General features: G+C 41.1%; 2 protein-coding genes across 7 annotated transcripts; one reads left to right on the forward strand and one right to left on the reverse strand.

Moving 5' to 3' along the window:
• Nucleotides 1-5,493: 5,493 nt before the first annotated feature.
• Nucleotides 5,494-37,894, forward strand: cisd2 (CDGSH iron sulfur domain 2). The gene is made up of 3 exons (XM_063046975.1): nt 5,494-5,632; nt 35,731-35,945; nt 37,592-37,894. The coding sequence occupies exons 1-3, from the start codon at nt 5,530-5,532 to the stop codon at nt 37,679-37,681; spliced, it is 408 nt and encodes a 135-aa protein (XP_062903045.1). The 5' UTR covers nt 5,494-5,529; the 3' UTR covers nt 37,682-37,894.
• Nucleotides 37,895-47,353: 9,459 nt separating this feature from the next.
• On the reverse strand, nt 47,354-228,236 carry LOC134345774 (sodium/hydrogen exchanger 9B2-like). 6 transcript variants are annotated; one of them, XM_063046970.1, is made up of 14 exons: nt 228,139-228,236; nt 212,075-212,292; nt 143,950-144,046; nt 122,294-122,465; nt 117,928-118,098; nt 116,710-116,852; nt 109,517-109,644; nt 107,069-107,244; nt 88,207-88,313; nt 66,396-66,545; nt 64,542-64,650; nt 57,600-57,736; nt 54,443-54,638; nt 47,355-49,410 (listed from the first exon to the last, which is right to left on the reverse strand). In XM_063046970.1, exons 3-14 carry the CDS (start codon nt 144,034-144,036, stop codon nt 49,349-49,351), a joined length of 1,638 nt encoding a protein of 545 aa, XP_062903040.1. In that variant the 5' UTR covers nt 144,037-144,046; nt 212,075-212,292; nt 228,139-228,236; the 3' UTR covers nt 47,355-49,348. The 6 variants fall into 6 exon arrangements, with proteins under 6 accessions (XP_062903037.1, XP_062903040.1, XP_062903038.1 ...); XM_063046967.1 differs by lacking the exons at nt 212,075-212,292; nt 228,139-228,236 and adding an exon at nt 166,519-166,556 and having other exon boundaries at nt 47,354-49,410; XM_063046968.1 differs by lacking the exons at nt 212,075-212,292; nt 228,139-228,236 and adding an exon at nt 200,765-200,949.
• Nucleotides 228,237-232,524: the final 4,288 nt, after the last annotated feature.

The following is a 232,524-nucleotide window of genomic DNA, read 5'->3' on the forward strand; positions in this document are numbered from 1 at the left end:
CTCAGTGAGAATCAGAATCAAGTTTATTATCACTGGCTTATGTCAGGGAATTTGTTGGTTTGCAGCAGCAGTACAGTGCAAGGCATTAAAATTACCAAAATAAATAAATAATGCAAATGACAAATAATGAGGTAATGTTTATGGGTTCATGGACCATACAGAAATCTAATGACAGAGAGAAACAAGCTGGCCCTAAAAGATTGAGCGTGGATCTTTAAGCTCCACTACCTCTGCTCCAATGGTAATAATGTGGAGAGGGCATACAGGTATCCCGGATGGTGAGGGTCCTTAGTGAGGTTTAATGCCTTCCTGAGGCACTGCCTTGTGAAGATATCCTTGATGGTGGGGAAGGTTATGCCCATGATGGAACTGGCTGAGTTTACAACTCTCTGCATTCTCCTGTGATCCTGCATCGGAGGCTCCAAACCATAGCACACCTTCTTCATGATGTGTTGGGCCCAAGATAGATCCTCTGGGATGTTGACACTCAGGAGCTTGAAGCTGCTCACCCTTTTCACTGCTGACCCCTCAATGTTCTTCTAGTTTCCCCTTCTAGAAGTTCACAATCAGTACTTGATCTTGCTGACACAGTATACGACGTTCTTGTCGCAAAACCACTCAACCAGCTGATCTATCTCACTTCCTCGTCATCATCTGAGAATCTGCCATCAGTGGTTTCATCAGCAGATTTATAGATAGTGCTTAAGCTGCTCCTAGCCACACAGTCATAAGTGTAGAGAGAGTAGAGCAGTGGGCCAAGCACCTCCTTGATGTGCACTTGTGTTGATTGGCGGAGGAGGAGATGCTATTATCAGCCCACATTGACTGTGGTTTTCCAATGAGGAAGCTGAACATACAGTTACAGGTCCAGGTTTTGAAGCTTGTTGATTAGCACTGAGAGGATGAATGTGTTGAATGCCGGACTGTAATTGATAAGCAGCAACCTGATGTATGATTCACTGCTGTCTAGGTGCTCCAAAGGCAAGTGGAAAGCCAGTGAGATTGTGTCCACCTATTGTGGCGGTACGGAAATTGCAGGAGTTAATTCTAGCCATGACCAACCTCTTAAGGCATCTGAAATCATTAATTAAAAAAAGCAAAAGTTGGGGTAGTCTTTTGGATCCCATGGGGTTTTACTTTGTAATCAGCCATATGACACCTTGCTAAAATCTTCATAGATGACATTAAATGCACCCAAAGTTATTGCCTCAAATATTCTACATCTGTCAGAATCTCTTCACAATTCCACACTGACTAACCCTGATTAATCTGTACCTTCCTAAGTTCTGGTTTATATGCAACATTCCCTCTAATTTTTATTACAGCTGCCTGGACCAATTATTGTTCTGAGCAGGAAATTTTTACATGGTCTGAAAATTGCATTGCTGTTTAAATGTTGAAATGTTAAGAAAATTCCAATCTTGTGGCAACAAAGGCTATGTGCATGGGATCGTTTCAGTTATTATGTGACTGTGCACCCATGCAGCTTAGAGGGAACAGTGTTTATATGGTTCTTTAGAAAGCTTTCCAATGATTTTCACATCACTGGTTAAACTTAGCTGGTACTTATTATTTCAGAGGATCTGTCCTGGGTCGAGTATTATACTACGTTAAAATCTATTTTTTTCTCAGCTCAAGCTGGTAAAACCTGAGACAAGCACACTCATTTCTCAATTGTTTTAGAACTTTCTGACTATTCTAGTGGTGTTTAGTATTGTGGCTTTCTGGAGATTTATTTAAATATTGCTGTGTAGGCCTAATTGTTCAAAGCTATTGTGATGATGCAGTTGTAGATATTACTATTGGGACAATGTTCATGTTCCATAGTCTTTAAATTTCCCCTTTTACTTCAGTGTACTGGAGTTTTTCATGCATTATTACTATTACTTTTTTCTTATTCTTTTTGTATTTGCATATTGGTTGCTTGTCTGTCCTGTTGGGTGCGGTCTTTCATTGATTCTATCGCGTTTCTTGTATTTACTGTGGCCGCCTGCAAGAAAATGGGTTCTATATGGCGACATACTATCTACTTTGATAATAAGCTTACTTGGAACTTCTTTATCCACTTTTCCCCTTTCACGACTACAACATCCACAATCCTCTAATCCTTTGACACTGTTCTCGCAGCTGAAGATTGAAAATTTGTAAGCAGAGTTTCTTCAATTTTCTCTCTGTGATAGATTTTATCTGGGCCAGGTAAATTACCTATCTTAATCTTCTTAATATTTCTTACTTTACTTTTTATCCCATTAAATATTTTGCATTCATCTTCTTTATCTTCAACATAACCAACTTCCCCCTCTTTTGTCAGGTTTGGATTTATTTAACACATCTTCAACTGCTCCTTGCTTCAGTCTAAGATCCCCTCGTGTTTTAAGAAGGCAACGATAATCCCGGTGCTGAAGAAGAGGAAGGTGGCATGCCTGAATGACTATCGACCTGTGGTTCTGACATCAATTGTTATGAAGTGCTTCGAGCGATTGGTTATGGCACACATCAACCACAGCTTACCAGTCAACCTCGACGCTTTGCAATTCGCCTACCGGAGCAACAGGTCAACAGCAGATGCTATCTCTCTGGCCCTATATTCCTCCTGAGAACACCTGGAGGATAAAGATGCATATGTAAGGCTCCTTTTCATTGACTACAGCTCTGCCTTTAATACCATCATTCCAAATAAACTGATTCCTAAGCTCCAGAACCTGCACTCAGATCTGCAGCTGGATCTTGAACTTCCTCACAGACAGGCTGTAAAAACAGGGGACAAGCTCTCCTCTACAATCACTCTGAGCACCAGAGCCCCACAAGGCCGTGTACTCAGCCCCCTGCTGTACCCACCATACACCCATGATTGTGTAGCCAAGTTTCCATCGAACTCAATATATAAGTTTGCTGATGACACAACAGTTGTAGGCCATATCTCGGGCAATGATGAGTTTGAGTAAAGAGAGGAAATTAAGAACCTGGTGGTATGGTGCGAAGACAATAACCTATCCCTCAACGTCAGCAAGACGAAGGAATTGGTTGTTGACTTCAGAAGGAGTATCGGACCGCACGACCCAACTTACATCGGTGGTGCGCAAGTGGAACAGGTCAAAAGCTTTAAATTCCTCAAGGTCAATATCACAAATGACCTGACTTGGTCCAACCAAACAGAGTCCACTGCCAAGAAGGCCCACCAGCGCCTTTACTTCCTGAGAGAGCTAAAGAAATTTGGCCTGTCCCCTAAAACCCTCACTAATTTTTATAGATGCACCATAGAAAGCATTCTTCTAGGGTGCACCACAACCTGGTATGGAAGTTGTCCTGTCCAAGACCGGAAGAAGCTGCAGAAGATCGTGAACACGGCGCAGCACATCACACAAACCAATCTTACGTCCGTGGACTCACTTTACACTGCACGCTGTTGGAGCAGTGCTGCCAGGATAATCAAAGACACGACCCACCCAGCCAACACACTTTTCGTCCTTCTTCCCTCCGGGGGAAGGCTCAGGAGCTTGAAGACTCATACAGCCAGATTTGGGGACAGCTTCTTTCCAACTGTGATAAGACTGCTGAACGGATCCTGACCCGGATCTGGGCCGTACCCTCCAAATATCCAGACCTGCCTCTCAGTTTTTTTGCACTACCTTACTTTCCCTTTTCTATGTATGATTTATAATTTAAATTCTTAATATTTACAATCGATTTGTACTCCAGGGAGCGTGAAGCACAGAATCAAATATCGCTGGATGATTGTATGTTCTAGTATCAATTGTTTGGCGACAATAAAGTGTACCAAACACACAGTGAAATGCATTAACAACCAACACATCCAGTGATATGTTCTACACATTCCAGTGTCAACCGAGCATGCCCACAATGTGGAGACAGGTGCAATGCATTCATTAAGAATCTTACCCACATCCTCTACTTCCATGCACTAATTAACTCTTTAGGCCTACTCTCCTCACTTATACAGTTTTATGTTCTATGTTCTAGTTAGGAGAGGGAAAGTTGAAGGGAGATTTACAGGGCAGGTGTTTTTAAACAGAGAGTGGTAGGTGCCTAGAACAGGTTGCCAGGAGCGGTGGTGGAAGACGATAGTGGTATTTGAGAGCCGATTAACTAGACATGTGAACCTGCAGAGAATGGAGGGATATGGATCATGCATAGTCAAAAGATAATTATTTTATTTAGCATTGTTCAATGCAGTTATCATGAGCCAAGGGGCTGGTTTCTGTGCTGTACTGTTTAGTATTCTATGTTCTCAGCTCACTCGTTAGCTACTTATAAAACATCAGATATGTGCCAATATTTTGCACGCCCTCTCTTAATTTCTTTTTACGTTCCCCATATCTACCTGCACTCCTCTAGGCTTTCTGCTGTATTAAATGCTCAGTGTCTGAACTAAGCTTCTCTGTTTTGCCTTGCTCTCTCTGTACCTTTTTATCCATAGAACTCCAGATTAGTCAAGGGGGAACGTATTTATCTGAATCTTCTTAAATAGCTTCCTTTTCTCTGACACTGCAATACCTTCCAGGTATTCCCATATTCTCATGGTCAATCACCAGATTTTTGTAAAATACTTCAGGTATAATCTTTTATCCATTATATTAGACTATTTCCATAGTTCTATGGAGAATCTTTTTCCTATCATCTACCCAATCTATACTTACATTATTTTGTATACCTCTGCCAGGAAATCCCTCAGCCTCTTCAATTTCACGGTAAACAAAAGGAAGCCAAACCAACTCTGCCAGGGAGGAATATGGTGGAAGAAACTGTGTTGTGAAGTGATGGAGTTTGGAGAGTGTCAGAGTTCATGGTGGAGGTGCCAACTGATGCTGAATAGAATTAGTAGAGTGCAGAATTTGAGGAATTATATTCGAGAGGTGGAGTTTGTAGGAGAAATGGGGTTGGTAGAGTAGTGGTTTTGTTAAAGACCTGAAAGGTGGTGTGGCAACACAAACATATGCTGGAGGAACTCAGCAAGTCAAGCAGGATCCATGGAGGGGAGAGCGTTTGATGAAGCAAAGACAGAGCTTTAGGAACAGGCCGAGTAGAGGAGTGGTTGGCTGAAGTAATGGTTGGGAAGGGGTGAATTTGATTCTAGTACAGTATTTTGAGTCAAGATGGCGCTGAACTGCGGTGTCCGTCAAGGTCGTGTTCACACCAATGTATTTTATTTGTAGGGGTGATTTTGGGGACAGCAGGGGGAGACAGGCGTTGGGTTAGGGGTCAGCGATGAGGGGGGAGTTATACGTCAGGGGCAGGAGCTGGTAGTCACACTCCGCGATTAAAGAGCAGGGTCTAGGCAGCCACGGCCGGGGTTCGGGATCGTAGGCGGGATTGGAGTGAGGGGCGGAGTCTAGGTGATGGACGGCTGAGGCCTGTCATTCTTCCAAAGCCAAAGAATTTCCCGCTCGCCCTTTCACCCGACCGCTGAGCCAATAGGGAACGCACATCTGGCAATGTTTACCATCGCGAGGCGTGACGTCACATTTCGTCGGTCCAGGGGCGCGGTCTCCGTCTTCCGCTGACGCCACCATGGTGCTCGATGTTCTGGCGCGCATCATCAAGGTGCAGCTGCCTGCCTACCTAAAGCGGATCCCGCTGCCGGTCACCGTGGGCGGCTTCGCCCAGCTCACAGGTAAAGGAAGGGATACAGTTTCACTTTTCGTCATCCCCAACCCCCTTCCCCTCACCTCAGTTACCCAAACCCCGTACCTTCACCCCCAACCCTCTCCACCCCACCACTTTCAACGTCAGTTCCACGTGTCTTTGTTTAATTCCATGACTTTATAATACATTGCTACTTCCAGCATTTTCCCAAAGGCTAAATTGTGAATGTTTCCTGTGTTTTTGGATGGGTGAACGATGTGTTTGTGTTTTTGCCAATCTGTTGGGACCTTTCCAGAATCTTGCGAAGTAGAAGGTCATAAATAAACTGATGGAAATGCTCTGATGGTCAGTCAGTATTTGCAGTTTTTGGATCCGCTATTTTTGCAGCCATTTCTCTTAGAAGCAACGCAACGCAAAGAGCTGCGGTAACTCAGTCTGTCATGCAGCATCTACATTGGGAGCTGGACCAGTGGCACTTCATGTCAAGACCCTTCATTTGTACTGAAAGATAGAGATGAGATAACTAATATAAAAAGGTTGAGGGAAGGGGTGGGGCAAGAGCTGGCAGGTGAAAGGTGGATCCAAGTGAGGAGGGAGAGTGCTAATAGTGAGTCACGATGAGGTGGAAACGATAAAAGGCTGAAGATAGTGGAATCTGATTGGAGAGGAAAGTGGAGCATGGAATAACAGGAGGGATGTTGGCAGGGCAACTAGTGGAAGTAATGTGGGGGTGATGGGCAGATAGAATCAAGTTTATTGTCGCTGGCATGTGATGTGAAATTTGTTAACTTAGCAGCAGTTCAATGCAATACATAATCTAGAAGAGAGAAAAAAAATAAATTTAGGAATCGGATGGCAGAGGGGAGGAAGCTGTTCCTGAATCGCTGAGTGTGTCCCTTCAGGCTTCTGTACCTCCTACCTGATGGCAACAGTAAGAAAAGGGCATGCCCTGGGTGCTGGAGGTCCTTAATAATGGATGCTGCCTTTCTGAGACACCACTCCCTAAAGATGTCCTGGGTACCTTGTAGGTTAGTACCCAAGATGAAGCTGACTAGATTTACAACCCTCTGAAACTTCTTTCGGTCCTGTGCACCCTCCATACCAGACAGTGATGCAGCATGTCAGAATGCTCTCCACAGTACATCTGTAGAAGTTTTTGAGTGTATTTGTTGACATGCCAAATCTCTTCAAGCTCCTGATAAAGTATAACTGCTGTCTTGCTTTCTCTATGACTACGTCAATATGTTGGGACTAGGTTAGATCCTCAGAGATCTTGACACCCAGGAACTTAAAGCTGCTTACTCTCTCCACTTCTGATCCCTCTATGAGGATTGGTATGTGTTCCTTCGTCTTACCCTTCCTGAAGTTTACAATCAGCTCTTTCGTCTTACTGACGTTGATTGCCAGGTTGTTGCTATGGCATCACTCCACTAGTTGGCATATCTCACTCCTGTACACCCTCTTGTCACCACCTGAGACTCTACCAACAATGGTTGTATTGTCAGCAAATATATAGATGGTATTTGAGCTATGCTCAGCCACACAGTGATGTGTATACAGAGAGTAGAGCAGTGGGCTAAGCACACACCCCTGAGGTGCGCCAGTGTTGATCATCAGCGAAGAGGATATGTTATCACCAATCCCCACAAATTGTGGTCTTCTGGTTAGAAAGTCGAGGTCCAATTAGAGGCTCAGGTTCTGCAACTTCTCAATCAGGATTGTGGGAATGATGGTATTAAATGCTGAGCTATAGTCAATGAACAGCATCTTGTGTTGTGTAGGTAGTCTAAAGCTGTGTGGAGAGCCATTGAGATTGTGTCTGCTGTTGACCTATTGTGGCGATAGGCAATGGGTCCAGGTCCTTGCTGAGTCAGGAGTTCAGTCTAAAAGCATTTCATCACTGTCGATGTGAGTGCTACCGGACGATGGTCATTAAGGCAGCCCACATTATTCTTCTTTGGCACTGGTATAATTGTTGCATTTTTGAAGCAAGAGAGGGACCAGCATTTTGTGTGTGCTACTTCCCTCTATGGAGGCTGCCTGACCTGTTGAGTTCCTCCTGCATTTTGTGTGTTGACTCGAGATTATAGACTCTGCAATCTTTTGTGCATTCACTTCCCTTAAGATCCTGGGAAGCAGGCTGTCAGGTCCAGGGAACTTGTAGGACTTTAGTCCCAATAATTTGCCCAGTATCCTTTTGCTACTGAGAGTTGGTTTGAAATGTTCTCCTTCCCTCTTGTCTTTAAGCTTTCCACCATGAAATCAGAGCTAGAATACTTTTTCAACGTCTCCGTTGCTTTTGTCTTTCCCATTATGAATTTCCAAATCTTATCATTGTAGATGGTTCAAAAGCTAGCTACATATTTTACAGGGAGGAGGGCAGTGTTGATTATAGGAAAGTGTAATGGTCTGGTCAGTTTGGTAGATATTTAATGCAGCAGCATGTGATGCAGTTATTGGAACTGCTGCTTTACAACTTCAGTCCTGTCTGGGTGGTGGTTGCAATTCTGCAACTTGAGAGGTTAGGTTTCTCACTATGGGTAATAATAGTTAGGCATGGTCCGAATAGCCTGTTTTGTACTGTGCCGCTCTATGACTGTCGAAACATACAGTGAAATGTGTAGTTTGCGTCAAAGCAAATTAATGAAGATTGTCCTGGGGCAGCCTGCAGTGTCACTATACTTTTGGCTGAACATAGCATGTCCACAATTTGCTAATCCCAACTGTATGTCTGCATCATCAAACTCCTTGCTAGGAATGGTTCCTTAGCCTTCACACGTTGATATTCATTTCTCAGGATCTCACTTTTTGTCTTGGCCTGTGAAAGGTTTTGAGAAAGGCAACTTGAAGCCTATGCTACTTGTTTTCTTCCTCACCAATTTAACAATTACAGATGTATTTGATTGGAAAGGCTCCTCCAGGCTCTCTTGCTAATTCCTCTCTTCCTTGAGCCCATCTGCCAATCAACATCTCACCTGAATCCACCTTTTGCTTGCCAGCTCTTGCACCTCCCCTCCCAACACTTTACACTGTCTCTCTCAGTGACCTGATGAAGGGTATTGGTCTGAAATATTGAATGTTTATTCCTCTGCCTGACCTGCATTTTGTGTTTGTTGCTGGGGATTAATCATGTTGTGTAAATGTGGGGAGGCTGAAATCCACGACACATTTTAAAAAGTACTTGGAAGTCTGTGGCCCACTGGGTCAAGTGTTGGAAAGTGGGACAAAGTTGGAGTCCAGTTGCAAACCAGAGATCAAGTCCTGCTGAAGGGTCTCGGCCTGAAATGTCGAGTGTACTCTTTTCCATAGATGCTATCTAGTTTGCTGAGTTCCTACAGCATTTTGTGTGTGGTACAGGTCAACCTTCACTAATCCGACTACCTATAATCCGGCACTGATTATGCTTAATATGATCCTTCTGTAATTCGGCATTTTCACTAATCCGGCACTCCTCAGGTCCCAATGGTGCCGGATTAGTGAAGGTCGACCTGTACTAAGTTAGAGTGCTATATTTGACCTACATGGATGTTATTGGCTAAATGGCCTTTGCTTTTCTAAGAGACCACTCTTCTTGTACTAATGGAAGCTTTTTAAATTCTGTGCTAGCTTACTCTGTAATTTATTTTTACACTTTTTCCATCATCCTTTGGTAAATTATAGTCACTAGCATTTTACTGGGTTAGCACTTATCTTCACAACATTGTTTATCTTTCCCTTAAATTTGATATGCTCCTTGACTTGACCTTTTGAGAATAAAATATCTCCTTAAATATCTGCTGTTGCCTCTAATGCAGTGACCCTCTATGCAAACTGCTGTTTAATGTTGTACGTCAGTTTTAGCATCGCTCTCCTGCTCTTGTATTTTGTGCAACAGCAGGAATAAGTGCTGCTCAAGAGCCTGCTTCTGTACAATTTAACTCTGACACCAATAAAGAAAATCATCCCATATCCTTTTTTAACCATGTTATTGCCATTCCTGCTACCTTTCTAAATATCTGTAGATGTAGGATCAAAGGTCTTTTTCTCTTCCTGCATATTACAGCATTGTCCTGCTTTTGTCTTGGGTAGAAACAAGAGATCCTTAGAATGAACATCCTCAGACTCTGTCTTGTTGTTACTTCCCAAATTCATTCATGTAAAAGCAGATACAATTACAACGTTTAAAAGGCGTTGAGATGGGTACATCAATGGAAAAGGTTTAGAAAGTTTGGCTTAAACATCTGAAAATAGGACTAGCTTGAATGGACATCTCGTTTTTTATGGACAAGCTGGGCCAAAGAGTTTGTTCCATGCTGTGTGACTTCAAATGCTATTTGTCATTTTTTTTTTGTCCAAATTATTAGACTTTGTTTTTTCAGAACTTAAGATAATTAGTGAAGATGTCTTGGGGGTAGTCTGCATTATAGCAGATGAGAGGCTAGCTGTCTTTAGGTGTAGGAAGGGAGGTAATCTGGGCCTAATCAGGTACATCCAAAACATTGTGGGAAACTAGAGAAGAAATGATAGAAGCCCTGGCTGAGATATATGTTAACAGAAGTGCCAGAAAACTAGAGTGTGGCTAATGTTGTGCCTTAGTTCAGAAGGGCTGCAAGGAAAAGCCTGGGAATTACAGACCATGAGATATAGGAGCAGAAGCAGGCCATTCGGCCCAGCAAGTCTATCGTCTGTGGTAGAGAAGTTACTGGAGGGAATTCCGAGGGGTAAGATATAGAAGCATTTTGGAAAGGTGGTTCATGGGGATTGTTAGCAATGCTTTTTGTATGGAAGATCATGTCCTGCAAACTTGATTGTGGTTTTTGAAGAAGTAACCAAGAAGGTTGAGAGGGGGTGGTTGATATAGTCTATAGTAAGGCTTTTAAGGTTCTACGTAATGGGTTGCAATGGAAAGTTAGATTACATATGATCCAGGGAGAATTAATCAGATACATGGCTGGCTTTCTGCTAGGAAACAGGGTGATGGTGCAAGGTTGTTTTTTGGACTGGAAGCCCATGACTAGTGTCTCCCCAGGGTCAGTGCTAGGCCCATTGCTGGTTGTTATCCATATCAACAATTTGGATGAGAAGGTATGTTAGTAAGTTTGCAGGTGATATGAATATTATTGACAGTGAAGATGGTTATCAGGATTTAGGGATACTGGGTAAGTGGGCTGAGAAATGGCAAATGCAGTTCAATTTGGGTAAGTGAGAGGTGTTACATTGATTGAGTTAGGACATTCACGATCAACAATAGGACTTGAGGGAGGATTGTAGAACAAAGGGACAAGGACTACAAGTACATGGTTCCCTGAAATTAGCATCGTAGGTAGTTAAGGTAGTAAAGAAGCTTTTTATCATGTTGGTCTTTTCCAGTTGGCATTAAGTTGGGATGTTATATTGTTGTTCAAGATGTTGATGAGATTGTATTTGGATTACAGTATGTTTCGTTTTGAACTGAATAATGGAGAGAGACTAAACATGTTCGGACTTATTTCATTGGAGCATTGGCGAATGAGGAGCTAATCTTAGAGGTGTATAAAATCATTAGAGGCATAGATAGAGCCAGTGCACAAAGACTTTCCTCCCAGGTATAGGGAATCAATAACCAGAGTACATTGGTATGAGATGAAAGGGGAGATATTTAACAGGAACTTGAAGGGCAACTTTTTAAATCAGAGTGATCAATATATGGAATGAGCTGCAGCTTCCAGAGGAAGTAGTGGAGGCACATACATTAATACCATTTTAAAAAGCACTTAGATAGATACAATACATGCCGACATGAAACTGACATGAATCAGACGCCGGCAGATAGGGTTAGCTAAGTTGAGAATTTTGGTTGGCATGGAGCATTTTGACAAGGAGTCCATTTCTATGTTGTGTCTCTCTCATCTTCCTGCTGTTTATAGATTTTCTCAAAATCAACCACAGAACCACTTGTTATATCAGCAAACATTTTTAAGCCCCAAGTCTTTTATAAGTATAAGTCAGTAAAATGTACTGATCAGTCATGCCCTTGATGCTGGTGTGTAAAGAAATCCAGGTGACAAGGCTCTAGTGAGATCACATGGGTTATTGTGTATAATTTTGGTCTTGATTTTAAAAAAAAATACAGTAAATGACATGTATGACATTGTGATTGAACAGGCCATTTAGCAACGTAACATGTGACCTCATTGAAACAAACAACATTTTCAAAGGGCTTTGCAGGTTAGATAAGGAAAAGTGGAGATATAAGCGACTGCAGATGCTGGAATCTGGAGCAACAAATAATCTGCTGGGTGGAGCAGATTCTGTGGAAGGAAATTAATTCTCAGTTTTGGCTGAAAACGATGTATTGGGACTGAGAATGGACTGGTGAGATGGCTAGTTTAAAAAGAAAGGGAGTAGTGATTGATGGATTGAAGGCTGGAAGATGACAGGCAGGTTATGCCATGGAAGAGAGCAGGGATGAGTTGGGAAATAGTAACAAATGAGTGATCGATGGAAGGAAGCAGAGAAAATATAGAAAAGCAGATGGTGCAAGGTGGGGGGAGATGAATGGATTGACAGCTGCTGGGGAGAGATGAGCAGAAATACAAAGGGCTGCTGGTGTTGGACTCCTGAGTGAAGGTATGGGACCACTGGAGATGGGTGAATGGTAGTTGGAACTGGAACCGGAACCAGATGGAGGGGGTTCGGAAGACCTGTGGGGGAATCATGAGTGTAGTGGTGGTTTGAACTTGGGGGGGTGGTGGGAGAGGGTCAAAAATGGAGGACCATTGAAGGATTGGAAGGAGAGAGGATGTGGGGAACAACTTACTGGAGGGGAGGTTACTAAAACTGGAAAACTCAATACTCATCCTTTGGGTTGTAGACAACCACGCAGAATATGAATTGTCATTCCTCCAGCCCGTGGTGGACCTCTCCCTGGTAGTAGGCAAGGCTGAGTATGGACAGGTCAGTGTGGGAATGGGAGGAGTATTAAAATGGCATGCAACTAGGAACTCAGTACAGTCATTATGAACTAAGTATCATTCTGCGAAATGGTCCCCGAGTCTGTACTGGATCCTGCTGTGGAGGAGGCCATGTGAGGAGCACCAAATGCAATAGATGAGGTTGGAAGAGGTGCATGTGAACCTTTGCTGTGTGATGGGGGTCCTTAATGATGGATGCTGTCTTTTTGAGGCATCGCCTTTTAAAGGTGTCCTTGATGCCAGGGAGGCTAGTGCCCATGATGGAAATGGCCGTGTTTACAACTTCCTGTAGCTTTTTCTAATCGTGCATTGGCACCTCCATTCCAGATGGTGATGCAACCAGTCAGAATGCAGTCTATGGTATAGATAATGGCTGAGGAGTCTATTGCGAGGGTCACAAGTCTAAAAACAGGAGCAATCTCCTAAAGAATTTTTGTTTCTGGAGAACTCAGGGATGTTCATTGACTCTTTTCGAAGTGAGATTCAGTAGTTTTCTGGATATGTGGAATTCAAGAATATGGTCATTGCAAATTGTCCCGTGATTAGGCTAGGTTTAATTTGGGGGGTTGCTGGACGGCACAACTCGAAGGGCCGGAAGGGGCTGTATCTCAAAAAAATAAATGGATAAGTAAGTGTAATGGAGTATGGAATAATTACTACTCTGGATCCGATGCAGCATAAAGAGCACAATAAAAGAAAACATAATAATGTAAATGTATGCATAGACTTGTATGTATAGACTGATTATATGTAGACTGATTATATGTACATAAAGTGATGCTGTCCAGGAGTATCTGTATATAAGGTTACTCTGACAGAAAATGATATAGTGAGTTAATGGATAGAGGTGCTGATCAGCCTGAAGGCTTGGGAGGTGTAAACAGATCTAAGGGTGGATGCTGAATAGCCTCTTCCCTAGTGGGAGTGGGATAAACAGTCTATGAGCAGGGTGGATGGAATCCTTCATGATGCGCTGGTCTTTTTCTGGCATCTTTTTGCATATACAGTGCCTTTAAAAAGTATTCACCCTCCCCCGTTGGAAGACTTCATGTTATATTGTTTTACAAAATTGAATCACTGGATTTAATTTGGCTTTTTTGACACTGATCAATAGAAAAGACTCTTGTGTCAAAGTGAAAATAAATTTCTACAAATTGGTCTAAATTTATTACAATTATTAAACACAATTGATTGCATAATTACTCCCTTCAAGTCGGTATTTAGTAGATGCATCTTTGGCAGCAATTACATTCTTGAGTCTGTGTGGATAGGTCTCTGTCAGCTTTGCCCATCTGGACACTGCAATTTTCCCCCATTCTTCTTTACAAAACTGCTTAGGCTCTGTCTGGTTGGATGGGCATCGTGGGTGAACAGCCCTTTTCAAGTTGCCACAAATTCTCAATTGGATTGAAGTCTGGACTCTGACTTGACCACTCCAGGACATCAACTTTGTTGTTTTTTAAGCCATTTCTGTGTAGCTTTGGCTTTATGCTTGGGGTCATTTTCTTAATGGAAAACGAATCTTCTCCCCAGTTGAGTCCTTTTGCAGACTGTGTCAGGTTTTCCTCCAGGATTTGCCTGTATTTTGCTGCATTCATTTTATCGTCTACCTTCATAAGCCTTCCAGGGCCTGCTGCAGTGAAGCATCCCCCACAGCGTGATGCAGCCAACACCATGCTTCACGGTAGGGATGTTGTGTTCGGCTGATGCCAACCATAGTGTTCAGTCTGATAGCCAAAAACCTCAGTTTTGGTTTCGTCATACCATAGAACCTTCTTCCAGCTGACTTCAGAGTCTCCACATGCCTTCTGGCAGACTCTAGCCGAGACTTCATGTGAATTTTTTAACAGTAGCTTTCTCTTTGCCACTCTCCCATTAAGCTGTGACTGGTGAAGCACCCAGGCAACAGTTGTTGCATGCGCAGTCTCTCCCATTTCAGCCTCTGAAGTTTGCAACTCTAGAATTGTCATAGGTCTCTTGGTGGCCTCCCTCACTAGTCCCCTTCTTGAACAGTCACTCAGTTTTTGAGGATGGCTTGCTCTAGACAGATTTACAACTGTGCCATATTCATTACATCTCTTGATGATTGACTTAATTGTAATCCAAGGGATATTCAGTGGCTTGGACATTTTCTTGTATCCAGCTCCTGACTTGTGCTTTTCAATAACCTTTTTGTGGAGTTGCTTGGAGTGTTCTTTTGTCTTCATGGTGTAGTTTTTGCCAGGATACTGACTCACCAGAAGTTGGACCTTGCAGCTGCAGGTATAGTTTTACTATAGTCAAATTTGACACTGACTGCAAACAGGGCTCCAAAAACAGTTCTCCATTTAACTAATTAGGTGAATCTATAACCAACTGGCTGGACCAGTGATGATTTGGTGTGTCATATTAAAGGGGTGAATACTTATGCAATCAATTGTTTTGTGTTTTCTATTTGTAATTAATCTAGATCACTTTGTAGAAATCTGTTTTCACTTTGACACGGAAGAATCTTTTTTGTTGATCAGTGTCAAGAAAAGCCAAATTAAATTCACTGTGATTCAATATTGTAAAACAATAAAACATGAAGACTTCCGGGGGGGGGGGGGTGCATTGTATGTCCTTGATGGCAGGTAGGCTTATGCTGGTGATACATACATCGGGCAGTTTTAACTACCTGTTGTAGAGTGCTCCTCTTCACTGCAGTGCAGTCCTCTTGCCATCAGTAGGTGGGATGTCACTGTTCATGATGTGAACCTTGAGTGGTAATGAGCAGTGCATGGAAGGTAGATGAGATGGTGGCGGTATTATGAAGAGTGGATAACTTTGTAAACAGAATCAGAATCGGGTTTAATATCACTGGCATATGTTATGAAGTTTTTTTTGGCAGCTTTATGTTGCAATGCATAATAAAAGACTATAAATTAAAATAACAAATAAATATAAAAATTAAATTAAACAAGTAGTGCAAACAGAGGAAAAATAATGAAGTGTACATGGGTTCATTGTCCATTCAGAAATCTGATGGTGGAAGGGAAGAAGTTGTTCATGAAACAGTGAGAGTGTGTCCAAAGGTTCCTGTATCTCCTCGTTGGTAGCAGTGAGAAGAGGGCATGTCCTGTGTGACGGGGGTCCTTAATATTGTATGCTGCCTTTTGAAGATGTCCTCAGTGCTGGAGAGACTAGTGCCTGTGATGGTGCTGACTTTTGCAGCTTTTTCCAATTGCATACCAGATGGTGATACAACCCAGTTAGAATGTTCTCCACAATACACATGTAGAAATTTGCGTGAGTCTTTAGTGACATGCTGTCTCCTCAAAATTCTCATGAAATATAGTTGCTGTCATGGCTTCTTTGTAATTGCATCAATATGTTGGGCCTGGGATAGATCTTCAGAGATGCTGACACCCAGGAATTTGAAACTGCTCACCCTTTCCAATGCTGATTCCCTCAATAAGGACTCGTGTATGTTCCCTCAACTTCCCCTTACTGAAGTCCACAATCAATTCCTTGGTCTTACTGACATTGTGCACAAGTTTGCTGTTGTGATACCAGCTAGATGGATCAATCAGCTGATCTATTTTGCACCTGTATGCCTGAAATTCTGTCGAGAATAGTTGTATCATCTGCAAATTTGTAGATGGCGTTTCTTAGTCTCACATTCGTGGGTGTAGTGAGAGTAGAGCAGTGGATTAAGCATGCATCCTTGAGGTGCATGTATTTATTGTCAGTGAGGAGCAGTTGGATTCATTGGTACCATTCTCTAATCAGCATCTGAGAACAATCAAAAAGAAAGAACATAGGTGGATGATTGAGAGGTTTTCAAAAAGGTAGAATGAACTCAATCAAAGACCGATTGCAGGGCATACTCAAGGGTGAAGGTGAACAGCCGGAAGTGGTGGTGCATGTCGGCACAAATAACGTCAGGAGGATGAGGAAAAAAATTCTGCAGCATGACTTCAGAGAACTCGGAAGAAGGCTGAAAAGCAGGACCTCCAGGGTGGTTATCTCCGATTTGCTTCCAGTTCCTTGTGCTGGAGAGAACAGGAACAGGGAGATAGGGGATCTGAATGTGTGGCTGAGGAGCTGGTGTGGGAGGCAGGGATTTAGATTCTTGGACCACTGGGATCTGTTTTGGGGTAAGGATGAATTGGACAGAAGGGACGGGTTGCATCTTAACAGACGGGGGACCAGCGTTCTGGCAGGCAGGTTTGCCACTGCTACACGGGTGTGTTTAAACTAAGTAGTGGGGGGGGAGGAGAGGAAATATAAGGATGGAGTTAAAGGGAAAGAGAAAATACGGAAAGTTAAGAAAGACAACTGAATTAACGGGGTGGAAAGCTCAGGAAGGAATCGGAGAGTATGACCCAAGTGCAATAGGAATCGATGTGAAAGTTGAGGGGAGTAGAAGTATTACTTTAAATGGATTAAAAGGATTATATATGAATGCACGGAGTATAAGAAATAAAGTGGATGAGCTTGAGGCTCAGTTGGAAATTGGCAAGTATGATGTTGTGGGAATAACAGAGACATGGCTGCAGGAGGACCAGGGCTGGGAAATAAATATTCAGGATATACATCCTATCGAAAGGACAGACAGGTTGGCAGAGGGGGTGGGGTGGCTCTGATGGTGAGGAATGAAATTCAGTCACTTGCGAGGGGGGACATGGAATCAGGAGATGTAGAGTCAGTATGGATAGAACTGAGAAACTGTAAGGGCAAAAAGACCCTGATGGGAGTTATCTACAGGCCCCTAAACAGTAGCCTGGATATAGGGTGCAAGTTAAATCAAGAGTTCAAATTGGCAAGTCGCAAAGGTAATTCTACGGTTGTTATGGGGGATTTCAATATGCGGGGAGACAGGGAAAATCAGGTTGGTACTGGACCCCAAGAAAGGGAGTTTGTGGAATGCCTCAGAGATGGATTCTTAGAGCAGCTTGTATTAGAGCCTACCGAGGAGAAGGCAATTCTGGATTTAGTGTTGTGTAATGAGCCAGATTTGATAAGGGAACTTGAGGTAAAGGAGCCATTAAGAGGTAGTGACCATAATATGATAAGTTTTAATCTACAATTTGAGAGGGAGAAGGGAGAATCGGAAGTGTCAGTATTACAGACCCATGAGGGAGGAGCTGGCCAAAGTTGACTGGAAAGATACCCTAGCAGGGATAACAGGTATTTCTGGGAATAATACAGAAGGTGCAGGATCAGTTCATTCCAAAGAGGAAGAAAGATTCTAAGGGGAGTAAGGGGTGACCGTGGATGACAAGGGAAGTCAAGGACAGTATAAAAATAAAAGAGAGGAAGTATAATATAGCAAGGATGAGCGGGAAGCTAGAGGATTGGGAGACTTTTAAAGAGCAACAGAAGATAACTAAAAAGGCAATACGGGGAAAAAAGATGAGGTACGAAGGTAAGCTAGCCAAGAATATAAAGGAGGATAGTGAAATCTTCTTTAGGTATGCGAAGAGGAAGAAATTAGTTAAGACCAAAGTCGGGCCCTTAAATACAGAAACGGGTGAAATTATTATGGGGAACAAGGAAATGGCAGATGAGCTGAACAGGTACTTTGGATCTGTCTTCACTAGGGAAGACACAAAACAATCTCCCAGATGTAATAGTGGCCAGAGGACCTAGGGTAAAGGAGGAACTGAAGGAAATTTGCATCAGGCAGAAAATGGTGTTGGGTAAACTGATGGGACTGAAGGCTGATAAATCCCCAGGGCCTGATGGTCTGCATCCCAGGGTACTTAAGGAGGTGGCTCTAGAAATTGTGGATGCATTGGTAATCACTTTCCAATGTTCTATAGATTCAGGATCAGTTCCTGCGGATTGGAGGGTAGCTAATGTTATCCCACTTTTTAAGAAAGGAGGGAGAGAGAAAACAGGCAATTATAGACCAGTTAGTCTTATATCAGTGGTGGGGAATATGCTGGAATCAATTATAAAAGATGAAATAGCGGCATATTTGGATAGCAGTGGCAGGATAGGTCCGAGTCAGCATGGATTTACGAAGGGGAAATCATGCTTGACTCATCTTCTGGAATTTTTTGAGGATGTAACTGAAAATGGACATGGGAAAGCTAGTGGATGTCGTGTACCTGGACTTTCAGGAAAGCCTTTGATAAGGTCCCACATAGGAGGTTAGTGGGCAAAATTAGAGCACATGGTATTGGGGGTCGGGTACTGACATGGATAGAAAATTGGTTGGCAGACAGGAAACAGAGTAGGGATTAATGGGTCCTTTTCAGAATGGCAGGCAGTGACTAGTGGGGTACCGCAAGGCTCGGTGCTGGGACCGCAGCTATTTACAATATACATTAATGATTTAGATGAAGGGATTAAAAGTAACATTAGCAAATTTGCAGATGACACAAAGCTGGGTGACAGTGTGAAATGTGAGGAGGATGTTATGAGAATGCAGGGTGACTTGGACAGGGTGGGGTGAGTGGGCAGATGCAGTTAAATGTGGATAAGTGTGAGGTTATCCACTTTGGTGGCAAGAACAGGAAGGCAGATTACTATCTGAATGGTGTCAAGTTAGCAAAAGGGGAAGTACAACGAGATCTGGGTGTTCTTGTTCATCAATCACTGAAAGTAAGCATGCAGGTACAGCAGGCAGTGAAGAAAGCTAATAGCATGTTGGCCTTCATAACAAGGGGAGTTGAGTATAGGAGCAAAGAGGTCCTTCTGCAGTTGTACAAGATCCTGGTGAGACCCCACCTGGAGTATTGTGTGCAGTTTTGGTCTCCAAATTTGAGGAAGGACATTCTTGCTATGGAGGGAGTGCAGCGTAGGTTCATTGGGTTAATTCCAGGGATGGTGGGAATGTCATATGTTGAAAGATTGGAGCAACTGGGCTTGTATATACTGGAATTTAGAAGGATGACAGGGGATCTGATTGAAACATATCAGATTATTAAGGGATTGGACACGCTAGAGACGGGAAACATGATCCTGGTATTGGGGGAGTCCAGAACCAGAGGCCACAGTTTAAGAATAAGGGGTAGACCATTTAGAACGGAGTTGACGAAAAACTTTTTTGCACAGAGGGTTGTGGATCTGTGGAATGCTCTGCCTAAGAAGGCAGCGGAGGCCAATTCTCTGGATTTTTTCAAGAAAGAATTAGATAGAGCTCTTAAAGATAGCAGAGTCAAGGGATATGGGGAAAAAGCAGGAACAGGGTACTGATTGTGGATGATCTGCCATGATCACAGTGAATGGCGGTGCTGGCTTGAAGGGCCGAATAGCCTACTCCTGCACCTATTGTCTATTATCATAAGTGTGTTCAAATCATTTTTAAAAAATGTTTCTGATCTTTCTGCCCGTGGCAAGACTGTCTGAAAGCTATGTCTGATTTTCCATGTAGCGTTGAGTCAGTGCAATCTCTTGGCTTCTTCACTGTCTAAACTCTAAAGCATGATGTTGCTCATCCAGCAACCAGTTCTAGGTGAAGTGAAATATCCTCCATCCAAATATTGATTCAGCAGAAATCTCTGGTTCAAGAAGTTTGCTGACTAACAACATATTCTCTAATTTTTTTTAAACAGTTGCACGGACCAAGCATTGCTCTGAGCAGAATATTTTTATATGGCCTGAAAACTGCGCAGCGCTTTTATAAAACATTATATAAAAGAAAATCCAAGCTGATGGCAAGAGACAGTTTTGAGGGGACAGTGTTGACCACTCCCACTTTCTAAAATGTAATTAGAGAGGGGCAGTAAATTCTGGTCTTGCTGGTGACATTCAGGAAATGAATTTTAAATCTGCTGAAGCAGTTGGATTGGATTGTTCTTGTTTCAGTTTACACTGCTAGGTATCCATGTCCAACCTTTGGTCTGATTACTCTGCTGCCACTGATCTTGGGTAGTGGCTGTGGTGATCCTATTACCTTTGAATGCTGCTGTTCAGAGCCATATGTATTGTTTAGGTGGATTGATGTAAAGTTATTTTATATTTAAAAAAAAACCCTTTTTTGAAGATTTACACTTTATTAAAAATGTAAAATTATGTGAAGAAAAAGTCTGCTTTATTTTTTTCTCATCTGGAGGAAAGGGGCCATTTTCCATAGGTCAGCCATCACTGGTCAGGTCTGAAGCCCAGATGTACTGCATCCAGCTTCTGTACAGCCCCAGGACTTGATGTAGAGTCTATTGAATCAACATGGCTTTGTTTGCGGTAGGTCGTGTCTAACCAATTTTGTAGAATTTTTCAAGGAACTTAGCAGGAAAGTTAATGAAGACAAAGCACTGGATATTGTCTACATGAGTTTTAACACTTTAACAAGAACTTTAACAAGATCCCACATGGGAGGTTATCAAGAAGGTTCAGTCACCTGGCATTCAGGATGAGGTAGTAAACTGGATTAGACATTAGCTTCGCAGAAGAAGCCAGAGAGTGGTAGTAGATGGGTTGCCTGTGACTAGTGGTGTGCAACAGGTATCAGTGCTGGGTCAGTTGTAGTTTGTCATATATACCAACAATCTGGTAAACTGGATCAGCAAATTTGCAGATGACACGAAGATTGGGGGTGTAATGGACTGTGAGGAAAGCTATAAAAGCTTGCAGTGAGATCTGTATCAGCTGGAAAAATGGGCTGAAAGATAGCAGATGAAATTTAATTCAGTCAATTGGGAGGACAAACCAGGGTAGGACGCTGAAGAATGAGGTGGAACAGAGGGATCTGGGAATGCAGATCCATAATTCCAGTGGCATCACAGGTACATAGGGTCTTAAAGAAAGCGTTTGGCATATTGGCCTTCAAAAATCAACATTTTGAGTACAGTAGAGTGTTAATGATGAAGTTATATAAGACATTGATGAGGTCTAATTTGGAATATTGTGTGCAGTTCTGGTCATTTACCAAAAGGATTGAAAGAGTGCAGAGAAATTTTATAAGGATGTTGCCAGGCTGGAGGACCCAAATTATAGGGAAATATTGGATAGATTAGGACTTCATTCCCTGGAGTGTAGGAGAAGGAGGGGAGGTTTGACAGGGGTATATAAAGTTATGAATGGTATAGATGAGAGTAAGTACAAGCAGGCTTTTTCGACTGACGGTGGGTGAGACTAGACTAGAGGTCATTGTTTAAGTGTGAAAGGTGAAATGTGTACGGGGAACCTGAGAAGGAATTTCACTCAGGACGTTGAGAGTTTAAAATGAGTTGCCAGTGGAAGTGGTGGAATCAGACTTGATTTCAGTGTTTAAGAGAAATTTGGATAGGTATATAGATGGAAGGGGAATGGAGGGCTATTAACCAAGTGAAGGTTAATGGGACTAGGCAGATTAATAGTTTGCCACGGGTTAGATGGGATAAAGGGACAGTTTCTGTGCTGTAGTGTTCTATGACTTGGCTGAACAGGTTTGAGTTTGTCAGGAACAAGCCAAGTCTTACATTATAGTTACCTGGTGTTTGTTATGGAACTGCTGGCTCAAGTTCAAGACCATCTCCCTTTTGGTTGTTGACAACAATTGTGTCTTGTATGACTTTGAAATAATTGTCCACCCACATCTGTCACAAGGTTACCTCTTCTGACCTCACTGTAGGTTCAGTCCACTGACATCCTCGGGTCCATGGCATCACTCCTGATTAACCCTGGGGCTTGGTGTCAAGTCCCAACTTGTCAGTCCCTTCAGACTTCCTGCCCATACACTTCTGCTTGCTGAAAGTGAACAGGACTTACTGACCCGTACTGATTGATACAGCACAGGAATAAGTCATTTCGATGTTTTGAGTTAAATATCCATGGAAAACCCACAGATTGATTCTTGTCTGTCCAGACATATTTTACCTCAACAGAGCTTAATTACTGGATTTTAATGGTAAAATTAATACCTGAGCAGATCCTGAGAATCCAAGAAGCATGCCGACTAATAACACTGAACCCTGTTCTGGTGTGTGGATTACAGTTGTTTCTGGATTAACAATCAAATTCAGTGAAAATACCGGGAACTAATTTGCCTGTGCAGTTCAGGGCATTGCATTTTTCTTACAATGTAAGATTATGATAGTTGAAACTACATGTCATGTTTAACAAGGTAGTCTGGAAGGTTAGCCAATGTAGAGCTGAGGAAATGTTGAAATAACTGTTGTATTTTTCATCTGGCTCTGCATTTTGCTGTTTTAGTGTGTTAATGAGCCAAGCATCGGATGGCAAATATCCCAAAAGTTGTGGTAAATGAAGTTGCATTATCCAAACACAGAGCTATATTTAAATGAGATTAACTTGAAATTACCGCAAAATTAACTTGAGCCTTAATAGCTTGGGTTTATGCCTTTCATAGGAATTACGCAGAGGCTAAATTCTTGGATCACACCGTGGATTAAGCACATAATGCTTTTAAGAGAGGGAGCATTAAATTGTAGGTTCCACAAGGGTGTAGATTTCATTTTCTCTCTCTCTCTCTGGTTTAAATTGCATATAATATTAAAGTGGCAGCTCTGTAGGAGAAGGAAAAGCTAGTTGCTCTTGAAGGATTTAAGAGGATTAAGGCCAGCAATCTATTGCCCTGAGCTGATTTCTGACTACAGTGATTCCATGAAACAGGCCTCAGAGTACTGAAATGTTACGTTTATCCAGTTATTTTATATGGATCAGGATGTTGGACAATATCTAGTAACGTGAGGAAACGAATTGAAGCAGCAGAGATGTGGTTTTTGAGGAGGATGCAAAGAATATCATGGACGAAACGAATATCTAACGAGGAGGTCATGAACAGAGCAAACACAAAAAGAGAAATGATGTATGAGATCATGAGAAGGCAACGTAACTTCATTGGACAAAAAGTATCAAATACTGGTCTTAAGGTGTTGTACTTAAATGCACGCAGCATAAGGAATAAGGTGGATGATCTTGTTGTACAGCTACAGATTGGCAGGTATGATATTGTGGCCATCACTGGCTACAGGATGCATGTCTCTGGGAGCTGAACGTCCAAGGATACACGGTGTATCGGAAGGATAGGAAGGTAGGCAGAGGGGGAGGTGTGGCTTTATTGGTAAGAAATGATATTAAATCATTAGAAAGAGGTGATATAGGATCGGAAGGTGCAGAATCTTTATGGGTTGAGCTAAGGAATAGCAGGGGTAAAAGGACCCTGATGGCAGTTATTGAGAGGCCTCCAAACAGCTGCAGTGATGTGGACTACAAATTACAACTGGAAATAGAAAAGGCTTGTCAGAAGGGCAGTGTTATGATAATTGTGGGGGATTTTAACATGCGAGTAGATTGGAAAAATCAGGTCGGCACTGGATCTCAAGAGAGAGAATTTGTAGAATGTCTGCGAGATGGCTTTTTAGAACAGCTTGTTGTTGAGCCCACTAGGGGATCGGCTGTACTGCATTGGGTATTGTGTAATGAACCGGAGGTGATTGGAGAGATTGAGGTGAAGGAACCCTTAGGAGGCAGTGATCATAACATGATTGAGTTCACTGTGAAATTAGAAAAAGAGAAGCCGAAATCTGATGTGTCGGTGTTTCAGTGGAGTAAAGGAAATTACAGTGGCATGAGAGAGGAACTGGCCAAAGTTGACTGGAAAGAGACACTGGCAGGAAAGACGGCAGAGCAGCAGTGGCTGGAGTTTATGCGAGAAATGAGGAATGTGCAAGACAGGTATATTCCAAAAAAGAAGAAATTTTCGAGTGGAAAAAGGATGCAACTGTGGTTGACAAGAGAAGTCAAAGCCAAAGTTAAAGCAAAGGAGAGGGCATACAAGGAAGCAAAAACTAGTGGGAAGATAGAGGATTGGGAAGTTTTTAAAACCTTACAAAAGGAAACCAAGAAGGTCATTAAGAGAGAAAAGATTAACTATGAAAGGAAACTAGCAAGTAATATCAAAGAGGATACTAAAAGCTTTTTCAAGTATATAAAGAGTAAAAGACAGGTAAGAGTAGATAGGACCGATAGAAAATGATACTGGAGAAATTGTAATGGGAGATGAGGAGATGGCAGAGGAACTGAACAAGTATTTTGCATCAGTCTTCACTGAGGAAGACAGCAGGATACCGGACACTCAAGGGTAGCAGGGAAGAGAAGTGTGTGCAGTCACAATTACAACAGAGAAAGTACTCAGGAAGCTGAATAGGCTAAAGGTCGATAAATCTCCTGGACCAGATGGAATGCACCCTCATGTTCTGAAGGAAGTAGCTGTGGAGATTGTGGAGGCATTAGCGATGATCTTTCAAAAGTCGATAGATTCTGGCATGGTTCTGGAAAACTGGAAGATTGCAAATGTCACTCCGCTATTTAAGAAGGGGGCAAGGAAGCAAAAGGGAAATTATAGACCTGTTAGCTTGACGTCGGTGGTTAGGAAGTTGTTGGAGTCGATTGTCAAGGCTGAGGTTACAGAGTACCTGGAGGCATATGACAAGATAGGCAGAACTCAGCATGGATTCCTTAAAGGAAAATCCTGCCTGACAAACCTATTACAATTTTTTGAGGAAATTACCAGTAGGCTAGACAAGGGAGATGCCATGGATGTTGTATATTTGGATTTTCAGAAGGCCTTTGACAAGGTGCCACACATAAGGCTACTTAACAAGATAACAGCCCATGGAATTACAGGAAAGTTACATACGTGGATAGAGCATTGGCTGATTGGCAGGAAACAGAGAGTGGGAATAAAGGGATCCTATTCTGGTTGGCTGCCGGTTACCAGTGGTGTTCCACAGGGATCAGTGTTGGGGCCGCTTCTTTTTACATTGTACATCAACGATTTGGATTATGGAATAGATGGCTTTGTGGCTAAGTTTGCTGACGATACAAAGATAGGTGGAGGGGCCGGTAGTGCTGAGAAAACAGAGAGTCTGCAGAGAGACTTGGATTGATTGGAAGAATGGGCAAAGAAGTGGCAAATGAAGTACAATGTTGGAAAGTGTATGGTTATGCACTTTGGCAGAAAAAAATAAACGGCCAGACTATTATTTAAATGGGGAAAGAATTCAAAGTTCTGAGATGCAACGGGACTTGGGAGTCCTCGTACAGGATTCCCTTAAAGTTAACCTCCAGGTTGAGTCAGTGGTGAAGAAGGCGAATGCAATGTTGGCATTCATTTCTAGAGGAATAGAGTATAGGAGCAGGGATGTGATGTTGAGGCTCTATAAGGCGCTGGTGAGACCTCACTTGGAGTACTGTGGGCAGTTTTGGTCTGCTTATTTAAGAAAGGATGTGCTGACGTTGGAGAGGGTACAGAGAAGATTCACTAGAATGATTCCGGGAATGAGAGGGTTAACATATGAGGAACGTTTGTCCGCTCTTGGACTGTATTTCTTGGAGTTTAGAAGAATGAGGGGAGACCTCATAGAAACATTTTGAATGTTGAAAGGCATGGACAGAGTGAATGTGGCAAAGTTGTTTCCCATGATGGGGGAGTCTAGTACGAGAGGGCATGACTTAAGGATTGAAGGGCGCCCATTCAGAACAGAAATGCCAAGAAATTTTTTTAGTCAGAGGGCGGTGAATCTATGGAATTTGTTGCCACGGGCAGCAGTGGAGGCCAAGTCATTGGGTGTATTTAAGGCAGAGATTGATAGGTATCTGCGTAGCCAGGGCATCAAAGGTTATGGTGAGAAGGCAGGGCAGTGGGACTAAATAGGATAAAATGGATCAGCTCATGATAAAATGGCGGAGCAGACTCGATGGGCTGAATGGCCTACTTCTGCTCCTTTGTCTTATGGTCTTATGGACATGTGATTAGGAAAGAGGAGTTAGAATGCACGGTAATTATGGGAAAGATTGAAGGGAAGAAAGCAAGAGGAAGACAAAAGACAGATGATGATGGCGACAGCAGCTAGAGAATTGGAAATGAATACCAATGAATTGATCCACTTGACCCGAAACAGTGTGTGGGCCATGGCAGTCAAAGCTCAAATTGGGCACGGCAGCTGATGATGATGATGATGATGATGATATTCAGCGTGCTCTTGGTTGTGTGAAGAAAGGAGTAAAGGATGCAGCATTTCTTGCAACCACTGACAATGTTGTCAGTGTGAACTGTTAATTGCTTTTTCTCATTTGCTTTATTCTTCTGTTTGACCTCTTGAAGGGTTCCTGAGTTGTATTTTGTCATTTCTAATTTCTAAGCATTGCTTTATTTTGTTTATGGATATTTCAGGAATTTGAGGGCTGGATACAGAATTTCTAGTTGCACATTTTAATATTTTGTGGGTTTTCTATGGAGAAGAAGAAAGTTATAGTTGGAAACAACAGGAATTCTGCAGATGCTGGAAATTCAAGCAACACACATCAAAGTTGCTGGTGAACGCAGCAGGCCAGGCAGCATCTCCAGGAAGAGGTACAGTCGACATTTCAGGCCGAGACCCTTCGTCGGGACTAACTGAAGGAAGAGTTAGTAAGAGATTTGAAAGTGGGAGGGGGAGATCCAAAATGATAGGAGAAGACAGGAGGGGGAGGGATGGACAGGTGATTGGCAAAGAGGATACGAGAGGATCATGGGACAGGAGGTCCGGGAAGAAAGACAAGAGGCGGGGGGACCCAGAGGGTGGGCAAGGGGTATAGTCAGAGGGACAGAGGGAGAAAAAGGAGAGTGAGAGAAAGAATGTGTGTATATATAAAAAGAAATAACAGATGGGGTACGAGAGGGAGGGGGGGCATTAGCGGAAGTTAGAGAAGTCAATGTTCATGCCATCAGGTTGGAGGCTACTGAGACGGAATATAAGGTGTTGTTCCTCCAACCTGAGTGTGGCTTCATCTTTACAGTAGAGGAGGCCGTGGATAGACATGTCAGAATGGGAATGGGATGCAGAATTAAAATGTGTGGCCACTGGGAGATCCTGCTTTCTGTGGCGGACAGAGCGTAGGTGTTCAGCAAAGCGATCTCCCAGTCTGCGTCGGGTCTCGCCAATATATAGAAGGCCACATCGGGAGCACCGGACGCAGTATATCACCCCAGCCGACTTACGGGTGAAGTGTTGCCTCACCTGGAAGGACTGTTTGGGGCCCTGAATGGTGGTAAGGGAGGAAGTGTAAGGTCATGTGTAGCACTTGTTCCGCTTACAAGGATAAGTGCCAGGAGGGAGATCAGTGGGGAGGGATGGGGGGGACGAATGGACAAGGGAGTCGCGTAGGGAGCGATCCTTACGACATGCCATCAGGTTGGAGGCTACCCAGAGGGAATATAAGGTGTTGTTCCTCCAACCTGAGTGTGGCTTCATCTTTACAGTAGAGGAGGCCGTGGATAGACATGTCATTACGACATGCCATCAGGTTTTATCCTGGTCATGTCCAGGTTACCTTGACACGGTTTTATCCCCTCTTGTTCAATCCCTTCCTACCTATGTTCGTGATACTTCTCACGCTCTAAAACTTTTCGATGATTTTAAGTTCCCTGGCCCCCACCGCTTTATTTTCACCATGGATGTCCAGACCCTATATACTTCCATCCCCCATCAGGAAGGTCTCAAAGCTCTCCGCTTCTTTTTGGATTCCAGACCTAATCAGTTCCCCTCTACCACCACTCTGCTCCGTCTAGCGGAATTAGTCCTTACTCTTAATAATTTCTCCTTTGGCTCCTCCCACTTCCTCTAAACTAAAGGTGTAGCTAAGGGCACCCGTATGGGTCCTAGCTATGCCTGCCTTTTTGTTGGCTTTGTGGAACAATCTATGTTCCCTGCCTATTCTGGTATCTGTCCCCCACATTTCCTTCGCTACATCTACGACTGCATTGGCGCTGCTTCCTGCACGCATGCAGAGCTCATTGACTTTATTAACTTTGCCTCCAACTTTCACCCTGCCTTCAGGTTTACCTGGTTCATTTCCGACACCTCCCTCCCCTTTCTAGATCTTTCTGTCTCTGTCTCTGGAGACAGCTTATCCACTGATGTCTACTATAAACCTACTGACTCTCACAGCTATCTGGACTATTCCTCTTCTCACCCTGTCTCTTGCAAAAACGCCATCCCCTTCTGGCAGTTCCTCCGTCTCCGCCGCATCTGCTCTCAGGATGAGGCTTTTCATTCTAGGACGAGGGAGATGTCCTCCTTTTTTAAAGAAAGGGGCTTCCCTTCCTCCACTATCAACTCTGCTCTCAAATGCATCTCCCCATTTCACGTATATCTGCTCTCACTCCATCCTCCCGCCACCCCACCAGGAATAGGGTTCCCCTGGTCCTCACCTACCACCCCACCAGCCTCCGGGTCCAACATATTCTCTGTAACTTCCGCCACCTCCGATGGGATCCCACCACTAAGCACATCTTTCCCTCCCTCCCCCCCCCTTTCCACATGGATCGCTGCCTACGCGACTCCCTTGTCCATTCGTCCCCCCTATCCCTCCCCACTGATCTCCCTCCTGGCACTTATCCTTGTAAGCGGAACAAGTGCTACACATGCCCTTACACTTCCTCCCTTACCACCATTCAGGGCCCCAAACAGTCCTTCCAGGTGAGGCGACACTTCACTTGTGAGTCGGCTGGGGTGATATACTGCGTCCGGTGCTCCCGATGTGGCCTTCTATATATTGGCGAGACCCGACGCAGACTGGGAGACCGCTTTGCTGAACACCTACACTCTGTCCGCCAGAGAAAGCAGGATCTCCCAGTGGCCACACATTTTAATTCCACATCCCATTCCCATTCTGACATGTCTATCCACGGCCTCCTCTACTGTAAAGATGAAGCCACACTTAGGTTGGAGGAACAACACCTTATATTTCATCTGGGTAGCCTCCAACCTGATGGCATGAACATCGACTTCTCTAACTTCCGCTAATGCACCACCTCCCCCTCGTACCCCATCCGTTATTTATTTTTATACACATTTTTTCTCTCACTCTCCTTTTTCTCCCTCTGTCCCTCTGACTATACCCCTTGCCCATCCTCTGGGTCCCCACCCCTTGTCTTTCTCCCTGGACCTCCTGTCCCATGATCCTCTCATATCCCTTTTGCCAATCACCTGTCCAACTCTTGGCTCCATCCCTCCCCCTCCTGTCTTTTCCTATCATTTTGGATCTCCCCCTCCCCCTCCCACTTTCAAATCTCTTACTCACTCTTCCTTCAGTTAGTCCTGACGAAGAGTCTCGGCCTGAAACGTCGACTGTACCTCTTCCTAGAGATGCTGCCTGGCCTGCTGCGTTCACCAGCAACTTTGATGTATGTTGCTGAAGTTATAGTTGGGCCTGTTTCGTCCTTGTGGGAAGGTGAATAGACGTTTAACTTCTAAGGGTTCAGAGGTTCATTTATTATCAAAGTATGTATGCAGTATACAACTCTAAGATACACCTTCTCCAAATAGCCATGAAACAAAGAAAACCATGGAAGTCATTCAAAGAAAAATCACCCCAAATTTAAATCATGCAGTGACAGCAAGGCCATCAACCACACCCCGCCCCAAACAGAAAAAAAGAACAATTCGGGTGAACTGCGAGAACATCAAACCCCAACCCTCCCCACACACACAAAAGCTTACAAATCACGTGAAAGCACAGAATCCAAAAGACAAAAAAAAAGACTGGTCCGGTACATAAAACCATTAAATCTCAGGACTTCAGTAACATCCTCTACAGAGGATTCTCCACAATAGAGGGAGACCACTCGAACAGAGGCAGAGTAGCTAGGGAGACAGGCTGTCACCCACAGCCACCTTGTCTGGCGAGCGATAGGTGGTCACACTCTGACACCTTATTGGGCAAGAGGTCCATCGCAGCACAGCGCGAAGCAGGTCATCGGCACTGAACACTCGCTCGCCTTCAGCATTTGCCTCAACGGTTCAATCTTCCTCAACATACACCTCGATGTTTCAATCAAAGTTAGATGGTCAACTTAAAAGCGAGCAAAGCCTGGAGATCTCTGTGGCTTAAGTTCCTGCTGGTCAGATCCAGCAGCTGAGAGTCATTCTGAGCTGAGCTTCACTTCAGGAATACTAATTGTTTGCCTAGGCCATTCAAATATCAATGCTTGTGTTCTCTCATGTATGTGATATGTTCCTCTTCCTAAGACTCCACATGAAGGAGTTGGAGCTGGATGCACTCAGAATCATCAGAGGTTCTGAGAGTTTCATAGGTATGTAGGCAAAATATAGAGTTTTAGTGAGGTGGTCAATAGAAAATAGTTTGGTGACCACCAGGAAAGGGAGTATACCGATAGGGCAAAATTCTCCTGGTGGCTGTACCCTTCAAACAAGTATACCATTTTGGATACTCCTGGGGGCACGATGGTGGATGACTGTTCGGGTGAAGTCAGCAGTAGCCTGGTCTGTGGCACCAGGACTGCCTTTGAGGTTCAGTGGGGAAAGATTAGAATAGAAATAGAACTCAATAGTTCGGTGGGGTTAGGAGTGGACAGAAGATTCTGTGACCTCAGTGGGAACTCTGAAATGATTGATTGTCTCCTTTGTACCAGCTGGCCCCAAGTGGCTATAGAACATACTGAAATGGAGGGTGAGCAGCCGGGAGGCATTGTACATGTTAGCACAAATGACAGATAGAGAAAAGGATGAGATCCTGAAGAGTGAATATAGGGAGCTAGGACAAAGTTACAAAGCCGGACCTCTGGATTATCGGTATTGTGTGCTAGTGAGGGTAAGAAAAGGAGAAGGTGGCAAATAACTGTGTGGCTACAAAGTTGGTATAAGGGTGTAGGGATTCGGATTTTTAGAACATTGTGGTGTCTGGTGGGGAAAAGGTGACTTCTATATATATACTAACCCTGACGAAGGGTCTCGGCCTGAAACGTCGACTGTACCTCTTCCTAGAGATGCTGCCTGGCCTGCTGTGTTCACCAGCAACTTTGATGTGTGATACTATCAAGCAGATTTGCTAGTACTACTAGGGTGATGAGTGGAAATTCCAAGCATCGGAGAAGAAAATGAGAGGCTGTAAAGCAGTGGTCCCCAACCACCGGGCCGCAAAGATGCGCTACCGGGCCATGAAGAAACAATATGATTTGGCGATATGAGTCAGCTGCACCTTTCCTCATTCCCTGTCACACACTGTTGAACTTGTACACCCCCCCCACCCATCACCCGGTCCGCAAGAATATTGTCAATATTAAACCAGTCCGCGGTGCAAGAAAGGTTGGGGACCCCTGCTGTAAAGTGATGCAGAAGTCAATGACAGCAAGTTGAATAGGCATGACAGGTAGGGGAATGGCCAGGAGTGAGAAGAGCCTGTTGGATTATACTGCAGTTATTTCATTGGAAAAGGTCTGGCAGCTGAGGTAGATGAACATAGGGCTTAGCTACATGGAGCTGAATGTTATATCCATTATAGAAACATGGCTAAGGAAAGGACAGGACTTACAACTCAGTGTTCTGGGGTTCCGGTACTTTAGGCAGGACTGAGGCAGAAATAAGAAAGGTACAGTTGTATTTTTAATTAAGGTAAATGTCACATTAGAGCTCAGAGATAAAATTTTTGGGAGCACTGAACACAGTAATGACTCCAACTTCCAGGTGAGGCAACACTTCACCTGTGAGTCTTTTGGGGTGATATACTGTGTTTGGTGCTCCCCATGTGACCTCTTGTATATCAGTGAGACCCAACTTCGCCGAGCATCTATGCTCCATCCGCCAGAACAAGTGGGATCTCCCAGTGGCCACTCATTTTAGTTCCACTTCCCATTCCCATTCCGATATGTCCATCCATGGCCTCCTCCACTGTCAGGATAAGGCCGCACTTAGGTTGGAGGAACAACACCTTATATTCCTTTTGGGTAGCCTCCAATCTGATGGCATGAACATCAATTTCTCAAACTTTCAGTAATGCCTCTTCTCCCTTCCCCCCCCACAATTCCCCATGCCCATCTTTCTCGCCTTATCTCCTTGCTCACTCATCACCTCCCTCTGCTCCTCCCTCCTCCTTTTTTCTTTCTTCCATGGCCTTCTGTCTCTTTCACCCATCAACTTCCTCGCTCTTTGATTCATTACCCCCCCCCAAGTTTCACCTATCGCTTGGTGTTTCTCTCTCCCCTCCCCCCACCTTTCAAATTTACTCTTCAGCTTTTTTTCTCCAGTCCTGCTGAAGGGTTTCAGCCTGAAACGTTGACCGTACTTTTTTCCATAGATGCTGCCTGGCCTGCTGAGTTCCTCCGGCATCTTGACTGTGTTGCTCGAATTTCCAGCATTTGCAGACTGTTTCTTGTTTGTCCCTGGAGGAGTATTGGGGATGCAGAAGTATACTCAAGAAGGAAATTGGGAGAGGGATAAAAAATGGAGACGTGAGATAAATCTAGCTGAGAAGATTAAGGGAAATCAAAAAAGATTTTATTATCTCTATTATTAAAAGAGAAGAGAGTGGCTCAAACACACAGGAAATAGACAAGTTTCTTAATGACTCTTTCTGCTTAAGGTTTTACTGTGGTGAAAGCCATAAAGGCTTCTGAGCTAGAAAAAGTATATGTAGGGTGGTCTAGGAGATGGCTTGCATTACAGTAAGGGAGGTGCTGGAAGTCTTAGAATGTATGAAGGTTGACAAATCTCCAGGGCCTGACCAGGTTTATCTAGGAACAAGCTGGACAAGAAATTTTGGGAGCCCTAGCTGAAATATTTGCAACATTGATAGCCATGGATGAAGTACTGGTTGACTGAAGGGTAGCAAATGTTATGCCCTTAATTAGGAAGGATGGCAAAGAAAAACATGGAAGCTGTAGGCCAGTAAGTCTAATTTCTATGGTAAGTAAGTTACTGGAGAAGATTCTGAGGGATCCTGGAAGGAATGGTTAATTCAGGGTAGTGAACACGGCTTTGTACATAGGCAAACATGTCTTATGAACTTGAGTTTTTTGATGAGGACAGCGGTAGACGTAGTTTATATGGACTGTATTAAAGCCTTTAAGGTTCCACGTAGTAGCCTGCTTTGGAAGGTTAGATCACATGGATCTGTGGAGAGCTGGCTAATTGGATATACAATTAGCTTGATGGTAGAAAGCGAAGGGCGATGGTAGAAGGTTGATTCTTGGACTGGAGGCCCTTGACTAATGGTGTGCTTTAGGGCTCGGTGCTGGGCCAGTTGTTGTTCATCATCTGTATCAACAATTTGGGTAAGAATGCACTACAAGGCACGGTTAGCACGTTTGCAGAAGACACTAAAATAGGTGCTACAGCAGACAATGAAGGATGGCAAAATGCAGGGGGATCTTGATCAGCTGAGTAAGTGGAGCTTAGTTCAGGTAATGGTATCATAGCGGTTCGTCTGAAGGAATTTGTAGATTCTCCTTATGAGTGTGTGAGTTTTCTCCGGCTGCTTGGGTTTCCTCCCACATTCCAAGGGCGCACGGGTTCGTAGGGTGAAATTGTGCAGCACAAGCTCATTGAGCTGGAAGGGCTGGTTACCATGCTGTATCTCTAAACAAAAAAGTAAATGCGAGGTTATTGGATTTTGGGAGGTCAAATCTAGGTAGGACTTTCACATTGAATGGCAGGGCCCCAGTGGCGGTCACAGAACAGAGGGACCGTGGAGTACAGTACATGATTCCCTGAATGTGAAATCGCAGGTCAGGTGGTGAAGGAGGCTTTTGGCACATGACCTTCATTGAGATGGCAAAGAGCATATTGTGTATAAAATTTGGGAGGTCATGGTGTAGTTGTAGAGGATGCCGGTGAGAGTGCACTTTGAGTATTGTCGTCCAGTTTTGTTCGCTCTTCTAGGAGGCATTATTAAGCTGGAAAGAGTGAAGAAAATATTTACGAGGCTGCTATCAGGACTTGAAATACCAAATTGTCGGGAGAGGTTGGACAGGCTTGGACTTTAGGAGAACGAAGGTGATCTTATGGAGGTGTTTAAAATTATGAAGGGGCATAGAGAGGGTGAATGCACTCAATTTTATTCACCCAAAATTGAGGTATCAAGAACTAGAGGACATAGATTTAAAGTGGGGAAAAATTTAAGAGGAACTTAAGGGGAAACTTTATTTTTCCACAAAAAAGAGTGGTATTTATGTGGAATCAGTTGCTGGAGGAAGTGGTTATTGCTGGAGGAGGTGGGACGACAACTTTTAAAAGACAGTTGGACAAGTACATGGATTGGAAAGATTTGTAAGATTATGGGCGAAATGCTGGCAAATGGGATGTCCTGGTCAGCATGAACCAGTTGGATTGACGGGTCTGTTTCCATGCTATGTGATTCTTGGTATGAAATTGAGATGGCAAAGAGGATGAACAGTAAGATCCTGCAATGTATTGTGCTTAGTATTGTTGCACAGAACACTGATTCATTAACTCTATCATGTCCAAACACCATGGGTATGTATCCCCCTTGATACTTTGTGAAAATACAACTGCTCGGCCTGCTGGGAACCAGGCAGACTCCTGTCTGCTGCTGCTGCTGTGCCAGGAAACTTGCAGAGTGTCGCCTTACACTTGCATCCCCCAAAACAATATCCCATGACTAGGTACCAAGAAGCAGACTGTGAGATTGGTATTAAGTGGGACAGGGTGAGCAGTGTGGATGCTTGGCACTGAGATGTGAGAATCAGGACTGCATTCTGTCGGGCATGGTGATGGTGAGTGTGGATTAATGTTGAGGATGGGCAGAACCTTCAGTATGTGTTGACGGACATTTGGATGTGATGGAAGCTGCTATATCCCCTCTGTGTCTGGCACACGCTCTCATTGGCTAGCAACTGCTGAGCTTATCACCATAGAGAAACCCCTGTTAGGGAGAGGTGTGCAGCCAAAGAAATGTATATTTGTTCCACGTTGATCTATGGGGTATTTCACTGGGGCATTTGAAGGTGGCTTTCAGAACCCTGGTCCTCGTAGTAACACATCTCCATATGTATACTGTTATAATGACCCTTTTAGCACAAGTTCCTTAAGCAGACCCATTCCTGAGAATACATCCTATGCAAAGTTATCACCTGTGTATTTACTGTGGCAGTGAAATCAGTAACTAGGTGATGTAAATTTAAATAAATTAGTGGGGTGGGGGGCAAATTGAGGGAAAACAAGCAGTGTGAAGGTCCAGACTTGCATCCCAAAGTAAAATCTTCCCCACACTAGATCACTTATTGAAGAATTGTGACCTCTTTCACCACAGGCCAAGAAATGGCATTCTCACAAGCATGGGCAAGTTGGCGGCATGGTTACATTCTTTGTCATAAATGTTCTCAGGTTTTGCACCCTGCACCTTACAAGTTACTATCATTTAACAGCAATGTTAACTCAGGATCTCGGATTCTTAACTGTTGCTGTAGCCTTTGCCTCTTTCGAGCAGTGGTACTGAAAATCTTGCTTTCCCGGTATAATCTCGCTTTTTTTGCGTCCAGTTGCAGAATGGCTGCGGTTGCTGCCGTTTCTTGGAGTCCTAGCACTGCTTGGGTACCTTGCCGTTCGACCTTTCATTCCTCGAAAGAAGCAGCAGAAGGACAGCTTGATCAATCTAAAGATCCAGAAGGAGAACCCCAAAGTGGTGAATGAAATCAACATTGAGGACCTGCAGTTTACGAAAGCAGCGTACTGCAGATGTTGGCGATCAAAGACGGTAATGATATGCAACTGTTGTAGGGCAGTCCAGCTGAGGTGCATGTGCAGTGAACTGATGGTCATTATACACCAGATGAGAAGGCCCCTGCTTATCCATTTGAGCTTGGAGATGTTTCCCTTGCACTCAAGAGCATAGACAAGAGAATACTCAAAACGGAATCCCTACTTGTGATTGGAATAAGGATACGTGATCATATTAACAACCTCAGTGACCATGGCACACTTTGGTTACAGTATACAAGGTGATGATAGCGACAGATAAGGTACAGTTTACTTTGTGAGCTTAGCCAGCTGCCCTTCCCACATAATGGAGTAAAATTTTCATCTTCACTCTTTGCAGCTCTCTGTGCATCAATTCTTTGTCAGTTGGATTTGATTGAGCAGGTTTCAAACATCCAGCAGTGATTAGAAATTGTTCTAGTTTATAGTTTGAGGAACAGTGTTATATCTTAATACAGTTCTCCAGAGGTGGCTGCTCCCATTTTTATTTATAAGCAAATGTGGACAAAAATGGTGTCTTTTAGGTTGAGGTGCTTCTGCCTTTCAAAAGACCTGAACTCTTGAATGCTTGGCTAGGTGAATGTAAATTAATCCAGTATCTGGCAGAAAATTCTTTCCATCATCAAAAGAGAGAAATGTGTATTTTACTATTTGTGGAGCCTCCTTGAGGGCGCTTTGCTTCTGGGAAAAAAATAGCCTTCGATGTTGACAAGTAATTTCATTAGCTCAGATCTTTGGGATGCTCTGGGGAAGCTTTTCTGTATAAAAGTAATTTCTTCATTGGCATTTCAGCATAATTTAGGGTCATGTCAATGCATTTAAAGTCTGAACTCTTGTGTTGACACGTGTTTCCTAACAGGTGGTGTTCAGTAGTACTTGTCCTCAATTTGAGCCAGGTCTGTGTCAGTATACATATAGCCTGAGTGGCTGAGCTGAAGCTTATGATTTCTGGCAATGAGGAAATGTTTAAATCAATTTGTATACGTCTTAAGTATTTCAATAATATGATACCTGCTTTTAATTATCCTGACCACAATGACAGCTCATTGCAAAGAATTTGGATTCCAGAAAGCTGTTCATTTCCCCTCCCTCTCCCCTCTTCTATTCCCCACTCTAACCTCTCGCCTCTTCTCAACTGCCTATCACCTTCCCCGGGTCCCTCCTCCTTCCCTTTCTTCTATGGTCCACTCTCCCCTCCCATTAGATTCCTTCCTCTCCAATCCTTCATCTTTCCCACCCACCTGGTTTCACCTATCACCTTCTGGCTAGGCCTGCTTCCCCTCCCCCACCTTTTTATTCTGGCATCTCCCCGCCCCCCCCAGCCCCTTTCCAGTCCTGAAGAGTCTCAGCCCAAAACATCGACTGTTCATTTCCACAGATGTCGCCTGACCTGCCGAGTCTCTCCAGCATTTTGTGTGTGTTGCTATTAATTTTCGTGGGTGAGAAATTCTTTTGCCTGTATTTACTGGTTTTAGTTGATTATAAAGTTAGCGGCCTCTATTGATGAAAGGACGATAACTCTGGTGAACTGGAATGTTTCCATTCCACAGCACACTCTACTATGACATTGGATACTAGAACAAATTGTGAATGTGTATTGAATCTGGGAATGAATTTGAGTGGTCTTATTTTCTTTTTTTTTAGTTCCCTGTTTGTGATGGGTCTCACAACAAGCACAATGAATTGACGGGCGATAACGTGGGTCCATTGATAATTAAGAAGAAAGAAGTATAACATTTTCTTTATGGGTGCCGTAATGTGTTCATTATGTGATGTAAAAAATTTCTAAACTCTGGTCCTGAATATTAACAGTCCAATAAATATCTTTGCAGAACAATTTGCACAAGATGTAAAGCTTTGTCACTAATCTATCTGTTGTAATTTGTCGGTGTACAGTGATAGTGCATTCTTTTGTTTTTCATTAAAATAATCAATGATTAAAGTTAAGTAGTATTATTTAAGAACTTTTGAATTTGTGCTAAATTTATGTTGACTAATTGAGATGCAAGGAATTGCAGGTGACTCCCATGTAATGGCAGTTGTGGGAAATGAAATTTTCCCTTTTGGAATTCACAAATTAATGCCAAAAGATCTGGGATACAATAAAAATGAACTCTTATGGAATTTGTTGCTGGGGTGGTAGTTTTTTTTAAATCAATTTGCACTTCTTGACATGAGCAGATTACATGGCTTCACATTACAGAAAATCACAATATGAATACACCCCACCCTGTACCTATAGATCAGTGGTCTGAATTACCTCTCAGTTATGATGGATTTTTGGGTTTAATTTCCTTGGCTTTAATCCAGGAATTTACAAGCAGCAAATCTGTACAGCACAATCTTTTGCTGCAGATACAGAGCACGAGGTGATGGTGAAAGGCTGTTCTTTGAATTGGATTCTTGTGAATAATGGTGTGCCACATGGATTGAGCTCACTGTTATCTGTTTGGTCATTTATATGAACAATTTGATTGAGAATATATAAGGAATGGTTAGTAAGCTTGCAGATGTCAGTAAAATAGATGGTATCGTGGACAGGTTATCAAAAATTACTGGGGGGGGTGGAGGAGAGATATTGATCAGCTGGCATATAGATAGGATATCAAGATAGGATGCATATAGTGAACGGTAGGTACATTGGATGCAGCTGAGAAACAGTAAAAAGGAAGGGAATATGTGGTCATCTACAGGCATAAGGAATCAATGAGAGAACAGACTATTTCAGATGTAGTATTGTATAATGAGGAAAGGTTAACTAATACTCTGCTAGTAAGGGTTCACAATATTATAGCAGGGCCCATTGCTAAATCAAAATTTACTGCTAGGTGGCAGTGTAGGTATGTGGAAGATGCAAGAAAATCTCTGGGATATGAATGGGTAATGTGAATGGACGAGCACTAGCAGATGGAACCTAATGCAGAAAAAAATAGACATCTACTCTGAGGAGAGATTTGAAAAGTAGTGGTGTTAAATTGTGGGAGATTGAAAGGCAGCAAGTTCAGTGGGGCCTTGTACACAAATCACAATTAGCATGCAGTTGAAGCTTGCAATTAGCAAGCAACATGATTCGTTGGCCTTCACTGCAGAATCAGATGAGTTATTATTTATAGATCACTAAAATGTGTGAGTACGATGAAAGTTCACCAGATTGACTCCTGAATGCGGTATTTAACTATAGAGGTGAAGTAGACTTGACCTTAACTCTTTTCAAGTTCAGAGGAATTAGACACTTTTTTTCAAATACAGTGGATTCTGGTTATTTGGGATACATTGGGACCAGTACAATTCGGCCCAATTAAGTGGCTGCTCCAGTTAGGAAAAGTTTCATGGAAATAGTTAAAATGGTATTAAAGACAAACTACCATTTAACTGAGTAACAAATTATGTATTTAAATGAAATACAGAACAAATTAGAACACTACCAATACTGCTACAGTACTATAAAACTGTACTAGTTCCTAATAGTTATCGACAGAGAAATTTATCTAGTGTATGCTGCTACATTCTTTTGACTGTAAATATGCAAAATCAGTGCAGATAGCTAGTGCAGATAGAGGACTCCCTTTGTACAATGCTATTAATGATTGCATCCTCCAGATAACACACACAAAAGTTGCTGGTGAATGCAGCAGGCCAGGCAGCATCTATTGGAAGAGGTACAGTCGATGTTTCGGGCTGAGACCCTTCTGAAAATCTGAAAATTATTTTTGGAACTCCCCCTCCCCTCCCACTTTCAAATCTCTTACTAGCTCTTCTTTCAGTTAGTCCTGACAAAGGGTCTCGGCCCGAAACGTCGACTGTACCTCTTCCAATAGATGCTGCCTGGCCTGCTGCGTTCACCAGCAACTTTTATGTGTGTTGCTTGAAATTCCAGCATCTGCAGATTTCCTCGTGTTTGCATCCTCCAAGTCTTCATTTTCATTATAACATTCAAGATGATTGTCGATACCTTCAAATTCTTCATAGCTCCTAACTTGTTGAAGTAGTAAAATCATTTAATTTTCATTCCAGGCAGTTTCTGGCAACACTAAGCCTGAATACTTGAAACCACAGTGAGCAAAACAGTTTTGAATTGTCTTACTGCTTATTTCTTGCCAACTAGCAGTGGGGCGGGGGGGGGATCACTCTTTTAACACAACCATGCACAACTGACACTATTTCAATATCCTGTCTTGAAGAAGGGTCTCGGTTCAAAATGTCAACTGTTTACTCCTTTCCATAGATGCTGCCTAGCTTGCTGAGTTCCTCCAGCATTTTGTGTGTGTTGCTTTGGATTTCCAGCATCAGCGGATTTTCCGTGTTTGCTATTTAGAAACGGTTCGCTCTAAGCACAGTGGAGTGTCTCATGGACACATAAGTGAACACAATTGATGCTAGTGAGAACCTGTTCAGCAAAAGTCTTCTGTCACAGTTAAGTAGCATAGTGTCCCAAATAAATTAAGGGAATCCTGGCTATTTTCTTCATTAGTTTTTGTTTTTAAAGAATTGTCCCAAATAAATAACTACCCTGATTAATGGTTGCTGGCCCAATTAACAGAATCCACTGTACACAAAATTTTAGGGCTTGACTGGTTAGCTATAGGATGTGTGTTTATCCTGGCTAGAAGAGGGTGAGTAGGGGTGGGTGGTTATCAGTTCACTGTGAACTGAGAAGTATTGTTTTCATCATAGGCTGATTAATCTATAGGTTTCAATTGGTACATTTAATGTCAGAGAAATGTACACAATGTACATCCTGAAATTCTTTTTCTTCACAACCATCCATGAAAACACAGACTTTTTAATCCAAAGGATAACTTTTTATTCCAAGGAGCTCTGAAGTCAAATTTATTCAAAATAGACAGATTTTTGAATATCAAGAAAACAGTGGGAAAGATATGGTAAAATAAAGGATCAGTACTGATAATTGTTTTAATTCATTCAAAGTACTGTATGTGAGGTTCGCAAGCTGAGCCAGTATTTAATTTTCAGTCAACACACATAAAAGTTGCTGGTGAACACAGCAGGCCAGGCAGCATCTCTAGGAAGAGGTGCAGTCGACGTTTCAGGCCGAGACCCTTCGTCAGGACTAACTGAAGGAAGAGTGAGTAAGGGATTTTCAATCCCTGTTTGCTCTAAAGGTGGTGTGAGCTGCCAACTCAGATCGCTGCGGTCCTTGAGGTGTAGATCGTGAGGATGCTGTTCGGGATTTTTGACCTGGTGACGGTGAAGAAACAGTGATATATTTCCAAGTGCAGGTGGCCCTGTACTTTTGCTGCCCTAGTCCTTCCAGCTGGCAGAGGTGGTGGGATTGGACGGTGCTGTCTGAAGGGGCGTTGGTGGGTTGCTGCAGGTCATCCTGTAGATAGTACAAAATGCCGCTGCTGTGCGTCAATGGTGGAATGGATGAATGCTTGTGGATGGGTGTCTATCCAAATCCTGGATGGTGGTGTTGGAGCTAGACTCATCCAAGCAAATGGAGAGTATTCAGTCACGCTCCTGACTTGAGCCTTAAAGATACTGGACAAACTTGGGGGAATCCTAGCCTCTGATCTGCTCTTGTGGCCACAATGTGCTTATGGCTTCTCCAGGTCAGTTTCTGGAAAATTTTTGTATTGAATGGCAGATCAAGTGTAAGGGGTCAACATGGCTGAACCTGCTATTTTTGTCATGTATTTATTTAGTAGGTGCTGAGTAATTTAATATTGTTTCAGATGCTGGATTGATTTATTCATTTTTTATTTTTATTGATTTGCTTGCAATTTAATGGAATGATTCATTTTAGATTTATAGTAGGATCATTAGAACACTGATGCTGTCAGAATATGTAGGGTTAAGGACAGTTATTACCACTGAGAGCATCGGGGACACAAAACTACCCAGAAGAACTGAGGGATCAAAGATCCAGTGCCATTGAGAAATTAAAAGAATGTAGTGAAGTCTTAATAGGTAGGGAATTGAATATGAATAAGAGTGTGCTGTCATGTTACAGCTGTACAGTTCTGGTTGTCACATTAGATGGCAGTAGAGAGTGTGGAAGAGGTTGACCAAGATGTTGACTGGAATGAGGGCAGTAGAACATAAAATAGTGCAGGCCATTTGGTCCACAATATTGTGCTGATCCTTAATCTACTACAAGATAAATCTAACCCTTCCCTCTCACATAGCCCTCCATTTTACTTTCATCCATGTGCCTATCTAAGTCCGTATTAAATGTCCCCAATTTATCTGCCTTTACAAGGGGAGACTGGATAGGCTGGGGTTATTTTCACATTTGCTCAACCACCTTCCCCACTCTCTCCCACCAGTCAGAACAGCAAGAGTTCCCTTGGCCTTATCCACCATTATGGTGAGGCCAATTGCAAATTGGTACCTCAGCCCAATGGTATGACTATTGATTTCTCCAATCTGAGGTGATCTATACCTCACTACTCTCCCGCAGACATTCAAGGGTCCCCTCAGTTTTCTTCTCGCTTTCATCATCACTGTTATCTCCACGCTCCACCTGCTCATAATTCCCCTCCCCTTCTGGTTCACCTATCATCTCCCAGCCACAGTCAATCTTCCTTTCATTTACTCCATGTGGCTCCATCTATCACTTATCAGCCTCTATACCCACTTCCCCATGTATTGCTATCTTTCCTGTTCCCTTTCAGTCCTGATTCAGGGTCTTAATCCAAATGTCAGCTTCACATCTTTTGCATCCACGGATGCTGCCTGGGTTTGTTTTCACTAGAACATAGGTGACCTTCTATGAAATTCAGAGACCCAAATAAGATAGGTGGTCAGAATCTTTTTATCCAGGGCTTGCAGCCTGGAACTAGAGGGTACAGATTTACGATGAGAAGGGAGAAATTCAAAGGAGATCTGAAGGGTAAGTTATTCACACAGAGGAGACAGATACAGTGCTTAGAGAGTATTTAGCACTTGGATATGAAAGGTGCAGAGAGATGCGGGCTTAAGGCAGGCAAATGGGATGGGTGTTGATGTGCATCACGACTGGCATATTTTTGGCATGGAGATACTCTCTTAATTTTTTCACAGTGTCTCAGAGAATGTCTGGAGTAGATGGGGTCTTTGTTTTTGGCTGCTTTACCAATCAGTGCGGAGTATAGACAGAGTCCATGGAGGAGAGGCTAGTTTCTGTGATGTGCTGAGCTGTGTCCACCATTTCTTTTATTTATTTAGAAATACGAAGTAGTCCCTTCTGGACCTTTTGAGCCACGCTGCCCCAACTACCCCATAACCCCGATTAACCCTAACCTAATCACGGGACAATTGGTAATGACTAATGAACCTACCTGGTACGTCTTTGGACTGTGAGAGGAAACGCATGCATTCTATGGGGAAGACGTACAGAGACTCCTTGCCGAATGGTGTTGGCACTGAACTCCGGAACAACCCCAGCTGTTAAAGCACTGCACAAACCACTACACTACCATGGCGCTCCAGTTCTGCAATTTCTTGTGATCTTGGGCAGAGCAGTTGCCATACCAGCCCATGATGCATCTGGACAAGGTTTCTGTGCTGTACAATTATGTTTTTTTTTGTGTGCATTACTACTGGGGAAGCTAATGAATTTAAAAACAAAAGTTCCGAGGACCCCATGATCTGCATTCTAAGACTCTGGGCAGAAGGCTTTAGTTACGACTTTCCAAGTTTCTAGAGCTGCTGGAATGGAGAACAGCTAATTTAATCCCATTATTTAAGAAAAGGAGAGAGAGAATAAATTACCAATGTGTTATCATTAATATCAGTATCAAGGGAAGTGCTGACATCTACAATGAAGGATAAAATAATAGAACACCTTGAATAATAGGACACAGCAAAGTCAGACTGGACTTATGAAAGGGCAATCATGCTTCATTAATAGATTCATAGTTGTATACCATTGAAACAATTTAGTCAGCCCCAAGGTGACCAAGGTGCCTACTGAGCTACTCCCAATTGCCTATATTTGGCCTGTATGTCTTTATACCATTCTTATGTGCACTATTCCAAATGGTTTTAAAATATTGTAATTGTACGTGCCTCTACACTCCCACTAGTGGCGGATTCCAAATACTAACACCCCCTATGTGGAAAATCTTGCCTGTGAGATCCCCTAAAAAAAAAATCACCCCTCACTCATCTTAAATTTGAGTCCTCTAGTCTTCAACTTCTCTACCCTGGGGGGTGGGGGGGGGGTGGAATCTGTGACCATCCACCTTACCTATAACCCTCATGATTTTATAAACCTTTAAGATTTCCTTGCTTCCTTTGGTCAAGAGAAAAGAGCATAGCCAATTCTAGTAACTCAAGCTCTCCAATCCAGGCAATTTACCTGTGAATCTTTTCTGCGGCCTCCAGATTAATCTTATTCTTCCTATAGTCTGGTGACAAGAATTTAATCCAATACTCTCCAGTGCAACCAAGCCAATGTACAACCGTAATGTGATATCCAAATCCTGTACTCTGCGTTTTGGACAAACTTGCCATTCACCTTCTTCACCACTGTATACACCTGTGTTGCTGCTGTTAGGGAGCTTTGTACTTGTACCCTAAAGTTTGGCTTTTCAATAACCTTCCCCACGGTGCTTTCGTTCACTGTGCATGTCATGGCCTGGTATCACTTCATTATTGCATCATTTAGCATTTGTCAGAGGTGAATTCCAAATACCATTCCTTGGCCCAAGCTCACAGTTGATTTAGATCCTGTTTTTGTGGTCTGAGGATGAACTTGGAACCTGGATCAGTACATGCATTGCAATGCTATTGCCATTACAGAGGCCTGGTTGCAAAAGACACAGGACCGGTAGCTCAACATTCTTGGATTTTCTTTTTTTTTTAAAGACATGATAGAGAGGGAGTAAAAAAAGTGGAGGGGGTGCATTACTCATAGGGGAGAATGTCACAGAAGACACTGGAGAGCTCATTCACAGAAACTATTTGGATGGAACTCAGAAATAAGTGCATTGATGCTGATGGGGTTATACCTCAGGCTACTCAGTAGCCACTGAGAGGTGGAGCAGTAGACTGATCAAGGAAAAGTGTAGAAACAAGGTTGTCATAGTGGGGGATTTTAACTTCCCCTGTTGTGATTTGATCTTCATTAATACAGTGCAAGAAATTTAGATGGGGCAGGATTTCTTCAGTGCATCGAAGATGGGTTCTTGAAACTACATGGAGAGTCCAACTAGAAGATGCCCGTTGTTTATGATGTACTCAGTGGCCAATTTATTAGGCACCTCGTAAAGTGGCCACAGAGTGTATATTATAGCCCTTCAAGGGTGCACTGCAAAGTGCGATGTGTGTTCAGAGATGCTCTTCTGTGCATCAGTGTGTTGTAATGTGTGCTTATTTGAGTTACTGTCTCCTTCCTGTCAACTTGAACCAGTATGGCCATTCTCAGAGCCCTTTCATCAATAAGATGATTTTGCTCACAGAACTGCCGCTCACTGGATGTTTTTTGTTTTTTAGTCTCTGTAAAATCTAGACACCTGTGTGTGAAAATCCCACAATTATGTGAAAATTCCTCTTTGTCTGCAGCTGATTCAATGTGAGATGGGGAACTGCTGTGTGCTTGTTTTTGCGGAAACATGGCTCCAGGATGACATCTCATGCACCATCAATCTTCAGGCCATGCCACTTAGGGATGTGTGCTAATACTATTTTTGTCTGTATGTTCTATCATAACTATATGTGCTGTGTGTGACTGCACGTACTGTGTTTTGCACCTTGGCACCAGAGAAGTGATGTATACACGTGTATGGTCAAATGACAATTAGACTTGAACATGAGATCAGTAGTTTCTGAGATACTCAAACCAACCCGTCTGGCATCATTAATTATTCCCAGGTCAAAGTCACTTAGATCACATTTCTTCCCCATTCTGATGTTTGGTATGAACAACTAAATCTCTTGACCATGTCTGCATGTTTTTATACATTGAATTGCTGCCACATGATTAGATATTTGCATTAAGAGCAGGTGTACCTAATAAAGTGGCCACTTTATTAGTGATTTGGATGATTAGCAAATTTGTGGGAGACGGTTCAGATTGATGGAGTTGTGGCCAGTAATCCAACAAGTTAGGTGTTGCACTTTGGCAGGTCAAATAAAAGGAGAAAGTACACGGTTAATGTTAGGCCCTTAAATACCATTGAGGTACGGAGGGGTATTAGAGTTCACTGGAAGTGGCTATGCAAGTGGATAAGGTGCTAAAGAAGGCATATGGCATACTTGCCTTTATTAGAGGTGTTGGGTATAAGAGTAAAGAAGTCATGCTGCAGCTATGTAAAACGTTAGTCAGATCACACTTGCATGCTAGTTGTAGTTGCCCCATTATAGTGAGGTTGTGAGGAATGTGGAAAGGGTGCAGAAGAGGCTTACCAAAATGGTGCCTGGATTAGAAGGTATGAGCTATAAAGAAAGGTTAGACAAACTTAGGTTGTTTTCCCTAAAGACTTGATAGAGGTTTATAAAAATAATGAAAGGCAGTAGACAATCTTTTTCCCAGCGTAGAAATGTCAAACACCAAAGGGTATGTTTTTAAGGTTAGAGTTAGGGAGTTTAAAGGTATTGTGAGAGGATTTTTAAAAAAATGCAGAATGGTAGGTGCTGGGAATGAGGTACTAGAAGTAGTTCAGGAAGCAGGTAGTTTGTTGGAATTTAAGAGGCTTTTAGATAGACACATGACTATGAAGGAAATGGAGGCCATATGGCATAAAATGGCATCAAGATAGGCTCATTAGTTTTGTACTGTTCTATGTTAATCTCTGTCTGCCATTTCTCAGACCATTCGACCATCTCTAGTCTATCCTGTACACACTCAATATCAGTCTTTGTGTCATCTGTGTACTTGGTGATCATATCATCTACATTCACATCCTAACAGCACAAGTCTCAGCACTGATCCCTGTGGAACCCCACTGGTCATAAGCAACCCAACAACAAAAACCATTTTATCAGCCATTTTTAAAAAATAAATTTGCCAACTTGCCCTGGATTCCATGGGCCATAACTTTTTGGACCAGTCTCCAATGTGGAACCTTGTTACTCGAGTCTATGTGAATCACATCAATTACACCACCCTCATCAATATACATTAAAAAAAAACACAATTAGATAGGTTGTACAGGATCTGCACTTGACACAGCCATGATGACTGTCTGTGATTTGTCCCTGCCTTTCCAAGCAATCAATAATCCTGTCTCTGATTTTTTTTCAATAATTTCCCTACTGCTGATCTTAAACACACAGATCTATAATGATTTCTCTATCTATAATACATTTTTATAACATCTTTTGTATAATTTTCTATTTCATTTCTAATCGTTGCCTCTTGTGACACTTGAACCTTCACTGCAGTAGATAGAATATCTGACCAATTTTAAAAGTTAATTTGGCAGCAGAATAGAATGTGTATGTTCTCCCCATGAGCACATGAGTTTCCTCCGGGTACTCTGGTTTACTCCCACATTAATTCCAACAATGTACAGGCAGTTAAGTTGTGGACATGCTGTGTTGGGGCTGGAAGCATGGTGACACTTTAAGGCTGCCTTCAGCACAACCTTGGACTGTGGTCATCGACACAAACATTTCACTTTATATTTTGATGTTTCGATGTACAGTAACAAATAAAGCTAATCCATAATCATTTCCCTTTTGTATAGAAAAATCTGAGTTTAATGTTTTCACATGACATTCAGGATCTTTATTGCTTACCTTTGTAAGCATCAGCTATTTGATCCAACTGATCTACAACAGTTTTACAAGATTTATTTATTTTCCATCTCACAGTATGATTCTTCTATTCCTGCTCCCCTTGATGTGTTTATCCAGCTTCCTTTCAATGCATCAGTAATATTTGCCTCAACCAATCCACGTGGTAGCAAATTCTATATTCTCAGCAATAAGCTTCTCTTTTATAAATAATACATTTAAGAGTTACATTTCTGAATTTCAATAATTTATATTGAATGGGGTTGTGTATAATATACAGGCTGTTCCTGGATTACAAAAGCCTGATTTATGGTCACCCCTATATAATAATGAACTTCCATAATATTAAATAGAAATTCTGGTGTATGTGCATACATCCAACTCCTGCAAATGACAGAACTAGTTTTCTCTCTCCACCTTCAGTAATTGTTCTTTCTAATCAGTTTTGTGTGTTTTTGATGCTGCATGGAGGTATGCTTACCATATTGAATGCATTTTAAATAAAGGCCATTCATCACCTAGTAATGGTCTGTACCACACAGCAGTCTCTGGAAAAATACACCCTGTCAGCTTAGATTCTGTCCAGAGTGAACACTGGCCAGCATATCTTTGTTTTTTGACTCTTGTGTTCTGCTGCTTTATATAATTCAACAGACTATTTCACAGTGATTTGATTACTTGCATCAGTGGTATATAATTGGAGCTACAATTTATAACTCATTGTGACTACTTCTGCAACTCTGTTAATTTTAAGCTAAGGTCTAAAGGTAGAATCTTTATCAGAAACTTTAAAACCTTTCCATTGATTTATTTCATGGCCTTTGCACAGAAGTAATCCATGAAGGTATTTATTGATACTGTAATCCATAACATTAATTCAAATTACGCTCAGTCAAGAAAGAAGAATTGGGGGATCCTGCAACGTTGTGTGCATTGGTGTGCCAATTGAGGGGCACATAACCTTGAGTGTGAAACTCAACCTGCACATTTCCCAAAAGTCAAAAATGCAGGTTCCACTCATGTCTTCTTTAGAGGAAAAGATGGATAAGTATAGCATCCCTTTGTGACACAGATGCCTAAAATTACAAAAAAAGGGGGGAAAGTAATTTAAGTCTGCAAAGCTCGGGTTAATTCTAGCCTGCTTATCCTCAGGCCTGGATGTGCTGCAACACCAATCTTCAGACTTTTGCACTACTCTGGCAGCTGCATTACACTGGTAAAGTAGCAGTTTTGGAGTAGTCCACAGCAATTGTACTGCACAAAGTGAAAACTGGGATTCACCTGTGCTATGTTCTAGGAACATGTGGTGACTTATCTTTGAGTGGTATTTGAATAAGGAACAAAGTATGATCGAGCCACACGGATTACCTGGCTGAGTAATTATTTAATACTCAGGGTCTTTCCAAGATACTGGTCACATCCTGGCAACTGCAGTATCAAGATCATTGCACAAATATATCCACAGTATCAAGCAAATTGCTAAGCGTTGTTCATTTCTACACAAATAAAAGTTTCAGATATACTTTATTTGGATAAATTTTTGATAATTTCTTTTAAAAATAAATCACACAATGTACAGCCATTAATTAAAAAACCTTTTAAATGCCATTTCCTCCACTATTTGTAGAACTACTTCCAGGAAACAAATTTCAGGTGAAACTTGTTGTAGACGTTCTTTTGGGGGAATAATATGGGCACCAGTCTTCAGTGAGCACCTCAGACCTCAATGTCATTTTCCATTCCTTGTGCAGATCCATGTGTTAAAATGGTCTGTGATTCTGTACCAATGGATTAAAACATCAGGAATATGAACCAATATAGACAACAATCAAAGGCATTCTCATGTAGTCATGGACAGTAAGCCCCAGTACCCCAGCAAACCCACCCCACCTTGGCCAATTCAAAGAAACAAAAACACTTCAGTAAATTCTTCTTTAATACCTAAAGGTGATCAAGTTACAGGGGCTCACACTGGTAAACCCTTCAGATTTACCACTCAACATCCCTTCTACCTTTAAAATGATCCTGTAGTTAAAAGCTAACTCATTCAGATCTATTTTGAATACTTGCATCAAACACTGTATAAATGTATAAACTGACCACATTCTGGAGCTTGATAAGGAGACTAGATGCTGGAATCTGGAGCAACAAACAATTTGCTGTAGGAACTCAGTGGGTCAAGCTATATCTGTGGTAGGAGGGAGAGACAGGAATTATTGATGTTTCAGATCAAAACCTCTAGCATTCTGTTGCTCCAGATTCTGGTATCGGCAGCATCTCAATTTCTGAAACTAAACGGATTGTTGAACAAGATTAGATTTGCTTAATTTGATAAGATTCTGTTTGTACACAGTCACTTTTATTGAAAAGTCACCAACATGAAACATCAACTGTGTCTCCCTCCACGTATACCACCAGACCCTTGGATGATTTCTAGTATTTTCAAGACTTCATTGAACAGCTCCTGAGAAACACTGAGAATATTATTTTCAACATTTTCCACAATATTTCCAAATCAGTTCCATCAACATCTATAAATAAAATTCTATCAGAATTAGGTTCTGCATGGGCCGCAACTATGCCTGTCTTTTTATTGGTAACATGGAATAGTCTGTGTTCCAAGCCTTCTTTGGTAACACTCCCAAACTCTCTGTGCTACATTGCCAGCTGCATTAATGCTGCTCATGCACCCATGCTGAGTTCATTAATTTCATCAACTTCTTCCAAGTTTCCCGCTGCCTTTAGATTAACTTGGTCCATTTATGACACTCTCTTCCCTTTCTTGATCTCTGGGGACAAACTATATCAATACCTTTTAAGCAACACACACAAAAATTGCTGGTGAAGGCAGCAGGCCAGGCAGCATCTATAGGAAGAGGTACAGTCGACGTTTTGGGCCGAGACCCTTCGTCAGGACTGATATCTTTTATAAACCTATCAACTCTCACGGCTATCTTGATTATACTTCCCAACCTGTCACCTGTAAAAATATTCCCTTTTCTCAGTTTCTTCATCTCTGACACATATGTTCCAAGGATGAGACTTTCTTTTCCAGAACATCAGAGGTGTCTTCCTTCTTCAAAGAATGGTGTTTCCCTTCCTCCACTATTGATGCTGCCCTAACCCACATCTCCACCATTTCCCAGACATCCACGGTCACCCCATCTTCCCGCCACCCTAATAGCTAACAGGGATAGTGTTCTTCTTATTCTTACCTACAACCCCATCAGCTTCCACATTCCGCACATTATTCTCTGCAGGTTCCGCCATCTTCTACGTGATCCTACCACTAAACACATCTTTTCTTCCCCCCCCTCACCATTTTCCACAGGGATCGCTGTCTCTTGTAATTCTCTTGTCCATTCGGCCCTCCCCACTAATCTCCCTTCTGACACTTACTTCTGCAAGTCAAAGAAGTGCTATACCTGCCCATTCATCTCCTCTGTCATCTCCATTCAGGGCCCCAAACAGTCCTTCCGGGTGAGGCCACATTTCACTTTTGAAACTTTTGGGTTGTCTACTGTATCCAGTGCTCCCAATGCAGCTTCATCTACATTAGGGAGACCCAATGTAGAGCAGCACCTTTGCTCCACCTGCAGTAAATAGGATTTCCTGGTGGCCAACCATTTTAAATCCAATCCAATCCTGGCCCTCGGGGTTCCACAATTGGCCGCTATTTGGCATGCCAAAGTCTTGGCCTCAGATTTTGGCACGGTCTCAGAAGCCTAGGATCTCGAGTAACTGGAGATGGGCGAATCAAGGGTCGGTGTCGCCACAGGAGATCCGTGTGTCATTGAGGGAGTCGGAACATCTACTGTGTGCCCGGGGACCCGGGATCCTTGCGATCTCCAGGCACAGAGCTCCGAAAAAGCGACGTAATGGACTTTTAACACCGTAAACCAGCGAGTTGTTTGTTATGTCTCCCTGCTCGCTGGAAAGTGGAACGGAGTCACCTCTTTCTCCCTTATTAGGAGAGAGAGAGCCTGCAGCACGTTGAATTATTGGGTGAACAATGTAGTCTTTGGGGTAACTGCAAATCTGTGTCTTTGCTATTGCTTTGCTCAAACTTGTGCTGGTAGCGGGTGCGCTTTATTTTTGCTGGTGGGGGGAGGGGGGATTGTTGCTCACTGCCACTTAGCGCGGGAGGGAAGAGCTGGGGGGGACTTTGGGGTACTAACATTTAACTGTCGTTCATACTTTGGCGCACTCCTCTGTTTTCACAGATGGTTGCAAAGAAAAGCATTTCAGGATGTATATTGTATACATTTCTCTGACATTTATGAACCTTTGAACTCGCATTCCAACATGTTGGTTCATGGTGTCCTCTACTGTCATGATGAGGCCACCTAAGGTTTGAGGAACAACACCTCATATTCTGTCTGGGTAGTTTTGAACCTGATGGCATGAACATCGATTACTCTAACTTATGGTAATTATTCCCCCTCCCTCTTCTTCCAGTTCCCACCCCGGCTCCCATAATACCTCTTCTCCTTCCCTACCTATCACTTCCCCCGATGTTCCTCCTCCTTTCTCTTTCTCCTATGGTCCACTCCCCTCTTCAGCCCTTTACCTTTTCCACCTATTACCTCCCAGCCTCTCACTTCATCATCCCACCCCATTCACCTGGCTTCAACAATCACCTTCTAACGTGCATAAAATTTGCTGGTGAACGCAGCAGGACAGGCAGCATCTCTAGGAAGAGGTATAGTCGACGTTTCAGGCCAAGACCATTCGTCAGGACTAACTGAAAGAAGAACTAGTAAGAGATTTGAAAGGGGGAGGGGGAGATCCAAAATGATAGGAGAAGACAGGAGGGGGAGGGATGGAGCCAAGAGCTGGACAGGTGATTGACAAAGGGGATACGAGAGGATCATGGGACAGGAGGCCTAGGGAGAAAGAAAGGGGGAGGGGGGGAAGCCCAGAGGATGGGCAAGGAGTATAGTGAGAGAGACAGAGGGAGAAAAAGAAGAGAGAGAAAAAGAATACATATACATATATAATAATAAATAAATAACGGAATGGGGTACCCCCCTCTATCTGCTTTCCGCAGGGATCGCTCCCTACACGACTCCCTTATCCATTCATCCCCCCCATCCCTCCCCACCAATCTCCCTCCTGGCACTTATCCTTGTAGGCGGAACAAGTGCTACACATGCCCTTACACTTCCTCCCTCACTACCATTCAGGGCCCCAGACAGTCCTTCCAGGTGAGGCGACACTTCACCTGTAAGTCGGCTGGGGTGATATACTGCGTCCGGTGCTCCCGATGTGGCCTTCTATATATTGGCGAGACCCGACGCAGACTGGGAGACCATTTCGCTAAACACCTACACTCTGTCTGCCAGAGAAAGCAGGATATCCCAGTGGCCACACATTTTAATTCCACGTCCCATTCCCATTCTGTTATGTCTACCCACGGTCTCCTCTACTGTAAAGATGAAGCCACACTCAGGTTGGAGGAACAGCACCTTATATTCCGTCTGGGTAGCCTCCAACCTGATGGCATGAACATTGACTTCTCTAACTTCCGTTAATGCCCCACCTCCCCCTTGTACCCCATCTGTTATTTATTTATTTTATATATCTATATATATATTATTTTTCTCTCTCTTTCTCCCTCTGTCCCTCTCACTATACTCCTTGTCCATCCTCTGGGCTTCCCCCCTCCCCCTTCCTTTCTCCTTAGGCCTCCCGTCCCATGATCCTCTCATATCCCCTTTGACAATCACCTGTCCAGCTCTTGACTCCATCCCTCCCCCTCCTGTCTTCTCCTATCATTTTGGATCTCCCCCTCCCCCTCCCACTTCCAAATCTCTTACTAGTTCTTCTTTCAGTTAGTCCTGACGAATGGTCTCGGCCCAAAATGTCGACTGTACCTCTTCCTATAGATGCTGTCTGGCCTGCCACATTCACCAGCAACTTTTATGTGTGTTGCTTGAAACTCCAGCATCTGCAGACTTCCTCGTGTTTACCTTCTAACTTGTACGCCTTTCCCTCCCCCCCAGCTTCTTATTCTGGCTTCTTCTCCTTCCTTTCCAGACCTGATGAAGTGTCTTGGCTCGAAGCATCTACTTTTTATTCCTTTCCATATATGCTGTCTGACCTGCTGAGTTCCTTCAGTATTTTGCATGTGTTACTTTTTATCAGAATAAATATCCAATTTCTTTTCAACTGATTTGCTCATCTCTTCTGTTTGCCTCTGAATGTTTGTTCTGAATCTAACATGGACTTTGACACCACATGCCTGCTGTCAATACTCATGCTGCCATCAGTCACCTCCTGTCTCCATTTGAAATAAGTCCCAGAACAGGACCCAGGAAGTTCCAAACGTGCCTCCAGGGTGAAATAATAAATATAGTTTTAATTTAGCTTCATTTTCAGACGTGGTCATCAAGAAACTTATGAAGGAAAAACAGGGAGAAAGGGGAAAGGGCTGGAGTGTGAATCGCCATTAAGTGGAAGTGCACACTAACTTGACAACTCAGCCCAATTAAGTCACCAAGTCACAGATTTGCCCAGCACAAATACAGGCCCTCCAGCTACTACATCCATGCCTAAAGGTACTTCAGAAAGCCTCAGTGCAACAATATAATACAGATAAATACAATAAAATACAAAGCGGAACAGTAATCTCTGAACAAAACAGTGCAGTCTAAATGATATTGCTAGTAATACCTACACACATCTGCCAACCAACTATATTTACAAAACGTTCATGTTTATTGCTCATGCTTATATTGAATGAATTTCCTTCACAGAGAAGATGTAACACTCAAGAGTTATAGAAAAGCACTGTGGTTTAGGACTGACCTTCTGTGTTCTCTGGTCTCTGCTCCTTCTCTTTCTGCAGTAGCCTTGGCCCAAGCAAACCAATAATAACTGCTCCAATTGGAGCTGTGATCAGGATTCCCAGAAAGGCCACAGTGAGAACAATCATGCCATACTCTACCGCAGTCTTTTCATTTCGGATTCGTGCCATGTCCAAAGCTACAGACCCAATGGCAGCCTGAGTCAGCACAAAGGACAATGTTTAATGCAAAACAGTCATTTATTTTGATAACACAACACATTATGATACATAAGGAAGATCACATCATCTATAACAAAACTTTCCCAGCCCACTCCCCATTGGCTCCTGGAGGATCTGTTAGTGAATCTACTCATTGAGTATTAGTTCTCTATTCATCAGCCTGTCTAATGAACAGTGATAACTGCGGCTGTCATTTCATTTCAGCTGAGAGAAATGTAAACCATACACAGGCCAGAAGCTTGTTTCAATTCCTGGATCAGAACGTGTTACCTCCCAAAACAAATAACTACAGTATCTGAAGGTGGAGTGAATGTGTAGAATAGTAGATGGGGCATCAATGAAGCACGACACTTTGTCTTGGATGGTACAGAGCTTTGATGTGGCACTCAATCAGGCAAGTGGAGAGTAATAATTGACATTTCTGATGTGTCTTGTAATGGTGGAAGAGCTCTGGAATATCAGCAGGTGAAGTTACTCACCACAGGATACAATCATATAATACTTTATTGGCTGACCCAGTTGGATTTTCGACAGCGGACTCCACAGGATGTTGATGACGGGGAGAGGGGGAGGGAATTGCTCAATTCCATGCTCAACTTGATAATGTCAGTGGTAATGTCATTACATCTCAGATATTTGTCAGAAACGGCGATTGACTGCCACTTGGGTTTACTTGTTGTTGATCAGTCCTGCTGGAATGTTGTTTCAGTATTGCTGCCTGCAGTGAAGGCTGCTTAATTTGCTGAGAAATTGCACATGGAATTGTGCTTTGTGCAATCATCTAACGTATCCACATCTAATCTTAGGAGGAAAGGAAGCTTACTGAGGAATTACCCACTATCCTTCACATTCAACGACATTCCCATCACTAAGTCTCCCACCATCAATATTCCTTGGGCCAGCAGTGACCAGAAACTCAACTGGACTAGCCATTATTACAAGAACTGGTCAGTCTGTGTATCCTGAGAAGGGCAGCTCATCTCATTATACTCCATAGCCATTACACACTATACGAGCCTGAACACATCATACAATCCATGAACACTACCTCATTGTTTTGCTCTTTTTGCATTTATTTATTATTTTATATTTCTTATTGTAACTTGTAGTTATTTTTTATGTATTACATTGTATTGCTGCCACAGAACAACAGATTTCATATCACTGATAATAAACCTGAGTCTGGTTCTCCGCTTATGTGGATGAGTGCAGTGCCAACTCCTCTCAAGAAACCTGTCACCATCCAGGGGAGAGAAAGCATCTTGATTCACAGCTCGCCAATCACCTCAGATATCTATTGCTTCGGTCTGCAGTACATGTAGTGGCTCTTGTATGCCTCATCTATAAACTGCACTACCGTTAATCATTCGGAGTTCACCAACAGCATCTCTAGAAACCTCACACTCTACAAATAGGGGAAGGGTTACAGATGTAGAGAAGCACCACTGTCTGGTGTTACCTCTACAAGTCACACACAATCCTGACATGGAAATACACTCAGTTGTCACTCTATTAGGAACACCTATACTCCTGCGTGTTAATGCAAATATCTAATCAGCTAATCATGTGGCAGTATAAAAGCATGCAGACATAGTCAAGAGGTTCAGTTGTTGTTCAGATCAAATATGAGAACGAAGAAGAAATGTGATCTAAATGAATTTGAGCATGGAATGAATGTTGGTGCCTGACTGGGAAGAGCAGCTCTCAACACACGTGTCAAACCTTAAAGAGGATGGGCTACAGCAGCAGAAGACCAAACTGGGTTACAATCCTGTAACTAATAAAGTGACCACTGAGTGTATATTGTCAGCACTTCAAATCACTGGTTCTAAATTCTGAAGCTCCCTTTACAACAGTACTGTGGGTGCACCTTCATCAGAATTACTGTAGTAATTCAAAAAAAGGGCTTATCATTGCCTAATCACAGGTAATTAACATTGAAGTAGTGCAAACTGGCTTTTCCTGCAGTTCCCAGGTTGTGAAAGTTGTTAAAATACTTGAGGATCATTACTGAGGAATTTCTACATTGATGTACTGCAGCCAGGACAATCAACCTCTGGTGCTGTCTGACTGGTGTTTGCACACTCTCCCTATAACTGTAGGTTTCTTAAGCTGCTCCTGTTCCCCCCGCCCCACATCCAAAGTTGACCAGTGTAGTATGTAGGTGGGTGGTAGTATCTGGGGTTGGTTGAGGGGAATGTAGAATAAGTGTATTGGATGTTTGACGACTGGCATAGGCTGTTTTAGTGCTGGGTCACTGACTTTATAATCGGAACCATCTTCCCTTATCCTTTAAATCCTCTCATATCCACTGATTACAGTTTTACCAGGACTCCTTGATGCCACACTCATTCAGATATTCCTTTGATGTCTAGAGCAGTTTCTGTCACCTCAACTCCGGAATTCAGTCAACATCAGAACCAAGACTGTGACGATATCTGAACCTGAATTTTCCTGGTGAAATTGTAGATGTGATTGACCAAATGAGTTTTGTCTAGTCTTTTTTTCTTGTGAACAGAACATACTGGGACAATTCTCTGTGTGGTCAAGTGATGGCAATGTTGTAACTACTCTGGAACAGCTTGGCTAGAGGTACAACTTATTCTGAAGAGCAGATCAAACTAGTTTTAGGAAAGGTTCATCATGACTTAATTGCTCTTCAGCTCTGTGTATTTATAAAGCACAGGATCCCTTAAGGTTTTTAACCACTCTCACAACCTGCCCTGTCACTTTCTATGATATAAATTCTATTGTTCATTTTCAGAGATACAGAATATGAAATTTTGGATCACCAAATACAGTAAGCTCGTTCCAAAGCAATGGAAGTGGTTTGTACAAAGCAACTGGGAATTATGCTAGTTCAAGTCAACTGGTATTAAACAGGATCAATTCTTGACATTCAGGTAATAATAATTCATATAAAACTAGTAGACTAACCTGAACTGTGGCTTTAGGAACCCAAGCCAAAGCAATGAAAAATTTTTCCTTGAAGTTAAATCCAGAGCAGTTTACCATTAAAAATGTTACCAAGATTCTGACTACAAGAGCAATGATTAGAGTTGTGATTCCAAGTCCTAGAGGGAAAGATAGAGCACATTATTCAACAAGTTTAGATTACAAATGTTAATAACCTACGCAGAACTGCTGAACAAACATGACCTCCAACATCCATTGCAATTTGATACACAAGTTGACAACTAGGAACTGTCAGAGCTGAAATAAAAATAGAAAGCACTTGAAACACTCAGCAGGTAAGAAACCACGTATAGATAGAGAAACAGAACTATGTTTCAGATCAATGACTTTTCATAAGAAATGTGTTAGGGTGCTGCCATCAGACAGGATGTACAGGAGCTTGAAGACTCACACCTCAAGATTCAACAACTTTGCCCCATTGCATCAGATTTTTAAACCAACCTGGAAACACTTAATACTACTTCAGACTATACACCTTTTCTCTCTCTCAATCTTGCATTAGTTTTGTTATGTTATTTTGGACACATGTAAGTTATGTATAATTTATGTTAATTTAAGCTTTTGTTAACTTCTGCTTATCCTTTTCTTACTATGTATTGCGCTGCTGCTACAAAGAGTTATTTACAGGGCATTTATACCCTATGTATGTATACGTATGATAAGAATAAATTTGAACTTGAATTGATACGATGAACTTGAGGACAATATTAATGATGCAAGTGATGGTGATGCTGGGTGCAGGTGATAGAGACAGGGAGGGGGAGGGGAGGGATAGGGAGAAAGCGCATGAGACAGAGGGAGAGGGAGAAAAACACATGCTAAGAGAAGTAACTGAATGAGAACAGTGAACAAAGTAATTGTTAAAATTGTGAGAGAGGCAATAGACTGAAATAAAGGACAGGAAATAATCAGTGTGTCTGGCAGCATCTGTGGAGGGAAAAAGACAAAATTATTGTTAGAAGTTGATGATATTTCCTGAGAACTAGCTAATTTGATACAAACTAGTAGGGATGCTTATTACTGGAAGATGATACACTGCTTCTTAGTTTATGCTTGATTCAGTTTCCTGGTTTGTCTACTCTCAATCTTTGCACCCCTCCCCCGCCATCCAGATCAAAAATAGGGCCCCCTTTGTTCTCACTGTCCATCTGACCAGCCTCCATGTTCAACAGCTGATTCTCAATAATTTCCACCAACTTCAATGCAATACCAGCATTAGAGATATCATCTTCAAGCATTCTGAAGGACAGCTCCCCTCGATGTTCTGATTTATTTTCTATCCCCTTAAGTGCTCACTCTCCTTCCCATGCCCATGCAACACCTGCCCTTCAATGGCTTATTTTCCCCAATATACAGTGCCTACAAAAAGTATTCACCCTCCTTGGAGGTTTTCATGTTTTATTGTGCCTCAACATTGAAGCACAGTGGATTTAATTTGGCTTTTTTTGATGCTGATCAACAGCAAAAGGCTCTTTCAAGTCAAAGTGAAAACAGATCTCTACAAAGTCATTTAAATTAATTACAAACATAAAGCACAAAGTAATTGATTGCATAAATATTCACCCTCGTAATATGACACACAAAGCCATCACTGGTGCAGTCAGTTGGTTTTAGATATCACATAATTAGTTAAATGGAGATCTGTTTTTGGAGACCTGTGTGCAGTCAAGGTGTTTCAATTGATTGTAATAAAAATACACCTGTATCTGAAAGGTCCAACTGCTGGCGAGTCAGTATCCTGGCAAAAACTACACCGTGAAGACAAAAGAACACTTCAAGCAACTCCACACAAAGGTTATTGAAAAGCACAAGTCAGGAGAAGGATACAAGAAAATTTCCAAGTCACCAAATATCCCTTGGAGTACAGTTAAGTCAATCATCAAGAAAGGGAAAGAATATGGCACAGCTGTAAATCTACCTTGAGCAGGCTATCCTCAAAAACTGAGTGACTGGGCAAGAAGGGGACTAGTGAGGGAAGCCACCAAGAGTTCTATGACAAATCTGGAGGAGGTACAAGCTTCAGTGGCTGAGATGGGAGAGACTGTGCATACAACTGTTACCCAGTTGCTTCACCAGTAGCAGCTTTATAGGAGAGTGGCAAAGAGAAAATCACTGTTGGAAACAACTTTCATGATTTCATCTTGATCATTGATAAAGATAGATCTGGTCCTAGGGTCCTAGGTAAACTGGAAGAAGGCCAAATTTGAAGAAATGAGAAAGGATCTAAAAAACGTGGATTGGGACAGGTTGTTCTCTGGCAAGGATGTGATCGGTAAGTGGGAAGCCTTCAAAGGAGAAATTTTGAGAGTGCAGAGCTTGTATGTTCCTGTCAGGATTAAAGGCAAAGTGAATAGGAATAAGGAACCTTGGTTCTCAAGGGATATTGCAACTCTGATAAAGAAGAAGAGAGAGTTGTATGACATGTATAGGAAACAGGGAGTAAATAAGAAAGGTTTCAAGGTAGATAAGTCACTGGGACCAGATGGACTACACCCCAGGACTCTGAAAGAGGTAGCTGAAGAGATTATTGAGGTATTAGTAATGATCTTTCAAGAATCATTAGGTTCTGTAATGTTTCCAGAGAAATGTTAAACTGCATTTGAAGTGGGGAGGAAGGGAGAAGAAGGGAAATTATCGGCCATTTAGTCCAACTTCAGTTGGGAAGATGTTGGAGTTCATTATTAAGATTAAGGTAACTTGGAGGCACGTGATAAAATAGGCCGAAGTCAGCATGGTTTCTCTAGGGGGAAATCTTGCTTGACAAATCTGTTGGAATTCTTTGAAATAACAGGCAGGACAGACAGCCAATAGATGTTGTTAACTTAAATCTTCAGAAGGTCTTTGACGAGGTGCCACACGTGAGGCTGTTTAACAAGATAAGAGCCCATGGTATTACAGAAAATATGCAGAAGATGGAAGATTAGCTGACTGGCAGGAGGCAAAGAGTGGGAATAAAGGGGGCCTTTTCTGGTTGGCTGCCAGTTACTAGTGGTGTTTCAGCAGGCGTCGGTGTTGGGACCACTTATTTTCACGTTACAAGTCAATGATTTGGATGATGGAATTGATCACTTTGTGGCCAGGTTTGTGGATGATATGGAGATAGGTGGAAGGGCAGGTAGTGTTGAAGAAGCAGGGAGTCTGCAGAAGGACATAAACAGATTAGGAGAATGGGCAAAATAAGTGGCAGATGGAATATGGTATAGGGAAGTGTATGGTCATACACTTTGCTGGAAGAAATAAAGGCATAGACTATTTTCCCCAAAGGTTAACTTGCAGGTTGAGTTAGTGGTAAGGAAGCCAAATACAATGTTAGCATTCATTTTGAGAGGATTATAAGAGCAAGAATGTAATGCTGAAGCTTTATAAAGCATTGGTCAGATCACACTTGGAGTATTGTGAGCATTTTTGGGCCCCTTATCTAACAAAAGATGTGCTGGCATTGGAGAGGGTTCAGATGAGGTTCATGAGAATGATTCCAGGAATGAAAGGGTTAACATATGAGCCGCATTTAAAGGTACTGGGCTTGTACTTGATGGAGCTCAGAAGAATGTGGGGGAATCTCACTGAAACCTATAGAATATTGAAAGTAGTAGGGATAGTCCAGGTAATTATAGACCAGTGAGCCTTACGTCTGTGGTGGGAAAGCTGTTGGAAAAGATTCTTAGAGATAGGATCTATAGGCATTTAGAGAATCATGGTCTGATCAGGGACAGTCAGCATGGCTTTGTGAAGGGCAGATCATGTCTAACAAACCTGATAGAGTTCTTTGAGGAGGTGACCAGGCATATAGATGAGGGTAGTGCAGCAGATGTGATCTATATGGATTTTAGTAAGGCATTTGACAAGGTTCCACACGGTAGGCTTATTCAGAAAGTTAGAAGGCATGGGATCCAGGGAAGTTTGGCCAGGTGGATTCAGAATTGGCTTGCCTGCAGAAGGCAGAGGGTGGTGGTGGAGGGAGTACATTCAGATTGGAGGATTGTGACTAGTGGTGTCCCACAAGGATCTGTTCTGGGACCTCTACTTTTCGTGATTTTTATTAACGGCCTGGATATGGGGGTAGAAGGGTGGGTTGGCAAGTTTGCAGATGACACAAAGGTTGGTGGTGTTGTAGATAGTGTAGAGGATTGTCAAAGATTGCAGAGAGACATTGATAGGATGCAGAAGTGGACTGAGAAGTGGCAGATGGAGTTCAACCCAGAGAAGTGTGAGGTGGTACACTTTGGAAGGACAAACTCCAAGGCAGAGTACAAAGTAAATGGCAGGATACTTGGTAGTGTGGAGGAGCAGAGGGATCTCGGGGTACATGTCCACAGATCCCTGAAAGTTGCCTCACAGGTGGATAGGGTAGTTACGAAAGCTTATGGGGTGTTAGCTTTCATAAGTCGAGGGATAGAGTTTAAGAGTCGTGATGTAATGATGCAGCTCTATAAAACTCTGGTTAGGCCACACTTGGAGTACTGTATCCAGTTCTGGTCACTATGGGAAGGATGTGGAAGCATTGAAAAGGGTACAGAGGAGATTTACCAGGATGCTGCCTGGTTTAGAAAGTATGCATTATGATCAGAGATTAAGGGAGCTAGGGCTTTACTCTTTGGAGAGAAGGAGGATGAGAGGAGACATGATAGAGGTGTGCAAGATAATAAGAGGAATAGATAGAGTGGATAGCCAGCGCCTCTTCCCCAGGGCACCACTGCTCAATACAAGAGGACATGGCTTTAAGGTAAGGGGTGGGAAGTTCAAGGGGGATATTAGAGGAAGGTTTTTTACTCAGAGAGTAGTTGGTGTGTGGAATGCACTGCCTGAGTCAGTGGTGGAGGCAGATACACTAGTGAAGTTTAAGAGACTACTAGACAGGTATATGGAGGAATCTAAGGTGGGGGCTTATATGGGAGGCAGGGTTTGAGGGTTGGCAAACATTGTGGGCCAAAGGGCCTGTACTGTTCTATGTTCTATGAAAGGCCTAGATAGAATGGATGTGGGGAGGATGTTTCCTATGGTGGGTGCATCTAGGACCAGGTAGCATAGCCTCAGGATAAAGGTATGTCCATTTAAAACAGAGATGGAGGGAAGTTAGCCAGAGGGTAGTGAATCTGTGGAATTCATAGCCACAGATGGCTGTGTACGATAAGTCATTGAGTATTTTTGAAGCAGAGGTTGATTAGTCAAGGCTATGATGTATAGATCAGCCCTGATGGAATGGTGGAGCAGACTCAATGAGCCGAATGGGCTCTATATCTTATGGTCTTGTGTAAGTAGGAGAAAAGGAATAGGATTTCAATTATTTAAATACTAATAACAGTAGGAAAGGTACATGTCAAAATGCAACAAAAACCCAGACTATCAACTTGAAACAGTGATATTTGACAAACTGTGGCCTGATAGCCATATGGCATTGGCCCAGATTTTGCCAGGTAATGAGTTGACTTGCCATTATTTTCCTCTGTAACCAACAACAAGTATGGGATTTCCATTTGCCTGGATGCAATTGCGGAAATCCAGCTACGTGCACTGATTCACTGCCAGAAAGCAATCAGCACTTTGATGGTAAACAACCCTTTGGTGGGTGAGAAAACCTGGCCTATAGCTTTATACTTCTTGAACAACTCTTTAGCCAGAGTGTGGTGAATCTGTGGAATTCTTTGCCACAGGCAGCTGTGGAGGCCAAGTCTTTAAGTATATTTAAAGCAGAGTTGATAGATTCTTGATTAATCAGAACATGAAGGGATACGGGGAGAAGGCAGGAGATTGCGGCTGAAGGGAAAATTGGATCACCCACGATGAAATGTGCAGCAGACTCGATAAGCCAAATAGCCTAATTCTGCTTCTATATCTTATGGTCTTGTTGGAGAATTCTGCACCCGTCTAAGTGAACATTTGAGAAGGCTCAAGTAATTCTTTCTAATACAAGTTTTCTATTGGCTTGTTAAGTAAACAAAGATGTTTAAAAATATTTTGTAACTTTTAGTTTCCCTTTGAAATTTGAATATTTCAGAAATATTTTAGCATTTGACACTTCTGGCTAAACTTGAAGTGTGATTCATTTGTGGGTGGAAATTGTGTTGGTCATCTGGAGATGATGCTCCTTATAACAGCCTGCCATCAAATATCCTCATAGCAGCTTCAGCATGTTCACTCTTTTTGATTGCCTGAAAAAAGTCTGTTTTCCTATTGTCAGACAGGAATATTGTTAACTATTCATTTGCCAAAGCAAGTTCTCAGACAGTATGTGCACAGTTGAAAGAAGAAAACAAAAATAATAAAGAAATAAGAAAACAAATCAAAGATCATCATATCACAACAAGATCATCCACTGCTGCAATAATGTCTCAAGAATGGAAATCTATATTCCTTTATAGCCAATGACACAAAATAATATCATTCACGTTCCATGCACAGCATTCTACAGTCACTGGTCCAAGTCCTTTGAGCTGACACTGCCATCTCTCTTCTGGACAAACTGACTTAGTTCTTCCTTATGGATGAAGCACCTACTGCCTTTACAATAATGGCCGGTAGAGTACACCCAGGTATAGTGGATGGGGGATAGCAAGGGCACTCACTCCTCCTATATAAACATCATGCATATTAGATATATACAGATGAGTCTAGGTGCAAAATATATACAAGTTCATACTTCCAAAATTCCAAAAGTCCTTCCAAAATTGACCCAATTTTAATTCTGGTGCATGCCTGTGTCATGAAACTACCAGGCAGAACCACAAATGAAAATATAACCTAATTCCCCACATTTAACCTGAGCAGAAACTTTCATTTCCAGTAATATTAAACCTGAATGTACAGTGGTAAAATGACACAGCAGTAAAAGTGCGTGTAATTAAATTATAAAACAACTAAGTAAATGAGATTTCAATCACCATTTTTAATATTTAATTTTCTTACCAACTGTATACGGGTTTAGAGAAGTAACCGATATTTCTGCTCCAATTAATCCGAAGAGGAATGGTTGAAAAATGGCCCAGGCATGGGCAGTGACAGCTTCAGCTCCCCCCTATGGCAAAGGCAAGCAGAAAGATTTTTTTTCAAACACTTGTAAATTTGCAGGAGCAAAAAGGCATTGAGTCACCTTTGAATATCACATCAAACAACAGAAGTCATAACAGAGATTTTAACACTTCCACTACAATTATCATCTGCACTGGTGCCCCATAGGGCTCTCGAGCCCCCTTTTCTACTCCCTGTACACTACTGTGTGGTGAGATTCTGCTCTAACTCCATCTACAAGTTTGCAGATAACACCACCATAGTGGGCCATATTTCAAATAACAATGAGTCAGTGTACACGAAGGAGGTAGAGAGCTTTGTGACATTATGTCATGACAACAACATTTCCCTAAATGTCAGCAAAACATTGACTTCAGGAAGCGGGGGTGGTGGTGTACATGTTCCTGTGTATATCAATAATGTTGTGGTTGGGAGGGTTGAGAGCTTTAAGTACCTAGGACTGAACATCACCAATTGCCTGTCCGGGACCAACCATGAAGATGCCATGGGCAGAAAAGTTTACCAATGCCTCTACCTCCTCAGAAAGCTAAAGAAATGTATGTCTTGCTCTGGATTTTCAACACCAGCAGAATCTCTTGTGTTCAGAATAACTAGAATTTAGAAGAGTTAGTGGAGGGAAGAATATTGGACAAGACACCTCCCTGCTCTTCCGATAATGAAATCAAACATTAAAAAATTGATAATTTGCTAATGGCTATAATAAATGATGGATTGACAGTCCAGTTGTAGCACACTGTAAGGTTGCACTGCTAATGTAATGGCCTCTCTGTAATGTTTCACTGCTAAGGTAATGGTTTCTCTGTAGCAGCAATGTTTGGGTTATGATTAGAGATAATGGGGTCTGGAATGCTGTTGTTGTTTCTTGTGAGTCTGGAAGAGAGATTTTCACAGTCTTTGGTTGGCGAGAGGAGAAGAAGGAAGACGCGTGTGGAGACAGCTGGTAGACCACCGGATGGAGTGGACCAGGAGCGAGGGTCCAAAGGTTGGCGACGCTCGGAGGAGGTCAATGGTTGATGAATGGCCGAATTTGTGAGCTCCAACGTGCACTTTTGACTTTTCTCTTAACATGGACCCTTTTTCTTTTTCTTTTCTTTACTAACCCTAAATTTAGATTAAGATTTTATAAAGTTCAATCAGTTAATTGCATACGATGTACTGTCTAATATTTTGTGGTGCAGATTTGTAACCAGGCAACACATCACGCAGCATCCACACAAATGAGATTTCTCAGTTTGGGGGGGGGAGCAGAATTTGTCTTCCCCTAGACGAACATGTGCCAGCCGAGCCTGAGGGTTACACAGTATTTTCCCAGTGCTGCCTTAAAGTAATAAATTGAGATTCAGTAATACAGTGTGTATTCTACATTGAATCATATAACCAATTATAACCAACAGTATATTTCTGGCAGTTTTGCTCTAAAGTTCTCCAAATTCACATTAATGCATAATGAAAGATTCCATTTTGAAGTTAGATCTACAATAATGAAGTGTTGAGGTCCCACCAATGGGAAAGTGTATGTTATTTGAGTAATTTGTTGTAATTTTTAAACATATGCAGTCATTACATTCTATGTTACAATATGCTTAATACTTCACAGCAACTGTAAGATTTCAGTTAACAAATAATAATTATGGCAGATGCAAAGCCACTTGTTAATTCTTTATTTGAAAATTATTCAACTAATCAAACCACCTGCTTCCATTACATTGAATTTGTCTCTTGTTACACTACCTTGCCGTCAACCCATCCAACTCCAGCAAGAAAAGCCATGACAATGGTGCAGAGTCCTCCAGAACCAGGGAACCCGAAGAGGCCTGTAGCAAAAATAGCAAACACAGCCAAGCCCAGGAGGAGGTAGGAGCGTTTCATCACCAGATCTTCCTGCAAAGGAAGATAAAGTTAGATCAAATTTTTGCTTTTGTATTAGAGTATGAGTAAACAACAATGCTCATATTGTTGCTGTGGAAAACAGTAAATAAAAAGTTGTCTTGAACCTAAAATTAAATTTATTTATTTTATATATATATATATATATATATATATATATATTTCTCTCTCTCTCCCTCCTTTTTCTCCCTCCGTCCCTCTCACTATACCCCTTGCCCATCCTCTGGGCTTCCCCCCTCCCCCTTTCTTTCTCCCGAGGCCTCCCGTCCCATGATCCTCTCATATCCCTTTTGCCTATCACCTGTCCAGCTCTTGGCTCCATCCCTCCCCCTCCTGTCTTCTCCTATCATTTTGGATCTCCCCCTCCAACTTTCAAATCCCTTACTCACTCTTCCTTCAGTTAGTCCTGACGAAGGATCTCGGCCTGAAACGTCGACTGCACCTCTTCCTAGAGATGCTGCCTGGCCTGCTGCATTCACCAGCAACTTTTATGTGTGTTGCTTAAATTGTTTAGGTTATATTCTTGCAGTTAGAATCAGAATCAGGTTTATAATCACTGGCATGTGTTGTGAAATTTGTTAACTTAGCAGAAGCAGTTCAATGCAATATGTAATATAGAAGAAGAAAAACAATAATAAATAAATAAATAAAATATATGTATACTGAATAGATTAAAATTGTGCAAAAACAGATATATATATATTAACAAAGTGAGGTAGTGTTCACGTTTCAATGTTCCTTTTGGAATCGGATGGCACAGGGGAAGAAGCCATTGCTGAATCGTTGAGTGTGTGCCTTCAGGCTTCCGTACCTCCTACCTGATGGTAACAGTGAGAAAAGGGCATGCCCTGGGTGCTGGGTGCCCTTAATAATGGATGCTGCCTTCCTGAGACACCGCTCCTTGAAGATGTCCTGGGTACTTTGTAGGCTAGTACCCAAGATGGAACCGACTAAGTTTACAACCCTCTGCAGCTTCTTTCAGTCCTGTGCAGTAGCCCCCACCCCCCACACCAGACAGTGATGCAGCCTGTCAGAATGCTCTCCATAGTACATCTATAGAAGTTTTTGAGTGTATTTGTAGTTATGTAGGATCCTTAAATATTTCACTGTCTAAAGTAGTACACAAATACTCTAGAATTGAAGTGGTGCCTTTTATGTGTGTATATTTTATGTTAGATAAAGTCAACTTGCAAATGTGTGCTGCTCTCAGTATTATGGGAGTCACAAATATGGATTCCTGTGCTTCAGACATTTAACTTCCAGTACTGCAATAGTCTCTAATATTCTGTCTGATATATTTCATATGACTGGAATAATTTCCATTGGGCTACTTGATAATTTAATATCCTTCTCAAAGATCCTCACTACTTTCCATATCATGGTAATATTTGTTTAAGAAAACTTCAAGAATAACCACTAGATTTTTTAAAAATAAAAACAAAAATGTTATAAATACTCATTTGTTCAGGCATTGTTGATGGGAATGAGAAACAAGGATAACCTTTCAGGTTGAAGACCTGTCATCATAAATAGGAAAAGTTAGAAATAAGGCAAGTTTGAGATTGTAGTGGAAATAGGGAGAAATGAAGAGGGAAAAATAAAATATCATGACAGTGTGGAGAGCCAGACAGGTTAAATAATATTATCATAAAGATGTTGATAATGGTACGTTTGTTGCGGTGTGGAAGGCAAATTAAATCTGAAATACCAGAAGAGAGAAAAGAAAGAAAAGCATGTTGGATATGAGATGTAATTCTGGAAAGTTTAATTTATATTAATTCAATAATTTTACAATGAATGCTGAAGGCTGCAATGCAGCAAATTAAAAGATGAGGCACTGCTTCACAAACTTATGTTGAACTTTGCTGGAACAATGTTGGAGGCCAAAGTCAATGAGATCCCTATAGAGGTAAGATGGAGTATTAAAGTGATGATATTAACTTTTTTCTTCTCACAAAAATGTTGTAATATCCTGTTAAGTATTCAAAGCATTTTGTGTTTTTTTTTTCAGATTTTCAGCATCTACCAGATTTCACTTTTGAAGTGTTTTCTTACACACTTTTAACAATATTATTCAAACTGGATGAATTGGGCTGAAACATCTGTTTCTGAGCTGTACAGCTTTATGAATCTAGATAACAGCCGTATTTTCATCCAGTTTTTCTATCTAAAATATTCTTCTCAGTATTAATGACATTGTATGAAACTTAATCATCTGAAGCATACTATTATTTTCTTGCTGATAGTTACCGTTGGCATGAATACTAATATAAATTGTACAGTCTAGACAAGTTCCCAGGTCCACATTAATAACAAATGGCATTTCATCTACCTTTGCAGATGACACTAAAATAGGTGCGGTTGTTTATCATATGGTGAATATAGTTATCAGGATTAACAGAGGGATCCTGACCAGCTAGGTTAGTGGGCAGAGGAATGGCAAATGAGGTTTAATTCAAGTAAGTTCAAGATATTGCATTTTTACAGGACAAATAATAGTAGAGCTTTCAAAGAAAATGGTAGTGCCCTGGGAGTGTTTTAGAAGATAGGGGCCTAGGTGCACAAGTACAATGTGCCCTGAAAGAAGCATTGCACGAAGACAGAGTGGTGAAGGTGGCGTTTGGCGCACTGATCTTCATTCGTAAGGGCACTGAGTTGAGATGCTATGTTGTGCTGTCATGTTGCAGTTGTACAGGACATTGGTGAGGCTGCATTTGGAATATTGTGTTCAGTTTTAGTCACTATACTATAGGAAAAATACCATTAAGCTGGAAAGAGTGCAAAGGAGATTTACAAGGATGTTGCTGGGGCTTGAGGGACTAAAGTAGGGAGAGAGTTTGAGGAGAATGGGACTTTTATTATTGGGGCATAGGAGAATGAAGGGTGAACTTATAGAGATGTATAAAATTATGGGTAGCATAAATAGATAGGGATGGAGAATTAAAAACCAGTGGATAAACATTTAAGGTGCAAAAGGAGAGAATAAATAGAACCTGAGGGGCAACCTTTTCACCTAGAGTGGTCAGTATATGGTATGAACTGCCAAGGGAAGTGGTTGCGGCAGATAAATTAAAATAATTATAATAGGTTATCACAACAGATTTTGCAGATGTTGGAAATCTTGAACAACACACACAAAATGTTGGAGGAACTCAGCAAGTCAGACAGCATCTATGGAGTGGAATAGTCAATGTTTTGGGGCGAGATCCTTCATCAAGACTGGAAAGGAAGGGGCAGAAGCCAGAATAAGAAGATGAGTATTGAGTAGCTTTGCTCTATCTGCCACAAAATATAGGATCTGTCAGTGACTACCCATTTCAATTTGACTTTGCATTCCCATTCTGATATGTCTGCACATTACTTCCTCTATTGCCATGATGAGGCCAAACTCAGGTTGGAGAAGCAATACACTCATATTCCATCTGGACAACCTCCAACCTAATGCCATAAGCATCTACTTCTCCACCTTCAGGTAATTTCTCCCCCTCCTTCCCTCCTCACTTACCCATCCCTTCCTTCTAGTGCCCCTCCTCCTTCCCTCTCTTTCATGGTCTACTGTACTCTCCTATTCAATTACTTTTCCTTCTGCCCTTTACCTCTTCTACCTATCACCTCCAAGCTTCTTTCTTCATTCCCCCCCCTCCCCACCCATCTTCCCCCTCACCTGGTCTCACCTATCACCTGCTAGCTTGCACTTCCTCCCCTCCTCCCACCTTCTTATTCTAGCTTCTGCCCCCTTCCTTTCTAGTCCTGATGACAGGTTTTGGGCCAAAATGATGACCAGTTATTCCTCTCCAAAAATGTTGTCTGGCTTGCTGAATTCTTCCAGCATTTTGTGTGTGTTGTTCTAAATTTAAAAGGATAGGAAAGGCTTATAAAGGTATGGGCCAAACTTAGGCAAGTGGGACTAACTTAGATGGGAATCTTGGTCTTCGTGGCCCAGGTGGGCAGAAGGACCTGTTACTGTGCTATATTACTCTATGACTCTATGTTAGTCATAGTAATTTCATGGCAGCAGTCTCATTTCAAGGCTCAGGTAGTGGTTAAGAATCCTACAGCTTTTATTCCTATTATTATTTTGTATATATATGATAATATATATATATATACACACATACACAAAATAAGAGACATCTTGGGAATCAAAGTTGGCGGTGAAAACATCAATAATTTTAGATATGTGGATGACACTGTGCTAATTGCAAGTACAACAGACAATAGACAATAGGTGCCGGAGAAGGCCATTCAGTCCTTCGAGGCAGCACCACCATTCACTGTGATCATGGCTGATCATCCATAATCAGTACCCTTTTCCTGCCTTCTCCCCATATCCCTTCACTCCACTATCTTTAAGAGCTCTATCTAACTCTTTCTTGAAAGAATCCAGAGAATTGGCCTCCACTGCCTTCTGAGGCAGAGCATTCCACAGAACCACAACCTTCTGTGTAAAAAAGTTTTTCCTCAACTCCGTTCTAAATGGTCTACCCCTCATTCTTAAACTGTGGCCTCCGGTTCTGGATTCCCCCCAACATTGGGAACATGTTTCCTGCCTCTAGCGTGTCCAATCCCTTAATAATCTTATATGTTAGAATTAGATCCCCTCTCATCCTTCTGAATTCCAGTGTATACAACCCTAGTCGCTCCAATCTTTCAACATATGACAGTCCCGCCATCCCGAGAATTAACCTCTTGAACCTATGCTGCACTCCCTCAATAGCTAGAATGTCCTTCCTCAAATTTGGAGACCAAAACTGCACACAATACTCCAGATGTGGTCTCACCAGGGCCCTGTACAACTGCAGAAGGACCTCTTTGCTCCTATACTCAATTCCCCTTGTTATGAATGCCAGCATGCCATTAGCTTTCTTCACTGCCTGCTGTACCTGCATGCTTACTTTCAGTGACTGATGAACAAGGACACCTAGATCTCGTTGTACTTCCCCTTTTCCTAACTTGACACCATTCAGATAGTAATCTGCCTTCCTGTTCTTGCCAGCAAAGTGGATAACCTCACACTTATCCACATTAAACTGCATCTGCCATGCATCTGCCCACTCACCCAATCTGTCCAAGTCACCCTGCATTCTTATAACATCCTTCTCACATTTCACACTGCCACCCAACTTTGTGTCATCTGCAAATTTGCTAATGTTACTTTTAATCCCTTCATCTAAATCATTAATGTATATTGTAAATAGCTGCGGTCCCAGCACCGAGCCTTGCGGTACCCCTCTGGTCACTGCCTGCCATTCTGAAAAGGACCCATTAATCCCTACTCTTTGTTTCCTGTCTGCCAACTAATTTTCTATCCATGTCAGTACCCTACCCCCCAATACCATTTGCTCTAATTTTGCACACTAACCTCCTATGAGGGACCTTATCAAAGGCTTTTTGAAAGTCCAGGTACACTACATCCACTGACTTTCCCATGTCCATTTTCATAGTCACATTCTCAAAAAATTCCAGAAGATTAGTCAAGCATCACTTCCCCTTCGTAAATCCATGCTGACTCAGACCTATCCTGCCACTGCTAACCAAGTACGGAAAGAAAAAGAAGGAGAATCCTATCTGCAGGGTGAAAATAAACGGGCAAGACATAAAACAAGTACAGAATTTTTGATATTTAGGAAGCTGGGTGATATCAGATGGCAGGTGCAAATGGACATCAAAAGAAGAATAGGGATGGCAAAAGACATCTTTACCAGAATGAAGAATATACTGACCAACATTGAACTAGGCATGACAACCCGCCTCAGAGTACTGAAATGTTACGTTTATCCAGTTATGTTATATGGCTCAGAATGTTGGACAATATCTATCGTTGGACTATATCAATTTTCCATGAGGAAACGAATCAAAGCAGCAGAGATGTGGTCTTTGAGGAGGGTGCAAAGAATATCATGGACCAAACAAATATCTAATGAGGATGTCATGAACAGAGCAAACACAAAAAGAGAAATAATGTATGAGATCATGAAAAGGCAACGTGACTTCATTGGACATGTGATTAGGAAAGAGGAGTTAGAATGCATGGTAATTATGGCAAAGATTGAAGGGAAGAAAGTAAGAGGAAGGCAAAGACAAATGATGACGGAGACAGCAGCCAGAGAACTGGAAATGAATACCAATGAATTGATCCACTTGACCCGAAACAGGAATGGTGAGCCATTGCAGTCAAATCTCAAACTGGGCATGGCACCCAATGATGATGATAACATATATAATGATCATTCATGTGCTCATTATGCTGTTTATGAATGTCAGTGCTAGTTTGAATAATAACAGAGTTACTGCAGAAAGCTAAGTTAGGCAGAAGATAGACAACTATTTCATTAGTAAAATAATTTCACAACACATTTCGGGGATAATAAACCTGATTCTGACAAAATGATAAAATCTGGTCTTAGTAAGTTCACCTTTGTTCAACATGGATGTAAATTCTTACACATAATATAATTAAGGTTTGAGGTTAGAAAACATAGGTATGTAAATAAAATGTTACATTGGGAATTAACCTTGCAGCTTTTCTCTATGCCTGTTCTAGAAATTACAGTATCACCAGCCTTGAAGAAACTAAAATTAAATGAGAACAAGAAAGGTGTTGTGTTTCAGTGAAACCACCTCTAGCCTTTTTGGTTTAACTGTTGTTTAACAAACTTGATGTGACACTGGACAAAGATGCAAGAATACTACCAGATCTTTCTCAACACTGGCTTTCATTATTGTCACTGAAGATTAGGCACCTTTCACCCTGCAACTTTTTCAATTTAAAAGCCACTTCCCAGATCTCAGATCAATCTCATAATTCATCTAGATTTGTCTCTGATGGTTGAACATCTTTCAAAATCCTGACTTTCATCCATATCTTAGTTTATTTACAAACTTGATTGATTTCTTAGAACACAAATAGTAGATGACAAGTGTCCCAGTACCAATAGCTATGAACAATCACTGCTGCCTGTGTCCAAATCCATTAATAAGCAGTTTTTGCCTGCAGGCTATCATTCAATACTCAACTTTGTGCAGCAGATTACTCCCAAGTGGAATAGGTTTTAACTTCAAACAACAGGAATTCTGCAGATGCTGGAAATTCAAGCAACATACATCAAAGTTGCTGGTGAACGCAGCAGGCCAAGCAGCATCTATAGGAAGAGGCGCAGTCGACGTTTCAGGCCGAGACCCTTCGTCAGGACTGGTTTTAACTTGTTGTTAGAGTCATTCGAAAACATCATTGAAAGTTTTCTGAATCTCAAGGTTGACCAGGAGACACAATCGACAACAAATAGCAGAATCTGGAGCAACGCAAAAGGCATTGGAGGAAATGGTCATGCAGCATTTAAGGAGCACCCTCAGATATATTGGCCAAACATAGGCAAATAGTGTGTGACCTTCTGAATCCCGATCCATTGTCCTGGAGCGTCTTCACAAAATGCACTCTCAATCTCCTTTTGGAAGTTAAGTTGGCTGTACCTGATATGATCTCTTTGATTCAAACAATCCTACATCACATCCCTATCCAAATCTTTCGGCATTTTACCTGTTATTAATGTCAGGTTTGCATTGACAGATCACTTCTGGGCTAATTCTGAATCATCATTTCCATATGATACAGCAATTGAAGCCCAGAGCTGAACTGGCAAATTCTGCTCAATGGAATCATCTGAAACAAGAGAAGCACAGGCAGAGTGAAAGGAAAATCCAGCCGCTGTTATCTTCAGTTTGATAATCCGTTACACCTTCTGGTAGGATGGCGGCGCACTCAGATGCGGCGGCCACTTGGGGTCCAAAGGTGCACTTGTTTGACTTCTAGGTCTTTTTTGTGATCACAAATCACTGCTGGATATTAAGAACATCAAGTACTGCAGAACTATCCCATCAACGAGTTGCTTGATAGTAATGGAACTGGACTTTTCTCAATTCCTCCGTCTCTGCTGCATCCTTCTCTCAATTCTTCCATCTCCGCCACATCCCTTCTCTCAATTCCTCCCTCTCGGCTGCATACTTCTCTCAATTCCTCCCTCTCCGCCGTATCCTTCTCTCAATTCCTCCGTCTCCGTCACATCCCTTCTCTCAATTCCTCCATCTCTGCCGCATCCTTCTCTCAATTCCTCCATCTTCATCACATCTGCTCTCAGGGTGAGGCTTTTTATTCTAGAACAAAGGAAATGTCTTCCTTTTTCAAAGAAAGGGGCTTCCTTTCCTCCACCATCAACGCTGCCCTCAACCACATCTCTTCCATTTCATGCATGTCTGCTCTTACCCCATCCTCCCGCCATGCCACCAGGGATAGAGTTCCTCATGTCCTCACCTACCACCACACCAGCCTCCACGTCTAGAACATAATTCTCTGAAACTTCCACCATCTCCAACTGGATCCCACCAGCAAACACATCCCCCCCCCCCCGCCAACTTTCTGCTTTCCGCAGGGATGCTCCCTACGCAACTCACTTGTCCATTTGTCTCTCCCCACTGGGCTCCCTCCTGGCACTTACCCTTGTATGTGGAACAAGTGCTACACCTGCCCCCTACACCTCCTCCCTCACTACTATTCAGGGGCGCAAGCAGTCCTTCCAGGTGAGGCGACACTTCTCCTGTGAGTCTGTTAGGGTGATATACAGTGTTCGGTGCTCCCAGTGTGGCCTCTTGTATATTGGTGAGACCCAACATAGAATGGGAGACTACTTTGCCGAGCATCTACACTCCATCTGCCAGCACAAGCAGAATCTCCTAGTGATCACCCATTTTAATTCCACTTCCCATTTCCATTCTGATCTATCCATCGATGGCCTCCTCCACTGTTGGGATAAAGCCACACTTAGGTTGGAGCAACAACACCTTATATTCCATTTGGGTAGCCTCCAACCTGATGGCATGAACATCAATTTCTCAAACTTCCAGTAATGCCCCCTCCCCTTCACCATTTCCCATCCCCTTGTCCCTCTCCTATGTTATCTCCTTGTCCGCCCATTGCCTCCCTATGGTGCTCCTCCCCCAACTTTTTTTCTTTCTTCCACGGCCTTCTGTCTCTTTCACCAATCAACTTCCTAGCTCTTTGCTTCATCCCTCCCCCTCCAAGTTTCACCTATCAGTTGGGCTTTTCTCTCTCCCCTCCCCCACCTTTCAAATCTACTCCTCAGCTTTTTTTCTCCAGTCCTGCCAAAGGGTTTCAGCCTGAAATGTCGACTGTACTTTTTTTCCACAGATGATACCTGGCCTGCTGAGCTCCTCCAGCATATTGTGTGTGTTGCATGGAGCTAGACTTATTTTGTATCATTGTTGAGTTGTCGCCTGGACTTGCTGCGTACTCTTGTGCTGAGGTGGTGCATGATCCAACAAATGGAGCGAGTGAATATCTTGGACATTTTTATTGGATTACAAGACCCCGTTGGACTTGTTAACATAGAATATTGCAACTCTGTTCATTGGTGAGACCAATGGCAGGGCTGCTGTGTTGTCTTTACTGTGGCAAGGACTAGGCCTCGGCCGCAGGGTCGTCTTGGACACAGCGGCCTTTTGCAGCTGGCCGGGGGAGAGAGTAGGAGCCTCTGCTGAGCATTCTAGCATCATGCAGGGCTAGGGGCTGGCCCGTCCTGTCAGTGCTGCCCCCAGTGTTCACTCAGTGCAACTCTTCTATGTTTGCTTGGTGCTGCTCTCCAGTGTTTGTTCATTAGAAGAACAAGCTGGACCAGGACAATCTACAGTCATGCCATTCAAGGACTTGGGCTATATTATATATTTTCTTTGTGACTATGTTTTTCTGAAATCTTAACCATATGTGCTATTTGTGCTATGTGGTGTTGCTAATGTGTTTTGCATTTTGGCCCCACAGGAACACTGTTTTGTTTGGCTATATTTATGTATGGTTGAATGATAATTAAACCTGAGCTTGAACATATCAAGGTCTCATGCTTCTGATCATTCAGTGGCTAGCATATCAATAATGAACAGAAAAGTGTTGCAAAACATTCACTCCCAATGAAAAAATGTCTTGAAGGTACACACTCAAAATGTTGGAGGAACTCAGCAGGCCAGGCAGCATCAACGGAAAAGAATAAATAGTCGATGTTTCCATACGACCATAAGACATAGGAGTAGAATTAGGCCATTCAGCCCATTGAGTCTGCTTCACCATTTCATCATGGCCGATCCCGGATCCCACTCCCATTCACCTGCCTTCTCACAATATCCTTTGATGCTCTGATCAATCAAGAAACTATCAACTTCTGCTTTAAATATACTCATGGACTTGGCCTCCACAGCTGTCTTTGGCAGAACATTCCACAGATTCACTACTCTCTGGCTAAAAAAAAAAAAATCCTCATCTCTGTTCTAAAAAGTCACCCCTCAATTTTGAGGCTGTGCCCTCTAGTTCTGGATACCCTCACCATAGAAAACATCCCTTCTACAACCACCTTATCTAGTCCTTTCAACATTTAGTAGGTTTCAATGAGACCCCCCACCCCCACCCCACACTCTTCTAAATTCCAGTGAGTACAGGCCCAAAGCTGCCAAACGCTACTCATATATTAACCCCTTCATTCCCAGAATCATCCTCGTGAGCCTCCTCTGTACTCTCTCTAATGACAACACATCCTTTCTGAGAAATGGGGCCCAAATCTGTTGACAATACTCCAAGTGCAGCCTGACTAGAGTCTTATAAAGTCTCAGCATTATCTCCTTGCTTTTATATTCTACTAGACAATGGGGTGACCCGTTGGGGCACCCTTTGAGAGAAGGGTAGTGCAGTCTGGTGTGACCAGAATGAACATTAAATTTTCCTGAATGCTATTGGTATCGCTTTGCTTTGGAAATTGAAGAAGAAAACCTCAGTTTATTAAAGAAGAACGACGCGTAGCAAAGCAAATATAGCTCCTCCTCGTTTAATGAAGGACACTTTTGATGGCATCATTTCTGGTTGATCTGCCACCCTCGTGCCTCTCGTTGTCACTCTGGAGACGTGCAGTCCTTTCATCTGTTGTCTCTTCATCTCTTCTGCTGTTTATTCTTTGTCTCTGATCTTGGAGATGTGCATTTCTCTGCTTCTTTGTCTCTCCCTCTCTTCTCTTCCTGTGCCTGTTTTTGTCATTCTGGAGACATGCAGCCCTTTCATCCCCCATCTCTTCATCCCTTCTGCTGTTTGTTCTTTGTCTCTGATCCTGGAGACATGCATTTCTCAGCTCCTTTGTCTCTTTGTCTCTCCTCCTTCTATGCTAGTTGTTGTCATTCTGGAGATGTGCATGCCTCTCCTCCTCTGTCTCTTCTCTCACCACTTTTGTCCTGACTCTTTGATCCTGGAGTCGTGCAGCCCTGGCCTCATCCGATTCTTGTTCTCTCCCTCTCCTTGCCGCTTCCCGACGATGTTTGGTGTCATCTCTTGACCATAATGTCCCCCTTCTCTTTCCAAGTGGCATAATTAGGCTGACCATATTTTTTTTACACACTAATGCTGGATAGAAGATACGAAGCAGTAACACCAAAGCCTCCAGGATGCTGATTATTCTTGATGATGTGGTTGGCGCTCTCCTAAATGGACGTGATATAGTTACCGCTGTCCTTTGACTGCAGCAAAGGGTTTTATGGGTGTCTCGAAGTACGTCATTACAATAAGATTTAATTATCTCTTATTGATGGGTGGCAGTTTGATCTGTCCCAATCCTGCACATGCTGATGGTGATTAGCAGAAAGTGACTGCTCAAAAAAGTGCCCTTTTGCTCCGGTTGGTGTCGTTGCTGTGAGCATCGTGAGTTGCTTCTGAGGCTGGCCGTGCGCATGTGTCGTAGTGTCACGTCACGGTTTCCATCATGGCTGACACCGGCTCTTGGGTGAAAGCGGGGCTGTTGATTTTGGCAAGTGAGTAATTTTATACGAATATATAACCCTGAACTTTGCCTGCATTCTGTAAGGTAGTGCATTTTAAGTCGATTTAGCCAAAAATAGTGCCGCTGTAATGCACCGTTGGCGCTAATTGGAAGTCACAAAGAGACAAACAGGGCATGAGAGTTTTAGTAGTATATAGATTCCCCTTGAAATAAATGCCAACATTGCATTTGCCTTCTTTACCCCAGACTCAACCTATAAATCAATCTTCTGGGAGTCTTACACAAGAACTCCTAAGGCTTTCTGCACTTCTGATGTTTGAATTTTCTCCCCATTTAGATAAAAGTCGGCACTGTTGTTCCTTTTACCAAAATGTATTGTCATACATTTGACAACACTGCATTTCATCTGCCACTTTTCTGCTCATTTTTCCATTTTATCTAAGTCCACCTGCAATTACATTGCCTCCTCAGCGCTACCTACCCCTCCACCTATCTTTGTATCATCTGCAAACTTTGCCACAAAGCCATCAATTCCATCATCTAAATCACTGACAAAAAATGTGAAAAGTAGCGGTCCTAGTACTGACCCTTGAGGAACACCACTAGTCACTGGCAACCAACCAGAAAAGGCCCCCTTTATTCCCACTCACTGCCTCCTGCCTGTCAGCTATTCCTCTATCCATGCCAGTACCTTTCCTGTGACACCATAGGATTTTAACTTGTTAAACGGCCTTATGTGTGGCACCTTATCAATACCCTCTGAAAATCCAAGTAAATGATATCCACTACCTCTGCTTTGTCCACCCTGCTTGTTACTTCCTTGAAGAACTCTAACATTTTTGTCAGGCACGATTTCCCTTTACAGAAACCATGCTGATTTTGACTTATTTTATCATTAGTCAAAGTACCGCAAAACTTCATCCTTAATAAAGACTCCAGCACTTTCCCAACCACTGAGGTTAGGCCAACTGGACTATCATTTAATTTCTTTTGCCTTCCTCCCTTTAAAGAGTGGAGTAACATTTGTAATTACCCAGTCCTCCGAGACCATGCTAGAATCAAATGATTCTTGAAAGATCATGATCAATGCATCCATGATCTCTTCAGCAACCTCTCTCAGGACTCTGAGATGTAGTCCATCTGGTCCAGGTGACTTAACCACCTTAAGATCTTTGAGTTTACCTAGCATTTTTCCTTTGTAATAGCAATGGCACTCACTCCTGCTCCCCGACACTCACAGACCTCTGGCACACTGCTAGTGTCTTCTACAGTGAAGACTGATGCAAAGTACTCATTAGGTTCATCTGCTATTTCTCTGTCCCCCATTACTACCTCACCAGCATCATTTTCTAATGGTCCAATATCAACTCTCACCTCCACCCTTTATATAACTGAAAAAACTTTTGGTATCCTGCTTTATATTATTGGCTAGTTTGCCCTCATATTTCATCTTTTCCCTTCTTATATCTTTTTAAGTTGCCTTTTGTTGGATTTTAAAAGCTTTCTAATCATTAAACCCCACTCACTTTTGCCACCCCCCCTTCCATATTAGTTTAAACTACTCCCAACAGCTCTAATAAAACTGCCTGCAACAATATTGGCCCCCCGCGAATTTAAGTGCAATCCATCCTTTTTGTACAGGTCACACCTACCCCAGAAGAGGTCCTAATTATCCAGAAATATGAATCCCTTCCCCCTGCTCCAATTCTTCAGCCAGAAATTTATCTGCCACCTCATTCTGTTCCTGTCTTCGGTCACATGGCACAGGCAGCAAGCTCAAGATTACTTGACGTCCTGTTTCACAGCTTCCATCCTAACTCCCTGTATTCTGTTTTCAGGACCTCCTCCCTTGTTCTAGCTATGTTGTTGATACCAATATGTACCACAACTTCTGGCTATTTTTAGATTATGATGACACGTAGTCCTCTTATATTGTCATTTATGATACATTATTTCCTCCGGTGTGATATCACAAAACACAGGACAGACCAAGACTGAAAAAACTGACAAAACCACATAATTATAACATATAGTTACAACAGTGCAACAATACCATAACTTGATGAAGAAGTCCATGAGCACAGTAAAGTTCAAAGTTTCTCAAATGTCCCACATCTCACACAGACGGGAGAAGGAAGAAAATCTCTCCCTGCCATGCCAGCCACAATCTGACTCTGAGTCATCCGAAAACTTCGAGCTCTGATCAGCTCTCCGATACCGAGTACTAAGCGCCATCTCTGTCCGAATGATTCGACCTCCTTCTCGGTCGCCAAAAGCAGGCAAGGCCGGGGATTTTGAGGCCTACCCTCCGAAAGATTCCCAACCGCGTAGTAACAATAGCAGCGAACGGGCGTTCCAGAAATTTCTCCAGGTGTTCCTCTGTGCTTTCATGTCCATTCTCCATCAAATCAGAATTGTCCACGGCCCCTATTTAACAGATACAATATCATTTTTCACCGGAGGGCTGCGCACACGCAGGCGCGCCGCCATCTTCTCCTCCCGCCTATTCACCCTCCCTTTTCAGGATATTGTGGACATGTTCAGAAACATCACAGGCCCTGGCACCTGGGAAGCAATCTACCATCCGTCTTTCTTCTTCGCATCCACAGAATCGCCTATCCGTCCCCCTAACTACAGAGTCCCCTATTACTAGGTTTATTAGTTTAAGTAGTTTGGCACAACATTGGACAAAGGGCCTGTTCTTGTGTTGTACTGTTTTATGTTCTTTGCTCAGTACAAATGAGTGTTTGATGCTCTGCTTAAAATTGGCAGGCTGAAGGGCCGGTTTCTATGTTGTCTGACTCTTTGCCTCTAACTTATAACAGGATGCTTTTGTTGTTTTCTGTTGCTTGGATCTGGAAATGCTTCAAGTCATTAGCTGAATGATCCTTAGTGTAGTGTGACCCACTGGCAGGCGGATTGCAAGCACACACTTTCCACTCTGTGCCAACGTGATTACAACAGAATCTCTAAAACATTTATGAGACATTAGGCGTCAATGCAATTTAATCATCATTCATTAATCTATTTCAGATGTACTTGGTTTGCTGACTATCAATTATTGTAAAATGCATAGATCCAAATTGCTATAGACCTTACACAAATTATTACTTTGCATGTAGGGCAACTCCCATTAGGTGAAATGATTTGTCAACATCACATAATTACATACCTTCCTTCACTTGTTTTATTACAAAATTCCAGCTAAACCACAGAATGCTGTTGTTTCCAATGTTCGAAAAAAACAGACAGAAAGTACACAATGCATTTACTGAGTCATGAAGATCATTCTCAAGGCACTGTTAGTGAGCTACATAATGTAAAACTATTCAAAAGCTTTCAACACTTAGGGAAAATCTCTCCTTGTTGTTTATAGGTTGTATAATACAATGAAGAGCACACACTGAAAATGAGAAATAATAGAGTTAATAACAAGCTGAGCTTTGTAGTACATGAAAAAAGGATTGTGCACATGCTGACCTCAAAGAAACCTGTCCTCAGAGCTTTTGTTGTGTTTATGGTATGAACTTCCCCTTTCCTGGTGTCATTTTGTTGTCATGCAGTTTTGTGAATGACCTCTGGAATTCACAATGTCATGACTTCCAGATGGCTGAGGATTCAATCACACTGAAGAATTCTAACCATCAGCAAATCAGAGAATGTAAAGTTCTAATTTTTAGAAACTTCTCAAACATAATTTTGAGACTAACTTGTAAATTAAAATAGGTACTTTAACATCTAATTTTATAATGCATAGAATTGTGAAATAGACTGCATACAGAGTCGTAGAGTCATAGAAAAGTGCAGCACAGAAACAGGCCCTTTAGTCCATATGGTCTGCCAAAACCATTTAAACCGCCTACTCCCACTGACCTGCTCTGGGACCATAACCGTCCATTTCCCCATTATCCATGTACCTATCCAATCTTCTCTTAAAGCATGCACTCATTCCACACTCTCAAGACCCTCTGAATGAAGAAGTTTCCCCTCATCTTCCCCTTAAACTTTTTACCTTTCACCTTTAACTCAAGACCTCTAGTTCTAGTTCCACCCAGCCTCAGTGGAAAAAAACTACCCTGTCTATACTGTCACAATTTTGTATAACTTTATCAAATTTCCCCACAATCTTCTACATTCTAGGGAATAAAGTCCTGACCTATTCAATCTTTCCTTATAACTCAACTCTAGTCAGGTCACTCGTCTGAGTGCTACTGGTACCATGTAACCCAGGACTACCTGTCACATGGTCGGGTGGTCAGCGACTAAACCGGCTCCCCCACCAGGCTTGCCTGGTGAGGAGGGTGGCTAGACACCCTGCAGGATGAAAACCAAGACCTGTTAAAGGGCGGATGAACCCTCTCGTAGGGTCAACGGCCATCTAGCAAACACGTGCCGTGAAGCTCGGAAAGAGAATCCCTTGCATCGAAGCTTGGTCTGGCCATTCACTGCAACAGAACTTCCCCCAGCCGTCTTGGACCCCACCATGCCGCTGGATCCGGGAAGGGATGTCGAGAGGGTGGGTCTGGACCTGTGCAACCCCTACTCACCTAAAATCCATCCATGCACATGATGTTCCTTTCTGAGGAGTGGGGTACCACCCCACTAACTGACTGAAAGGAACCATCATCATCCTATGGGATGGATAGCCAGAGAGAGAGAGATAACTCAGATCCTCAAGTCCCAGCAAAATCCTTTTAAATTTTCTCTGTACTCTTTCAATCTTATTTACATCTTTCCTATAGGTAGGTGACCAAAACTGCACACAGTACTCTGAATTAGGCCTCACCAATGTCTTATGCAACTTCAACAAAACATCCCATCTCCTGTACTCAATACCTTGACTTATGAAGGACAATGTGACAAAAGCTTTCTTTATGAACCTATCTACCTGTGTTTGCACTTTTAATGATTGTGTATTCCCAGATCCCTTTGTTCCACCGCTCTCCTAAGTGTCCTAACATTCACTACATAAGAGCCACCCTGGTCAGCCCTACCGAAGTGCGACACCTCGCACTGTTTGCATTAAATTCCATCTGCCATTTTTCAAGCTGGTCCAGATCCCGCTGCAAGACATGATAGCCTTCCTCACTCTCCACAACACCCCCAATCCTGGTGTCATCCACAAACCTGCTGATCCAGTTAAAACGCATTATCATCCAGATCATTGATAAGATGACAAACAACAACAGACCCAGCACCAATCCCTGCAGCACACCACTACTCACAGGTCTCCAGTTAGACAAGCAATCATCTACCACCACTCTCTGGCTTCTCCCACAAAGTCAATGTCTAATTCAATTTACTACCTCATATTGAATGCCAAGTGACTAAACTTTCTTGACCAATCTCCCAAGCGGGACCTTGTCAAATGGCTTGCTAATGTCCATGTAGACAACATAATATACTATATTATTTTTCTTTTTTCAAAGATGTACTATCTCATACAACAAAGCATGATGTTAGAATACTTTTTCAACAAGTGAATTTCCTAACAAACATATGACAATCTACACTGATTGCACTATTGACTATTACCATTAGTAACTTTTGGGCTTTTGCATTAAATGTGTACTCCAGATGATGCCATCAGAAATTCTCTATTACGAAGGTGAGAGCTGATAGCTTCTTCGTTTTTGTCATTGCAAATTCTGAGCCATTATAAACTTATATATCCTTTTCAACACAAGGAGATGAATCTTGTTAGAAAGCAGTTTTAATCCCGAAAGCATGTAGCACCAGGTTCAAGGACAGCGTCTACTCCATTATTAAGGACAACTGAATGGATCTCTAGTACATTGGGTTGGACTGCTGACCTCAGAATCCATCTCATTATGATGTTGTACCTTACTCCCTACCTGTACTGCACTTTCTCTGTGGCTGTTACATTTTATTCTGAACTCTGCTATTGTTTCATCTTTACTACTCAATGCACTGTGTAAAGAATTGATCTGTATGAACAGTAAGGAAGACAAGCTTTTCACTGTACCTTCGTACATATGCTAATAAAACAAAACAATCTATTTGTGACCTGTTAGACTTCCTTACACCAAATATCAGCTTGCAACATATTAAAAGTACAAGATCATAATGGTTCTGCAAGAGTAATGAAACATCGGACATCTCATTCTGCTTTTGTTCATCATTCAGGTGCCTTGTCATTTGGCATGGGTGATCACGTCTCTCCATCCATCACGGTCCCTGACCCTCTGAATTGTAGTTGTTGCCTCCCCTATTTCTAACCATCATGTTATTCCATCTATCATTTTCATTCTCTGTCTGCCTCTGCTTCTTTTCCCTTCTAGCTTTCCAGTTGTAACTAAATGTTCAAATGTCTCTCTTTGCATGATGTGTCCAAAGAATTTTGATTGCTGTTTTCTAATATTTTGTTTAAGTAATGTATGTTTTGTTTCTGTTCTCTGCAGAACTTCTTCGTTGGTTATCCTGTCCGTATATGCTTTTGTTAAGTCTCTTTAATCTTACTAATTAATAAAAAAGGGGAACAATGGTGAAAAAGGATGATTTAAAATCCAAAAGGAGATAGAGAGAGATAGAGATAGAAGGGGGGGGAGAGGGGAAGGAGAAATGGGGGAAGAGAGAGAGATAGAGAGAGAAAGGGAGGGGGAAAGTGAGAGAGAAAAAATAAGAAATAATGAAATAACTAAAAAATATGAAAATTCACCATCATTCAAATCTTTATTAACTGGCTACCTGTAGGAATGAAATTGAATAGTTAAAATTGTTTGCATTCTGACCTAGAGGATGAATAGCACTATAAACAAACCAGATGATTAGACATAATTTCACTGTTAAGTACAAGTCTATCATTCTAATAATTTTAAAATAGTAACCAGGAGACTTGAACAAGGTGGTCGTGTGCATAACAAAGAGTGAAGTGATATAAATCATTCTGCGTATTTTGAGAATCCGCACTCCCTTACATTTGTGGGAAAATTTCTGGGATACTTATGGGGTATATTTTTCCTGCAAGATTCAGACCATTCACGATATAATACCTGCTTTAAGCTTACTACGAAGGCTGAATGTTGTAGACGCTGAAAATCAGAACTAAAAACAGAAAATACTGGAAACATATCTGACTTGATGATGCAGAACATCAATGATATTGGCCTCTGCATCAGATCCAGGCAAAGGGGCATTAATTTTAGGCAGTAGGCCTGGTCCACCATGTTTCAAATCTAAGACCTTCACTTTATCAGAAGTTGGAGCTAAATTAAAGGTAATGATGCAGAGTAAAGGAGGGAGGAGCGGTGAAGCAGTCATAGAGTGAGAGCAATGCAGCATGGACACAGGCCCTTTGGCCGAACAAGCCCACCTATCCAGTTCCAACTTCCTGCATTTGGCCTGAATTTCTCCAAGCCTTACTCCTCTATGGACTTATCCAAGTGCTTCTTAAATAATGCTTCTGCATGATTCATTTAACTTACTGATTAAGTCTTGTGAACTCACATTCAAATTCTTCATTTAAATAACAAATAACAAGGATCCCAACACCGACCTCTGCGGACCAGCACTAGTCAACGGCCTCCATTACAAGTAACAGCCTTCAAACAGCACCCTTTGCTTCTTACCTCTGAGTCAATTTTGTATCCACCTAACTAGGTTTCCCTGGACCAGTCTACCAGACAGGACTTTGTTGAAGGCCTTGCTAAATTCCAAATAAACAATATCCACTGCCCTACCTCCCATTTTCTGTTTACTTCTTCAATAAACTCTAAATGGTTCAACAAGCACAGCTTCCCACATACAAAGACATGCTGTATCCTCCTAATCAGATGCCAGTAGATTCAGTCCCTCAGAATTCCCTCCATAACTTCCCCACTACTGGTGTCAGCCTAACTGGCCTCCAGTTTCCTTGCTCGTCCCTGTTACCCTTTTTAAACAATGGAAACATATTAATCATCTTCCAGTTTGCAGGAGCGTCACCAGTGGCTAACGATGAAGTAAATATCTCTAAAAGGAACTCTGCAGTTTCCTCTCTAGCCTCTCATGAAGTCTAAAGATGCATTTAGTCAGGACCTGAGAATTTGTCTACCTTCATGCACTGTAAGTCTACAAACATCTTCTTCCTGGCTTTCAGTAGAAAAATTTCAAAGATTTTCTACCTTCAGAAGAAAACCCTCCTTATCTCTACCTTAAATGGGTAACCATTATTTTGGAATTGACATTTTCTAATTCTAGATACCCCTCTAGAGGAAATCAACCCATTCAAAGCACCTCAGAATTAGAGTCATAGACCAATACAGCATGGGTACAGGCTTTTGGCCCAATGAGTCTATGCTATTCAAGGTGCCCACCCAGCTAGTCCCAATATCCTGGGTTTGGCCCATATCCATCTAATCGCCACTCCTCCATGTATCTATCCAAGTGCTTCTTGAATGATATTATCGTACCTGCCTCAACCACTTCTGTCAGCTTGTTCCTTATACTCACCACTCTCTGGTGATAAAGCTGCTCCTCAGGTCCCTGTTAAATCTTTTCTCTTATCCCACATCTATGCCCACTAGTTTGGGTCACCCCTACTGTGGGGAAAAGACTGTTACTATCCACTTTATTTATATCTTTATAATTTTAAACATCTCTCATTCTCCTGCATTCCAAGAAATAAAAACCTCGTGTGGCCGATCTCTCTTCTTAATCAGAGTCTGTCTATCCAAATTATCCAAACCGTCTACCCAGTAAGATCACTTCTCATTCTGCTAAGCTCCAATGAACATAGTCCCAACCTGCTCAATCATTTTTCATCCACTTTTATCCCAGGAATCAACTTACTGAATCTTGCCTATACTGCTTGCAGTGGATACATATCATTCCTTAAATATGATATACTTAAGACTGAATTGTCAAGATTCTGTCTTACCAGTGCCCTGAAGGTTGTATCAATACCTTCCTGTTCGTATTTTAATGCCCCATGCAACGACAGCCAATATTACATTAGCTTTCCTAATTGTCTGTTGTACCTACATGCCAGCCTTTTTGTGCTGCTTCGTACGCAGGTCGTGCTTAGTTTATAAGCACATGATGTATGTACAGCCTGCACATATGAATGAGTGTTTGGGAGACTATCTGATTCAATTTGCAGTTTGCCAGCTAGTGAGAGACTGCAGGCATTTTCTGCTCTGTAGAAATTTGATTTGCAGCTTGCAAAATGTTCAGGTTATGAACAGTTCACAGGAACAGAACTTGTACTAGGATCCCCATAATATCATAACAGTTTGTAGTCTTACACTTTAAAAATTACAATTTGCTTTTACATTCTCCCTTCTCACATGTTCTCACGTTACATTCCAGCTACCAAGTCCGGCCCGGTCACTTTTTCACATTAAGATATTGTGTAGTAACCTTCTATGTGTCATCTTATTAAGTGCCTTTTGGAAATCCAAATAAATCACAACTAGCTCCTCTTTATTCAGCTTTTATCCTCAGAGAAGTCAAGCAAATTGCGTCAAACTATTTCATGAACCTTACAGATCCTGCTTAATTGTCTTTATCGGAGGGATGCAGGAAGACCTTCAATGTTTAAAATAATATAGTTTGTTAGCAGATTTTTGTTATAATAATGCAACGTGCTCAGGAGCACATTTTCTGCAAGTACAGAAGAAGGAATGGCTGGTTCATTATTATGGTCTCCTGCAAGTCCTTAATTATGCTAAGAGCAACACAGATAAAATAACTACTGTTCTATACCTAATTTATCTTCATTTATCTACTTCTCCACTTCTATAAGACCATAAGGTATAGGAGCAGTTGTGATTTCTTGATTATATAATGATTGTAATATTATCTTACAGGATTATAATAATCCTACTTTGCATTACCTGGTCTTTGCTAGGAAAATATCGAAGGAACAATCCAATTGCAGCTCCTGCTGCCATCCCAATGAGAACTTCAAGGAATCCCCTGAGTATATTGGAAATCATTGAACCTTAAGAAACAAGTGGAATTCAATTAATTCACTTCCAAATTAAATTATACATACCTTGAATGCCAAAATTAATAGCAGAATCAGCCACATAGTTGGCAATTTTACATCAATAGTTTTACAGTACAAATTATATTATACATTCTTTCAAACATGTGATGTATAAACTATTTCCCTTGCAAACCGAAATGTCGACTGTGCTTCTTCCTATGGATGCTGTCTGGCCTGCTGCATTCCACCAGCACTTTGTGTGTATTTCCATTGCAGTTGCTTATTTAAAATAAATGAATTTTTCATAAATATCAGTAGAAAAATACGTCAAGGCATGGCCTTAGATTTATTTTGGAGTTTGTCATGTTTCAAAAAGGAATTCTTCCCTAAATATTAATGAATGTCCTATGTGACAGCTCAATAATTCTCCCTTCTGTTTAAAATTAAAAATGCAATATTTTAAAAAAACATATTTTGAAAATTACAAAATATAATCACCCTACACTCAATACTCAGATATAAGTATTTAAAGTTATGAGAGGCATAGACAGGATAGACAGTCAATTCTTTTCCCCCTCGGGATGAATATGTCAAAACTTAGAGGGTAAGAGGCATAGATCACGTGGACACCTACAGACTACTTCTCGGGGGGGGGCAGAGTGGTTAATAGGAGGGGGCATATTTTTACGGTGATTGGAGATAAGTATAGGGGGATATCAGAGCTAAGTATTTTACACAGAGAGGATTAAGTGTTTGGAACGAGATGCCAGGGGTGGTGGTCGAGCCAGATACATTATGGACTTTTAAGAAACTCTTAATTAGGCACATGGATGATAGAAGCACGTAGGAGGGGAGGGTTAAATTGATCTTATGTAGATTAAAAGGTCAGCATAACATCATGGACAAAGGATCTGTACTGTTCTGTAATGTTCAATGTTCTATAGCTTTTAGGTAAGAGGGGATGTTTAAAGGAGATTCTTGAGGTGTTTTTTTTTACATAAACAGATACGATAGCAACGTTTAAGAGACATTAGACAGACAAACGAACAGGCAGGCCATAGGGGTATAGACCATGTGCAGGTAGGTAGGGTTATCATAAATTGATATCACTGGTCAGTACAGTCAATGTGGCTGAAATGCTCTGTTTTTGTGCTGTACTGTTCAATGTTCTAAAATTGGGCAGTGGTTTTATTGAAATTGGGAGCAGTTTCACGGAATGATGGTAAATTGGTTTATTGCTGTAAAATGTACCAAGATATGGTGAAAAACCTTTCTTCATATGCCACCCATACAGATCATTTCATCACAACAGTGCATTGAGGCATTACAAAGGAAAACAATAACAGAATGTAGAATAAAGTGTTACAGTTACAGAGAAAGTGCAGTGCCCACAAATAATAAGATGCAAGGCCATGACAAGGTAGATTGGAAGGTTAAGAGTCCATCTTATCATATGAGGAGTCTATCTTATTACATGAGCCGTGCAGTCTGTTCCTACATTAATTTCTTATGTCCTATGAAACCTAATTCCTCCTTTCAGTGCAATATCCAGTTTACAATACACAGGTTGCCTTGTGTTTTTACCAGCCAGATGTGAATGTTCAGTCAATGACTACAATCAAGATTGAGGTCGGTGGATTTCTGGACACTTATGTGCCTGAATCAACAGTTAAGGGGAAAGATAAAGGGGTGAGGGAGGGGATAGGCAGGAAAGGTGAAGAAGGAAAAGGGGAAAGCACAATGGGTGGTAGAAGGAGGTGGAACCACAAGGGAGGTAGTAGGCAGCTGGGAAAGGGGGCAGAGTGAAACTGGGATAGGGGAAGGGAGGGGGATGGAATTACCAGAAGTTGGAAAATTCGATGTTCATACCAAGGGGCTGGAGACTACCCAGACAGTATATGAGGTGTTGCCTCACAACTTGAGTTTAGCCTCATCATGGCAGTAGAGGAGGCCATGTATGGACATATCCGAATGGGAATGTGAAGCAGAGTTGAAGTGGGTGGCAACCGGGAGATCCTGTCTGTTGTGGCGGACGGAACGGAGGTGCTCAACAAAGCAGTCCCCCAATCTGCATCGGGTTTCACCAATGTAGAGGATGCCGCATTGGGAGCACCGGATGCAATAGATGACCCCAACAGATTCACAAGTGATGTGTTGCCTCACCTGGAAGGACTGTTTGGGGCCTTGAATGGTGGCAAGAGAGGAGGTGTAGGGACAGGTGTAGCACTTACGCCTACAGGGATAAGTGCCGGGTGGGAGATCCGTGGGCAGGGACGTGTGGACCAGGGAGTCGCAGAGGGAACGATTCCTGTGGAAAGCAGAGAGGGGTGGAGAGGGAAAGATGTGCTTAGTGGTGGGGTCCTGTTGAAGGTGGCGGAAGTTGCGGAGGATAAAGTGCTGGATCTGGAGGCTGGTGGGGTGGTAGGTGAGGACAAGGGGAACTCTGTCCCTGTTGTGACGGGAGGATGGGGTGAGGGCTGAAGTGTGGAAAATGGAGGAGATGTAGGTAAGGGCATCATTGATGATGGCAGAAGGGAAACCATGATGAGGCTAAACTCAGGTTGGAGGAGCAACACCTCCTATACCGTCTGGGTAGTCTCCAGCCCCTTGGTATGAACACTGAATTCTCCAACTTCTGGTAATTCCCTCCCCCTCCCTTCCTCTATCCCAGTTTCACTCTGCCCCTCCCCCAGCTGCCTACTACCTCCCTTACGGTTCCACCTCCTTCTACTACCCATTGTGCTTTCCCCTATTCCTTCTTCATCTTTCCTGCCTATCCCCCCGCCCCCCCCACCCCTTTATCTTTCCCCCTTACTGGTTTTTCACCTGGAACCTTCCAGCCTTCTCCTTCCCACCCTCCCCCCATCTTCTTTATAGGGCCTCTGCCCCCTCCCTCTTCAGTCCTGACAAAGGGTTCCGGCCTGAAACGTTGACTGATCGTTTCCACGGATGCTGCCCGACCTGCTGAGTTCCTCCAGGGTGTTGTGAGTGTTGCTTTGACCCCAGCATCTGCAGAGTATTTTGCAGAGTATGGCTAAACTTGTTCCTCCTTTAAATAACTTTTCCTTTCTTCAAATCAAAGGCAGAGTTACAAGAACTCACATACGTAGGCCCAAGCTATGCCTGTCTATTTGCTGCCTACATGGAACAGTCTTTGTTGACCGGATTCTCTCAACCACATCTCCTCTATTTCCTGCATTACTGCTCTCACCCTTTCCCTTTCTATTCAAAGCAAGATTGGGATTCCAACCTTCCATTCCACCAGCTTCCACATTCCACTGAATTTCTGCTATCATCGTGAACATGAACCTGACATATCTCTCTTTCCTTCTCCTTCAGCATTTCAAAGGGAGTGCTTCCTCTCTCATCCTGGCCCACATTTCTATCTGCATCACTTTAAAGGTCAAGAATAAATGGTTAACTACGTACAATTCCTTTTCACTAAACTTCTGATTTTTCCTGGTTACACTGAAAAGTCCCTCTAATTCTGGCCATTTGCATATAAGCACTAATAACATCCATTACTTCAACAATCTGGGGCAGAGGTTCTGGGAATTTATGCCCAATATCCTCTGGTTTTGACAGTCTGTTTGTTAGACATTAAAATTCCATTTTTGTCTGCATGGTTTGATGCTATATAATTGCTATATAATGCCCAATCATGTTTCTGTGAAACGTTTTGGGATATTAAGTTTTAAGGCACCATATAAATGCAAACTGAGAACTCCTGCTCATCCCCATTTGCCCTTTCTCCATTTAAGTTCCCAATTGTCCTCCAGATCCAAGACATCCATTTCCTGTCACAACTGAATGCTCACATTGAGCCGAGTTATTTCAGCTAACACAGACATTAGTTGCAAGTTTCTACAATTGATTACAGCTTTGTCCAGTAAGAGAGCAATAATAAGCAGCAGAAAGCACTTCCACACAGTGGGCCAACGATCTCCTCCTCTGTCAGAAACCTAGGGAATAATGCTGAAACTGCAACATTCTGAAAAAACAGAAGGAAGCAATGAGTCAGCTCTGAGGCCAGCGGGTACCCAATTTGAACTGGTAAGCAGATTACAAAGAAATAGTCAATATTTATTTAGGTTTATTTAGTCCAGGAAACCTCTTGCTATCAGAGACCTTCTATTGACTTTGGCGTGCCATATTTACCAATAAATTAGACTTTCACACACGTACATGTGGGGCCTATTTACAGAGCAGGTGTGGATGTTCAACGTGAAGTAGAGATCGAGCATATAATTCCAAAAACCTAAAAGCAAGGTATGGCAGTTACTAGATGCCTAAAATAAAATCTGAAGGTGCTAAAAACACTGCAGGTTAAGCAGCAACTATGGACAGAACAACAGAGTTAATGTTTAGGAAATGCTCTCTCTGAGAAGAGTCAGGTTAACCTGGCATATCCAATGACTACTGATTTTAATGCAGAACGTTAGCTGCAGAGAGAAGACCAAGTACTTTTACTTGCAGTTCTCTAATTTGTGTTAGTTTAAATGCATTTATGTCAATCATTCAACATGGAAACAACCTATCAGCACAGTGTGTGTGCATGTCACCCGTCATGTACTCATCTAATAGTAACAGGAGAAAGTCTGCAGATGCTAGATATCCAAAGCAACAGACACAAAATGTTGTTGGAACTCAGCAGGTCAGGCAGCATTCATGGAAATGTAAAAACAGTCAACATTTCAGGCCTAGGCCCTTCTTCAGGAGTCCTGAAGGTGGGTCTCAGCCCAAAACATTGACTGTTTATTCATTTCAACAGATGCACCCTGATCAAATAATAGTAATCGCATTTGGTATTAGTATTGGTTTATTATTGTCACATGTACTGAGAGGCAGTGAAAAGCTATTGGCAAGGGGATGTTCACAGGGACCTTCCTCTGGCAGCAGCCATCAATCACTGCTGTTGGAGGAAGGCCCCTGTGTTTGAATGGTCTCTCTCCCTCGATGCTGTTGGAGGATGGTGCCGGGTTTCTGGGTCTCCAGCTAGGTTTAATTGACACAATTTGTGGATTGGACTCTGTAGTTCATGCAATGATGTGTTTCTGGTTGCTTCTTTTTTTGTTGCTGTTTTAGGCGATTTTGATCAGAGTGGCATGCAGATAATGAACTGAATATGCCTGGACACTTTTGAATTTTATGTTCTGTGTTTTTTGCTTTTTTTTTGTTGCCATTTATATGTTTTTTTTGTATGTCGGGGTGTTGATGTTTTTCTTTGGTTCTGTGGTTTTCTTTTCTTTTGCTTCATGGCTGTCTGTGGGGAAGATGAATCTCAGGGCTGTATATTGTGTACATACTTAGATAATAAAAGTACTTTGAATCTTTGAATAATCATGACCTTCCAGAACTGCACACATTATGCCAGATGTGGATTGACCAACTTGTTTTTTTTAATATCTAAAGTTATATAATAATCTCCCTGCTGTTATATTATGTCCCCTGGTTGATGTATAATATAATACATTTTTACTTTTTTTGTGTGACTGTATGTTTACTTGTTATATTATATGTGTGATATGCACCTTGTGCTGTACATGATTGTTGGTCCTGGAGGAAGGCTGTTTCATTTGGCTGTATTCATGGGTGTTCATCTAGGGGTGAATGACAATTAAACTTGAACTTGAACCTGATCTGATGAAGTCAAGTATCCTACCTGCCTTTTTAACCTCTGTAAACACCTAGCTATGCTGCTACATTCAGAGATCTTTGATCACCATGCTGGTGAATTACCTCTACTCTCTCTCCAACATGTTTATATCTTTCCTATAGCATTGTTACCAAGACTGCCCATAATACTGCAAATGTGGTCTAACCAGTATTTTGTAAAGTTGCAACACGGCATTGCGTTGCAACTTTAATATTCTATGCCCTAACCTATGAAGGCAAGAATGCCTTCCCCATCCTCCCCTCAGCCCCCATTTGCGCTGGCATGTTGTTCCACATTCTCACCTCTGAGTAAGTTCCCCTTCATGTTGCCCTTAAACATTTCACCTTTCACCCTTAACCCATGACCTCTAGTTGTAGTCTCACCCTAACCTCAGTGGAAAAAGCCTATTGACCCTATCTATATCTTTCTATCAAATCTCCCCTCAATCTTCTACATTCTAGGGAATAAAGTCCTAACCTATTTAGCCTTTCCCCATAATTCAGGTCCTCAAGTCCCTGCAACATCCTTGTGAATTTTCTCTGCACTCTTTCAATCTTACCCTGTACCTTTACTGTAGGTAGGTGACCAAAACTGCACATGATACTCCAAAATAGATCTTACCAACATCTTATACAATTTCAACATAACATTCCAACTCCTGTACTCAAGATACTGACTTTTGAAGCCGAGTGTGCTAAAAGCTTTCTTTACGACCCTGTCTACCTGTGACGCCACTTTCAAGGAATTACTGATCTGTATTCCCAAATCCCTCTGTTCTACCGCACTCCTCACTGCTCACTGTGAAAGACCTACCCTGGTTGTTTCCCCAAAGTGCAACACCTCCCTCTTGTCTGCATTAAATTCTATTTGCCATTTTTCAACCTATTTTTCCAGCTGGCCCAGATCCCGCTGAAAACTTTGATAGTCTTCCTGGCTGTCTACTACATCTGCAATCTTTGTGTCATTAGCAAATTTGCTGATCCCGTTCACTACATTATCATCCAGATTGTTGATATAGATGACAAACAACAACAGACCAAGCACTGATCCCTGCAGCACACCACTAGTCAAGGGCCTCCAGTCAGAGAGGCAACCGTCTACTACCATTCTCTGGCTTCTTTCATGAAGCCAACGTCTAACCCAATTTACTACTTCATCTTGAATGCCAAGCAACTGAACCATCTTGACTAACCTGCCATGCAGGACCATGTCAAAGGCCTTGCTACAGTCCATGTAGACAACATCTACTGCTCTTGCCTTCATCAACTTGCCTGATAACTTCCTCAAAAAAAAACTCTATGAGACTGGCTAGACATGATTTACTACACACTAAGTCATGTTAACTATGTCTGTCTATCCAAATACTTATCAGTCCTTTAGAATACTTTCCAATAACTTTCCCAAAACTGATGTCAGGCTCACTGGCCTATAATTTCATGGCTTATTCTTAGAGCCCCTCTTAAACAATGGAACACCAGCTATCCTCCGCACCTCACCTGTTGCTAAGGATACCTCTGCTAGAGCCCCTGTAATTTCTGCACTCGCCTCCCACAGAGTCTGAGGGAACACTTTGTCAGGCCCTGGGGATTTATCCACCCTAATTTTCCTTGAGACAGCAAACACTTCCTCCTCTGTAATTTGTATATGGTCTGTGAACTCACTGTCACATTGCCTCACAACTCTGTATCTGTTCCCAAGTAAATACTGTACAGATGCAAAAAATTAATTTAAGATTTCCCCCATCTCTTTCACCTCCACACATAGATTATCTCTCTAATCTTCCAGTGAACCAATTTTGTCCTTTGCTATCCTTTTGCTCTTAATGTATCTGTAGAAGCCCTTAGGATTCTCCTTCGCCTAGTCTGCTAGAGGAATCTCACGTCTTCTTTTAGTCCTCCTGATTTCCTTCATAAGTGTTCTCTTGCATTTCTCAAGTACCTGATTTGTTCCTGCCCGCCTAAAATGTGCTATGCACCTCCTTCTTTTTTCTTAACCAGAGCCTCAGTATCTCTTGAAAACCAAGGTTCCATGAACCTGTTACCTTTGCATTTTATTCTGACGAACATACAAACTCTGTACTCTCAAAATTTCACATTTGAAAGGCCTCCCACTAAACATGTACACCTTTGCCAGAAAGCCTATCCCAATCCATACTTGTCAGATCCTTTCTGATTCCATCAAAATTGGGCTTTCTCTATTCCTATCCTTTTCCATAATTACCTTGGCATTATGATCACTAAATGCAAAGTGTTCCTCTACACAAACTCTGTCACCTGCCCTGTCTCATTTCCTAAGAGATCCAGTATTGCACTTCCCTAGTTGGGACTTCTATGCATTGATTAAGGAACAAATTTGACAAACTCTTTCCCATCCAGCCCTTTTGTAGTATGGGAGTCCCAATTAATATATGGAAAGTTAAAATCACCTGCTATCATAAGCTTATGTTTCTTGCAAAAGTCTGCCATCTCCCTACAAATTTTCTCCTCTAAGTGCAAAGAATTCTTGGGTGATCTATAACATAATCCCATTAACAAAGTCATTCCTTTCTTATTCTCACAAACACGAGGAAATCTGCAGACGCTGGAATTTCAAGCAACACAATAAAAATTGCTGGTGAATGCAGCAGGCCAGGCAGCATCTATAGGAAGAGGTATAGTCGACATTTCGGGCCGAGACCCTTCGTCAGGACCCTCCTGACGAAGGGTCTCGGCCCAAAATGTTGACTGTACCTCTTGCTATAGATGCAGCCTGGCCTGCTGCGTTCACCAGCAATTTTTGTGTGTGTTACTTGCTTATTCCGCAGTTCTACCCATAAAGCCTCACTAGATGAGCCCTCCAGTCTGTCCTGACTGAGCACTGCTGTGACATTTTCCCTGACTAGTAATACCACCCCTCCCCCTTTAATCCCTTCCGCTCTATCATGTCTAAGATAACAGAACCTTGGAATATTGAGCTAGTTCTGCCCCTCCTGCAACCAAGTAGCTACAATATCATAACTCCATGTGCTGATCCACCTTCCCTTCTGAGCCATAGAGCCAAACTCAGTGCCGGAGATCTGATCACTGTAATTTTCCTCTGCTAGGCCATGTATCCAAAGTGATATACCTGTTGCTGAGGGGAATGGCCACAGCAGTACTCTGCACTAGCTACCTATTCCCTTTCCCCTTCCTGATGGTCATCAGTTACTTGAGTCCTGCATCTACTACCTCTCTGTATATCTTGTCTATCAACCCCTCAGCCTCCTGAATGATCTGGAGTTCATCCAGTTCCAGATATAATTCCTTAACACAGTCCGTAAGAAGCTGCAGCTGGATGCACTTCTTGCAGGTGTAGTTACCAGAAACACAGAAGGTCTCCCTGCCTTCCCACATCCCGCAGGAGGAGCATTCCACTATCTTTCCTGGCATTTCCACTGTTCTAAATGTGCAATAAGAAAGAAAGAAAAAAAAAGTAAATAATGAAAATAAAAGTCTACTTACAACCTACGCCTCTTGTTGAAGCCTTGATGAGCCAACTCCTCAACTCCCTATTCAACACTGACCCACTCACACAATGGCCAGTCTGCTTAAACCTAACTTATTTTTATTGAATCTTGCCTAATTATGCGCAATCCAATGTCTCCTCAGGAACTGTGGCAGAGAAAATGCACCAATTGCCCCGCTCACTTCTTTTAAACTATTTCTCCCTCTGCGCAATCCGATGACTGAAATCAGTTTGCACTTGTTTGGGTTAAATTCCATCTACCAATGCCCACCAAACTTTCCATTTGATCCATATCTTGCTGTGGGATTAGATATTCTTCATTTTCCACACCACCACCAACTTTCATGTCATTCACATACACACAGTTGCAAGAAAAAGTTTGTAAACCCTTTGCAATTAACTGGTTTTCTGAATTACTCATTAAATGTGGTCTATTCTTCAGCTAAGTCACAATAATAGACAAATGCAATCTGCCTAAACTAATAACAAACAATTGTACCTTTCATGTCTTTATTGAACACATTTTTTAATCATTCACAGTCCAGGCTGGAAATAGTATGTGAACCCTTGTATTTAATAACTGGTAGAACCTCCTCTAACAATTGTAACCTCCACCAAGCATTTCCTATAGGTGCTGATTAAACTTGCACAACGGTGGTGAGGAATTTTAGACCATTCCACCATAAAAACTGTTTCAGTTTATCAATATTTCTGGGATACCTTATGTGAACAGCCCTCTTCAGGTCAAGCCACAGCATCTCAATTGGGTTAAGGTCTAGACTCTGACATGGTCATTCTAAGACATGAATTTTCTTTTTTTTAAAGCCATTCTGTTGTTGATTTACTCTTGTGTTTCGGAGTATTGTCTTGTTGCATCATCCAGGTTCTGTTAAGTTTCAGGTGATGGAACGCTACCCTGACATTCTCCTGTAAAATGTCTTGATACAATTTTGAATTCATTGTTCCCTCAATAATTGCAAACTGTCCAGGCCCTGAGGCAGCAAAGCAGCCTCAAACCATGATGCCCTTTCCTCCATGCTTCACAGTTGGGATGAGGTTTTGGTGTTGGCATGCAGTGCCCTTTTTCCTCCAAACAAACATTTCTCCCAAAAAGTTCAACTTTTGTCTCATCTTTCTACAGAACATTGACCTAGAAGCATTGTGGAACATCCAGGTGGTCTTTTGCAAACTTGAGACGTGCAGCAATGTTTTTATTTTGGAAAGCAGTGGTTTCCTCCATGGTGTCTTTCTATGCACACCATTCTTGATCAGTGTTTTTCTTATAGTGGACACATGAACAGATATTTTAGCAAGTTCTATAGAGTTTCTGCAGGACTTTTGCTGTTACCCTTGGGTTCTTCTTCACTTCCTTCGGCATGCATTGATTGGAACACCTAACTCCAAATAGCTTTTGTCAAAGGCATTACCTCAGAGGTTCACATACTTTTTTGAACCTTGACTGTGATTGTTTAAGTGGCGTACTCAGTATTGACAAGAAGTACAATTGTTTGTGTGTTATTAGGTTAGGCAGACTTAGATGAAGATCAGACCACATTTTATGAATAATTAATACAGAAAACCAGGTAATTATAAAGGGTTTACAAAATGTTTGTTATAACTGTATTCATCATCTGCTTCATTCATATCCGAATGGTTAATATATCTGTATCACAAACAACAATAGTCCCAGCTCTAATCCCCTCAGATTATCATTGATCACACCAATCAGGCAAGTATCTTTCAACCATGATACTCTACCTCCTATCACAAATTTTGAATCCAATTAACCAGCTCACTTTGGATTTTGTGTGCCTTGAAGATAGAGATCCAAGGCGAACTGGGATGTGATGTATTAACTTAAAATTGTGCCTGTATGCTCTGTTCCATGTTAAGTCACAGACTTTATAAAGTCAGTCATGGACAAGTGTGTCACCACAAAATCAGTTAGAGTCGTCCCTAACCAGAAACCTTGGATATACCAAGAGATCCTCAATCTACTGAAGGCCAGATCAATGGCATTCAGGTGTGGCAACCAAATACAAGAGATCCAGGTACAACCTCCAGAAAGCTATTTCACTCGCGAAGTGGCAATTCTGGACTGAAATGGAATCAAAGGATACTAGACAGTTGTTGTAGTTTGAATGCTATTACCTCACAAAGTAAAACTAAGTAACATATGTGACAACAAGGTTTTGCTCCCAGATGAGCTCAATATATTTTATGCATGCTTTGACCGACAAAACATGGAAGCACCTTCACAAACTACCACAGACCCCGATGACCTTGTGATTTTAGTCTCTGAGGCTGATGTGAGACCATCCTTCAGGAGGATGAACCCATGGAAAGCATCTGGTTCAGATAGCGTACGTAGCCAAGTACTGAAGACGTGCTGATCAAATGGATGGAATGTTCACTGATATCTTTAACCTCTTACTTTGGCAGTCAGAGGTACCCATCTGCTTCGAGCAGGCTTCAATTATACTGGTGGCCAAGAAGAACATGGTAACTTGCCTCAATGACTATTGTCCAGTTGCGCTTACATCCACAGTGATGAAGTGCTTTGAGAGGTTGATGGTGAAACATATCAACTCCTACCTGAGGAGCAACTTGGATCCACTCCAATTTGCCTACCATCACAACAGTTCAATAGCAGATGCCATCACATTGGCTCTGGAGATGCATATATCAGGATATCCTTCATTGCTTACAGCTCTGCATTCAATACCATCATCCCCTCAAAACTAATCCATCAGCTCTAAGTCCTAGGCCTCAATACCTCCTTGTGCAGCTGGACCTTCGATTTCCTCACTTGCAGACCCCTGTTAGTTCAGATTGACAACAACATTTCCTCCACAATCACCATCAGCACAGATGCACCACAGGCTGTATGCTTAGCTCCCTGCTCTACACTTTATACTTAGGAACGTGAGGCGAAGCACAGCTCCAAGGCTGAATTTAAGTTTGCCAGGAAACCACTGTCATTATGATTTGTCATTTGATTTGTGGTGACAAATTATTATATAGGAGGGAGATTGAAGTCCTGGCTGCGTGGTGCCAGAACAACCTCTCACTCAATGTCTGCAAGACCAAGGAACTGATTATTGACTATAAACGGAGGAAAAAGGAGGTCCATGAGCAATGTTACCTCTAATTGCTTTTGCAGCTATATGGACCAACCATTGCTCTGAGCAGGAAATTGTTACATGGCCTGAAAGCTGCGTGACACTTTAAATATTTTTTGTAATACGCATACTATAAATATTTGGAATGAAAATTGAAAAATACATACTTTTGATTCTATTTATTAATTGAAGGGTGTAATGAAACACAGTATAACAAAGAAAATCTTTCACATTTCATAAACATTTTCTCATCTGATTTTATTACAAATCCATTGTGTATAAACACTGTCCGCATTAATTTCATATCCAGATGAAAGATATGTTTAATCCTCATTAGATCATCCAAATGTTCCACTTCTAGTCTGTTTCTGGATTTACATTTGATTGAATTCATAAGACTGAATCCATGATCACAGTCAGCATTAGAAGCTTCAAATATTCCAACGATGTCAGCAAGAATGGACAATTTATTCAAATTCTTTGTTTATAAGCACATAGTTCAACATATCAGTGAATGTCTTAATTGAACCAAAATTAATTTTCTCAGAAATGACAAATTTGAAATCACAGTACTACTGCGATATTTTTGAGGCAACATTTTTGTCGTGGTTTGTAATAGTAGCTGAGTACTTTTTTTTGTCAGTCGTAAAACATTCTCTTTTCCCAAATTCAAAATTGGTTGTATTTTCAATAGCAACAGGGTCAAAAGCTTGTCATTCTCTTAACTCATCATCAGGAAATCTATTATCCAAGTGATTAGACACACACTGAATGAATCAAATACAGGGTGTTCCCTGCTTTACACCACTTTGCTTTTATGAAAGACCTACATTAGTACCTGTTTTCGCTAACCGAAAGAAATCTGAAGAAGATTTTCGCTTTTATGAAAAAAGGCACCCATTTTAAACTTGTGTTTACCCCAAGAAAGACTACCATGAAGCCTTGCACGGGCAGGTTTTTTTCTATAAATCAGTTTTGGCTAAATCTTCCTGATTCTGATAAGTGAAACTACACTGTACATACATTATTTCTACTTTATATAGGCTGTCTATTTATCATATCATTCCTGCTTTTACTATATGTTAGTGTTATTTTAGGTTTTATGTGCTACTTGGTATGATTTGGTAGGTTATTTTTTGGGGCTGGGAATGCTCAAAAATTTTTCTCATATAAGTTAATGGTAATTGCTTCTTCACTTTACACCATTTCGGCTTACAAAAGGTTTTGTAGGAACGCTCTACTTTCAGATAGGGGGGAAACCTGTAACAGGTGCAAAATTGACATCAGTAATTATAGATACAAGCAGACCTTTCACTTTGACACTCCAGTAAATGGTATTACAAAGATACTGTGACCATAATTTGTCAGCGTTGGTGCTCAGCGGGCGGGCGGTTTATTGACAATGAGCTACTGACTACCATTCAGTGTTTATTGTTACAATTTGTAACAGTGTTATAACTTGAAACTCTGACAATGTAAATATGTTGAAGCTCTAAAATGGTTCAAAGTAAACTTTATGGTATGTTTACTACTTAGAAAATTTATGGTTTATATTCATTAACACAATTAATTAGAGTATTTCACAATTATATTAATATAGATTTCAAAATTATATTAGTATAATTTCAAAATTATATTAACATTTCATTATATAAAAGAAAATTCCAGTGGCATGGCAGCGCCTGCATAGCCTGTAGGGAAGACTGTCTATTAGCCAGTCCTCTTCGGAGGATCAGAGCTCGAGAGGGTCAACAACTTTTCTCATCATCATTATTTCAAAGGGTTTTTCTTGGGTCCATTAAACAGCAGCACCTCTAATTTTTTTAGAAATGTGTAAAGATTCGGCAAGCCATCTAAAACCCTGACAAACTTCTATAGATTTGTAGTGGAGAGTATACTGACCGGTTGCATCACAGGCTGATATGGAAACACCAGTTTCTATTTTAACTTCATCAGTCCACAGGACTTGTTTCCAAAATGCATCAGACTTGCTTAGATGTTCCTTTGAATCTTTTGAATAGAACTTTTTGGCCACAATAAGCAAAGGTGTTTGGAGAAAAAAGGGTGCAGAATTTCATGAAAAGAACACCTCTCCAATTGTTGAGCATGGGGGTGGATCGATCATGCTTTGGGCTTGTGTTGCAGCTAGTGGCACGGGGAACATTTACTGGTAGAGGGAAGAATGAATTCAATTAAACACCAGCAAATTCTGGAAGCAAACATCACACCGTCTGTAAAAAAGCTGAAGATGAAAAGAGGATGGCTTCTACAACAGGATAATGAACCTAAACACACCTCAAATCCCACAATGGACTACCTCAAGAGGCGCAAGCTGAAGGTTTTGCCATGACCCTCATAGTCTCCTGACCTAAACATCATCGAGAATGTCTGGATAGACCTCAAAAGAGCAGTGCATGCAAGACGGCCCAAGAATCTCACAGAACTAGACGCCTTTTGCAAGGAAGAATGGGCAAAAATCCCCCAAACAAGAATTGAAAGACTCTTAGCTGGCTACAGAAAGCGTTTACAAGCTGTGATACTTGCCAAAGGGGGTGTTACTAAGTACTGCCATGCAGGGTGCCCAAACTTTTGCTTTGGGCCCTTTTTCTTTTTTGTTATTTTGGAACTGTAAAAGATGGAAATAAAAAAGTTTTCTTGCTTAATATATTAAAGAAATGTGTCATCTTTAACTTTATGCCTTTTGGAAATCAGTTAATCTTTTACTCGCTTAGTTATTCATAGTCACAGAAATTTTGACTGGTGTGCCCAAACTTTTGCATACCACTGTATGTCATCATATACTGTACAACCCTGAGATTCATTCTCTTTTGGGCATATTCAATAAATCTATAATAGAATAATGACCATGATAGAATCAATGAACGACTGCACCTACTTGAGCATTCAACCAGTGTTTAAAAGACATCAAACTGGGCAAATACAAAAAGAAGGAATAAATTATAAACTAGACAACGGGGTGACCCGTTGGGGCACCCTTTGAGAGAAGGGTAGTGCACTCTGATGTGACCAGAATGAACATTAAATTTTCCTGAATGCTATTGGTATCGCTTTGCTTTGGAAACTGAAGTAGAAAACCTCAGTTTATTAAAGAAGAACGATGCGTAGCAAAGCAAATATAGTTCCTCCTCGTTTAACGAAGGACACTTTTGATGGCATCATTTCTGGTGTATCTGCCACCCTCGTGCCTCTCGTTGTCATTCTGGAGACGTGCAGTCCTTTCATCCCCCGTCATTTCATCTCTTCCGCTGTTTGTTGTTTGTTTCTGATTCTGGAGACGTGCATTTCTCAGCTCCTTTGTCTCTTCATCTCTCCTCCTTCTATGCCAGTTGTTGTCATTTTTGAGACGTGCATGCCTCTCCTCTCTTCTTCTCTCATCTTTTTTGTCCTGACTCTTTGATCCTGGAGTCATGCAGCCCTGGTCTCAACCGAATCTTGTTCTCTCCCTCTCCTTGTCACTTCCCAACGATGTTTAGCATCATAATATCCCCCTTCTCTTTCCATGCGGCATAATTAGGCTGACCATCTTTTTTTTTACCCTAATGCTGGATAGAAGATACGAAGCACTAACACCAAAGGATGCTGATTATTCTTGATGATGTGGTTGGCGCTCTCCTAAATGGATGTGATATAGTCACCGCTGTCCTTTGACTGCAGCAAAGGGTTTTATGGGTGTCTCGAAGTACATCATTACAATAAGATTTAATTATCTCTTATTGATGGGTGGCAGTTAGATCTGTCCCAATCCTGCACATGTAGATGGTGGGGATTAGCGGAATGTGACCCCGCGAAACAGAGCTGCCCTGCCCTTTTGCTCCGGTAGGTGTCGCTGCTGAGGCTGGCCGTGCGCATGCGTCAGGCTGTCACATCCCGATTTCCATGATGGTCGATCGGATCTCAGGTGAAAGCCAGCCTGTTGATTTTTGGCGAATGAGCCATTTTATACGAATATAACCCTGAACTTTACCTGCATTCCGTAAGTTAGCACATTTTAGAAACCATGGAAAACCTACAGCACAGAAACAGGCCTTTTGGCCCTTCTTGGCTGTGCTGAATTATTTTCTGCCTAGTCACACTGACCTGCACACGGACCATATCCCTCCATACACCTCTCATCCATGTATCTGTCCAATTTATTCTTAAATGTTAAAAAAGAACCCGCATTTACCACCTCGTCTGGCAGCTCATTCCATACTCCCACCACTCTCTGTGTGAAGAAGCCCCCCTTAATGTTCCCTTTAAACATTTCCCCCCTCACCCTTAACCCATGTCCTCTGGCTTTTTTCTCCCCTTGCCTCAGTGGAAAAAGCCTGCTTGCATTCACTAACTATACCCATCGTAATTTTATATATCCCTATCAAATCTCCCCTCATTCTTAACCATAGAAACTACAGCACAGAAACAGGTCTTTTGGCCCTTCTTGGCTGTGCCGAACCATTTTCTGCCTAGTCCCACCGACCTGCACACGGACCATATCCCTCCATACACCTCCCATCCATGTATCTGTCCAATTTATTCTTAAATGTTAAAAAAGAACCCACATTTACCACCTCGTCTGGCAGCTCATTCCATACTCCCACCACTCTCTGTGTGAAGAAGCCCCCCTTAATGTTCCCTTTAAACATTTCCCCCCTCACCCTTAACCCATGTCCTCTGGCTTTTTTCTCCCCTTGCCTCAGTGGAAAAAGCCTGCTTGCATTCACTCTATCTATACCCATCATAATTTTATATACCTCTATCAAATCTCCCCTCATTCTTCTACGCTCCAGGGAATAAAGTCCTAACCTATTCAATCTTTCTCTGTAACTGAGTTTCTCAAGTCCCGGCAACATCCTTGTAAACCTTCTCTGCACTCTTTCAACCTTATTAATATCCTTCCTGTAATTTGGTGACCAAAACTGAACACAATACTCCAGATTCGGCCTCACCAATGCCTTATACAACCTCATCATAACATTCCAGCTCTTATACTCAATACTTTGATTAATAGAGTCCAATGTATCAAAAGCACTCTTTACAACCCTATCTACCTGTGATGCTACTTTTAGGGAATTTTGTATCTGTATTCCCAGATCCCTCTGTTCTACTGCACTCCTCAGTGCCTTACCATTTACCCTGAATGTTCTACCTTGGTTTGTCCTTCCAACGTGCAATACCTCACACTTGTCTGTATTAAACTCCATCTGCCATTTTTCAGCCCATTTTTCCAGCTGGTCCAAGTCCCTCTGCAGGCTCTGAAAACCTTCCTCACTGTCCACTACACCTCCAATCTTTGTATCATCAGCAAATTTGCTGATCCAATTTACCACATTATCATCCAGATCATTGATATAGATGACAAATAACAATGGACCCAGCACTGATCCCTGTGGCACACCACTAGTCACAGGCCTCCACTCGGAGAAGCAATTCTCTACTACCACTCTTTGGCTTCTTCCATTGAGCCAATGTCTAATCCAGTTTACCACCTCTCCATGTATACCTAGCGACTGAATTTTCCTAACTAACCTCCCATGTGGGACCTTGTCAAAGGTCTTACTGAAGTCCACGTAGACAACATCCACTGCCTTCCCTTCATCCACTTTCCTGGTAACCTCCTCGAAAAACTCCAATAGATTGGTCAAACATGACCTACCACGCACAAAGTCATGTTGACTCTCCCTAATAAGTCCCTGTCTATCCAAATGCTTGTAGATTCTGTCTCTTAATACTCCCTCCAGTAACTTACCCACTACCGATGTCAAACTTACCGGCCTATGATTTCCCGGATTACTTTTCCATCCTTTTTTAAACAACGGAACAACATGAGCTGCTCTCCAATCCTCTGGCACCTCACCCGTAATTCGATTTAGCCAAAAAAAGTGCCGCTGTAATGCACCGTTTGCGCTAATTGGAGGTCACAACCAGACAGACAGAGCATGAGAGTTTTAGTAGTAAATTAGATAAATAAGCAATAAATATTGACAACATGAAATGAAGAGTCCTTGAAAGTGAGGTTAATAGGTTGTGGGAGTATTTCAGAGATGGGATAAGTGAAGTTGAGCGAAGTTATCACCTTTGGTTCTAGAGTTTTTTTTAATTCATGTGCCTTTGAGTCACTAAATGTCCCTAATCTGCCTCTACTAACACTCTGAGCAGGATGTTCAATGCACCCTTCACTCTCTGATTAAAAAACCTATCTCTAACACCCCCTGACGAATGAAAGCTAACAAACCATTTGCCATCTTGACTACCTAATCAACTTCAGTATCAACTTTGAGCAATCTGCCCTCAAGTTTGACTTTCCAAAGTGTATTGCTGTACACTTCTTCGGATTGAACTCCTTTTGTCACTTCTCAGCACAGCCCTATGTCCTTTCAATGTCCCATTCTAACCTATGACAGCCTTCTACACTATCCACACTCGACACCAGTAGCCAGTATATGAGAGTTTGGGGCTCTATATGACCTCTGACAGCTGACAAGTCTTTGTTTAGTATAATAACATACCTGATGAAAAAGCTATCCCGAGACATGTGTTGAAGCCTGTAATAGCCACGATATCATCAAAGCTGCCTGCAGCCATCACTAGTGTTGGGATTCCTTTCTCAACCCCATAGCCTTCTTTCTGAAGGAGCAACATACATGGGACAACCACAGCAGGAGATACTGCACCAATCACAAACCTGGAAAGAGGAAAATAACAACATTTAGAGCATTTAATAAGTTAGTTTGATAAATACTTATATTATTAACATTAAAATAATGTCAACCTGATTTCTGGGATGGCTATAAGTGTTTTTTATCCCCTTGAAAGAGATTCCACAATTGATGAGACCTCTGAATTATTTTAAGTTGTAAAACCATCAGCATAAAATTTAACATTATATTCAGGACAAACACATTTTAATCAGAACTAATCATTGACAACAAGAAATAATGTAGGCATTTTGTCAGGCCTTGGGCATTTTATAAGGAAGGGATAGAGATGAGAAGAAGAGGATAGTGAAGATAGTGAGTCTTAAGAATGCTGCAATTGTGAAGTTGTGGAATTGTGGAGGCTGCATTGCTAAATATATGAATGTGAAAAGAGATCAATTTTTTTTAAAGATATTAAGGGAAGTTGAGAAGATGGGATATGTGTACGAATATGCTTTATGTAAAAGTTCATGATCTCACTGATTATGAGCAGACACAAGGGACTGAAAGTCCTCCTGCTCTTACGCTCATAGCCAACCATCCACCACTTAAACCACACAGTTCCCCCTTGCCCTTTCTACTGTTTCCCCATCTACACGTAAATGATGAGGTGATGCTGCTCATATTTTTTGTTGTCTGAAACTAATGAAGACTAAGCAGAAACAAGACAGCTGACTGAAGATTAAGGTATCTGTTGTTGTTCATACCTTCCAAATGATTTTTATACAAAACTGAGAAAACTATAAGATCCTTTATAATTTTAAAGACAAACAGGATTGCTGGAAGAACTCAGCAGTCAAGCAGCATCTGAATCAAGAGAAACCAGTTAACATTTCTGGTCAGAGACCCTTTCTCAGCTCTGAGGACACTTCCCCAAGTTTTGAGGAAATGTTAAACTGTTTTTTCCTTCCATAGATGCTGCTAGACTGGCTGAGTTCTTACTGCATTTCCTTTTTGTTTTAGATTCCAGTATATGCAATTTTATTTCTTTCCCTTTAATTTCATTGCCTTTAAGGATCCTCCACTATTTCAATTTTCATTTATATTAACAAATTAAGAAAACTTAGATGCCACAGCCAAAACAGCTCACCAAATCCTCTACTTGGTAAAGTGGCTAAAGAAATTTAGCACATCCCATTCGATATTTACCAATTTTTATCAATGTACCATAGAAAACATCCTATCTGGATGCATCACAGCTTTGTAATGCAACTACTGCTCTTGACTGCAAGAAACTCCAGAGTTTATTTTATTTTTTTTTTATTAGAGATACTGCGCAAAATAGGCCATTCCAGCCCTTCAAGCTGTACTGTCCAGGAATCCCGACAAACCCTATTTACGCCTAACCTAATCATAGGACCGTGGGAGGAAACTGGAGGACCTGGAGAAAACCTACCTATTTCACAAGGAGGATGCACGGAGGACACCGGGATTAAACTCTGAATTCCGATGCCCTGAGCTGTAATAGCATCGCACTAACTAGAATGCTACTGTAGTGCCCAGTTGAGTTGTGGACGCATCTTGGCACATCATGGAAAACACTCTCCTATTCATGGATTCTGTCTATATTTCTCACCGCCTCAGGAAAGCAGAAAACGTAATTAAAGACTCCCATCTACTGTATCCTAGACATTCTCTCTTCACTCTTCCCCCATAAGGCAGAAAGTACAAAAGCTTGAAAGTACATTCTAACCAGGCTCAAAGACAGCTTCTACCCTGATGTTATGTGACTATTGAATGGTTCCCTGGTATGACAAGATGGGCTCCTAACCTCACAATCTACCTCATTATAACTTCACATCTTACTCTCTACCTGCACAGCACTCTTACCGTAACTCTTACTTTATTTCGCATTCTGTTACTTGTTTACTTTGTTACAATGTACTGTGCAATGATTTGATCACTATGAACAGTATGCAATAGAAGCTTTTCACTCTATCTTAGTAAACATGTCAATAATGAAGTAATTCAATTCAAGAAAAACCATTATAAAACATAACTATACTTCAAAATTTAAATTGTAATATTGTCCATTAAGTATTTCATGACACGTGCTTTTTCCATCATAAACCTCTAAAATTCTACAGGAAACCATTACTTGGTCTCTGAGTTAAGTTCTTAAGCTTTTACTTCAAGAGAAAAGCAATTATTACATTATCACTTTACTGGAACCTTAACATAAATTCAGGTGTCTTAGAAAATTATCTGGAATTTAGTATTTGTGGTTTTTGCCCATTCCAATTTTTGACAGGTACTCACCCCAGAATAAAACTCCAAGACCAGGGCAACTTCAGTAGGTAGTGTCCAAGAACAGCACAAACACAAGCTTCAACAAGACAAGGGCCAAATGCCAGCCTAAGACATACGGCCTTCAGCTTTCGAAGAGCCTAATAACAGAAGTATGTGTTAACTCAAATAGAAAAAATGTCATTTTATCCATAACAAAGACAATGGGCTTAATATTAACCCTCATAGATATGGTCATATTCATGCTATTGCTTCAGGCAACATGGCTGTCAATCAGAGCCCGGAGAACTCTTTAACCATGCCTTGTGATCAGGGGCTGCTGGCAGGTGGCACAGTTGGAAAACAACAATCATACTAAGGTTACATGAAAAAAATGAAAAGGAAAATAAAGAAGACCTGAATATTGAGGCTAGACTGTAAAAACATTTAGCAATAAAAGTAGATACTTAACTCAGAATAAGAGGGTTGAAATATAGCAAAGTAACTTAACTGTGATAAATTTAAAATACTGGATGGATGGTATTCATAGTACATAAACTTCAAGGACAAATGGAGAAAAAAGATGAAAGGGATTCTGAACTAAAGATTAGAAATAATGTTACGTGAAAAAGTAAAGTATTTTACTCCTAATGTGTAAAATATGAGAGGAAGGGTGGTAAGTCTTCTCCACAGGATAGGGAAGTCCAAAACCAAGAAGCATAAACTTAGGGAGAGATTTAAAAGAATCTGAGAGCCAACATTTTCATGCAGAGGGTGGTGAGCTCTCAGAGTAAGTGATTGAGGCAGGTACTATAGTATCATTTAAAAAGCACTTGGATAGGAGGGAGCTTAGAGGAATATGGACCAAATGCAGGAAATGAGGTTGGCATGGACTTTTTGGGCTAAAGGGCCTGTATCCATGCTGTAGGACTCCATCACTTTAAATAGATATCAGAATGAACTGCATAAATCAGAATGAATGAAGAATCTCAGTGTTGAAAATATGAAAATATTTTCAGTGATGAAAATATCAGGTTTCGAATCAGTTTCTACTAATGATTATTAAGGCGATGATGAACACAACAGTATTAATAATTGTTGGACACAATTAGTAAAGAAACAATGATACATGTCATCTGGCAGAGGACTGCTCAGAGCAAAGAGATTTGTCTCCAATTTTTCAGCCTTTTCTTATGTAATCTGCACCATGGAAATTGAGCACAATCAATGCAATATCATTGTTCAAATATAGTTAATGTTGTCTTCATAAAAGGCAGAGAAAACCTCATGGAAAATGGAACAAATACAGGTCTCTAGTGAATGAGGAGCTCAAGGTAATTAGAAGTAGTAAAAGACTAATACAGAAAAAATTAATAGAACTTAAAGCCAATAACCACCCAGGACTTGATGACCTGTATCCTAAGGTTTTGAAAGAGATGGACTTGTTAATAATGGAAGCACTAGTTACCATCTTCCAAAATATCAAAAAAAGGGAGCTATAGGCAGTTAGCCTCACATCAGTAACAGGGAATATTCTGGAATCTACTTTGTATTTGGAAATGATAGTAGGGCAGTTGAATAATAATAGGATTTAGCAGTGTGAAATAAAATCATTTTCAGCAATCTGAAGTGTCTTGAAAATGTAACTAGCAAAATAGGGTTAAGAGTGAATGGGTTAATATGGTATATTTTGATAAGGTGCCACACAAGAGATGCTTACTCAGAATTAAAGCACTGTATGGGAAAAGGGTGATACTGGCAATGATTAAGGATTGGTTAATGGACAAGAGATAAGATAAGAATAACTTGTAATTTTCAGGTTGGGAGGATGTAACTAGTGGGATAGCGCAAGTCTTGTTATTGGGGTCCCAGCTATTCAGAATTTACATTAATAATTTCGATCAATCCTAGTTTTTAATGACTCTAAGCTCAGTGGAAGTGTGAAGAGGATGAAGGAAGCTTCAAGGGTTGGAAGGTGGGTTAGTGAATGGGCAAGGCAGGTGGAACATAATATGAAAAATGCGAGGGCACCCACTACAGTAGCAAAAGCAGAAAAGCAGTGGATATTGCAAAGTTCTGGTGTCCAGAGGGAACTTTGTGTCCTAAAACGTAAAATGCTGAAAGTAAATACAGTGGAGGCAAAGAGTCCATTCATCTTTATTGTAAGAGGATTTGAGAACGTGTAGAAGTATGTTGTTGGAATACTATGTACAGATCTGGACCTCTACCCAAAGAAATACACTGTCTATAAGAAGTATTCACCCCTTTGGAAGTTTTCATGTTTTATTGTACCACAACATTGAATCACAATGGATTTAATTTCACTTTATTGACACTGATCAACAGAAAAAGACTTTTTCGTGTCAAAGTGAAAACAGATCTCTACAAAGTGATCTAAGTTAATTATAAATATAAAAGACAAAATAATTGATTGCATAAGTATTCACCCCCCTTTAATATGACACACCAAATCATTGCTGGTGCAGCCAGTTGGTTTTAGAAGTCACATAATTTGCTAAATGGAGATCTGTTTTTGGGGACCTGTGTGCAGTCAAAATGTTTCAACTGACTGTAGTAAAAATACACCTATATCTGGAAGGTCCAACTGTGGGTGAGTCAGTATCCTGGCAAAAAAAAAACATGAAGACAAAAAAACACTCCAAGCTACTCCACAAAAAGGTTATTGAAAAGCACAATCAGCAGATGGAAACAAGGAAACTTCCAAGTCACTGAATATCCCTTGGAGCACGGTTAAGTCAATCATCAACAAAGGGAAAGCATATTGCACAGCTGTAAATCTGCCTAGAGCAGGCCGTTGTCAGAAACTGAGAGACCGTACAAGAGGGGGGCTAGTGAGGGAGGCCACAAAGAGACCAATGACAACTCTGGAGGAGTTACAAGCTTTGGTCACTGCAGATACAACTGTTGCCCGGGTGCTTCACCAGTTGCAGCTTTAAGGGAGAATGGCAAAGAGAAAGCCACTGTTGAAAAAACTCACATGAAATCTTAGCTAAAGTTTGTCTGAAGGCATGTGGAAGACTGAAGTCAGCTGGAAGAAGATTCTAAGGTCTGATGAAACCAAAATTGAGCTTTTTGGCCATCAGACTAAATGCTACATTTGGCATAAGCCAAACACTGCACATCATCAAAAACATACCATCCCTATCATGAAGTATGGTAGTGGCTACATCATGCTGTGGGGATGCTTCACTCTAGCAGGCCCTGGAAGGATTGTGAAGGTGGAGGGTAAAATGAATGCAGCAAAATACAGAGAAATCCTGGAGGAAAACCTGATGCAGTCTGCAAGAGATCTGCGACCTAGGAGAATATTTATTTTCCATTAAGACAATGATCCCAAGCATAAAGCCAATGCTACACAGGAATAGCTTAAAAGCACAAAGTTAATGTCCCGCAGTGGCCAAGTCAGAGTCTAGACCACCCACACAAAATACTGGAGGAACTCAGCAGGCCAGGCAGCATCTATGGAAAAGAGTACAGCCAACGTTTTGGGCTGAAACCCATCCTGCTGAAGGGTTTCGGTCCGAAACGTTGACTGTATTCTTTTTCGTAGATGTTGCCCAAAACGTCGAATGTGCTCTTTTCCATAGATGTTGCCCAAAACATTGACTGTACTCTTTTCCATAGATGCTGCCTAGCCTGCTAAGTTCCTGCAGCATTTTGTGTGTGTTGGTCAGATTTCCAGCGTCTACAGATTTTCTCTTGTTTGTGATAAAGCCTAGACCAAAATCCAATTGAGAATTTGTGGTTGGACTTGAAAAGGGCTATTCAGTTACGATGCAATCTGACAGAGCTTGAGCAGTTTTGTCAAGAAGAATGAGGATAAAATGTAGGGTTCAGATGTACAAAGCTGATAGAGACCTATCAACACAGACTCAAGGCTGTAATTGCTGCCAAAAGTGCATCATCAACTAAATACTGACTTGAAGGGGGTGAATACTTATGCAATCAATTATCTTGTATTCTAACTTCCGTTAATGCCCGATCCTCCCCTTCTTACCCCATCCTTTATTTATTTCCCCCTTTTTTCCCTCCCTCTGTCCCTCTCACAATAGCTCCTTGCCTGCTCTCCATCTTCCTCTGGTGCTCCCCTCCCCCTTTCTTTCTCCCTAGGCCTCCCGTCCCATGATCCTCTCCCTTCTCCAGCCTTGTATCCCTTTTGCCAATCAACTTTCCAGCTCTTAGCTCTATCCCTCCCCTCCTGTCTTCTCCTATCATTTCGGATCTCCCCCTCCCCCTCCCACTTTCAAATCTCTTACTATCTCTTCTTTCAGTTAGTCCTGATGAAGGGTCTTGGCCTGAAACGTTGACTGTGCTTCTTCCTATGGATGCTGTCTGGCCTGCTGCATTCCATCAGCATTTTGTGTGTGTTGCTTGAATTTCCAGCAACTGCAGATTTCCTCGTATCTTGTATTTTATATTTGTAATTAATTTTGATCACCTAGTACAGATCTGTTTTCACTTTGACACTAAAGAGTCTTTTTCTGTTGATCAGTGTCAAAAAAGCCAAATTAAATCCACTGTGATTCAATATTCTAAAGCAATAAAACATGAAAGCTTCTGGGGGAGTGGGTGCCGAATACTTTTTACAGGCACTGTATATATTTACAATGAAAGGGGAGCAGTAAAAGCTTTACTAGATTGATTCAGGGATAGTGGCCTAAGCTAAAAGCACAGATTAAACAGTATACTCGAGTTTAGAATGAGGTGTGATTTTATTGGAATATATAAAAATTGTTAAGAGACCTTTGCTACACCCCAGCATTTGCAGTTTATTTTGTGTTAAGAGACTTCACAAGAGTAAGTGCTTCCCTTACTTAAGTGTCAGGATGGGAGAACACCCATCATCTACTCTCATCCTGAACACCGGTACACCACAGGGGTGTGTTCTCAGCCCCATCCTCTATTCTCTTTTCACCCATGACTGCTCTACCATTCACTCCACCAACACCATTGTCAAATTTGCTGACAAATACCACCCTAATAGGTATCATATCAGACTGTGATGAGACAGCCTATAGGGAGGAGGTACAGCGTTTGACAGAATGGTGTTGTCATAATAACCTGGACTTGAACATCACAAAAACCAAGGAGCTGATAGTAGACTTCAGGAAATCAAAGCGCATCAAGCACTCTGCTCTGCACATATGCGGGAAAGAGGTGGAGAGAGTAGAGAGTTTCAAGTTCCTCGGTGTCCACATCTCGGCTGACCTCACCTGGGCTGCCCATATCTCTTATCAGGTGGGGAAGGCCCAACAGAGGCTCTACTTCCTAAGGAAGCTAAAGCACACTCTCCTTCCTCATCACCTGCTGATCAACTTCTATCGGACAACTATAGGGAGCCTCCTGACGTATTGCTGTGCAGTGTGGGTTGCCAGCTGCACAGAACAGAACAGGAAGGACTTGCAGCGGGTGGTGAGGGTAGCAGAGCGGGTTATTGGCACAACATTACCCTCCCTCAGAGACATTTATACTGGCAGACTTCAAAAGAAGGCTACTTGCATTTCAAAGGATCCCACTCATCCTGGATATCACCTGTTTTCCCCTCTACCTTCTGGGAAGAGATACAGAGCATTAAGGACGAAAACAAAGAGACTCCTTAACAGCTTCTACCCACAAGCAGTGAAATGTATAACACCTGCTTCCCTTCTCCTGCCTCCCTCCTAAGATGGCGGCAGCTAATGCATCATACTTCCAGGAATGGCAGGTATGCGATAGTCCTACCCCCCCATCCATATATTATTAATTTTGGACTGCACTCCTGAGGTTTTAGAGTTTATTTTATGTATATATTCTTTGTCATGCTGCAAAACATTGAGCTGCTAAACTGTGTTTCATTGCTCCACAACAATGACAATAAAGATATTCTATTCTATTCTTAGCAAGGCTGTGTAAAATCAGGAATTAGTTGGCCATTCACAAGAGGGATGAGAAAAATTCCTTCACACACTAGGACTGAAGAGAATTAAGGGATAGAGTGTTAGTGCAGACAAAGTAAAATATAATACATGATCATCATGAAAAATAGACAAAGGACCAAGTTGCCTTCTGCTGCTCCTATTCCCCATTCTCTGACCATGAATACCATAGCAACATTGGTTAAGAATAGTTAACTTTGGCTACGTCCACACTACGCCGGATAATTTTAAAAACGAAGCTTTTTCTCTTCGTTTTGACCCGCTATCCACACTAAAACTGCGTTTTCATCCCCCGAAAATGGAGATTTTCAGAAACGGTCTCCAGAGTGAATAAATCTGAAAACGCCTAATATCCGTTGCAGTGTGTACGGGGTAACCAGAGCTTTATAAAACCGCTGTCATGACGTGCCGGAACAGATGGCAGCAGTCGGCATGTCAGTATTTTCTTCTTCTTATTATTATTATTACTACTTTATTGTCACCAAACAATTGATACTAGAGCGTACAATCATCACAGCGATATTTGATTTTGCGCTTCGCAGAACCTAACTATTTCAGAACAGACGGCAATGAGACTGAAGCCAGAAGAGTCAGAAATGTATTCACCAAATACTTTGACCCATAGCTTATTGAATAATTAAGTATACCCTGTACTCACTTTGCCCTGTTTTCTGTCCTTGCTTGTATGAAGGTGGTTTACCTGTTTATGCAAGTACTTCTCTGACAATAGATGTGTAACAGCCTAATGTAACATTGTTTGGAACTACAAGATAACACTGATGCAGACATGCTTTATACATTTAACAAGGTGCTTTATTAATGCAACAGAGTTAGTCAGTTTTTCAATGTTCGTCGTCAGCCGGGTCATACTGTCTGTGAACTCCCTGTCAGTTGCCTCCATACGCTCCAGTATTTGGTTTTTTTTTTAGTTTTAAGTCCTCCTGCGCGAGAGACAAGAGCAATTCCTTTTAAGTTTTTCTACTCTGTAACTGGACAAATGTGCACCAAGTATACAGTTTCCCCTTCGCTTGTTTTCTGTGTGTCCTGCGCGCGCTCAGTAGAGGAGATTTGCCCAAATATCCGTGTTAGTGTGGACAGAGATATTTTGAAAAATGCTTAGTGTGTACGCCTGTCGTTTTTACTCGAAATTAGCGTTTTCAAAATTATCTGGTATAGTGTGGACGTAGCCAAAGATTGCATCAGCATAACAGTAAATGAAATACAGCTAATATGAATAACATTGTCCGTTTTACATATGTTAAATGGAGATGCAGAATACACTGTTTATACCTTTGCATCTAGCCCAAGTCCAGCTCGGGTGAGAATAATTGCAAGGGCTATACTTCTCAAGGATGATGACCACTTGTAGTCAATGTAAATAGCTTCACTAACCACAGGAATATTTCGTAGAACAAATCCAGCAAGTAGCATTCCTAATACACAAACAGGCATAAGAGCAAAGAAAATATATTACAGATTAAACAGCTGTTGTCTTAAATCTCAAGAGCAAACACTGCTAATGAATCAAAATTTTAATACATATGGCCAACGATAGTAGTGCAAGTTTCCTTCTCTAATGCATTTCTCCTTAAATACAGAGGAGGTATTCAATGCCTTGGTAGACTTGAAGGTAGATAAATCCTCAGGACCTGGTGAGATTTATTTCAGGTAGCTATAAGAGACAGGAGAGACTTTGCTGGGGCTTCAGCTGAGATTTTTACATTTTACTGGCCACAAATGAGGAAACAAAGTTCTGCTAGATGGCAAGCGTGGTCTCCTTTTTCAAGAAAGGCAGCAAAGAAAAGCTTGATAATTATAGAACTCTTATGCACCCTTTCCACAGACTCCACATCCTCACTATAATGAGGTAATCATAACTGCACACTTACTCTAAATGTTACTGAGGTTTTATATAGTTGCAGCTTGACTTACTTACTCTCATACAAAACACCCCTACCAATGAAGGCAAACATGTCAAGTGCCTTCCTTGCCACCTTATCCACTAGTGTAGCCACTTTCAGTGAACTATGGACTTTATCCCCAAATGTCTCTGTATGTACCTCAATGCTGTTAAGAGACCGACCATTAACAACAAACTTTCTCCGAACTTGACCTCCCAATGTGCAACACCTCACATTTGCTAGATTAAACTTTATCTACCATTTCTCAGTCCATATTTGTAACTCTAATTCCTATTCTATTTGATAATCCTTTATACCGTCACTTCAACTTGGTCTATTGCACCTGGTGCTCCTGAAGAAGCCTCCTCAACATCAGTGAGATCAGCCATAGACTAGATGACTATTTAGTGGAGAATCTGCGTCTGGTCCACAACAGGTATTTTTAGCTTTTGGTTACATGTCACTCCCACACCAACCTGTCTGTCCATGGCCTTCTTTACTGCCATAGTGAAACGAAACACAAACTAGAAGAACACCACCTCATATTTCACTTGAGTCCCTTACAATCCAATGGCTATGTGAATTACTATGTTTTCTATTTTCTTACCTAGAAGAGGTGGTAATGGAGGCAGATTCGGGAATTTGATCATTCCAACAAGCTTCCCTCCCAGAACTGCACAGATGAACAGAATCAGATTTCCAAATAAGTTACCACCAGGGAGGCACTCAGGGCCTGTAATTGACCAGACAACAGCCCACAGCAGGATCACCATAATCACTGTAAAAGAATGGTAAAAAACTGGTGAATACAAGGGTCTGAAAATTGTACTTTATTTTGAAGGCAAGGGAGGAGATTTCTGGGGTCTTGAAAGAGATCTTTGTATCCTCTTTGGCCACAGTCAATGTCCTAGAAGAATGTTGTTCCTTTAATTAAGTTTGGTAACATAGATAATTCAAAAAACTATAGACCTATGAAGCTTACTACAGTGGTAGGTAGGTTATTGGAGAAGATTCATAGGGACAGGGTTTACTTACATATGAAAAAGCATGGACTTGTTAGAGATAGTCAGTAAGGCTTTCTGTGGTGGAAGCCCTGACTCACACATTTGATGGAGCTTTGTAAGAAGGTGATTAAGATGATTGATGAGGATAGGGCAGTGGATGTTGTCAATGTGAATTTTAAGAGGTTCGCTTTTAGTAAGGCAGATCACGGTAGGCTGGTACAAAATGTTAAGTGTCATGGGATGCATGGTGAGTTGGTAAATGGATTTAAAATTGGCTTGATCCCAGGAGATGGAAGGTCATGGAGGGGTGTTTCTCTGACTGGATGTTTGTGACCAGTGGAGTTCTATAAGGATCAGTGTTGGCACTCAGTGCTTGTCACGTACATTTGGATGAAAATATAGGTGGCCTGATTATTAAGAATGCAAACAATATGAAAATTCATGGAGTTGGGTACAGTAAGGAAGATTGTCAAAAGGTGTAGACCAATTAGAAATTTGGGTAGAGAAATAGCCAAGGGACTTTAATCTGGGTTAGTGTGGGGTTTTGCATTTTGTGACATCAAGTGCAAGAGTAAGGTATACAGTAAACACCCAGACCCCTTGGAGCATTTATGTACAGAGGGATCTCGTGGTGCAAGTCTATCATTCCTAAGAGTAGTAATACAAAAGGTAGGATCATGAAGAAGACATAATATCCTTACCTTCATCAAGGATTGTGCATAAACATTATTAAATCATGCTACATTTCTACAAAAATGTAAGCTACATTTCAAGTACTGAGTGCAGTTCTAACCACTAGATTATCAGAGGATGCAGAAGAGATTCACCAGGACGTTGCTTAGATGAAGCGTATTATCTATAAAGAAGTTGGACAAACTTGGATTGCTTCCCCTGGAGATTTGAGTCTGAGGGCCAACTTGATAGAAATATATAAAATATTAAGAGGCACAGATAAAGTAGGTAGTCAGAATCTTTATCCCCATGATGAAACTGTAAAAATATTAAGAGGACACAGGTTTAAGGTAAATTGGTTTATTATTGTCACATATACTGAGGTACAGTGAAAAACTTGTCTTGCGTACTGTTGATATAATTAATTACAATAGTGTATTGAGGTCAAACAAAATAAAATAGTAACAGAGAACGGTAGCATTACAGTTACAGAGGAAGTGCAGTGCATGTAGACAGTAAGGTGCAAGGTCATAAGGAGGCAGACTGTGAGGTCATGAGTCCATCACATTGACCTAGGGCATTGTTCAATATTCTTATAACGGCGGGATATAAGCCATTGTTGAACCTGATGAGAAGTGCTTTCAGGCTTTTGTATCTTCTGCACAATGTGAGGGAGGAGAAGAAAGAATGTCCAGGGAAAGGTGTCTTCGATTTTGCTGTACCAAAGCAGCAAGAAATGCAGAGTCCATGGAGGGGAGGCTGGTTTCCACGATGTGCTGAGCTGTGTCCACACTCTCTCCAGTTTCTTGCGGCACAGACAGAGCAGTTGCCATATTAAGCCATGATGTATCTAGATAGAATGCTTTATATAGTGCATCAATAAAAAAATGGTGAGGGTCAAATCTAGATAGACAGTTTATTATGGAGCATCAATGAAAATTGGTGAGGGTCAAAGGGATCATGCCAAGTTTCTTTAGCATCCTGAGGAAGCAGAGGCACTGATGAGCTTTCTTGCCTGTGGTGTCTATATGGTTGGACAAGGACATTCACTCCTAAATAATTGAAGCTCTCAACCCTTTTGACCTGAGCACCATTGAAATAGGCAGGAGCACATGCACCATCCCCACTTCCTGAAGTCAATGACCAGCTTTTATGTTTTACTGACATTGAAGGAAAGAGTTGTTATTGTGACACCATATCACAAGGCTCTCTATCCCCTTCCTGTACTCTGACTCATTACTATGGTGATATCATCTGCAAACTTGTAGATAGAATTAGGTCAGATTTTGGATATGCAGTTGTGAGTGTATAGGGTGTAGAGTAGGAGGCTGAAGACACAGCCTTGAGGGGCACCAGTGTGGAAGATAATTGTTGGGGAGGTGTTACTGCCTCTCCTTACTGATTGTGGTCTGTTGGTGAGGAAGTCAACCAGAATCAGTTTTATTATCGCTAATATCTGTCATGAAATTTATTTTGTGGGAGCATCACAGTGCAAGAAATTAGAATTTTTATAAGGATAATCAAGAATCCAGTTGCAAACTGAGGTATTGAGTCCCAGGTCTAAGAGATTGGAGATAAGTTTGCTTGGAATTATAGTATTGAAGGTAGAGCTGGACTTTATAAATGATATCAAATGCAGGTGCCTTTGCTGTCCAGATGCTCTCTAGATTAAAAAATGTTTGCAAATATCCTTGCCAGCTGATGTGCACAGGATCTAAGACATGGCTAGGAACATCATCTAGCTAGATGCTTTCTGTGGATATGCGCTCCAGAAGATTCATCTTATATTTGGAACAATTGTTTCAGATCCAGGTGCATTGGAGGGTGGTTTCATTTCAATCCCCTTCTGGAGAAATGTATACACTGTTGTAATTTCATTCTGTGATCTAGCAAAGCATGTTAGTCCTGTCACAACTGGTCAGAGGCTCAATTTTGGACTTGCATTGTCTCTTGGTATTCCTGATGGATTTACAGAGGTTGTATCTTGATATCTTGTAAAGGTCAGGGTGAGCTGTTTTGAATACTGCAGTCCTGGACTTCAGAGGGGACTGGATTCCCAGTCGATCCATGGATTCTGGTTTGGGAACACCCATATCGTCCCCTTTGGTACACAATGCACTTGCTGATAAAGTCCATGGTGATGGTGGCATACTGACGTGGACCAGTTTACTGCCACAAAGTACTCATGTAGAAACTCAGCTATTTCCTCAGACCAGCACTGAATGGCTTTCTGTACTGGATCTAAAACTTAAAGGAGAAGGGTGAGACATGTTTTTAACAAAGACAGTAGTGGGTGCCTGGAACAGACTTTAAGGGAAAGTGGTGTAAACAGCATAATTACAACATATAAGAGGCATTTAGCCAGCTCATCAACTGGCAAGGAATGGAAGGATAAAGAACATGTTCAGGTAGATGAGATTAGTTTTGATTGTCATCACAAGAACATGGCTGAAGAACCTGTTCCAGTGCTGTACTGTTCAATGCTCTAGAGCAACAACCAATCTGCTAGAGGAACTTAGAGGAATTGCTAATGTTTTCAGTTGAATCTCTGCATGAAGACTGAGAATGGAGAGGCAAGATGGCCAGAGGATAAGGGGAGTGGTGAGAAAGAGGTCCAAGTTAATTGGTGGATTGAGGAGGGGTAGTTAGGTGAGCATGAGTGAAGTTGGGAGACAGTGGCAGGTGAATGAAAGATGGTGGGGGGGGCAAGTAGGGACTGAGAGAAATACTGAAAGGCAGATAGAGCAAGGTTGGAGGAGGGCAGCTGGAGTTGTTCCTTTACTTTTCAGCACTGGTAGTCCTCTGTGTTTTGGTTATCTCCCTCTAGCTGCTCTCTCCAATCTTCACACATCCCTCCCCTACCTTGCTCCATCTGCCTCAATATATTTTTCTCTGTCTCTTTGTCTGCCTCCATCCATCATGCACCTGCCACTGTTTCCCAGCTCCACTGCCCCTCCCTTACCTGGCACAACCTGCCTGTCATTTTATATCTCATCCACCAATCACCTAAGACCCCTTTCTCACCATTCCCTTTCTCTTCTTTATACTGGCCATCTCTCCTCTCTGCTTGTCTTGATGCAGGGTTTCAACCCAAAACACTGACAATCTCTTTGCTTGACTCGTTAAGTTCCTCCACCAGATCGTTTTTTGCTCTACGTGCTCTATCTTCTGAAATATTTCATCCTATTATGTGATATGGCATGGGTAGTGTAATCTCTATTGACGTATAAACAAGTAATATGCAAGTTTTATTAATAATAAAAAAGATAAGTTTTGAAAAGTATATTATGGTCTAACCCTTTGTTAGTATGCTAGCAATGATTCCTTGAGGTGGGCATGTACATATTTTCCACAGTTTGTGGCGATGTTTTTGGATAGGCTCCTCATTCTGCCTGTTTTTATTCAGAAAGGTACTTTCATCTGGCGGTACATCTGAAGGTTCTGTGGTATTTGCCTTGTCAGTGAAGTCCTGCAACAAGAATGAAAAACAGAAGACATATTTAGACATTTATTCCCTTGGGTAAAAGGAAAACTAAAATATATTGAAGGTAATAGAGATTCCTGTACTCTATTGAGATGCACATGTTAACAAGCCCTTTGACTCAACTTACCCGTGTCGACCAAGATGCCAAACCACTAGTCCATTTGTCTGTGTCTGGCCAATATCCTCAAATTTTTCCTTATCTATGCACCGGTTGAAATGTCTTTTAAGTATTGCAATTATACCTGCCACTTCCTCTGGCAGCTCTTTCCATATACCCAGTACTCTTTGTGTAAAAAAATTGCCCCCCCAAGTCCTCTTTAAATCATTCTCCTCTCACCTTAAATTTCTGCCTTCTAGTTTTAGACACTTGTAGAGTTAAGGAAAAAAAAGTGTGACTATCTACCCTATCTATGCAAAACAGTCCCATCCTATCAAGTCTCTCCTTATAACTCAAACCTTCCAGTCCCAGCAACATCCTTGTAAACCGTTTCTGCACACCCTTTAGCTTAATCACACCCTCTCTATGCACACAATACTCCCTGCAGTCTCACCAACACATTGTACAGCTGTAATATGATGTTCCAATTCTTGTACACAATGACATGGCTGTGATCAATTTTGGGGAAACTTGTACTTGTTCTACTGTAGGTTTCCCTATTCTACAACCCTCCCCACAAAACCCTGCCATTAACTGAGTATATCCTGCCCTGATTTATCTTCCCAAAACACATCACTTCATACTTGTCTGAGTTGAATTTCCATTTACTCTCCCAATCAGCCTAGATCCTGCTATAATCTTAGATAACTCATCTTAGCTATCCACAAACTTACTAATCAGTCCATTTACTTTCTCATCCAAATCGTTGGTACACATACAAAAGAATAGGGTACCCAGCAACGTCCTTAGGACAACACCACTGTTCACGGTCTTCCAATATGAAAACAACCCTCTACTATCACATTCTGACTCCTACTACCAAATCAATTTTGTATCCAATCTGCTAGCTCACCCTGGATCTTATGTGATCTAACCCATTATGCATGACCTTGTCAAAGGCCTTGCTAAAATCCATGTACTCAACACCAATGCTTGTCAATCCTCCTGTTCATCTCTTTAAAAATTCAAACATGATTCCCCATGCTGACCTCCAACACCAGTCCTCGCCTTTCCAAATTCAGTAAGATCCTGTCCCTCATAAACCACTTCAGTAATTTTCCACCACTGACATTAGGCTCACTGGCCTTTAGTTCCCTGGCTTGCCCTTACAGCCCTTCTCAAATATAGGCACAACATTAGTGACTCCAGTCTTGTGGTACCTCACTCATGCTAATTAGGATACAAATATTTCTGTTGGGTGCCCAGAAATTTCTTCCCTTGCTTTTCAAAGTGACCTGAGTTAGGCCTCAAATATTCATCCTTCTTTATGCACCGATGTCTCTGCTTTAAAAATGTCAATATGTTTCAGGACAGAATTGTTCTGTTCTCTGATAAATACAGACAAGTAGTGTTCATTCAAAAACCTTGTACAGCTTTTTGATTCCACAAATACTGATCCTCAAGGGGGCCTGTTCTCTCCCTAGTTACCCTTTATCTGTCATTATACTTCTAGATTAAAATTCTCCTTTGCCTTATTTGCCAACGGTATCTTATATTCTCTTTTGTCCTCCTACATTCCTTATTGTCAATGAACTTGCTTAATCCCAGATGTATATGACATAGTGTATTTCCCTTTTCCTGACCAGAACTTCAATATCCCTCTTCAGCCAAGGATCTCTAAGTCTGTTAGCCTTGTCCTTCACTCCAGAAGGAATATATTGGCCCTTAACTGCCATCTCACTTTTAGAAGCCTCCCAATTGCCAGATATCTATTTAACTGCAAACAACCTTTTCCAAACACCTTCACAAGTTATTGTCCAGTATTTCCAAAATTACCTTTGCATAGGCCTTTATCTTGAGGCCCAGTCCTATCTTTTTTTCCATAACTGTTTTAAAGCTAATAGTATTATGGCCATTGGTCACTTGTATTATGGGCAGTCACATGTCCTCATTTCCATAACAGATGGTTAAAATTTTCATGTGGGATATGTAATAATGTTAACAATGTAATAGTAACAAACATTGTTTATAACAAGAATAATTTCAATATTGCATGAAGGTACTGTACTAGATACAGATCATCCATCAATAGATAAAGATGTGTGATTTTTGGAATAATGTTTTAGCTTTCAGTTTTAAAGCTGAAATTAAAACAATTTAACTTTGTACTATATACAAAATTCTCTATTCACTAATAGTAACAAAAGAGAAATTATGTCCTCCACACAAAAATGTACGAAGGACAGTTAAGGATCAAATACTTTTGTGGTTCTTGAGTCCATTACAGGTCAAGCCAAGAGAGAGAATTTTATGACAATTCAGATGCTTCATTATTAATACTCATGTCTTCAAATGAACAATCTTGGCCTCTGGACATCGGTCTATTTAGTTAACCACTATACTGCCAAACCAAGTACTGTACATCTGAAGAACCTTTGAGGTATTTGAAGGAAATATAGGGGACAAAGAATCCTTTATAATGGATGTAATGATAACAAGATTTGCTCTAAGTTAAAATTTAATTGTAGAAGATCTCCTAGAGTATTTAAGTTAATAAACTTGCAAATTCATAATCAGAATCAGGTTTATTATCACCGGCATGTATTGTGAAATTTGTTAACTTGGCAGCAGCAGTACAATGCAATACATAATAACATAGAAAGAAAAAAATAAGTAAATAAATTGCAGTAGTATATATAAAACTGTTAGATTAAAAATAGTGCACAACATAATTAAATATATATAAAAAAGTGAGGTTGTGTTCGTGGGTTCAATATCCATTTAGGAATTGTATGGCAGAGGGGAAGAAGCTGTTGCTGAATCGCTGAGAGTATGGCTTCAGGCTTCTGTACCTCCTTCCTGACAGTAACAATGAGAAGACAGCATGCCCTAGGTGATGGTGGTCCTTAACAATGGACACCACCTTTCTGAGGCACTACTCCTTGAAGATGTCTCGGATACTATAGAGACTAGTACCCAAATTGGAGCTGATTAACTTTCCAACTTTCTGTACCTTCTTTCAGTCCCTTGCAGTAAATCCCGCACCCCCCCCCCCATACCAGTCAGTGATGCAGCTTGTTAGAAAGCTCTCCGTGGTACATCTATAGAAGTTTGAGTGTTTTAGGTAACAAACCAAAACTTTTCAAACTCCTAATGAAATATAGCCACTGTCTTGCCTTCTTTATAGTCACATCAAAATGTTGGGACCAGGTTAGATACGCAAGAGATCTTGACACCCAGGAACTTAAAACTGCTCACTGTATCAACTATTTCATCTTTCAGGTCTTTCATCTCACTGACATTGAGTGCATGGTTGTTGCTATGATACCACTCAACCCCTGTATGCCCTCTCATCTCCATCCGAGATTCTACTAACAATGATTGTATCATCAGCAAATTTACAGATGGCATTTGAGCTATACCTAACCACACAGTCGTGGTATAGAGGGAGTAGAGTAGTGGGCTAAGCACGCATCCCTGGGGTGCACCAGTGTTGATCGTCAACCAGGAGGAGATAATATCACTAATCTGCATAGATTGTGGTCTTCTGGTTAGGAAGTCGAGGATCCAGTTGAGGAAGTCATGTCTAAAACTGGTGCCCTTAAATTACATAAAGATAATTACAGTAGTGAGACAGAGCTGACGAAGGCAGACTGGGAAAATACAGTAAGGGACAAGTTGAGCAGAACAGACATTTAAAACAATAATTTGTAAATCTCAAAGATACATTTCACTGAGAAAGCAAGTTTCAATGGGAAGGATACACCACCCAAGAATGATAATGAAAGAATGGCATTAAGTTGGAAAAAAAAGGCATACAATGCTGGACAAAAAAGTGTTGGAGTAGAAGACTGGGAAATCTTCAGAACGTGGTAAAGGATGACTACAAAAAAAAGGAGATAGAAGTATGAGAGTCAACTGGCAATAAAAGTATTAGGGAAATGCAACAGGACCTTTAGAAAATCATAAGGCAATCAAGTGAAGTTAACACAGTTTCATTGAAGGAGAATTACGTCTAATAACTTGCCTGGAATTCTTTGAGGATGTAATAAACTGACTGGATAAATGGGAATTAGCATATTTGGATTTTCAGAAGGCATTTGATATTATGCACAAAGAAATTGGGAGTAACATTACTGGCATGGACAGAGGATTGAACAATCTGTCACTTGCTGTCTGTGAGGGTGTTCTGTGAGGCTTTGAGCAGTAGCAACCTCAAGACCAATAAGCCTGGAGATGGGGCGCAAGCCCATGATTGACATCATTTCTTGCCTATCTCGCCAATTAAAGCGCTAAGGGATATTGAAATCATCGAGGCAAGTGCAGAAGACGAGCAGGTGCTCAGCACCATCTACCAGCCTCTTGCTCACACTTGCCAGAGGAAGTTATCTGCATTTGACTGTCTCTCTCCCTTGCTTACTGCTTCCGGAGGAAGGTGTCTGTGTGTGATGGTCTCTCTCTCTCCCTCAATGCTGTCGGAGGTTGGTGCTGGAGTTTTGGGCAAAGGTTAATCAACACGGTTTGTGGATTGGACTCTGTAGCTCATGTTATGATGGGTTTCTGTTCGTTCCTTTTTTGTTGCTATCTTAGGTGATTTTGAATTGGGGAGGCCTGCAGATAACAAACACTGAGTTTAACTGAATATGCCTGGACTCTCTTGATTTTGTATTTTATATTCTGTGCTCTTCACTTGTATTTTTGTTACCGATTGTGCGAGTTGCCCTCTGTAACTGGATCCTAGACTTCCTGACTGAGACCTCAGTCAGTCCGGATTGGAAGCAGCATCTCCAACACCATCACACTGAGCACGGGGGCCCCCCAGGGCTGTGTGCTCAGTCTACTGCTGTTCACTCTGCTGACCCACGACTGTGTAGAAATACACAGCTCAAAGCACATCATCAAGTTCGCTGATGACACGACCGTGGTGGGTCTCATCAGCAAGAACGATGAGTCAGTATACAGAGAGGAGGTGCAGTGGCTAACAAACTGGTGCAGAGCCAACAACCTGTCTCTGAATGTGAACAAAACAAAAGAGATGGTTGTTGACTTCAGGAGGACACGGAACGACCACTCTACGCTGAACATCGACGACTCCTCTGTAGAGATCGTTAAGAGCACCAAATTTCTTGGTGTTCACCTGGCGGAGAATCTCACCTGGTCCCTCAACACCAGCTCCATAGCAAAGAAAGCCCAGCAGCGTCTCTACTTTCTGAGAAGGTTGAGGCTACGTCCACACTAGACTGGATAATTTTGAAAACACTGGTTTCGAGTAAAAACAACAGGCATTCACACTAGGTGTTTTTCAAAATATCTCTGTCCACACTAAAACGGATATTTGGGTGAACCTGGACTTTCAGAAAGCCTTTGATAAAGTCCACATAGAAGATTAGTGGGCAAAATTAGGGCACATGGTATTGGGGGCAGAGTACTGACATGGATTGAAAATTGGCTGGCTGACAGAAAACAGAGCAGCGATTAACGGATCCCTTTCGGAATGGCAGGCGGTAACCAGTGGGGTACCGCAGGGGTCAGTGCTGGGACCGCAGCTGTTTACAATATATATTAATGATTTAGATGAGGGAATTAAAAGTAACATTAGCAAATTTGTCGATGACACAAAGCTGGGTGGCAGTGTGAAATGTGAGGAGGATGTTATGAGAATGCAGGGTGACTTGGACAGGCTGTGTGAGTGGGCAGATGCATGGCAGATGCAGTTTAATGTGGATAAATGTGAGGTTATCCACTTTGGTGGTAAGAACAGGAAGGCAGATTACTATCTAAATGGAGTCAAATTAGGAAAAGGGGAAGTACAACGAGACCTAGGTGTTCTTGTACATCAGTCACTGAAAGCAAGCATGCAGGTACAGCAGGCAGTGAAGAAAGCTAATGGCATGCTGGCCTTCATAACAAGGGGAATTGAGTATAGGAGCAAAGAGGTCCTTCTGCAGCTGTACAGGGCCCTGGTGAGACCACACCTGGAGTATTGTGTGCAGTTTTGGTCTCCAAATTTGAGGAAGGACATTCTTGCTATTGAGGGAGTGCAGCGTAGGCTCACAAGGTTAACTCCCGAGATGGCGGGACTGTCATATGTCGAAAGATTGGAGCGATTGGGCTTGTATACACTGGAATTTAGAAGGCTGAGAGGGGATCTTATTGAAACATGTAAGATTATTAAGGGATTGGACATGCTGGCGGCAGGAAGAATGTTCCCGCTGATGGGTGAGTCCAGAACCAGAGGCCACAGTTTAAGAATAAGGGGTAGGCCATTTAGAACAGAGTTGAGGAAAAAGTTTTTCACCCAGAGAGTGGTGGATATATGGAATGCTCTGCCCCAGAAGGCTGTAGAGGCCAAGTCTCTGGATGCTTTCAAGAAAGAGATGGATAGAGCTCTTAAAGATAGCGGAATCAAAGGTTATGGGGATAAGGCAGGAACTGGATATTGATTGTGGATGATCAGCCATGATCACAGTGAATGGCGGTGCTGGCTCGAGGGGCCAAATGGCCTACTCCTGCACCTATTGTCTATGGTTTCCGCACGGCGTTGTGCTATTTCCATTGGTCAAAAACTAGAGTACCAATGAAGACAATGACATCATTTAGACAATGAAGTCGAGCTGTTTCTGCAAGTTACAAACGACTACCAAGTCAGCAAAGCAGTGGAGAACGTGGAGATGTTTAATTCCAAACAAGCTATTAACGTAGACCATAAAGTAAACAACACACGCATGAAGCCGTCCTCTACACAAGATCAACAAGAGAGAGGAATCTTCTGCCGCCAGAACTGCGCAGTATTTCTGACATTAATATTTTTAAAGATAGACTCAATCAAATCAATTTAGGGGATCTAGTCAAAAAAGCTCACTTTACAATTTAACTCTCACGCCGTTCACACCGACTGCGCGTTGTAACAACCGTACGGCAGTGCTTGCGCAGTACCAAGCAGAAGCAGAAGAAGCATTGTTGTTGTGGTGTTGTCATGATAGCGTTTTTAAATCTCTCCGTTTACCCTGTATACACTACAACGGATATTAGGCGTTTTCTGATTTATTCACTCTGGAGACCGTTTCTGAAAATCTCCATTTTCGGGGAATGAAAACGCTGTATTAATGTGGACAGAGGGTTAAAACAAAGAGAAAAAGTTTTGGTTACGGATTTATCCAGTCTAGTGTGGACGTAGCCTGAGAAAAGTCCATCTTCCACTCCCCATCCTCACCACATTCTACAGAGGTTGTATCGAGAGCATCCTGAGCAGCTGCATCACTGCCTGGGTCGGAAATTTCACCATCTCGGTTCGCAAGACCCTGCAGCGGATAGTGAGGTCAGCTGAGAAGATCATTGGGGTCTCTCTTCCCGCTATTACAGACATTTACACCACACGCTGCATCCGTAAAGCAAACAGCATTATGAAGGACCCCACACACCCCTCATACAAACTCTTCTCCCTCCTGTCATCTGGCAAAAGGCACCGAAGTATTCGGGCTCTCACGACCAGACTACGTAACAGTTTCTTCCCCCAAGTCTTCAGACTCTTCAATACCCAGAGCCTGGACTGACACCAATCTACTGCCCTCTACTGTGCCTATTGTCTTGTTTATTATTTATTGTAATGCCTGCACTGTTTCGTTCACTTTATGCAGTCCTGGGTAGGTCTGTAGTCTAGTGTAGTTTTTGTGTTGTTTTACATAGTTCAGTGTAGTTTTTGTATTGTCTCATGTAGCACCATGGTCCTGAGAAACGTTGTCTTGTTTTTACTGTACTCTGTACCGGCAGTTATGGTCGAAATGACAATAAAAAGTGACTTGACTTGATTTGTTTTTTCTTTGCAAGCTGGGGGGGGGGTGGAGTTTGATGTTTTTCTTTGAATAGGTTTCATAGTTTTCTTTGTTTCATGGCTGTCTGTGGGGAAGACTAATCTCAGGGTTGTATACTGCATACATACTTTGATAATAAATGTACTTTGAAATTTTGACTAACCTGATGAGTGTTGAAATGTGTCGCTAGTTGAATTATCTAAAACTAGGAAGCGCAGTTTCAGAATAACGGACATCCATTTTAAACAGAGATTAGAATGAATTTCTTCCTTCAGAGGTTGTGAATATTCAGAATTCTCAACCCCAGAGAGCCATGGAGACGGAATCATTAAATACATTCAAGTTGGAGACTGACATATGTTTGAACCACAAGGGAGTCAAGGGATATGGCAGAGATCAGGAGGGTGTTGCCGAGGACAAGGTTGGCTCAGCCATGATCTTTGTGCATGGAAGAGCAGGATCAGGGTCGGCTTCCGGGTCACCAAGGGAATAGCAGCATAGGGAAAGGTCTCTTGACAAAAAAGAATGTAAACTGCCCCAAAGCCAAAATTAGACAAATATTTAGTATTGTATAACTATATCAACAAACGGGGCAAGGATGACATGTAAGTATAAGAATAAAAAGTCCGCTCATTATGCTGATAAATACAAGTCGCAGCAACACTAGGGGGCTAGCTTCCCCACAGCTAGCCAGGACGGAGATAATGAGGAAGTGTCAGTGAACCTGACTTTGACTCTCAAAGAGATTCGTGATTTCTGACAAGATAACAACAAACAGCTGGAAGATATTAAAGGAGAAATAGTAAAAACTAATTTGAGGTTAGATGAAGCTGAAGCGAGGATTGTAGGGACTGAGGAGAGGCTGCAAAATGCAGAGGAAGTGATAGTAGAAATGCTGAAGCTACAAGAGCAGCTCCAGTGGAAGCGAATAGACCAAGAAGGCCCTTCAAAAAGGGAAAATGTGAGGATCTACAGAATTCTCGAAGGAGCTGAAGGTAAACTCGGATTGATGATTCCCTTCGTGGAGAAGCTGCTTAGAGAGAACCTTGACATACCAGATGCAAAAGACCTACAGATAGAAAGGGCTTACCGAGCATTAGCACCGCAACCTCCGGCAGTTGCCCAGCCCAGATCGATTCTAGTCAGATTTCTCAGCTACAGAATGAAGAAAGAAGTGCTTAAATTGGCATGGCAAAAGAAAGGCTTTATGTGGAGCAACTGTAAAATCAGTTTTGACCACGATTACGCACCGGGGATCCTTGCTAGGCGGAAGGAATACGCGGAAACACAGAGGGTCCTGAAGAAAAACGGTATCAGATTCCAGACCCTGTATCCAGCTTGGCTAAGAGTCTTTTACAATGAAGGGACAAAAACCTACGCTACAGTGGAGAAGGCAACGTCGGACCTGGCGGACCAGGGATTACCCATGAAAGTTATCACCTAACCGGAGTCCCTACTGGAGAAGATTCGGCGGTGGACATGGCAGCCAGTGTGGCGAGGACACTCCACTCGAACCAGAGTGTCAAGCTATAAGGAAAAGCTGTAAGTATTCAGACGTGAACGTACAGAGAATACAAATTAATTAAGAGAAATGACTGAAAAGAGTAAATTGGACTTAAAGGAAAAATTAAAGCTGGTAACTGAAAATAAACTAGATGGAATAACTTGAATGATAGCAATATGGTCGAGACACAAGAAGAAGAGAACTCTCCATGATTGTTCACATTGCGGAGGGCCTCTAACACAGGGTGAAGATAGAGGTTATCCCTCTGAGCTGAGGCAGGTCAGTGCTCAGACCTCACGGTTGGAAGTTGGGGAAAATTTTCAAATGTCCTATGTTCAAAAATGCCTAGGGTTTGGTTTTGTGTTCTGGTTTACTGTTGAGAAGGGATTGCTTACTGTTTGTTTAGAAAAGGAGAGAGTTTTCTTTTCTACTAGAGAAAAATGCAAATTGAACCTGTACAAATAATTTCCTATAATGTTATTGGGGTTTTGAATCCAATTAAGAGAAATGAGATTATGTCTAAATTGAAAAAAAAGAGGGTACAAATAGCTTTCTTTCAGGAAACGCACGAGCCAATCTGAACATGCAAAATTAAAAAGAATGGGCTTCAAGCATATATTTTATTCATCATATAAACTGAGCTACAAAAGAGGAGTAGCTACTTTAATATCAAGTGTTCTTAACTATGAACATATTTCAGAGTCTAAAGACAAGGATGGATGACTTGTAAAGATTACAGGAAGAATAGAAGGTACTGAAATAACATGGCTGAATGTTTATGCTCCACCAGGTTGTGAATGGTGATTCTATAGACACATTTTTGACCAAATGGCCTGCTCGCAAGGGGTAGTAATCTGCAGAGGATATTTTAATATTAGGTTAAACCCTGCATTAGATTGTTCAGGAACGTTTATTCAGAACAAACCTCTGACGAGGAAAGTGAAATCATTGATGGAGCAATTGGGAATAATAGATGTGTGGAGGGAATTACACCCCACTAGTAAAGACTATACATAATACTCTTCCCCTCATTCAGCTTATTCAAGGGTAGACTTTTTTTTATATTTAACATAGATAGATTCAGGATAAAAGAGTGTAACATTGCAACAATTGACGTCGGACCATAGCCCAGTCTCTATGTCTCTAATTCTGGAAAGCAAAACAAGGAAAACACTATGGAAGCTAAACTCACATATACTCAATAACTTGAAAGTAATGGAGAGATTAAGGGGAGAAATCAGAGAATACCTAGACCTTAATGACACGGGGGAAGCATCATCAGTGATCTTATGGGATACATTGAAAGCTGTACTGAGAGGAAAAATTATTTCCATTACTACTCACATGAAAAAATTAAAGGCACAAAAATTAGCAGACCTTCAAGGAAAATTAAAACAACTTTAAGTTGTAGATAGCAACAATATTAATTCTAATTTAAAACAGGAAATTAAGAAATTGCAAAGTGAAATTGATGATATTTACACATTGGAAACTCAAAGAAATTTTCTTTACCTGAGACAAAAGAATTATGAAGTAGGAGGTAAATCAGCTAGATTATTAGCATATAAGTTACGTAAACAAGCAGACAATACAATTCATAAAATAAAGAATCCAAAAACAAAGCTTGTTGAGAGTACAATAGGGAAAATTCAAGAGAGTTTTGAAACATATTATGGAGAGCTGTACTCTCAACCCCAGGCCTGTAATGAGTCCCACATAGACACTCTCCTGAATTCTTTAGAACTACCCAACCTCACAGATTTACAAAATGAATGCCTATTAGAAACTAACTGCCAAAGAACTGAACGTGGCCATCCTTAAATTAAAGGCCGGAAAGTCCAGGTTCTGATGGGTTTACCTCAGAGTGGTACAAATCGCTGAAGTCACAGTTAGCTCCATTATTACTTAATACCTTTAATTGGATCTTACAGAGAGGAGAAATTCCACCTTCCTGGAGAGAGGCGATTATCTCGGTTATTCCCAAAGAGGGTAAAGATAAACTAGAATGCAGTAATTACCGGCCAGTCAGTGTCCTTAATTTGGATTATAAGCTATTTACATCTATATTAGCTTGTAGACTAGAAAAGCTTCTACCTAGCCTCATCCACTTAGACCAGACTGGATTCATTCAGCAAAGACAAACTCAGGACAATATAAGGAGAACTTTACACATACTAGAACAGGTTACTAAGAACGGGAAAGAGACAATGGTTGTGGGATTAGATGCCGAAAAAGCTTTTGATTCAGTTAGGTGGGTATTCCTATATAAAGTGTTAGGAAGATTCGGCTTTCAAGAAAAGTTTATTAAAGTAATCCAGACTTTATATGACAGCCCTACAGCTCGAATTAAGATAAATGGGGACCTCTCTGACTCTTTTATTTTAGAGAGAGAAACTAAACAGGGATGCCCAATTTCCCCTCTCCCGTTTGCACTATACACTAAACTTCTTCCCCAACTAATAAGACAGAGCGAAATCGTAAAAGGTATCAAGGTGGCAGGGATTGAACAGAAGGTGGCGCTATTCGCAGATGACGTCAGTCTATTTGAGTGAAGCAGAAAAATCATTCATAGGATTGTTTACACTGTTGGATGAGTTCGGGAAAATATCAGGTTATAAAATTAAAGTAAACACAGGTTATGTCCCTAAATTATACAGCATGCAAAAAAAAATGCAGGATACATATGATCTTAAGTGAGAAGTGAAATCATTAAAATATTTAGGAATAACCCTCCCAAAAGAGCTTTCAATATTGTCACAGGTAAATTATGGGCCATTAATTTCAGAGATAAAAGCAGATCTACATAGATGGAATCTTATCCACTTTTTAAGTCTAAATTCAAGGATAAATACCATAAAAATGAATATTCTCCCTCGGTTACTTTACTTTTTCAGGACTTTACCTGCGGAGGTAGACGATAATCAATTTAGGGAATGGGACAAATGGATTTCCCATTTTATCTGGCAAGGAAAGAAACCTAGAATCTGATTTAACACTTTACAGTTAGGAACGGAAGGAGGAGGTATGGCTCTTCCTTGCTTGAGAAACTATTTTCAATCTTCACAGATAATCCCTCTGTTATATTGATGTAATGGAGAATACAAGGCTAGATGGAAGGAAATAGAATTTGGATTGATTGATAGTTTTCCTCTACAGGCCTCAATTGCGGACAAAGGATTGATCGCCCAATTGGAAAAGATTAAAAACAGCTGGATAAACCTCACACTAAAAATATGGCAGAAAGTGGCTAACTCATGTGGAATCTACAACATGTTAAAACTTTTCAGATGGTGTGCTTATGATACTGAATTCCTTCCCAGCAGAGGAGATAAAAGATTTGAACTATGGATAAAGAAAGGTCTTACAACCTACCTCTCATTTACACATAGAAGTGTATTACAAAGTCTTCAATCCCTACAGGATAAATACGGCCTAGAACACAATGATTTTTTTTTAAGGTACCTTCAAGTACGACACTACTTTAATCAGAGTTGTAGATATACAGACTTACCAACAGCAGAATTAGAATTTTTCAAGATTCTGAGATCGGCTTATAGCTCAATACCAAGTAAATCAATTTCTCGATTATATAATGCCCTTTCTCATGCCAAAAGTGAAAACACATTGTATATTAAAGAGAAGTGGGGAAAAACAGGCGGGGTTGGTACTTTCAGAGGAGACTTGGGGGAAAATATGCAGCTTTCAGTGGTCTTCAACTAACCCTTTGGTTTGAACATAGAACATTGCTGGAAAAATATAAGATACTTCAAGACCCCATACCAGGAAAAATATAAAGACACAAATGTGGCGTGTTGGAGAGGGTGTGGCTCCAAGGAGGCAAATTATTTCCATATTTTTTGGGATTGCCCTAAATTAAGTTTATATTGGAAAGATATTCACAGAACATTAGTTAAGGTATTTAAGACTCAGATACCTCTGAACTTTGAGACTCTGTACTTGGGGCATGTATTGTTTTTGGAACAGAAGAAAGATATAAAGCTGCTGCTGGCCCTTTTAGCAGCAAGTAAGAAATCAATCTCCAGAAAGTGGCTAAATCCAATATCACCTACATTGGCAGATTGGCATGAAATTATTTTGGAAATATTTAAAATGGAAAAGATGACTTACTCTCTGAGAATTCAAAAATAAAAATTTTATCAAATTTAGAATAAATGGTAGGAATTTATAAACCCAGTGCGAGCAGACTTTAGATGACTCTCCTAAGGGTTCATACTGTTTTCCTCATCAACATAGTAATAGTGTTAACGTAAGCTCCCTTGGTTCGAATGTTCACTGTTTTATTTCTGGAAAACATGGAATTAATACAAGTAAAGGAAAAGATTTGGGGGAAAATAATAAAATGAAGTAAATAAGTACACAGGGATTGGATAAATATGTCTGTGGGTAGGAGCAAACATGAACGTGTACTTATGAATGTATGAATATATATAGATTTATACATATATAAAAAATTGAAGTTTTATATGTAAAAGAGTTTGTGTAATACTTGCGAATACCTTATCCAAATAAAAGTAAAATATAAAAAAAAGGAAGAGCAGGATCAAGTGGATGAGTAGCCTATTCCTACTTCTGTTTTGTAAGTTCTCAAATCAAAGAAATAAGAAAGTCTGGAGCATAGCATTATTGAGGAATATAATTCCTGCCACTGCCTATAAGGAGTTTGTACACTCTCTCCAAGACCACCTGGGTTTCCTCCAGATCCTCTGGGTTCCTCCCACGGTCCAAAGACATACTGGTTGGTAGGTTAATTGGTCATTGTAAATTGTCCTGTGATTAGGCTAGGATTAAATCAGGGGACTGTTGGTGGAGTGGCTTATAGGGCCTATTCCATGCAGTATCTCAATAAATAAGTAACATTGATCTACAGTACAAAAGGTGGACATAATACATTGCTAGTGGAACAGATTTGTAGGAGTATCCATTGTAGGAACAAAAAATTGAGTAGAAGTAGTCCCATAGTGATAAATCACAGAGAGAGGTCAGAGCTTATCCCTAAATTAGCTTTATATCACTTGAGCTTTCTTTTCTTTCTCTTATTTAAATCTAATTGGAGTTAGCATCTATTCTCTTCTGCCCAACCAGCTAATTTGAAATAGATCTACACTATTTATTCCAATTTCTTCATGATAGCGGGTTCCAGATTTTACCATTCTAGGTAAAGAAGTTTCTTTGAAATTCTTATTGGATTTCTTGATCTGTACTGAAGCCCTCCCATCACACAAATTCAAATATTGTCACTGTATCTACTCTATCAAAACCTAATTTAAAGACCTCCATTTGGTCACTCCTCAATCTTTGTGCTCAGAACAAAGAGACCCAGTCTGTTTATTCTCTTTTGACACGTGTGCCCTCACATTTCTGAAATCATCCTTGTAATTGTCTCTGGTGCTTCCATACCCTTTTTATAATATGGCAACTGGAATTGTACGCAGTATTCCAAGTGTGATCTAACCAAGGTTCAAGATAGGTTTATGATGGTTTCTTCACTTTTCAATTTTGTTCCATTGGAAATAAATGCCAATACTTGGTTTGCTTTATTGATGACCTTGCTATCCTGTGGCACACCTTTACAATTCAGCGTAACTCTACTCCATAACCTATTTATTCCTCTCTAACCTATGCATATTCCTTCCAAATAACAAGTGACCTCACTATTATTCCCACCAAAGTCTATCACCTTCATTTATTGGTATGAAACTTTATCTGCCCATTATTTGTAATTCTACAAGCTTTTAATGTCCTCCTGTAATTTGTTTCAGTCTGAGTTTTAAGTACTGTAAACTATACAACGCCCACAAAGTTTAATATAATCCATAAATTTAGAAACTGAGTTTGATTCCAAAATTAATTCAAACACTGCTAAGCTGTTATCTAAATGTAAATGAATTATAATGGGGTTGAAAGTCAAAGACAAAATTTAGAAAAAGAGGAACTGATTATGAATCAGTAACATGCACGAAATAGGGAATTTTTATCTGGATATTTTACTTGTTGGAATTTTATCTGCATTTAATCAATGTCCAAACATTAAAAGTTGGCAACAGCAATGCAAGCATTAAAAAATATGGCCCAGTTACAACGACAGGTTTAATGTACGTTTTAGTTCAAAATTGTTCAGTACTTCACAATACACTGCAATAGACTCCTTCAATGTGGAGGTACAAAGAAAATTATTTGAAGCAATTTGCCAATTGCAACATGCATCAGATATAGAGATAGATTCCATTTAACAAGCAAATAATAAGCATTCCATAAGAACTAAGAAATAGTAAGGGTAAGCCATTTGGCCCCTTGGTCTATTCTGACATTCAGTAAAATCATAGCTGATTTTTTTTAAACCTCAGTGCCACCTGCCTGCACTAACTCCATAAATCTTGTAATCTTATCAACTTGTAAGGCAAATACGTACTACCTGTCTTCCTAATGATTGCCATATTTGCATTTTAACTGCCAGTGTTTCATGAACAAGGATAGCCAGGTTCCCTTATACGTTAGTACCGTTCAATCGTACATCACTTCCTTAATAGATCCCAGTGTTTTCTCTATTCATAAAGTCACACCAACCAGTTTTCTTAACTAATGGGGTTACAGTTGTTACCTTTATCTGTGGGAACTATTCTGGAGTTCTGAGAGATGACAACTTTCACATCCATCATTTCCACAGCTATTTATTCAAAACATTAGAATGAGTCAGAATCAGAATCAGTTTTAATATCAGTGCATATGTTGTGAAATTTGTTAACTTTGCAGCAGCAGTGGCATGCAATAATAGAAAAGAAAACAAGCTGTGAATTACAGTTATATATAATATAAATATATATATACTGTTAAATTAAATAAGTAGTGCAAAAACAGAAATACAAAAGTAGTGAGGTAGTGTTCATGGGTTCAATATCCATTCAGAAATCTTATAGCAGATGGGAAGAAGCTGTTCCTGAATCACTGGGTGTGGGTCTTCAGGCTTCTGTATCTTCTCCCTGATGGTAGCAACGTGAAGAGGGCATGTCCTGGATACTACGGAGGGTAAATCTCATGATGGAGCTGACCAACTTTACAACTCTCTGCAACTTACTTTGATCCTGTACAGTAGCACCCCCCCCCCACCCCCAAACCAGATGCAGCCAGTTAGAACGCTCTCCACAGTACATTTGGAGAAATTTGAGAGTGTTTTAGGTGACATACCAAATCTCCTCAAACTCCTAATGAAATATAGCTGCCGTCATGCTTTCTTTTGTAGCTGCATCGATACGAGTTCAGGTTAGATCCTCAGAGATATTGACACCCAGGAATTTGAAATTGCTCAAAGGAATAATGTAGTCAGCAATATTCACTTAAGGCCATCTCCTTACACTGGAAGATCAACAAGTTTCAGGCAGACCAAACTGTGTCTTTCACTGAGTTGATAATCTTCCAGCGGCAATTAATATTGGTCACATGAAACAATTCATAGATCAGTCTTCTGTTCTACAGCTGCTCATAAAGAACTATATTTCTCCAGGCTTTCTTGGAAAATGCACAGGACTCAGGAAGATGGACGATTGTCTCATTCACACCACAGCAACCTTGAGGGCAGCATGAAACTGGATTGATAGTCATAGTCATAGTCATGCTTTATCGATCCCAGGGGAAATTGGTTTTCGTTACAGTTGCACCATAAATAATTAAATTGTAATAAAACCATAAATAGTTAAATAGTAATATGTAAATTATGCCAGGAAATAAGTCCAAGTCCAGCCTATTGGCTCAGGGTGTCTGACCCTCCAAGGGAGGAGTTGTAAAGTTTGATGGCCACAGGCAGGAATGACTTCCTATGACGCTCAGTGCTGCATCTCGGTGGAATGAGTCTCTGGCTGAATGTACTCCTGTGCCCAACCAGTACGTTATGTAGTGGATGGGAGACATTGTCCAAAAGGGCATGCAACTTGGACAGCATCCTCTTTTCAAACACCACCATCAGAGAGTCCAGTTCCATCCCCACAGCATCACTGGCCTTACAAATCAGTTAGTTGATTTTGTTGGTGTCTGCTACCATCAGCCTGCTGCCCCAGCACACAACAGCAAACATGATCGCACTGGCCATCACAGACTCGTAGAACATCCTCAGCATCGTCCGGCAGATGTTAAAGGACCTCAGTCTCCTCAGGAAATACAGACGGCTCTGACCATTCTTGTAGACTTTGTGCAGGAAGAATCTGAAGGTGAGGGCCCCTTTCACTGCTATATTGCAAGCTCTTGGTGCTTGAATTCTAATGAAGAATTCAACCAAATAAATAGCTTTTATAGTCTACTTGGGAAAGTATCCCAGATGATTCATTGTATTAATCTTTCGCAGAGCCTATAGCATGTTCCATAGTAACCAATGACTGATGGACATGCTCAAAGTCCTCTTCTGCAGAAACTCATCAATGAAGGGCAGGTAATGTGATAAGGTACAAATTAACAGAACAATGCATGTCAACAAGACTACACCCATCCTTCACAACATTGAAGGATCTATTACCCCTTCACCTGCACTGCTCACAAAGCCACCACCACATTCAATGCTGCCAGACTAAAGGTAAAAGCTTGAAATTGATTCGCAGTGCACACAGACAGATGCAAGAAGTTTAATTAGCGGGGCAATGAGCTGCAGGTCCTATAAAGTACGTGGGATTGTGATGGCATAGTTAAAATGAAAAGACCAGGTTATGCAAAAAAAATGGATTCAGAATATTTCTGGATAAACAATGTACAGAAAAGACAGGGAAGAGAAGAAAGGAAGGAAAGTGGCGTTGATTAAGGAGAATATTATAGTGCCAGACAGAAAGGATGCCCTATAAGGATCAAAGGCAGAATACACTTAGATTTAAGGAACAGCAGAGATGTACTATAATTACAGTACTGGGACTAAGTAGTAAGTGTCCTAATGAAGGGTCTCAGCCTGTCACATAAACTGCTTATTCTTTTCCATAGATGCTGCCTGGCCTGCTGAGTTCCTCCAGCATTTTATGTGTGTTGCTTTGGATTTCCAGCATCCACAGATTTTCTTATGTTAGTAATAAGGAGCCAACCAGTTGAAACGATATTGAGATGCTGACTTGCAGGAAAATTGCAGGTGTACTAACACCATACAGTAGTGATAACGGGGTCTCCAACTATCCAAATATAGATTGAGTCATATGTTCAGGAGAACTTTCTTGGCACGTTTCTGAGATAATAAGGGATGGTACCAGCCCAAGTGCAACAACCATCAGTGGAGGAACATCTAGAAAACAGCTTCATGATATTATAAAATTTAGAACAGCTTTGGAAAAATATATAGATTACTTCAAAGTAAAAACAGTCAAATGCCCCACCTCCCCCTCGTACCCCATCCGTTATTTATTTATATACACACATTCTTTTTCTCGCTCTCCTTTTTCTCCCTCTGTCCCTCTGTCTATACCCCTTGCCCATCCTCTGGGCTTTTCCCCCCCTCCCCCTTTTCCTTCTCCCTGGGCCTCCTGTCCCATGATCCTCTCATATCCCTTTTGCCAATCACCTGTCCAGCTCTTGGCTCCATCCCTCCCCCTCCTGTCTTCTCTTATCATTTTGGATCTCCCCCTCCCCCTCCCACTTTCAAATCTCTTACTAACTCTTCCTTCAGTTAGTCCTGACGAAGGGTCTCAGCCTGAAACGTTGACTGTACCTCTTCCTAGAGATGCTGCCTGGCCTGCTGCGTTCACCAGCAACTTTGATGTGTGTTGGTTAAATGAAGAAAGGCTAATTTCAGTGGGCTAAACACAGATCAGGCCCCAGTAATTTGGAATTAAAGCTAGGCAAGAACATAATTAAATGATGGAAGGTCACAACCTGGTGTAAGTAACTTGAGATTGATTTTATGGACATCATTTATATTTATTTAATCTGCTTTTATTGGGGATATTACTGCTGTTTGATCACAAAGTGGTATTGCTTGAACTCCTTGAACTAACTTCCTTTTCTGAGTAAACTGACTGCTTGTTGTGAGGTCAGTCATACTTGTACTCTATTTCTATGACTCTCAGTATTGACAAAAGGCAATTTCCAATTTATTCTACTCAAACTCCCCTCAAGAAGTTGAAATTTTAATTTACTCATTGTGCTCAATCTGAACATATATAACACAAGGCACTACAAAGGAAGGCGCAAGTTTTTTTTTAGAAATTAGCCTTATTATATACTGGTATTGAAATTTAAGTGAAGGAGAAAATAACAAGCAAGAAACAGCTATGATATTATAAACAGATAGATGTCCTGGTGTCCATTCAGCTCCCATAGTAGGTGATGGTATAAATACAGTAGATACTGGCTAATTGAGCCATCGGTTAATCGAGGCAGCTGCTTATCCAAGATAACTCAAAGAACAAAAACAACTTGAGAAAATAGCTGGATTCCCTTACTTTATTTGGAACATTATATCACTTAATTGGGACAGGAGACTGTTCCTGAACAGTTTCTATCTAATGTTAGTCAACTGCACCTGTGTGACCATTAGACACTACACTGTACTTAGAGCGAACAGCTTTAAATAGCATCAGTTGTATGTGTTTGTGTTCAAAAAGCAGTGATTTTTGTCACTGATGGTCGGTGAGAAATAAGCAGTAGGACTATTCAGAATCGTTTTGCTCATTGCATATGAAGCTTTCAAGTTTGTAAACCAGCCGGGAGTGAAAATGAAACAATTTCATTATTTTGACAAGTTAGGAACTATAAAGAATTTGAATGTATCGACAATCATCTTCAATGTTACAATGAAAATGAAGATTTTGAGGACGCAACCATCAAAAGCATTGTAGAAAGGCAGTCCAATATCTATACTAGGCGTCTGCTGTGATTTTATTCATTTGGTGGTGGTTATTTGTCATAGCTGATGATGACAAGAAAATCTGTGTGGGAGAATTTTTAAGCAAAAAAGCCATTCTACTTTCTCAACGTTGGAAGCCTGGGTCCAGTGGTACGAAGAATTATTATAGCTGTGGTCTTCCTTGGTTGCAGTGGATTGTCATGATTTCTTCTGTGCCTTGCCATGGCCTTTGCTCTTCATGGAGCATTGCTGAACCACGTTCCTGCCCATTGGATCTCACTGTAGATCAAATCCACCCAGCCTACTGGAGCTGACTGCATTTACAATCAATCAAAAGAATATTGTAGTGTACAAATCTATTCTCCGTAGATAAATATTAGGAACTAATACATAGTTTTATAGTACTATAGATGTATTGGTAACATTCTAATTTGTTCTGTATTTCATTTCAATATATAATTTGTTTAAAACCTTTGCAAATATTTCCATGAAAGTTTGTCAAGTTGGGGCAGCTGCTTAATTGGGCCAAAATGTACTGATTCCTAATTAACTGGAATCCACTATGTTTAATTTCAATTATTTTATTTATTCATTCAGAAGACATGAACATCAGTGGCAAAAAATTAATAATTATTGTCCATCCATGCATTAGGACATAATTCTCTTTCAGTTGAAGTGTAGTTGGTAGATTTGGATCACATATAGAGCAGACTAGACAAGGACCTGATGGGTTTTTACAATAATTTGTTTAGCATTATTAAGACAGACAATCTTTTATCTCATTCCATATTTTAAATTCCCTGCAGCTACTATAGAGGGATTCAAGTTCATACATACCTCTGCACTACTGACTATTGACGACATCTTCACCATATTTAACAAGCCACATTAGTAAATAGTAGGCACAACCAACCTTCTGTTGATTATAGCTAAACAAAACTAACAATGCAAAGTACACTCACCTAAAATGTTTTATTGGAATTAATCTTCATGGTTTAATTCTTATTTTGATAACATTAGTTAACATCTAATGTATTTGCAGGGAATACATTTAATGAAATCTACTTCATCTCACAAGCTTGACCTTGAGTAGACGTTTGTTGAGCAAGGTCTATCAACACTGATGAATCTCCAGGATTCATGTTCTACTCTCTCTACACTCATGACTGTGTGGCTAGGTAGCAGTCAAATGCCATCTATAAATTTACTGTAGTAAATAAATTCACACATACCTGTAACTCCATCATTTTCAGAGTTGCCTGTGAAGTTTTATCATTGTCTGAAGCATTATTTAGGTGTTCTATACTTCTGTTTGCCATTCTCTGTAAACTGTAAAAGGAGGAAGGAGATATAAACAGTCACCAATTTATCATAAAGTTCTCAGGAAACTAGATTTACCCCTAAAGATTCTCTCCCTCGAAATTTGCTCAAATATCTGCTTTTCCCTCCATAAGGAAACAAGGCTCTCTGAGTCTTGGTCAATGTTTTTTACTTTAATTTAAGTAAATAATATACGAAAACTGAAATGTTAGCACTGAGGATTTAGAACATACAACAGTACAGAACGGTAACAGGTCCTTTGGACCACAATGTCAGTACCAACCATTAGACTAATCCCACATGCCAGCACATGGTCTAGATACCTCCATTCCCTGCCTGTTCATGTGCCTGCCTAATAATTGTTTAAATGTTTCTATTGGATCTTCTCCCTTGGCTGTGGATTCCAGGTGTCTAGCACTTTAAAAAATCTAGACAGACCTGAAGGAAAATGCGAGTCTCAGAGGATGGTTAATTAGTGGCAGCCATGAAAAATGTTGTTACTTTTGGACACTTTACTCAGTGGTATTTTCAATCACAGAAACAAAGAAAATAGGAGCAGTGGTAGGCCAGCTTTAAACTCTACCCTACCATTTAATATGATCTTAATCGCTGACCTCAATGCGTCTTCTCTTCTATTTCTCCATACCCTCTTTTCCTTAATCTTCCAAATATTCATCCACCACCTTTTACAAGAGAAGACGCAAAGATAGAATGGATAGCCAGAGATTTTTTTTCCCCTAGGGGTAAAATGGCTAATACAAGAGGGCATAATTTTAGGGTGACTGGACGAAATTATAGGAGGATGTTATAGGTAAGTTCTTTACACAGAGAATTGCTGGGGTGGTGGTAGAGGCTGATACATTAGGGGCATTTAAGAAAGTCTTAAACAGGAACATGGATGATTGAAAAATGGAGGGTTATATAGGAGAGAAGGGTTAGATTGATCTTAGATTAGGTTAAAATGTTGGTACAACCATTGTGGGCTGACGGGTATGTAGTGTGCTGTAATGTTCTGTGCTCTGTGATCTATGTTCCTTTTTAATTACCCTCTGTGAGAGGAAATTCTTTTGTACTTCAGCTTTCAATGATCAACTCCTTTTGTAGTTACAGCTCCTTGTTCAAAACTCTCCACACAACTGAAAGCATCCCAAGAGCTACCCTGTCAAGCTCCATTCAGATATTATATGTTTAAATATGACATCTCTATTTCTACTAAACTCCCAAGAATTAAGACCCAAACTATTTAACCTCTTTTGATAGGACAACCCTCTAATCTCAGGAATTTCCTAGTGAATTTCCAATGCTACCATATATTTTATTTTTGGATCAGGGACTAAATCGATACACATTATTATTCCAAGTGAGGTCTCACTAACGCACTGCAAAATTGCAACAAAATCTCTCCATTTTTATATTCCAACCCAGTTGCAACCTGTTTGCCTTCACCATGTTAGACTAGATCCATGCAATAAACACCCGAATCCTTCTGGGCTTCATTCACTTACAATTTTTCTCCATTCAAATAATATTCTGCCTCTTGATTTCTCTTCAAAGTTCAAAATCTTTGAAGTTCAAAGTAAATTTGTTATCAAAGTACATGCAGACATACCACCTCTCCCTGGAGTTCCGGGAGCCTCCCGCATTTTAATAGTGGTTCCCGGATGCTCGCAAATTATATAAAATGTCCCAGAAATCAATTTTTTTGAGAGAGAGCGAGAGAGCGAAAAAAAGAACCATGGCAGAGTGTTCCAAAAAAAGAAAATATAAAACGTACGTCACCCCAGACTGCACTAAAGTGTACCCCTGCCTAATAGGGGTCAAAATAATGACAGCGTTGCTCGCTGCACTGTTTGCAACAGTGACTTTTCTATTGCCCATGGAAAAGGTTAAGACTGTAAAAGCTGTGTTGAGGTGAGTTTAACAGGTGTCATTCGTTTATTAGCATAGCTAACATTATTTAAACTAGCTGGCTAGCTGCTAAGGAGCTACTCTATTGCAGACATCCCACCCCTCCCAGAAATTCCGGGAGTCTCCCGCAAATTGATGGTGCTACCTCCCTGAAATGAGTTTTTGCAGGGTAGGGTGTCTGTGCATGCATGTCACCATACACTATCCTGAGATTCATTTTCTTGCAGGCATTCACAGTAAATAGAAAGAAGCACAATAGAATCAATGAAAAACTGCACACGACAGAGATGGATAAACAAACAAATATGCAAAAGACAAGCTTTGCAAATACAAAAAGAGAAAAAAAAATTAAAAATAAATAAGCAATAATTATCGAGAACATGAGTTGTTGGGTCCTTAAAAGTGAGCCGACAGGTTGTGGAGTCAGTTCAGTGTTGGGGTGAGAGAAGTTATCCCCTCTGGTTCAAGAGATTAATAGTTGAGGGGTAATAAGTGTTCCTGAAGTTGGTGGTGTGGGCCTGATGCTCCTGTACCTCCTTCCTGATGGCAGCAGCGAGAAGAGAGCACGGCTTGGATAGTGGGGGTCCTTGATGAAAGATGCTGCTTTCCTGCGACATGCTCCTTGTGGATGTGCTCAATAGTGAGAAGGGCTTTACCCGTGATGGACTGGGTTGTATCCACTACTTTTTGTAGTTTTTTTTCCCCCATTCAAGAGCACTGATGTTCACACACCAGGCTGTGATTCAACCAGTCAGTATAGTCTCTACTGTGCATCGGTAGAAGTTAGTCAATGTTTTAGATGACACGTCAAATCTGCGCAAACTTCTAAGAAAGTAGAGATGCTACCATGCCTTCTTTGTAATGGCAGTCCAGGACAAATCCTCTGAAATGATAATGCCGAGGAAGTTGTTGACTCTCTCCACCTTTGATGTGGACTGGTGCATGTACCTCCAGGTGCTGACGTTGAGTGAAAGGTTGCTGTTATGGCACTGAGCAGCCAGGTTTTCAATCTCCTTCCTATATGCTGATTCGTCACCAGCTTTGATTCAGCCAACAATAGTGGTATCCTCAGGAAACTTAGCTACAAATTTGGAGCTATACTCAGCCTCACAGTCATCAGTATAAAGTGAGTAGAGCAGGGGCCAAGCACACAGCTTTGTTAGAATGGTAACTGTGGAGGAGATATGTTTGAACTATCACTTCCCCCATCAATCTGCATTTGCCAGGCTCTCAACCCACTCACTATCTACATCCTATTGCACAAATACAGTATCCTTATCACAACACACCCTTTCACCTGTTCTTGTATCATTGACAGTTTAGAGACCTTACACAATGTTCCTTCATTAATATAAATAGTGAACAACTGAGGGCCAAAAACTCCTACCACCTTTAGAAAGACTCATTTATTCCAACCTTGTTTTCTATACAAGAACCAATTTTCAATCCAATCTAACACATTAACTCCAATTCCATTGACTTTTAATTTATGCACAAGCCTCTTAGTGGTCTCTTATCAAATGCCTTTTAGAAATGTAAATACACAGCATCTACAGGCTTCCTTCTATTAATTCTTGCTGTCAAATTGTCAAAGAATTTGAGAAGATTTGACAAACACATTAACTTTCATAAAACCATTTTGAGTACATTTAAATAGCTTTTTAAAAATTGCAGTTGGGACATATGTTGCAGTTCTACAAGTCATTGGTGAAGTTGCACTTATAGAGTGCCTTGTATAGTTTTAGTCACCCTGTTATAGGAAAGACGTGTTAAATTGGAAAAAGTGCAGAAAAGACTTATGAGGATGTTGCCAGAACTAGATGGCATAAGATTGGGATAGGTTAGCCAGGCTGGGTCTTTATTCTTTGGAATATAACAGAATCAGGGGCAACCTTATAGAAGTGTTTAAAATTATGAGACACATACATAAAGTAGACATTAACAATCTTTTCCACAGGGTGGGGGAGTCCAAAACTCGGTGGCATATATTTAGGGTGAAGGCGAATTATTTAAAAGGGATCTGAGGGGCAACTTGTTCACACAGAAGGTGGTGAGCATGTGGAAGTGACAGAGGCAAGTACAATGATATCATTTAAGAAGCAATTGGATAGGTACATGAAAGAATGGAGCTTAGAAGGACAAGTTGGAAGGCCTGGGCTCTTTTGACCAAAGGGCTTGTATCAGTGCTGCATTGCCCTATGACTTTCTATGACAATGATTAGTCATTTCCTCTTTGATTAGTGACTTGCACTTTCTCAATAATATCTATTAAACTAATTGGCTTGTGGTTCTCTGCCTTTGCTTTTCTCCTTTTCTGAACAAGAGAGTCGTATGGCTGTTTTCCAACCTTCTGCTACCCTTCTGGATGAATTGAATTGATTTTATTACTTACATCCTTCATATACATGAGGAGTAAAAATCTTTATGTTACATCTCCATCCAAATGTGCAATGTATAGTAATTTGTAATAAATAGTATGTACAACAGTTCAGTCAATATAACATAGAAATACATTTGGGTCAGCATGAATTAATCAGTCTGATGGCCTGGTGAAAGAAGTTGTCCCGGACTCTGTTGGTCCTGGCTTTTACCTGTGGTACCGTTTCTCGGATGGTAGCAGCTGGAAAAGTTCGTGGTTGGGGTGACTCGGGTCCCCAATGATTCTTTTGACCCTTTTTACACACCTGTCTTTATAAATGTCTTTGAATCGTGGGAAGTTCACATCTACGAATGCGCTGGGCTGTCCGCACCACACTCTGCAGAGTCCTGCGATTGAGGGAAGTACAGATCCCATACCAGGCAGTGATGCAGCCAGTCAGGATGCTCTCAATTGTGCACCTGTAGAAAGTTCTTAGGATTTTGGGGCCCATACCAAACTTCTTCAACCAAATGAGGTGCAAGAGGAGCTGTTGTGCCTTTTTCAACACATAGCCTGTACGTACAGACCACGTGAGATCCTTGGTGATGTTTACGCCAAACAATTTAAAGCTGTACACCCTCTCAACCTCAGGTCCGTTGATGTAAATAAGGGCTAGCCTGTCTCCATTCCTCCTCTAGTCCACAACCAGCTCCTTTGTTTTTGCAACATTGAGGGAGAGGTTGCTTTCTTGACACCACTGTGTCAGGGTGATGAGTTCTTCTCTGAAGGCTACCTCATTATTATTTGAGATTAGGCCAATCAGTGTAGTGTTGTTAGCAAATTTAATTAGCAGATTGGAGCTGTGGGTGGTGACACAGTCATGGATATACAGAGAGTAAAGGAGGGGACTTAGTACATAGCCTTGAGGGGCACCTGTGTTGAGGGTCAGAGGGGCAGAGGTGAGGAAGCCTATTCTTACCACCTTCTGGCAATCTGACAGGAAGTCCAGGATCCAGCTACACAAGGCAGGGTGAAGGCAGAGGTCTCAGAGCTTCTTGTCAAGCCTGGGGGGAATTATGGTGTTGAATGTTGAACTGTAGTCCAAGAACAGCATTTTCATATAAGCATCCTTCTCCTCCAGTTGTGAAAGGACAGTGTGTAGTGCTGTGGCTATTGTATCATCTGACAATCAGTTATGTCCGTAGGCAAATTGTAGGGCTCCAGTGTGGGTGGTAGCATGCTGCAGATATAGAAATTTGCGACTGTCTGTGGTGACATACCAAACTCCAATTGAAATATAGCTACTGTTGTGCCTTTTTTGTGACTGCATCAATATGTTGGGTTCAGGATAGATCCTCTGAGATGATGGCACCCAGCAACTTGAAATTGCTCACTCTTTCCAGTTCCAATCCCTCTATGAGGACCGGTGTGTGTTCCCTCGTTTTACCCTTTCTGAAGTCCACCATCAACTCATTGGTCTTACTGATGTTGAGTGCAAGAATGTTGCTGCGACACCACTAAACGAGCTGATGTATCTCGCTCCTTCTCGTCAACCTCTGAAGTTCTGCCAACAATAGTTGTGTCGTCATCATGTCATTTGCTCCCTACAAAGCGTTGCAGAACCGCCTTCTTAGTCATTGGATCTCACTTCACATGCTAGGACAGGCATGTCCCTATTTCACCAGAGTACAAGGCCTACAGGTTACCCTCACCTGGTTTAGCCCGCCTGCTGAAGCAGTGAACCAGGGTGTGGCCGCTCTCGTGTGCGAATAGCTACCTGGAGCCACAGGTGAGAGCCAAGTGTCCAGTGGGGGACAAAAGTGAGTGAGCTGCCCTAGAATGGGCATGACAAGTCCCTTCACTCTAAATCAGAATTTTTAAAGGTAAGGAATTCAAGTTTTTTCTTCATTGTAGTAATTGTTTCTTCAATTTTTCCGATCTTAAGTTCATTCTGTTGCGTATGAACTTGGAGATTAGATACAGCAGTCTGATGTTCCGTGATAGTTGTTTTCATATTATCAATTTCATTAATGATTCTCTCCAGTTTAGATGAAATCTCTGCACGAATCAAATCCGATATCGCTTGCATAGTTACCGCCGATTCAACCGGAGGGGGGCCGGTAACTTTCGGTCTGACAGGAGGTTTGCCATTTTTCCCGTTCTTAGACATACCGGACCTTAAAAACACCCAAATGACAAATCCACAGCAAGGCATTGTAAAGGTCGGTGCCTTAAAAGTTAGCTTAAATGTAGTTGATCATAGGATAAGAATCAGAGGTAATGGAGTGGATCTAGAAGAGGACTTCATTCCATGAGCACCACCGGAAGATTTAGAATGCAGAATGCGTCGTCAAAAAATGATTATTGGACTCTAAGAATCTGCCGAATCTGAAGACTCTATTCAGTTTTCCTCTCAACTTTTAAAAGATTCATTTTCCACCATGTTTCCTGATCAACCACCACTATTGGATAGGGCTTACAGAGTCCCATTATACTTGTCCAAGTCAGACAAACCTCGGCATGTTATTTTATGTTTTCATTATTATCAAGACAAGGAAAAGTTGCTTCGTTTTGCTCGACCTAAAGACTACATCATTTTCTCGGATCTCCGCTTTTGATTGGTGGAGGATTTTAGCAAACAGGTTCGCGACCAACGTGTTCGTTATAGTTCGTTATAATTCTACAAGATGGATTTAAAACCTGTGCTGCTATATCCCGCACGTTTGAGGATCCGATTGTTTGATCGGTCTTCCCGATTTTTTGACTCTCCGTCGGATGCTCAGAGTTACCTGGATCAACATTCGCCTTCAACATCCTAATCGTACTATTAAATTATCAGTGCCTGATTGGAGTCTGTTAATCTGTTGGGTTTTAATTTCTTTTTTTTGCTCTGAGGGCAGAAATATTTTTTTTCGTTTAATTAATATGGTTGCCAAATTCTTTTTTTTAACTGCGTCATTCCTCCTTCTTCCCTGGGGTTTCTGGGTGACCACTCCCACAGCATCATTTCTCGCACCTACCTGGAGGCCTTAAACTTCGTAATTTTTTGTTCCCCAGTCTATGCAGATATTTCTTTTCCTTTCCTAATTTTAAGGTTTGTTGTATGTCAACGGTTTTTTTTTAATATATATATCTATTTTTTCTTTGTATTATATCGTTTTAATCGGTGTACTTTTTGATATTTTTTACTTTTCTACTGTTTTATAACTTTAGCTGATCTTTTTACATATACACTTTTTTATTGAGCATCTATCGGAAGTCATGGAGGTAGATTTAGTGCTTGCTTTTATCTGGCTAGTCTATTTTAGATTTAGCTTTAGGCTTTTGGGGTGGGGTGGTGGGGAGGGGGCTTCACTTTTTAGTTTTTTTCTTCCTGGGCTACGCATATATTATTGAAGTATTTTTCGCGTCCTCTCTCTCGGTTTCTCATGTTTACTCTGTTCCCTTTCCGGGTTCGTGGGTTGAACCTATTGTCAATCCTCCCCTTACTTGAGGATTGACTTTAGGTGTTATGGATTCTACTATTAATTTTGTCTCTTGGAATACTGATAGTCTTAATCATCCAATTAAAAGGAAAAAAATTTTCAAAGTATTCTGGAGACTTAAAGCACATATTCTATTTTTACAAGAGACCCATGTGCGGAGGGGGGACAGATTACGTTTTTTTAAGTTCTGGAAGGGTCGACATTATCATTCGAATTCCAATGCCAAACTTCGAGGTGTTTCTATTTTCATAGATCCCTCAATTACATTTGTGCAACAGGATATTATCTCTAATCCAAATGGTAGATTTTTACTGGTTAGTGGTTTACTCTTTGATAAAAAGGTAGTTCTGGTTAATGTTTATGCTCCAAACTCAGACTGTCTGGAATTTTATAATTCGTTATTTAATTTGTTCCCGAAATTGAATGAGTTTTCAATAATCTGGGGCGGAGATCTTAATACCTGTTTATCCCCATTATTGGACCACTCGGCCCCTATACAGACACTTCCCAATAAATCTGCAACCTTGATTAATTCATTTCTCTCAGATTCGGGGTCAACGGACATTTGGCAGTTTCTGCATCCTCAGGAAAAAAACTTCTCTTTTTTTTCCCATGTTCATCACTCTTGCTCAAGGATTGATTATTTTTTTATTGACTCTCGTCTTATTTCTTCAGTAGTTAAGTGTGAATATGATACTATAACTATTTCAGACCATGCTTCACTTAAGCTTTCTATTAAATTATTGGCCAGTAAGCAAAATAATAGACAATGGCGTTTTAATCCACTGTTGCTTCAGTACTTGGATCTTGTTAACCCTATTAATGAACAGATTGATCTTTTTTTTTTACAATTAACAGTACAGACGATATTTCCATGAATACTCTTTGGGATACTTTTAAAGCTTATATTCGTGGCCAGATCATTTCGTACTCTGCTGCGTTGAGGAAAAGGTTGAAGGAAGAGCTTGCTCTTGTGGACAAGATTAAAGAAATAGATAAGAAATATGCTACAGCTCCTTCTGAGAAGCTGTATAAACAAAGAACTGAACTTCAAATGGAATACAGTTTATTACTTTCATCCTCTTGCAAATCAATTAATGAAGTGAATTTTATTTACATAGTGACAAAGTTGGTAAACTGTTGTCTAATCAGTTGAAGTCTAACTCCATTAACTTTCAAATTAATCAGATTTATAATCAAAAAGATCAACTAACATTTGATCAAGCTGAGATCAATCCTTTTTTTGATTTTTATTCCTCTTTATATCAATCAGAATCTCCACGAGATTCTAAACATATGTCTGACTTTTTAGATAACCTAGATTTCCCTAAGATTACACATGATATATCCTCTATGTTAGAATCTTCCTTTACTACTGATGAGATCAAGAATGTTATTTTCTCTATGAATTCGGGGAAAGCTCCTGGCCCTGATGGGTTTACCGTGGAATTAAAAAAATTTTTTGCACCCTCATTAGTCCCCTGGTTATCCAGGATTCTGGAGGCCTCATTAAAACTTGGTAAACTACCAGAATCCTTTTATAGAGCTTCGATCTCTTTAATACTACAGAAGGATAAGGACCCTGCTCAATGTGCATCTTATAGACCAATATCCTTGTTAAATGTTGACTCTAAGATTTTTTCTAAATTATTAGCAAATAGACTAGAAAAAGCGCTTCCTTATATTATTTCGGAAGACCAAACGGGCTTTATTAAGAATCATTACTCTTTTTATAATATTCGTACACTTTTAAATATTGTCTATACCCCGTCACAAAACGATCCTGAATGCATCATTTCCCTAGACGCTGAAAAAGCCTTTGGCAGGGTCAAATGGCCCTACTTATTTAAGGTGCTTGAAACGTTTAACTTCAGCCCGAAATTTATATCCTGGATCACATTGTTATACCACTCTCCTATGGCCTCAGTTCGTACTAACACTCTTAATTCACCATTTTTTCCTCTCTTTCGAGGTACCAGACAAGGTTGTCCTCTTAGCCCTTTATTATTTGATATTGCATTAGAACCTCTTGCAATTGCTATTCGAGAATCTCCTAACATTATTGGTATAACTCGTGGGTTAAAGTCTCATAAAGCATCACTTTATGCTGATGACTTACTTTTATATATTTCTAAGCCTCAAAAATCTATTCCAGCAGTTTTAGATTTATTAGCACAATTTAGTCTTTTTTCAGGATACAAATTAAATCTTAATAAGAGTGAATTCTTCCCTATTAATAAACATGTTCCCTTATATCAGAACCTGCCGTTTAGATTGGTTAATAATCATTTTCATATCTTGGGATTAAAATTACCTGTAAACACAAGAATTTATTTAAGACTAATTTCTTACCCTTAATTGACCATATTACACAACTTTCCTTTAAATGGTCTCCACTTTATTTAACTTTGACTGGTCGTATTAATATTGTCAAGATGTTTATTCTGCCAAAATTTTTGTATATATTTCAGGCATTACCGATTTTTGTTCCAAAATCCTTTTTTTGATAAAGTAGACTCGAAAATCTCTTCATTTATTTGGCAAAATAAAAATCCGAGATTGGGTAGAATACATCTACAGAAAGCTAAGAGAGATGGAGGCTTGGCATTACCTAACTTTAGATTTTATTACTGGGCAATTAATATTCGACACATGAAATTTTGGTTACTTGACCAAGATACACTATCCATTCCTAAATGGGTAGATTTGGAATTACATTCTGTTCAAAGCTATGCACTTGGCTCTATATTAGGTTCTCCTCTTCCATCCGATTTGAAGTGCTATAAACAGGTTTGCAACCCGATAGTTAAACATACTGTACGCATTTGGTTTCAATTCCGAAAATTTTTCGATCTTAATCAATTCGTGCTAGTGATTCCTATTATTGGCAATATATTTTTTCTCCCGTCCTCTATGGACTGTGCCTTTCAAATTTGGAAGACTAATGGTATATCACGATTTTTGGACTTATTTTCAGATGGTTCCCTTATGTCTTCTGAACAGTTATCTAACAAATACAATTTACCAAGAACACATTTTTTTTGATATTTGCAAGTTAGAAATTTCCTAAATACAATACTTTCTTCCCCTCCGGCGTTACCCCCTACAAATATTTTAGATGCTATCATTAACCTCAACCCGTGTCAGAAAGGTGTAATGGCTATTATTTATAATATTATCATGAAACTTAGGATAGCTCCATTCGATAAGATTAGGACCAACTGGGAAAAGGAATTGGGCCTTACTATCTCAGCGGATGACTGGACTCATATTTTACAACCAGTTAATACTTCCTCTATCTGTTCCAAACACTCCTTAATTCAGTTTAAAGTTGTCCATAGAGCACACATGTCTAAGGATAAATTAGCTCATTTTTATTCTCATATTAACCCTCTTTGTGATAGGTGTCATGGCGAGATAGCCTCCTTGACCGATATGTTTTGGTCTTGTCCGACTCTGGAAACTTTTTGGAAAGACATTTTTAATATTATTTCAAAGGTTTTGAATAGTGGTATTTCTCCCCATCCTATTACTGCTATCTTTGGATTACCTAAAACTTCTAGTAATTTATCCCTCTCAGCACGTAGAATGATTGCATTTCTCACTTTAAAGGCGAAAAGGTATATTTTACAACATTGGATTAACGCCCCAACTACGTTTTTCTGGTTCTCTCAAACGATTCTGTGTCTAAATTTGGAAAAAATCAGAAGTAATCTTTATGATACTTCAGTTAAATTTGAATAGACCTGGAGATCTTTTATTCAATATTTTCATTTAATGTAACTATTTTTTTTTCTCTCTGATTATATATATATATATACACTCCCTTCGTGGATTCTATCTGCTATTAGTGGAGGTCGGGTTTGAGGACGTGATTGTTTAATCTGGTTAAGTCTACTATTTACCTAGCTAGCCCATTGCTTTGCTTTGTAGCTTAGTGGCACGGTAGTTTTTTTTGGGGGGTTTTTTTCTTCAGGGGTTTTTTTTTCTCCTTACCGTTATATGGAAAACTAGTGTACAATTATATTACCTTGTTATTTTATAACTAACCTATGTTGTTTTCATTGTTTTTTTTGTATTAATATTTCTTATATATCTATATCGTAACAATGTATTGGTTGCTATATGTTTCACCCAGTGTGTACTAATTTAATAAAAAGATTTAAAAAGAAAAGACAAGTCCCTTCACCAGAGGTGCTACCCCCCCGACACTCTATACACGGCAGCATACACCAAATTAATTCCTCTGTCAATGACTATTAGAAACTAATACAGTTTTATTGTACTATAGTAGCATTGGTAGTGTTCTAGTTTGTTCTGTATTTCATTTAAACACAACTTTTTTTTTACTCAGTGAAACTAGTTTTTTTAATACCCATTTCCATGAAACTTTGGTTAATTGGGACAGCCATTCAATTGGGCCAGAATGTACTGGTCCGGATGTGCCCCAATTAACTGGAATCCACTGTATCTCTACTGGTTAAAGATTGGTACGGCAACTCATACTGCGTGCTCTATATAGTAATGGCTTAGATGTTAATGTAGGATGTATGATTAGTACACTTGCAAATAACAAAAATTGGCAGTATTTGGACATTGAAGAGATTAGTTTCTACAGAAAGCTGTTAATCATCTGGTAAACTCAGCAGAGCAATGGCAGATAGAATTTAATCCTGAAAATGCAAAATGATGCATTTTGGAATGTCAATCCTTCATACAGGACATACATACTGAAAGACAGAGCCTAGTGAGTATTGAGGAACAAAGACACCTTGGCGTACAAGTCTATAGATCCCTGAAAGCAGCACTGCAGTTTGATAAGTGGTAAAGAAGGCATATGGAAACTAGCCTTCATCAGCTGAGGCTTATAGTCTAAGAGCAGGAAATTTATACTATGGCTTTATAAAGCATTAGTGATACTGCATCAACTATGTGCACTTCTGCTCACCACACTGCAGAAAGAATGTGAGTGCTCTGGAGGACAGCACAGAGGGTATTCACCAAGATGCTATCTGAAATAGGTTAGTTTGTTTATCTGAAAGCAGAGAAGCCGGGGGGGGGGGGGGATTGCTGATAGAAGATTTAACATTATGAGGGACATTGGCAGGGATAGACAAATGTAAACTTCCCCCAAACAAGCAAGAATTTTTTCATCGAAGGGAGGTTGGAATTTGGAACACACTGCCTGAAGGGTAGTAGAGGTAGAGGCTCTCACCCCATTACGAAGGTAGGTGAGTATTTGAATTGCCAAGGCACAAAAGGGCTATGGACTAGCGGTGATAAATGGGGTTAGTACAGATGAACATTTTTATTTTTACTGTGGTCTATGTGCATCAAAGGGCTCATTTCTATGCTGTATATCTCTATTTAGCAATATAAATAGTTTCAAAATAATGCATTCATTTGGACAATAAGCTGTTGTAGGAGGAGAAAACTTTCTGAATTCTCTGAAGGATTTATAGTAAATCCAGGTTAACTGTGGGATCAGACTTGTATTTAACTCAAATCTGGCCAGAAATAGATTGGCTTCAGTTCAACAAAATGTGTATTTTAATTGTGGTAGTAATTGTTTGACTGTTTGCACAAGTAAAAATTTGGAACATAATACCAAGCTTTAACAGGGTACTAATTGAAGAATGATCTATTACTATGAGACATTTGGGATTAGGCACCTAAAGAGTCTTACTCTTAAGGGATATGAAGAAAACTGTCAACCATTAAGGAAGACCAATAGAACTTGAATATTCATTCAGTCCTCAAGCCCATCTAAAGTAGTTGCAGCAAATTGATAAAAAAAAACACTTAGAGATTAAAGATATTTCAATATACGAGCAATTGCAGTTTTATCTCTCAATAATAGTCAAGATTCAATGTTGTAAAACTGAAGAACCGGTCAATTTAGAACATAAAACGGTACAGTATAAGAACAGACCCTTCAGCCAATGATGTCTATGCTAACAAATTTAAACCAATCCCATCTGCTTGCACATAGGCTGTATCCCTCTATTCCCTGCCTGTTTGTACGTCTGTCTGGATACCTCTTAAGTGTTATTACATCTGCTTCCACCAAGTTCCAAACATGTTCCAGGCAATTGATTTATACAGGCCACAGCTGGAGTACTATATGCAGTTCTGATCACCACACTTTTTGGAGAATGTGATTAAGTTGGAGAAGGTACAGAAAATATTCACAGGAAAGTTGCCTGAAATGGAGGGTTTGAATTGAGTCAAATGAGAAGAGATAGGCTAGAACTGTTTTCCTTGGAGTTTAGGAAGATGAAGGGATGACCTTACAGAGGTTTTTTAAATTAATAGGGGAGTAGAAAGGCTAGATAGTCACAGTATTTTTCACCACGGTACGGGTACTAAAACTAGAGGGTATAAGTTTAAGATGAGGGGGAAAGATTTAAAAGGGACCTGAGTGGCAGGTTTTCCCCATACAGAAGGTGGTGAGAGCATGAAACTAGAGATGGTAGAGACAGGAAAATTGCAATGTTTTTGGGTCATTTGGGTTGGTACTGTACATGAATAGGGAAGGTTTAAAGAGATATGGGCCAGATACAGATTAATGGGATGAGCGTAGATAGATTCAGTGCTTATAAAAAGTATTCACCCCTTTGGAAGTTTTCATGTTTTATTGTTTTACAACATTGAATCACAGTGGATTTAATTGGCTTTTTGACGACGATCAACAGAAAAAGACTTGTTTGTGTCAAAGTGAAAACATATCTCAACAAAGTAATGCCCTGGAGTGTCCAAGTCAGAGTCCAGAACTAGAACTAGGGGACATACCCTCAAGATTTGGGGACTAGAACTAGCGGACATAGCCACAAGATTCGCGGGTGTAGATTTAGGATGGAGATGAGGAAGAACTGCCTTTCCCAGAAAGTGGTGAATTTGTGGAATTCTCTATCCAATGAAGCAGTGGAGGCTACCTCAGTAAATATATTTAAGACAAGGTTGGATAGATTTTTGTATAGAAGGGGAATTAAGGATTATGGGGAAAAGACAGGTAGGTGAAGATGAGTCCATGGCCAGATCAGCCATGATCTTATTGAAAGGCGGAGCAGGCTCGACGGGCCAGATGACCTACTCCTGCTCCTATTTCTTATGTTCTTATTTAAATTACTTACAAATATAAAACATGAAATAATTGCATAAGTATTCACCCCCTTCAGTATTTAGTAGGTGCACCTTTGGTAGCAATTACAGCCTTGAGTCTAGATAAGTTTCTATCAGCTTTGCACATCTGGACTCTGCAATTTTTTCCTATTCTTCTATACAAAGCTGCTCAAGATCTCTCAGATTGCCCAGAGATCGTGAGGGAAAACCCTTTTTCAAGTCTAGCCTCAAATTCTCAGTTGGATTAAGGTCTGGACTCTGACTTGGCCACTCCAGGACATTAACTTCGTTGTTTTTCAGTCATTCCTGTTTTGCTTTGGCTTTATGCTTGGGGTCATTGTCTTGCTGGAAAACATCTTCTCCAAGACTGCATCAGGATTTCCTCCAGATGTATTTTGCTGCATTCATTTTACCCTCTACCTTCATAAGCCTTCTAGAGCCTGCTGCAGTGAAGCATCTCCACAGCATGATGCAGCCACCACCATGCTTCATGTTCAGGATGGTGTGCTTTTGATGATATGTGGTGTTTGACTTATACCAAACAAGGGATTAGTCTGATGGCCAAAAACCTCAATTTTGGTTTCATCAGTCCATAGACTATAGAGCCTTCCACAAGTCTTCCGCTCTAGGTGAGATTTCATGTGAGTTTTTTTTCCCCCAACAGTAGCTTTTTTCCTTGCCACTCTGCCATAAAGCTGTGACTGGTTAAGAATCCGGGCATCCTTTGTTGTATGAACAGTCCTTCCCACCTCAGCCACTGAAGCTTGTAACTCCTGATGAGCTAGATCAAGTGGATAGTCAGACATTTTTCAGGCAAAAATGGCAAATAGCAGAGTATATAATTTTAAGGTAATTAAACAAAAGTATAGGAGGGATGTCAAAGTCATTTTTTTTTATATATAGGGAATGGTAGGTGCATGGAATGCCCTGCTAGGGGTGGTGGTAGAGACAGCTACATTAAGGATATTTAAAAAACTCTTAGATAGGCACATGGATGATAGAAAACTGGAGGGCTATGTAGGAGAGAAAGGTTAGATTGATCTTAGAGTAGATTAAACGCTTGACATAATATTGTGGCTGAAGGGCCTATACTGTTTTCTACGCTACAAAAATCAGTAGAGTTGTAGGTAGCAAGAAAGGTTGTTTGACTGCATGATATAGATCAGGTGAAAAGTTGGGCAGTACAATGACATAAAATTTAATCCTGACAATATGCAGATTTTCTCTTGTCTGAGAGGACATCGTGTTCTCCCCCCCCCCCCCACACACACACACCAAGGATATTAGGTGCCTAGAATGTGAGATCAGGAATGCTGGTGGTTGAGATGCATTTACACAGGCTCATGAACATGGAAGGAAATGGAGGGAGATGGATGATGTATAGACAAATGGGATTAATTTCATATGGCATCATAGCCAGCATAGATATCATGGACCAAAGGCCATTTCTTGTGTTGTACTGTATTCTAATCTTGTTTCATTTTACACAGGTGATGCGGGCTAAGGGTTCCAGGATTTTCTGCTTTTATAACATACTGGTAATCTTTACATGACAAAATTAGCCCTACTGTTTCAATGTTAATGCCCTCTGACTGGTTTCATTCTTACTAATTTTTGCCCAGGTTTCTGATGCCCAACAAATGAGTGTTACACACTCTGCTAATTAAATATCAGGATTAAAACACAAGGTAAGGAAACAAAATGGAGGACATCACAAAATATCAGCTGAAAGGTGTGGATTGTTGACAACAGATTAAGTTAATTGGTTTATCACTAAAGGGATATGACGAGGATTGATGACGAATATGTTAAAATAACTTTTGTATACATATGTTATCGAAATACAATGCTAATATTTGAGTAACTAAGGCTGTATGGCTGGCTGGTGGGGCAGTGACATCAGCGCTGGACTCTGGAGCGAAGGTTCCCGAGTTCGAATCCAGTCGGGCCGCTCCCCGGCATGCTTTCCATCCATGCTGGGTTGAGTGTCGAGCTCGCAACTCGGCCTCGTAAAAAAAAACTGTGCTGTGAGAAAGACGTGGGGGACCATTCATAGAATCTTTCCTCCAAGACAACCACTTGAAAAATGCTGAAGCTCTGGCAGAGTATGGCACACAAAAAAAAAGGCTGTATGAATGAATATTAAATGGTCCAGTGATAAACGTAACTTATCTAAAAACAGGAATCCTGATGACTTTGAATTTTGTTTTCTCTCCCCTGTGCCATTGATTTAACTGCAGTGGAAGAGACTTTCTTTAACATAACTCCAGAGCACCCCATAAAATTATAGAGTCATAGGACATACCTACATCCTACCTCGTCCATGCTGACTATGATGTCTATGGAAGATGATCCCTTTTGCCCACATTAGACCAGTATCCCTCTTCTCCTTTCCTATCTAAGTACCTGCACAAGTGTCCTTAAACACCGTAATAGCATCTGCCTCCAAATGTTCTTCTCACAGCTCATTCCAAATATTTACCTCCTCAGCCCTCTGAAATTTCTCCTCACTCTACTGAAACCTAGTTCTAGATACAGCTGTCCTCAGAGAAGAATTCCAATTACGTATCCATCTAAGCCCCTCAAAATGCTGTAAACCTCTGTAAGGTCACCCTTCAGTTTTTTACATTTCCTGTAATGCCCTAGTTCATATTTTTTTACTGTTATGCTGTTCTGTATTTCCTATGTGCTGTTCTGTGCAAGCTGTTTGTTTGGGTTACTGTTGAAGATAACAGTTAGGAGAATTGTTTGCCATCCAATTAGGATGGCTGGATTAAGGGGAGGTTTCTCTAGTGAGGGACACTAAGGATGGGCTAGGGGCTTTTATTAGGGAGATGAAGAGAGAAGACCCCAGAGAGAAGAGGTCATAGGATTCAACCTGGAGCGGGGCCATGATTCAATGAAGCCCGGGGTGAGATTGAAGGAGGATCGGCTCTAACTTATGCACATTACACTATTTCATTAAAATGGGCCCTTTTCTTGTTTTGTTCTTTCTTTACTAATCCTTTAGTCAAATTAAGAATTATAAAGCTAAATCTTTTAATTGTATGCCGTGCACTGTTATTTCGTGGCACTTATTTGTAAGAGGGTAACAAATCACGCAGCATCTACACAAACAGGGGTTTTTGGGGTGGGCTCATGTTCAATCTCGCCCATTTGGCAGGGCTGGAGATTAGTCTTCCCTAGACTTACACAGCCGATGGAACCAGTGTTTCAAGTGAGAATAAACCCAGCCTATTCAAATGTCTCCTTATAACCACAGCCCTCCAATGCAAGATACTTCCTGAACAATCTCTTTTGCACTTTTTCTAATACTACCACATCTTTCTTATAGTGCGGTGACCAGAGTCACCCAAAATAAGTGTGGTTTAACCAATATTTTGTACAAGTACCACATAGCAATCCAACTCCGTATTCTTTGACTATGAAAATATACCAAAATGTCTTTCCATTACCCTATTTGCCTCTTTTAGGCAAATATGGGCCAGTACTCCAAGGTCTCTCTGGATATCAATGTTCCCAAGGTCCTTGAAATATACTCTATATACACACTACCAGAATTTGACCTCAATGTACACAAGTTTACCTGCATTAAATTCAGTCTGGCACCATTCCACCCAACCTTCCAGCAGATCTACTGTATGTCCTGCATCTTTAAACAGCTCCTTTGTTATCTATATTTTGTGTCATCTGCAAACTTGTTACTCTCACCCTCTACATTCTTATCCAACCCATATAATGTATATATTGTAAACAATGTTCGCAGCATCAATCCTTACAGTATACCATTTGTACAGATTTCCACTCTGAAAAACATTCTACAATATAAGAATATAAGAAATGGGAGAAGGAGTAGGATAACTGGCCTGTCAAGCCTGCTCCGCCATTCAATAAGATCATGGCTGATCTGGCTATGGACTCATCTCTACGTACCTGCCTTTTCCCCATAATCCTTAATTCCCCTATTATGCAAAAATCTATCCAACTTTCTCTTAAATATATTTACTGAGGTAGCCTCCACTGCTACATTGGGCAGAGAATTCCACAGATTCACCACCCTCCGGGAAAAGCAGTTCCTCCTCATCTCCGTCCTAAATCTACTCCCCCGAATCTTGAGGCTATGTCCCCTAGTTCTAGTCACACCCATCAGTGGAAACAACTTTCCTGCCTCTATTTTATCTACCCCTTTCATAACTTTATATGTTTCTATAAGGCTGTCATAGCCAGGGGTGGTAGTGGGGATAAGCTCCCACAACCTATAAAGTGCTCCAAATGGTGTGCGTCTCTAATAGCCTCCAACAACCAAGTCCAACTCTTGGCCTTCACATGTGACTTAGCTACTAGGCCCAGTGGAACTATTTCTTTTGACAAGAGAAGGGGCAAAGCTGGACCACTGGCAACTCAAAACCAGTTGCTTCAGGCAGGTTGGGCTCGTCAGCCATGGATGGCAGCCTGCCCAGGAGAAGGAAAACTCTGATTTTAAACCTCCGCTGCCTTGCAGCCCAACCCACCCATGGGAAAGGCTTCAGGAGTAAACCTCTAGGAAGAAATCCGGAGCTGGGGTCCATAAGGCAGTTTGATTTTGCTTGCAACTTCACTCTGGCAACCTCTGCGATGACACTGGTGCCAAGCTGTATCGGCACTTGCCCTTCCTTTGGACTACATCAGTGACGTGGAGAAGGGTGATCCAGCTGCATGGGCAACAGCCGGTTCTTCATATCTTCCCACCCAGGCTTGTGCCCTGGAGAGGACACAGACCACCAGAGGCACAAACCCATGATCTTCTAGGATCGATAACTGCCTACTATAAGATCTCCTCTCATTCTTCTGAATTCCAGTGAGTACAGTCCTAGGCGACTCAAATCTCTCCTCATAGTCTAACCCCCTCATATCTTGAATCAACCTGGTGAACTTTCTCTGCACCGCCTCCAAATCCAGTATATCCTTCCTCAAATAAGGAGACCAGAACTGCATGCAGTACTCCAGATGCAGCCTTAGCAGTACCCTGTACTGTTGCAGCATAACCTCCCTGCGCTTAAATTAAATCCCTCTAGCAATGATGGCCAACATTCCATTTGCCTTCTTGACAGCCTGCTGTACCTGCGAACCAATCTTTTGTGATTCATGCACAAGCACTCCCAAGTCCCTCTGCACAGCAGCATACTGCAATTTTTACCATTTAAATAATAATCTGCTATTCCATTTTTTCTTCCAAAGTTGATGACCTCGCATTTACCAACATTATATTCCATTTGCCAGACCCTTGCCCACTCACTTAACCTATCTATATCTCTCTGCAGACTCTCCGTATCTTCTGCACAATTTGCTTTTCCACTCAATTTAGTATCATCAGCAAACTTAGATGTACTACACTTGGTCCCCTCTTTCAGATCGTTAATGTATATCATGAACAGTTGCGGGCCCAGCACACCGCTCACCACTGATTGCCAGAGCATCGCAACCCTCTGCTTTCTATTAGTTAACTAATCTTCTATCCATGCTAATACATCACTGTCAACTCCATGCATCCTTATCCTATGGATATGTCTTTTATGTGGCACCTCATCGAATGCCTTCTAGAAATCCAAATAACTAAAGTCCATCTATTTTCCTCTATCCACTACGCTCATTATATCCTCAAAGAACTCCAGTAAGTTTGTCAAACAGGACCTGCCTTTGCTGAATCCATGCTGCATCTGCCTGATGGATCCATTTCTTTCCAGATGCCTCACTAGTTCTTCTTTAATGATAGCTTCAGGCATTTTCCCAACTACAGATGTTAAACTAATTGGCCTATAGTTATCTGCCTTTTGCCAACATCCTTTTTTGAACATTGGTGTGACATTTGCCATCTTCCAATCCACCAGGACCTGCCCAGAGTCCAGAGAATTTTGGTAAATTATCACCAAAGCCTCTACTATAATTTCTGCCATTTCTTTCAGTTCCCTGGGATCCATTTCATCAGGACCAGAGGACTTACCTATCATCAAGCCCACAAGTTTGCTCAGCACTACCTCTTTAGTGACAACCACTACCCTCTGCCTCCTATCATCGGACAATTTTGGATCTAATTCGCCAACATGCCCTAGATCCCTTGTGCTGTAATCAGATTTCATAAAATAATAGCTTTAATCTTTTCAAGTAGCTATTTTTCTACAAATTTATAGTATATAGATCAGCACTTCTTAAAAAAAAAATTAAGATTTCAATCACAGGCTATTTATTTCAAAACTTTCTCCTCTGCTCTTCAGTCTGTTCTGGTGAAGAGTCACTGGAACTATACAGTATGTTAACTAGATTCTTTTTCCACAGGTGTTACTTGACTACTGAGCTCTTTCAGAATTTCTGTTCAAATATAAATAACTTAAATTTGTAAAAAAAAAAGGTAATTCATTTCTCTTCTGAACAATAATTAGACACCACAGGTAAAAATCAGAATCAGGTTTAATATCACTGGCATATGACAAATTTACTGTTATGCCGCACTAGCACATAATAAAAACTTTAAATTACAGCAAGAAATGTATATATATTAGAAAGTTAAATTAAATAGTGCAAAAAGAGAAAAAAATGGTGGAACATCTATCACACACATGTATAGATATATAGCTCTATTTTACACAGGAACATCTAGATTGGCTGAACAGCCAGGAGAGCTCAAAAGTGCCACTATCTCTTCAAAAGCTAAAGTAATCTTGCTGATCTCTTTGAATTGAGCATTTTTTAAAATCAACCATAAAAAGCATATTATATTAATGAATCACAGCTTGGTATGATAACTGCTCTGCACGTGACCCCAAGAAACTGCAGAGTTGTGGACACAGCTTGGCAATCATGGAAACCACCCTCCCCTCCATGGACTATCTCCACTTCTCACTACCTCGATAAAGCAGCCAGCATAATCAAATATTCTATCTACCCCAGACATTCACTCTTCTCCCTCTTCCGATCAGAAACTTGAAAGCAAGTACCATCAGGCCCAAGGACAGCTTCTATTCCCTTGTTATCAAACTAAAGAACAGTTCTCTAGCATAATATAATGGACATGATGTTATACCCTGCTCCTATAGCTTTACATCTTATTCTGTGCCTGCACTGCACATTCTCTGTATCTAACATTTTATTCTGAATTCCGTTATTATTTTCCTTGAACTACCTCAATGCACTGTTGTAATAAAGTGATTTGTATGGATGCCAAACTACTTCACAGTACCTCAATACATATAGCCAGAGGATGGTGAATCTATGGAATTCATTGATCCAGGATCAGGTTTAATATCACTAACATATATCATGAAATCTGTTTGTGCAGCAATACATAATAATAAAAACAATAAGTATATATTAAAAATTATATTACTAGTGCAAAAAGAGAGGGAAAAAAAGTGAGGTAGTGTTCATGTATTCATTCCATTCAGAAATCTGGCGGTGGAGGGGAAGAAGCTGTTCCTGAAATGTTGAGTGTGGCTTCAGGCTCCTGTACCTTCTCCTTGATGGTAGCAATGAGAAGAGTGCAGTGGCCCCTCCATATCAGACAGTGATACAATCAGTCAGAATGCCCTCCATGATACATCTGTAAAAATCTGTGAGTGTCTTTGGTGACATACCAATTCTTCTCAAATTCCATGCCTTCTCTGTAATTACATCAATATGTTGGGCCCAGGATAGATCTTCAGAGATGTCACCCAGCAACTTGAAACTACTCACCCTCTCTACTACCGATCCCTCAATGAGAATTGTGTTCCCTCGACTTTCCCTTCCTGAAGTCCACATGCAACTCTTCGGTCTTACCGACATTAAGTACAAGGTGTTGTTGCAACACCACTCAACCAGCTGATCTCTCATCTGCTCATCTGAAATTCCGCCAATAGTTGTGTCATTGGCAAATTTATAAATAACCACAGACGGCTGTGGAGGCAAAGCCAATGAGTTTATTTTGAGCAGGGGCTGATAGGTTCTTAATTAGGAAGAGTGTCAAAGGTTATGTGGAGAAGGCAGGAGAATGGGGTTGAGAAGGATAATAAACCATGATCAAATGGTGGAGTAGATGAGATGGCTGAATGGCCTAATTTTTTCCATTGTCTTATGTGATAAATATAAACAAACCTACTAAAACCAACTTAAAAATCACTCACCACAAATCAAAGCTTGTGAGTGCAATGCTTCAAAATAAAAAGCAACCCCTAGTGAAATGTTTTACCAAATCATTATTTGGGTGTACATGTTTAAACAGGTCAAATGGATTAGTTGCAAAAGTAACAGAATAATCATCAAATAGTAACTCCTTCTAATACCATATCACTTTTGTGGCATGAAGTATCCAGATGTAGCAAAGCAACTCATCAGCTTCATTAAAGTACCTTTCAAACCTACAATTTCATCAATAGCAAGGGTATAAGGTTCATAAGAACATCATCAACTACCTGCAACTTTGTCACTTTTTCCATACAGAGGCATGAAAAACAAGAGGAAAGATGTTTAAGATGATAAGCATTTTAAAAGGATTTGATGGGATTTTAAAAAAATACAGAGATTGTTTGGTACCACCCTGACTTGGAAAAATAGTCATTTCTTCATAATCAAATCCAATTATTTTACTGAATCCCAGGACAATTCTAAACAACCAACATTTACTTGAAAATATTTCTAATAAATGCTTTCTATTGAAAAGGCATTTGAAAATTACCCTTTAATAGATTAATCTAAACAATAAAAATCAAGTATTTATAAACAATATTGTTATTGCACTGGAGGAAATGTAGATGATTCTCCATGGTGTTGCCTGGGTTGGAGGACTTTAATTATGAGTGGAGAATGATACAGTCTGAAGGATAACATAATATGGGAATTTAAAGTTATAAGAAACTCTGGTAGGGTTGATTGTCAGTGCTTCCGCCGCACCCCCCCCCCCCCATGGTAGAGGCATCAAAAGCAAAAGGGAATGGGTTTAAGATGATAAGAGTGAGCTTTAAGGGGATTTAATGGGATTTTTTTTTAAAACAGAGACTGGTTGACATCTGAAATTTGCTGCCAAAGGTGGTGGTGGGATTAGATTAAATCATTACTTTTAAGAGAAATTTACATAGGCACTTAAATAGTCAAGACACAGAAGGATAGTACTGAACGCATGCAAGCTAGATTAGTGTACAAGGGCAAAAAAAATTCAGCATGAACATGGCGGGCTGAAGTGTATCCATTTCTGTTCTTGAACAATTATGTCTCTGAAATCATTTTTTTCCAATGATTAACAAACACCTCACAAATGGTGTTATTGCCATTGCCGTAATAACAGTTATTTGCATTCAAACACCCTTTATTTTTCGTGTTCATAATTGAAAAACTAGATATTTATATATTTTAAGATTTTAACTCATTAGGAAAAAGTAAACAGAAAATCTTAGGAACGAAGGGACAAACCTGCATTTCTCCCAACTCTACTTATACACTAATTGAAAATACTTGGTAAAGTTGTTAGTAAACACCCCTAGATACCTCAAATTCTTACTCAGAGGACCTTTCCTCCCATCTAAAATCCATATAGACCCTGTTTGCCATGATACAGAGTTCACTTTTCACAAAAGTCATTATTTCCCCCAACTTTAAGATCTGAGGAACACTGCTAATGCACTGCAACACCCTGTCACTCTTCACTGATAAAATCTAGAACATCCACAAAACAATCCGAAGGACTTTCACATGTATTCCAGATGATCAGAATCCCGGCTCCTCCTAGTGCCATAAAAGCCCCCTCTCACAGTGACTAAATAAAGGTTTTTATTTCCCTACCTTTTTAAACACCTACACATCCTTGGGTTGTTTTCTAAACTATCAGCCTCCACAATGATGCATCAATGTTGCTGAACCCCAAAATCTCCCCTTCCAGTTTGCAAGACTTCAGAAATCACTCAGTAAACTAAAGCATATACTCCTCCCCTGCACCGGCTAGCAACCTATCAACCTTATGTTCCTCTTCTTTTGAAGATGAAGTACCATGTTATCAATCTTAGAATGCTATGGGCATCAGAATATAAGAAACTCTTCAAGCCTACTCCATTATTAAACAAGATCAAAGTTGATCTTGCTCTATTCGGCACGGACAAGGAGGGCCAAGATGGCCTGTTTCCATGCTGTAATTGTTTTTTGGTTATTCCTATATCCTGTATTTCATCTATATGTTCAGAAATCAGTTGATCTGTTTTAAATGCTGAGGCTCCATCACCCCTTAAGATTAGTGAAATACAAATAAATATGAAGAAAGTTCTCTTCATTTAAGCCCAAGTAGCTACTTTGAGACTGCAAGGAGTTTGGGACTCCTTGGTCAGAAGGAACACTGCCCCCATATGTACACTATAGAATGGAGTCCTCTAAGAATTTTGTTTTAAGCATGTAAAGTTACAGACACTCAAAAATATTTATGCAGCATATTATTAAAAATTCCATTTGAATTCTAACATTATCTAGCAGATCAGATAATTCATTCCCAAAAAAGTAAAATAATTGTATTCTTTTTCACATTGGTCTTTTGATAAACAGAGGCTTATTTCACAGTTAACAATAAGCATGTTATACATCAAATAAATGCATACATAATCCTAAGAAAATTTATCAAATAAAATAAGCTTCCTTCAAAAAAATTTTTTCTCAGTTCTTTCCTAAAGCAAGCACATTTCTCACCTAGTAAATGGTGTGTAGCCAAATCCAAGTCTGGAAGGAAATCTTTTGTCCTTGCTGAGTTACAGTGCTGACTGCAGCAGTGTGCCACTCTATTCAAGACTCAGTGCCCCACCCTGTAACTTAAAGGCCTGTACAATTTGGGTGACGAGGTTGGAGCCAATGCAAAGTATAAGGCTGATTGAGCACACTGATTTCAATTGCAATTATGTGTCACTGGATCAACATTAAGTTTCCAGTGACAACTATTTGCCTACAGAAATATTCACTAGTAATTATTTCATAAACAGATAGTTACCTCACGTCACTAACATTAGGCAACTGTGGTATACAATTACAAAGGCTGCTGCATGTTAGTGCAAAACAGTCATTAAGCAAATTGAACAATTTATCAAGTGGCCTCTGCAAGATCTCAGCAACAGCTTCCCAACAATGATTATACCACAAAATCTTTCATTTAATGTCAAGTGCTTTGATAATTCTGAGGTCATGAAAGACCTTAAATATTTTAATTTATTTATTTAGAGATACAACACAATGACATGCCCTTCCAGCACAAAAGCCACACCACCCAATTACACCTACATGATCAATTAATCTACTAACCCATACGTCTTTGGAATGTGGAAGGAAACTAAGCACCTGGAGGAAACTCATGTCGTCATAGTGTTCAGTCATTAGGAGATAAGAGGTGAAAACTAAGTCACAGCAAATGTCACATCTGTACTCACAGTAAATTTGCATCCACTGAGGCAAATATGGGTAGAATTTAAAAATAAGGAAGGTGCAGTCACTGATAGGGTTATAGTCATAGTCATAGTCATACTTTATTGATCCTGGGGGAAATTGGTTTTCATTACAGTTGCACCATAAATACTTAAATAGTAATAAAACCATAAATAGCTAAATAGTAATATGTAAATTAAGCCAGGAAATAAGTCCAGGACCAGCCTATTGGCTCAGGGTGACTGACCCTCCAAGGGAGGGGTTGTAAAGTTTGATGGCCACAGGCAGGAATGACTTCCTATGACGCTCTGTGCTGCATCTCGGTGGAATGAGTCTCTGGCTGAATGTACTCCTGGGCCCAACTAGTACATTGTATAGTGGATGAGAGACATTGTCCAAAATGGCATGCAACTTGGACAGCATCCTCTTTTCAGACACCACCGTCAGAGAGTCCAGTTCTATCCCAACATCACTGGCCTTACGAATGAGTTTGTTGATTCTGTTGGTGTCTGCTACCCTCAGCCTGCTGCCCCAGCACACAACAGCAAACATGATCGCACTGGCCACCACAGACTCGTGGCCAGTGTGATCATGGCCTCCCAAGAGCCACCAGGGGATAGAGAAACAGATAGGTAGATAGATTATAGAAAGCAGCGAGGTTGTCGTAGAGCATCAGTTTAACTGCCCCAATATTGATTGGGATTTCCTTAGTGCAAGAGGGCTACATGGGACTGAATTTCTCCAGTCCATTCAGGAGAGCTTCTCGAAACACTAGGGTAGTTTAATGAGAAGAGGGACCATACTGGATTTTGTTTCAGGAAATGTGTCTGGTCAGGTAGCTGGCCTTTCAATGGGAGAGCATTTTGGCAATGACAATTAACTAGCTCCTGACTAATAAGGTTGTAATTCTCTCTTCCCCCAGATGAGTACTTTCTTGCAAGGTCCAGACTTATCCTTATTGATACTACGTTGACTGCCTAAGGGGCCGGCGTCGGGCACGATGACAGACTCTCCACTTCTCCCTCTCCCTCATCAGTGTGTTCAGTTCATCTACATTAGCCATGCTGCTGTCTTCTTGGAGCATGTTGACCATAGTCTTGGGAGGGCACCCAGGGTTCATCCTCCCATACTTGGGTTCCCATATGATGACTAGGCTGGCAGGTAGCTCGGGATGGCGTAGACAGTGCCCCGCTAGTTGCAGTCTTCTCGCCTCGATTTTAGTGGTGAGCATCGGTAGGTCGTCATGGAGCTCGACGTTCGTCATGTGCTGTTGCTAACTCACGTCAAGAGCCATCCGGAGCATTCGTGTATAGCAACCATCTAGAGACTTTCACATAGTCTTGATGAGTCTAGAAGTCTCTTATCGATAATGGTCAATTTATGATTAAGTCTGGGAAAATACTTTCAAATTACAACATATTGGACAAGAGCTGTTTGATAACTAATTGAGAACAGCTGTTATCAGGCAAGTGTACATCTGACTTGTGGGAGCTGTTGATCAAAGCTCAGGACCACCATATTCTGGTAAGGAGGAATAACAAGAATGGCAAGATAAGACAACCTTGGATGACAAGAAGGTGATGAATTCACACAAAAAGACCAAAAGAAGCATATGTAGAAGCAAATCAGATAGGGCCTTCAGGAAGATAAATATAGCAGAAATAAGCTCATGAGAGGATTAGGAGGGTCAAAATGGATCATGAAATGTCCTGGGCAAGTAAGATTAAGGAGAATCCCAAAGCACTTTACACCTGCATTAAAAAACACGAGGGTAATTATGGAGAGGGTAGGACTATTCAAGGATAAAAGGGGGGAAATTTATGCCTGGAGTCAGAAGATGTGTGAGGTAAAAGTATCAGTATTCACCAAGGACAGAGGACAACAGATTCAGATTTATTTATCAAATGTACATCAAAGCATACAGTGGAATCATTGTTTTGTCTCAACAACCTAAAGATGTGCTGGACACAGCCCACAAATATCGCCACACATTCCAGCACCAACATAGCATGCCCACAACTTTTAGCAGGACAACACAAGCAACAGCAACAATAAAACCAAACAGTGAACAAGCCCCTTTTCAAACTTCCCGTACACACACACACACACACACACACACAGGCCTCCAACCCCAGGAGAGGCCACCTATAGGCCTATAACCTCCAGCCCTTGGCTCTGGGCTCTCAGACATTGTGCCTTGAACCTCCAGTCCCTGACCTGGAGTTGCAGATATTGGGCCTCTGACCTTCAGACAAGACCACCTAGGGGTTTCAACCTCTGGACCAACCCCAGGACTCATCAACTGGGGAGGGGAGGGGAGGCAGGGTACTAGCCCTCATCCAACCCTGTGGCTTGCTGACCATATGGTGGGGGAGGGTGGGGGGAGTCCACTGGTCAAACCTACCCAATCTCTCACCACTTAAATACTTCTGTCACATGCAAAGTGGATGACATCATACTTTTTTCAGATTAAACCCTTTACAGCCTCCTCCATACTTAAAAATCCAAGTTAGAATCATAAATAATCACGATTCAGCTCACTCATCGATGCCAATCCCATTTGCCTGCATTAGACTTGTACCCTTCTCCGTCTTTCCTATTCAAGTACCTGTACAAACATCCTTTAAACATTATAATTGTATCTGCCTCCACCATCTCTTCTGGGAGCTCTTTGTAGATAACCACCATCTTCTGCGTGAAAAACTTCCCTGTCAGTTCTCCTTTAAATTTTTGCTCTCATTTTAAACCCATGTGCTCTAGTTCTAAACTCCATTGTTTCAGGAAAATGACTAACTATCCTGTATGCTTTCAGCACTCTCTCATTCTTCCTGTATTGTGGCGACCACAACTGTACACAATGTGATTCTAATCAATGCTTAGTACAACTCTAAGATGACATCCCAGATCTTATTCTCAATGTTGGCTTATAAAGATAATCATAAAAAATGTCTTCTTCAACTATCTTATTTATCTGTGTTGCCACTTTTAGGGAGCTATAGTTTGTACACCAAGGTCTCACTATTTTTCAGTGTTCCAAAAGGTCCTTGCATATACTCTGTATGTCCTAACAGTATTTGGCCTGCCAAAGTGTATTACCTCATATGTTTGAATAAAATTATATTTGTACTGCTCTGCTCAACCTTTCAGCTAGTTTAGTATTGCCAGCAGACTTGAGGTCCCTTTAGTCAAATCTTTCACGTAGATCATGAATAACTGATACCCAAGCACTAATAACAGCAGTAGTCAACTAGTCACAACATGCCATTTCTATGGTGAATCTCTGGAATTCTTGGTTTCCCAGGGCTGTGAAGAGTCATTAATTGAGTACAATCAAAATACAGATCAAGAGAGTTCTAAACATCAAGGAATATGGGGAAAAAATGGCATTGAAGTAGAAAATGGGCTATGATCACTATACTATTTGTCATCATATACAGTGGCATGCATAAGTTTGGGCACCCCGGTCAAAATTTCTGTTACTGTGAAGAGCTAAGCGAGTAAAAGATGCCCTGATTTCCAAAGGCATAAAGTTAAAGATGACGCATTTCTTTAATATATTAAGCAAGTTTACTTTTTTATTTCCATCTTTTACAGTTTCAAAATAACAAAAAAGGAAAAGGGCCCGGAGCAAAAGTTTGGGCATCCTGCATGGTCAGTACTTAGTAACAAACCCTTTTGCAAGTATCACAGCTTGTAAACACTTGCTGTAGCCAGCTAAAAGTCTTTCAATTCTTGTTTGGGGGATTTTTGCCCATTCTTCCTTGCAAAAGGCTTCTAGTTCTGTGAGATTCTTAGTCTGTCTTGCATGCACTGCTATTTTGAGGTCTATCCACAGATTTTTGATGATGTTTAGGTTGGGGGACTGTGAGGGCCATGGCAAAACCTTCAGCTTGCGCCTTTTGAGGTAGTCCATTGTGGATTTTCTTTCTTTCTTTTTAAATCTTTTTATTGATTAAGTATACAAAAAGGTAAGCCATATAGGCACTAATACACTGTTAAACTATAATAAAATTACAGGAAATATTAATACAGAAAAAAAAGTAATACAAACAATGTAATTTAAACATAACATACTAAGGTAACATAATAGTATACTAATTTTTATATATATATATATATATATATATATATCTCAATAGAGAAAAGGACAAAAACCCCCAAAAAAACCCACCGTGCAACTAACTAAAAGCAAAGCAACGCAATGGGCTAACTTGGAACCAAGTAGAGTTAAAGAACTTAAAATCACGTCCTCAAACCCGACCTCCATTAAAAACAGTAAAAAAAAACAAGAAGGGTATATAAATATGGAGCAAAAAAGAGAAGAAAAAAAAATTACATTAAATGAAAATATTGAATAAAAGATCTCCAGGTCTGTTCAAATTTAAGTGAGGAATCATAAACATTGCTGCTAATTTTCTCCAAATTCAAGCATAGTATCGTCTGAGAAAACCAAAAAAAGGTGGTTGGAGCATTAAGCTCTTTCCAATGTTGTAAGATACATCTTTTCGCCATTAAAGTAAGAAATGCAATCATTCTACGGGCTGAAGGAGAAAGATTACTGGAAATTTTAGGTAGCCCAAAGATAGCAGTAATAGGATGAGGAGAGATATCTATATTCAATACCTTTGAGATAATATTAAAAATGTCTCTCCAAAAAGATTCCAGAGTAGGACAAGACCAAAACATATGAGTTAAAGAGGCTATCTGCCCCGGACATCTATCACAAAAAGGATTAATATGAGAATAAAAGCGAGCTAATTTATCTTTGGACATATGTGCCCTATGAACAACTTTAAATTGAATTAGGGAATGTTTAGCACAGATAGAGGAAGTATTGACTAATTGTAAAATCTGCCCCCAGTCATCCACGGAAATGATAGACCCCCATTCCTGTTCCCAATCTACCCTAATCTTATCAAATGTAGCTTTCCTAAGTTTCATAATAATATTATAAATCATAGCCGATGCACCTTTCTGACATGGATTAAGGTTAATTATAGTATCTAAAATGTATGTAGGAGGAAGCATTGGAAAAGAAGAAAGTATAGTACTTAGCAAATTTCTAACTTGTAGATATCTAAAAAAATGTATTCTTGATAAATTATATTTATTAGATAATTGTTCAAAAGACATAAGGGAACCATCTAAAAATAAATCCAAAAACCGTGAAATACCCTTAGTCTTCCAAATTTGAAAAGCACGATCCGTAAAAGAGGGAGGAAAAAATATGTTACCTAAAATAGGAATCGCTAGCCCAAATTGGTTAAGATCAAAAAATTTTCTGAATTGAAACCAAATACGTAAGGTATATTTAACTATCGGGTTAGATACCTGTTTGAGGCATTTCAAATCAAAAGGAAGAGAGGAACCTAAAATAGAGCCAAGTGTATAGCCCTGAACAGATTGTAATTCCAATGCTACCCATTTAGGAATGGATAGTATATCCTGGTCAAGTAACCAAAATTTCATATGTCGAATATTAATTGCCCAATAATAGAATCTAAAGTTAGGTAGTGCTAAACTTCCATCTCTCTTAGCTTTCTGTAAATGTATTTTACCCAGTCTCAGGTTTTTATTTTGCCAAATAAATGAAGAAATTTTTGAGTCAACTTTATCAAAAAAAGATTTTGGAACAAAAATCGGTAATGCCTGAAATATATATAGAAATTTTGGCAGAGAAAACATCTTAACTGCATTAATACGACCAATCAAAGTTAAATATAAAGGAAACCATTTAGATGAAAGTTGAATAATATGGTCAATTAAGGGTAAAAAGTTAATCTTAAATAAATCTTTGTATTTACAAGTAATTTTAATCCCAAGATAAGAAAAATAATTATTAATCAATTTAAACAGAAAGTTATGATATAAGGGAAGTTGTTTATTAATCGGGAAAAGTTCACTCTTACTAAGATTTAATTTATAACCTGAAAAGAGACTAAATTGTGCTAATAACTCTAAAACAGCAGGGATGGATTTTTGAGGATTAGAAATATATAAAAGTAAGTCATCAGCAGAGAGTGATATTTTATGGGACTTTAAGCCCCGAGTTATCCCAGTAATATTTGGAGATTCTCAAATGGCAATTGCAAGAGGTTCTAATGCAATATCAAATAATAAAGGACTAAGAGGACAACCTTGTCAAGTACCTCGAAAAAGAGGGAAAAAAGGTGAGCTTAGAGAGTTAGTATGGACCGAGGCCACAGGAGAATGATATAACAGTTTGATCCAGGATATAAATTTCGAGCTAAAATTAAACATTTCAAGCACCTTAAATAAGTAAGGCCATTCTACTCTATCAAAAGCTTTCTCAGCATCTAAAGAGATAACACACTCAGAAACATTTTGTGAGGGGGTATGAACAATATTTAACAGTGTGCAAATGTTATAAAAAGAGTAACGACCTTTAATAAAACCCGTTTGGTCTTCCGAAATAATAAAAGGAAGTACTTTTTCTAATCTGTTTGCTAATAACTTAGAAAAAATTTTAGAATCAACATTTAATAAAGATATTGGTCTAAAAGATGCACATTGAGCAGGATCTTTATCCTTCTTTCATATTAGAGAGATTGACGCTCTATTGAAAGATTCGGGAAGTTTACCAAGTTTTAATGAAGCCTCGAAAACCCTACAGATCCAAGGGATTAATGAAGGTGCAAAACATATATAAAATTCTACGGTAAACCCATCAGGGCCAGGAGCTTTCTCCAAGTTCATTCATTCTTAATCTCATCAGTGGTAATGGGAGTATCTAGCATAGAAGACATATCCTGTGAAATCTCAGGGAAGTCTAGGTTATCTAAAAAATCATTCATATATTTAGAGTCTCGAGGAGACTCTGATTGATATAAGGAAGAATAAAAATCAAAGAAGGTTTGATTAATCCCCGCATAATCAAGTATCAGTCCGTTATTTTGTTTATAAATCTGATTAATTTGAGATTTAGCATAATTAGACTTCAATAGGTTAGCCAACAGTTTGCCAATTTTGTCACTGTGTACATAAAATTCACTTCTTGTTTTCTTTAATTGGTTTACAATCGAGGACGAAAGTAATAAACGGTGTTCCATTTGAAGTTCAGTTCTTTGTTTATATAACTCCTCAGAGGGAGCTGTAACATATTTTTTTATCAATTTCCTTAATCTTGTCCACAATTACCAACTCCTCCTGCTTCAGCTTCTTCCTCAAAGCAGCAGAATACGAGATAATCTGACCACGAATATAAGCTTTAAAAATATCCCAAAGAATGTTCACAGAAATATCCTCTGTATAGTTGATTGTAAAAAAAAGATCAATCTGTTCATTCATAAAGTTAACAAAGTCTGAGTCCTGAAGCAATAGCGAATTAAAACGCCATTGTCTATTATTTTGTGTATTGGCCTGAATTTTAATAGAAAGCTTAAGTGGAGCATGATCCGAAATGGTTATAGAGTCATAATCACATTTAATCACTGAAGAAATAAGACGAGAGTCAATAAAGAAATAATCAATTCTTGAATAGGAATGGTGAACATGTGAAAAAAAAGAAAAATCTTTTTCCTGAGGATGCAAAAAACGCCAAATGACCGTCGACCCAGAATCAGAGAGGAATGAATTAATCAAAGTTGCAGATTTATTAGGTAAGGTCCGTAGAGGAGCCGAACGGTCCAAAGCTGGAGATAAACAGGTATTAAGATCTCCGCCCCAGATCAATGAAAACTCATTCAAATTCGGGAACTGATTCAATAATGATTTATAAAATTCCGGACAGTCCATATTGGGAGCATAAACATTAACCAAAACTACCTTTTTATTAAATAGTAGACCACTAACCAGTAGAAATCTACCATTCGGATCAGAGATAATATCATGTTGTATAAAAGTAACTGAGGAGTCTATAAAAATAGAGACGCCTCGAATCTTAGCATTAGAGTTCGAATGAAACTGTTGTTCCTTCCAGAATTTAAAAAAACGTAGTCTGTCCCCCCTCTGCACATGGGTCTCTTGTAAAAATAAAATTTGTGCTTTAAGTCTCCGGAACACTTTAAAAACTTTTTTCCTTTTAATAGGATGGTTAAGACCATTAGTATTCCAGGAGACAAAATTAATAATAGACTCCATAAACCCTAAAGTCAACCCGCAACAAGGAGGATTGACGATAGGCTCGACCCACGAACCCGGAAAGGGAACAGAACAAATAAGAGATACAGGGAAGGAGAACGCAACCAATACTTCAATAGTGTACATAGCCCAAAAAGAAAAAAACTAAAACGTGAATCCCCTCCCACCACCCATCACCCCCCACCCCATGACCCCAAGGCTAAATCTAACACAGACCAGCCGGAAAGAAGCAAGCACTAAAACTACCCCCATGACTTCCGATAGACGCTCCCTAAAAAAAAGTGTAAATATAAAACAGATCAGCTAGTTATAAAACAGTAAAAGAATAAAAAAAGTAAATCAATTAAAACAAACACTTAATATAACAGAGAAAAAGCCAGAAAATATAAAAAAAACCGCAACAAACCCCAGACCCTATGAATAAACAAAAAAAGAAATGAAATTATTAACATAAACTAGTTATGAAAACCTACAAAAAAAAGTAGATTTAAAAACTACAAAATTTAAGGCCTCAAAGGAAATACGTAGAATGATGCTGAGGGAATAACCACCCAGAATCCCCTGGGAAAAAGAAAGGAATGACGCAGATAGAAAGAAAGTTTAGCAACCATACTAATTAATCAAAAATAAACTTTTCTGCCCATATAAGGCAAAAAAAAATTAAGCCCGACAAATTCACAACCTCCGATCAAACGGAGATAGTTAAAAATTACGATTAAGATGTTGAAGGTGAAAATTGATCCAGATAACTCTGGGCATCCGAAGCAGATTCAAAAAAATGGAGGGCTCCATCCAACATACGAATCCTTAGACGTGCTGGGTAAAGCAGCGCTGGTTTTAAATCCATCTTGTAGAGTTCCGACATCACAGATCTGTAACGAACCCATTGATCCCGAATTGGTTTACTGAAATCCTCCACGAATCGGAACTTAAGATCCAAAAAATCAATGTAACCTTTAGATCGAACAAAACGAAACAGTTTCTCCTTGTCTTGAAAGTAATGAAAACGTAAGATGACATGTCGAGGTTTACCTGACTTAGACGAGTATGATGGAACTCTGTGAACATGATCCAGTAACGGTGGTTGGTCAGGAAATACAGTAGGAAATGCATCTTTTAAAAGTTGAGAAAAATACTTCATAGGATTATTAGATTCAACAGCTTCACGCACCCCAATCATTCGAAGATTCTGCCGTCGCATTCTGGATTCTAAGTCAGAGTTTTTAAAGGTCAGAAAGTCAAGTTTCTTCTTCATTACATTAATTGTTTCTTCGATTTTCTCCATCCTGAGTTCATTTTGTTGCGTGGATTTTTGAAGATCAGATATAGCCGACTGATGTTCCGTAATAGATGTTTGTATCTTATCGATTGAATCGGCAATTTTCTGGAAATTAATTGAAATTTCCGCACGAATCAGCTCCGTAATAGAGGTTGAAATTTCCCTTTGAATTAGATCCGATATAGCTTTCAAAGTCACCGGTGGTTCAGTCGGAGGAAAATCGGTACCTTTCAGTCTAACCGGAGGTTTGCCGTCCTTCCCATTTTTTCCATTCTTAGACATAGCAGACCTTAAAAGCATCCGATTATCAAAGAGCCCAATTTATTTCAAAATATTGTAAAAGTCGATGCCTTAATGGTTAATTAAAATATAGCTGATCATAAGAAGAAAAACTCAGAGGTAATGGAGCGAGTCAAGAACACGACTTCACTCCATGAGCTCTACCGGAAGTCTCCCATTGTGGATTTTGAGGTGTGTTTAGAATCATTATCCTCTTGTAGAAGCCATCCTCTTTTCATCTTCAGCTTTTTTACAGATGGTGTGATGTTTGCTGCCAGAATTTGCTGGTATTTAATTTAATTCTTTCTTCCCTCTACCAGTGAAATGTTCCCCGTGCCACTGGCTGCAACACAAGCCCAAAGAATGATCGATCCACCCCCGTAAGTTGGAGAGGTGTTCTTTTCATGAAATTCTGCACCCTTCTTTCTCCAAACATACCTTTGCTCATTGTGGCCAAAAAGTTCTATTTTAACTTCATCAGTCCACAGGACTTGTTTCCAAAATGCATCAGACTTGGTTAGATGTTCCTTTGCAAACTTCTGAAGCTGAATTTTGTGGTGAGGACACAGGAAAGGTTTTCTTCTGATGACTCTTCCATGACGGTCACATTTGTGCAGGAGTCACTGCACAGTAGAACAGTGCACCACCACTCCAAAGTCTGCTAAATCTCCCTGAATGTCTTTTGCAGTCAAATGGAGGTTTTGATTTGCCTTTCTAGCAATCCTACAAGCAGGTCTCTCGGAAAGTTTTCTTGGTCTTTCAGAACTCAACTTGACCTCCACCGTTCCTGTTAACTGCCATTTCTTAATTACATTACGAACTGAGGAAACGGCTACCTGAAAACACTTTGCTATCTTCTTATAGCCTTCTCCTGCTTTGTGGGCATCATTTATTTTAATTTTCAGAGTGCTAGGCAGCTGCTCAGAGGAGCCCATGGCTGCTGATTGTTGGGACAAGGTTTGAGGAGTCAGGGTATTGATAAAGCTTTGAAATTTGCAGCACCTGGCCTTTCCTAACGATGATTGTGAACAAGCCATAGCCCTAACAAGCTATTAAAGGTCTGAAACCTTGGTAAAAGTTATTTGAGAGCTCAAATCTCTTGGGGTGCCCAAACTTTTGCATGGTGCTCCTTTCTTTTTTTTCCACTCTAAAATTGCACAAAACCAAAATAATACACTAATTTTGCTTAAAATGTTGAAAAGAATGTTTCCTCTTTAACTTTATAACTTTTGGAGATCAGTTCATCTTCTACTCACTTAACTATTCACAGTAACAGAAATTTTGACCGGGGAGCCCAAACCTTTGCATGCCACTATATCAACGATTCGGATGAGAAAGAACAAGTCATGGTTACTAAAAATAGATGGTGCCGTTAAGTGGGAAGATGATTATCAGGATTTATAGAGGGATCTAGCTTAGCTGGGTGGATTAGCCAGGAAACAGCAATAGAGTTTAATTTGGATAAGTGCAAAATATTGTATTTTGGGAAGACATATGGAGTAAGGATTTCACAGTGAATGGTAGAGCCCTTAAAGTGTTACAGAATAAAAGGACCTTCGAGTACGTGTACATGATTCCCTGAAAGTGTCATCACAGCATTGTAAAGGCAGCTCTTTGGCATGCTAATCTTGATCAGTTAGGGCGCTGAGTAGAGAAGTTGGAATGTTGCATTGCAGCTGTGCAAAACATTGGTGAGGCCATATTTGGACTATTGTGTTTTGGGCTGAGACCCTTCTTTAGGATCTTGTCACGAATTGTCGACTGTTTATTCCCCTCCATAGATGCTGCCTGACTTGAATTCCTCCTGTGATTGTTGATCAAGATTTCCAGCATCTGCAGAATCTTCTTCTTTCTTTCCTTATCAATCTTTTCATTAATTTTTTAAAAAAGTACATATATACAAGAGGAGGATTATCTCAAATATCTATATCGATAACAATATATATATAAAAGGTAAAATAAACATTATCAAGGTCATACATAGTATTAATCTAATAGTATATAATAAAAAATAAGATAATCAATTCTCCTCTTATCATTTCATAAAAAGAAAAAAGATAAAGAAACTTCTATAATTTTATATATATATAAATAAAACCCACTGTTTTCTGTAAACAAAAACAAAAAATTTTTAAAAATGAAAAAAAAAGGGGACTGAGCAGCCCATACCGAGAGTAAAAGCAAGAAAAAAGCGAATTTCTGATCAATTCCAAAGTTTTCTAGAAAGTAACTGGAACAGCAATAAATCAAACCATATGAAAATATTAAATAAAAGGTTGCCAGGTTTCTTCAAATTTAAAGGATGTATCAAATGTCCGACTTCTTACTTTCTCTAAACTTTGACAGGACATAGTGGAGGAAAGCCAGTAAAAAACAGTAGGTGAATTAGAGTCCTTCCATTTAAGCAAAATGGCTCTCCTAGCCAATAAAGTTGTAAAAGCCATCATCTGTTGAGCGGAAACAGGAATATATCCTGCTTCCGGTGGAATGATCCCAAAAATTGCTGTAAATAAATTCAGTTGTAGGTCCAAATTCAAGACTTTTGATAAAGTTTTAAAGACATCTTTCCAAAACTTATCTATCTTGATACAAGCCTAAAACATATGAGTTAAAGTAGCCACCTCAATATTACATCTGTCGCAATAAGATTGATATTGGGAAAAATCCTTTGACATATGTGCCCGTGTACTACCTTGAACTGTATCAAGGAATGAAGGCACAAATAGCTGAGGTATTTGCCAAATGAAAAATTTTATCCCATTGATTATCTGAACGTGACTCTCGAAATTCCAATTCCCACGCACCTTACATTTGTCGTTAGATAACTTTTGCAAATTCAATAACCATTTATAAATTATAGCTATCAGTCCTTTTTGAAATGATTTAACCTGAAAAAGTGTATCTATCATATTGGATGGATAAGCAGAGGGAAAATGTGGAAGTAAGCTACGTACAAAATTCCTAATTTGTAAATATCTAAAAAGGTGTGCATTAGATAAGTCATATTTGTCCACTAACTGAGTGAAAGACATTAAACAATCCCCCATAAACAAATCTAAAAAAGTTATTATTCCTTTGGTTTTCCAAATTAAAAAGGTCTGATCGGAAATTGATGGTTTAAAAAATAATTAAGATGAATTTTACTAGAAAGAACAGTTATTAAACTCAAAAAATCTACAAAACTGAAACCAAATTCTTAATGTATGTTCAATAATGGGATTGAGGTCTCAACTACCAATCTTAGAAAGCAAAAAAGGAAGAGAAGCTCCCAGTAAAGAGGCCAAAGAATACCCTTTCACCGAGTTTTTCTCCAAATCCACCCATAAAGGACAGTCATGCATGTCTGAATAATGAATCCAAAACGAAATGCATCAACCTCCGGGTCCAACATATAATTCTCCTTAACTTCCGCCACCTCCAACAGGATCCCACCATTAAGCACATCTTTCCCTCCCCCCCACCTCTGCTTTCCGCAGGGATCGCTCCCTACGTGACTCCCTTGTCCATTCATCCCCCCAACCCTTCCCACTGATCTCTCCCCCCCCCCGGCACTTATCCTTGTAAGCGGAACAAGTGCTACACATGCCCTTACACTTCCTCCCTCACCACCACAACTCAGGGCCCCAGACAGTCCATCCAGGTGAGGCGACACTTCACCTGTGAGTCGGCTGGGGTAATATACTGCGTCCGGTGCTCCCGATGCGGCCTTCTATATATTGGCGAGACCTGACCTCCCTTTCACCGAATTCAGTCAGCCTCCCTTTCTCCTCACCTTCTGGGATGCCAACAATCTTTATGTTATTGCGTCTGGATCTCCCTTCCAGATCTGAAAGCTTGGCCCGCAGCCTTTTATTTTCTTGCTGCAGCTCAGCGACTGAAGTTTCCACGGCGTGGATTCGCTGCTCGTGATCGGCGATCTGATTTTCAGTGCTCGACAGTCTCTCAGTGAGCGCTTGCTGGATGGACAACAGACTCTGGAAACTGTGCTCAAACTTGTCAAACCACTCGTTGAAGGACTCATTGTTTGACATTTTCTGCCAAATAAGAGGAAGCTCGTCTTCCTCTTCGGCTGACAACTTGTCTGGAGGGTTCTTGCTAGCTTGGTCCCAGCTAACATTAGCTGCAGCATCGGCTAGCGGGCGAGCGGCTCCCTTTCCACCTCGTGCTGTTTTACTGGACATGTTCATGTTACACTTTTTGGTGGCGTAAAAGACAAACAAACAACGGAGATTTTGCAACAAAAATTGAGAGTCAAGCATTCAAAAAGGCAGTTTTAACTCGTAAAGTTTGTGTGCCATGAGGAGCCCGAAAAAACACGTCTATACTGCACTCATCTCACTAGCGCCCCCCCTTACTGAATAAACTTTATCTATTTCTTTAATCCTGTTAGTAATCACTAAAAGTTCTGCTTTAGTTTTCCTTCTTAAAGCTACTGAATATGAGATTATCTGTCCCCTAAGAAAAGATTTCATTGCATCCCAAATAACCAAATTTGACATACCCTCAGTTGTATTTAATTCAAAAAAGAGAAATTTGCTCTTCATATCACCTGCAAACTTTGCAACAAAGCCATCAATTCCATCATCCAAATCATTGACATATAACTTAAAAAGAACTGGTCTCAACACAGATCCCCTGTGGAACACCACTAGTCACCGGCAGCCAACTAGAAAACGTTACCTTTATTCCCACATTTGCTGCCTGCCAATCAGCCACTGCTTTATCCATGCTAATATCTTTCCTGTAACATGCAGCCTCATGTGTGGTACCTTGCCAACGTACACAACATCAACTGATTCTCCTTTGTCTATCCTACTTGTTATTTCTCCAACTTCTTCAGACTCAAAGAACGTTGAACAGTATAGCACAGGATTAGGTTCTTCAGCCCATGATGTTGTGCTAAACTAAATTAAATTAGTCATTAAATGTTTAACTAAACTTATCCCTTCTCTCTATATGTCCATATCTCTCCATTATCTGCATGTTCTATCTAAAAGCCTCTTAAACACTTTAATTATATTTGCTTCCACCACCACCCCAAGCAGCGCATTTCAGGCACCCACCACTGCATAAAAAAGTGTTGCACCTTGAATTTATCCCTTCTCCTTAAGTGCATGCCCTCTATAGACATTTTGACCCTAGGGGAAAAAATACCAGCTGCCTACTCTATCTACACTTCATCTCTTCCACTCCAGAGAAAACAACTCAAGGTTGTCTAACCTCTCCTCATAGTATATGTCCTCTAATCCAGCAGCATGCTGGTAAACCTCTTCTGCACCCTCTCCAATGCCTCTATATCCTTTCTATAATAGGGCAATCAAATTTCAATGCTATAGTCCAGATGTGACCTAACTAGAGTTTTATAAGCTGCAACACAACTTCCCGACTCTTGAATTCAATGCCTCAACTAATAAAGGCAAGTCTGCAATATCTACCACTTTCAAGGAGTTTTTGATTTGTACCTGAAGATCCCTCTGTACATAAACGCTGGTTAGGGCCTTGCCATTAACAGTGTATTGTCCTTTATACAATAGATACTGCTTAATTGGGCCATTGGTTAATCGGGGCCACCGCTTATTTGGGACAACTCTTAAAAGAAACAAATCCATAAAAGGGATGGGATTCCCTTCACTTATTTGGGACACTGCTTAACTGGGATGGAAGACTGTTACTAAATAGTTTCTAAGTCACCTGCACTTGAGTGGCTGTTGGACACTATACTGTGTTCAGTGCAAACAGTTTTTAAATAATGCCATCTGCATGTGTTTGTGTTCAAAAAGTAGTGATTTTTGTCACTGATACTTGGTGAGAAATTAGCAGTAAGACAATGCAGAACGGTTTTGCCCATTAGATTTCAAGCATTCAGGCTTGCCAGGAATGACAGTGAAATGATTTCACTACTTCAGCAAATTAGGTACTATGAAGAATTTGAAGATATCGACAATCATCTTGAATGTTACAAAGAAAGTGAAGATTTTGAGAATACAACCTAGTGCTGATAATAGACAGCCTTCATATAATGCCTGAACTAGGTGCCTGAGCTGATTTTGTTCATTTACAGTCAAAATAACAGTAGCATACACTGGATAAATTCCTCCACCGATAACTATTAGCAACTAATACACTTTTATAGTACTGTAGCGGCATTGGTTATGTTCTAATTTGTTCTGTATTTTATCTAAATACATAATTTGTTACTTAGTTAAAATTACTTTGTTTTATTATACCTTTTTAACTATTTCCAAGACACATTGCTAATTAGGGCAATCATTTTATTGGGTCAAAATGTACTGGTTCCAATGTCTCCAATTAACTGGAAACCACTGTACTTGATTTCCAAAAACGCAGCACCTCACATTTGGCCTTTAAACTTCATCTGCCATTTCTCCACCCATATTTGCAACTAATCAACATCCTGTTGTATCCTTCAGCAATCTTCTATGCTGTCCTAAGCACCACCAACCTTTGTATCACCTGCAAACTTACTAATCTATCCTAATCAAGTTTATCACAACAGAGGTCCCAGTACAGATTCCTGCATAACACCACTAGTCACAGACTTCCAGTCACAAAGATCATTAGCCTCTATTTTATTGGCAACCCAATTCTGAATCAAAGCCAATTCTGAATCCAGAAGATTATGATGAATTGAATCTTGATAAGCAACACACATCAAAGTTGCCGGTGAACGCAGCAGGCCAGGCAGCATCTCTAGGAAGAGGTACAGTCGACGTTTCGGGCCGAGACCCTTTGGTGTCCTGATGAAGGGTCTCTCCCTGAAACGTCGACTGTACCTCTTCCTAGAGATGCTGCCTGGCCTGCTGCGTTCACCAGCAACTTTGATATGTATTGCTTGAATTTTCAGCATCGGCAGAATTCCTCATGTTTACGTTTTTGAATCTTCATAACCTGGTTATCAAGGTTATCAAGATTCAATTCATCATAATCTTCTGGATGAGCCTACCATGAGAGGTTTGCTCAAACCCATGGAGATAACATCCACAGCTCTATTTTCATCAGTCACATCAACCGAAGTCAAAGAGTCTTACAAAAATAGGCCTTTCGGTCTACCAAATCTATGCCAACCATCCACCACCCATTTATATTCATCTTTTCTTACATTATCCCCATGTTCCTTCCTCATCCATTAATCCCATTTTCTACCTCTTACCTACACATTAACCTGCACGCTACAGGAGCAATTTACAGAGGCCAGTTAACCTACCAACGTGCATGTCGTTGAGATGTCAGAGAAAACCAGAACACCTGGAGGAAACCCACATGGTCACAGATAAAATGTGCAAGCAATGTACTGTCCTTGACAATGATTACCGAATTTTTTTTTTAGATTATGAGGACACTCAGTCCTTGTTTATTGTCATTTAGAAATGCATGAATTAAAAAAAGATACAATGTTCCTCCGGTATGATATCACAGAAACACAAGACAGACCAAGACTAAAACTGACAACAACCACATAATTATAACATATAATTAGAACAGTGCAAAGCAATACCACAATTTGATAAATAACAGACCATGGGTATGGTTACAAAAAAAGTCTCAAAGTCCCGATAGCCCATCATCTCACGCAGACGGTAGAAGGAAGAAAACTCTCCCTGCCATGAGCTTCCTGCGCCGCAAACTTGCTGATGCAGCATCCTGGAAGCACCCGATCACAGTCTGACTCTGAGACTGTGCGAAAACTTCGAGCCTCCGACCAGCCCTCCGACACCGAGCACCATCTCTGCCGAGCGCTTCGACCCCAGCCCCAGCTGCCAAGCAACAAAAAAGTCGAGGATCTGGGGCCTTCCCTCCGGAGATTTCGGATCACACAGTAGCAGTGGTAGCGAAGCAGGCATTTCAGAAGTTTCAACAGATGTTCCTCCGTGCTCTCATGTCTGCCTCCATCAAATCAGAATTGTGCACGGCCTCCTACTTGACAGGTTACAGATATTCATCACCGGAGAGGCCACGCGCGCTGCGTCACACTGCCATCTTCTCCTCCTCCCAAATTCATAGCACTTTTTCTTTTTTTCCTTTAAAACAGTATCAAAATATTACCCAACGCAAACTGGGAGACCATTTCACTGAACACCTATGCTCTGTCCGCCAGAGAGAGCAGGATCTCCCAGTGGCCGCACATTTTAATTCCACATCCCATTCCCATTCTGATATGTCCATCCATGGCCTCCTCTACTGTTAAGATGAAGCCACACTCAGGTTGGAGGGACACCACCTTATATTCCATCTGGGTAGCCTCCAACCTGATGGCATGAACATTGACTTCTCTAACTTCCGTTAATGCCCCTCTTCCCGTTCTTACCCCCTCCCTTATTTATTTATTATTTTTAATTTCTTTCTCTCTCTGTCCCTCTCACAATTACTCCTTGCCTGCTCTCCATCTTCCTCTGGCACTCCCCTCCCCCTTTCTTTCTCCCCAGGCTTCCTGTCCCATGATCCTCTCCCTTCTCCAGCCTTGTATCCCTTTTGTCAATCAATTTTCCAGCTCTTAACTCCATCCCTCCCCCTCCTGTCTTCTCCTACCATTTCGGATCTCCCCCTCCCCTCCCACTTTCAAATCTCTTACTATCTCTTCTTTCAGTTAGTCCCGACGAAGGGTCTCAGCCTGAAACGTCGACTATGCTTCTTCCTATGGATGCTGTCTGGCCTGCTGCGTTCCACCAGCATTTTGTATGTGTTGCTTGAATTTCCAGCATCTGCAGATTTCTTTGTGTTTGCATTTTCAAAATGATATTTATACAGTATAGGTATATTTTACAATGGAGTGCTGAAGAATATAGAATAATCCAAGTACGCCCTAGTCTTCAACAAATCTTCTCTGTCTCCTTCTTCACCGGTGAGGCCAAATCCTCGAATCTGTGTTAATAAACGTTTTTCTTTCAACTAGATATGCCAATAGCTCTTTGTCCACATAAAATGTGTGCCTTTCTGATGGGTTAAAGCAAAAGAAAGATTCAAATGAAAGGCAGAATTTAGACATACTATAATATCTTCTGTGAGTAGTTTTCTGAATTTTGGAGGTAGAACATTCATCTCTAATTGTGCTCCCAGACAATGTTCACCACTCAGTACATAATTTTATCTGTCAATATGTTTTGCTGTAATCACAATAAATAATTGCAGGGATTATTTCCAGTTGTATTTAATGACAATCCTATAGCCAACCAGAATAGAACTTCTGAATAATTCCCTTGTTAATCAAGTTTGTTGACCACACTGCTGTGTCCATCATGAAGGACACTTGCCATCTAGGACATGCTCCCTCCTCATTGCTATCATCATCGGAGACCTGAATTTCTACTGTACACTCAACATTTTAAGAGCAGCTTCTTCCCCTTCACCATCAAATTTCTGAATGGACCATGAACACACTCGCTTTTTGCACTACTTTTTTACATTTCTTATTGTAACTTCCAGTATAATATTTTATAATGCACTGTACTGCTGGGCAAAACAAATTTCACGACATAATAAACTTGATTCTCAAGTTTGTTGCTGATTATTAGCTTGCACCGATGCATGACTGCAATAACTAAAATGCTCTTGCACACATGGCCTTTGTTGCCATATAGCTGGAATTTTCTTTTATATAATGTTAATATAAAGTGCCATGCAGTTTTCAGTTCATGTAAAAATTTCCTGCTCAGAACAATGGTTGGTCTACACAGCTGTAAATTAGAGGGTATGTTCTTCTCAAATATTTCTACCTTGATAGCTTAAAGGTGGTCAAATACTGTAATTCCCACAGATGCCACCACACTTGCTAATTTTATCCAGCATTTTCTGCTTTTGTTTCCACTTCAGCATCTGCAGAATTATTGATTTGCTTTAGAGATAGATATTCCTTTTTCCATTTTCGTTTTGAATAAGAAAATTACAAAGTAATAGCATAAGATAAAACCTTTGGCCTACTAGCCAAAAGCTTCAAAGATTTGACCTGGAAGCCTATCAGATAGGAAAGACATTGTTTTTTTATACCTCAATAATGGTTGTACTAATAGCTTTCAAAGATGAAGGCTGAAATCAGTGTGAAAGTCACAGCAGCACAGAACTTAAGCTTTGTAATCTACCCAGACTATAAATGCTGCAGAGTTTAAAATCAGTAAAACTAAGTTATATTTTGCTATGTAAAAATACACCAAATATCTTTACTATAAGGCAACACACATAAACTGGAGGAACTCAGCAGGTCAGGCAGCATCTATAGAAGAGCAAACAGTCAGCATCTTGGGCCGAGACTCTTCATCAATATTAAGAGCCTTCTGCAGAGATATGATACTCAGACATCTCTCCTCTCCCGGAACTTCCGGGAGTCTCTCACATATTAATAGTGGCTCCCTGATGCCCGCAAATTATATACAATATCACGGAAATCAATTTTTTTGAGACCAAGCGAAAGAAAAGCAAGAGAGAGTACGCGAGCGACCACGAGAGAGAGTGAGAGAGAGCGCGCCATTGCAGAGTGTTCCAAAAATAATAAAACGTACGTCACCCCAGACTACCCTAAAGTGTACTCCTGCCTAATAGGGGTCAAAATAATGACAGTGTTGCTCGCTGCACTGTTTGCAACAGTGACTTTTCTATTGCCTATGGTGGGTTAAGACTGTAAAAGACATGTTGAGGTGAGTTAACAGGTGTCATTCATTCATTGGCATAATTAACATTATTTAAACTAGCTGGCTAGCTGCTAAAGAGCTACTCTATTGTAGACATCCCACCTCTCCCCGGAGTCTCCCGCAAACTGATGGTGCCACCTCCCTGAAATTAGATTTTGCAGGGTGGGATGTCTGGATACTTAAACAGAATTTGATTAATTACCAATGCTTTGATCCATCTATTCAAAAAGATAAGTTTACAATGTGTGTCAGATTAGGAGTGCATTTCAGGTGGAAGGAACAGAGCAAGAGAACCAGAATTTTGAGTGAAATCTTGAAGAGATCTGAGGGGTGACCTCTTATCAAATTATGAGGGGAAATCATTGGCTTAAGGACAGATACGAAAGATTTAAATGGAGATGAGCAGGAACATTTTCACTTGAAGTGGATACAAGCAGCAGGAAAATGAGAGTCACTCAACTAGGCAACCTAGTTGGTACGGATGAGTTGGCCCCTAGAGCCTGTTTCCGTGCTGTACAATTCCAAAGCTTTATGTTTCCAATTCTGAGTTCTCAGCTGGCAGGAATCAATGTCTACATGCTTTCTGTGCACCTGAACAGCCATAACAGGATACCATATTCAAAACACTGACTAAAAGTTTCATCACAATATCTTGAGATTTATACTCAAATTACATAGTGACGTAGTTCAGCAATTTATTTAATTAGCTCAAACAACAGGAATTCTGCAGATGCTGGAAATTCAAGTAACACACATCAAAGTTGCTGGTGAACGCAGCAGGCCAGGCAGCATCTCTAGGAAGAGGTGCAGTCGACGTTTCAGGCCGAGACCCTTCGTCAGGACTAACTGAAGGAAGAGTGAGTAAGGGATTTGAAAGTTGGAGGGGGAGGGGGAGATCCAAAATGATAGGAGAAGACAGGAGGGGGAGGGATGGAGCCGAGAGCTGGACAGGTGATAGGCAAAAGGGGATACGAGAGGATCATGGGACAGGAGGTCCGGGGAGAAAGACAAGAGTCCCTACGCGACTCCCTTGTCCATTCGTCCCCCCTATCCCTCCCCACTGATCTCCCTCCTGGCACTTATCCTTGTAAGCGGAACAAGTGCTACACATGCCCTTACACTTCCTCCCTTACCACCATTCAGGGCCCCAAACAGTCCTTCCAGGTGAGGCGACACTTCACCTGTGAGTCGGCTGGGGTGATATACTGCGTCCGGTGCTCCCGATGTGGCCTTTTATATATTGGCGAGACCCGAGGCAGACTGGGAGACCGCTTTGCTGAACACCTACGCTTTGTCCGCCAGAGAAAGCAGGATCTCCCAGTGGCCACACATTTTAATTCCACATCCCATTCCCATTCTGACATGTCTATCCACGGCCTCCTCTACTGTAAAGATGAAGCCACACTCAGGTTGGAGGAACAACACCTTATATTCCGTCTGGGTAGCCTCCAACCTGATGGCATGAACATCGACTTCTCTAACTTCCGCTAAGGCCCCACCTCCCCCTCGTACCCCATCTGTTACTTATTTTTATACACACATTCTTTCTCTCACTCTCCTTTTTCTCCCTCTGTCCCTCTGAATATACCCCTTGCCCATCCTCTGGGTCCCCCCCCCCTTGTCTTTCTTCCCGGACCTCCTGTCCCATGATCCTCTTGTATCCCTTTTGCTTATCACCTGTCCAGCTCTCGGCTCTATCCCTCCCCCTCCTGTCTTCTCCTATCATTTTGGATCTCCCCCTCCCCCTCCAACTTTCAAATCCCTTACTCACTCTTCCTTCAGTTAGTCCTGACGAAGGGTCTCGGCCTGAAACGTCGACTGCACCTCTTCCTAGAGATGCTGCCTGGCCTGCTGCGTTCACCAGCAACTTTGATGTGTGTTGTTTATTTAATTAGCTGATCACTTAATGATATGCTATTGATATAATACTATTAGCTACATGTTAATGATATAACAATTTAGACAGAATCTTCAGAGTTAAATATTTCAAGTCAATAGCCTTAGCTCAGGATGGGAAAAAGAGTAACTAGGGTAAAGATATTAAAGAAGAAAAGGGAAAGTCTGCAAGAGATCAAATCAAAACAACAGTGTTTCAATGGAACAAATATGTGATATAAATAGATTTATGGAATTGTTTTCTTAAAACAGTACAACAATGTGGATTTTGAAAACCACTGAAATGAAACTAAATTGGTGTTGTTTTATAAAGCCTTGTTGGAATAGCAGAAGGAGGAACACAAAACTCAGAACAAGATTAGGAAGATCAATTAAATTGAAAGGTAATTGAAGCATCAGTGTCATTCTTACAAAGTAAACACCCACTCTGCATTTTTGATATTCCTAAACACTATTACTACCCATCCCCCCCTTGTGTTTCTTTTCTTACTTTTCCAATTTTGATCAAAGATTGTTGATCTGAACTGTTAACAGTTTGCCTCATCATAGATGCAACCTGCAGATTTTTTTTCTTGTTTTTTGAGCCAAATTACATAATAAAAATAAGATGTTTTAGTGTTGGAGGGGATATTGAGTTGAAAATTCAGTTCAGGATCAAAAAGCTACAATGGTTACCTACTGTTTCTTGATTCACAGCAGAAGAAATGAGAATGAGCAACTCATTCATTTCATAAAGTCGCTGCATCTGTAATAAAGTATGATATTTTCAAACAGGACAATATATGGTATATGATTTTGTATAGATGTTGTAAGAATGTGATCAATGTTTAGAACCCTCAGAGAAATTGTCTTCTTGAAATCATCATACAGACTCAGTCATCTTAATGGTTACCAGAAGCCAATAAGGAGCAGTTATTACTGACGAAGACTGTTATACTTTCCCCGTCAACATTATGCAGGCTAATAACAACACTCAGAGTCCTTACCTACTCTTTCTTTAACATAGGGTTGTTAATTAGTTACCACCTAAATTGCTTAAAAGCCTCATCAACATTTGTAAGGTCACTATCACTTAAGTGAAGAAGATTTCAAGAAAGTGTACAGCGGATAAAGATGCTTACAGTTACCACTGGCCAATGATATTTCCCAATTTTTTTTATCATGGATAGATAAAGATGTAGTCAAACAGGGGTCTATAAAAAGTATTTTTCCATTTCAATACCTTGATTACATTAATATAGTCTTGTTGATTACAGTTTGCAGTTCCTAAATCATATGCAATATTGTATATTTGAATATGCTTATTCATTCTGTCTTTCCTAAATGTAGCTGATCTTTTGTGCTCCTCAGACAATGCTTTTAAATGTAATTCTATAATTCTTGAAAATGGCCTGCTGATTTATGACTTTTTAGTTCATGAGGCCCTAGTTGAAATATTGTCCTCAAATTGTGTGCACTTCATCTTTGGAGAGATGCAGAAGAGGTTTACCAAAAAACTGCAAGTAACACTTAGGTTATATGATAAGACTGGAGAGGTTTTAGTACAAGGATATATGAGGATGCACTTCACAAAGTACACACACCTGCACAGCCCTTCAGGGTAGAACATGCCAAAGGTTCACTACACTACAAGAGATTTCTCCTCATCTCAGTTGTAAATTGCTTATGGCTCATTTTCAAACTTGATCCTGGACTCCTCAAAGAGGGGAAACATTATTCCTTAATCCCACCTGTCTATCCCAAAAAAAATGTTAATCCTTCACTCCTTAGACAGGGGAAACATCCTTCTGAATCCAGCCTGCCAAACCCAAAAATGATCTTGGTTCTAAACTTCTCAGTCAGGGAAAACATTCTTCCCGAATCCAGCCTGCCAAGCCTAAAAAGGACTATTACAAGTTTTGATGAAATATTCTTTCATTCTATTAAATTGGAAAATTCAGTCCCCACTCTACAAAATTTTTCTTCATGTCACATCCACCATCCCTAGGACTTGCTTAAGTCATTGTACTCCCACTAAAGCAAATGCAAGTGATCCAACATTATGGGGAGTGACTGCGATCTCAGAAAACAATACAGTATTTACCAATTTTCTCTATAAAGCTGCATTGTGCACACATATGTCAAGAAAAGCAAGTTTGAAAAGTATATTTGAGAGAGCAATTTTTATTCCCTCTCTAACACGATATAGTGCTGACCTATATAATCCTACTCCATGATCAATCTAAACTTTCCCTCCTACACAGCCAATAACACTCCAATTTTCTTACATCCACGTACACGTCAAAGAATCTCTTCAATGTCCCTATTGCATGAGCCTCTACCACCACCCCCAGCAGTGTTCCAAAAAACTCTAAAAAACCTACCTCTGACACTTGCCTAAACTGTCCTCCACTCACCTTAAATGGACGTCATCTGGTATTGGCCGTGGTCGCCCTGGGAAAAAAAGGCACTGGCTATACACCCTACTTATGCCTCTCAATCTTGTACACTTCTTTCAAATCACCTCTCATCCTCCTCTGCTCCAAAGAAAAAGACTGAGCTCACTCAGTCTATCCTCATAAGACATGATCTCTAAACCAGAAAACATCCTGGTAAATCTCCTCTCTAAAGCTTCTACATGCAGTATTTCATACAATGAGGCAACCAGAATTAAACACAATACTCCAAGTGTGGTCTAACAAAAGTTTTATAGAGTTTCAACCCTACACCATGGCTCTCAAATTTAATCCCCGACTAATGAAGGCCAACACACCATATGCCTTCTTAACCACTCTATCAATCTGTGCAGCACCTGGAGGGAGTTATGGACTTCAACTCCAAGACTCTCTGTTCTTCCACACCAAGAAACCTGCCATTGAGCTTGTACACATCCTTCAAGTTGGATCTTCACATTTTCCCGGATTTAACCCTATCTGCCACTATTCTGCCCAGCACTGCATCATGTCTATATCCCACTGTAACCTACAACAATTTTCTACACTATCCACAACATCTTTATGTCATCTACAAACTTACTAACCCGCTCATCCAAGCTTTTTATATATAAAAATCACAGGTATCCCAGAAAATAATCCATGTGGGATGCTAATAGTCACCAACCTTCAGGCAGAATAGGCTCCATATCTTTTGGGTAGTGACTTGTGAATTCTGTAAGGGTGTATTTCTATAGCCTAAGTATCTGTAAATCCTATGTTAGATAAGGAGAACAAAATCATACACAATAGTCCTTGGTGCTGTTTCTCTCCTAGGCCCAAAACAAACCTTCATTTCCAAGAAGCGCAACATCCTCCCTGACTCGTGGAACCCATGGCTCATGGCCATCCAAAGTTGGAAGGAAGAGTATTGCGTATCCCAAGACCTTACACCAGGAGCACACGGAAATTCCGTATATGTAGAAGTGTACATTCTCAAGCTACACACCAGCCTGATGCTTCAGCCATTTCCTATTGTGTCTATGGAAGAATCTATAGTCCCTACATTGGACTCACTGGTCACCTCAGAACCCACAAAACCACAGCGCAAGTTGATCCTAAACTACAGTCTAAGAAAGATGGTAATTGCAGTAAGACTCCCTTATTCTATTAATCAAACTCTATTGTAAATCTTTTGTAAAAAGGCTAACATGTTCTCATATTCACTTGCTGTGATTTGTGTACAAACATGAGTAGTTCCCCTTGAACATTCATACTGATTTAACAAATACTGAAAAGAAATAAATAATCTGCCATACTTCCACATTTACTTCATGTGCCAGATATTCTGCTTGTTATATTCTCCTCCATACTCAAATTCTATTTCATCTCTAGCCAAAATGTTATTTTAATTGTGGAAGGTCAGATCCAAGAATTAATCCCTGCCATTCCCCACTAGTCATTGCCTACAAATCAGAATCCACTTACATTCTCACATACTGCTTTCTACTGGATAATCAGCTCTCAATTCACATCAGTATTATATCCCCAGTACCAAGTTCTATAATTTTGTTGACCTATTTCTTGGAAGTCTTCCTAAAAATCCAAGTAGGTGAACATGTTTTTCTGCTTTACTCAAGAGAAATCCAGTAGATTAGTCAGAGCTAATTTTTCTTTTATATATCCGCATCAACTCAGCTCAGTCATATTATATTTTGAGATGTTCAGTTATTAGAGCAGACAACTGTATAGAACAGGAACAGGAATAGAACATTCAGCCCATGATGTTGTGCCAAACTAAGTAAAATAATTATGCCTAATTACACTAATCTCTTCTCCCTGCACATGGCCCATATTCCACCATCTAGCTATTCACATGTCTATCTAAAAGGCACAAAACATCCTACTATATCTGCCTCCGCCACCACCCCTGGTAGCACATTCCATGTACCCAGCACTCTGTGTAAAATAAAACTTGCTCTGTACATCTCCTTTGAATTTCCCCCTCTCGTATCAGCCATTTTGACCTTGGGAAAGACATATCTTTCTATGTCTCTCATAATCTTGGGCTCCCCTTGGGCTCTTCCAGTCTGAAGAAAATAACTAGTTAATCCAATCTCTCTTTATAGCACCTGCCCTCTAATCAAGCAACAACTTCTCCCTCTCCTAAGCTTCCACATCCTTTCTCTAATGAGGCGACCAGAAATTAATGCAATACTCCAGATGCAACCTAACTAGCATTTTCTAAAGTTTCAACGTACCCTGATTCACATTCACTGCCTTGACTAACAAAGTAAGCACATCATATTACCACCGTCAATTGTGATCACTTTGAAAGCTTAGATCCCAAGACTCTGTACATCAACACTATCAAAAACCGTCCCATTAACAGTGTACTTTCCCTTTACATTTCCTAAAGGACAACTCCTCAAACTTGCATGGATTAAATTCCATCTGCCATTTCTCCACCCATATTTGCAACTGATCTATATCCCGTTCTATCCTTTGGCCATCTTCTACACCATCGACAAACAATTTGTGTCATCTACAAACTTACTAGCTCACCAATTCACATTTCAACCAAGGCATTTATACAAGTCTCAGATAGCAGAGGTGTCAGTACACAGCCCTATGAAACACCACTAAGAGTACGTTTCATTGACCACTACCCTCTGTCCACCTGGACAATGCAAATACCTATGTCAGGATGTTATTTATTGACTATACCATCATTCCTACAGTCCAGATCAAAAGGCTACAGGACCTAAGCCTCTATACCTTCCTTTGCAATTGGATCCTCAACTTCCTAACTGAAAGACCACAATCTAAGCTGATTGGAAATAACATCTCCATCTCTCTGACAATTAACACTGGTGCACCACAGAGATGTGTGCTTAGCCCACTGCTCTACTCTCTCTACACCAATGACTGTGTGGCTAGGCATAACCCAAACAGTATCTATACATTTGCTGTTGATATAACCATTGTCGGCAGAACTTCAGATGGTGACAAAGGGTGTACAGAAACAAGATATACCAGTTAGTTGAATGGTGTTGCAAAAACCTTGCACTCAACCTCAGCAAGACCAAGGAACTAATTGTGGACTTCAGGAAAGGTAAGACAAGGGAACACAAACTAACCCACATAGAGGGAGAAGTGGAGTGAGTGAGAAATTTCAAATTCCTGGGTATCAATGTCTCTGAGGACCTAACCTGGACACAACATAGATGCAGCTATAAAGGTGGCAAGGCAGCGGCTATATTTCATTCGGAGTTTGAGGAGATTTGGTTTGTCAACTAAGACACTCATAAATTTCTACAAATGTACCATGAAGAGCATTCTGACTGGCTGCTTCAGCATCTGGTATGGCGGGGGGGGGGGGGGGGCGCCACTGCTCGAGATCAAAAAAAGTTGCAGAAACTTGTAAAATTAGTCAGTCAGCTCCATCATGGGGACCAGCCTCCGTACTATCCAAGACATCTTCAAAGAGCAGTGCCTTTGAAAGGCAGCCTCCATCATTAAGGATCCACACCACCAAGAACATGCCCACTTCACACTGTTACCATCGGGAGAGAGGTACAGAATCTTGAAGGCACACGCTCAGCAATTCAGGAATAGCTTCTTTCCCTCTTCCATCGATGAACACTACCTCACTACTTCTTTATTTCTGATATTTTGCACTATTTATTTTAACTTAACTATTTAACAGTCATATTTACACTTAATGTAACTCATTTTTCCCTCTATGTATCGTGTATTTCATTGTACTGCTGCCATAAAAGTCAACAAATTTCACGACATATGCCAGTGTTATTAAATCTGATTCCGATTCTCATATTTTGCAAACTTTGAATTTTTGGTGATTCCCTCCTTTCTTAAATACTGGATTCGCATTTTCTACCCTCCAATCCACATGGACAATTCCAGAATCTACACAACATTGGAAGATGACAACAGGCCATTCACTATCTCTGAAGCCATTTCCTTCAAGCCTCTTGGAGACAGCGCTTCAAATTCAGATCTAACATCTTTCAAGTTCAGAAACTTCACTAGTACTATTTTTTATCCGGTAGTTAGTTCCTTGAGTTCAAGCACAGAAGCAGATCTTTTGGCTTAGGGCAATCATCAATTACCAATCTACAGTAACTTAATTTACCTGCATTTGGTCTGTAGCTTTCTATGCCTTGGCAATTCAAGTGGTTATCTACATATTTCTTAAAGATTGTGAGAGTGCACACTTCCACCAACCTCTCAGACAGTTCATTCCAGATACTTCTCACACATTTAAATATTTAAATGAACACAAAGAGCATGAAAGGCTGAGGAAGTGCTGGTAAATGGTATGAGTATAGATGTGTTCTTCAAAGCTGACATGGAAACTAGGGACTGAAGGGCCCATTTCTGTCTTGTATTATTCTGTAAACTCTGTTGCAACGTTAGTTCACAGGAGATGTACAGGCAAGTTTTTATTTTATGCATAATGTAGTGGGTGCCTGGACTGTTCTGTTAGGGGTGGTAATAAAGACAAACGCAATAGAGGTGTTTAAGATGCTTTTAGATAAGCAAATACCTGTGCAAAAAATGGAGGGATATCAGAATCTGAATCAGGTTTAATGTTACTGATACAAGTCATGAACTGTGTTGAAGCAGCATTTGCAGTGCAGGCATTACAATTATGTGGGTTACGATTTTAAAAAAGTGCAACATAGAAGTATCAAGGTAGTGATCATGACTTCATGGAGTGTTCAGAAACTGGTACTGTTGAGTGCGGGTCTTCAGGCTCCTGCATTCCTTCCCTGATGGTAGTAATGAGAAGAGGACATGTCCTAGATGGCGAGGGTCCTTCATAAGGACATTGTGTACAGAAGCAATTAGTTAGGCATTTAATTACTATTTTATTAGTTCAGCAAAAGTCATGGGCCAAATGCCCTGTGTCTGTACTGTATTGTTTTATTTTCTATGTAATAGTTCCATTAGCTTTTACTTTGAGTGGCTTACAATTTTAGGGGCTTAATAATGTTGCACCATCACTAATTAAATATTCCCTACAAATGTCAGCTATTGTTGGAGCTCAGTTCCCAACTATGGCTGGGGATTTTTTGGAGATTTCGCCATAACACCACAAATCTTCAGCAATCTAGGTGTTTCTCCTACCCCTTCTCATCCCATCTAATATCTTTCAAATAAAATAAAGAATCCCTAAAAAATGGAAGAAAACCTGACTTCCTTGCACTTTCTTAAATTGCTGAAGACTCCAAGACAATTCCACCTGCCTGATGGAAATCAGTTCGTGAAATTTGGTATAATGAAAGAACTGCAAACACTTAGCAGGACAGGCAATAGTTTTAAGAGTCCAAACATTCAGAATAACCTGCTGTAACCACTAGATGATCCAAACGAGCTCTGAAACTAAGTATCCAGTGAATTGTCAAACCCCGCACTCATTACAACAGCCACCCTCTCTCCCTGCCCCCCAAAAGCCATACATTTTGGGGAGAGTGGGAGGAAATGGGAGGGGCAATAGTGGGGGTGGGGGGAATGGACGGGCAGAAGGGAGGGTGGGGTGGGCGAGCTGAATGGGGAGTGGAGGAGTGGGTGAATGGAAGGGAGGGTGGGGAATGGGTGAATGGAAGGGAGCGTTAAGTGAATGGGCGGGCGGGTTAATGAGAGGTGGAGGGGATGGATTGTTGGAGAAGAGAGAGGGTTGGGCAATTGAGGGAGAGGCGGTGGGGAGGAGGAAAAGTTTAAAGGGTGGAGGCGGAGTGCAGACGAAGGAAAGGGGAATAAGGGAGGGATTATAGCCTGACACATTTCCAGGTGAGAAATAAATCTAACGGTTTATTGAACTCACCTGATTGAAAACTTCGTCCAAACAAAGCGAACAAGCGAAGGCTGCCACTCAGGGGTGATCGGCGATGGCAGGGGGCATCCGAGGCATAGATGATCGGTTTCCTTCCGTCCCTGAGTAGCGCCTGCAGCCTTACAAAATACCACTACGTCGACTGTCAAACCCCGAGAGCGCCGGTAAAGCGCGCGTGCGCCAGCTGCCGGCCCCCGGTTGTTGGCGCGTGCGCGACCAGAGGGAACTGGGTTGTGTGGCGTTTAGGTGAGTAGGGCGCATGCGCAAGAGGGTTTACTTTGAGGAATGTCTCGCTGTATGTTGTCCCTGTCTCTAGTCCGGTAAACAGTTTATGAGGTGATTAGCATTTTCTACCTTTTGCGGAGGTTCCTCTTTTGGGACCGGCTGGGGAATCGCGGAGTTTAACCTCTGGAAGGTGGTCCGTGCTTCACCTGGTGCGGGATGCCCATGTCTGAGAGAGCAGGGTGTTGTCTGTCACCGCTGAATAGTCCATGAGGATGTCGACCTCCACATTGTTGAGTGGGGGGGGGGGTTACTGTATGCCCCTGCACACAGAATCTACACGGTTCTGAATGGAAATTTCAGCATTTCTAACACCCTGCCACAATTTTACCAATGTTTCCAGCCCTTGCTCCACGAACACACCTGAAACTCTGTCCTCGTACCCATATCTCGTGTCCACATTACCAATTTCTAGCCCCAGCTACAAGCCCGCTGTGTTTCCAGCCCATAGCCGCCCATGTTACTCACCTCCTGGTCCAACATTCTAATCTCTGGCTTTGACCACACAGCTGGTCCACAGGTTGCCAGTTAAAATGCCTGGAAAGCAAACTTGATAAATCTAAAAGACCAGCTTTTGATTTTACTGTTAATATTTTCTATTCATACTTATAATTGTATCATTGATCCTCGGTGTATGTTCGAATAATTTAAATCAGCAGACTTAAAGGGAACCAAGATGTCAGTTATACTTTATTAGAAATTCTTCAGATAAGAGAAGGAAAATGATGGGAACTATCCTTGGCAGAACTGGATGGGCCACAGGAAGTTCTCCAAAGACACTTTGTGTGGTGTGGCACTATCATCATTCAAGAGCGAAGAAGTTAGAAATGAACTAGTTCAAAGCTGGCTATCCTGGGCAGTGTACAGTATAGCAGAAGTGGAGGTGTGTTTGGCCTCCATTCAGAACCTAATGGCCTGGAGTATCCCACACACTGTAATGATCAAGTAGGCTCTTGGTTTATATGTGTTCTACAATTGTAGCAAATAGCCATGGAAAAGAAAAATAGAAATGACTGCAGGATATACACTGAATCAAAGCAGAATACAAATAGGCATGCCAGGGCTAGGTGCAGTGTAGCTAAAAAATAAGAGGTCCCAATCTTGTGAATCTGCAACATTGGACTACAATTCTGTGACACGTATCATTTTAATTCATTCTTTGGAATCCGTGCACCACTGGTAAAATTAGCACTTATTTCCCAGCCTCTAATTGTCCTTTAAAAATATGATGACACCAGATTGCTTTAGTAAGTAATTTTTAAATTAATTACATGAGATAGTTTGGAGTCACATATAAGCCACAGTAGGTAAAGGACATTCTCCTTCCCAAAGGGCATTTGTGAATCGAAGGATTTGTGAAACGATCAGTTTTTACAATCAATATTCACTAATTACTGTTGCAAATCCCTAAAACAATTCTATTCCGAAATTGTGCTAAGTCCTAGATTCTTCAACCAGCATAAAATGTCATCCTTGCATCAATGCTAAGAAGCCCTTTAAGGAATTTGTATGTTTCCATGAGGTAAATCCTCATTCTCCTAAAGTCTAGAAAGTAATCTCAGACCTCTCCGCATAAACGAAACCAAGGATCAATCTGCTAAGAGAGGCCTTTATACAGGCACATGAACAGGCAGGTCACAGAGGAATGTAGACCATGTGATTAGTTTAAATTGCCATCATAGTTAGCAAGGACCAAAGGGCAATGCTGTACCCATGTTTGCAACATGCTGGAAAATGTTGCTGGAATGGGCTGGAAAGGGCCCATGTTTGGAACATGCTGGAAACTTACCCCCCGCCATACGGTGTTGCTATTCTTATTTATAGGGGATGACTAAAGACCTCTGTATCACCATTCTTTGCCTTTTGCACATTACTGTAATATTCCCCATATGTTTACTCCTCAATATCCTTACCAGTAAATGGCTGCAAAATGGTGTAAACAACAGGAATTCTGCAGATGCTGGAAATTCAAGCAACACACATCAAAGTTGCTGGTGAACACAGCAGGCCAGGCAGCATCTCTAGGAAGAGGTACAGTCAACATTTCAGGCCGAGACTCTTCGTCAGGACTAACTGAAGGAAGAGTTAGTAAGAGATTTGAAAGTGGGAGAGGGAGAGGGAGATCCAAAATGAGAGGAGAAGACAGGAGGGGGAGGGATGGAGCCAAGAGCTGGACAGGTGATTGGCAAAGGGGATATGAGAGGATCATGGGACAGGAAGTCCGGGGAGAAAGACAAGGGGGGGGAACCCAGAGGATGGGCAAGGGGTATAGTCAGAGGGACAGAGGGAGAAAAAGGAAAGTGAGAGAAAGAATGTGTGTATAAAAATAAATAACAGATGGGGTACGAGGGGGAGGTGGGGCATTAGCGGAAGTTAGAGAAGTCAATGTTCATGCCATCAGGTTAGAGGCTACCCAGACGGAATATAAGGTGTTGTTCCTCCAACCTGAGTGTGGCTTCATCTTTACAGTAGAGGAGGCCGTGGATAGACATGTCAGAATGGGAACGGGATGTGGAATTAAAATATGTGGCCACTGGGAGATCCTGCTTTCTCTGGCGGACAGAGCGTAGGTGTTCAGCAAAGCGGTCTCCCAATCTGCGTTGGGTCTCACCAATATATAGAAGGCCAGATCGGGAGCACCGGACACAGTATAATCACCCCAGCCGACTCACAGGTGAAGTGTCACCTCACTTGGAAGGACTGTCTGGGGCCTTGAATGGTGGTAAGGGAGGAAGTGTAAGGGCATGTGTAGCACTTGTTCGGCTTACAAGGATAAGTGCCAGGAGGGAGATCAGTGGGGAGGGATGGGGGGGACGAATGGACATGGGAGTCACGTAGGGAGCGATCCCTGCAGAAAGCAGAGGAGGGGGAGGGAAAGATGTGCTGAGTGGTGGGATCCTGTTGGAGGTGGCGGAAGTTACGGAGAATAATATGTTGGACCCGGAGGCTGGTGGGGTGGTAGGTGAGGACCAGGGGAACCCTATTCCTAGTGGGGTGGCGAGAGGATGGAGTGAGAGCAGATGTGCATGAAATGGGGGAGATGCGTTTAAAAGCAGAGTTGATGGTGGAGGAAGAGAAGCCCCTTTCTTTAAAAAAGGAAGACATCTCCCCCGTCCTGGAATGAAAAGCCCCATCCTGAGAGCAGATGCGGCGGAGATGGAGGAATTGCGAGAAGGGGATGGCATTCTTGCAAGAGACAGGGTGAGAAGAGGAATAGTCTAGACAGCTGTGAGAGTCAGTAGGCTTATAGTAGACATCAGTGTCTCCAGCTCCATCAGCTGTCTCCAGAGACAGAAAGATCTAGAAAGGGGAGGGAGGTGTCAGAAATGGACCAGGTAAACTTGAGGGCAGGGTGAAAGTTGGAGGCAAAGTTAATAAAGTCAACGAGCTCAGCATGCGTGCAGGAAGCAACGCCAATGCAGTCATCGATGTAGCGAAGGAAAAGTAGGGGACAGATACCAGAATAGGCACGGAACATAGATTGTTCCACAAAGCCAACAAAAAGGCAGGCATAGCTAGGACCCATACAGGTGCCCATAGCTACACCTTTAGTTTGGAGGAAGTGGGAGGAGCCAAAAGAGAAATTATTAAGAGTAGGGACTAATTCCACTAGACAGAGCAGAGTGGTGGTAGAGGGGAACTGTTTAGGTCTGGAATCCAAAAAGAAGCAGAGAGCCTCCAACCTGATGGCATGAACATTGACTTCTCTAACTTCTGCTAATGCCCCACCTCCCCCTCGTACCCCAACCGTTATTTATTTTTATACACACATTCTTTCTGTCACTCTCCTTTTTCTCCCTCTGTCCCTCTGACTATACCCCTTGCCCATCCTCTGGGTTTCTGCCCCCCCCTGTCTTTCTCCCTGGACCTCCTGTCCCATGATCCTCTCATGTCCCCTTTGCCAATCACCTGTCCAGCTCTTGGCTCCATCCCTCCCCCTCCTGTCTTCTCCTATCATTTTGGATCTCCCCCTCCCCCTCTCTACTTTCAAATCTCTTACTAACTCTTCCTTCAGTTAGTCCTGACGAAGAGTCTCGGCCCGAAACGTTGACTGTACCTCATCCTAGAGATGCTGCCTGGCCTGCTGCGTTCACCAGCAACTTTGATGTGTGTTGCAAAATGGTGTAATTTCACTTTTAATTTAGACTTTTATTCTAAACACATAGATTTCCTTCTTTTTCATCTCTTTCCAGCATTGCAATATTCTCAACCAGTACTCCCCACTATCCTTCTTTTCTTCCCTTCTCTATCATTCCTGGAATCTAGTAGTACTTGGAACACATTCTTTCCCATGTTTTAAAGCCAAGTTTCTGCTTTTGTCATAACATTGTAATCCCATGTAGCTGTTTGAACCTTCTAATTGCATCTTATTAACTTTACTAAACGTTCATGTATATGCATAGTTTAGTTAATGGAACAATTGGCATGTCACCAAAAACACAATTTTCTATCGATGTACCATGAAGAGCATTCCAACTAGTTGCATCACTGTCTGGTATGGAGAGCCCGCTACACAGGATCTGAAAAAGCTGCAGAAAACTGTAAACTCAGCCAGCTCCATTATAGGCACTAGCATGCCCAGCATCCAGGACACCTTCAAAAGGGACCGCCTCAAAAGAGTGGCATCCATCATTAAGGACCCCCATTACCCAGAACATGCCCTCTTCTCATTGCTATCATCAAGGAGGAGGTACAGGAACCTGAAGACATATACTCAATGTTTCAGGAACAGCTTCTTCCCTTCTGCTTTCAGATTTCTAAATGGACAATGAATACATGAACATTACCACAGTATTTTTTTCATCTTTTTCAATATTTTTTGCCCTTGCCTTTATTTACACCTCACTGACATCTTTCATATTACCAGCCTAAAATGTTAATATCCTCTCCAGACACTATCTGATTTGCTGAGCATTTCCATTATTTTGTTCTCTGCACCAGGTATTATCAACCGATCACCTCAAAGGTAGCACGTGGACAATGCAATAGAAAATCCATCTTCATCACTGCAGCTAACCAAATGTGCAAAAAGCAAAGCATTACTTCCTCTATCATCTCTTTCTCTGTGAATCTAGTCATCCTATCCCTTTTCTGTTCAGAAGTGATTAAATAAGAAATGAAGGTGGTTCAAAAGACATTAAACTATAGGAAGATGGGTTGAGAGGAGGTGAAACTGACAACAGTTAAATAATTCACTAGTATCTGCTTATTGGAAAAGATAAAAGCAATGGTCATGATTTGAAATGTTGATTTTTGCATATAATTCATAAAGTTATTAAGTGCCTAATTGAAAGGAATTGTATTGATTCTCTTCCTTCAGATAACTTATTTTAATATGTTGAGCTTGAGGAGGTTACATTGCTCCAGGGACCTGCACTGGCATTCATCTTAATAGGATTGGTTGAAGAAGATGCCAGAACATTTGATGCTGCTTGATCTGGTGGATGGGATAACATTTTCTATGCCGAAACTTTTTTTTCATTTTCTGTTTTTAGAATCTAGCTGTGGTTGACAAACCCAGAATTCACTGTCACCTCTAATTGCTGTTGAGAAGATAGTGGCGAGGCATTACCTTGAACCACAGCAGACATTCTGGTAACAGTTGAGTGATTTACTACCCACTTGAGGGACAGCAAGAGTCGACTGCATTGGTGGATAACATGGATGAGGATACCAGATCCTGCCATAAAGATGTTCACAAAGCAGATTAAAATCATGAGGAAAACAATGCAGTGCTTACACAAAGGAAGATGGTGGTGGTTGTTGGAAATCAATCATCTCAGCCCCAGGATATCACTGCAGGAATTCCTCAGGGCAATATCCTAGGCCTGGACATCTTTAGCTGCTTCATTAATGAACTTCCCTCATCGGATCAGAAGTGAGGTCATTTGTTGAAAATACAATTTTCAATTCCATTTTCAGCTCCTGAGCAAATAAAGAAATCCATGCCAGCAGGCAATAAAACATCGAGACGAGGGCATAAAGGGGCGCGTAATATTCATACCGTGGATATGCTAGGCAGTAACCATCTTCAACAAGAGAAATTATGTCCATCTGTACTTGACAGTCAGCCAACAAAGCTTGCCAAATTCCTATTCACATAGTGTTGAAATAACTATCAAGTTTAGATTTGAAAGTTTCTGAGGTACTACGCTCAACTACACAACTAGGTAGTTTGTTCCAAGGCACAATTCAGAAGCATGATGATCTATTCTCCACTTGCCTGGAACAGTACAATGCTCATAACTCAAAGTACAGCACTATCCAAGTCAAAACGACCCCATCAGTCATGCTAAACATTGTTGCTGGGTGCAGTGTATACCAGTCATTCCTATTTCTAAGATTTCATGCCCTTTCTAAGTGAAAGCAATGATCTTGAGTGCTTCATGTGCACTCTTTCTCTCCAACCCAGCCCTACCTCTGGTGCTGTGATATTTGCTTTGCAGAAGATAACCTGTATCAGGTTTCGACATAGAATGTGTAGAAATGGGGGAAACACAGCAATATACAAGGAGTTTGGAAAGTATTGTCTGGGAAAAATGGGAAGGTTAAGGTCGGAGTTCAGAGAAGAGATGAGGATTTTTTTACCATCTACCTGTGGGAACAATGTTTTGTAGAATGCATAAAAGGAACATTTAACGTGTGCTGTATCCTCTTGTAGTTGGTGATAAGAGATATGGTTTAAGGATATTCATTGCTCTGAAAGCACACATTGTCTTTGATGTTCTTTAATACATTTCCTGACATGCCACCACCAAGTTTTGAGATGCTGTTTAGCATTTATAAGAAAAGCACAACCATTCTGCTCCTGACCACTTCCAGATACACTGGAAACTCAGGAGTAGCCTATTATACTTCAATATTAAAACAGTTTGGAAATTCAGTGAACGTGATCTTCCTTTAAGAAATGCATTTGCTAACTAAATATGCTCCTCTGCCTCCTGCACAAAAGTGTTCAGGGACGTTGCTGCATGCAGACTTCCAGTTCTATTACAATGAGGCATAGAAGATAAAATCCATCAAAGTCATCTTCTGGTGCTGATGACAAATTCAACCCAAAATAAAGACAGAAGCAAAGATGAATGCAGAGACCCATAACCTAACCAAAATAAATATAGGACTAAAAAAAGATGATATAAATATAGAGGAACAGATCAAAACAGCAGAGCAATATGGAGATGTTGGCAATATGCCTGATAAAAACAAATTTGAAGAATTATGGGAACACAGGAGGCTAATTCAATAGTTATTTCAAAGACCAACAGAGGCAATGATGGTCCAAGTGGCCCCTACCCTTGTACTAAGATTCCACAACTAGTGCACAGAGAGTAAAACAGACACACAGATGTATGTAACCATGGAGCAAGGAAAATAAAGATGACGAAAGTACAATACTAAAGATGACCAAAGTAAAATAATGCAGGGTGATAACTACAGGAAAAGAGAACCTAGTAAAACATAAATTCTATGATGGAAATACTATACTGTATAGAAAGAAAGTATAAATATAAATACCAGCACAGAGGTAAATTCTACACCATTGTAACATATTTCCTGACTGCAGAATGAACATCGATAGAGAAAGAATGAAAATAGAAACACTGCACAATCCCAAACCCTCAGACATAAATAAATACAGAGAGAGACACACACAGTTAAATACAGAGGGAGGTTCAGAGATCCAGTGACGTTCTAATAAGTATGAGGAGAACATCAAAGGGATAATATGGTGTTTCATTTTGTCTCAGTAGGTACTTTTCATGATGCATAGGTTGTGAGTGAGTTAAGTGAGTGCTGTATCATAAGTGATGCCATCTTTCGGAAAGAATATTAAATCTGTCTACACAAGTGGATGCAAAATGTTGCAGATTCAAGAATATTGATTGAGGTCCTGGTCAAAGGTCTCTTCCGGTCAAAGGTCTCTTCCAGTCAAAATAACCAAAATCATTTACTTCTTGGATCTTGATATGCACAGGTTTCTTGTGATATTTACAGTAACTACAACTTGCACTTATATATGTAGAGACATCCCAACATGCTTTACTATATTAAAATAATGGTTAAAGGCTTCCTTTAAAAGCAAGTTATGTTTCTTCAAAGATGTGTGGAATCAATGATAGAGTGCCATGGCAGCGTAGCAGTCGGTGCTATGCTATTACAGTTCAGGGCATAGCAGTCGGTGCTATGCTATTACAGTTCAAGGCATAGCAGTCGGTGCTATGCTATTACAGTTCAGGGCATAGCAGTCGGTGCTATGCTGTTACAGTTCAGGGCATAGCAGTCGGTGCTATGCTATTACAGTTCAGGGCATAGCAGTCGGTGCTATGCTATTACAGTTCAGGGCATAGCAGTCGGTGCTATGCTATTACATGGCAGCGTAGCAGTTAGTGCTATGCTATTACAGTTCAGGGCATTGGAGTGCAGAGGTCAATTCCAGCATTCTCTGTAAGCAAGTTTGTAAGTTCCTTCCTCTGTGTGTGTGTGTGTGTGTGTGTGTGTGTGTGTGTGTGTGCGCGCGCGCGTGCGCGCGCGTCCGTCCGTCCGTCCTCTGGATGATCCAGTTTCCCACAACAGTTCAAAGATGTACCAGTTAGTAGGTTAATTCGTTATTGTAAATTGTCTCATGGTTAGGCTAGGGTTAAGTCGGTGGGTTCCTGGGCAGCACGGCTTGAAGGGGTAGAAGGGCCTGTTCCACATTGTATATATAGAAATAAGTACCGAGGTGAAAAACATGATGAAAACTGCAGAAGGGAGGAAACATGTTCACAGATGGATCAAGTGAATTTCAATATGCACGCATAGTAAAAGCATTAGGTATGAATCAGAATCAGAATCAGGTTTATTATCACCGGCATGTGACTGAAATTTGTTAACCTAGCAACAGCAGTTCAATGCAATACATAATATAGAATAAAAAAAACAAAATAAAATATCAATAATAATAAATAAATCAATTACAGTATACATATATTGAATAGATTAAAAATCATGCAAGAAACTATGATACTGTATATTAAAAAAAGTGAGGTAGTATCCAAAGATTCAATGTCCATTTAGGAGGGGAAGAAGCTGTTCCTGAATCGCTGAGTGTGTGCCTTCAGGCTTCTGTACCCCCTACCTGATGGTAACAGTGAGTAAAGGGCATGCCCTAGATGCTGGAGGTCCTTAATAATGGATGCTGCCTTTCTGAGACGCCGCTCCTTGAAGATGTCTTGGGTACTTTGTATGCTACTACCCAAGATGCAGCTGACTAGATTTACAACCCTCTGCAGCTTCTTTCGGTCCTGTTCAGTAGCCCCACCCCCCATACCAGACAGTGATGCAGCATGTCAGAATGCTCTCCATGGTACATCTATAGAAGTTTTTGAGTGTATTTGTTGACAGATCAAATCTCTTCAACCTCCTAATGAAATATAGCTGCTGTCTTGCCTTCTTTATAACTGCATTGATATTTTGGGGCCAGGTTAGATCCTCAGAGATCTTGGCACCCAGGAATTTGAAACTGCTCACCCCGTCCACTTCTGATCCCCCTATGAGGATTGGTATGTGTTCCTTCGTCTTACCCTTCCGGAAGTCCACAATCAGCTCTTTCGTCTTACTGCCAGGTTGTTGCTGCGGCACCATCCACTTGTTGGCCTAGCTCACTCCTGTTCTACCACAATGGTTGTATCATCAACAAATTTATAGATGGTATTTGAGCTATGTCTAGTCACACAGTCATGGGAATATAGAGGGTAGGGCAGTGAGCTAAGCATACACCCCTGAGGTGCACCAGTGTTGATCGTACATTATAAATTAACTAAGACAGCTGATTATCTTTCTGTTTCTGAGTTTGCCACCCAATTCTGTTTCGTCATGATTCTATAAACCAATGGTCTAGCCATGCAATTTTATGATGTTGTAATTGTTACCGTCAGTTGCAGAATTCTTGTTTTACTAGAACGTTAATCTACATTAAGGGTGGAACTTGAGTGTGGATTTTAAAGGGCTGAGGAATAGATGCCCTTTCTTAATCACTAAAGTAAGCAGCTACATAAAGGTACAAAATTAGAAGTTGCCAAGAACAACACAGGCTAGAGTGTAATGCTGTGCTCTTGTATACAGTACAGAAAGCTACTCAATTACCACAGCAAGACAGAGAAGATGGGAGAATAACATGTTGACCTACTGCTGATGTACACAGCATTCAAGTCCTTACACCTTATCAAGCCTCTTGCAGCATGTACCAACTTACTTTGCAGATGAGTCTGTTATTCATCTGTCTGTGCACCAATGATATATATTGTGGCCATGGTTAGTATAATGCTTTAGAACACCAGTGAATGGAAAATAAGAGTTCAATTCCTGCCACTGTCTATAAGGAGTTTGTATGATTTCTCCGTGACCGCATGAGTTTCCTCTGTGTGCTCTAGTTTCCTTCCTCATTCCAAAGACATATGGGTTAAGGTTAGTAAGTTATCAGTATGCTGTGTTGGTGCTGAAAGCATGGCGACACTTGCAGGCTGCCCTCAGCAAGTATTCAGACGCAACTTACACAGTTCACTGTATGTTCTGAAGTTTCCATGAAATATGACAAAGCTAATGTTTATCTTTACAATGTCGTGACTAATTTCATTTCATGACGGTTGCTGTTGTTTACAAATCTTTCCTCTCTTGGGAGTGTAAGCAAATAATCCTTAGGAAAATCAGAGAAACTAGAGGTGTTCTTCCAGCCAAGGAAACGCTAGTTATTACCGAAGACTCAGCTAGACTCGCTGTCTGAGGTGAAGTGATGGGGGCCTATCAGGGATTGGGTCAGAATTCAATATGAAGCAACCACATGGCAGTTAACATTCAGTTATTGTTCCTTGATATTAATAGTCTCTGAAATATGATTACAGTGATAAAGATGACTGTAACTATGTGTACCTCCATTGTACTCATTTGTGTTATTTCTCATGTGTAGAGAATTCTCACATTCCAATAATGACAACTACTGAGGTATCTTTTATAGGCCCTAGGGGCAGTAAAGATACTCACCTGATGGAGGGAGGAGCAGTTGGATTTACAGAAGATCATTTGTTCTTCACATGAGCAAAAGCAGTTAAAGAATCTTTTGCTGTTCTGAGCAAGGATAGAAGTTCACTACTTGGGACCTGTCAGCGATGGATAGTTCCTGAGCAGCAGCAGACAAGCAGTGTACTGGCAGGCATTCAAAGAGTATGAAGTGCAGTTGCAGAGGTATTACACGAATCCACCTGAAGCATGAATGACATGATAAAGAAGGTAATTAAAATTATATTTTTCTCATCTAAGTGAAGTTAGATTACACACAATACAAAATCTGCCACAGTTCACCCCTAATTTCTTTCCCTATTACCTTCATATTTTTACTAATTGTCCTGAAGATATGTTTTTCACTTGCATTTTATTTTGCACAACATATTACTACCTTATATCTTTATTAAAGTGATATTATTTAATGGCACTTTGTGTAACATCCCATGGATTCTAGGTTAGTACAGTAATTAAATTTCTCAGGTTCTAATAAAATAATGGTAATTATGATGTGGATTAAAGATTTTATTAATTCAACCTGACAGAGACTGTTAGCTCCTTGTCAGAAGAGATTACAACCAAAATGTCCTAAATGTTTATTTTGTTAGTTTTATCCATATTATCAGCAACTCTTTACTAAAACTATTAAGTAAATTTATAATTTTCAAACTATTATTCTAAGGGTAAATTGATAAACACATTTTGTAAATGTTTTCCTTAATGATGTATTCAAACCTTTTTTTATTTTCTAATTGATATTTTTAAAAGTTATGAATTAGAGGCAACTTTCTTCAATGTATAACATTTTATTAGTTATTGATATAAATCAATTTCATTTAATTTTATAGTTTTGCAAGCAAGTGTTTAGAATCACTGAGTACCATCAGTAGATATAATTCTGGCATTATCTCCAACACACTTCAGTGCCAATGTTAATATAATGATAGTCAGAAAATTATGGAAAAATGTAAATAGTTGCCGCTTTGGGCCAAGACACTTCATCAGATCCTGATGAAAGGTCTCGGCCTGAAATGTTGACTGTTTACTAGATGCTGCCTGGCCTGCTGAGTTCCTCCAGCATTTTGTGCGTATTACTTTGATTTCCAGCATCTGCAGACTTTCTCTCATTTTTGAGTAAGAAAATTTTGCCGATATTGTTTGGGAATATAAATAACCTAAAGATGTATCTGTAAAACCCGACTCGGATGCCACACATTCTAATTCTATCAATCTCTGCAGCATCCCGGAGTAAGTAATGCTCCTCATATTTCTGGCACAATCCTAGCTGCAAATAACATATCAAACAAGCTGTGTTTGATATAATGCTTGAAAAGCCGAAGAAGTTCCAGGACATTTCAGAGAAGTGTACAATAGGAGAGAAGATTCTGAGGTGCAAGTAAAAGCCAAATCAAGGAGGAGAAGAAAAAGAGGGATATGGGAGAGAACTCCTAGGTAAGACTTTTATTACTCTTGAAATGATGTAGGGGAGGGAGAAAGGAACCAAAAGCTGAGGAGAGGAGGGGCTCCTCACCATCGAACACATTTACAAGAAAGCAGCTTCCATCATCAAGGACCCCCACCAACCAGGCCATGCTCTCTTCTCGCTGCTGCCATCAGGAAGGAGGCACAGGATCCTTAATATATATATTTAATTTATTGTATTTGCACAGTTTGTCTTCTTTTGCACATCAGTTGTTTGTCAGTCTATGTGTAGTTTTGCATTTATCCTAGTGTATTACTGTGAATGTCTGTAAGAAAATGAATCGGGGTAATATATACAGTGACATATACGTTTTGATAGTAAAGGTACTTAGAACTCTAAAGCAGCCGCCGAGAAATTAGGTTGGACAAGCAGGCAGAGTAAAAGAAGAGTCTTAAAATGTGAGAATTTTGCAGATTAGGAGGAAATTGAATTAGGTGATGGTGATTGTGGAAACCTGCGGAAAGAATGGAATGTCTTTAATTGTCAAAAAAAGAGTATGAAAACCACTGATTGGATACAACCCCAAAAAGGATAGAATGATCGCAATTCGGCTTCAAGGCAAGCCTTTCAACATAAGACCATAAGACAAAGGAGCAGAAGTTGGCCATTCGGCCCATCGAGTATGCTCCGCCATTTTATCATGAGCTGATCCATTCTCCCATTTAGTCCCACTCCCCCGCCTTCCCACCATAACCTTTGATGCCCTGGCTACTCAGATACCTATCAATCTCTGCCTTAAATACACCTAATGACTTGGCCTCCACTGCTGCCCATGGCAACAAATTCCATAGATTCACCACCCTTTGACTAAAAAAATTTCTTCGCATTTCTGTTCTGAATGGGTGCCCTTCAATCCTTAAGTCATGCATCACAGTGAGCCAAATTTATGCTCCAACCACAGATGCCGAAGAGGATGAAATTATCCAGTTTTATGAAGAACCACAGCACCTCCTGGATATGACACCCAAAAAAGGATGTTACATTTATCATTGGATACTGGAATGCCAAAGTTGGAAATCACAGAACAGGAAACTTTGGAGTAACAGGAAACTTTGACCTTGGAGTACGGAATGAAGCAGGACATCAACTGTTAGAATTTTGCCAAATTAACTCTCTGGTTATAGCAAATACCCTCTTCCAGCAGCCTAAGAGGTGGCTCTATACATGGACATCACCAGATGGTCAACACCAAAAACTAGATTGACTATATACTTTGCAATCAGTGATGGAAGTGCTCTATACAGTCAGCTAAAACAAGACCAGGAGTAGATTGGGGCTCACACCATGAGCTGCTTGTTGCAATATTCAGAATGAAACTGAAGAGCATCAGGAAAACCAATGTACCAGCAAAGTTTGATGTTGATAGCATCTCTCAAGAATATGCTGTGGAGGTGAATAACAGAGCCAGGCGAAATGTACCCCAGGCTACTGTGGGAGGCAAGGGAGGAGATTGCTGAGCCTCTGGCAATGATATTTGCATCATCAATGAGGACGGGAGAGGTTCTGGAGGATTGGAGGGTTGCGGATGTTGTTCCCCTATTAAAGAAAGGGTGTAGAGATAGCCCAGGAAATTATTGACCAGTGAATCTTACTTCAGTAGTTGGTAAGTTGATGGAGATGATCCTGAGAGGCAGAATTTATGAACATTTGGAGAGGCATAAAATGATTAGGAATAGTCAGCATGGGTTTGTCAAAGGCAGGTCATGCCTTAAAGAGCTTGATTAAATTTTTTTGAGTATGTAACTAAACACATTGATGAAGGTAGAGCAGTAGATGTAGTGTATATGGATTTCAACAAGGCATTTGATAAGATACCCTATGTAAGGCTTATTGAGAAAGTAAGGTGGCATGGGATCTAAGGGGATCTTACTTTGTGGATCCAGAATTGGCTTGCCCACAGAAGGCAAAAAGTGGGTGTAGACGGGTCATATTCTGCATGAAGGTCGGTCACCAGCGGTGTGCCTCAGGGATCTGTTCTGGGACTCCTTCTCTTTGTGATATTTATAAATGACCTGGATGAGAAAGTGGAGGGATGGGTTAGTAAATTTGCTGACGACACAAGGGTTGGGGGTGTTGTGGCTAGTGTGGAGGGCTGTCAGAGGTTACAGTGGGACATTGATAGGATGCAAAACTGAGCTGAGAAGTGGTAGATGGAGTTCAACCCAGATAAGTGTGAGGTGGTTCATTTTGGTAGGTCAAATATGATGGCAGAGTATAGTATTAATGGTAAGACTCTTGGCAGTGTGGAGGATCAGAAGGATCTTGGGGTTCGAGTTGTAATTTCTAAAGTAAGTACATGTTCAGCACAGCATTGTGGGTCAAAGGGCCTGTATTATGCTGTAGGTTTTCTATGTTTCTATGCGTCCATAGGACACTCAAAGCTGCTGCGCAGGTTGACTCTGTGGTTAAGAAGGCATACGGTGCATTGGCCTTCATCAATCGTGGGAATGAGTTTAAGAGCCGAGAGGTAATGTTACAGCTATATAGGAGCCTGGTCAGACCCCACTTGGAGTACTGTGGTCAGTTCTGGTCGCCTCACTACAGGAAGGATATGGAAACCATAGAAAAGGTCAGAGGAGATTTATAAAGACGTTGCCTAGATTGGGGAACATGCCTTATGAGAATAGGTTGAGTGAACTTGACTTTTTCTCCTTGGAGCGACGGAGGATGAGAGGTGACCTGATAGAGGTGTACAAGATGATGAGAGGCATTGATCGTGTGGATAGTCAGAGGCTTTTTCCCAGAGCTGAAATGGCTAGCATGAGAGGGCATAGTTTTAAGGTGCTTGGAAGTAGGTATAGAGGAGATATCAGGGGTAAGTTTTTTTTTACACAGAGAGTGATGAGAGTGTGGAATGGGCTGCCGGCGCCGGTGGTGGAGGCGGAAACGATAGGGTCTTTTAAGAGACTCCCGGACAGGTACATGGAGCTTAGAAAAATAGAGGGCTATGGGTAACCCTAGGTAATTCCTAAGGTAAGGACATGTTTGGCACAGCTTTGTGGGCCAAAGGGCCTGTATTGTGTTGTAGATTTTCTACGTTTCTATGCTTCTAACAGATTCAATAGATTAAACCTGGTAGAGAGAAGGCCAGAAGAACTATGGATAGAAGTAAGGAGCATCATACGAGAGGTGGCAACAAAAAATATTGCAAAATAGCTTTCTGCGGAGGCCCTACAAGTGGCTGAGCAGCGAAGAGAGGTGAAGGCCAATGGAAATTGGAACAAATACTTCCAATTGAACGCAAAGTTCAAGAAGATAGCAAGGAAAGATAAGGAAACTTCCTTAAAGGAGCGATGCAAAGAAGCTGAAGAAGCCAACAGAATTTGAAAAACAAGAGATCTATTCAAGAAGATTAGAGAAATCGAAGGAACATTTCATGCAAAAATGAGTATACTAAAAGACAAAGAAGGGAAGGACCTTACAGAAGCAGAAGACGTCAGAAAGAGATGGCAGGAATACACAGAAGAATTATACAGGAAAGATCCCAACAGCAAAGACACCTGCAATGACTCCCTCATCGATCTAGAGCCAGATATTCTGGAAAGTGAAGTTGAGTGGGCAATAGAAAACATTGCCAATAATAAGGCTGCAGGATGTGACAAGATTCCAGTTGAATTGTTTAAAAATTTAAAAGGTGATGCTGTAAAAGTGTTGCATGCAATTTGCCAGCAGATCTGGAAAACCCAACAATGGCCTTTAGAATGGAAAAGATCAGTTTATATCCTAATTCCCAAGAAGGGAAATGTAAAGGAATGTTCAAATTACCAAACAATTTCACTAATTTCACATGCTGGCAAGGTAATGTTAAAGAACATGCAACCAAGTCTCCAGCAATATATGGAACAAGAACTGCTGGATGTACAAGCTGGTTTTAGAAGAGGCAGAGGCACCAGAGATCAAATTCCTACCCATGCTGGATAATGGAGAAATCAAGGGAATTCCAGAAAAGTATTTATCTATGTTTTATTGACTACTCTAAAGCTTTCGACAGTGTGGGCCATAATAAACTTTAAGGCAAATCCTTAAAGAAGTGGGAATACCTGGACATCTGATCTGCTTTATGAGAAACTTGTATGAAGATCAAGAAACAAAAGTTAGAACTGAACATGGAACTACAAACTGATTCAAGATTGGGAAAGGAGTACAACAAGGCTGCATCCTGTCACCCTACTTACTTAATCTATATGCTGAACACATCATGAAGAATGCTGGTCTAGAGGACTCAAATATTGGAATCAAAATCCCCGGATGAAATATTAACAACCTCAGATATGCAGATGATACTACTCTAATGGCTGAAAGTGAGGAGGATCTGAGGAAGCTTCTAATCAAAGTGAAAGAAGAAAGTGCAAAAGCTGGCTTGTTGCTTAATAATAAGAAAACCAAGATTATGTCAATTGGCCCTCTTAACTCTGTGGTAGTAAATAGAAAGGAAGTGGAAGCAGTGACAGATTTTGTCTTCCTCAATTCAAAGATTTCTACAGATGGTAACTGCAGCCATGAAATTAAACCACGCTCACTTTGGGGAGGGCAGCAATAGCAAATTTAGATAAAATACTGATGAGCAGAGACATAACATTGTCTACAAAGATCTGTATAGTCAAGTGTATGGTATTTCCAGTTGTGATGTATGGCTGTGAGAGCTGGACGATTAGTGAGGCTGAATACAAAAGAATTGACCCCTTTGAACTTTGATGCTGGAGGAGACTGTTCAGAGTTTGTTGGACAGCAAGAAGATCCAACAAGTCAATACCTGAAGAAATACAGCCAGACTGCTCACTAGGAGACTTGATTATGAGACAAAAGTTCAGATATTTTGGCCACATCGTGAGAAGACAGGATTCCTTGGAGAAGACTCTCGTGTTAGGTAAAACAGAAGGTAAAAGGAGGAGAGGACGACAGAGGCTACGATGGATAGATAATATTACTCAAAAAATGTGTATGACCTTGGAGGATCTTAGAAAGGCAGTTTCCAACAAGAAGGCTCGGTGTGCAGGAGTTCATTAAGTCACGAAGAGTCAGACTCGACTTAACAACTGAACAACAACAATGATGGTGATTATGAGTAGGACATGGAGGTTAGGTTACAGACAGACAGATCATTGGAGGAGCTGAAGGTTGGAGAATAAGAGATCATCAAGAGGTCCAACAGTGAATGTGCATTGAAGTGATGAGATCATTTTCAAGTAGTAGCCTGCAATGCGGATTAAAGCAGGCGATTCCATACGAAGATAAGGTTGCAGGTTCTGATAGTCAGAAGTGAATAGGATGCCAAGGATACGAGCGGTCTGATTCAGCTTGAGATATTTGCCAGCCAAACAATAACATCAGTGTGTGTGGGCTGCAGATAGTAGTTACAAGCATCCCAAAGTTAAGCTAGATTGTTATAAGAATGTTGTTAACCAAGTATTAATTTCTAGGCGGTAAATAAGTATGTTGGTGACAGTAAATGACAATCCAATGATTGGGTACAAATGCAGACAGAGCAAAGAGTTAAATTGTACCACAGAGGCAAAGTTCAAAAGGGCAAAAAATGCAGGACTGAAGGTGCTACAAATGCACATAGCATTCGGAATAAGGTGGATGAACTCGTTGCACTATTAGAGATTGGTCGGTATCACTGAGACATGACTAAAAGAAGGCCATAGTTGGGAGCTTAACATCAAAGAATAAGGATAGGCAGGAAGGCATAGGCGGTGGTGTGGTTCTGTTGGTAAGAGATGGAATTACATCTTTAGAAAGAGGTGGCATAGGGTCAGAGAATGTTGAGTCTTTGTGAGTGGAGTTAAGAACTGCAAAGGTAAAAAACCATTGTGGGAATCATATATAGGCCTCCAAATAGTAGTCTAGATGTGGGATTGAGATTGCAAAGGGAGCTGGAAATAATAATAGGCATCCGTTAGTCTCATGAGACCATGAATTTGTGCCTTGGAAGATTTCCAGGGAGCTGGAAAAGACATGTAATAAGGGTAATGTCACAATTGTAATGAAGGACTTCAATATGCAAAGGGGATTGGGAAAATCAGGTTGATGCTGGATTGCAAGAGAGGGAATTTGTGGAATGTCTGGGGCAGCAGGCTGAGGGTAGCAGACACCAACAGAATCAACAAACTCATCCGTAAGGCCAGTGATGTTGCGGGGATGGAACTGGACTCTCTCACGGTGGTGTCTGAAAAGAGGATGCTGTCCAAGTTGCATGCCATCTTGGTCAATGTTTCCCAACCACTACATAATGTACTGGGTGGGCACAGGAGTACATTCAGCCGGAGACTCATTCCACCGAGATGCAACACAGAGCGTCATAGGAAGTCATTCCTACCTGTGGCCATCAAACTTTACAACTCCTCCCTTGGAGGGTCAGACACCCTGAGCCAATAGGCTGGTCCTGGACTTATTTCATAATTTACTGGCATAATTTACATATCACTATTTAACTATTTATGGTTCTATTACTATTTATTATTTATGGTGCAACTGTAACGAAAACCAATTTCCCCTGGGATCAATAAAGTATGACTACTACTACGACTACTACTACTGAATGTCTACGAAATGGCTTTTTAGAGTAGCGTATACTTGAGCCTAGTAGGGGAAAGGCTATCTTAGATTGGGTGTTGTGTAATCACCCAGATCTTAATAATAGGCATCTGTTTGTCTCGTGAGACCATGGATTTGCGCCTTGGAAGGTTTCCAGGGTGCAGGTCTGGGCAAGGTTGTATGGAAGACAGGCAGTTGCCCATGCTGCAAGTCTCCCCTCTCCACGCCACCGATGTTGTCGGTGGGCATTAGGACCCATACAAGGGAAGGGCATTAGGACCCATACAGCCTGGCACCGGTGTCATCGCAGAGCAATGTGTGGTTAAGTGCCTTGCTCAAGGACACAACACGCTGCCTCAGCCAAGGCTTGAACTAGCCACCTTCAGATCACTAGACGAACGCCTTAACCACTTGTCCACGCACTAACACTTATTAGTCAGCTTAAAGTAAAGAAATCCTTAGGAAGCAGTGATCATGATATGATTGAATTCATACTGCAATTTGAGAGGGAGAAACACAAGTCACATGTCTCAGTATAGCAATGGAATAAAGGGAATTACAGAGGCGCGAGAGAGGAGCTTGCCCAGGTGGACTGGAGGAGGATACTGGCGAGGATGACAGCAGAGCAAAGGTGGCTGAAGTTTCTGGGAATAGTTCACAAGGCGCAGGATAGATATGTCCCACAGGAGAAGTTCTCAAATGGCAGGGTCAGACAACCGTGACTGACAAGGGAGGTTAAGGATGGCAAAAAAGCCAAGGGTTTATAAGATAGCAAAAGTGAGCAGGTAGTTGGATGATTGGGAAGCTTTTAAAATCCAACCAAAAGAACTAAAAAAGATATAAGATGAAATATGAGGGCAAACTAGCCAATATAAAGTGGGATACCAAAGCTTTTTCAGTTATATAAGGAGTAAAAGAGAGGCGAGAGATGATCTTGGACCGCTGGAAAATGATGCTAGTGAGGTAGTAATGGGGGTCAAAGAAATGGCAGATGAACTTAATGAGTACTTTGCATCAGTCTTCACTGTGGAAGACACTAGCAGTGTGCCAGAGGTCTGTGAGTGTCAGGGAACAGGAGTGAGTAACAAGCAGAGTGGACAAAGGAAAGGCAGTGGATGTTATTTACTTGGATTTTCAGAAAGCATTTGATAAGGTGCCACACATGAGGCTGCTTAGCAAGATAAAATCCTATGGCTTTACAGGAAAGATACTGGCATGGATAGAGGCATGGCTGACAGCCAGGAGGCAGCGAATGGGGATAAAGGGAGCCTTTTCTGGTTGGCTGCCAGTGACTAGTGGTGTTCCTCAGGGGTCAGTATTGGGACCGCTACTTCTCACATTGTTTGTCAATGATGTGGATGACGGAATTGATGGCTTTGTGGCAAAGTTTACCGATGATACGAAGATAGGTGGAGGGGTAGGTAGTGCTGAGAAAGCAATGCAATTGTAACAGTATTTAGATAAATTGGAAAAATAATCAGATAAGTGGCAGATGGAATACAGTGTTGGCAAATATATGGTAATGCATTTTTGTAAAAGGAACAATAGTGTAGACTATTATCAGAATGGGGAGAAAACTCAAACATTAGAGGTGCAGAGAGACTTAGGAGTCCTCCTGCAAGACTCCCAGAAGGTTAATTTATAGGCTGAGTTTGTGGTAAAGAAGGCAAATGCAATGTTGGCATTTATTTCAAGGGGAATAGAATATAAAAGCAAGGAGATAACGTGGACGCTTTGTGAGACACTAGTCAGGCCATATTTGGAGTATTATCAACAGAAAGATGTGTTGTCATTGGAGAGAGTCCAGAGGAGGTTCACATGGATGATTCTGGGAATGAAAGGGTTAACATATGAGGACTATTTGGCAGCTTTGGCCCTGTACTCACTGGAATTTAGAAGAATGTGGTGGGGGGGGAGATATCATTGAAACCTACCGAAAGTTGAAAGTAGATAAGGTGGATATGAAAAGGATGTTTCCTATGGTAGGGGTATCCAGAACTAGAGAGCACAGCCTCAAAATTAAGGGGTGACCTTTTAGAACAGAGGTAAGGAGGAATCTTTTTTAGCCAGAGAGTAGTGAATCTGTGGAATGCTCTGCCACAGACTGCGCTGGAGGCCAAGTCCGTGGGTGTACTTAAGGCGAAAGTTGATCGTTTCATGATTGGTCAGGGCATCAAAGGATGTGGCGAGAAGGCAGGTGTATGGGGTTGAGTGGGATCTGGGGTCAGCCATGATGGAATGACGGAGCAGACTCAATGGGCTAAATGGCCTAATTCTGTTCCTATGTCTTATGGTCTTACGGTGTTTTTTGCATTTTGTGATCAAGCACCCAGGGTGTGCTGAAGTGTTTGTTATATGAAATTTTGTTGTATCTGAGCATATATGCAAGGTATTCAACAAACAGAATTGAAAATACATTTGGTCTAAGATGTTAACTGTCCTGTGCTATCACCAGTGGGATCATCAGTTGATCTGCCACCTGCCTTCAGGAGTTTTGGCCCGCTTATGATCAAGACTCCCTCAGAGTGGTGAGCCAGCAATGCTAAAGCACCACCTCCCACTGGTGAGCTTAAAAACTTGGCATCTGCCTCTATCGGGGTTGTTGGTTGCTTCTATCCAACAGATAGGCTACCCTTCAGATGTCTATGCAACTACTGAAGGGTTTGCAAAAGATGGATACACTGTCTGACTATCTGCCCCTCTGGATGTACTTGGTCCACACCCATGATGATCCTGTCTTTGCTGCCTCAGCTACAGCCCTGCTGGTTGACTTGATCTCTCTTCTAGTGAAGCCAAGGTCACGCAGCCACTTCTGGAAAGTGAACGCAATAATGCCACGGCAACCTACTTCAGATGGATAGCATGAAACCTTCCACCCTCTGATCTTAATTCTGCATACTTGGTTAACTTGCGCTCATGGGCTTCATCGATGTTGTCTTCCCAGGGGACTGTGAGTTCACCAATAACCACTTCTCTACTGGTGTCAGACCATACAATTATATCTGGACGCAATGTGGTGAAAGCTATTTGCTCCGGGAAACTGCCTTTCCCATCCAGGTCGGCCTTGACACACCAATCATTGGCTGAAGAAAGTATGCTTGATCGTGGGCTTCCACTGTACACCCTTGACTTGGAGCCTTCTTTCACAAATGATATGCAGGTGTTGGGAGCAGGTCGTAGAGACAAGTGTGGCTTGCCTGGCAAGTTGAAGTTGTGGTGCTTGCAGTACAGACTGATGCCACAGATAATGTCGCCACTAACTGTCTAAGGCTCCTTGAATTCTTGGTCTTGAACTTCATTCTTCCCCAATCCATTAGCTCCTCGAGTCTAGATAGTACTTTTTCCACTGCCTCGGTGCAGGGACCCAAAAGGGTGAGATCATCCATGAATGCTCGTATTGGTGGTAACTCCCCTCCGCCATCAAGTGCGACACCTGGTCCCACTGATTCTGCAGCCCTCACATTGACCTCCATGGTTAACACAAAAAAGATGGGTGAAATCGCACATCCCATTGGGATTCCAATATCCAAGTTCTGCCACCTAGTTGTAAACTGCTGAGTGGAAGACCTCATCCAGAAATCGTAGTACTGCATAACAAAGTTCCTCACCTTAGCAGGAATCCATAGGAATTCCATCATAAACTCAATTAGGGTATGGGGAACAGAACCATACACTTTGCCAGATCAAGCCAAACTACAGCCTTTTCAACCTTTTCTACTCCTGGATGGTATGCCATATCATACTAGTATGTTCAAGGCATCCCGGGAAGCCTTGTATTCCTGCCTTCTGCACAGATGTACTTACCAATCCATTCTCTATCACAAATGAAGATATTCTTTCTGCTAGAATGCCAAACATAATCTTCCCCTCTACACTCAGGAGTGAAATTGGTCGGAACTGATTCAATGTAGTAGAATTCTCTTCCTTCGGGATGAATACTCCTTCAGCCTCACTCCATGACAAAGGAACAACACCTTGTCTCCACATCACCTTTAACAATCTCCACAAGTATTTCCTCAGTTCTTCACACTTCTTGAACACCTTATACAGCACTCCATTAGGTCCTGGCACTGAGCCTGACCTTGTCTTTCTGATGAACCGTTCGACTTCTGCCAGTTTGGGTTCTGACAGATCAAACATCACTCCTGACTCGGTAGGCTTCACAAGCCCTGAAATGTCAAGTAAAGGAGCCTCCCGCTGTTCGTTTGAGTAAGTGCTTGCTAGGTGATCCTCAAGTTCTTGTTGAGAGATGTTAAGCTGCCCGCTCTTACTTTGTTCAAACAATTTCTTTGTGAACTGGTGAGGGTTCTCAAAGAACAACTTTCTTGCCTTCTCTCTCTTCGTTCTCTTTTTACATTGTGACTCTGCACGACGGAGTGATGCTAACTTTAATCGAAAGTAATCTCGGAGATCAGCAAGCCCTGGCTTGTCACCCTCACTTGCTAACTTCCACCTCTGTTTGTGTTAACAGGATTATTGTAAAAGGACTTGAAGGAGGCAAAGTCAGACTGAGAGTGTACGATTAGAGATAGGATATCCAGACATAGAAAACCTACAGCACAATACAGGCTCTTTGGCCCACAATGTTGTGCTGAACATGTACTTACTTTAGAAATTACCTGGGGTTACCCTCTATTTTTCTAAGCTCCATGTACCTATCCAGGAGTCTCTTAAAAGATCCTATCATATCCGCCTCCACCACCATCGCCAGCAACCCATTCCACGCACTCACCACTCTCTGCTTAAAAACTTACATCTCCTCTGTACCTAGTTCCAAGCCCCTTAAAACTGTGCCCTCTTGTGTTGGATATTTCAGTCCTGGGAAAAAGCCTCTGACTATCCACATGATCAATGCCTCTCATCGTCTTATACACCTCTGTCAGGTCGCCTCTCATCCTCTGCCGCTCCAAGGAGAAAAGACTAAGTTCACTCAACCTATTCTCGTAAGGCATACTCCCCAATCCAGGCAACATCCTTGTAAATCTCTTCTGCACCCTTTCTATGGTTTCCATATGCTTCCTGTAGCAAGCTGACCAGAACTGAGCACAGTACTCCAAGTGGGGTCTGACCAGGCTCCTATATAGCTGTAACATTACCTCTCGGCTTTTGAATTCAATCCCACTGTTGATGAAGGCCAATGCACCATATGCTTTCTTAACCACAGAGTCAACCTGCGCAGCAGCTTTGAGTGTCCTATGGACTCAGACCCCAAGATCCCTCTGATCCTCCACACTGCCAAGTGTCTTGCCATTAATACTATATTCTGCCATCATATTTGACCTACCAAAATGAACCACCTCACACTTATCTGGCTTGTACTCCATCTGCCACTTCTCAGCCCAGTTTTGCATCCTATCAATGTCCCACTGTAACCTCTGACAGCCCTCCACACTATCTACAACACCCCCAACCTTTGTGTCATCAGCAAATTTACTAACCCATCCCTCCACTTTCTCATCCAGGTCATTTATAAACATTGTGAAGGGAAGGAGTCCCAGAACAGATCCCTGAGGCACAACGCTGGTGACCGACCTTCATGCAGAATATGACCCATGTACACCCACGTTTTGCCTTCTGTGAGCAAGCCAATTCTGAATCCACAAAGTAAGATCCCCTTGGATCTCATGCCTCTTTACTTTCTCAATAAGCCTTGCATGGGGTACCTTATCAAATGCCTTGCTGAAATCCATATATACTACATCTACTGCTCTTCCTTCATCAATGTGTTTAGTCATATCCTTTGCCTTTGTCAAAGCCATGCTGATTATTCCTAGTTTTCATAGTTCCTAGTTCTCCAAATGTTCATAAATCCTGCCTCTCAGGATCTTTTCCATCAACTTACCAACCACTGAAGTAAGACTCACTGGTCTATAATTTCCTGGGCTATCCCTATTCCCTTTCTTGAATAAGGGAACAACGTCTGCAACCCTCCAATCCCTGGAACCTCTCCCATCCCCATTGATGATGCAAAGATCATTACCAGAGGCTCAGCAATCTCCTCCCTTGCCTCATACAGTAGCCTGGGGTACATCCTGTCTGGTCCCACAGACTTATCCAACTTGATGTTTTCCAAAAGCTCCAGCACATCCTCTTTCTTAATGTCTATATGCTCAAGCTTTTCAATCCACTGTAAGTCATCCCTACAATCGCCAAAATCCTTTTCTGTAGTGAATACTGAAACAAAATATTCATTAAGTACCTCTTCTATCTTCTCTGGTTCCATACACACTTCTTCACTGTCACACTTGATTGGTCCTCTTCTCTCACATCTTATCCTCTTGCTCTTCATGTACTTGTAGAATGCCTTGGGGTTTTCCTTAGGGTGACCTTATAGAGGTTTATGAAATATTGAGAAGTCTGATAGAGTAGATAGTCATAGTCTTTTTTCAAAGTAAGGAACTCTAAAACTAGAGGCCATAGGTTTAAGGTGAGAGAGGAAATATTTAAAGGGGACATGAAGGGATTAAGTTTTTCACAGAGAGGGTGGTGGGTGTATGGAACTGCCAGAGGAGGTACAATTACAACATTTAATCTCATTTGGGTGGGTACCCAGATGGGAAAGGAAAAGAGATACAAACCAAATACAGGAAACTGAGATTTGTGTGGATCGGGATCTGGGCCGGCATAGATGAATTGGGCTGAAGGGCTCTGAGCAGTATAACTGTGAGTCTTCATTTATCATTTCAGACATGTCTTCTAGCCTCACTATTATGTTTACGTTTTTTATCTCTGATTGTCTCATCATTCAATCCTTTTCCAGTTCATGTGACGATTGAAATATTTTACGGACTGAATCTTGACAAAATTAATTAATTTTCACAATTTCTTGTTTAAAAGCTCTTTTGTTACTTAGCCATGCTTATTTTTTCAAAACCTTTACTACCAGAGTCCTGGCAAAAAGACCAGTGCATGTTGGTTGAAATTGTCCTGTCATTCATTAAAGTCCATAGACGTTTACTGTTGTAGAAAGTTTTTGATAGAAACGATCTTGAAAGGACACTTCGATGCAGCATAAGAGGGCATAGGTTCAGATAGAACAAAGATCTCCATTCAAAAGCTGAAGGAGATTGGGAGTACTGTATATAGGAGCTGTTAAACCAGCCTCATTTTCCAAGTTCCGCGTTTGCTTTTACTTCCCGGGTCTAAACCTGATCCGAGTAGAGCCGGGCTGCTGGGAAGAGGAACCGTGCTCCTCTCCTTAGGCTAGCTACCGATGTCTACGAGCGGATGCGACGTATTCTCCGCGGGGAATGGTTTATACAGCACACACCCTCTATAAACGCGAAGCAAACTCCATTCTAGCAACACATGACATAGGAGTTAGCTTTAGATCTCCACGGTAAGGAGCTGAGACTCAGTGCATTTTGTTGGTCTGAAAAGGTAATCGTGACACGACAGCAATTTCTCCACCTTATTGCACTGGCGGGCTGCAGATGTTTGTTGGCCAACTAATCAGTCGAGTAAAGCGCGGGACTGGTAGTGGTCGGGGTGCACCCTTTCTGCCGCAATCTGATACTGATCAGGGTTACCTGGGGCATGTATTTTTCAAGGATGCCGATGCTTCTCGCTGGAAGTATTGGGGTGGAGTAGGATGGGCGGGACAGTCCGAGCCTGTGGTAACCGTGTCCACTCTCCCTCCCGCATCGTTCCCTGCAACATCCCTGCGCATTCCTTGCAACAGCTGGACACTTTGGGACGCACACGGAGTGCTGCACATTCTGTTTCTCGCTGTGTTTATATCGCCTATAGCCCTGGATTTCATATTCCGGCTGGTTCAGCGATTCTGCCTGAAGCTTCCGAGGAAAGCCTACACGCTGAGCGGAAGATTACAGTCGTTGGGTGCTTCCGTGTGAATCTTTAGGGCTTACAGCGTGGAACAAGCCTTTCGGCCCGTCATGCCTTTGCCGACTATAATTGTATAAGGATACCATTTTCCTAAACAATCGTTAATTTTCCTAATATATGTAGCAGTGGAATTTCCAGAATTGAGATAGCGGTCAAAAAATCTGGTTAAACCATGACTCACAGAAGCAGGAGCTTATCCCTTGGTTCTTCAAAGCACTCAGCTGCAAGCTGTCTCTTCAGTACAGGTCCCACCTTCCCTGGAAGAGAGACCAATGATCCGGAAATCTTATGCCTTCCCTCCTACGCCAACTCCTTAGCCACGTATTTAACTGTATACTCTTCCTAGTTCTGACCTCACTAGCACTTGGCACGGGTAGCAACACTGAGATCACAATCCTGGAGGTCCTGCCCTTTAACTTAGCACCTCTCCCTGAATTCCCTATGCAGAACCTCGTCATTCGTCCTACCCGTGTTATTGGGACCTACATGGAGCATGACTTCTGGTTGTTCACCCTCCCACTTAAATTTAATGGGTAGTAAATTTAGTGGGCTCCATTCTGGGTACTACTTTACAAAGTAGTTTGCAGCAGGACCTGCACAGTCAGGAATTCTAACAGACCGAGAAGTTGTTAGTCTTTTCCTACATTTCACAGTCAATCCAAAGCCTCGGGTAGAGTTTATTGACAGAACTCGTTATTGTCTAAGAGGCAAAGAGTGCAGCATCAATCGTTTTCAACAGGTGGAAAGCCATTGGGGCTACAGTGGTACAAGTGACCGGATAAGGTTTACAGTGAACAGGAGGAAGTACCCAGGATATCTTCAAGGAGCAGTGTCTCAGAGAAGCAGCGTCCATTTTTAAGGACCTCCCCCCCCCCCCCCGCACCTTATTCTCACTGTTACCATCAGGTAGGAGGTACAGAAGCCTGAAGACACACACTCAGTGGATTAGGAACAGCTTCTTACCCTCTGCCATCTGATTCCTAAATGAACATTGAACCCATAATACTACCTCACTTTTTAAATATATATTATTTCTGTTTTTGCATGATTATTAATTCATTGAATATGCATATACTGTAATTGACTTTATTTATTTTTACTTTTTTTTTCTATATTATGTATTGCATTGAACTGCTGCTGCTAAGTTAACAAATTTCATGACATATGCTGGTGATAATAAACCTGATTCTGATTAGGAATACTGAGGGGTCATTCTGAGATATCCTGGACCCTAGCACCTGGCAGTAAACATACCATCTGGGAATCTTGTTCTTGCCCACAGAACCTCCTGTCCATTCCCCTAACTAACAAAGTCCCTATTACCACACATGCCTCTTCTCTCTTCCCTTCTGAGTCACAAAGGCAGACTTAGTGCTAGAGACTCGCCCACTGTGATTTTCCTCTGTTAGGACATCCCCTCCAGAAATACCTGTTGTTGAGGGGGATGCCACAGGGGTATTCTGCACTGGCTCCTTAACCCCTTTCCCCTTCCTGTCACCCAGTTTCCTGTGTTCTGCGCCTTGGGTGTAATGACCTCTTTACATGTCCTCTGTCCACCCCTTCAGACTCCCGAATGATCCAGAGTTTATTCAGTTCCAACTCCTTAACACGAGTTGTTAGAAGCTGTAGCTGGATGCACTTCTCACAGTTGTAGCCGTCAGGGACAGTGCAGGTCTCCCTGCTCTCCCACATCCCGCAAGAGGACCATTCCACTATCCTACCTCTCATCCCTACTGTCCTAGCTGAACAGATATAAAGAAGAGAATGGAAAAAATAACTTTTCTTTCCTTTGCTTTTTCTGAGTGAAGCCTCAAAGAGATAAGGCCTTGAGATCACCACTCTGTGTCCACTCAGACGATGGCCACTGCACTCGCCCCTGCCTTCCTTTCATTTGCTCTCACGAATCAATTCCAGTTGCCCATTGATTACTGGTCAGAGCTCTATTACACTGCCACAACCTGGTGCTGCTGCCTTTTTATCTTTGGACAGTGGACCTGATTGAAGTCCCCTCCTCTCATAAGTTTCTGATGTCAGGATTGGCTGCTGGTCAAAACTCAAGTTTTGTGACTAGATCTCTACAGCCTTTTTTGGTGGTGAATTCTACAGGCTCACCAACCATTTAAGTGAAGAAACTCTTTGTCTTTATCCTAACAAAATGCTCCTCTCCCCTCATTCTAGTTGGCCCTCCCCCATCCAATGTGTTCAGCCATATCAGATTCTCAGATTACTTATCCAAAAATATGTTGAGACAAAGATGGGATATCTTGTATGCGGACAGGAGATGTCAGGACCAGGATTGGACTACTGTTGAGTTAGGTTATCGGGTTGTGTAAAGAGGTGGAGAGTGGAACTAAGATGCAGTCATGATCTGATTGAGTGATGAAATAGGCCTCCTGTTCCTGTTTCCATACCAGACACATTTTTCCAGTTTCTTTTTAATCAGCTGTGCAGAAAATATTACTGTTCATATTTCATTCACTAAAATACCATGCCATCACTAAAATGCCTGAAGATAACAACTAATTTTGGACTGTATAAAGATTAACTCAAAATCAACATTTTTAGGACACTGGTCCAATAGCACAAAGCAGAGAGACGAGAGCTAAAAACAGCATTTAAAAACTATGCAGGGATCTGCAGTCGGAAAGCCCTCAGTGTGTTTTGGCAAAGGCCTTAACAAGTGCCTTTTGGCTAGCTAATGGTCAATGATTGTAGCGTTTTTTAGTGCGCGTCCGATGTAGGAATTCTGGGAGACCTCCATCCTCTTGGATAACTACATCTGCACCAGCTCCAACTGCTCAGAGAGCGTGTTAAGGAATTGAAGCTGCAGCTTGATGACCTTCGGTTCATACGGGAAACTGAGGAAGTGATAAGAGCTACACTGAGGCATCACACTTAGGTTCCAGGAGGCGGGTAACTGGGTGACATTCAGGAGAAGGAAGGGAAAGGGGGCAGTCAGTGCAGAGTACTCTTGTGGATATTGCCCTCAGTAATAAGTATACGGCTTTGGATAATGTTGTTGGGGGATGGTGTAGGGTGAACTACCCGGGGGGGGGGGGGAGCCACAGCAACCAGGTCTCTGGTACTGTGGCTCAGAAGGACAGGCAGGTAGGCAGGATGGGTGGCGTGGCTCCGTTGCTAAAAAAAAAAATGAATTCAAATCATTAGAAAGAGGTGACATTGGATCAGAAGGTATTGAATTGTTGTGGGTAGAGCTAAGGAACAGCAAGGGTAAATAGACCCTGATGGGAGTTACAGTATAAACAGACCTCCAAACTGTAGTTTCAATGTGGTCTACAAATTACAACAGGAGATAGAAAAGGGCAATGTTATGATAGTCATGGGGATTTCAATATACAGGTAGATTGGGGAAATCAGGTAGGTGCTGGATCCCAAGGGGGAATTAGTAGAATGCTGAGAAGGTGGCTTTTTAGAACAGCTTGTGGTTGAGCCCACTAGATGATCAGCTATTCTGGGCTGCGTGTTGTGCAATGAACAGGAATTGATTAGAGAGCTTAAAGTAAAGGAACCCTTAGCGGACAGTGATCATAATATGATTGAATTCACCCTGCAATTTGAGGAGAAGCTAAAGTCAGATATATCAGTATTACATTGGAGTAAAAGGAATTACAGGGGCATGAGAGAGGAGCTAGCCAAATTGATTGGAAGAGAACACTAGCAGGGATGACGGCAGAGCATCAACGCCTGGAATTTCTGGGAGCAATGGAGTAGATATGTCCCAAAGGAGGAGTATTCTAAAGACAAGATGATGCAACAGTGGCTGACAAGAGCAGTCAAAACCAACATAAAAGCCAAAGAGAGGGCATATAATAGTGCAAAAATTAGTGGGAAGTTAGAGGATTGGGAAGCTTTTAAAAACCAACAGAAGGTAACTAAAAATGTAATAAAGAGGGAAAAGATGGAATATGAAGAAGGTAAGCTTGCCAATAATGATAAAGAGAATATAAAAAGTTTTTTTAGATACATGAAGTGTAAAAGAGAGGTGAGAATGGATATTGGGCCTCTGGGAAATTATACTGGAGAGGTAGTATTGGGGGAGAAGGAAATAACGGACAAACTGAATAAATATTTTGCATCAGTCTTCATTAACGGTATGCCTGGGCAGAAGTGTGTGAATTTGCCATTACCGGGGTGATGAAGTTTTAAGGGTAATGGAGACGTAAGAAATGATTCGTGGACTCTTGTAAATAACGGGTTAAAATTAAGTGTGAACTTATGTGTGCTCTGTTCTGGATAGTGTACAAATTTCTGTTTGTCCTTCACTGAGGAATCTGCCTGCAGCTTGTTTAGATTAATGATTCACAGACTGTAATGGGGGTTAAGTTCTCATGGGTCTCACACATCCTGACTTATGGTTTTGCACTTAATGAGCTAAGTTCTCCTTTGTTTAGGGAAAGGGAGGACTCACTGATAAGGACAGGAATGAACATCTGTCTGTAATTAAGTCAGGGCCTAGCAAAGGGAATAACTGATAAGGGCTGGACAGTACATCCATTTGTAATTAAGACCTTGATTTAGTGGACTCTCTTATCTAAGTAATTAAGTT

This window comes from Mobula hypostoma, chromosome 4, assembly GCF_963921235.1.
Source record: "Mobula hypostoma chromosome 4, sMobHyp1.1, whole genome shotgun sequence".
NCBI classification, from domain to species: Eukaryota; Metazoa; Chordata; class Chondrichthyes; order Myliobatiformes; family Myliobatidae; genus Mobula; species Mobula hypostoma.

Excerpts from the sequence above, each read along its gene's own strand:
- cisd2 (XM_063046975.1), top strand. The coding sequence starts at position 5,530 with ATGGTGCTCGATGTTCTGGCGCGCATCATCAAGGTGCAGCTGCCTGCC. Across the intron at positions 5,633-35,730 it reads CGGCTTCGCCCAGCTCACAG|TTGCAGAATGGCTGCGGTTG; the intron begins GTAAAGGAAGGG and ends TTTTGCGTCCAG. Across the intron at positions 35,946-37,591 it reads GATGTTGGCGATCAAAGACG|TTCCCTGTTTGTGATGGGTC; the intron begins GTAATGATATGC and ends CTTTTTTTTTAG.
- LOC134345774 (XM_063046967.1), bottom strand. The coding sequence starts at position 166,538 with ATGGAATTTGAGAAGAATTG. Across the intron at positions 107,245-109,516 it reads TCTTGGAGTTTTATTCTGGG|GTTTGTGATTGGTGCAGTAT; the intron begins GTGAGTACCTGT and ends TCCTCTTTCCAG. Across the intron at positions 54,639-57,599 it reads TTCCTAAAGCCACAGTTCAG|GCTGCCATTGGGTCTGTAGC; the intron begins GTTAGTCTACTA and ends GTGCTGACTCAG.